At 35.7% G+C, this 288,358-nt stretch overlaps 3 protein-coding genes and 1 long non-coding RNA gene across 5 annotated transcripts; 1 reads left to right on the top strand and 3 right to left on the bottom strand.

Moving 5' to 3' along the window:
- Nucleotides 1–113,007: 113,007 nt before the first annotated feature.
- LOC149782109 (uncharacterized) lies at nt 113,008–116,665 on the bottom strand. The gene is made up of 4 exons (XM_089933547.1): nt 115,469–116,665; nt 114,724–114,950; nt 114,324–114,501; nt 113,008–113,859 (listed from the first exon to the last, which is right to left on the bottom strand). Exons 1-4 carry the CDS (start codon nt 116,610–116,612, stop codon nt 113,624–113,626), a joined length of 1,785 nt encoding a protein of 594 aa, XP_089789673.1. The 5' UTR covers nt 116,613–116,665; the 3' UTR covers nt 113,008–113,623.
- A 695-nt stretch (nt 116,666–117,360) lies between these two features.
- Nucleotides 117,361–119,495, bottom strand: LOC149782108 (uncharacterized). The gene is made up of 2 exons (XM_089933548.1): nt 118,771–119,495; nt 117,361–118,208 (listed from the first exon to the last, which is right to left on the bottom strand). Exons 1-2 carry the CDS (start codon nt 119,246–119,248, stop codon nt 117,985–117,987), a joined length of 702 nt encoding a protein of 233 aa, XP_089789674.1. The 5' UTR covers nt 119,249–119,495; the 3' UTR covers nt 117,361–117,984.
- A 2,306-nt stretch (nt 119,496–121,801) lies between these two features.
- On the bottom strand, nt 121,802–145,431 carry LOC149782107 (uncharacterized). 2 transcript variants are annotated; one of them, XR_016414224.1, is made up of 4 exons: nt 145,077–145,431; nt 137,143–137,219; nt 124,672–124,824; nt 121,802–122,294 (listed from the first exon to the last, which is right to left on the bottom strand). It is a non-coding gene; the product is annotated as an uncharacterized LOC149782107 (long non-coding RNA). The 2 variants fall into 2 exon arrangements; XR_016414225.1 differs by lacking the exons at nt 137,143–137,219; nt 145,077–145,431 and adding an exon at nt 131,146–131,593.
- A 591-nt stretch (nt 145,432–146,022) lies between these two features.
- LOC149782106 (uncharacterized) lies at nt 146,023–232,060 on the top strand. The gene is made up of 14 exons (XM_089933546.1): nt 146,023–146,290; nt 171,554–171,683; nt 175,383–175,517; nt 177,674–177,854; nt 188,829–188,896; nt 193,382–193,457; nt 196,433–196,560; nt 203,542–203,730; nt 207,499–207,675; nt 209,817–209,855; nt 213,504–213,536; nt 220,144–220,197; nt 221,131–221,296; nt 228,936–232,060. The coding sequence occupies exons 1-13, from the start codon at nt 146,159–146,161 to the stop codon at nt 221,292–221,294; spliced, it is 1,506 nt and encodes a 501-aa protein (XP_089789672.1). The 5' UTR covers nt 146,023–146,158; the 3' UTR covers nt 221,295–221,296; nt 228,936–232,060.
- The last annotated feature ends 56,298 nt before the right edge of the window (nt 232,061–288,358 follow it).

Genomic DNA, 288,358 nt, shown 5'->3' with positions numbered 1-288,358 from the left:
TCATATTTGTTTCAATGTCTGCATATAGGATAAAATATATGAAGAGTATAGATCCTCTTATCTAAATCCTCTCTTAATGCCAAACCAAGATGACGCCTTACAAATAATGACTACACAGGATTTGATATTTGGATAAAAATTTCTATCAAATTTATCATAGATAATTAAAATTTAAATGTGCCAAATGATATCAATAAAAATGTGTCAAATGCTTATGCAAAATCAATCAAAAGAGGAAGTCAGGAAATATTGTATTTTTGGTATAACATATTAAATCATAAGTTTCTTATGTACACTCAAATGAAGTGGCAGAGCAAGGCTTCCAGTACATGGGGGGCAGTGTTCTTTAGTGACGCCCCACCAAGGTGTCTGTGGGCACTAATATTTACTTACTTTGCCATAGAGAACAGTTCTTATATCAGTTGCCAACCTCCATCCAGTGTTGGATTATGAATTAAGCACATAAAGTGCGTACTTAGGACACCAGTAAAAAAGGGGCATCAGAAAAATATTTTTAATTGTTGATGATAAAATTGAATAAATTTTATATGACCGCTTCGATCCGCACATGCGAGTATTTTAATTTGGAAATGGCAACACTTGTATTTTTCCACCTTTTTAGCATTTGATGATGTTTTTCTGAGTTTCACATTTTGTGGGGGAACCATATTATTTTCAGCGCTTAGGGCCCTGAAGCATCTTAATCTGGCCCTGCCTCCACCCCACCACATCCACCCCCGTTATACTAAAGTGAGGTGACATGCAATGAGAATTATAGCTAACCTAAATTTTTTTACGTAGTTCACAATGGCGCCCTCCATATGACTGTAGCGCGGGGGCAAGTGCTCCATTTATAATTTTTTAAAAACTCCGTTTGATCCTTGTGTATATTTGTGGTGAAGCAGTTTTATTCCTACTTGTAATAAATGCACAAGCGTCTTTATATGTTAAATTTAGAAGTGAACTGGTCTCCAATTTGAAATATACTGCATAAGTTTATCCCTTTTTGGCATAAATATAATAAATTATTTATGAATGGAACATAATTCATCAAATTCGTACCCAATGTTAATGGCGCTCACCAAAATCTGTCTGATATATTTCCAACACATTTTATGAACTTCTACGGTGAATCCATCAGATGTAGAGAGATATATTTTGTAAGAATCATATGTTATATCCACAACCATTCAATCATGGTCAAAGCCATGACTTGCTATAACCTATAAATGTATATTTTCATAAAACTTGAGTATTTTATATATTTTGACAACATCTTGTGCATCTACATACCCCCTGTCTCAAGGTCAAGTTCGCAACACTGGTCTCTTTCCTTATTCAGGTTGCAACTTTTTACCACCAACAGGTATCTTGATTAAACGTGAGATTCGCACATTATGCAATAGACGTGTCAATAGGTTAAAGTTCAAGGTAATTAGTAGGGAACATGTCACATGATGGTGTATTATGTATTATATGCAGCATTCTTGTTTGGCTTGGGATTGATCTGTGGGATATACGTTTTCCGACCAGGTCTTTAATCTAAGGGCATAATTTGTAGATTTTCTTGTAACAAGAAACTGAAGAAAAAAAAACACATTAAACAAGAGGCCGTAGCTGGTTGAGTGATTAAAAGTGCTCGCCTTTTCCAATCACTGCCATCTCACCTCTATCAGCTTAGATTAGGGTTTGTTGCTGGGTCAATGTAGGCATGTGAGAAAGCTACTTGGATCTTCCTGTGTGTCGATGGTTCTTGCCGGGGTTTTACTGGGTTCTTCCTCCACCAATTATGGTGGCTGCCAAGTACTGCATGTCTTGCAGAGAAATGGCATGAACTGAACCTAGAAATCAGGTTTTTGACTTGGCTTGCGTTGATCTTTTGGTCAAGAATTTATATGTGCAGTATCTGTTAAAGGTTGAGGCAACAAAATTATGACAACTATTTTCAACATAAAATTTATTTATTAGATAACATTATAAATTTATAAATGAACCTAACTGCACTCAAGGCATATGGTTATACACTAACTCCATAGAGGCAGAGATTTAAACTAAACTTAGTATTTGTCTGTCTACTCATCTCTCCTTCAAACTCCTTAGCTCAACTTACGTCCTGAAGTTTTTTATGGATTGATGTGTATGGTGGTACATGTTTTGGTCATTATATTAAAACTCAACAACAAATCACTTTGCTCCAGCAATTTGTGTTAGTTATTGCCATATTTCTCTAATAATGGTGTATGATAAAATTACTGCAGTTTTGAATTCGTTGCCATTGACAAATCAGTAATCTCTCAAAATTGTGTTAGAGTTATTCCCTTTTTGTTTTGTTGCTTTTTACATTGTGTGACACAATCACATTTTCTAGTCCCACATGATTTTTTATTATTGTTATTATGCTCGGTAAATACTACGTTCATCTGAAAATGCAAATGTTGACATATGCTTACATTATGTTTAGTGGATCACTGTGAAATTCATTACATTGTGTAGTCATCGTCAAAATAAATGTATTTTGACAAATTATTGTACTCACACCGACGTCAGAGTTGTGGGAATTTCTTGCTATAATTTTATCTCCATCACGGAATAGGATAGGGATATGGGAAAAATAAAATTTACATATGTCGATCCTCACTGAATCTCACCGGTTCTTTTATATTAAATTTATAGGTAACAAGTATGAGCGGGTTTCACAGCATCTGCGTTCTGGAGAGGGTGCTAATCGGACTAACTTAGTACATACATGTACATTAGTTGTATGTTGTTCACTAAGTTTCTGCATTTAGGTCAGGGTGTTTCTTTGCACAGACTATAGATGATACTGTTGTACAAGGAATCATGAAATTTAATGAGGGGATGCATCTTGATGAAGTCGAAGCTACTGTGACTCATATTTCACGTTTGAAAGAATTTGTTTAGATTGTGTTTTAAGTTCATTTGTCAAGTTCTTTAGAAACACCAGACTAGATATTTTATGTATGTCTATAAGTGTGACAGCATTACAACAAAAGAAGGTCAATTTGACCTACGTTTTACCAATGTACGTAAAAGTTTGCATTTAGCTGATGATCAAACTGATGCTTAAAGTTAATATTAGGTATTGAGCTTAAAAGGAATTCATTTGTGATTTCAAATTAAAAACAAATTTGTCTGCAAATAAACTTTAACGTACTCCATGCTATTCTGCAAAATTTATTTGGAAAATAAATCTTGAATGAAAAAAGGATATGGGGAAAACAGTCTTGTGTATGGGTGCCCATATGCATGACATTACTGGCACATTTACTTATCGCGTTACGTCCACATGTGAAACGAATTTTGTAAAACCGTCATTAATGTCCTCAATATCTCCAATGCAAGACTATTAACCGTCATTTTCAAAACTCGTCTTGAAAAAAAAAAACAGTCAAAGATTATAATTTTCTTTATCACTGTGTCACGAAGGAAATCACAACATCACAGTAACAGTATATAATCAACTTCATGGCATAAACGTTCGATATTTGCTCAGAAAAAGGTACTCTAGCCAAGATGCCAATGTTCTGGTTTTGTCAGAATTTTTTCTCGTTGAAACCACTTATTACATTTTACAATCACTTCTGTTTGATTCCATTATTCCACTCAATTAATGCTTTAAGCTTAAGCAGCACTAATAATATCTGTTTTAATATTTTTCTGAACTTCTACCAAAACGTCTGTGCAATAATGATAATGAATACTGGCATGTATTCCTAAGTATTTGTATACTAATGTTATCATATACTGGCCTGTATACCTAAGTACTTGTATATCAATGTAATGAAATACTGGCGTGTATACATAATCACTTGTATACTAAGGTTATGAAATACTGGCCTCTATAATAATAATAATAATAATGACTTTTTTAAAAGAGCGTAAAACAATTAGCTAAGAACTAACCTATCTTGAGGTCCTCATGCAAAGAAATGTATTTATTTTAGCTGCATCTCTGAAGCCACTGGATATATTGAGTTTGTAAGAAGGAAACATAGTGGGCATTTCTAATCTCAACTGGAATCCTATTCCAAAGCAAAGTTCCAGATAATTGCAAACTTGTTTAAAATAATTCCTTATTTGGTTTGGGAATTATATACTGTTTTGTACACGTGGATCGCAGGCGGGGAGTATTCAATTTGTGTTTGTATCTTTGCAATTTTGCAAGTGCTACCTGCTACTAATAACGTTAGAAATTTGTCTTGCTAATATCATTTGGTTATTACAACAGCTTTAGGTACTTCTTAAATTTTTAACTGGTAATGTTTTACATTAAGACTGTTTATTATTTAAGAGGTTTGAAAATTGCAGGAATTATGTTGTTTCATATTGAACATTGTTACATTCTTCCCACAGGATGCTTTTGAGAAGATATTTATCATTTGGTTGAACAGATCTTAGTGGAATAAGTTGAGCCAACTCTATTGTTTTGACATGCTTTATTCTTCATTTATTATTGTAAAAAAATTTTCTTCCTTAGAATTTCGCATTTGTATGGAAGATAGAAAATATGCAGATTGTGTTTTCTTGGATTGTGGACACTTGATAGCATGTATGGAGTACAGTGAACGTATGCCATTATGTCCAGTATGTCGATATAGAAAAAAGGCGAAGAGTTAGAGTAAGCTTCTTTTGCTAGCAGATGTTTGGTTTTTATTACCAGAATATCAGTGTTTTGAAATTGTATTGTCTGCAATGATGTGTGTTTTATTTTGTGATAGGAAGAAGGCGGTATAAATACAAACATTTAATTTTTTTAGTTTCACATGGAGCAGATAGTTCAAATAACTGTCTTTAATTAGTACAAGATTCTAAGATAAAACTTGTATCGTTTTCTTTTGATATTGCTCATTGTCAAGGGTTTTATGTTGAATTATTCAATTTTCATGTTATTTTTATATTTTAGTTTTGTTATAGTTTGTCATTTTGATTAAAACTGAGGAAGGTGTAAAAATAAGGAGACGTCTTGTGCTTCCTGTGACATACTTTATATACTATCAGTCTTGTCTCATATAAGATCAATCAAGTTAGACATGAGTGTTAGTTTCTGTCTGCCATAATACTCTGAACTCTATACTTAAAGACCACCGCCATGAAATATTAGATTTGTAATATATGAACTAATCAGTTATATAGATAATTACTTCAATGCAGAACACCTGCTTTGAGAGACCATATTTGTTTTGCAGAAGGGGAGGTAGCTTAAAACAGATTTGATTGTATTTTGGCCATTATTACATTATTGCATCTTTTGACCCTACAATCAGAAGGCCTTTATATTTGCTTGTAATCAAGTTTCAAGTAATCTTGCAATAAAAGATAATATCCGCGTCAGAAAGAAAATCCCAACTTCTAACCCACCACCCAAAATTTGAATAGTCTCTTACTGAACACTGCCTGAGATGGATCAAGATGGATCACAGTTACTTTTTGTACCCCCTCCTCGGTCCATTGGTTGAGTAAAATTTACTTTTAAAATGTACTGATAAAGAAACAAGGCACCATTCATTGATCGTTGAGTTTTGCAAACATCATTGTTTTATGGCTTGTACACTTTGCGGAGCTTATTTACTTGACTAACGATTATTGAAGTATATAAAGAAACATTTTGGAGTTGCTTGGGCCAAAGATACATTTGAAAATTGAGAACTATATCAAGATGAAACGTTTTTAAAAATATTTTCAACTGTTTTAACTTCAGCATGGATTTCCAATACAAAATATGAACAACAAAAGTGGGTCAATCTTCAGTACTCTAATGCGCTAGTGTTCTGCTTTCCCGTCCAAATATAAATAAATTACTATCTTATCTCTGTGCAAGAGCAAGATTTCTTGCAATAATATTTCTTTTCAAAACACCATCAGCATCATTTTCCTGAATATCTCCTACAAGAATTGAGCGTTGGTTATCTGTGAAGTTTTCATCTACCTGCAGAAAGTCATCTACTTCATCATGATGCATAAGACACACATTATGTAACACGCAACATATCATTATGATACTAACAGCTGTCTCAACTAAGACTGTTTCAAGGTTTTGTAGTCTTCTAAATCTACCCTTGAGCAGACCAAATTCTCGTTCAATCACGACTCTGTTTGCTGACAGCAACGGGTTGATATTTCTATGATCAGGATTAACATCACCATTATCTCTATGTTGTGTCAGTAGCCATCTCCGCAAAGGGTAGGTACCATCAGCAATTATTTAATTATTTTTGTAAACCACTGTTCCAAAGATCTGAATTTCGAAGCACTCTCGCTTCATGGGAACTACCAGGGTAACCCAAATAGCGGTGTGTGAAACCATATCAGCACTGCACACAGCTTGCAGCTATTTGGAGCGATATATTTTCCTGTTCACATATGCTTGGGCATAATCCTTCGGTGTTCTTAGTTTAATATGGGTACCATCTAGTGCACATACTATTCCCGGGAATCCATTCCTTTGTTCCAACCTGTCAACAATTTTGATCCTCTGGCCAAGCAATAAATCTATCTCATTTATGGTAGCAAGACCCCCAAGAAACCATAACGTAATATACAATTGTTTTTCAACTGATATGGGCTCCTTTCCTACATTTCCCTCAAATTGAAGTTCAGGACAGTTTTGATGATAGTTGACTAAGGTTTCAAAAGTGGGTCTGGACAAACGAAACATTCTACGAAACTCATCATCGCTGTATGCAGGAATCACATTTTCAGCATAACTAAATATTCTGGACCTCTGCTGCTTGACTATGTAATAAAAAGAATGAACAATGTCATGAAACCTAGTAAATTACTTTTTTGACAATCACAGGAACCTGTGCAAATGAAACACTTTTGCAGACCAGCGGTTTATTCTTTTCTTCCAGTTGCCTAGAATTAGATTCAGGTGCAATGCTAATGAAAATTAGCTTGACAAAACATACTTGTAGCTCTTTTATGACAAAGTTATGCCCAAGGTGTCTTCTCTAGTGATCGGGATCCGGACCAAGACCTATTATTCTGGCAACATGTGGCCAATCGGATATACAATTTATTGGAGCAAAAATAGACTTGAATTAAACAAGGATTGTTATCCAAGCAGTATTAAAACTCACGTCTGACTCCCTTTAAACATGGAAATGGGATCCCAGTCAGTTCTAAAGAACCACAGGGTACCTATTTCCTGGAGTTATTACCTTGCTACCTATGGTAGTGGAAATTTGGTCTTGTGATAGTGATGATTTATTTTCATTCTCATTCAAAAATAAAAAAAATTTGTTTAAGGCTCATAAATTGCATCAATAGAAAGTAAAATATTTTATGTCCATCTTGTATATTTTTTTAAAAGCATGTGTTTGAAATAATCTACAAGATAAAATATAATGATATCAAAATTAGTCAAAAAACTAGGCTGTTGTGCCTTTTTATACTGGTAAAGAATTGAGAAAATAGGTACTGTTCGGTCATGTGTGAAGTGCCTCGAAGTCCAGTGGCACAACTGAGAAGTACAAGTACATTCATATATAAGTATAGTCTCATACCAAATTATTGGGAAGAAGAATAGGAAAATAAAATTATTAGTTTTAAATGTTTCTATTATGGGGGTGTCTTATGAGAAGCCGATGACAGTTCCTTAATCACATCTCGTTTTCTGAAGGTTTTCCACCCTACCAGCTACAAATATTTTCTAAGGATTGCGATTTCACAATTACGTAATGTTTGTATGACGGGACAATGCATTTCAGTTTCACTTTTCCATGTGCCAAACCTTGTCTAATATTTGTTATCTCCATTTTACTTATTTTTTACGTTGGGTAATAGTTTTAGGTTAAAGATTGCATTTTAAGTTTGATATATGTAAAATGAAGGTTCTGTTTTGTATTTAAGGTTTCAATTTTCAAGCATATGCAGAAACTGTGCATTTTCTGACTTCTGTGTATTCATAAATATTTTGGTAGCTCAATTGTAGTGTTTTCTGTATTGTTTTTGCTTTACTCTTCATGCTTTTGTTACTCTGATTTTGGATATATGTTTCATGATTTTCAGCAGAGTCATGTATCATTATCTTTGGATCCATTTTACATGCACTGAGTATTAGATCATCACATCAAAAGTATATCAATGTGACATAAATTTCGTGCATTCCTTTGAGCAACATGTTTGATCATTGTATCTAGCAGTTTTAATGGGGTGTTTCTCTGCCTGTCTAGGTACCGTTTTTCATGTATGAATCCATTAAAAAAGCGTCACATTCAGCGATATTTTATGCTTCATTAACATTTCTTTCTTTTTTAAAGTTTTTCATTTCAGATAGGTTGTACGCTATTGATTATTGTCAGATTAGAAAATGATGTGATGTCATCAACTTCTGTCCCAGAGGTACAAGTTATTCTACCCCAACAATAGATCACTATTAATCTATGGAGTCACCTGAAAAAGTTTATAATTTCTGCTCGGTAGTCTGTGAAGTGTTATTGATTTCCAAAATGTAGCTGTCCTTTCATTAGCCCTTATTTCAAATTATAGGTTTATAAATCATGTGAGAAAACATTGACCTACATATAGTTATCGCTCCCCATTTTATCTGGAAGGTCTGGCAAGTTGAACAGTTAAAACTTGCATGATTTTTGTCTTGCTAAGTCTATTGGTGGTCAGTCAGTAAAGACTATTGTGGTCACTGAATCATAGGTTTTACCCGTACATTTGTCAGAGACAATAACCGTGTTCTGTGTATTATCTATCAATGTTAGGTGCTTATTAATTTACGTTTTATTTAATAAACCATACACTTCATCAACGAATGACTCTCCCAGATTTCTTTACAACCATCCACACATCGTACTTATTATCCCTGAAATAATATTAGGCAAATTTCTATTATTACATCTTTGTCTTCAGCAGATAAGTATATTATCGACACTTTTGAATATGACATGTGAATCTGATATTTGTTTTATACCGTTGATATCTTATAAATTTTATGATATATTACATACATATAATAAAATGCATCATACACTTTATTTATAAGATATAGTAGAATTTATCAGATATATTTTACATAGAATTTTAATTCAAATGTTTTGCACAGGTTATATGGCATCTTAGCAAACTTTCAAGCTGTCTTAAGGAATTTATAATATATTTTATAAATTATATTGTATAATTTAATTCAGTTCATTAGATATCTTATATAATTCATATGCCATCTGTTAACTTATGCACGATATCCTATATAGTTTATTAGATAACCCAGAGGTTGTTATGTATTGTGTATTAAAGGCGAAGATGTGATACTGTTGTGAAGTGTCAATAGTGAGAAATGTATATAGTGAAACATAAAAACCGGACGGGTAGGAACAAAAGCCTTCTCTATTTGATACAAGTCACGTTTATGCATCATGCAAACCTTGTTGTATATTTATTGTAGTTAACATAAGATTATCACCTTATGGAATTCAATAATAATAATAATAATAATAATAATAATAATAATAATAATAATAATAATAATAATAACAATAATAATAATAATAATAATAATAATAATAATAATAATAATAATAATAATAATTATTATTATTATTATTATTATTATTATTATTATTATTATCAACAGTTTATTCAGATGCTGATAACGTTTCTTGTGTAAAATGTTGTAAACTATCTGTAATAGCGATATATCAAAAGATTTTTAATTAAATTTGATGAAAAGCTATTTAATAAATTTTACCAACTATCTAAATTAATCCTGTTAATCCTGTTATAATATATCTGGTATATTAAAATAAGTTATAAACTTGCCGAGATCTCAAACAGAATTTATAATATATATAATGACGTTTGAAAGATATCTTATAAACATTGTTCATTCTGATTTATAATTAATTTTGATATAAGTAAATATAGTATATAAACTTTGTATGATATCGTAATTTTAACTGTGTTTAAGACATCTTACAAACTTCATCCGATATATCTCATTTCATATATATTTTAAAAAGTTCATAACAAACTAAAAAATTTATAACTTCTTTTGTACAAACACACATTTTTGAAGATATCTTAATTGTTTAATAGATCTCATTGTTATGTGAGATGTATACTAAACTATACAGGTTTATAGGGTTCAGGTCATTTAGACTCCAAACCAGTTTGTTCTGGGTCGACGTTTTGTCCCACTATCTCAACTAGGATATTTGGTATATTTCGGACCACTATACATAAAATGGATGGTATATAAAATGCTTATCCAACAAGTCAATATTTCGACTCTACAGTCTTAAACAAAGCAATGAAAAAGAGCGGAAACCACATGTTTTGAGTATGACAATGATGTAATCCAAAATGTTTTTGAATGAATAAACAGTAATTCTAAAGCAGTGGTTTAGTCCTAAGTCGACGTGCACTTGTAATTCTTGTGAAAAAATCCTCTCAAATATAAATTGAAACACAGCTCAAATTGATTTCACTTAGACTGATGTTAAGATATAGAATGGGTAATTCTAATGTAACTAATACAAAAACCCTAAGGCACAATTTCAGGATCAGGATGAGGATCATCTTAATGAAAATTTCCATCAAACAGTAAACAAGGTTTGATTATAAAAACCTTGAAGGTCATAATCAATGCTGTATCAAGAACTCAAACCGTGGTTAACATGTTGACTTGCAAGTAATGTTCTTAATATATAATTTACTATCATATACAAATATTAACTATGTAATATGTTTATAACTAAATATATTAGGCAGAACAGTCAGTTATGGATGAAGATCAATCACATAATATAATACACACAACAAATAATCATGCGCAAAATCCAACGCCAAGGCTTGCAAAATCTGTACATTCGACTCGTTTCATAAATTTAATATTGAATCTTTATATATGCTGCATGATGCAAAATGTCATTATTACCACGGTAGAATAGTTTATAATCAGCTTTATGAGAAAAGATGAATGCACATTCATGTCCTTTCAACTTGATTATAACCACTGGAACTCGCATTGCCATCCATCATTGAATTTCTTGTGATATTTCATCTGCTGAAATTTTGGCTTTCTAACATTGGAAGATAATGCACTCATTGACATCTCGAGAATTTTTAAACACCGAAGCCAAAACAACCTTATTTGATTCTGATTGAACATCATAGTAATCCAGTCATAAGCAATTAATGTCTTTAATCCTTTCAGAATAACATCGGATCAATTTTGACAAACCTCAAATGCTTAGATCAGCCGACCTTACCGACAGAGTCAAGGGATATTGTTTTTACCACTTGAAATTAACAATTAAATTGTCTTGCCTGCTTTATCCAGTTCCTGTGACGTGATGACAGATAATATTGCCATAAATATACTACACTGGAAACAAGGTGTAAGAAATGGCAAATAAAGAAAACATTTCAGTACTAATTGTGCATATCTGGGAGGTTTCAGTGAGTAATGGGTGGAAAAGGAGAGGTTTATATGCATGCCTAATGAAATATCTATCTGAATTGTCGAAAACATCGTGTTTCACTCATAAAGGTGTGGTTTGCGGAGTTAAATTTGCAAGAGAAATTATTTTAATGTACAAAAGAATTGATTGGGTCATATAGAATATGGGACAAATTTCCAATATCTACTGATGTTTTGTGACATGAGACCTCCATGCTTTGATTTTGTGAGAAACAAACATTATAATTCTGCATAGTGTGTGCCGGGGAAGACGTTTAACTTGATCCAGTATCTATTGTTACGTATATTTAATTTAAGTATATTTGATTTCATTTGTGTTTGATTTGATTTCATTGTTGGTGGGTTTTGGAATCATTCTACTTTCTTTACATTTCCTATGTAATGTAATTTATTTTTACAAAGAATGTGATATTTTCCAGAAAATTCAGTTCAACCTGAATCTTTCCATAAATACCTAATAATAGAAACACTGTTTATATTTTTGACTTAGTTCCTGGCCTTGATTGAGGGCCAAGTCAACAACTATTATTCTCGGAGTAAAATGATTGGTTTTTATCAAAGACATAAAGGGGCCACGTGATTTTTGTATGTAGGCATGATCACATGATCCAAAATTGAGAAGTATTTGAATTTTATTTTAATTTTTCGGATTCTAAAAGATTAATTCTTTCTCTGGAAATATTTTGTTCTCGTACAGAATCTTTGAACAAGGACATTTCTTAAAAAATTTGATTTGAGATTTCCAAAACCGGTGGATTAATTATTATGTTTCTAAAAGGAACTGTAGACTTTGACACAATACAGGTTACAGTATACGTCATCGCCTTCCATCTTGGATTCTTCGTCGGGACTAAAACTTGAATTCAATAAAACATTTTATTATTAGGACTTCTAAAATATTATTCGTGGATTATTCAAGGATTATTTTTTAATTTTATTCTTGAAACCGTAAGTACTTATTTTTTTTCAATTTTATAATATTTTTCCAGGGAAAAAAATATTTATTATATTTTTCAAAGCTTGTTATTTTCATTCTTCCTTGTGGTACTGTTTAATCGAACCTAAACACGTAACATAAGAATCTGTTAAATTTGACTGGACAGGTATTCTTTTAAATGTCACCAGTTTGATTACATTGATGCTTGATCCAACATTTGCTTGGTCAACCCATTCAGTTAGAATAACATTTAATGTGAGTTATTTTTATTTCATTAAAATACGCAATCAGCTGTTATGTAACTATGATCACTAGCACTGTTTTGCTTAACACCATTCTATTGCAATAAAAACATTTTTATTAACATAGCGCAGTATATCGCTAATAAAATGTATGTGGGCCAAAACGTCCTCGACGAACTGTTATAACCGAATGTATCATTTGGGCCGAATTGACCCGGACAGAACACGTTTTTGCCCGAAATAAAAATTGAGTCATATTGTAGTTAGGTATAAATAAACATCCCTGTTTATGCCATAAGGTACATAATAAGGTCACTATTATTTTTATATATAGTCGATATATTTGTTTGTCAATACCAAACTCTGAAATGTATTCAAATGCTAATAAATAATATGTTATTATAAGGCATCTTCAAACGTCAAACTCATGGTGAAGTTCTTATCATAGATTGTTAACCGGCATTGTTTATAAATGCTGGACTGGAACCAAAAAATCTGCCGCTGCACACAGATTTCACTTGCTGACCAGAAACAGTGCCTAATTACTTACTAAGCTCTGTCTTCAAAATACACACAGACAAACACAATAAAACGCTGTAATTCTGAAGACTAAACAATTTAGTTTTAATCAACACAAATAATGTCTCACCCTAATTTAAGCATAATCACCATAATGAGACGAAAAATGCTTTAAAATAGACTGGTATTGACCAGGAAGTAAGTCCTTAGCGCCCTCGATTTATTTTACCGGTACCCCTTTTGTTGCCCCGAGTAACGTTATCTCTGGTTTTCCCTATATAGATTAGCTAATTCAAAATCACACAGGGCGAGAGCATAAGAATGTTAAAGGAAGGAAGAAAGGTACTTTGCACATTTTTAAGAATTTTCGTTTCATTCTTGTTATTATTATTTTAATTTGTTTGCGAATTATCGATGAATTCTTGTTATTATTATTTTATTGATTTGCAGTTGTATATGTTTGTTCAAGGTGCCATCGATATATCTCCTTTAAAAATCTGAACAATTTGCTGATGAGATATACTAAGTGATTTCAATCTGGTTAATTACTAGTGCGTTCTCACATCATTATGATTTCTTCTCACTAAGTCATAGGTTGTCATTAAGACCATATATTCTTGAACACGAATGTCGTCGCTAAGTAATAGAAATATGTGCTTACATTCAACCAAGAGTTTACAACACGGAAGACGAATATATACAGTGAAAATTCAACAAAAACAAGTAATTACACAAAAATATTGATGCAATATTTCAATACGGAAAACAATATAAAAGACTGTATTGACTCAGTTCACTATATGTCATCTTCTACTGCAAGTAATGCAATGTTAGATTATAATATCCTGTTGCGGCACTGACCTCAAAATGGCGTTCGGCGTCAAGTAGCGGTCTTGGTAAACACGGCTAAGAACTACTAAGAAGCACATAGAACTACTACAAGGCACTATGAGGTACTAGGAAGAACTAAGATGCTCAAAGTGTTATAAATAAGACACTAAGAACATTGTGAAGCAATAAATCACCCAATAAAATCTTACTAAAAAGATCGATAAATATTGTTACCACTGACCGGAAAAAGGGTATTTTGAGGATCAGGAAAGACAACTCTGTATAAGCCTCGTTTTACTGAAATAGAAATATCAAATGTACGCAAAATGCATTTTTTTACATGTTTTTTCAATGATATTAATGAAACGTTTAAATCCGTCACTAAATAATCAGTATTTGAATAGGCTATTTTTCTTTTACTCGAGAGACAGTTTTGTATTCTGGATCATATACATGAACGGGATTTAGACGGCCATCCTTTTAGGTTGGAAACAACTGTCACCTCAGGTCAGAATCGACAATTACAAATGCATGTATGTGACCAAAGAACGAGAACTCGGTTTTCAAGGCACGGGAGAAGGATTCATGGTTTTGCAACTGCTGTAATTAATAATATGGTAGATCGTGAAATCGGCATAGTGTTACATTCCTCAATCTGACAACAATAGTTAATCATTGATTGCAATTACTGTGCATGTTTTTAAGTAGTAAAGTTTTTTATATAAAGAAATTCATATTACCTACTTATAATTTTTAGTGTTTCTTAGTGTCTCTTGAAACATCAAGTAAATAATTTATATTTATATATTTTAAAGAAAATGTAGGCTCCATTATCTTCTTGAAAGTGTTGTTAAATAGAGTTGTTGATGATGAAGAATTTTGTACTTGGCAAATGATGCGCGGTAATAGACGTAAAGTAAGCTCTTACGAGACAGTCATTTAGTACATTTTAACATAATTCATGTTCTGTTTTGCTGCTGCTGCTTCTGGTGGTGGTAATGTGATGTTGTTGATAATGATAATGATGGAGATTATGGTGAATAATTATCTTATATTCACAGTATGGTAAGCAGACATTTACTCCAAGAGCACAGCCCTGACAGAGTTGTCTTTCCTAATACTCAAACTACGTCGTATCTGTTACGACCCGTGTTAACAATATTTATCGATTTATTGTAGTACCATTTAATATGTTTTGGAGGCAGTTTAATGCTTAACTATGTTCTATGTGCCCAACGTTTAGCACCTAGAGCCTCTTAGTACCTCTTAGTGCTTCTTAGTGCCTCTTGGTTGTTTTAAGCGGTGTTTACCAGCATCCAGGACTATCCCGTGACCAATACAAATTTCAGTCATCAGGACTTAGGACACAATTAATTTTACTATATGTTCTCTACATTTGTTTCTCAGTATGGACCTTTCCACTGTGTGACAATCAATACAAATCATATGTTAATCTAAAATACCTTCAAAGATGACTTCACGGTGAAGTTCTCGTCAAAGGTTGACTTGCTCTTTTTTTAGATGCTGAAGTGTCAACATAGCAGCATGTAAACAGAACACAGATTTCACTTCCGGATCATCACCAAGGCCTTATTACTCACTGTGCACTGTCGCCGAAATACACACATATAACAACACCCTGACCTCATAATACCAAGAATAAACAGTTACCTTTAAATCCCTACCAAAAATGCATAAATAAAACTCTTTTATCACCACCAAATTGAGAGAGGAAAAAATGTTCTAAAAATAGACTAGAACTACATTCGTGGGTACTGAACTGGAAGTATTAATTGTGAACCGATTCCATATACAGTAAAAGTTCTCAAAGGATAAATATATACTACTACATTAGCATGCTTTATGGGCAAACAAATTCAAATTATTTGCAGTTTGCATTCGATAGTGATTGTTATTTGATAAAACGATAATAATCTGTATGTGAAATGGATATTTATTTTAATACGTATGTGTTACAAGTAGATTGAACTTAACGGGAAAATAAATACATCCATGATTTAATTGTTATAGAAACATCCGAAACAAATATAGGGAAGAAAATGAAAACAATGTGATGGAAATTATTTAAATCTAGTCTTTAAAGCAGTAAATGAAATTATCTTCCGGTTAATGATGCTTTAAGGGAAATTTAGATTTCCTTTTGAGACTTTGCGAGACAGAGTTTTACAGGAGATTGGCCCAGGTGGTAAAATCGGAAAGGATAAATCGTTTGCAAGAGAAGAGAAACTCCAAGTAAGGCATATTGAGAAACTAAGTTGATCTATGGTTTGAATAGATCACATGTTAATATGTTAGCATCACGGATGGCAAATAAGTCCCGGAAGAGGTCCTAAAATGTAAAGCTAACTTTAAAAAGTGGCCGTATTGACTTTTACAAAGGGAGAGACTGGTTGTTCTGAAACCAAGATCACCGACAAAAACCATTGACAACAGCAAGAGCTGAATGTTGAACAACCGTGCTATGCGGCCAATACTATAATCAACTTGGTAACTTCTTGGAAATATATGAAATCCAAGCCACATCTTATATGCAACATGGACAAAATTATCACTGACCAGCTTACTGTGTGGGTTTGATTCTTGTTCAAGATTGTAGCTTATAAGGTCCCTCTGGAAACCACTGTACATACCTCCATGTCATTGTGGGTTGACATTAAATTGGGAAACCATGTTTACATGCCTGTTCGACCTTGGTTACGACTTGGAATGCTGTGAAATCGAATTTATGACTCTCATCCAGTTTCTGTTGCTGTATCTTTTTTTATATATAAAGGCAGTGATAATTATCGTTTATAAACGGAATCAATTATTCCTATCTTAAACATCTATAGTGGAATTAGCCATTTAGTTGTGTTCAATTATTAATTGAGAGTTTTATTTATTTCAAGCAATTACTGGAATTACAAAGTGCTTATTGACTTTAGGATAAAATCACTATTTTGGAATTAATTGTGAATTCATTTAAATACATTCTGGATCATATCATTGTGATATAGCAAATTGTTGACACATTTTTAGATTAATTTCTACTGGCACATAAGCACATTCTCTTTCTTTCGAAATCATTTAGTCAGTGGTATTTTAATTTCATTGAGAAATCTTTAACGAAGTCAACAATCTTTCACAATGTCATCTAAAGTGGACAAGCTTATTTTAAATCCTACCCAGAAAAGTTTATAGTCCTCTAAGAAGGACGAGTTGCTTGAGACAATATGATCTTTCTGAAGTGAAGGCTTTTTTAAACAAAGCAAGAGATAAAAAATATTCTTGTTCTTTATTTGGTGCAAAATGAACGTTTTGGTAAAGGTACCTCGGGTCTGATTAGTAAGTCTGCATCTGGTTCGGACATGCAATTAAAACATGCAGTTCAAAAACCAGTTAGAATTAAAGTTAAGAAATTCAGTTTCAGATTGAAAGGGGAAAGACGATAGTCCAATGTAGTCTCAGAAAGAGGAAAGAGAAAGAGAAATGCAAATGCATAAGAAGAAAGAGTGAAGGAAGAAAGAATCGAGAGGCATATGCAAATGCAAAATGAGAAGAAGAAACAGAAATGTAAATACAAAGAAAGGGAATTGAAATGTAGATTAAAGGAAATAAAACTAGAAAGAGAAAGCACCCCCTCCCCTTCAGGTTTTGTTGTTATTAGAAGTATTAGCTTAGTAACTCCTTTTAAAAAGAAAAGGTAGTAGATCAATATTTTTCCCATTGTGATATAAATGCTGAAAATTTAAAATGGACAACACAATATTGGACTTAATTGTGACAAAGTGTACGTATTGGCAAAGTTCGCGAAGTATACACTACATTGTTGGTAAAACAAAGTGCTACTTATGATGTGGTTAAGGAATGTATCTTAAAAGGTTAAAGTTGACGCATGAGACATATCGACAAAGGGTTAGGAATTGTAGAAAAGAAACTGGACAAAGTCATGTCAAATTCGCATGGCAAAAAGAAGAACTATTTGATAGGAGGTGCTAAGCCAAGAACGTTGAGGAAGCTTATTATAACCTCAGACAAATAATATTACTTGAAGAATTCAAGAATTGCCTACAATATGACGTCAAAATCTACCTTGATGAGAAAAAGAGCGAAATTTTAGAAACTACTGCTAGTACAGCTGATGACTAATCCTTGAGTCACAGAGTTTGATTTGTCAATATGCCATCCTCTCACCAGTGCTTGGGTAAAATACGGTCTCGGTCTCATACCAGTACTTAAAAACCTCAGTCTGGCACAACTTTTAGGAATTAGACTTATGATAAGCCTGATATGAAATCCTTATCTCTTCCAACTTGCACAGACTGTAAGAAGAAAGGTAACGTTATTTCTGATTGACACAGGTTGAAAATAATCAACATAATTAAAGCAGAACTACTCCAAATGCTCTTATTTCTAAGTGCTCAGGGTCACAGTCATGTATTGAAAGCAACACATTTGGTCAACAAACCCCTGTCTAATTTCATTATGGAAATTACCAATCATTCCTGACGAAAGACTCTATATTACCGATTGATGATTTTACCATGCCGATCCCTGTTAAACGATCAAGGGGCACATTAAAGTTTCAGACTCTTTTATTCTAAGGTACTTTACTTTTCTGAGAAGTCTTATTTTAGTGAAATTCGTCTTATTTAGGGAATAGAGTGCGGTTTTCTTAATGTTCTTTTCCACTGTGTTAACTTGTCAACCGACTTAGTCTCAGGATCCGTGACTCTCGGATTAGTGATTTCGTTACCCACTGAGCGTATTCATTTATTACTGGGCTATGACCTAGCTGGAGATAAGTTTGTTGTTAATCGACTTGTCAATTATATGCCTTGTTTAGACCAGAAAATTGATCCTCTTGAAATTGAAATCCACAATTTATAACTAGCTTGTGCAATTACTAGACTTATGGTAAAAAGAGCTCCTGAAAATAATGCTGATCAAAAATTATTCCTTTAGCTAACATTTTATTAGTCTGTTTTATGATGTGGCCACTTTTGCTTCTGGTATTGACAAATCAAGAGGTATTGATCACGGTAATCTTTTTTTGCTACTCATTCTCTATTCTAATCAATGTGATAGTTATAGAACAGGAACACTATCCTGGTATATCCTGTTTGTTTCCGAGTGCTATTAGCAAAATTGAATCCATATGAGTACCAATTCGTTATTTGTTAACAAATGGGGTCATTATAATAAAATGAAGACCACAAGAGGTATCCGGTGGTGACAAGTGGTTTGTGAGCTTTTAAAGTGTTGGTCCTACGTTATAGCGACAGGAAATTCTTAGTGTAGCTCATACAACTCCTCTGGCTCGTCATTTTGGAACCAGTAAGACTTATCACAAGATCTTGAATAATGTTTTTGGCCGAAAATTAAAAGTGATGGTTCTAAATACGGTAGATCTTGTTACATTTGTTACATTTGTCAAATGGTAGGAAAACCCCCGATCAGTTAGATAACTAAGGCTCATCTGCAACCTATTCCAGCATTTGACGAACCATTAAGCAGAGTAATGGTAGACTGTGTCGTTGTCGTATCTAAGACCAGTTCAGGCAACCAAAGCTTGTTGACAATAATGTGTGCGTCTGCAAGACTACAGTCAATACCTTTCAGGAATATTAAAATTAAAACCATAGTAAAAACATAGATGTAGATTGTTAAACAATGTTTGGCCTTCAGAAATTTGTCCAATCTAAAAAAGGATGAACTTTTATGTCGATCAAATTATGCATGAATTATGTATCCAACAGTTTAAGTCTTCTGCCTATCATCATGGATGCCCAGGGGCTTTGTAAAGATTTTATTAAAATTTGAATAATATGAATCGATCATATTGATTTGATACCGGAAGAGACTGGAATGAGAGTGTTCCTTTGATTTGGTTTGCTGTTAGGGAATCAGTTTACTGATCTTTGGATTTTTTGTGCTTTTGAGGGTATTTGCATCGTAAATGTTATTCTTATCGCGTGCCAGTTTTTCCTCAACTTCCAATAATGGTTTACATGGAAGAAAAGAAACTAGATGTGTTTCGCACTTTTAGTTTTATGTTTAAGTGATTAGGATCCATGGCCGGGTATGAGTAATACTGAAAATCTCTCTTGCTTCGATCCACTAAAACAGGCGCTTCCATATTAAATGCTGAATCAAATGCCTCTTTGCACAGAGCCATTGCAAAACTATTCAGTATTGAATTTCTTTAATGCCACTGCTTGCAATTGTTTTTTTTATTTATAAAAACTGGTTTTATTCATTGTAGATTAATATTTTAGTGTATGAGCAACAGAGAAGCATTATAGCCAATCTTTTTCTCTCTAAATGATTCAACAGCTAAACAGCACACTCCTCTGCTCTCTCCCCCGCTTCAGTACTGTCATTAACTCTCTTAAAACGGAAACTGTTTATATCTCAGGGTTTAATACAGGAACATCATGCCTGCTGCTGTGACAAAAAGAGGAAATGATATATAACTTAATATATATTGACCATATATTGTTGACAAGATAGCCAGTCTAAGTTCTAAGTATGTTATATGAATGCTTAGCCTGGATATATGAACCAATGGATATATTTGTTGATAGATGGAGGTAAAATTAACATAACAATATACGACCACAGCTCTTTACTGGTTAAGGTATAGTTTGCTTTATCCAATATTTTAAATGTTAAATTTTGTACAATGTTTATGTGTCAGATAATGACTTTTTAGTTCATTACATTGATGATGTAATATTACTTGTGTCAGGAACTGCATATTCATACTTTCCACAATAAACATCATATTTGTAAAGGGCAATTTAATATGTTCTGAAATGTATGAGATATCAAGTACGAATTAATGTCATTTTCGGCACTGTAGATGGGCATATATTGTCCATGACAAAATTCTAGCTATTGATGAGACCTTAGGTGAATTTAATTTCCAATAGTCAACTGCATCATTTAGTATGGCTTTTGATTATTCCTCCTCCTCAATTTTACTCGGGATTATTCAGCTTGAGCTTTATATTATTGATATCTCAGATGTGTTCCATTTCCAGCTTTCTAAATCCTAACATTTAGAAATCAAGGCTTCTGATTTCCCATCTCCTAAACTAGATACCACAGCAGAAATTTACCTCTGTGTGTTGGATGTCAGTTCAATTTGATATGCAGCTGTACATTGATGAGATACTGGCAGACGTACAGTTATACCTACACATACTTAAAATGCATATCCTTGCATTGAGACGTATTATTAATATTTAATATCATAAATTGGTGGATTATTGGTCAATTTATACCCTGTCTCTGTTTGAGGTCGGGGTATTTTGTAATCCTCGTGTCCAACAATATGTCCGTCCGTTTTTCAATCTGAAGCACGATCTCTTTGCCTCAACTATAGTTCGTTGAGCTCAGCATCGCAAATGACACCCGTGGCTATAGGTCTCTGACTTTTCACGCAAGCGTCTCGAAATTTAGGTAAAATTACTAAATTCGTCTCATGCGCGAATGATTAAAAAACATTTGCATCGAAATAACAGAAGAAAGCAACTAATTCAAAAGATGTTGCTAAGTAATAATATATGTTGGTCCTGTAGTTATTTATAGTCTAAATTTGTTACAAGGATGATATTGTATGGGAACCGTCGTGTGCCAAAGGCAATCAAACATCGTCTACTCATTACATAAATGGTTCTATAAGCATACGTTTATTAGAAAGTGACAAAAATTTAATAAAATACAGAACATATAGACGATATTTGTTCAGCTGTGGATGCTCTCCTCCATATCTCCAGGGCCAACATGGCAGACTACATACATAAAACGAGCTCTGCAATTTTATGAACATTTAGTGACGTTCATATAAAACTCACCTAGTTATAGATGGGGTATCATTCGCAGTGCTGAGCTGAATGAATTATAAGCTTGCAAGATTTGATGGGCTGCCATTAAACATGCGAAATTATAATCATGACATGAAGATTTGCATACTGACATATCTTTTGGCTTCCGTTATTTTCTAATGGACTTATTGCTGTTTGATGTAGCTAATGAAGTGAATGGCACAGTCTGGATTACAGTTAGTCCTACAGTTTTTGATGGATTGTCAAGAAATTGATGGATTTGTCCATAAGGTCCAACGTTTGTTTGTTACTTTTATAATTAACGAGATCCACATATACCTGTTAAGTAGCATTCCAAACTCATTAACTATGATTCTTACCTATCTGGAGGTCGTATTGCAGATCCAGGTTTGATCGAGCTTGGAATATGTGCTTACATCAGAAAGTTTGCGGATGCGTTTGATCCTGAGCGTTATCTATGCTTAATAATGTTTAACTTGCACCTAATTCGCTGAGTTTTCTATCACATTTTATCATTGAGACTTCAGAATGGTAATGAGCGAGATTCAGACAATTAGAGGATCGTGCTTCTCATTGGCTGAGATTGTTACTCTTCTGGAGTTCGTATTTCTGATTTAATTTTAATTTTAAATAGATGTCTGTATCATTAGGTTCTCGGATGAGATTGACAATGAGCAAAAACAAGACGTACTAATAAGGTCATCTTGCAGCCATCTTGAAAATCTTATCACTGCTCTACATGGAATTAAAAAGATTTCTCATGAAATTCTATTGGGCATCAATGACAATGGTTCCAATCGTACGAATCCTATATGGCACTGAACTTTAATGTATTTTGATGGTTACAATATCAGTCGTAAAGAAAAAATGGTCGTATCTCAGATTTCTGGAAATTCTCTTTTGGACTGTAGAGCATTATTTCCTTAAACAAACTCCTGTTTATGAATTACCATGATTTTGGTTTTAGTTTTTTTAACGGCACTTGTAACACAGTATTGACTATGTCATGCCAAGGATATTGCAGGAAAGCAAAGTTGTGTCGGACCCATACTCGCTGCTTGATTATGAGTCTATTGCTCCACTAAGTGACTTATCATGGCTACTCTGGATCACTATGAAACTTTGTACATGTTATGGTCATCATCTAAATATACACATGTTGAGAACTTATTTTGCTCTCGTGTGCTTTTTGCTAGAGACATTGCCCTTGCATTATTTATTTTATCAGTTTTTGCCAATACTGAACGCTATAGTTTTCCCTTATTTTAAACATCTTTTATATTGCTCTCACTTGATGGCCATACCAGTATCGTGTATAGTTTGATTTATAAACAGGTTAAAGCATGTGAAACGCATGATTTGTGTATGCAAGGCTTCGAAACTGTACTAGTTTTTATTTTTATTATTTCACCAAATTATTCACGAAATAACAGATATAATAATAATAGTAATAATAATAATAATAATAATAATAATAATAATAATAATAATAATAATCACGATGATGAATATGATGTTTCTATTGAAACCTGCAAGCGAAAACAATCATTGATTTTCATTCAAAATTATTTTGCAGATAGCTGTGATCATCCTAGTACTTTATATTAAGTCTTGTCAGATCAAAGGAGGATGCCAAAATGATTGGGATCCAGAAGTGGATGAATTCACATCCTGCAATATATTCGATGAGCAAGGTGATTAGAACCTATAAACTTGTATTTGTAGTGCAATACTAATTGTTTAATCATTTAAAGTCTCTTAATAAGACAATTGGAACATCTATTCTTTGGTGATATATAATTGTCAATCTCTCCATCCATGCATCTCTGGGACAATTTCATAAATGCAGTTAGTCTTATAGTGTTTACATGCTTTTGTTGGGTCATTTGTGCTGTGACCTTGTTTTTATGTCTGTTTAGCTTTTCCTCGTCCGCATGATAACTTCAGTTCTGCACTTCCTACTTTAAAAAAACTTTATAGATAACTTTTGCACTTGGGTTTCGGAAGAACCCAATTGATTTCGCGGTAAAATGGCCAGAGGTCAATGTCAATGCCTGAATGAAGAAAACTCCTTTCCATCGAATAACTCTAATTCTTCACTGTCTAAATATAACAACCTTTGTGGATGGCTTTCACTTTGGTTAGGGAACATCACAGTGACTGAGAAAATATAAAGAGTTTCTCAGAGCATGCACTCGAGTGCATGGTGGAACGAGTATAATGAAGGCAAGAATGTTACGAGCACTGCTTTTCATGTGCTATTGGACCATTCCATCCATGTGCTTGCAAACCCATCGGTTCATTGCACTTTCTTTTTCCACAGTTTAAATTTAAATGTTAAGTCGTTCCTTTGTTTATATGTATCTTTGTTCCTTTTTGCAAACATTTAAGTATTTTTGCAACTTGCTTAGCACAGTGATTCTTCAATATATCTTTACCCTTCCTTAGAAAGGGTGTCTCATAAATATAAGCCCTCTATCCTTTTTTAGTTCTAGTTCAATTCGTTTTGTGATTTTGTTTCTCTTTCAGCTGATACGTATATATCATGGTGTGGGTATATTTGGGTATAAGAAGGTACCATGGGACACTCGCCCTTCATTTTTATAGTGTACACTTACCAACGGTCGTCCTATTTGTTGTCTCTGTTAACATTCTGTATAGGACTTGGTTCAATGCCACCGCACTTACAGAAGAGGGAAGAATTATCGCACGCCAACCCTTCAATCTCAGGTTGATACATTGTATTCCTAACTGTTTTCCAAGTCAAGTCTTGTCTTAAGGCAGCCCTTCTTGGAAAGATGGATCTGGAGGGCTTTAAATGGTTCTGAAATCACCAAAAGGCCTATGATTGCTGACATTCGAACCAATGTTGTTCGTTCCTTTTAGGGATAAATGACTGTCCCTTCCCAAGGGCGGATAAGTGCCGGTTTCTGATAAGAGTGAATATCACCTGCGCAAGGGCACGAGGAAGGCATGCTGATGTGACCTGATGCTGATTCTAGTTCTCCAAACAGATAATCTTCTGTTAGATCTTGATCACCTTCATGTATTCATAACATCATATTTATACAAATCATCCCATACTTTTAAACTTCCTTTAAACAATGTGGCGATTTAGAGGATTTATTGTATCCTCCCATGCATCTCTGATAATTTTGTAAAGGCAACTAATCTTCCAGTGTTTCTCTGCTAACGTTTCCTTTACTGCATGATAACTTCAGTTCTCCACCTCCTACAGTTAGTAAACGAAGAAACTTACTGCTTTTTGGGTCAAAATGAAAAATGCCAATCTAGTATCCGATGTGGCCATTAAATTGAAATATTAATACTGAAATAGATCAACATCTTCTTTTCACCAGCGATCATTTTTTGACATCTGGTTGATCCAAAATGAAGCTGATGCCAATCCGGCATCCAATAATACCATCATGGCAACCATCCTGTAAATATTTGTATTGTTTCTCCTCGTGAATGGATGGTCATATCATCATAGGGTGTTCACTGAAACACTTTGAATATAGTGCCGAGCTTACATCTACTATGACTCCCACCGTGGTCATGATGAATATCTTGATATCGTTAGTAGTGAAGGGGGATATTATAGCGTCAATGGGACTTATCATTAAAAATACCCTTGGGAACATATAGCGTCAAGGGAAATTTAACATGGAGAAAAATCGTGGGAACATATAGCGTCAAGGGAAATTAACATGGAGAAAAATCGTGGGAACATATAGCGTCAAGGGGATTTGAACATGGGAATAGGGGACTGTATAGCGTCAAAGGAATTTAAACAGGGTGGGACTGTATAGCGTCAAGGGAAATGGAACATGGGATTTTTTTTTAAAAATTTTTTTTAAAAAGGGGTAGGCAATGGAAAGGCTATCTCTTTTCGAGAAATATGGGGCCCTGAAAAGGGCCTTTGGGTTTTTCTTCTTCTTCTTTTAACTTCTTAACTTCTTCCACCATCCTCTTATTTTGTCCATCATTCCTTTCTTCTTTTTCTTTTCTGTTTCCGGCAGCCAGTCCTGGTGGCCCATGGCCCGGAACTTCTCTTGGATTTTCATCCAGTTTGTGTTCAGTTTTTCAAATTCATCCCTTTTTTTCTATTTTCTTCTTCTTTTCTTTCTTTATACCATCTCTCTTTAATCTTCTTGACTTCTACCTCCATCACTTTTCTCATCAACTCCTCTCCTTTCCTCAGTCTTTCCTGGCCTCTCTCCACATAAGAGCACTCTGTCCCATGTGACATTTTTTCAAGAAAGCACCTGACTTTGCTTGCATTGTCAAGTGCTTCCTTTAGGCTTCCCACTCTGACATAGGTGGGATTTATCATACCTCTCAATCTTTTTTCCTCCTCTTCAATCATTCCTGCTATCACTTCTTTTGCTATGTTTAGACATTTAGCGTAGTCCAGGTACTCTGCTATCTTCCATTCTTTTTCCAGTCTCTCCACTACATAGATACCATCTATTATCCAGTTGTATATATGTACCAAATTGTTGAACAAGTCACTTGCAACCACCATCTTCGTTTTTATTATTCCGTAGAATGGTTCGAACGACGAACGTGGTGGGTTATTATAGTGAAAGCGCGGACGTGATGGAAAACATCCCCTAAAAACATAAAATTAATCTTACCTAGATCATGACCCATCAACGCGCGTACGTGAAAGAAAACATCCCCACTTTTCTCATTTCATATAATCAAACCCAAACTATACTCTCCACATGCGCTAAGAAACAATAAAAAAACCTATAATCTACTATTCACACAAACATACCAGAGCTCTTACAAACACAAACACACACAAACACATACACTTCCACTATTAATAAAGAGTTAGTGTTTATATTCACACTACTCTACCTACACACAATGGCAATTCGATCGTTATTTCTTTTCTGGAGTATTGGGGTAGCCCTGAAAAGGGCTGTTGGTTTTTTTTTTGAACTCCTGATGCACCTATCTAATGGTTGCACCGTCCTGGCCTGGCGCCACACACGCATCTTCTTCCCCAGTCTTCTTTCACCTTTCTTCTGGGGAGCGCAGAGGGAGGATGATTCGCTTCAACACCCCAATCCTCTGTCTCGGGAATATTGAACGACATCCTCTCTTCTCTTTTCTTTTCCTCTTATTCCCTCTCTCTTCTCTCCTCCTCTTCCTTCTTTACTCTTGCTTCTTCTACTATAGCCTCCGCTGATAGTTCGTTTACTATGCGCCTGGCATATTCCAGGTGCATCTGGAGTTCTAACAGTTTCACTATTCTGCTAGTCATTCTTCTGGCTGTGTTGATCAATCAACAAGGGTAGCTAGACTGCCCAGCGAGTTTCAATTTATAGTGAAAGCGCGGACGTGATGGAAAACATCCCCTAATAACATAACATTGATCTTACCTAGATCATGACCAAAAAACAACAACGCGCGGACCTAAAAGAAACACTCACTCACTTTTTTATGCTACCCATCACTATTGTAAAATTTTTTATAAATCACTTCAATAGACTATCACATAAGCAAAGCAATCCAATCTAACCCCAAATATACACCTCAAACACCAAAAAGACATCATTTTAATCTACTATCCACACCAACCTACTTTATCACTTACAAACACTAACACACAATCACATACCCTCACATTTTTTATAAAAGAGTTAGTGTTTATTTTCACACAACTCTACCTACACACATTGGCAAATGGATCGTTATTTCTTTTCTAGAGTATTGGGTAGCCCTGAAAAGGGCTGTTTTTTTTTTGTTTGCTATGGCATTCTTTTTTTAGTTTCTAAGAATGCGATGTCCTCTGAGGATAGACTTTCTGGCGATAGGTCTGCTTCTTCGGAAAGAGAAGAAGAACTCTTTAGTGTCGATACGGCAATCGACAAAGCCTCTGTCAGCTTCAGGTTGTTGCTGCTGTTGCTGCTGTTGCTGTTGTTGCTGCTGTTGCTGCTGTCTCTGAAGTCTGTACTTCTCTGTCCATTCTTCTTTTTCCCTGTTCATTTCTTCTCTGAAGAGCTCTTCTATCAGGTCTTCAGTGATTTTTAACATTCTCACATTCTCTATTTCTTCTGGCTTCGGTATCAGACTGTGTCTGACCCTATGCAAATTCACGTAGGCTTCGTTGAGCTTAGCTAGTTTGGAGCACATCTTCGTAGGAGGATGAGTCGACAATGGATGGTTAGACTGGGAACAAACCGGTTCTTAAAGTCAAAGCGCGGACGTGAAGGAAAACATCCCCCACACAGTTTTTCGAGCCGCAACGTTCATGAGAGGGATAGTAAGAAATGAAAGAGCATCAATCCAACATTCTTATAGCTAAACAAAAGACAAAAGCATTTTTTCAAAACACAACATTTTTTATTCAAAAATCACTTAACACTAACCAACAACAACTCTAACATAGTTTAAACAATAATCCAACACTATAACATCAAACAATTTTTTCTAATCACTAACATTTTTTCTCAATGGACAATCTACTTTAAACAGGGCTGACAACGTTGTGAATGAAATTGTGATTTCCACTGTTGGAAATCATTAGGCCATTGATGGACACTACGTTTCCTAGCTTGAGACAAAAGATAAGCATAATGGTCACAAAACCATCGATCTACTTTCACATCATTTCTAGCAGAAGAACGAGGATCGAAATGAGTCACTAAATGTTCTAAGGAATAGCCCAGGCTGCGATGATGCAGAAAATACACACAATATTGTCCACACACCAAGGAATCTGTGCCTTGTAATTTCACATTATTGAATCGGGTGGTTTGAGCATTTCTTCTCATAAAGTCAATGATATCGTCTTCCAAAGGGGGCAATCCGTACGAATCGAAATATTCCACACATCCTTCTTGAGGAAAGTAGACGGCTACCCAGTGGGTTCCTGGGAGATGACTGTCATCCGTGTTGATCACGTAAGCTTGATGGTCTTTAGGTTTGCGATGAGGGAGTTCATCTTTAGCACAGACGACATGATTCCAAGAAGCCGTATACGAACTGTGGTTCAAAAGGTAATAAAGTTCCCAGGTATCCATTGATTTGTGTTTTTTCTTCTTCTTCTTCACAGGTAATAATAAGTCGTCAATTCGATCCTGACTTTTTGCTTGAAAATGTCTGACGAATAAACGGTTATTCGTTCTGTTTCCTCACTCTGATTCAGGAGAGCTTCGATACGATGGATCTCTTGAGTGGTTAATGGTGGACAAGAATGTTCACGCAAGTCTTTATACCACTGGTGCAACACGTCTTTGTCCGAGATGAGACTCCAAGCTTCGTCCAGATACTCGTCCAATTTTTCTTCTTGACTTAACATTAGGCATTTATCGCGTTGAATTTGACTGGGATGATCGTTTTGACATCCATAGCAATTTTCTTGATTAATTCTGTTTTTTTGTCGACCAAGTGTTTGGCAAAACAGGAGACTAAATGGGCTTCTTGTTCTGGCCATCTCGACTTCATCATGATCACTTCTTCTTTTTCCACGGTCTCCTCACATTTCATGTCCAAAGTTTCTCCACTAGGTAAAGAGGGATAATAGTCTTCCATGGTTTCTAGTAATCTAGAATGACTTCTCTCAAACTGTTGATTTCTATGGTATTGTCGAATTCTGCATACAGGATGACGTTCACTGTGTTTTCTGCGCGTAAAGCTTCTGCAAACTGAATTTCCACACGAATCTGGCCAGATTTTATAGGGTGGAAATGTCCCTCGTCGCTGCCTTGGTCAGGAGTGAAATCAAAAGCCCACAAAGCATAGCCTCCTGCATATTCGTCGTACGTAATGCCGTGACTGGTGTTGGTTCCTAACTGTCCGGTAGCTTCGTACAGGGACAAGTACGATCTCAAGTAATTCTTCTCGGGATCAAATTTAGGCTCGAAAGGTCGGGTACACAAGGTCTTGCCGTCGCGACTGACTTCGATCTTGGACACTTTGTAATGTTGAAACTCAAAAGGATTTTCGTGGTAGGCTCCGTTGAAGGCTGAATTCTTGACGATACCAACAATCAATCGTTTGGGTAACTGTCCTTGGAACAGATGATCTTGGATCATGGATCGCTGTCCAGCAGGAATGGTGAAGGTTTTCACTTCTACGCGTCGTATCGGATACTTGGCGGTCGTTCTGCTCAACGTCTGACTGATGTCGTTACCTACTTTAGGTAACACTTCCACACGTCGCACGTAAAGTCTGGCTTCTTCGATGATGGTTTTGTAAGTGGCATCATGAGCAGCCATCAAATGGAAAGCGGCACTGCTGCGATTCAGTCTCAAGCGGATATCCACCCCGTTCAACAAATACTTTTCTTGCAACCACATGTCCAAATGCAAGCGATCCATCAGTTCTAAACTACGACTTAGATGAATTTTCTTTCGTCGTTCTACAAATCCCGTTGTATTTGGATCCTCCCCAGCAACAACTGTAACTTTGTTGAACCTAGTGGCTTGGTCAGGTTTCCATACCACGCAAGCATCTAGATGAGTGTTCTTGGCATCTTTTCCATACGTCAAGAGATTCTCCAGGTAGGCTCGATAAGGGTAAGTATCCATGCTGCTGCTGACCAGTTTGTTATTCAAGTACAAGTCCACTTCGCTAAACAAGGAATGCATGAAATTGTTGACGGGAGCTACTACATCATCATTGTCTATGGGACCGTTGTTCGCTTCGGTTACTTTGACTTTCAAGTACAGGTAACTGCTATTCAGATCGATGTAATCTTCGGGTTGTCCTTTGATTTCAAACTCGATGGGAGCTGAATCCGTCAATGAGGAGACGGGATGAAATTCCACCCACTGCGATTCTTGCATGGTCATCATGGTGGGGGGCATGGCAAACATATCCAGTTCCGTCTTGGAACAAGCGCAAGACTCTCGGTGCATCATTTTTTCTGTGTTTCAATAATCGAAAACGTCTAACTCTCGAACGGTTCTTCTTTTTTTGGCCTTTCTCGCTTGAAGTCTGGTGAAAGGGTGTTTTCTTCGTCGTCTCTTTCTGCCTTGTCCTTGCTGAATGCCTGATTCGGTAGCGTGCAGGGCATTTATAGGTGTGTCTCGTCGGCCTAAAATGTCTTTGCCCGTTTGCAGCAAGACATTTTTGCCTGCCCTCATGAAGGCTTCTTTAGGGTTTTGTTTGTCGATGATGACATTTTGGAGAAATTCTTTGCCTTGCGTCAGTGCCGCATCTTTCAAGGCGTGCAATCCGCGTGTCACCATCGGTTTCAACACCGGGGCCACCGAACGAAAGGCCGATTTTAACATATCTCCTAAACCGTGTCCTCGCTGTCGAGCAACCCCTTGGTACACTGGATACATGACTTACGAGTCGTGAGAGAACCGTTTTCGAAAATGGAGTTTCACCGTGACTTTTCCTTTGGTGAATGGAATATTTTGTCCCAAATCTCCTTTTATAGTAATGTTGACCGTGTCCAAATACGACTTGCTGACCGGTAAATAGTGAGGATGGACAAATTCGCGCTGAACGTGGTAAGTGTTTCCACCTTCCTCGTCAGCGTTTGCGGCAGAATCCACTTTGAAAGGAATGACACGCAGTAACGGTACGGAGGTGTGTCCCACCACGTTGTATTCCACCACATCGGAGTACACGAACATCAAATTCAGTCCTTGGTTCAGTTCTACTGGGGTATGAAAATACTGGCCAAAAGACCCGTTGTTGTAAATGACTGATAATTCCTTTTTTTCTTGTTCTATTTTCTTCCTCATCTTCATGTTACCGCCCAACATGTCAAACAATTCATCACAGAAATAGAAACCCATGATTTTATCCCCCTCAGGAAATTTCATCAGGAAGCGACGAGCTGTTTTGTGGTATTCTAGGGTGACACTTTTGTTCTTGACAATGTCAAAAGCTTTTCCAAACACACCATTAAACCTGTTGGCTATGGTGTTGACCAAATGTTGGCCACTAAAATAATAACCTGGGGGAATGAACAAGTGATAGTCGGTCCACTTTGGATTTTTTGTGTTAGGGATTTTATGCTTATATTTGCTATGGGTATCCATCCATTGTTGCAATGGCTCGTCATAAACTTCCACCGTAAAAGTATTTTGATTGGGAAGGACATTGAGGACTTGGGTCGGGTGAATCATTTCTACTAAAGCCACTTCCCAATGGGCTTCGTGATCTAAGGGGATGGCTTGAGGTAATTTGGCCGTGTAACAGCACAACGTGTTGTTGGGAAACACCTCCATGGAACTGTCACTGGGTAAGGTTAAGTAAAATTGGTTTTGGTGACTCATAATTCCAGAGTTCTGTGGCTGTCCGAGGGAATATTAGTGGATGTCAGAGGTGTGTCTCCTCCCAAAATGGGGTTCTGGTTGTGGTTGTTATTGGAGTGGTTACTGGCACTGGCACTGGACACAACGTTCCCGTTCGAGGAGAATTTCAGGGAGGGATTGGGAAGCAGGTAACCGATGCAACTGCTCAATAAAATGGTCCACAATTGTTTGTCTCCTTGTTGCAAACTCAAATTGGCAATGGCTGCCCCGATGACACAATACACCACGAAGATTTGGCAGAAAAAGACGATTTGCTAGTTTTCGTCCTTCCATGGGGTTGTCAGGGGTGAATTCTGAGATCTTGGGACTTCCGAGGGCCTTTTTATCTTGCTCCCACCAGTCCTCCCAACATGGTTCCCAAGACTCCTTTCAGTATGGGGCCTAACAAGAGAGGTAAAATGCCTCCACGTTGGACCAACATCTTCTTTTATTGACGAATGGGAATTTTCTTTTGAACCATTTTCCGAAGAACGTGACGATGTTTGCCTAAGCATTGTTTCTGGTGTTTGGACAAAGGGATCGTGCCTTTCAAAACGTTCAAACAACATTCGCACACGGTATCGATGACCTCTTTGGAGGCCGTTTGAATGAGTTTTTTTCGTAGGGGTGGAGAAGCTTTGGACAGGACAGATAACATGTCCCCATGTTTGGCTAAACGTGGTGGCAGTCCTTTCCTTTTCTTTCCTTGGGGTTTTCTGGAGGGTGACATCTTTGAGTCTTTAGGAGCACCGAAAAAACACTGATACCCTACTTGGTCACAGGTCTTTTTTATACTGGAACGCGTCGCCATTGATTGTCTTTACGTCGTATCAGTTTGAGGACAGGCATAACACGTCGTGCAGGGGTACGTAACGGACTAAATCGAGCCAGTTCTTGCTTGGACAAATCCAGTAAACTTTGTAACATGCCCGATCTTTCATGGACTTTGATTTTGGGAGAAGGTACTTTGTGAGCAGCAGCCACTGCCGCTAAATTGGAGGGTCCTGCCACTGGGGAAGTTCTTTTGGGGGTCATCAACGGAGAAGTTCTTGGTGTGATCAACGTCTCCAAGTACTCTTCAGTTCCTGGTGACATCAACGGAGAAGTGGACAAACGTGAGGCTGCCGGAGACGCAGTCATTGCCGTGGCAGGTCGTGGTTTGCGAGTGTAAGGTTGCGTCCTGGCCGATGTGCCTCTCTTGCGACTAGTTTTCTTCTTCTGTGGACTTTTCTTTTTCTGAGGACTTTTTCTCTGTTTCTTTTTCTGGGGGCTTCTTTTCTTTTTCCGGGGTGGTGGTGTCTGGTCAGAGGAGGGTCCTGCCACTGGAGAAGTTATTCTTCTTGGGGACCTGGTCTTTTTCTTTTTCTTCTTGGGGCTTCGTTGGACTTTTGTCTTGGGGATAACTTTGGGGGCATTAGGATCCCATCTTAAGAGTGAGCGAATGATGACCCCTCCTAGAGTACCGCTCCCTCCAGGTTTCAAAATGATTTGTTTTTTGGTTTGAGTATCGATGCGGGGATCGGCCAGTTGGACCAAATCAACTTTGTTTCGATCGAAAAAGCGTTTGGTTTGATGAGGAATCTGAATGATTCCTTGGAGTAATTGACGTGCCGTCACCGTGAACCATCGTAAGACTTCTTTGAGACTAGCTTCTAAGACACGAGCTCGTGTTTGTGGATCTTTTTCTCGACTGATGCCATACAAGGCACGAATCAATTTGACGGGAAGATGCGACTGAAGGGACGTCATGTTCACACTGTGTGAGACAGACGAAAAAGGGTCTGAGGTTTTTATAGATTTTTTGATGGGGAGTGAAATGAAGTCGAGGACGGAGACGTGTACAGGACAGGCCCTCCGTCTTGGCACCAGTGGTGAAACAAGTGGGTACGAAATCGCAAATCCTCGGGGGTCGTAGGTTTCAAATCGACGAGTAAATAGGCGTGTGGAGTTTGAGTGGCATTGTCGTACGCCTGAGTCAGCCAAGGCGTTCCTAACTGTTTGGCTAAGACTTGCACTTGCGATTTATCTCGAGGGCTTTTAAACAAGACCACGTAATGCGCATTGAGACTGATGGTGCGATGGGCTTTACTTTGTTGAAACAAATTTTGGGTGATGTAAACGACACTGGCATTACGGTGATGCCCTTTGCGCGTGAACCACAATTTAATTTCTTCTTCGTCTTCTCCTAACATGTCGTCGAAAATGACCAAATGGGTTTGACGGGAGTCAGAGACGATGCCGTCGTCTTCTTTAGGAATGCCTTCCACAAACACGATGGAATCGCCTTGACTTTCTCGCAAGAGGCTGTACGCCGATTGCCACTCTTTGTAACACCACACGATCCGTTGAGGGGGTCGATCGATCAAATGATGTTTATGTTCGATCAAACGTTTGACGAATTCGGTTTTGCCTGAACCGCTAGGTCCAGCAATGAGCATGTTAAAGGGATGGCGAAGATACAAAGCCTCCCAACTGGCACGATCTAAGTGTTCGTCGATGACTTTGACAGTAAAGGAAGAGGGAGCAGAGACAGTAGAGGTAGCCATGGTGTGAGAAATGTCACTGGTGACACGAAAAACAAACAAGACAAGAGTTTATATACTTTTTCAGAACACGTTTATTGAATGTTTTTTTTCAAACATGAATACGAAAGACAAAAATACATAAAAGCCAAAGGCTTAAGTACAAGGATAAAAGGCACATGATAACTATGAATGTGGAATAAACACAAGTGTCTGTACAACAACCACATGTTTTGGGTAATGTTCTAACTAGTTCTATAGTAGGGGGTAAGGTCACACAAGTGTCCTCCCGAAAGGGTCTTTCAGGCCTGTCCACGACAGTCCTGTCCTGGGTGACGGGTTCTTCTGGCACCGTCACTAACACGGGTTGAAAAGTAACTTTTTTCCTTGAACAACTCTTGTGCATACTGGGCCACTTCTTGGGTCCAAGCCTCAAAACCCCATTCTTTCCAGGCACGGACATCTGTCCAATGGGGATGTAAGTCACAAGCTACACACACATCGTCATACACGTCTTGGGTAGCTAAAAGTTGACGAATCTTTTTTTCCTGTTGAGGTCGAGAAGTATCCAGATGAAAACGCAAGGCTTTGAGCAAAAGGAGTTTTTCGTGACCATTTAAGGCCATTGAGGTGGTAAGTACTGATCGTAAAGAGTCCACAAAGAATCGGCTGGTAAACGAAATCCCAGAAAACAAGTCACTAAAACACACACCACTTGTCGTCCCAAATTGAATGGATACAATTCTTGTAATAATCGATGGTAATGATCCACGGTTTGAATATGGTCATTGAGTTCCTTCCACGGAATCTGTTGGATGACATGTGACATAAACCGTGGCATGGCAGCCTGTTTTTATATTCTCTTTTTTTTGGATGCAATACACGTACTTTCTAGCCAGAGATCTTCGTTCTCCAGTAGGGAATCTAAATCTTGCATACTGTAACCGAAACGTCAGAGTTCGTTTAGGTGTCTCCTCTTCCGCTAAGCAGATTCCACGTAAAATATGTTTGTAATCCTTTAACTTGTCTTCCTCAATGCGTTGCACTAGGTGAATCTCGAAGTAACCATAATCATGAACATGTCGATCATTAGCGACCTCAAAGTTTTGAACAATGTCTGACCATTGAAAGAATTTCTGACGAATCAGTTCTCTTATACCATTCAGGTACCAGTGGTTAAAGATCTGGTGACGTATCGGATGCAATTGTTCTTTACGTTTGACTTGTATTTTGACCAGCTCTCGGTAAATGCGTTCTCTCAACTCCACAGGCAAAGCACGAATGTTCTCTTGTAAAGTATCCATGAATAGGTCATACTAAATCCTCTTTGGTCTGACACAAGAAATGTACTGTTTGCACAAACATGGTTTTAATTCATTGTCGAATCTAAATCGTTTCACCACTAATCTACACATTACAATTCGTTCAGAAGTTTCCTCTTTCACCAAGTTGACATTGCGTGAAAGATGTTGGTAATTCGTTAACTCTTCCTCTGGAATTCGATGCAGTACGTTTACAATGTAGTAGATAGAATCGTCAATACCAAACCATTCCTTTTTATAACCAGGAGGTCGTTGATCAATGTCTGTCCAATGGAACACTTTCAACTCAATCAGTCCTTGTATAGCCTGAAGGTACCAGTGGTTCAAACACCGGTGACGTAACGGATGCAATTGTTCTTTACGTTTGACTTGTATTTTGACCAGCTCTCGGTAAATGCGTTCTCTCAACTCCACAGGCAAAGCACGAATGTTCTCTTGTAAAGTATCCATGAACAGATTATTATGGTAAGAAGTTACTTCAATGTCTCGGTCCCACTAAGGGTAAGTAATGACAATTCGGTGACCATCGAGCATGTTCTACGTAGGCCGAATCTTGCGGTTCCCAGTGGTGAAGTGACACACCGCAACTGAAGCACTTGACTTTATCTCCTTCGCCCAAGTAGAAAAATCCGGCTCTGGCTAATTCTTCGGGGGTCGGTCCTCCCAGATACTTTGGCCATTTTCCTTGGAACGATTGAAGACGATTTTCAAAGTCGCAGTATTCCGACAAACGCACAGGAAACGAATATTCGTCTTTCACAGGTTCGTTTCGATGAGGGTTGAGTGACATGGGTAGGAGTTTACTCAGGGCTGGATGACATCCGTAGGGAGGTAAACGTGAAGGTCGACATTCCCCTTTAAACTCGGTAAAATGTCTAAGAGGACGAGCAGCATCGCTTTCGCATCCCTCAGGTTTGACACGCACAGCATCACTTTCCATGATAGGGGCAGTGAGAACAAAGTTCCCATGATGCTTTACGGCATCGCTCAGGTCACAAGGTACAGCATCGTATCCATCGCAAGGCTCACAATCGCACTCGTCTGCAAACTCCGTTACGCAATTACAATGGTAACCACATGGACAATCGCAGTTTCCTTCCAGACATTTTCCGTCGCAATGTCTGGGTCTTATCCATCCAATATTAGTCACACTAGAGGAAGATACAACTTTTTTACAATCCCCAAACTGGAACGATGTCTCTTTCAAAGTATTCATCTTGTTCGCTCGGTCTTGGTAGTCACAATGAACTATCCATCTTGACCATAGCCCTTTTTTATACTAGTCGCAATGCAGTCTCCAGCTTGTACATCTTTCCTTTTTTACGTTTTTTATGTCTTGTTTCGGAAGGTACCGTCTCTAAGGTACCGTCAACATTGTACCGTAGTGTGATGGGTGGAAAGGCCATAGAAAGGTAAGGGCAGTGCGGAGACCATCGAGTATGTTCCAGAATAGCTGAATCTTTATAGATACATAGATCCATTCGTAACTTCAGTCCGCAAGCGAAACACTGTACCTCGTATCCCAATCCTGACTCAGGTCCCAAGTAGACAAATCCTGTTCTAGCTAAAACATGCGAAGAAGGTAATCCTTCCCTATCCGTAGGCCATTTCTGAAACGTGTCCAATCGACGGGCACAATCACAATAGTCAGGTAAGAAGACTGGAAAATGGTAGGGTTTGAACTTGGAGTTCTCATCGGGTTTCTCACTCGATTCTTGCTGTGGCGAAGTCATCTTTCTAGTGGGTGGCTATCCTCTTACAACCAATGTTTTATACCAACGTGTCCATACGGTAAGGTGAAATGATTGGGAAGTCGAACTCGCTTCTGGTACACGATTTGATAGACTTTTTCCAAGGGTCGACTGACGATGTGGTGAGTGGGTAAACGTACAATCTTGTTCGGTTGATAGGTGGTCACTTTAAAGTTTCCATCCTCTCCCGATTGCAAGGCTTCTTTCAATACCCCAAAGTTGACCACACGACTGGTACGATAATTCAGAGTCAGTCCTTTCACTTTGCATGTCGTGTGCACTTCTCCTTGTTTGTCACGGTATTCGTAGCCGTAATTTTTGGGACCGCCACTGACGAAACTTAAAATCTTGTCGTCGGGATGCTCGTCTGTCCAGGCTCCTAAACGGTCTCCTTCGATGTTAGGGTGATGTTGAATCGGGTGATGGATGTAAATGCAACTGTCCGTGTCAAAGTACAGGACGCGTTCCCCTAACAGTTCTAAAGCTTCGTACAATTTTAAGCGAGCATGGGCTGTCACGTAAGCCGCAATGATGACATTTCCAAAAGGGTCGTCTTGTACAAAGTCCAGATCTTCTTCGTAATTGACCAAGATCAAATTCTCTCGAACGACGTCCACGTGTTTCATGTATTTGGTTTTGTCGTGAATCATCTGGAAGTAGCGGGAAGGTTCTGTCAAATATTCCGTCTTGGGTAAACACGGTCGTTGTGCCATTTTACCCCACAAGCAATTTAACATCACTTTGGCAAACGATCGCCTGCCTTCGTTTTTCTCGATGTGGTCTAAAGTGATGCCTTCTTGTTCGTAGTATTTCTCTTTGAATTTTATTTGGTCTTCGGGAGTGTGACACCAGGAAGGATAGCCGCTGGCTTCTTGCTTCAGTTTCAAAAAGGCATCCACGTAGTCTGTGAAAATGCCTTTCTGCGTGGGGTCACCCTTGCGGTATTGTTGTGTCTGGGGAAAGTGACAAATTTCGTACACTTCTAACAGTTGGTATCCCATGTCCAGAGCTTTGAACAATTCCACGCTGACCCAGGTTCCCGTCAAGGCACGTTCTTCCTGGCTGTGATGGCAAGATTGGTCTTGGTTGCACGTTTCGGCACAAGTACGGCACAATGGAAACATCAGTTTGCCTTGACAATGGTGAGGTAAGACGGGATGGTATAGGTTCGTGGGAGGCAAAACTTTGCACTTGATCAAGCCTTCGTATTGTCGAATGTTGACCAGGTCGATGTGTTCCGTCAGCAATTGCGGGTGCCCTACAGGAAAGCGACAATATTTGCACACGTAGGGATACAGCGAACACACGTCCAAGTATTTGATTTCTTCTCCTTTCTCTTCGTCGGCTTGGTACAGCAAACAGGTGGCATTGGTCCTTCCTCCGTACAAACTATCCCTCGGGTTCAGCGGATCCATGAACTGGTAACTTTCCACGAGGCGTTTAAACTCGGGATCGGTTTTCATACGGTCATCGTACTCGTGTTCCCACATTTCCACCACTTGGTATCCTTCCTGTTCTAACTTTAGGCGCCGCTGACAAGTGTCCTGGTACAGGTCTTCCATGGTCCGTTGTAAAAACTGATTTTTAGTGCCACGGTCAGGGTAACAGACGGGACATACGTGAAATAAGCAACCGTTAAACTCGTACACGATCTTGGGGTTTTCTAAGTCCCAGCCATCGACCGAATACGTTCCGATGGTCTTTTCGCCCCCTCCGTTGCGGGCATGCTGAATCCACTTGTCTTCCTTGTCGCACAAGTAATGTAACCAACGTAGGGCTTTGACCGAGTATTGACGTTTGACATAGTGGGTCGTTTGAGGACTGATGACAGCCACGGTGTTTTCAGGCATGAATCGTTGTCGATACACTAAGGAACACGCTTTGGCAATGGTGCAAGCTTCTTTCAAAGGATCGACCCCTCCGTGTTCCATGAACAGTTCTCGAAATTTTCCACAGCAACGCCGTAAAATGTCCACGTCGGAACGACAATACTTTAGCATTTCTTCCTGAAAGTCGAAAGGGTCCGAGGCGTGAGCCTGGTACCAAGCGTAGAAAGCTTCTCGTTGTTCGGTACGCATGTTGTCGGGGTCGTAATAGTGAGCCTCGGGTAAATGGGGTAGAACGGCATGTTGATTGGCTTCCGTATTGAAAAAGTGTGGAAAGTACCCTTTAGCCATTTCTGTCATTCCAAACGTTTTAGGCATTCGACTCAAAGGCATGGCCAAGTAACTCATCGAATCTTTAAACTGTACTTGTCCCACTTGCATGAAAATGATTTTGGCTCCGTTCAAAGTCACTTTAGGACGTTCGGTGCCTTGTTCCGTATAGTATCTGAGAAGAAACTGTCCATCGTATCCGGAGAAATTGTGAGCCATCACCGTGGCATGACGATGACAATCTCCGTAACGTTCGATGTCCTCTTGGCTCCATGTCTTGTCGATGGGGTCTAAGACCCATTGGGCAAAATCGGCTAACGTGTTTGGTCCCCGAAAGATTTTTTCACGTCCTCCAGGAATCTTGCTGCAGTGAGGGCAATGACTGAAGATAGGTTCTTGAATGCACTTCTCGCACGCTCGATGAGCCACGCAGAAATTAGGAATGAGAATGCCGGTCTCTTGCATGCATTCGAAATCGAAAAAGATGAAATTGCCTTTCTTCTTGTGACCGTCCTCTTTCTCTGGTGGGGGTTGGTATTTTTGCACGTAACATTGGTGTTCCAAGTCCACGATGTGGTGACAAATGTGACATTTTTTCTTTCCTGAACATACGTGTGCCTTGGTATTATTGGTACGTATGACTTGTTCACACGTAGGGCACAATCTCAGAAGTTGACAAGCACATTTCTTCTGTGAACCTTGTGTTTTCAAATGTTGTTGGTAACAGGTAGGGCTAACAAACGTGCGCAGACAAGTTGAACAAGGCACTGGTTCTTCGCTCAGACAGGGTGAAGAGGCCAAACATCCTGAGCATTTCGATCCACAATGCTTGTGTTGCTCTCGATTATTATAACCATGGTCACATTTCTCACAGTAATAACCGTATCCCAGGAATCCGGTGATAGTGGTAATGGTATCGAAATGGTTATCGTGATAATAGACATGAATGTATTTTCCGTCCTTGCCCTCGAAACAACAAAGACCCGCGCACTTCTTGAGGGTGCACTTTCAAGGTGTATCGTGGAGCTAGGGCATCTTGCAATTTTTGCATCTCAGGAATGCCACAGGGTGTGTCTTTGGACAGTCCGGCTTGTTGTAACAGGAGTTCTGCTTCGTTTCGTTGTTTGGCTCGGTCGGATTGTTGAATAGTTTTCCAGGTTCTTTTCCATTCTACCGTGTCGTTCTTGTTGGCATAGGTTCGTCCCACCACGATGGCACGGGCTAAACACATCTGGTCATGAGGGTTGTGAATTTGGACAAGGCTACGCTTAATGCTGCGAAGGTCGTTCACCAATAACATCTTTTTTCGTCCGGTCCCTTGAGGAGGAGAGACGTGGGTCATGTCCAATGTGGCTTTTCCATCGGTGATGTCAAACTGGTCATTAGATTGTTGCACGTGTTGAATCTTGTCCATGACTTTGGAAGCGGTCAATTCTGCAGGGGTGCTAAACTCGATCCAAACAGGGGATTTCAAACCGTCGTGTTGTATGGAAAGTCTCAAGCCATCGTCTTCTTTGGGTTGACATTGTTGCTTGAGTGCAGTGAGCAAAGAATCCCACACCCCGGTGATAAACACTTCTGCTTTCTCTAACGGCACTTCAGCCTTGAAATCTTTAAACTTCACCGTGTATTTGTAAGCCGTAGTTCTAAATTTTCTAGAGGAGCGCTTTTCCGTCTCTCGAATGGAATAGTACTTTTCAGGGTTAACTAAGGGTGGTGAAATTGGTTTAGAGGGTTCTGATTCTGGTTCACTCATGTCCTCTTCAAAATCACTGGCATGAATTTGTGCCAAGATTTCAGCCCTGGTACGAGGCGATAGATCACGTTTCTGCCTCTTACTTCTTTCTTCTTCTTTCTTCCCGAATGAATTAGATCGTTTCATCTTGAAAGCAAAAAGTCAAATGACTCAAGTTCAAACACCATGAACTACTTTATAGTCATAGCATACCAGCGTATATAAAAGGGTGTGTCTTGTCCTTTCACTATTCATTTCACTCTCAAGCCGAGCACAACGATGGAAGAGACTAACCAGATGGAACGTTTCGTCAGAGCTTTGCGAGGGGTCATTAGAAAATTCTCTTCAGACCAGCCTACGGACTACTCTCCTTCCTTTAGAGATAAAAGTCAAGATACTTGCTATATCTGTCAGAAGAAAGGGCATTGGTCTTCAGAGTGTCCAGACCGTCAAAAAAGAACAAAACAGGGACTAAAAAAGACAAAAGTCAAGATACCTGTTATTATTGTAAAGAAAAAGGACATTGGTCTCCAGATTGCCCAAAAAAGAAACAAGAGGAGTCAGAAGAAAAGAGGGATTCTTCAGAAGAAGAGAGGGATTCTTCGGATGAAGAGAGGAATTCTTCAGAAGAAGAGGAAGAAAAAAGACAATTCTATTTACAAGAGGCAAAGAAACAGGAGAAGAAGAAAATAAGAAGGGAAGAAAATGAGGAAAAGACGGTGAAGAAATTCAAAAAACAGAGAGACTAAACAAGGAGAAAGAAGAAGTCAATGAACTTTTTTATTAAAGTGTTGTGTTGTGAATTGTGAATTGGATTGTAAAAAATGGATAAAAGAATAAATTAATGATATAAGGTAAGAGTCTTTTAGTTTTGATTTTAAAATAAGAACGTACACTCACGCACTCATACACAGACACGTACTATAAAGGTAAAATGGGTGGGGTTTTTTTGAGTTATTGGCAAATTGAAATTGTATTTCTTTTCGAGAAATGTGGGTGGCCCTGAAAAGGGCCTTTTTCTCTTTATGGTGTAGGGGTGAGTTTAAGCAATCAACTTTAACTGCCTTATGCCTTTGCCACGGCCAAGGCCTACTTCTGAACTGCGTAATGTTGATGATGATTGGGTTGAAATCACTAAGGGTGGTACGGTAGGCTTAGTCACAGGGTTGACGTGTTTAGCTCGGGAAGGTCGTATTCTCTTCGGTCGTGATAAAGAAGTCTGATACATTTGTTTCAGACTTCTTAACTCCGCTAAAATGTCCAACAGTACCGTGACCGTTTGATTTTCACCCTCTTGTTTCTTTGCTGCTACTTCTTCTTGCTGTTGTTGCTGTTGTTTTTTTCTTACCTCTTCTTCTTGTTGCTGTTGCTGTAGGAGAAAAGCTTGTTCCGCTTCCTTTTGTCGTTGTATAAATTTCTCCAATTCTTCTTTCTGTCTCTGTCTAAAATTCTCCACTTGCGGTAATAAAGAAGGTAACGAAGGTTCCGGAACAAATTCTTGCGAGGAGAGAAAATCCACAAAATCCCAATTCACCTCTTCTGAAAGTAAGTCCGGGTTCCCTTGGGCGGTCTACCCTGCTGGTGCACCCCATTGGATCGTTTTCTGAGTTTCCGTCATGTTGAATCACTGTCGCATAGATTGACTGCACTCAAGCGCTAGCGAATCTATATAGACTACGTGACGTCACAGACTGCTCTCTTCGGATTGGATGCGGGCTGACTGAATTTTGTAACGCGTGTTCGGATTGGTGAATGAACTCAATCCGTTTCAATCCTACCTGTACCTATAAATAAGCGCCGTTCAGTGCATTGATTCACCTGTTCTCGTCGCTTCAAGATGTGGACCACAGTTGAGTCATCCACCCTTGTGTCTTCCATGATGTTTCGGACAGACTTACTCATGTATGTCCGATCCAAGTGGACCGTTGTCCACAGGACAAACACCAGCCTGTGGATACGTAGGATCTACGTTGAAAGACAAGGATGCCTGAAAAGAGTGCTGATTTACGGGCCAACAGTGAGACGCAGCCTAAGGACAAGAAGAAGACCAATGCGGTGCCATTTATGTTAATGAATACATTAACATAAACCCAAAGGCCCTTTTCAGGGCCAGCCATATTTCTCGAAAAGAGATAGCCTTTCCATTGCCTACCCCTTTCTTATTTTTTTTTAAATTTTAAAAAAAAAAAAATCCCATGTTCCATTTCCCTTGACGCTATACAGTCCAACCCTGTTTAAATTCCTTTGACGCTATACAGTCCCCTATTCCCATGTTCAAATCCCCTTGACGCTATATGTTCCCACGATTTTTCTCCATGTTAATTTCCCTTGACGCTATATGTTCCCACGATTTTTCTCCATGTTAAATTTCCCTTGACGCTATATGTTCCCAAGGGTATTTTTAATGATAAGTCCCATTGACGCTATAATATCCCCCTTCACTACTATCGTTCAAGAATATCATAAATCATTTCAACACCCAGAAGTTAAAAAAGAAGAAAGAATCTTCTCTTGGATTTCTCGAATTGATTTTTAATCATGAATAGTTTCATTCCCTTCAAAGGATTTTTACTGAACAAAACTTGATTGGTGCCTTATATGAAGGTATCAGACTGATACGCTGTTGGAAGAAATATCGTTTGAAAACGGCCATTTTACATTAGCACTCAGATCTTTATTAGCTAAAATAATGCCTTGCATGATCATGATCATTTTATGACTATATTTACTATTCCATGAATCATTTTAACTACGAGATTTCACTTCCATTTAAATAAAAGCAGAACTATTCAGCGGATTTATTGTTTACTTGTTCTCATTTGTGTCTCCCAGGATATGAAGGAATACATTGCAAAGGAAATATAACAGAGGACACGATCAGAAAATGCCCATATGGTAAAGTGCAGCATGACAAGAATTTCTCAGAGCATGCACTTATGTGCGTGGTGGAGCGAGAATGTCAAGAAAGCGAGAATGGTATGATTGCTGCTTTCTATGTATCTCTTAGATCATCCTCTCTGTATATATGTACATCCATTGGTTGATCAGATTTTCTTTTCTCCTGCATACATTTTAAATGTTAAGTGTTTGCTTTGTTCAAGTGTATCAGATCATTAGCTGCTTCCATGGGAGCAAATGCGCTGTAACTTGGTAAAAATAAGTCGCCTCTACCTGTTGCGCCAATACATATGATTCTAGTTATCCTTACAATGATTCGTCGGTGTGGATAGACACACATGCACACACACAGACTCACATACATATTCGTATTTGTCGATCAAAATGTGATATACTTATACTGATAACATATCAAATTGCTTTATACCAACATTTTAAAGGTCATATTTTTTAATGTACGTGTTATTGTGTCCACCCGTGCATCTCTCATGCATCTCTGATAATTGTTTAAGTCTTGCCGTGTTGGTAATCCCACCTTTTGGTCGTAATATTATCATAAGACAGCAGCTGTCTGTTAACATTTCCGTTTTAGCTTGAAAACATCAGTTCTCCACCATCGACAGGAATTAAATGTATGGATGATTTGCAATAGATGTTTTAAATAACCCTATTGATTTCAAGGTCAAAACAAGAAATCTAGGTCACTACCTCAAAGAATAGAAATTGTTGCCACCTAGTAATTCTGTTATCCACTATCTACAGCTACCATACTGTGTGGATGGCTTGCAAATCGGTTATGGAAAGTCTGCAGTCAGAAAGAATGAAAATCGGTTCCTCACGATAATATTAGTTCCACGTCATATACATGGTCCAAAATTTGTAACTTTCTGTGTGAGTGGCTAGCACTTGTGGTACAGAAGAAATCTATCATTTTAGAGTCAAACGGACAACAGTCACGATCATAAGACTCAAAGCTAAAATGACGTCTGCATAACATTGTTCGTTCCACATCACAGTATTGGCCCATACATTCTGGATTGCTTCCACTTCTTAAAGAAGCTTACTGCTTTGGGGTCACAAGGTCTAAGGTATAGGGCACTGTAACTTACAAATGGTTAAATGCAATATAAAATCGGGTTATTACTTCTTCTCCTTAATGGATGGTTGTATCAACACGGTTCAGTATCTAAAAAGCTTTTTATGATCACTAATTGGTTTTAATTGAAAGTAGTGTGGAGCTGACGTCCGAAATGGCAACCATGGCAGCCATCTTGAAAATCGGCTTAATTCTATCAAAAGAATGCTGTCACCATCAGAGCACTAAATACGTCTGATTGATCCGAAATAATAACGATGCCGCTTGGGAATAAAATATAGCCACCATGGAAGCCATGTTGATCTGGGTGCTTCATAGAATATTTTATTATTAAATTTACCAATCTCAGATTCAATTCTTAGCCTTGAACATTAAAATTCTTCCACAACAGTTTTAAAAAATTCAGGACCATGCAGCAAAATTCTAGTAATTTCTTTTATTTCTTTTAACCAGGATATGGAAAAATTCATTGTGAAATAAATGGAAAAGATGACGTTATCAGAAAGTGTTTACCTGGCAAGGTTCAGCTTGACAAAAATATTTCTGAGTATGAGCTTGAGTGCACTGTGGAAAAAGAATGTCCAAAAGGTAAGATTAATATGATCCCTGCCTTTTATGTGATTACTGGATCATTCCATCCACTTATTTGTCAATCATCGCTCACCACCCTTTTTTGTTCTCTGCATACAGATTGCATTCCAAGTCATTTTCTTGATTTTGTGTATCTGCAATGCTCCACCGTCTATATCTAGTAAATTTGAGGATGTATTTACCTATGGTATGGTAAATTCTTACTCATTTTGAGGTCCGAAGTCCAGAGTTCAAGACGTCACTACCTGCGAAAAGAAAAATGGTTGTCGCCTATACACTCTAAATATCACTTCTCGACAGTTTCCAAACATTGAGGATGGCTTGTCCTTGGGGCAAAGTCACACTACATTAAACAGTACTCAAATCCACACCTTACTGCACAAGAAGTAAAAGTCAATAAACTGAAAAGTCAGCCTCATTGGCAGGGAAAGGCCATGGGAAGAGCGTTATCACTTGCTCTTAGGAGCGCTCTTTCACTTGGGCACAGTTTTTATTTTCGCTTTTGATTTTATGCCCAGACTTGAATGAATAGGCCGGCTTGATATTCCGTTTAGCAAGACACTTTACTTTGATCGTCTCAGCATGATATAACATCTCATGTGTTGATGTACAATTAAACACTAATCAATCTGGTTTTTTGGCATATTTGAAGAAATACATTTCTGACTGATTATATTGTAATGACCATTGCTAGAGTCACAATGACTCTGATACTATTTTGTGCATTTTGCTTTAATCAAGTTTTTTTTATTTATTAATATGGTACATATTAAATGAATACGAATGACAATGATTCACTTGCAAAGCGTAGCAAGTATAATTATCTGTAATTTCTATTGACTGGCAACCTATCAGCCAATCATGGCAACCGATTTTTGCATAAGTAACCTAGGTTCGATGCACAGGCTAATTCAATAAAAAAAGTCTTTAAAATGTTTTTCTTCTAAAGTTTAGCTTCCTCCTACACATATTATACTACTAAACTAATACGATGAGTAATTTGATGTAAGATACGTACATAATCATGAAGAGAAGCATATCGTTATAGCACGAATGTTTCATATTTCGAAATTCTATCCTTTAGCATTTGCAGTTATTCTTTCCAGTTATAGTAAGACATTGATAAGTAAGTAATTTTCATGTTTTAGTTATAATCGGATTGCAATACGGTTGTGTAGGTGTATGCAGTTAATACTTTGATGTATCAAGTGCAGAACCCACGTCTATAATTGTTCGAGACTTAAATTAACATCATACACTTTAAGTTCACTCACAGTTGAGCTCATTCGATGTTCTTTTTCTTATTCATTTCATAGACAAGCCATACAGTACTCAAATACGTATTGTTATGCATTGTATATATTTATAATCATGACATTGCATACCTTGTAAACTGTATTGTTTACAATGCAATACATGCCACACCATACAATACACTGATTGGTTACATTTCTTGCTCGTCCTGCAGCGATTAGTTGAATTGTGTCATGCGGTGTCGGGGGAAGATTATACATACTGGTGTGTTGTCATTGCTGGCCAGACAACTAACGTGTACAGTCGGCGCCAGAATTCAAAGTTGCAGAAAAACAATGTGTCCAGTTAGTACATTGGATTTTTAAAAATAGCACATTAAAATATCGAATAAACAAGAATAATATATTTATTTATTCCAAAAGATTGTAAGTGTTGTCTCCCACCACACATTACAGCTCCCCTCTTCTTATCCAGTTTACTGTATTAGAGTTACAGAAAATATAGTTGTACACAATAACTACATCTCGTATTTAATTAACTAATTTCTTTTTTACAATTCATTAAATATTGTTAAATTGCTCTCGACTTTATGTAGATAATAAAACCCCTCTTCCATTCTTTTGACCTTTCTAACACAACACTCTCCGTTCCTATGTAGAAAAACATGTAGGAGCCTCAAGGACCGAAAGTTTCTTATATTGTGAATGTGAAATCATGCATTGTCAGGATAAATAATATAAGCAACAACATACGCCTTTCATTTCTCATTGATACAACTTGTTTCTGCGTGATGTTTATAATAGAGTGTTCATAGTTTTTTGTCTAGAGGCAGATTTACATTAGTCTCGATTGTCAAAATCCTATCAATGGAAAGAAGAAACTATAATCAGTGTGAAATCTTCCAAGAATACGTTGCATAGCAAGTCACTGGGTTAGTAATTTTATAGAAATTTCCTATGCACAAAACATTAATTCATATGACACTGTGTCATTAAACAACAATATGTAAATCGCTTAATACATTGAGTGTACTATCTTCCTTCATATCTTTCTCCTTAAGGTCTTAATCGGTTGTCAATTTTATAAACAAAATGGTCTTTATAATTTGCAAATAATACAGTTATTAATAAGAATTTTATTTATCTTTCCATTCTTTTTCAGACGTTTCATCATCACTTGGAAACGCCTGTGTTGTAGAACACATGTATAAAAGCAATAGAAATGCTGGAGATGTAGGGTAATTGTACATCGTTATCTTTATTTTCTTATAATGAACGTTAGTAGTGTCACAAACTATTTAAAAGTATCGAAAGAAAATAAAGTTTGTTGATATGTAGCATCAAACATTTTTGTCAAAACTCTGAAACATACCTGTCTAGGTTATTGCAGACAAAGTGGAAGATTATATATATATATATATATATATATATATATATATATATATATATATATATATATATATATATATATATATATATATATATATATATATATATATATATATCAGCTTTTACATTACGAATCATAATATTGATTGCCAAGTACATAATAAAACCAAATGTATGTCATTTTCATAAAATTCATGAAACTCTCAATGTTAAGGAAACAATGCAAGATAAAATATAACTTATTTCATGTAATATTCGCAGTTGGCATACAAGAAATCTTAAATTACATCTAAATTTTTCTGTTAAACTATAACTGAAGCATTGAAAAAATTAAGATATATAATATTGGAGTGAATAAGCTACATATTTGAGACCTAATAAGTGACATATTCTATTTCTAATATATGTCTATAAACTCCATTTGTTTTATATGTTTATGTGCTCTTTAGTTTACAATTTTTTTTTCAAATAGTTCATTGTAATACTACTTAAGCAAGCCAGAATAGTTCCCATATTCAGCATTTTTCTGTTTGTCGCTTGATCTGGTTTAAAGTTTACATATAAATCATATAGTTTCATTCTCTCCTACTGGGTGTTTGTGTTTTAAGATGCTTACCAATTCTGGAATACCACGACGAACAGGAATAGCAATAATTACTCAGTGTTAGAGCAGAACATAATGTTTTCCTTGTTTTCAGTAATACTTTTTGTTCATGTTTTGCTAAGGTGAACTACTTATCTACCATTTTTAAAGGTTACTATTGGCAATGCATTCAACCGAGACTTAATTATATACATGGACACCTAAGCATTTAATGCACCTTTAAAATATGACTGTGGCCATTAAAGATTATTTTGAATTTTCTTATTTTGTTTAACGTTTTAAATGAAGGCAAATAAGATAAATTCTGTCTTTCCCAAATGTAACGATAGTTGGCTGTCATTGATCCAATATACTTGAATTGGCAAACTCGGTTTTCAGAATTGTAAGTTGTACCAGAATCACCATCACTTTTGAACAGTAAATATATTTTAGACAGTGGGACATTATAGTTTGATAGAATCCCTAATAATGCAACAAATGCAAAGAGTATACTAATTACAGACAGAATTAAGTTCCAAAATATAACTCGGTTAATAGATTTTCTCCTTTATACATGAAATCTTTGTTTTTTCAATCAAGAATAGCCTGGCCACATTCTCACACTAAGATGTATGTAAACGATCAGCGCATAAACATAAAAAAAATTAGAACCATTTCAAAAGAACTTTTCAATGATCTGGAGTCATTCTCTGGAGCTACATACCTGGAAATACAAATAACCAATCACTTTTAGCATTCCATCAGCAATACATTTTAAAAAGGCTCATTAAATAATTATCATTTCTTCCTCGTGTAAATTTAAAGTTTGATAAAATATAGCCATAATTATCACTGGACAACATGAACTATGTGTCCGCAAAATTGTTATATTATTTAACATTTTCATTTTAATTTTATATATACAATTTACTTCTATTTTGTATAAGCGCTTAATTTACGTGTATTATCAAACGTTTATTAAATAATGTTCGGGTTTGAGAAGATAAAAAGTACATCACATGTGTGTGTGTGTGAAAGAGATTGAATAATAAGTGTGTTTTGAACACTTTTGATGAATATTTAATTATAACATGTTTATTAATAGTTAATTTCGTTTTAAACTTACATTGCAGTCTGTCTGCATTCACCGGTTCCCTTTTTATCGAATATTTTGACTGGAGTGTACTGACAATTTTATACCGTAAGTTTACATTAAGTCGTAAAGGATACAGGATATTTCCATATCCATTTTGATAGATATATTGTGTGGCAGCAAAGAAATTGTTCAGATGACCCCAAGAGAATATATGATTAGAGCAGGATGTCGTGTATGTGTCTGTAATACAATATAAAATATACATGGAGTCAATTCAAGGTAGGAATAATTTGTCTTTGCTACATACTATTTTGTTTTCATGGCTTAAGTTGGATATCCCTGCATTTAACCAGCCTGCTTGTACCCACATCCCCACCTCTCACTTGTATATATGCGTACAAGAGAAGAACACACATAAAGGCACCTAGCTACAGAAAGTAGTTAAACAGATAAGTAAAAGGAGTTGTTTTGGGATGAAATAATCTATTACAATAACTAGCAAAATGTTTTATTATAATTTATTTCCTATTTTAGTGTTTATATAACCAGTTTATGTTGTGGCATTTTTCAACCATATAACTATTAACATTTGTTTGTCCCGTGTAATGGCTACATAAATTTGTATTAAGCTATTAACATTGCTCAAGTATATATCATGAATACATAGTGTATTATGCACCATTAGCTAGGCCCTCTACCTCAAGGTCAAGGCTCTAGCAAAGGAAAAGGTAATGTTGTGATTTGTATCCGTGTTTGGAGCATAGTTTATTAACAATTAAAGATATTTCTGTGAATCTGAAGCCATTTATATATCAAAAGTAGATGTTATGTTAAACATTATAACTTGACTCCTGTCTCAAAGTCACGGTCAATTCAAGTCATAAATGTAATTATTTGACTTCTATCGTCACCTGTAGTATAACCTTTAAATCACGTGTGCCCTTATAATGACATTTTAGTCAATTATACATTACATACAGGATTCGTCGCATGCCAAGGCCACACCCAAACTTCAAGATAAATATCACAGCAAATAAATGTTTTTACTCAGACTTGTATTTTTGTCTGAAGCATATCTAAAAAACTAATGGAGATATTGTTATTAAAATTTAGCCTTTTATAAATTATAAATGGACGTTGTATAAAGTATTCACGATCATACCACTCCGCCTCAAGGTCAACATAAGAAGGAATATTGGAAGTGTGTCAACTTTCTTTACTGAGGATGTAACTTTTTAACCACTACATATAATCTGACACAATACTCTCAAAATTTACACTTAAGATACAAACGTCAAGGTCAGTAGTCAGGAAAAGGTCACGAGAAGGGCATATCATGTGTTCTTTGCAACACTGTGTTACTTTAATCAGTGTTACTTTTACTGTCAGTATCGTGACGTGTCTCAGATCAGGACACGTTACGACAATCGCTCTGATATGATGTAACCTGTTATATGTTGATGTGTTATAAAAGACAAATCAGTCTAGTTTTTCAGCATTCATTTGTGTGGTACATGTTTGAGTCTCAATATTGTCACTGTAAGGACATGCATTATCAAGTAAACCAATCTCAGTATGAACTTAATATTTCGTACCGTAAATGTACTTCGCAAGCATAAACGTTTGGTATTTGATTGATACAGCTTGTACATATTTGTACATGATTATTGCAATAGACTGTTCATTGCGTTCCCTGTTGAGGCAGATGTACATTAGGACAAAGTTTGCACAGATATTCTAAATGAAGAGAGATCAAGTTATGCAAATAGTAGATTACATGTGGAATCTTGCCTAGATCACTTAACATAGCGTGTCTCAGGGCAAGATGTTTTACTCATTTTGCCTCTATGCACAATATAATATGTCCTGATGTGCCATGTAGCAGCAATCAGTCAATCAATTAACATAAACATAACAACAAATATTCTGACCTTACAGTCTCCTTCAATGCTGCGATTGTCTGAAGGTTTTAAAGATTTTATCTGGTATGGTAATGAGAAAGAAATTTTATTGATTTTATTTCTTTTTAGGCAAATTTTACGCATCAATTCTAGAAAAAAATCGGACGAAAAGAGTTGAACACGTGACACTTGCGGGGTAATTGTAAATTGTTGTCAATATTATCTGATCTTGGTAGTTTACTTTAGCATAGTTAGTATCAGGAACTATTTAATGTCATCTAAATGTAATAAATTTAGCTCGTGTGCCGGCAGCAGTTACTGAAATCTTCTTTGGAAAACTCTCTTTCAAAAGTACATATGTTGGTCATAGGAGACAGATAAAGAATCAACAAGAAAGACCAAGATATATCATGTTGTTATATATATTTGACTTATACTCCGTACTACACTTCTAGAAATGTGAAGGATCTTTTAGGATTATTTGGGATTCACAATACTGTAAGTCCTCTTAAATATTTACTTTTGTAACTTTGGAAAAGTATCTTCTCTTACACAACTTGAAACTTTACAATGTAAAATAAGAAAATAAAAAATGAAGATATCATTCCTTTTGTTATTTAATATAATCCAGGTTTGCCTAATATAGATAAGATTATAAATAAATATTGGGAGTTATTAAAATTATCATGTAAAGCATGTGTTAAATCGCTACACTAAAGCAAACCAACATTTGCTTGTAAAAGAACTAAAAATCTTAAAGACTTACTATTACATTATAAACTAGAAAAAACATCATATAAAAAGGGGTCATCACCTAAATGTAATAGGCCTAGATGTTCGCACTGTTCTTATATTAATGAAAATACATCTTTCAGTAGTAACAATGCGAAAGAAACATTTTAAATGCATTGTGATGCCAATTGTGCAACATGACCTGTTATTTATTTGGAAAATATGTGGCATCCAAGATATTGAACAAACCAGCCAAGAAATATCTAAACGTATGAACCACCATAGATCAGACATAAAAAGTTATATCGATCAATCATTTTCATCTCATGTTGCCGCACATTTTAACAACAGTTCCCATACTTTGCAAGATTTCTCCTTTCAACCTATTGCTATAGTTGATTCTGAGATGGAACGTCTGTAAAAGGAAACCTTTTTTATTCACCATCGTAATACGGTATATCCAAAAGTTCTAAATTCCAAAACTCTATACGACATTCATTAATCGTTTTTTTTAAAACATAGTTTGTTATGTTCTTTAACTACGTTAAGACTGGTATTTGAATTATGTCCCATTTTTACAATTAGGTAAGAATATTTTTACATTAGTCTCATTCATAGAATAACTTAAATAGGGAAGGTATAAACTAATATTATAAAAAGTGTGCTAATTCATTAAAATAGAAGAGGCATTATAAAATTGATTTTCAGTATTTTATGATTAATTATTTAAAAAATACTAATTTATTTATATGATTATAAGTATTATGTACATCGTAATTTGTATTATATACTTTGAGTTCTGGTGAACTACTTCACATTTGTTAATAATATATCAAGGTATAATATATTAAAAATTTGCATTATACATAATAAAAATATTAATAAAACTGTTTATCTCTATTTAATCGTAATATATATATATATATATATATATATATATATATATATATATATATATATATATATATATATATATGTAAGCTGTATCATTGATATAACACGAGATGTATACATGTTTCATTAACAGGAAACGAAGCCAATTTTCGCTACAAAATGTAGTTCTGTGCCAATTCACAATTCCCTCAGGAAACTGATGAGTTTCTTTGTTTTCTTTTTTGAGCTTCTATTTCATTCACATTGATTAAATAAGCATGAGACACACTTATGTTATAAACATAAAAGATGGTTTTAAGCAAGAATGTGGAGCGCTACAAACACATGGTTTATGGTCTTGAATACTGAAGGCTGAGCCATTAACGTACCTGCGAATGTGTGTAATATAAACTTAGCGGAATGGCGAACCAACATGACGTAATTCAAACAATATAATGTACTTGAATTTGGTCGAAGTCATTATTCTTTGAGAGAAAGATACTGTTGTAAAGGTCAAAGATTTGCTATAAAGGCATTTTGTATTGTCACTAGCTATGATTCTCTGTTGGTCCATTATTCTGCCAACAAACACAGTGAGAGAAGGGTGGACCTACGGACATTTTCATATCATTATAATAAGTTTTAAAAAGTATTCAATAGATTACATTTTGTGGTCTCGTAACCAACAAATTTACCGTATAGTGTCGTGAGGCTATTGCAACTTTGTGTCATTGATATTATGAATACTGTAGATAAATGCAAAGGAAAGTGCACACATGCTGTTACGATGAACTACGTTCTTGAAGGTTTCTTGGTATATGGTTAGTTTCAAGCCCAAATGCTTCTTCTCAATAACTCCATATTTTTGTGTATTTCTCCTCTGTAAATAAGAAACAGGGGAAGAGAGGGAAAACCGAAAGGATTGAAATTAAAATCTTTAACATATCAAATTACTTTAGAAAATGAAGATTATTAATATTTGTTTCCTTATTTTCTTACTTCTGTATAACTAATCCGTGGAAATTCATCAATGATTTTTAAAATAGCATACAGATAAAACAATTTTTTATCGACGTGTGGGTGGATCGCAATTTATATACTGTTAATGTATCAAACTGATTGATACCAACAGTTTAGAATCCATGTTTATATATATATATATATATATATATATATATATATATATATATATATATATATATATATATATATATATATATATATATATATATATATATATATATATATATATAACCTGTCGAGATGCTTTGTAAAAGGAAGAATATCATAAACAAACCACATGTGTGTTACTTTCAATTATTTAAATTTCAATGATAAAATGAACAGTTTATAATAATTCATAACTTTTTTTAATATCCTCCAGTGGCATAATCTGAAAATACAAATCACATTTATATGTCTCTCTTAAGAGCAACTGTATTATTAAAGTAAACACAAAATTATATAAAATGTTCGGCATAAACGATTCAACGTTCTGGAACCATAATTAGTAACATTTTATTTTCTTTGAAAGTGACATTTTGCATCCCGAATTTATTTACATAACTTCTTTTATTTCTGTATATATTGATTTCACTTTTATTTAATAATGTTGTCTTATTCGTATTATACAAATGTTGATGAAATAGGTCATTGTAATAATATTTGAAGAAAACTAGAACAGTTCCATTTGTGTACTACCTCAGACAAAATTGTTTATGGTATCTTTTTATATTTCTACTTGCTGCAAGGCATGAAGTGCTTTCACATTTGTACAGCTTCAGAAATTATTAAATATTGAAAACCCTACAAACAACTTAACAAAATAAGCTAAACTGATTTTAAGCAAAAACCAAGAACATTGTTTCAAGACCTTTGTTTTACAATCATCATTCTATAAAATATGACCACTGTTACTAAACCTTGAAAAGATTTTTAATGTCTTCTCACAAATTACTCAGTAGATTTTAATCAGACGATTTCAATCTGCAAATAATGTTCAAAATAAAAATCTTTTAATAACTTCTACAAACACTCTTAAGAATTTAAAACCAAAATTGAAAGAAATCATCTAAGAATATATCAGAAGCTTGTTACTGGTATATTCCATAGCGATATACTTGATTGAATATCAATTGATTCAATAATCTATAACACAGTGTAATAGTGGTGATATTACTACTTCTACTATTGCTACTACTGCTACCGCTAATAATAATAATAATAATAATAATAATAATAATAATAATTGTACTTCAGACCATGTGCGGACTGAGTATGAAATAATTTGTCATAAGTATGGTAAGATTCATACGATTACCATTATTTCTATTTTATTTGTATTTTATATATATTTATCAATTCGTCTGCCTGGAAACACAATGTCCTGAAAGTATATTAGCTGCATTTATATCAAATCCTTAAATTGATGGAAGTATTTCTACAAATGTTTCATCAGGGTTAAATAAGATAACATTTTGAATACAGTGTAATATCCAAAATATAAGCATATTCCTGACAAATAATATTTTAGTATTTTGTATTTTCACATATAGGCTTTACCAGTTTTAGGAATCGCATTATGTGTGCAACAAGCAATATTATTTTCAGGTAATGATATAATATAAATTTGCCAAGAAGAATAATAGGTACTGTTCATAGTTACCAAACTTTATGGATCACTTGCACATGGGGTAAGGAAGAAACATAAATATTTTAGAGTCAAAAGGTCAAGGGTCAAGATCACTGTGACGTAAATAAGAAAAATGGTTTCAGCAAATTGTTCTTTATCACATATCTCGTCCAAATGTTGTGTATAGCTTTCACTTATGTGCCAGAAAGAAGCCTTGTGATTTTGGGGCAAAAGCAAGATAGGTCATGGTCACTGAGTGAAGGACAAAAACTTATTTCCACACAAAAACGTTAGTTATGCATTAAAGACCTATCCAACCTTTATAGATGGCGCTCACTTTGAGTAAGGAAAAGTCCATTTATTTGGGGATTAAACGAGTAAAGGAAAAAATCATTTAATTAAAGAAGAAACGTTGTTTCAGCGCAAGAACATTAGTTTTACATCGCATACTTGTCTAAACATTTTTCATGGACTTGTCTATATGGCACTGAAAACGTGTATTGAATTTGGGGTCAGCATGTGGACATGTAATGGCCATACACTGAAAGAAGCAAATGGTTTCAACACAACAATGGTAGTTGTATATCAGAGGCTAGGCAAACAAGGTGGATGGATTGCACGTAGGTTAAGGAAAAAAAATCTATTGATTTTGGGGGAAAATAATTAAAGGTCCAAGTCACAATACTTAAAGAAGAAAACTGATTTCCGCACAAGAATATTAGTTTTGCATCACCCGCCTGGCTGAACTTTCTGTCTCACTTAATTGTAAGGAAGAATCATTTTGTGGTGAAAAGGTCAAAAGCCATGGTTCATTTGAATATAAGAAGAAAAATAGTTCCAACAGATATCTTTCAGTTACCCATAGAGACGACTAATTAATCCGCGTGAAGTGAACATCATATTTGTGTTCTGAGCAAAAAATTTTATTAGGTCTTTACCTGAAAATAGTACAGCTTGTTGCACACATAAGACGATTTGGGTGGAAAATTCAAGATGAACTTGTATTTTGGATTCATCTGAAAAGACGTTAAGCTTGTGCTGACAGTGTCTTTGTAGTTAAAAGTCAGATATTAAGGGGATTTTCTTTTATCATGACTAGTATTAAACCAGAAGAGCTTATTATGAGGTATGTTCTCTGTCAATTATCACAAGTTTGTTATCTCAACTTCTCTTAAACTGCTTGGAGGATTCCCAAGAAAACGTTATTGATATAATTAGTTGGCACTTAATGAAACTGGTGCACCTAATTATCCAGTATGACCGTTCTGGCATCAGTCATGAACATCTTGATATTACTACTTCTCCTAAATGGATCACCATATCAAGATAGTTTTTTTTTTACTGAAAGACTTTTTATAATATCTAGATGGTCTTAAATGATAATGGCTCCAATCTGAAATATTGCTATGACAGCGCGCATCTTGAAAATCTTGATATCGCCGTTCCTCATGATGGAATGGTAATTTCAACATGGGAGTTTTATGAAAATAAATACTTCGTATGATGTCTAATTCATCCGAAATGAGAATGGTGCCACTCAAACATCCAATAGGGCCACTACAGCGTCCAACTTAGAAATCTTATCACTTATTCTCCTAAATGAATGGTCATACCTGCATGGTTTGTTTTCACTGAAATACTTCTCATGGTGTCAGGTAGGTTGTAATAGCCACTACAATAGCGATCTCGATAATCCTATTATCACTACTTCTACTGGAGGGCTAGTCAAACCTACATTGTGCCTGGCCCAGAAGATCTATTATGAAAATCTTCTTATTGCTACTCATCCAGAACAGAAGGTCTTATCAACATGGGTTTTTCACCATAATACTTCCTGCAATTTCGTATTGGTCCTAAATAAATAGTTCTGATATGCTGGTTACCATGAGAGTTTAATATATTTTTGGTAGGTTTCTTTGTGAATATTACAGTCCTTTTTTTATAAACCTATGCAAGTCTTTCTTTTTTGAGTATATCCCTCGGTGTCAAATGAGAATCCGGTTTAATTAAGAATGACAGTGCATCAATTAAGGGAGGTAATACAGTAACCAGCATCCACTTTAGTGTTAAATATTTCAGAATTGAACGATTAAATTTTAAAGAATGGCAGATTTCTAAACCATATTGGTCATCAAATCTGCATTGAAAATTTACCTACTGAACATTTTCTTCGTATTAGATTTGAATCAATTTATTTGTGGAGTGTATTGTTATTTAATGTTCTAGTGCAAGGTAGATTCTTGATAAATTTGATGTAAAGGTAACAGTGTCCCGTTAAAAACTATTAAAGGAGACTTTTGAGAGGCACTAATTATTTAAAGTTAATATGATCTATAGAAATTAAGGTTATCAATGTGATTTATTATTACATACAGTGTAGTGAGATTCATATTTGCGTGCTACCATATTTTAACTTTTCTAATGCCATTTGAAGGAATACCAATGAAAGGAATTTGTCAATTATAATGTGTAATTACAAAAGAGCTTAAAGATTAATAGAAGGTAGTAGCAAGAATTATAATAATGCAATACAAAACAGGTTATTCAGCTTTAGACATGCAAATTATTTACGACCGTAAAGTGAGAAATGTTAGAATACTTTATATAATTATTGTATTATTACTACATTGACAAAATTCTCGATTTATGATTGATCAATTATCAAGATATAAAATCCTGTATTTCTGTCCAAGCTATTTTAGTCGAATATAAGAACCCCAACAAGTCATAGTCAAATCCTGTGACTTCAAACTAGTTCAGGTAACAACTTGCAGTACACAATATCTTACAATAAAATTGTAGTCATCCTTGTTTCCAACCTTAAAATACAGATAGATAATTGATGATCCAAATACATCAAATTAGTTTGGTATATATAGGTATCAGTTACTGTGTAGTTATCACCAGTGAAAAGTGTGCTTCTAAAGAAGGCTAAATGTTATGTAAACGATACTGACTTGTCAGTCATTCAGCAGGCTATTTTCTTTCTCTTATATTTTGGTGCAAAGGAGGAGGTAAGTGGTAACACTAGAGGCTTGAAAATATACATTTGCATATCTAGCTATGGCATCTAAGATATTCAAACATCTTATTCTTTCTGGAAATAGGTTTATATATGATTCATTACATTTTAGTTTAACAGGGTGTACTGAATAGTCGCATTATCTTGAACCTGCCGGCTTAGAATGTGCGGGTTTCCGGATGAACACTATCTTCTGTACACCCCAGCAAACTTACATGTAACTAATATCATATAATTAATGAAACGTCCAGAAGAAAAAAACATTTATAAACATAGATAACCAAAGCGAACATTATTCTATACTATGCTAAAAATTTTCATTGCAAAATATCTTACCTGATTTATTAACTGTATCTTTGCAATGGGAATCCAATGCAAAATTTCCGTAACGAAGGGCAAAAACAAAATTCCACAGATGAATATGTTCCAAACTTGTGATAAAGAAGACGAGACAGGTGTATGTGACATTCTTTTTCAATCAGGTTGGTTGCATAATAAAGACAATCTCTCTTTAGCTATGTTTCTATAAGGAAAGAATTCTATGGCAAGCTAATGGGATACTGCTCTAAAACAAAATAAATATATGATTTTGTATTAGCTCACCTTGCTGAAACAAAATCATCATCATTATTTTCAATTTCTCAAAACCTTCTGTATTAGTTTCAAGTAAACTTAGTAGGAATGTTCCTCGGGACATTCTCTTCGAGAACTGTTTGATGGTGGCTCTCCTAGCATTGATTTGGCTTCCATACCAAATAAAATACTTATTTTCAACTTCTCGTGAATAATGGCTTAGCCATTAACAGTCAAACCAATCAAAATTTTCTCACACGTGACATACCTAATAATGGTGTGGATTCCTTTTTAACCATGTGTATAAACTGTTTGTTTACTTATCCAGGACGGCTGAGCTAATCGTTGTAATTTTTGTTAGGAGTGTTCCTTAAGTACATGCATTATTTAATTTTATTAGGTTATTCCCATAGCAATGGTGAGTCTAGCATTTTGAAAACGTATATTTTATTTCTTTTCTAGAATATCAGTTTCAGACAACAGAAGGAACATAAGGCTATTGTGTGCATCTTTTTAGATGCACAATCAACATCTGGTTTATTGGGCAAAGCCTAACTTTAGTTCTGAGGTGTTGTCAAAATCTTCAATACATGAGAAATAATATTTGTACGGAAATGATGTGTGTAGGCAGTGTTGCTTTCGATTGTTCAAGTGGAAAAAACTGATTTAATATCTAGCGGTCGTAGTCGTTGGTGGCTTGTAGGATGGTATATTGTTCTTCGTTCCTGCTTCCGCTAGCACAAACTGGGTATTGCTACACCTCTTAAATTTGCTGGTGGTTTACCACTCTGCACAATAATTGTTAATATGGTTTAGTGCATCTTTAAGGTGTGGCCGCCACACTACCCATCTAAAAATCTTGTTTTAAATAGCAGTAATACATTATTTATTACTGCTGAATTACTTTCCTTTTCCGGGGTTCACAGACCCTAATCATGGCTACATAATTTCTTCCTCCCATCAGGACAGAAATATTCTAGTACTGAACAGAAGACTATCCCAATCCGACTCGTGTATGACAGTTCATCTTCACTGTACCGGTTTTATAGAAAATATCGCATATCTTTTTTAGTTCCGGAATATTTGTTTCGTGAATAAATAGTTATGTTTATAATATAATATAGCATAAGGAGAAAAGTATTTGCATGGGAATGCCTCTTGGTACACTCACCACCTGCTTAGTGAATACTGTCTATGCATGTAATTATGGTTGTCTAATACCGGTAGCCATTTTAACGACGAAGTTACGGACTTGGCTTAAGGTTGTCCTACTTAAAAGGGGCACAAGAAAGGTCAAACCAAGCGCAACCACCGGTTATGGACGAGAATCTTTCTCTCAAGCCAGTGTTCAAGCAAATGTTCTGACCGAATCACGCGTTCTTTAAAGAATTAACAGCGATTTTGTTCTAATGTAACATATGTGAGCTCGTCGATCACATCGCGTCGATGGACCGGTCTTTGGTAAAGAAGCACTGTGCACAAGGTAGAGGGCAGCGGGTACTAAGTACGGGCACTGCTCACAGAGCTCCTAGCTTTAAACACAAGTCACCGATTAACACGTTTCTTTGTCGGTCTGGAGACAGTGGTCGAGTGGATAAGCCACGGTTCTATGCTATCGGTTAATTTCGATGTGCATATCATGTTGTTCAATATTCGCCAGACCAGAAAAGGTGATCAGATCGGCACCCCACCCCGCCATTTAGTACGTTCCCCTACAAACCCTATGGGATGTGGGGACACACCTTTTGGAGAAAAGAGTCTTCCTTCCCTAACATGGTACCGTGAATTCCCTCCCTTGGCTTAGAGATAGGGCAGACATTACATGTCAATGACCTGTTTCGTCTTCTCAGACTGGGGATCACAAGTTTTAGACAATAAAGAAAGGATGATAAACGTTATTGTTTGCCGGAAGATCGAGATGAAGGTTGTCCCGTCTCCTTCGATGATTTCCATGTGGTTCTATTCTGAGAGATAAACTAAAAGAAACAGTCTTGCTCCCCTTGGGAGGGAACTCAAGGCGATGAAAGATGCATGAGATTTGGAGGAGGTAAAAGACAAGTCAGAACTTTAGGTATGGTGGTCAACAAAATTTACCTCAAAAAAGTTTACCGACTTCTTTCCTCGGACTTGTGTCCAACTTCTGTGAGCTCTGAGGATAAAACGATCATCTCGAGTCTGAAGAGATTCTTCGGCATTTCGCATTAGTCCCGGAGCTTACACAGAAGGTTTCAAAGTAAACGTAGTTCGCAAGGCAACCAGAAGGAGTTGTCTGTCTCCTCCGATTCCTTCCAACTGATGGTCTCTGCATCAAGCTACACAGTTCACATTACAGCTTGACCTCTAAAGCCGATGGATGCTGGGCCGTCTGAAGTGGGGTGGTCAGCTGGGAAATGGATTCGACTTCCAGTAAACGTTTCTGGAGGCTTTGGAGTGTAGGCCTATACACTCACATGCTGATTGGTTTTTGGTTGCCTCTTGAAGGCGGAATCATTGTCGCCATCGGCGCTTCAGCGCTTACAGGAAGCTGTAGCAAAGACATCTAGCCATGCGCTTTTTAAACCCACGGCCTTTGTATGATCCACATTCGCAGAGACGCTGCCTTGAAGAAGTCGAAAGTCTTTCTAAGATCTGCTCATGTTGATGCGTAGACACTTTTCATGGTCTCATCACCTGCTTGATCTCTCAGGATATGGGGAACCAACAACGCCGCTTCCTCGTAGTTGCTCCTAGTCTTTCGAAACAGGCAAACTAAGGCACTGACCCTGGCTGCCCTTTAGGGCCGTCTCTCAATTCTTTTAATCATGAACCTCAGCAATCTCAAAAGTAGCCTCAAATGAATGCTCTCTCTCTCTCTCTCTCTCTCTCTCTCTCTCTCTCTCTCTCTCTTTCTCTCCAATCGTTGTTTTATGCGAATCGGGTGGAAAGGCAAAGAGATAAAGTTTTAGACTCCTCCCATTCACGAAAAAAACGGATAGCCCTAAGAAACTTGCTCCCTGGTCTGCCGTGCTTTCTGTTTCCTGGCGTCCCCGTAAGAGCTCAGCAAATCCAAATTTCAGGGGTGTAGTCTGGCATCATGGATAATATGTGGGGTCCTTTCAGGGATGGTTTCCGGCTTTGTTTCCAGGACCATCCTTTGCTATCTGGGATAACCGTGATATTCCCCACTCCAAACTAACACATTTAATGGAAGAGGTGCACACCCTTCAAGTCAACAGGCACGGACAGGAACGCCACAAAGCTTGCAACTTCATCATGCGTATATTTACATTCTTATCTTTCCTCCTCAAAGAACATGCTTCTGGGATTGCCTCGATCAGAAGCTTTTTCATTTCAGCTCTTCCTTTCTGACTTTTCTCCGCTAAAAGAGAGAGTTTGCCTGTGTAATGTGGGTAGACTCAATCCACCTGAAGTCTCTAGGGATTTACATCCACTAGAATGGGCTGATTGATACACAATTTCCTCAGAAATCTCTTCGTCAAAGGCTAGTCTCTGCTGGTTATCAGTGATCCGTCCCGGTCTTATTCTTAAGCTAGAGGGCTCTATTACCCAATACCTCACTGGTAGACTCCACAGCGAAATATGTGCACCGTCTCCAGTATCTGCTGCTAGCAGCTTGGAGATCGCACACGGGTCTTTTGTATGATCTGATGGCATGGAAGTGGATTTTGATAACCATCCGATTTGGTTGCCAAATTGGGATCGATTTCTGACGGGATCCCAATGCACGTCCGCGAACAATATTTCTTTCTCTACAATGACGCATCAGATTCTGGAGTCAGAGAACATATTTCTTTAGAGAACTTAGTCCCGGGAAAAAAGTCACCCATCATATATACATCTGAATTCCTCATAATGTTAGGTGATAATGCCGTCAGGCAACACATAAGTAATAGCGTGCATCAGGGTGCACGTAGGTGAATATGTTTTTACTTTCCGTCTGAAATTCTGACACCTACTTGATTGGACAGCCTGTCAGAGTGTGTCGTGACTGAGGCAAGAGGGAGATCCTGGCGGCCAATATCTCAAGATGGGGCCATGTGGTCTTAACGGAATGATGTATACACCAGTCGGAGCAGCGTCACTGTTCCAGCTATATAAACTTATATACAGATAATTATACATCCTTGGTGAAGAGTTTGCGTATTGTTATACCTCGGAATTTTAATCAATATTACACCGTCATCAAAATTGTAGCCTACTGTGTCCTAAATTTCTCCTAAAATGACTTAGATTATAGTTGGAAGTTTACGTTTTTATCCCAAGCTCTATTCATTACATAATCATCAAACTATATGAGTGTATGTACATCTGTTAAGAAGCTTAAGCTTTAAAAAAAGAAAGGTCACTGTGACATATATTTGACATTTTCAAGGCTTAGGTGATCTTTAGCTCATGGCCAGCTAGGTTTCCGGTTCTATGTATATACCCTGTAATATGTAGATTATGGTGATAAAATATATTTGGTTTTGAGGGGTTAGATCTTTATAAATAATGCACCTTCATAACAGAGCTAGATCACTGTGACCCATATTTTATTCTTTCTTGCCTGAATTTCAATTATTAGCACTGTTTATTCCGGAATCAACATACTAGGTGATTGTTTGCATCCCTGTGGTACCACACCCTTAGAACAAAAGAACGTCATTGGGACCTACATTTAACATTGACTTGTAATAGAAGTCCTAGTAATAAAAATTCCTAAATAAAACTTAGTTCGAGTCCCGAAGAGATCTGAAATGAAGGTGATGACGTCAGTAATAACCTTCGAAGTGCAGATGTGTCAACAGTCTCTTTTTCAATGAAGAAATTAATAAATCAAGTCTTGAATTCAGTATAAATTCCAGTGAATGTCTTTGTGCAAGAATTATAGCAAAGCACTGTATTTCCATGAAAATAATCACTTGAATTCAATAATTTGAAGACAATAGAATTCAGACGAAACTGGACACGATATAATACAAAGTAACGTGTTAAGTGTTTTAAGCCCAATTGACAAACGTTTATCAAAACATCAGTTATACAACTAATTAAGACGCAAAACAGGTTCCCGGATGAGGGTCAAAAGCTCTTTCTTTTGGAAAAAATTAGAAGTTTGTTACCAATTGGCACATGATAAATATCACGTAGGCCAAGTATGACCTTGACTCAACTTAATGATGCTTAGTCTGAGAAAGATTAAAAAAATATCAAAAAAGTTGTTTACCAAAACTGTCACTGATTTTGGAAAAAGGTCAACAATTAGATACAGTGTTTAGATAACGAAAATAAAAAAATTGAAAAAGTAAATATTAAAAAGTAACAAACAAACAAGTAAATCTAATATACATAACAATGGAGTATCACTATATTTGTTTCAGCCATAAATATGTCAGTAAATAATGGGCTATTATATGCATTATTAACTAATAATGAATACAAGTGACTAACTAAGAAACAGTACATATAATAAACATAAATATGTTTCATAACAATGAAGTAGTACGTATAAAATATTGTTGTGATACAAACATGAAAATACATCATCCAACAAGGATGACCCATACAAGTTTATAAGACGTTATTTCTAATGGGATCTTAGTGCTCCGGAGTTTAGGATTGGATACATTTTGCAAACTAAAATGATATGTTTGACTGTACTAAGACGTCACCATTCAGTAGGAAACACTTAAACCTGATTTCAGAATTGTAAATATCATTAAAAACCAATTCATTCTAGTAAATTAATGAACTTTTGCTTTGTTGGTAAAGGCTTGTATTAACGGCCACTTTGAAGTTATTTGCATTTGAATTGTTTTTGATCAAACTGAACAACAGTTTCCAATCATGTATGATGCTGTACATCCTTTATCTGGGTTCATGCTTCCTTTTAAACAATACAGTTGTTTCTGTTCTCTTTAGGTATTTGTTTTAGGTTTGTATCAATTTTAACGTGCCAAGGAGAACAGTAATAGTCAAAATAATATAATATCAGAACATAATATAATGTTTTTTTCTTCTAGTTTTCAGTGATAAACATGGACCTAGTTTAAAGAAAACTTTAACGTGGCATCTGCTCTTTTTAGTAGAGTACTGACTAAGCGTTTACCTGAAAGTAGGCACTTTATATGGAAACCCAGATATTTGATACACTTGTGAGAAATATGTGTTTGGCCATTACAGGTTTCATTGAAAATTCTTAATTATATGTTTCCTTTTCACTCAAAGCCAGATAAAATGCATTCTTTCTTATGCAAGTGTGATGATAATTTATGATCAGTGATCCAATATGTTTGATTTGGCAAGCTTAATCTCAACATTATTAGTTTTACCAGAGCTAACATAATTATCCAGATTAATTAGTCTTCAGACAGTAGGAAATTTGTTTGATCGAACTCCTGGTAATTAACAAATGCAAACAGTGTACAAGTTAGAAACATAATTAAAACAAGGAAGGTGAATGAAGTTAATAGATTAGATATGCACGAATAATGACCGATATTTTTTTAAATTATGTTTCCATTGAAAACAGCCTGGTCACATTCTAACCTAAACTCCTTATCAGATGATCAGTGAATAATTCTGAAAGAAAACAAGGAACTTTCCAAAGACGTTTTCATTATTCTGGGGCCATTTTCGGCAACAACATACCTTGAAATACGAAGTGTCCAATGATTTTCAGCAATTCATCATCGATAAATGGTGAATGGTTAATACGATAATTTTCATGCATTTCTTGTGTAAATTCACATCACTATTTAATAGATGTAATGAGTATTAGGAAACATGAATCAGATATATTTATAATTGTTCTAACAATATTGAACCGTTTCCTTTTGTTTCACGTCTCCACTTTACTTGTATTTTATTTTTTCAAAACGCTTATTCTATTATTAAGAAATGTCTGGGTGTGAGTTGGAAAAAGTATATTCTGCACATGAGAGAGAGAGAGAGAGAGAGAGAAACAGAGTGAGATAGAGAGAGAGAGAGAGAGAGGGGGGGATGGAGGGACATGGAGTAGGGAAACAGGGTCATCTTCATGAAATAAAATTGTTATTATTATTATTATTATTATTATTATTATTATTATTATTATTATTATTATTATATTTGGTCATATGTTGCAAATGCAAATGATAGGATAACATATATTCAAACATATTATTTGTAATTAACGACTTATCGAGATTCCCCGCTGCTTGTAAAGAAAACAGTCCGAAAACATATTTTTTGACATAAAACCCAAGGTGCACTCCAAAATTAATTAAGATGATAAATAAGTTGGAAAAAAGACATGAAATATGAAACAATAAAGAACATTCAGAAGGATGAACATCTAGAAGTGTGTTTTAAACACTTTGCTTGGATGTGCAATTGGAAAATACTTAGCAATTGATTTCACTTTAAACTTGTATTTCAGGCCCCTTCTGATCTTAGGCAGATCTACGGGAGGCGCAACAGATCATCAAACTATAAGGAGTAAGTTTAAATTAAGTGTAAAATTGGGTTTTAAACAAATATATTTAAAATATTTTCCTGCTTTCACATCAGATATTTTTTCACTGAGTGGTAGCAAATGACCTGTTAATATTGCCGCAGAAAATAAAATTTCTCCTGAATGGGGTGGCGCGTATGTATCTGTACCACAAGACGAAGTACAGCAGAATTTACTCACTTGGCTTTTACTACAAGCTACGTCATGTCCATATTTGGAAGAAGTTATTTCTGCAGGTGTGCTAAACCCGAGACATACAGGCGAGTTCAAACTGTCGTGATACATATATAGGCTCAAACGACCTCGATCTTTGACTTGGCAATAACATATGAGTTTTCCTAGCAGTTAGTCATGTATGTCCGTAATGAAACCTGCTACTTCCTCGGCTGGAACGTCAGACGCGAAGTCTTTACAATTCACCGTGTAGGTGTAAGTTGTCGTCCTAAATTTCCTCGAGGTCACTGTCTGAGTCATTTGGATGCTAAAATACTCCTTTAGGTCTACTGAATCCTTTCCTTTCTTGGACGCACTTTGCTGTGACGGTATGGTGGTGAAAGAGGTCAGTGATGTGTGTTCCTTCTCTTTTTTCATCTGCGCAGAGTGATTCACCTTTCTCGTCGCTTGTCCTCGCAATGAAATGACGTTATTGGAAGTCGTCCCTTTTTATACTGGGTGATATCAGCATGTCCATAAGGTAAAGTTTTGTGGTCTACAAGTTGTACCGGTTGCACGTAGTTTGTCGTGGTATTAGAATATAAACAACTAAGATGTGGTACTGCATTGGCGATGTGATCGTGAGGCATATAATCACACCCGAGTTTCTCGTTCGACTTGAGTCTTACGCTCGATACTTGCTGTTTGAAAGGATTCATTTTTGTCGATTGACGTCGGTAGTGACAATGAACTATCGGTCTTCCATATTGTCCCTTTTTATATGCTGACCAATATCGACGTGACAGTGCGGCAAAGTGAAGTGGTTGGGAAGCCTCACTCGCTTCTGTTACACGATTTGATACAGCTTTTCCAAGGTCGATTGACGATTTGGTGAGTGGGTAAACGTACAATCTTGTTCGATTCGTGGTTGGTCACTTTAAAGTTTCCATCCTGTCCAGACTGCAAGGATTCTTTCAATACGCCAAAGTTCATTACTTGACTGGTGCGATAATTGAGAGTCAATCCTTTCACTTTACACTCGGTGTGCACTTCTCCTTGTGGGCCCGGATTCGTAGCCGTAATTTTTATGACCGAAACTTAGAATCTTGTCGGAGAGGTGTTCGTCTTTCCAGGCTCCTAAAGGGTCTCCTTTGATGTCAGGGTGTTGCTGACCCGGTCGATCCATGTAGATGCAACTGTCCGTGTCAAAGTACAGGAAACGATCACCTAACAGTTCTAAAGCTTCGTACAATTTTAAGCGAGCATGGGCTGTCACGTAAGCCGCTATGATGACATTTCCAAATTCGTCGGCTTCTACAAAGTCCAAATCTTCTTCGTAATTAATTAAGATCAAATCCTCACGAACGACGTCCACGTTTTTCATGCATTTGGTTTTGTCGTGAATCATCTGGAAGTACCGGGAAGGTTCTGTCAAATATTCCGTCTTAGGTAAACACGGGCGTTGTGCCATTTTACCCCACAAGCAATTTAGCATCAGTTTGGCAAACGATCGCCTGCCTTCGTTTTTCTCGATGTGGTCAAAAGTGATACCTTCCTGCTCCCGGTATTTCTCTTTGAATGTATTTTGATCTTCGGGAGTGTGACACCAGGAAGGATACCCGCTGGCTTCTTGTTTCAGTTTCAAAAAGGCATCCACGTAGTCTGCGAAAATACCTTTCTGAGTTTGATCACTCTTGTGGCACTGTTCTGTCTTGGGAAAGTGGTAAATTTCGTACATTTCTAACAGCTGGTATCCCATGTTCAGAACGTTGAAGAATTCCACGCTGACCCAGGTTCCCGTCAAGGCGCTTTCTTCCTGGGTGTGCTGACAAGGCTGGTCTTGGTTACACGTTTCTGCACAAGTACGATACAAGGGAAACACCAGTTTTCCTTGGCAATGGTGAGGTAACACGGGATGGTACAAGTCGGGGGGAGGCAAGACTTTGCACTTGATCAATCCTTCGTATTGTCAAATGTTGTCCAGGTCAATGTGTTGCGTCAACAATTGCGGGTAAGCTATAGGAAAGTGATAATATTTGCACACGTAAGGATACAGCGAACACACGTCCAAGTATTTTATTTCTTCTCTGTTCTCCTCGTCGGCTTGGTACAACAAACAGGTGGCATTTGTCCTTCCTCCGTACAAACTATCCCTCGGGTTCAGTGGGTCCATCAACTTGTAACTTTCCACGATACGTTTAAACTCGGAATCGGTCGTCACACGGTGATCGTACTCGTGTTTCCACGTTTCTACCATTTGGTATCCTTGTTGTTCTAGCTTCAAGCGCCGCTGACAAGTAGCCTGGTACAAGTCTTCCATTGTCCGTTGTAAAAACTGATTTTTAGTGTCACATTCAGGGTAGCAGAGAGGGACATCCGTGAAATAAGCAGCCGTTAAACTCGTACACGATCTTGGGGTTTTCTAAGTCCCAGCCATCCACCGAATACGTTCCGATGGTCTTTCGCCTCCTCCGTGTCGGACATGTTTGATCGATTTGTCTTCATTGTCGCACAAGTAATGTAGCCAGCGTAGGGCTTTAACCGAGTATTGACGTTTGAAACAGTTGGTCGTTTGAGGTCTGATGACAGCCAGGGTGTTTTCAGGCATGAATCGTTGGCGGTACACTTAGGAACACGCTTTGCTAATAATGCTGGCTTCTTTCAAAGGATCGATCCCTAAAGGATCGATCCCTCCGTGTTCCATGGACAGTTCTCGAAATGTTCCACAGCAACGTCGTAAAATGTCCACGTCGGAACGAAAATACTTTAAAATTTCTTCCTAAAAGTCGAAGGGGTCCGAGGCGTGAGCCTGGTACCAAGCGTAGAAAGCTTCTCGTTGTTCAGTACGCATGTTGTCGGGGTCGTAATTGTGAGCCTCAGGCAAATGGGGTAGAACGGCGTGTTGATTGGCTTCGGTATTGACAAAGTGCGGAAAATAACCTTTGGCCATTTCTGTCATTCCAAACGTTTTAGGTATTCGACTCAAAGGCATGGCCAAGTAACTCATCGAATCTTTAAACCGCACTTGTCCCACTTGCATGGAAATGATTTTGGCTCCGTTCAAAGTCACTTTCGGACGTTCCGTACTTTGGTCCGTATAATATCTGAGAAGAAACTGTTCAGCGTATCAGGAGAAATTGTGAGCCATCACCGTGACACGGTGATGACAATCTCCATAACGTTCGATGTCCTCTTGGGTCCAGTCTCGTTGATGGGGTCTAAGAACCATCGGGCGAAATCGGCCAGCGTGTTAGGTCCCCGAAATATTTGTTCACGTCCTCCAGTAATATTGCTGCAGTGAGGGCAATGACTAAAGATAGTTTCTTTGATGAACTTCTCGCACGCTCGATGAGCCACGCAGAAATTAGGAATGTGAATACCGGTCACTTGCATGCATTCGAAATCGAAAAAGATGCAATTGCCTTTCTTCTGGTCATCGTCTTTCTCTTGATGTGTAGAATTGTATTTTTGAATGTAGCATTGGTGTTCCAAGTCAGCTATTTGGCGACAAATGTAACATCTTTTCTTTCCTGAACATACGTGTGCCTTAGCATTATTGCTACGTATGACTTGTCCACAAGTAGAACACTATCTCAAGAGTTGACAAGCACTTTTCTGCTGTGAACCTTGCGTTTGTTTATGTTGTTGGTAACAGGTAGGGCTGACAAAAGTGAGCTGACAAGCAGGGCAATAGATTTGTTCTTGTCCTTCGTCCAAACAGGGTTGAAAGGCCAAACATCCTAAGCATTTCGATGTACAATGCTTGTGCTGCTCTCGATTGTTGTAGCCATATATGTATTCCAGGAATCTAGTGATACTGGTAATGGTATTGTAATGTTCATCGTGATGATAGACGTGAATGTATTTTCCGTCTTTGAAATCTTTGCCTCGTTACAACAGAGGTCCGCACACTTCTTGAGGGTTCACATTCAAGGTATAGCGTGGAGCTAGGACATCTTGCAATTTTTGCATTTCAGGAATGCCACAGGGTGTGTCTTTGGATAGCCCTGCTTTCTGTAACAGGAGTTCTGCTTTACTTAGTTGTTGGGCTCGGTCAGATTGTTGAATAGTTTTCAAGGCTCTTTTCCATTCTACCGTGGCGTTCTTGTCGGCATACGTTCGTCCCACCACGATGGCACGAACTAAACACATCTGGTCTTGCTGGTTGTTAATTTGGACGATGCACCCTTTGGTGATGCGAAGGTCGTCCACCAATAACACCTTTTTGCGTCCTGTCCCTTGGGGAAGAGCACGTGGGTCATAAACAGTGTCGCTTTTCCATCGGTGATGTGAAACTTGTCATTGGATTGTTGCACGTGTTGAATCTTGTCGATGACTTTGGAAGGTGTCATTTCTGCTGGGCTGCTAAACTGGATCCAAACGGGTGACTTCAAACTGTCGTGATGAATGGAAAGTCTCAAGCGATCGTCTTCTTTGGCTTCACATTGTCGTTTCAGTGTGCTTAACAAAGAATCCCACACCTCGGTGATGAACTCTTCTGCTTTCTCCAGCGGTAAGTCGGACTTGAAATCTTTAAACTTCAGCGTGTAAGTATAAGCCATAGTTTTAATTTTTCTAGAGGAGCCCTTGTCCGTCTCTCGAATGTGGAAATACTTTTCGGGTGATACTGGTGAACTTTGGTTTGGAGTAGGCTCTCTCTCTCTGATCGCAGACGTGGAAGGTATTGGTTCAGGTTCGCTCATGTCAGGCGATACGTCACGTCTCTGCCTCTTACCTTCTTCTTCTCTCTCACTGAAATCGTGTGATTGTTTCATCTCGATTGCTGATTCAGAAATGATTTAACCAAGTTCATTCTCTCTGTATATATACCCTCTCTACCTCTTGTTGTGACAATGACTTGATATATTTCACAAAGGCAATTGAAAGCCAAACTGATTATAACCCCTGGCTGACTTATGTGAATGACAATGGTGCGTCTTAAACACTTCATGAATCTTGACGACCCTTCGATTTAAACCCTACCACGAAATAAAAAGGTTGCACGAAAAAACCCTCAGACAGTTGGTGTCCACAAGAGAACTAGAGACGGTACTGTGCCGTTAGGACACGTACGTACTCCAGAAAACCAAGCCACTCTGCAACGATCTCTCCTTCCCTCAGTCACTTCTACTTTATCGCTGACCACGATGTCTACCAACCTTGTTTTAACACACGTTTTTTCTTCTTTTGATATGTTTGTTTTTTAAAAAAAATACTAAACCCATTTTTACAAGAACTACACTTTTTTAACAGCAGCGACGGCGTCTCATCCTGCTGTTACCACTGTTGCTGCACAAAGGTGATCTTTCCTAAGACCAAAGTATGAGACATAGCAAGTAAGTTGTGAAGTTTAACCCCTAATACATCCACTTAGTCGCTCATCTTTCGATGATGTAATGAAATATACTTCTTTTTGGTCTCATACTACATTCTCATCATTTTAACTTCGATCTTTGGCACACTAGAGAGAAGGCATTTTTCGTTGGGCCCGAAAGTAACCGCAAAGCGTGTGGCTCAACCTTCTATATGTGTACGATAGTGATCATTGTATACTAAATTTGTAGAAGTCATCAGCGTCTATCCTAAGTGGTAAAATATTAAAATCCATTACTTTTGTTTTTATTCTTTTCTAATATTGTAATATTTAATTGTAATAAAATATTATCACTGAAGCTTAACGGAATACATTAAGGAGCTGATTTTGGAGCTCAGAAGTGTCATTTAGATATAATAACTGGAACTGAGTTTCGCCAAACCCAACCAAAATATTATTTTCAATGTCCCAATATCTGGCTATATATAATGATAATTATGCTCTCTACTTGTATGCATACTGCAGATAGATGATGTTTAGGTATGTAACTTAGAAACAAAAATAACTCCAGGACTATAATTGATATTTTCAGCACTGCCTTGTACGACGGACCTGCGGAAAGAAATTATTACATTACGGAGGTGCTTATGTTATGATAGTCATTGTGTGTACTCAAAGCTAGCTCCCCTTTCTTTATTCATAGTTTATTTCCTATTTTTGATTATTTCTAAAATGAAATATAACATTCCCTTAGATGACAATTTATAAATATATTTCTGTAATAAGGATAATTCCTCTGGATATCTGGTCACCCACTTCAACATCCTGCCATCAAAATCACATTATGAAAGAATCTAACAGTTTGGAAAATTGAAACCAGTAAGCTTTCAAAAGTGTCCTATCTGCTCCTTTCAATCGTTTCAGAACATAATATATGTTTAAGATATCAATAACAATGACAAAATAGCTAGACATGCACTTTTAAAATCTTCAAAAACTTATTTTACTATACTTGTGGGGGCAGCAATCACATTTCTACTTTTTAAACAATGGATGAATTATAAAGAAATGACTGATATCCACGTTAATTTTACTGGAAAATTGTTTAAATGAAATAATAAAAGAATTACTTAATATAAGGTTTCAGATTTGATCTGATTTAAAAACGTTGAAACAGTTGTTATACATTGGTAGTTCAAAATACTAAAATCCTTCGCACAAATGCTCTTATTTGATCCAATGTTTAACTTTCGTAACTTAAATATTCTTATCGCGATTACTAACACAAGTGATCTTCGAAAGGATGTTAATTAGGTAAATGAAACTATGATGTCTAGAGCGTGTCAATCTCAAATGTTTTAAATGTCTCACTTCGAATTTACAAGGGCATTATTTAAATATTCTGCTTGATTTAGGTGCAGGGAGTTAATTTATTCCAGTAGAGAAAATGGAATCACAAGAATAAATGAATTATCTTGTTCTGTTAACGTGCGTATCCTTATACATGATATTGTATAAATTACACTTGCATGTGTTTTCACAAGGCTCGTCACCTTACAATCATATCATGTTGCCTTTAGGATGGCAACTGAACATTCAAGCAAGATTGATCAGTTCATTTCTTAGGAGTTACGTCACAAGGGCTGTGTGTTTAAACTACCTTAGTACACATTTCATTAACATATACAAATGATCACAAGTGATTTTTAATATGAAACATAATACGCATCTAAGGGACACGGATAAGAAAACCGAATGTTTATTGGTGGCCGGACATTGTGTCATTGAAAACATTGCATGAAATATGGTCACCGCTATCAAAAATAAAGAATCTTTTAAGTGATTTCTGCACTTTGACTAAATTTGACGGAAACGTCTTAACATGAATATTTTCTACAGTTGTACAAGTGATGCTGATACCATAAAATATGACAGTGTTACGAACTTAGAAAAAACATTTATAAACAAAACTTCTCATAAGTCACTCAACAGAATTTTCTAATTAAATGTGTATTATATATGAATGAGTACAGGCCTTTGGTGAGTTGACTGCATGCTACATGCTTTTCAGATGAGGTCTCAAGATAGTTAATGATGTATGAGCAATGTACTGATCATTTCTCACTTGAAGGTTATTGATTGCCGATGACTTTCATTTCGTAAAATCAGGTTTATGAGTGTAGAAAATGAAAACGGATTTAAGAAAAATATAAACAAAAATAACATTAATGTGTTTATCATCAACATATTACCTCCACTTCGATATGATACAACGAACGTTTGTTTTATTTGTTAATGTCTTATGTCTTGTCACAGTACATGGGTGGATAGGTGTTTTCGTATGTAGATAGGTACAGGCAAGTGGCTTAGCACAATCTTAGTACAGTGCTGGCCAAATAAATGTTCCACTTTGAAAATAAAAAACGATTGAAAGACCAAATGCAAAGATACGAGATTGTCAAAACAATCGTTTGTTGTAACACTGGCCATGATCACTTTTGTGTAATTTTTCCATTGGCTACTGGACACTGGTGAACGCATTAGTAAGCTGTGCAATCATTTATTGCACCATGGTTGTAATAAATTCATTTTAATGCAAATATGTCTATAAATAGACACACATCTATTAATTGCTGCACCAAAACCAAACTGGCTTATTTAAAGTAAAGCTATAGCTGTGGAGGGTTAAAGTGTATAATCTATTATAAGTGTTTTTTCAAACACTTAGATGCTAATTTTAGTAATATGGCAAAAACAGTTTTGTTTCCTGAGAAATATTATGTCAAAGCGGTTTAAATACCAAATAGTATGGTACTAAGGAAAGAAAATACATCAAAATACATAAAGAGCTATAAATTTAAAAACAATAAAACAGAAAATGAAATGATTTCGATAAACTTTAGCAGAAACTATTTTAGCTCTGAGGCCTTTCGATTATGGACAGATGATGCTGGTATGCTATTAAATATGCATGGAAAGAATATTTCTAGAAAATGTGTATGAAGGCATATTTCTTTGCCAACTTCTCCTGAATTTGTTTATTACGCAGATGTCAACCAGGATATTAATCTTAAGCACACTTTGACCTCTTGCTGAAAATATGTTTTATCAACACTAAAATTGTTAATGTGGGTAGTAAATGCCAGTAAGTTTGCTTTACTAAGAACATATAGATATTATCTCCATGTTTGTATAATCTGATTATATAATATTTCCTTAATTGGACAATGGGCCTTCACAACATTTTATTGGTTGAGCCATCAGCATAACTAACATTAACTTTATTTATGCAGAATAAGCAAATAGCATAAGTAGCAATACGTATTATTAATACGAATAAGTCATATAACTTTGACACAGCACGCACAGAAATGAGTTGTAATTCAAAACTAATACATGATTCACAAAGGATGACCCGTAAAGTTTACAAAAGCTTATCTGCTACAAAGCTTTAGATTATCCATATTATGAAGCAGGATATTTTCGGTAAGTCAAATATATATATTTGACAATGATAAGAAATTATCATTAAGTATTGCTGCCTTAAAAACTAATTTCCCATTTCAAATATCACTTAAACAACTCTTCATACTAGGAAAATATCAATGAACTCTGTTTTCTGGATTTGGATTATGAAAAGGTAAAAGGTATGATTTTAATAGGCGCTTTCAAATGCTCTGTATTTGAATTGCTCTTCATAAGACTGAGCACTAATTTCTAGTCATTTATGACGTTTTAAAATAAAGTTGTTTGGTGATGGTCACTAATTATTCACAATCGTTATTTGTCATGTAAGATTGACTTTTCTCTTGAAAAACTAGAGCATTACATAGTTTTAAATGTTTCACTCCACACTCAGTTTTTAGTATTCCCACGCTTTCATGTTTATCCGTGTTATTGTTGGTCTGAGTTCAAGGTTACTTATTAATCAGTTTTATTCGTGCTAGGTGGAGTTTGATTTGATAGTTTAACCAATTCTGGCATACCATGAAAAAGGAATTGTTAAAATTATAGTAGAACATAATGGAACTTTTAGTATGCAATATAAAATATTAATCTTCTTAAAGTTGAAAATTTAACCTATCATTTACTGCCTTTATCACATTATTCGCTACGCATTCATCCGATAGTAAGTTATCTTTATGGAAACCTGAATATTTGACACACTTTTTAGAATTACTTGTGCGGTCATTATAGTTTATATTCAAACAAAATAGGATGCATTCATTCCTACACAAATGAAATGATGGTTTGTTGCCTGTGCACCAACACGTTTGATTGGGCGTTCTCAGCAATATAAATTCCATCAGGAATAAATGGTGTAATGCCTATTAAGATTCCGTCATTGTGTACCTTTAAAACTCGATCTAAATAGCTGTACTATTTATCAGACAACATGAAATAGACAAAATTATCATTGACACAATAGGGCAACGTTTCATTTATTTTCACATATGCATTTTCCTTGTACGTTTGTTTTACAATTGGTATCAAACGTTTATTTAGAATGTTTGCAGTGTGAGAAAAGAATTGCATAATCCTCATATCTGAGAGAAACAGACAGACGTTTTTTGTACACTTTGGATGGGTCTTTTTATTAGAACATATTTTAATTGATATTTTCTCTTTAGACTTCTATTTCAGACTATCTAAATTAATTAGCTCAGCTTTGAAGAAACATTTTACACCAAATACACCGACAAATATATCAGGTAAGTTAAAATGTGATTATAAAGAATTCAGAATACTTTCTTTTCCAGATTTCTTTCATTGTGATCTAAGAACAATAATTGTTATTACTGCCATAAATGAATATTTGACTAGTGCCGGGTGGTGTACCACAAAACATAGTGTAACCAAATCAAATCAAGAAAGGAATAATTTGTTTTTACTACATGTCGTTTTGTTTGTTCATTTCTGAAGTTATATATCATTGTACCCAACTAAGATCATTATGCCTCCATTGCCACATCTCACCTCTTTAAGTGCAAAGATGAAAAGCACATGTATACAGCAATCTAACTATGGAATTTAGTTACAGTGATGAGTAAAACAATATAGGTTAAAGATGACGTAGCTGTTTAACTAAATTAACAAGATAACAAATATACATTTGTGTAATTTTTAGGTTTTTAACTGTTATATGGTCGTTTTTAATTGGCCATCTGTCAGTCCATCTTTTAACATTAACTTGTCCCGCCGATATCTTTGTAATACTTGGAGAGATTTGCATTACACTTTGCCCAAGTATATATCATTACTAGCTGGTATCTTACATACCATAATCAGGCCCCCCCTGCTTCAATGTCAAGATCATAGCAAAGGAAAACGTAATTATATGACTTGTATCCTTTTCTGGAGTATACTTTTTGGAACTGATGATAATTTAAAGAAACTTTAACCGATAATGTGTCATGTACAGCTGTTGTGTTGCATAATATAACACGACGCAATGCCTTAAGGTCAAGGTCAAGCCAATTTGGACATGTAATTATTTGATTTATATCCTGTCTGAAGTATACCATTGAACCATGTCCACTAATGTACTGTACGAAACTTTAGTCATTTATATATCACACTGAGACAGTGTGTCGCATATCATGCCCACGCCCCAAGTGTGAAGGTGAAGTTCATTAACAGGTAAAATATAAATTTGACATGTATCCTTGTTTGAAGTATAACTTTTTAAACAAGTAAAGATATTTTAATGAACATCTCACAAAATTTCATTCATACACACTGCCACAAGGACAACACAACAAGGAGAATTGCAAGTCAGTTCCTTGTTTTCTTATCCAGGTTGTCACTTTTTAACCCCTACATATATCACGTTTTAACCACTATCACCCACAGCCGAGACCTTAAATTAAGGTCAAGTCGTTAGAGTAAAGGTCATGACAAAGGTCTTTGATTTGTTCTTGGCCGCACTCTGTTACAGTGATACAGCCTTTACTGTGCTATTGATAACCTGCCCAGACCAGGCTAGGTTGCCTAGCTTGATGTATCTCTCAGCAGGACACATTACTTCAATCGCGTCCAAATGATATAACCTCTCGTGTGTTGATGTGCTCAAAAGATTGATTTTTCAGCATCATAACATATTACACTTCAGAGTGATTATGATAAATGCAATAGACTGTTCATAGTTTCCAGGTTGAGGCAAAATTACGGTAGGATAAAGTTTAATTACGCAGATCCTCTAAATAAAGAGCGATTAAGAAGTTACAATTAGTCGATTGCAGATTTATTCCACATTTGACCACTTTACCATGGTGTGTTACAGAGAAAGACTTTTTACTTTTATTGCCACTGCACAAAATATAATTTTATGTGCCGATGTGTCATGAACCGAAAATCAGTCAATCAATTAAAATTTTGCCTATAATATATTCTGTTGTTTCTTTAAAATGCAAGCTTCATAACGTCTAAAGGTTGCAAAACTTCGACCAATTTTTTTAAGAGAGAGGTTGTTGTACGTTATAAACAGTAGGGTGGTTAGTAACAAATTGCATTAGTTTTCCCACTTTTTCAGACTTGACTCCTTCAGCTACAATAACAAGTGTTATAGATTCTTGGACTAGAAGAGATACGCATGGTGACGATGGAGGGTAATATTATTATGTTGTGTTCGTTTCTTTACTTCGAAGGTATTGAGTATCAAAGATATCAAAAATATTCTAAACAGAGTTGGTGTGTAGGCAACAGGCACTGCCATCTTCTTTGCCAAAAACGCCGAATACCCAATACATGGATAGATCATGGAATACAAATTAGTAAATGAAATATACTCAGTGTACATAATAAAAGATCTTTATCGAAAACCATTTCAACCCATGCATTTTAAATTTAAGCAAGGAACACGAAGAATCTAAACAAACTAAACGACTCCTCTAAAAATGGAGTGGCGTCTTTAGAAACCATTTGATAAACTATAACAAGAATTGGCAGGAATGTTTGCTTATTGGAATGCATCTTTCCCAATGAACAAGCAACTCCTAGTTTTATTGCATAAAGACGAATTTAGTTTTGATCTTTTTTAATCAGAAATCCATAATAGAGGAGTCGGAATTTGTGTATGAACATGCTCCATCAAAACAGTGCTGCTACCTTTATATTCAGGTGGACTGGTAAATGACTATGAGATTTGATGGGATGGTGTGTTATATATTGTCCCTCCATCCGTTATCACAAGCTTTTAATTACTACTAACGGTCGGAGGATTGTAATGAAACTTTACAATAGAGAAATCTTGAAACAGGTCAACTTCATCACATATCAAGAAATGTATCATGCTATTCCAACTTCTCTTGCAGCACATATGTATAAAATGCGCAACGAATATTTGGAAAAATATTATACTGAAAGCATCATGCTGTCCAAGATTTCTTTGTAAAAATCTCTTGCCTTTGACCATTAGGCAGATGTCAGCCAGGTGAACAACCGGAGGCCATCTTTGATCGCTTGTTATATACAGGTTTTGTTTAAACTCAAAATCGTTTCTGTACGTAATAAATACCGGTATGTGTGCTTTACTTAAAGAAAGTACCTACTCTCTCATATTCGTGTAATTTGGCTATTTAATTTTTGTTTAATTGGATAATGGGATTGTATAACATTTTACTGATTCGTCTATCAAAATGGCACTACTAGACAAGCATAACAAATATACAATTCCCCCAAAGAGGACCCATTGAAGTTTACAAAAATTTATTACAATGGATTCTTAATGGTTCTTTTCGGCGGGCAGGGTACATTTGGCAAGGTAAAATTATACATTTGACTAATTACGCTAAGAAATTATTATTAGGTCTTATCATTTCCAAACACTGACTTAAGAATGAAGCAAACAAATAAATCTGATTATATCAATTAACTCTTCTATTGATCAGTTGTTTTAAAAAGTATGACTTAACATCCACTTTGAAATGATCTATATTTCAAATATTCTTGATAAAATTGAGCAATAGATTTCAATAATTTAGGATGTTATAAAAGAGAGTTATTGAAGCTGCACTAATGCACATCTTCTAGCAAACTAAACTTACTACTTGTAGTGATGCAGTGGTGATGATCACTAAGTTTCACAATCTTACTGATCAAATAAGATGGACGTTCTCTTGAAAGACTGATAAACATGATTTAGTCTTAATTGTTTCACTTCGTCCTCCAATTTTAACATTCACACACTTTCAAGTGCATCATGTCTGATGCTTGTTCAGGTTACTAATAAATCTTCAATTGTTATTATGTGCTAATTGGGGTTTGCTTTCGACATTTTATACAGTTCTGACATACCACAAAGAACATTATTGGTCCAAATTGCATTACATTGTAGAGCAGAACATAACGTGTTTCAAGAATTGAGTAACAAAATTGACCTTCTCTCAAGACAATGTTTTATCTGGTACTTGCCTTATAGTATACTAATGACTATGAGTAATAAAATTGACCTTGTCTCAAGACAATCTTTTTATCTCATCCTAACTTTTTAGTATACTAATAACTATGCATTTACCCTAGTGAATATTATTCATATGGAGACCTAAAAATATATTATTGCATGCTCAATTTCATCTCCGTTAACTTTACATTGTCAGAAGTATAGGTGTTAGGAACTACTTTGTAAACAAATCACGTGCACTCATGTAGTAGACGCTTTACCTTTTGGTTGATTAAATTTGTTTCTGCATGAACTAAAGCAGATGTTTCGTGGACTGCCACATACCAGCTGCTTTGCAATATTCCGCGTTATCTTTTATGATACAATGTTTTGGATTTAGGCCAGCTATATACGCCATAAAATTGCAAAGAACATGCAAGTGACAAGGTATAAATGTGTCTTCTTTAGCCGGTAATAAGAATATTAAAAATATGCTTACAGTTTTACATTCTGAATTTCCTCAAAATATACTGTCTCATTTCTGCAAAGCCGAATTACATGAGCTATGTCATGGGTTCAAAAGCTTGATTACACATTTAAAAAAAGTACTTTAATTCCGACTACATTCCATATGCAGTTACATCCTCCTTACTGCACTCAAAATTAAATGAACATTATATTTCATAGTGTCCTTTTGACAACTACAATTGAAAGACGTCATATTTGTCCCACATTCAATGACAGAACAGAAACACACATGCAGATGTCAACACGCTGCTCTCTTGCTGCTTAAATCAGATTTACTTCATAGATAATTTACACAGATACGTCCAGTTCATAATGATAAATTTAGTAGAATCGTCAAAAATACCAAAATATATTCATTCCAGACCAAATGGAAATGTTGTTGCAATGCGCATTCATTCATGCACATTTGACAAAGAAGAAAACATTAAATATAATTCAGACAGTGTGGAATTACAGATTGATATAATATCTAGTAATGTAACAAATGAAAATTGTACTAACTAGAGACAATATTACATCATGAAAGGTGAACTAGATTAATAGATTAGATATGCATTAATAATACCCATTATTATTTCAAATCCTGTTTCCTTTAAAGTCTGGCAACGTTAAAACTTTATAATCTATGCCAACCGATCAGAACCTTATTCTGAAAAACACTAAAGAACGTTTCAAAGACGTTTACAATATTCTGCATCCATTTTCTTGAACAACATGCCGTGATATACGAAGTGTCCTATTAGTTTCAACTTTTCATTCACACTAAATTGTCAAATGGTCGATACAACATGATTATTGTCTCATTTTTAACCGTGATATAAATAGTTGTAAGAATTACTGGAAAAATAAATTAGATATACTCACAAATGTCCTAGTAATTAAACTTTTCTTTTGGTTTTACTTCTACAATTTGCTTGTACGTAATCTTTATTTTGTAAATGCGTAATCTACGTGTATTATCAAATGCTATCAAGAAAGTTTTGATTGTATGAGGGGAAATGTATAATCTGCGCATGTTTATGACTGAGAGAGATCTTTTATTTTTAACACTTTGAATGGTTATGTAGTTAGAACATGTTCATCAATAATTAATTTCACTTCAAACATTTATTTCAGTCAGTCTACTTTAATTGATTCTGATTTTATGATACATGTTACCAGAAGTGCACCGACAAATATAGTTCGTAAGTTTAAATTCAGTGTGAAAATTGAATTTTAAAGCAAGAGATTGTGAATATGTTCTATTCACTAGTTGGCATCAGATATTTCCAGTATGTGGTAGCAATGAAACCAGTAATAATTGTCTCAAGAGGAAATGTGCCCATAGTTGGGATATGTGTATTTGTCTGTACAAGAAGACAAAAAATACCTAAAATAAATAAACTCATTAAAGGAATAATTTGTATTTGCTACATACTAATTGTGTTTAGCCAAAACACTTTTACACTCATCACCGCCTCCTACCACAGTAAGTGCAAACCAGAAGAGTATACATGAAGGTACTGGGCAACTGAAAGAAATTTAAGAGATGAGTACAAAAGTTGATTTTGGACTACCTAGTCTACTAAAATAAAGTAACAATGTGTATTTCTGTAATTTATGAATTTTGTTTAATTTTATGTGTCTCTCTTAACATGAGTATAATATATATTGGCATTGTCCATCTGTTCGTCCATCTGTTAGCATTTGCTTGTCCAGCCAGCAATATTGTAATGGTTGGAGAGGTTTTCTTTCAAATTTGCTGAAGTATTTATCATTAACAGATGTTACGTACCACGGTCAGACCCCTTCATCAAGGGTAAGGTCTTGGCAAAGAAAAATATAACTGTGATCTGTAGCCTTGTCTGTAGTATAACGTCTGACCCACTAAAGATATTTTAATGAAACTTTATACAATAACGTCTCATATATAGTTGGTGTGTTGCATACTGTAACTTGGCCCTCTGTCTCAAGGTCAGTATCATTGCAGGGAGAAATTAATTCTGCAACGTTTCTCCTTAAATTATAATGTTTGAATGATGTCTACTATTTAAATGAAACTTTAGCATATATATGAAAGGAAAACGTAACTCTGACTTGTGTCCTTGTCTGAAGAATAACTTTCAAATTATCGAAGATATTTTAATGAAACGTTTGTCTTTTATATATTTTAACTTGACATGGTCTGTCATATTTACAGTTATACCCCCTGCATCAAGGTGAACGTAACAAAGAATGATGAAAGTCAGTGCCATGTTTCCTTTTCCAGGCTGTCATGTTTAAAACAACCGAAATATTTTGGTGAAACATTATTCAGGTCCACAAAATATGTTACAACATTCAATTTCCAGGCTCAAAAGTCAAGGTCTTTAGTAAGAAAAAGGTCATTAAAAGAGTGTATCAATGGTTATTTGCAGTTCTTTCCCTACATTCGTTTCTGTCACTCTCCTGCCCAGACTATTCTGTGTCTCGTATGCCGCTATGATTTGCTTTTAGATGACAATTGTAATAGACAATTCCTAGCATTCCCTGTTGAGTCAAATGTAGACTGGAACAACGTTTGTACAGATCCTCAAAATGGAGAGAAATCCAGAAATTTAAATCGATAAATATCAGGTCAATCCTGTAAAGTTTAGCTAATCTTCCTTTGTCCCCTGGCAAGGTATTTTACTCCCTTTGTCTCAGCACAAAGTAGTCTTTATGTGCTAATGTGCCATCAAACAACAATTAGTCACTCGTTTAATACTATAAGAAAAATCTATTCCATTTTTTCATTTTCATCTAATCTTAATAACATCTAAATGTTTTAAAGGTTTAAGCAATTTTAATGAGAGAATCGTTGATCATATTTTATAAAAAGCATGTCTTTAGTAACCAGTTTTTCATTTTACTACATTTTTCAGATACAAGTCCTTCGAGTGGAGAAACCAGTTTTGTGGGGTAATTGGATTTTGTTTTCTTTATTTTACAATCATAAGAGTTTACATGGAATGTGATCAATGACAGTAGCTATTGAAATTATCCAAAGATAATAAAACATTAAACATTGTTCTGCATACAGCAGACACTGAGATGTTTTTTTGCCAAAACTCTGTTTTGTACAATACATGAGTAGGTCATGGAAGACAAGTAGGAAATAAACATGGAATATGAAGAAAATATATAAACAAAACCAGTCCATATACTGTGAATCTAAATAGGAAAAACAAGAACATAAACAAACCAATGCTCGTTACTTTCATACAGTAAATGGAAACTTCAATGTTGAACAGAACTGTACAGTACAAAACACAAATTTATTCATGTTATATTTCCCAGGCCACTTGCAGGTGGTATTTGAGAAAAAATATTACATTAACATGGTTCTGTCAAACAAAATATGTAACATGAAAGTAAACAAAATGCATATATATATATATATTGGTCTGAATGAGGTAAAACTTTTAAACGATAATGAGGGACATTTTCTATCCTTAATATTCTTCTATAAACTCCATTATTTGTTTCTGTTTATTTACATTTTGATTTATTTTTATTTTCCAGTTCACATTGTACAAACCTTGTTGAAATAAGTCATTTAAATTATATTTGAACAAACCAAAATCAGTTCCATGTGTTTGTGCCTGGGAAAACTGTGTATACGTCCGGTTGTTTTAGTTGCATGGCGTATAGGCTTTTCCGGTTTGTAGAAATTATGCACAATTATGGCCACACTCATTAAACATTGAAATAATGTACCGCTAAACAATGTTTCAGAATGGAGAAATTAAACAGATAAGAGAAAACCATGAAAATATTCTGTATTTTACTATCATGATGATCTGTTGTCCAATATAATCACGGTGAATGAAGCTTGAATAGATTTTTAATGACGTATTCTCAAAAATAGTTAAATGGAGTCGAATTAAATTTAACAGAAAGCATCCTGGCATAGAACCCTTTAAGTTTTATCCAGACTATTACAGTCTTCCATTAATGTTAAAAAAATGAATTCTTAAAAACCACTCTTCAGAATTTGATCAGAAATTGACAGAAATCATCATTGAATATTTTTGAAGCTCATCTCTTGTATTTTTCACACTGGTATAATTGGCTGAAAACCATTAGATCAAAGACTACGCATTATTTAGTATACTTCAACTATTACTAGTAATGGAGGTCCAGGTGGCCGACTGGTCTAAGGTACTTGTGTTTACAGATTACTAACATCTCACCTCTATCCACGTGAGTTGAATTCTCGGCTCAGTCGATGCTGGTAAGTGAGAAAGCTAACCAGTAGCTTCTGATAGGTTTGTGGTTCTTCCCGTGGTTCCTATAGTTTCATCCTCTGCAAAGTATTCTGGCTGCCATGTTAAGCCCATCATGTGCCGAAACCCACAGATCACAAACCACAACAACAACTACTACTGCTACAAATAACAAAAAAAAATAATAAGAAAATATTACTACTACTACTATTACTTCTACTACAACTACTGCTACTTATTATTATTATTATTATTATTATTATTATTATTATTCTTGCAACAATTGTACTTTGCAAGATGCACAAACTGAGCATGAACACAATTTGTTGCGTTGATATCAAAACCTGAAAATTATATAAATATTTCGAAATGATTTCCAAGTTTATCAAGTTTAGATACAATAGAATTATCAGTAATATCCTAAAATTTAATATATTCCTGACAAATGATATATATTTTATTTGTATTTTCATTATAAGTATTACCTGTTTTGGGAATCTGCTTATTTATGGGCAACAACATTATTCTGAGTTAATGACTGAAAATAAATTTGTCTACCTGTATGTTTATAAAACTTTTTGTCCATGATTATATGTTGCTTTCTTTTTTCTTTCAAAATTTAGAAAATATCATCTCCTATGTGGGTGTGCGGAAAGAGGATCCAAATTACAGGAGACATAACATATAAGGGAATAGCTAAAATAATTGGTTATGAAAATAATTCGAGGCAGAACGTCCTGATTGCGACTTAAGATCTTAAGATCAGTTACAAACTGAATTAATGGATGACAAGTATTTCGACGTTGGCATTGTTTCCTATGGCCATTCTGGGGGCTGTACATAAATTATTTTCAAATTGTGCATAATTTTGAATTTTAGATGTTACGCCTGGAAATTCTGCTTCTACAAAACTTAGGTTCATTTGTTGATATTTTTGGAGGACAAACACAGTGATGACTAACAATGTTAGGTCCATATGAAATATATTCTATTAATACATACCTGCTAATCACACCACACAATAGTCGCTAAATAAAAGGAACTGTTGCTAATAATGTCACACGATTGTTGTGACATAACTGGAACTATTTTATTATCATATTTTTGAAAAATTTTAATGGCGCCAAAAATAATTGTTTTGCTGTATAATAGTTGATATCAACATATAAGGTTCCCTCTAAGCATTGATATGTTCTCACAGCTTGAACATAATTCTTTTATTGTATGATGCAGGTCCACTACTATAGACCAGTGATCGATTCACTATCTTCTATAAAACACGTCTTTCTCTCATTTAAACACCAATTCAGAAACAAAACTAATGATGCTACTGACTTTACTTTCACAAGTGCAATCGAAGCCATTCAATTGATGAGAGGGGTAAAATCCATTCTTCTAAATAAGATTAAGGGTTTCGTTATTATCAAGAATCGTTCGCACTTGTATAAAGACGTGTTTTGTTAATTAAGGTAAGGAATTCTCAACCACAGTCTTGTTGTGCATCAAACATAATACTAAAGTGCTCGAAAGATTTTCAGTTAGCCGCTTAACCTGCAGGGGCAAGTGACAAGACACAAAAGCAAGTGACTTTGACCTCTTACATGTCCTTGATTAATTTTGCTCATTCTATGCTGTACATAAAATTGAATCTGCTTTAAATGCCACTTGTCCAGCTGGAACAACAATTTTGGTAAAATGACTTGCTCACCCTCAGCCCCTTTTTGTAAATACTAGAAACAAGTGGAAATTGTTCGCCTTTAACCCTGTATTCATTATGTGAAGCATTTTCGTCCAGTAACTGAGTCAGAAGTTTTGTTGGAAATCAGATCATTTAATAACATTTGTGTACTTCAGAACAAATATCATTCACACGACTTTAACACCCATCCTTCTACAAAATATCGCTCAATTTTACAACCGTTAATTATCGTGGTGTACATTACTGCGTATTTTCAACATAAAAATCTCATATTTTAAATACTATATGACCGTCTTTACAGTACTGTGTTATCGTCATTAAATGTTCACATTTTTCTCATTGACATAATACAGTTTATTTTCTCATCTGCGTAACCATCGTGAGACAAAGGTATCTCTTCCAGTATCAACAAATACACAATTGTTCTGAAATTAGTTGGCACATTAATGTTGAGAAAAACATTATATCAAAAAGAGGTTAACCAAAATCTGAATTTGTGTTTCCTTTAGTAAAAATGATCATCCTTCTGTTCATGAATAGGAATAATCAGTTAGTTGCAATTTAAGGTGGAAATCTCAGGCTGCATATCATTCCAAGCTTGATGGTTCATGATGTGTAATTCAATAAAATTTGTATCAGATGTGTTTATTGCTTTCTTTATCGGTCAAACCATTTTACTTGGAATCGACATTTTAGTCTAGTGGTATGTGTGCTTGCTCGCTATACCAATATCCTCACTTCAAACTTGGTGTGCCTCTTCCCAGTTTTTGCACATTAAAAATATTTTGACTGCTTTGCGATGTGAATCTAGCGTCTTCATCCTAACACGTGACTGCACTCCACGTCTTACTTAATATTATTAATCTGTTATTACAAAGCAAATCAAACCGAATCACAATCAAAAGGTTCCATTTATTGCTGCAAGGAAGATTTTCAACTCTGGAGTAACATTTTATTACTTGAAATTTTGAATAAATCTTTATGCTGCAGGGGTTTGGTTGACAATTAAGGTCAAATGTTATTGGGGTGGGTGGGCATTTGTGTATCAGCATAGCTTTTCCAAACCTTGTAGTCTAGTGGTATGTTAACTAGGCTGTAACACACAAAACTAGGGTTTGCAGCTCGACAGCAGCTATTCTGATTAGTTGACGCATTTTATTATCAGTAATTAAAGTGATTCCTATTTTTTGCAGATTGACTCAAGTAATCCTTACTGGAAGCACAATCATTTTTCTTGTCATCGTTATAGCCGTATCTATCCCATGTGTTAAGTGCTACATAGACAGGAGATTGCGCACACTGAATAGGGCTGCAGAAAGTAAGTAAGGGCTGAACAATTGACCTATCAGCAGAACCCACAAATAAATGTTGTCCAATGAAGATTCTGCTGACACGTTACTAGTTAATTCTGACAAGTCAGCCATATGTACATAGTGTCATTATGTTTTTGACCTTAGCAATTATCTTCGTCGTACCTTTCCATCTAATATAATGTACTGGCTCGATATTTCGTTGTTTATAGTACCACAAGTTATACCACCACTGTGATAGCAGAAGAAAGCATATTAGATATTGTCTGTTTGTGTGTCTGTTTATTTGAACATCCTTACTCAATCTCTTTTTGTGCAAGAACGCAAAAATCTTTGAACTTCTGAAATTGTAAACATGGAATTATATAAAACATTACCATAGCTGTACATTGGTGACCTAACTATATTTTTAGGTCATAAAAGCAATTTTCAAAGCCATTGTATACAAGATTTAAAGCTTTTTCGACTCTTACTCTTTTGTCAAAAACCTTGTTGTTAGCATTGTTAAGCAAAATCAATATAAGATAGACAAATACAATTAATGAACATATTTTATTTAACTGACCTAATTATACTTTTAGGCCTTCACCATAATTTTTTTACCTTTTGATATATTTTGAAATTTTGGAGAAACGACCTGAGAAAGATAAATGAAATTTGGTTTTCATGTTGTACACATAGGTACAAATGGCTTAAGTAAGACACTGATAGTTGAAATGAGCCAAGTCATATAGTAATCATGACCGACCATCCGTCTATCCATCTGTCAAAAATGTCCTGGGAAATCTTGTTTTCTTTGGTTTTATTTGGAATTATAGTGGGATTTTCGTGAGAAAATGTCAGAATAGTTTGATTTCCAGCTTTCTGAATAATCATTTAGAAGTGTTATGGTCCTTGACATCAAATCCTCCTAACTTTTGTTTCTAAAGCTTACTCTTTTGAAGAAGTGCTAGACTTTACACCAACATGTGGCATGCATCTTAATCTGAGATCTTGAATGAGCTTCATTTCTCTAGTTCTGTTAGATCATTTACAGTAGTTACGCACCGCTCTTTCTACAAATTTGGTATGCAAGATGCTATTATCAAGATCTTAAATGACAATTTTTTCCAGCATTCCATTTCATCATTTACAAAATTTATACTACTTGAGTGTCCTGCTGTCATTGATTTCTGCAGCATTACTCTACCGGGGAGTGTTGAGGTACATCCAAAGTTTTTATTCATGATGTAGTAACATTAATTTGAGTGACCTCTACTGTAAGCATCAACCTGTCATATGTGGCTAAAATTAGCATTCAGAGATAAATTTGATTGTATGATTGCACTGTTGTGATTGACCAACTGTTGAATTCACCCAGGGGCTATGATAGTCAGAAACAAATATGTTTCAATTTGCTGCTTCACGACAAAATTCACAATACAGAGGAAACATAGCAGTCAACGTCAAATAAAACACGTCCAAAACATGTAGAATAGTGCCAAATATTGTTAATTGAGGTGCATATCTTCAATTTTGAGGGGTATTATCAAAGACAGAGACTTCCCTCCACTGTTATTTTCTTTCAACCGAACTTCTTGCTTTGCATGTTAAGATCTTCTTCAAATCAGAGTCTGGTAAAGACAAAACTAGTTTTCCTTGTAACATATAACGTTTATAAAAACAATTTCGTCGGCTGATAAGCTGAGGTGATGTAAAACGTTCTTGTGATGATGAGAATGGCTGTCCTGTTTGGGGGATTTTAGATGGTGTTACCTTTACCTTGGACCTGATTGCAACAAGGCTAAACAACAAGTTCCCGTTTTATGTTTCCTGAGTCCTAGACCAAAGGGCTTCATCAGTGGATGCTTTCAGCCTGAATTGGGATCGTCCATTCTTTTCACCTTCCCACCATTCAAGATAGTTGCACAAATACTCCAGAAAATAAGGAACTCCACTGCTCAGCTCATTTTGCTAACCTATATGTGACTCCAAATATGATGATTCAATGATCTTATTAAACTACTGGTAGATCAGCCTAGAACTTTACCATAGAGGAGGAACCTTCTATCACAACACATGGGTCGTCTCCTACAAAAGGCACCGCAGTTTATCAAATCTCATTCTTGGCTCATTGCAAACAATTTCTTTGCCAGCACAATTACTTTTAAACAAAGCCATTAAGTGTATCGTTCAGTCTAGGAGACGATCTACATACACGATCTCTGGTGCCCATTGGAGAATCTTTTGCAATTTGTGCAGTAGCAAACGCATTAATGCTATCTGACCCTCTTTAAGCGCTGTGGCTGATTTTCGTTTCCTTTTCGAAACTAAACACTGCTCCAATTCTACTATCAATGCCTATAGGGCAGCCATTTCTAACACACTCATATTTCCGAAGGGCCCTGTCATTGGTGCAGACTCTCACATAGCAGGTATTTTGAGTTGCAAAGACAGGTGTCGCGCTTATTAATGCCTAAATATAATCACTTGCGTTTCTTGTGATCTCGAACTAAAAACCCGTATGAACCTTTGCATGAAGGGTGAGTATTCCTGGCTGTTTTTCTTCACCAGTTATGAAATAACCAGCCTCCCACTGAACTGACAAATTCAGATGCGCAATAGGTTCTTTATTACTTATATTACAATATATTTTTGTGGGAGGCGATAAACTATATTTAATGGTGTAATACTAATTGCCTGTTGCTGTTGATTGATCCCCTCCTCCCTGCCCGCACTGATATGTCACTACTCCATGCTTCGTCCTCAGACAATAATAACGAGTAGTGAGTATGGGCAAGACTACTACGAGTCGGACTCCTGATCTTTATGGAGTTCACTTTATTGGTGGAGAATTCTCATCACACTGTCGAGGGTATTTTTACGTCTGAAGAGTAAGCAATAGTAGTATAAAAGTATCGGATCATCAAAATTAGTTTAAACAGACACCATATTCATATAATTAAAAGGAATAAATTAACTCAAGGTCATAAATTGAAATAGACAATCAATATTAGGATATTCCGTATATTATGCTATTATAAAAATGTCAAAATAAACTCCAACAGGCTGGAAAAAATTGTAAAATTAATAGGTGCAAATAAAGTGAAATTTAGTTAAGTTGAAATGTTATAATCTAAATAATGGCTTAGAAAGAGGTATCTATTTCAAAAGGTAAATTGTTATTTTAAATGTTGCAATATTTTTCATAATTAGTGAGCATGCCAGAACACCAGATTTATTATTTAAAACTGCAACACAAAAAGCAGGGATGTATCTTTCGTGAAAAACAATTATTTTAAAATATGTGTTGCATGTGGACATATCAGTTTCATAATTACTTTTTACTATTTTAGATGAACATGAACCATTACACATTCACAATGGTGCTACTTACATACCAATGGAAGATGTCAATTTTAACCGATCCCACGTGCCTGGTGAACTGCAGGAATCAAACCAAGAAAATCGTAACGATAATGTTAACTCAAGTCCTGAATCCCCAGAGGGACAGTGTGAATCAAAAACTGAAGGTAACATATCATGCAGCATACTTTTATTGTCAGCTGACTACAAGGAAGATGCAATAAAAGCATATATTATCTGTACCCATTGAGAAATCTGGACTTTATATAATTTGGCGAGCAGATAATTGATAATGTTATGCAGGATACATTGTGTGTCAAGGGAACTTAAGTTTATTCGTTTCATTTACTAGTCCTGATACATTTTGTTAAATTTTCTTATCGCAAGATTTATCAGAATGGGTAATTAACTCTTGATCTACTAGTAATGTATTGCTAGTACTAAAATCACTAGCAAAAGGGTTATTAGATATGTCTTTCTAAAGGTAAGTATCACTAAGTTTAGTAGTAAATAAAGATAGGTTGTTGTTTTTAAGATTACATACTATTTCATCTTTATCATGATATTTATCAAATTTACAAATACTTCAGAAAAGATCACCAAGATCAATGTCATCGTAAGAAGGAAAATAACGGAACCTAGTAAAAAATGTTTTTAAACATTTATGATACAGTTTGATCTCAATGAGAAATACCTATAAATATTTCCTATGCTTATGATTTACAGTCAGACTTAATTACAAAGACAGAATTAAAATAATTAAGAATGATTTATCTTTTGCATAAAAATGAACAGATAAATTGAATTGTATAATTGCATTGCTGCGAGTGACCAACTGTTGAATGCGACCAGGGGCTATGCTTTTCAGAAAAAGTATTTTGTGCATACATATGAAGACTAACTGAATTAAATGTTATTATGAATTTAACCAGACTCAGCATGTGGGTACATCATGGCAGTATGAGACAAATTCAACGATCTGCCAACCATGACAGATTCAAGATTTCAGGGCTTGACAGAGATATTTTTAATGCACTAATCCTCTGAACATGTTAATTCGAACATCTGAGAAAATATTTTTGGTATGCTAGAGTATCTTAATATCGTTTCAAAATCGACTCAACAGTTGAAGGGACTACAAGGGGTTATGAAACTGAATTGTTGCAAATTCTTTTCAGCCAAGAGAGTATCATAACTCTTTGTAGGAATTGAAGGACTCGGTTTTATTTCCTTTTATCTTGCTGTCTGAAACAGTTATGTTATTATGTCTGATATTATTATTATTATTATTATAAACTATTCAACAAAATCATCTTATGTGGTGCCTGACTTTACAATTTTAAATCCTCAAATTGATGATAATCATAGACCAATTTTAATTTTTATGTCTGAATGTTTTTTTCAAATTCATTTCAGAATTCTCAACAACTAGGCTTATGTTATGATTATTTTATGGGCACCTGGGTTATATTTAGGTTTGATTTGTGTTCGAGTTCCATATTTGTTTTGAAATAACTTTGATTACCATAATTTGAAGGTTTGATGAATTCCCCAGGTTCAGCAAAATATCTCGTGTACAGATCAAGAAACTAGTTACCATCATCAATTGATTAGAGGAAACTGATGATTGATCATAACATTTCAGCTAACTGCAAACAATTGATTTTAGTACCATCATTTTTAACACTAATCCACTTGCTTTACAGGTATGACTGGGAGCCAAAGTAACGATTCCTTTCATGCTGCTGGGCCATTTTGCAGCTGGTGTGGCCTTCATTGCACAAGATGCAAGAAACTCAACAAAGAACAAAAAATTGCGCCAGTACAGCCACAGCAAGGAGTTAATGGTATGTGTAATCACGAGTGGTTAGTACCAGATATTTTAATATCAGTACATTCGCTTTCCATGTAGACCCCAGTAATGATTGCAATTATAGTGCTGGCTTGTTTGGTTGCAATTATTGTCAGTTGCTGCAGTCGATGCAGTAGAAGAAACAACAAAACATGATGTCTTTCAAATGTAAAGCCACAGCAGTCAGTTAATGGTATGTGCAGACAAGAGAAGTTCATCTTAAAGAGATGATATGTCCCATTTGTCCACTCATCCATCCCTTAATACATACTATCATGCCTATAAGGGGAACATATACCCTGTATGGCATGTAATTGTTTGTGCACAAAAATTAATTATTCCTTTCAGAGAACGACAAATTATGTAAAATAAATTATTATTATTTAGTGGCACTGAACGAGTATGAAAAATAAATGGATCATACCCGAACAAAGACTACATAATACATGATACTTGAAGAACTACGGTACTAACATATCAATTAAACATACAAAGTTTGTCTTAATCTGCTCTCAACTAAAGAATCCAATTGCAATAAAAATTAAAGTACTCAAAGACATTTGTTGTTATAAAAGAGAATGAGAGAGCAAGAGAGCTGGGAGATGGCTGAAATGATATGTGCAAGATCATCCGTACTTCTTCTAGCTGTTACGGCGTGTTAAGTTATCAAAATAAGTTAGATGGTATGTAATTGTATTATTTATTGGTAAAATTTTAGCAACAATACACATTCTAAAGAAGTGCATCTTGTATTCTTTCAGCCACAGTAAACTCATTATCAAATTGCAATAAAAATAAAAGAACTCGAAAATAATTTGTTTTTGGTGAATGTGTTTGTGTGTGCTTGTTTGTGTGCTTGTGTGCGCATATAAGAGAGAGAGAGAGAGAGAGAGAGAGAGAGAGAGAGAGAGATGAAACAAAGTGGAGACTGTGCATGGTCGTATTTATTTAGGGCAGTTTTAGTTTCAAGCTTTTAAGGAGAGAGAGAGAGAGAGAGAGAGAGACAGGTTACAGTACCAGAACGCTACTTTAATCCATTATCAATTAACCCCTCTAAATCAAAACTTAGTTCTTGTTTTGATTCCGATATCCATTGTTACAATAAACACATGGCCATGCAGGGGTATTTACACGCTAATTATATACGCTTCGATATTTTGTCATGTTATTCCAGTTGAAACTAGATAGACTAGAAGGTAAGATTTGACTAAAGAGAATTAACAGATGAGGCTATCTATATGGAAATGGAATTCTGTCAATGTGCTATGAAGGCCACGGTCCAAACAACTGATGTGAGGATAAGCGACCACACGCATCACTTTTTACTCTACTTGCCAAAAGATATATCAATAGAGGGGTGTATCATATAACAGATTTTTAATAAAATTTTAATTATATCCAAGTCAAAAGAGTACAATCACTCCAAAGATAATATATACAAGAATCGATTTCACTGAGTCAGTGACTTTCACATTTATGTTAGAAAATTACATGGTTTTTGTATATTTTGTATTCCTATAATGAAACAATAAGACGAATTGACCAGTAGTATGTGGTCTTCGCATTAGCATGTACGGAAATATAAAAAAATTGGGGATAGAAAACATCCAATGGCATCCGAACTAATTTTAAAATGCATGTGGTGCTTTGTTACGGTGACCAGCTTAATACAGAGCAATCATTAATTATAATGTTTAAGGACATGTGATGTAAAGGCCACTGTCCAGTTTTATTAGCAGCACTGTATTTTCTTGAAATAACGAAATCAAATGTGTGCGGAAAGATGAATGAGAGTAGATTTTTAATTAACAGAAGAATTACCATTTCAATGAGAGATGATCAAAAGCCTTTCTGGGCGATTATAAATGGTGATTATTTCATTATATCTTGATCTCCTGTTTCATTATTCGATGTGATATACGAATTTATCAAATAGGTCTGGTCAGTTTTAATGGAGTCAACAAAGAGTTATGTTTTTCAGTTGGGATTATATGAAACATATGCTACAGTTGTAGCTTGACGTAGTTTTCCTCCATGCATCGGTATTTTTTCAAATCTGTATAAAATGTGAACTTCTCTATTCTTAATTCAAATAAAAAGCACATAAAAATACAATCTGAAAGGGTAATAAAATAATGAAATGATCACTGGTCTGGTTCCATAATTATAATTTGTGATTCTTTGATTTTTTAATCTTCTATTGCAATATACTATGCCTCAGTTAGAAACTTACTGGAAGTTAGCAAATGGTGGGGTAAGTTTTAAGTTAGGCAACCAATAGTTGATTTTCATTTAGGATTATACATAACATACACTGAGGAACAATACATTGGCAGTTTGACGTATATATGTGATACATCTGTATTTTTTCAAACCATTTTGAAACGTAAGTTTTCTTTTTGATTGAAGTAAAATCATTGAAATGCACTGCTAAAAAAGTAATGACAGAATGAAATGATAGGTAATTTTTCTGCAAGATTATGCATGGTGATTATTTTGTTTCTCAATTTTCGGTTTCATTATTCCATGCCTCACTTAAGAACTTACCCAAACTTAATCACAGTTTATATCATACTACTAGGAAAACAATTACTTTGGTCATTTGACGTGTCTAAATTGTACCTGAGTATATTTTCCAATTTTAGCAGATCAAATACGAGGTAAGATGATACAAAATACACCCCCCCCCAATTTATTTTTATATGACCATGATCTTAATCTCTGTTTCATTCAAATTTGTAAAAGAAAATGGCAATAGTTTTGATCTTTCCTGGAAACTTGAAAGTCTTCTTAGAATAACTTGTATGTGCAATTTAAAGGATTTTCTGAAATATATATGTACAAATAAATACGATACAACTAGTCAATAATTATTTGTATACCTAGATGGTGGAGGAAAACTTATAATGTATGAAATATAGTACTGTCACTACTGTCCAATCATTCCCATGTTGTGTTGTAACATCATACTTATGTTTGTACTCGTTAAGTTTTGAAGCACCTTAAAGATCCGAATCAAATTTAGCCTTAGGCTGTACATTTAAAGCAAGGTTTGTTTTCACTACTTTGCAACAGGAATTAAAGAAATTAAAGCTTCTTTTTGACTTAGAACTCTGCCCTTCATTGCATCATAACTATATATTGCCATGTAATTTGGTAGATATTGTGGTCACTTGAAGATATACGTATCAACTAATCCCTTTGCTCCCACAATTATTTTCTAAGAGTTATTGCCAGTTTGACTTGCAGCTGAATACAAGGCAAGATAAAATGCTGTGAATGTGTGCTTTCAGTGGTTTGGTTGTCATGAAAATTGGTAAATGATATAATCATCAACTTAAGATGTGCATATCAATAAATTAGCTTGCTCTTACATATTTAGAACTAATTATCATAGACCAGAAGAACTTATTGGACGGCCTGGTATGTGTCATCCATTGGCTGTCAGCTTAAATTTCGTACAACTATTCCGTATGAACTACCCCGAGGATTACCATGACGCTTTAGCGGTTCGAGTCTAAGATTCAGCCAATGTGGGCATGTGAGAAAGCTTGCCAGTAGCTTCTCGTGGGTCGGTGGTTCTTTCCGGGGTTTTCCGGGTTCTGCCTCCACCATTAATACTGGCCGCCATGTATAGCCTATCGTGCTGAAAAATGGCGTTAAACCCCACAACAACAACAACAACCATGACGCTTTACGCACACGTTCATTCCTTGGTGTAGTTGATCATTAAAGAATATTGTTGTCACATGGACATCAACCATGGAAAACAACGCAGATGCAAAAACTTACAATTTGTTCATATGTCTTAAGGAAATGAACATCATGTTACAGATTTACGGAATATTAACCAAAACAAAAGACTAAAATATTATCATAGTGGTCAAATCTGGATATCAGCATGTTCGGGTTTAGTCCAGATCTATGATTTCAGATTAGATTAAGTGCAGTTTGCAGGGGGACCAGGTTAACTTTGCAACCGTACCTCTGATGCTTTAATCTGCTGATCATTTTCATGCAAAACACCTGCATGAGGAAGTGTTTGTTTATAGCATTATCTAGAAATGTCATCCAACAAACGAATACATGTTAATGACAAAATATCCGATCATCCTCTTAACAAGTTGAAAACACTCAGAAATAAAACAGTATATTTTCTGATTATTAGGAAAATAGCAGGGAAGTCGATATCTACATTTATTAGACATCATATCATGTGGATATGAGCATTAATCATGGCAGGAGAGATGATTACCAACGCATTTGAAATACGTAAAAAGAAAGATAACATCAAGGAGAAAGATTTCCTCAAAAGCCATTGATCTCCATGGAATTCGGTACTGGGGTTTCTGAAGCTTAACTGGAGACTATTAAGTTCTAAGTATACTTGATGAAATTTTTAGTTGAAGTTAATGTTGCCTTCACTACATCTGATCATATGTCTGCAGTTTTGAATCCAATTTCTCAATAGCTGAACATAATGTTGTATTACATCCCGCTAAAAATTGGCGAAATTTACAGAAAAATGCACACTGCTTTACTGTTAAGGTTTCGTTTTGCCTGGTGGGTCTGCCATGGTGGCCCTCTTGAAAATACTCCTGTTGTTATTCCTTCTGAATGGATGGTTTTATTGACATGGATTTTTCACCAGTTGATTTCTTACGATGTCTAAATGGTCATAAATGATAATCATACTGCTTGGAAATACAATATGGCTTCTATAGCGACCATCTTATGACTATTCTTCATATCAGCAATTGGTTTTCGCTGAACACAAATGGTGTTTAGTTGGTCCTAAATGAAAATGTTGCTGCTCAGCCATCCAGTATGGTCGTCATTTTGAAAATGACATTGCTGTTTGTCCTGAACCTAAAGTCATATCAACATGGGAGTTTTACTGGAAGACTTCAAATAATGTCTAGTTGTTCTAAATGATCATAATGATGATCATACCTCCAGTGTTCCCTCCATTGTCTCCATCTTGAAAATCTTGTTATCGCTCCAGAATGGATGTTTATATTGACACGGGGGGTTCGGGAAATGATTGTATGATGTCTATTTGGTCATCAATGGAAATGATACCAACCAGATATATAATATGTCTGCCATTACAGTCATCTTAAAAATCTTCTTATGACTATTCCTTATAAACAGAACGTTACATTGACATCGGATTTTCACCAAAAGATTTATATGGTGTACACTTGGTGCTAAATGAAAGTGATGCCAGTCTGGCATTTAATATGGCCAAGATGGTGACTGTCTTAAAAATATTGCTTTGGCTGCTGAATGGATGGTTTTATCGACAAGTAGCTTCCGCCAAAAGATTTCTTATGACCTCTAGTTGCCTCTAAACGCGAATGACGCCTTCATACATCCGATATGGCGACCACGATGGCCATAATAAAATACCTGTTACGGCTACTCATCCTGTATGGGTAGACATATCATGGGATATTCACCCACAATCTTATAATGTCTAATTAGTCCTAAATTATAATGGTACCAATCCTAAATCAAATATGACTGACATGGATGCCATATTTACAAACTTGGTATCAGTGACGAATATAGGAGCTGATTTCAATACTCAACTGTTAAAAGGAAGAAATAAAAATGGCCATATCTTGGATTGCTGGAAATATCGTTTGGCTAATAGTCTCTTTAAGTAACCCATGTTGCTAACGTTATTTAACTTCTCTTCTTGCAGATGAATACAGTGTGTGACAGAAATGTGTGGACCAAACTAGTCGTTGAAGTTTATTGAATTCTTGTTGTTCATCCCTCGAGTTCGAAAACAACACTAATTTGTTTCGTTTCTGTTTGTAAGTTACTGATCAGGTCAAGTTGTGCTCTGAAATGGCTTTAGCACACTGGACAGGAGATTCCGTTTAAATTTGCTCGATCAATGGACGACGTGTTGCATTTCTGAGATTTATGCTGCTAACGCTTGTGCACTGCCTTTGTAATTCTTCTCAGTTCAAAGTCTGTAGCGTCAGTATGGAGTGATCCTGTGCTCGATACTAACAGGATTCAGGTTTAATGTTGAAGTATTTCAAAAATGACTTAAGTGAATCTTTGGCGCGTTTCTTCTAAGCACACTGAGATTGCATTTCTGCCTTCAACTCAACGTAGATCTTCTTTGGTAATCGCCCTTCTTACATACTGGTCACTTGTTTCAGAATGTGATTGCTTGAAATGCCTGCCATTGTGAGAACCTCAGTATCCTGGAATCTGTTCTGCTATCTAATCCTCATTTTTTTTCTAGGTAGCTTATGTGAAACTGGTTCATCTTTTCGGCATTGTGTCTGTATACCATCCAGGTTCACATGCATACAACACGGTCGGCAGCAAAACCACTTTATAACCCTTTAATTGTGTTTGTTGACTGATACCTCTAAGTCGGTTTCATCATCGATGTAAAATGCAAGTGACAGTTTGATGCCATGTTAGTTGAACTTGTCTGGAACTCCCAGGAAGTTTTGACCAATTACAGTGAAGATATGTTCTCCTTAAGGCTTTCCCCGTGCATCACTTCTGTCTTCTTGCTAATTATTGTTTTTTATTGTTACTGATCAGGTCACCACAATTTCAATTGACTCGTCGTCACCATACAGTTGGGATACAGAATTTGAGCGGCAACCATTAGCAGCATTTTGACCTGTCTCTATGGATTTCGAACGTACAATTGTGATGAAGAGTGCACCAAAGTCATGTGAACTTGATCCAATTCCAACATCACTGCTGCTTGAGTGCTTAGATCCTGTATTGCCTTCACTAACTGATGTTATTAATACCTCACTCTCATCTGGGGAATTCCCATCATTTTTCAAAACTGCCATTGTAAAGAATCTGCTGAAGAAACCAACACTAGACCATAACGATTTAAAGAACTACCACCCAGTTTCTAATCTCCCATTCATTTAAGAAATCTTAGAAAACGTTATTCTATCCCAGCTTGTATATCTTCTAAATTCAAACAGTCTTTTTAGCAATGTACAATCTGCATATCGCCCTTGCCACAGTACTGAAACTACTCTTCTAAAAGTAGATAATGACATTCTCTCTGTGTTGGATAGCGGAAAGATTACAGTCCTCCCCCTCCTTGATTTGTCTGCAGCATTTAACACAACAGACCATGATATATTACTTCACCGTCTCCAGCATGTATTTGACATTCATGATACAGCCTTACTGTGGTTCAAGTCCTATTTGGTCAACAGGACATAAATTGTATCTGCAAATGGAATACACTCCAGTCCAGTTGATCTATGTTGTGGTGTTCCGCAGGGATCTGTTCTTGGTCTTGTTCTCTTCATTCTGTACACTCAGTCGCTCTCCAGTGTCGTAGATCATCATGCAATGTCTCACCAATTGTACGCTGATGACACCCAAATATACAAATCTAGCCACCTAACTGAAGTTGATGCTACCATCCAAGGTGTAGAGAAGTGCATTTCTGATGTAAAATCATGGATGACTTGTAACAAGTTGAAGATGAATGATGATAAAACGGAGACCATTCTGATCACAACACAAAGACTTTCTCATTCACATCATTTACCTCAAACAGTAAATATCAGCAACACCAACATTAAATTCACACAATCAGTACGAAACCTAGGTGTTACTCTGGACAGTACTCTCACATTGCACCAACATGTTATGAACATATGCAAGGCTGCATGTCTTGAGCTGAGACGCATCAGCTCAATACGCAAATATCTTTCAGCTGATGCCACTAAAATACTTGTGTGTTCATTGGTACTTTCAAGACTGGATTATTGTAACTCAATTCTGTTTGGTTCATCTCAATATCTACTCCAGAAACTTCAAAAAGTTCAAAACACAGCTGCTCGGATCATACTTAGAGTACCACGATCAGAGCACACCTCCCCGCTGCTCTGTACCCTACACTGGCTATCCATTCGATCCAGAATTAAACACAAAGTTTGTTCTCTGTGCTACATTTCACTGTAGGACTCTAGTCCAACATACCTATCTGACCTCACCCATGTGTACACACCAGCAAGATACTTACCCTCCTCTTCTGACAATCGTATATTTACAACTATGAATACAAATTCATATATACAGCGTTCTTTTGCATACCAGGGCCCAGCAACTTGGAATGAATTGCCCACTGGACTTAGACACAAAGATACAGTGATCACTTTCAAGAGGGCTCTCAAAACTCACTTATTTCGACAGCAAGAGCAAACTTAAAGACCTAATAATGATTCCTACCTGAAATATTCTCAGCATGTTTTTTTTATTATTTTGTAATGTTTTTCTAAATTCATGTTTGTTTTTGTAATAATATTATTATGTTTCTTATCTTATAGGTGTTGTCTAATGTTGTAAAGCGCTTAGAGCTTCTAAAGATTAGGCGCTATACAAAGTCCTCATTATTATTATTATTATCGTGAGACTGAAATTGTCAGACTCAGATCTGGTATTTAGGGAACAGTTGTCAGTATATAGGTAATCACAAACAGTCCCTACCTGTAAGGTTTTCTTTGCCTGCTGTCTCCTAAGTTTAAAGAGCTTGCCGTCAGTCCGGTATCTGATGGCAATCTCCGTGTCATAGTCACAGAAAGCACCAGTAAGCATGGAAGAGAACACCATCCTGATTAGGGATCGGATTAATACACAGCCCAACTTGATTCAATTGGTGACTGGGAATGTTTTAAATGACTTGTCGTCGTCCATGACACGACTGAGTATTTGAATTGCCGATAATTTTCTCTGGACTACCAACTGTTAGCATGATATTCCAAAGGTAACCACAGATGACTGAGTTGGAGACTATTGTTAGGTCGATGAATGTCAGGTACCGGTTGAAGTTCTGTTTCTGTCATCTCTACTGTAGTTGAGGAGTTACAAGAACGATTTTTGTGGTCGCTCGTCCTTTCCTTAAACCAGACTGACTCTCAGGTAGTAGCCCATGATCGGTGTGATACACAAAGTAATTCAGCAATATTCTAGAGAGGATTTTGCCGCTATTGAAACAAAGAGATAATATAGTGGTGTTTTGCCTTTCCACTTGTGCGATTGGGTGGACTGAACATTACTTCAATCCTGTAGTATCTTTTTTTGAGCAGCCAACAGTGACTGGAAAAGTTCAATCAGGTTTTCGAGCACGTGACTTTAAGAAGTTATGCTGGAATAGCATCTGCTCCAAGTATTTTGCCATATACAACAGGCCAATTGCTTTCTAAGTTTCAGTCAACATTAGAGGATCAGCAAGTGATATATTGATTTCCACTTGGGACAGTCAACCAATTGCCTCCTCACTCATAGACGACTTTGATTGAGGGTTTTGATGAAATGTTCTGCCCATTCTTGAAGAAACTTTTTGTTTGTCAATGAGCAGTGTGGTGCTGTTCACGCAGTATTGGAAATGTTCCCGATGCCTGTGGCTCAGAGATTATCTTCAAAGAATTATAGAAGTCCTTCGGTTCATTTCTGTAACAGTAGGATTGAATCTTGTCTGCTTTATTGCTCAGCTTTTAGTCTTGCAACTCTCTGAATTTGCATTGTATTGTCCTTTTGATGTTGCTGAAGTATATCTTCTTAAATGGTGAAGTTCTGTCATATAGAATGCCTTCTGAAGCCAAAGTTTCCCATTCGTATGTTTTTGTATAGCAGCATCACTCTCATCAAACCAGTCATGGTGTTGTGTATCGTGGAACTGAATGTGTTGATTTAGTAAAGTATCGAGGCTCTGAAAGATGCCTTGTTTTCATTGACATTCTCAGAGTTCATACAGATTGTGTCCAGTTGGCTGCACAGTTCTTCGACAAAGTTTTGTTTCACATTCTTCTCTTTCAATTCATAGACAATGAGTTTTTTACGAACATTTTGACCTTGAGCAGTCTGCTAGACTGGATCTGAATAATGAGCTTGGAAATTATGAACGTATATGCCATGATTATGTGTTTCTCAGAACCTTCGTTACTCGGATATCATGCCTGTCTCTTCTCCTGACGATGAGGTAGTCAAAAAGGTGTCAGTGCTTGCAGCGTGGGTGCGTCCAAGATGCCTTGTTGCAACATGGCAGGCTGAAGACTGTTCGTGATTAGGATGACACGTTCAGTGCAATTCCTCAATAAATGTCCGTTGTTGTTGCATTTGCAAATGATTTTTTGACATTTCTGGTAGTCTTTGCGAATTCTAACATGTATTTCATGGGTTCTCATACACTGATGTCATGTCACCGTCAATTACTTGTCAAGCCCCTCTGATCTGCAGAAAGATCTTTTTTCAGATCTGAAAGACTTAGATCCTACATCTTTACTTTTTTACCCGGGTGTCTCAATTGTGTGGCCACCAACGGACTCCGGGGACTTCAATTGTGCTGCTTCGCACTGGAGGAGAGGGGGCGGTGGCAACTCACTCGCATCCAACACCGAGCTGCTCCTTCCTCACGGGGGAGTTCGACTCACAATCTGACAAACGGGATGAAAGAGGGATCAGATGCTCACAGAAGGACGCTACTCACACACAGTCCTAAGCATTATGACATTATATCCGTTCCAATTTGCCCAATTTACGACAATCAGACGATTGCAATCTTCCATCAAAAACATACAAACATTTTAACAACGTCTTCTCTATAATGACCTGATTAGAATTTATTCAAATGTAGTAGAAAGCATCCTGGCATGATGACCTTTCAAACCGGTGCTAATGATCTCCAATCCACCATCAGATTTGGCCACTGATACTGAAAGAAGAAAAGTCTTTAAATCAGTTTCTCACAGAAGCCAACCAGGTGAATTTGACCACATTTAATAGAAAGCTGAGAGCTTTTAAGTTTATACTGGTACAAATTCACAGGCCACGTTTCAACAGAATTTGTTGAAAACATCATAGTACTAAATGTTTCGAAATTTATGCAAACGATGAAAACCCATGATTACATTTACCCACCATTGATACAATAAAAGCTATAACAAACTTTTAACAGATGTTTATTTGCATTTACGAAAGTGTGTCCAAGTTTGAACAACTTACAAATGCAAATAAATCATGTTAGTATACTATCAAATATAGTTGCAGTTACTAAAGTTGAAAAACACTTACACAAATTTATGTTTAATAAACAAAAACTACACACTGTGTCATGACTTAGGGATCTTTCCGATAAATGACATGCCATCAGATATGGATGAAAGTACAAAATCTAGAGAAACCTTGAAACAGTTACTTTCATAACATATGCAACCAACCGTATTGGAAGAAATTTCAGCAGAAAACAGCTTACTGACCCTGGTTTATTTGCCAAATAGGTTTGGCTATTATGGTAAAACAAAAAGCCATATACGCTACGGTCCGAGATTTTGTTATCTGGTCAACCTAGCACACCTGTTTTTTATTTATTGAGTTATCCTATATTATTATGTTGTGGGTGACTTAGATTTTTACTTTTGGCTGTAAATAAATTTCTTTTTGTACCTACTTTTACAATTTATGGACTGGATAAGCAAGTATTAACTTATACCTCATATTGCAATTCAAATAGCCTTTAATACACATGAACATGAAATTCAAGTAATATTTAAAATGTTTGTGGCATGCTATTAGACCATTTTTCTTGAGCAACAATCATGATCAGATAAATATAAGAAAGTGTCATACCAATCAATATATATTGTCCACGTTTTTCTGGCATTCGTCTTTGAAGTACATTTGTCAGCTAGGTGCCTTGTTGATGATAAGCTGATATATTTAATGTAATCGAATAAAAGTTTGTCATTTTGTCTTGCCTTTAACATCTGGGTTTCATCTATTATTAAATTTGACTAGGGATGCCCAATAGTGAAAAACAAATGTTGAAATTTTTAAATGCCTATATTAAGTTTATTGGGTCCAACATTACAGTATCACTTGTAGGAAATACGACATGAAAACATGTATGTTGAAATTGTTCTTAAGACCGAACTATTGTAATCATAATACTTATCTCTACGTTTTAATTAAGGTTGCACAGATTTTAACCTTCTCCTCAGATGTTGATTTTAACATCGCTGTTTGAGCTAAACGTGTGATGACAGAATTGTAATTATTTTATTTCTACAGCTGTACGTTAATTACCCGGCCAACTAACAAAAAGATTACGGAAAGTTTTCACTTGCATTATGGCCAATTTTGCCATAGGAATAACAATTATATTTTTAACCACTGTAGTTTTAACTGTTAGATATATTCAACAGCCATTAAATATATCCATTTTGTTTGCTCCTGGAAGATAAGCAATAACTGCTGATGTTGTGTGTAAAACTAAATAGGGGCATAAGGACAAGTCTGCATGGTTTCATAGAAAACAGTTAAGTTTGTAGATTCTTTAGTCAGACAGTTTCAAGTTTGAGTGTTGCAGTCCTGTGGCAACATCACAAGAATATCTTTGCACGAACCTCGTATATTTGTCCCACATGTACAGAAACCGTTCTTTCAACTGATGCTACCAATATTCCAGAGTGAAATTGTTTTATTTATCATATATTTGCTGCCTTCTACAGATAATATACCAATATAATAATTGTCGTAAAATGTCAAACATAAAAGGACGCCCCGTGAAATCACCAATGCGATCATGACATGTCAGGTAATGGCATAATGACCAAGACACTCAAAAATTATTTTAAATTCGTTTGATAACATTGTTTTTCAGGGTTTTGTTTAAATCATGATTGTTCGCTATGTTTAAAAAAAGTACATCTGTCCCTTTTCCAAGTGCATATTATATTATTGACAGTCCCATGTTTATTGAGCTTAAGTCGACCATTTGCATGTTCTTGGTTATACTGATGGGACAATTCCATACAGTTGATTTGAATGATTATGGATCCTCACAATAAAACCAGAACACACAGCTTGGTGTCATTTAATGTCATATAATCCATGGCGTCTTATTCCAAATATCTAAATGACCACAACTTTTTTAATGTACCAAAGTATTAATGTCTGCAATATTACTTATACGTTATTTTGAAATTGTGCTATTATTATTATTTATTAACTGAATTATTTTGAAACCACAAGAAATATATTCATTATGATCAGCCATTACGTTTGTGTTAACTTTTTTTGCAGAGATGCCAACCACTGAAACTGTGGAGGTTGAGGTGTTAGTAGATGCATATTCAAACTTTTCTTCCAGTATCTTTCATCATCCTGAATCTCATGGTAGTACAAGCACAGTTGATGAAGAGACAACTCACGTTAAGTCTGTATATAGTAATGAGCAGGTTTCATCGACAGTAGAGCAGACCAACGAAGCAGAAGGAACCTGCTTTGAAGAGTCACAGCAAGATGACTTACATAATGAGGACTATATGACTACGGGTAATTAATCAAACTGAAATTAGAGTCATATTGCGAATGGATGTGCATTGCAATATTTTTTCCATTTGATCTGGAATTAATAGATTTTGGTATTTTTGTCGATTTTACGAAATTTTGTGAATATGGACTGGATTTATCTGTGCCAATTCTACATCAGATTTTAACAGCGTGTTGACATCTGTGTTTCTGTTCTGTCATTGAACGTTTGAAATCATAATGTGGGAACAATATGAAGTCTTTTAATTGCAATAGTCAAAAAGACGCTATGGAATATAATGTTTATTTCATTTTGAGTGCAGTAAGGAGGATGTAATTGCACTTGGAATATCGTCGAAATTACAGTACAATTTCGATTGTGTAATCAAGCTTGAGACATGGCTAATGTAATTCAGATTTGCAGAACTAAGAAAGTACATTTTGAGGAAATTTAGGATGTAAAACCGTAAGTATATTCTTGCCATTCTTACTGCCAACTACAGAAGAGAGACTATACTTTGTCACTTGCATGTTATTTGTATGAACCCATCAATTTCATGAAATCTGGCGTCTATCGCCCCCATTAACCAGAAACATTGTATCAAAAAAGTTAACACCTAATGTAACAAAGTAGCTAGTATGTGGCAGTCCACGAAACATCTGCTTTAATTCATTCAGAAACAAATTTAATGAACCAAAACCTAAAGCGCCTACTACGTGAGTGTACATGATTTGTTTACAAGTAGTTCCTAATACACTTGTAACGTCGCATTTTTTGTAAGAGGGGTAGTTAATTGGGTTTGGCTGGCGTTATTTAGAGGATGGCCTCCCTTGGTATTATAGCCCGTCAGGAGTGAAAGAAAAATAATTTCAATAGAGAACTGAGCGAGAAAACTGGGAAGAAATAAAGCAATACGAGCCCCCTTTGACAAGAAAATAACAAATTTAATCAGAACAAATTAGATTATGTCAAAAGAATTTAACAGGTGTCTAATTTGGATTCATTTCATCATCATAACGAGATGAAAAGAGCACAATGTCCAAGATTGATGTGCATCACCTTCCTTCCTTTTTAGCGTATAAAATTGCGTACCTTATTGATGTTCTCTTTCAGAACTTGTGCGTCCGAGCACTAAAACCTGTCTTTCTTCTTACAAGACAGCCACCTAGTCCCTTTCTTGTTTAACGATGAAAGCACTATTCTCTTTAGGCTTTCCATGGAGACGACTACGTTTCCTCTTCCAGGAAATTTTCAGACTAAAGAATTTTGACTAAGGTCATCACTTTAAGGTCTGATTGCTCTCAAGTGTACGCCTTAATTTATTCTGCCCAAACGTAGGCAGCGGTCCCTAATTTTTCCAAAAGAAATAATTCCTTTCTTCAGGTTTAGACAGCTAAGAATCTGTGAACGACCATGTGTAGCAATTTCTCTTTGAAATAATGATAAGTGGACATATGTTCCTACCAAGCGGTTAGGGTTTGTAGCTCAGATGTTTACCTTCTAAGGACCGTGTTAAGATACCCCGGTCAATTTCACTGAGTTGGAATGCTGCCCCTTTGAAGTTTACACTGACATGGGGGAAATGAACGAAGAAAGGTTGAAGTGACACTTCATAAAGACTTCTCTGGCTTAAATGCGATAAAATTTTAATGCTCAATGTATTGAACCTTAAGGTTCACTGGAATTCAAAATACGAAACTTCACAAAATTATTGGGCACATGTGAGTGCAATATGAAGTACACGTGAGTGCAGTATCTTAGAATACTGAACGATTCTGACAATGTAAAGTTAACGGGAAAAAAATGTGCAAATGATAATAAACTATTCGTTTGTTTATCTAGTGAGTGTATGCTGCATTTTGCAAAGTCGCAATGTAAACTCTGGAATGCCTGAAATGTCGTTTGTCATTAGATTTTGATTGAGTCACACTGTTTTCCGTCAAGGGAGGGAGTCAATAAATACCAATTTAGACAAAAAATAAAAGCATTATACTATAGTTTTATTAAAATCCATGAATAAGTGGATCCTAACTTAAAATATCGAATGAGTATATTAAAATAAAAATTTGGTATCTGTTTTATTATTTGTTTTGGGGTGTCACATGCCATACCAATGCCATCTGCATTTAGGTCAAGGTTGCAGCAAGAGAAAATGAAATGCAGTGACTTCTTATATTGGCCCAATGTATAACTTTTGTGCTACTGAAGATATTTCAATAAAACATTACCATATTTATATCATATATAGTGTGTGTTTTGACCTAGCCTGACCCACTGCCTCGAGGTTAGGGTTATGGCAATGGAATAACTCTGACATGTGTCCTTGTCTGAATTATAATTTGTGAACCACTATAGATATTTCAATGAAACTTGAACCATTTATATATCGTGACACAGCAGTGTGTCATTATATCCACAACCACTCACTCAAGGTCAAAGCCATGACTAGCTATAACCTTTAAATGTATAAATATATTTTCATGAAACTTGAGTATTTTATATATTTTGACAATATCTTGTGCATTTACATATCCATGTCTTAAGTTCAAGTTCACAAGAAAGGATGATACAAGTCAGTGGTTTGTTTACTTATCCAGGCTGCAACTTTTTACCACCAACATATACCCTGATTAAATGTGAGATTCGCACATTATACAATAGACAAGTCACTAGGTTCAAGTTCAAGGCAATTAGATGGGAACATATCACATGATGGTGTATTATGTATTATTTGCAGCATTCTTGTTTGGACTGGGATTGATCTATGGAATATCCGTTTTCAGACCAGGTCTTTAACTGCCATATCACCTTTATCAGTATGGATTCGAGTTTGTTGCTGGGCCAATGTGGGCATGTGAGAAAGCTGCTTGTATCTTCCCGTGTTGCGATGGTTCTTGCTGGGGTTTTAGTGGGTTCTTCCTCCACCAATTATAGTGGCTGCCAAGTATAGCCTGTCTTGCACAGAGTAATGGTATTAACCCGAAAACAACAACAACAACAGACTGTACCTGGAAATCAGGTTTTAGGCTAGGCTTGGGTTCATCTTTTGGTCCGGAATTTATATATGCAGTATCTGTGTTAAAATTTGTGGCAATAAAACTGTGACAACTTATAAATGAATGTAACTGCACTCAAGGCATATGGTTATACACTAACTCCATAGAGATGGAGATATAAAGTAAACCTAGTGTCTGTCTGTGTACTCATCTCTCCTTTGATCTCCTTAGCACAACTTAAGTCCTGCAGTTTATTGATGGATTGCTATGTATGGTGGTAAATATTATGGTCATCACATCAAGTCTCATCACCAAATCACTTTGCTCCAGTAATTTGTGTTATTGCTATTTTTCTCTTATAACAGTGTATGATAAAAGTACTGCAGTTTTGTTTTGATTGCCATTGACAAATCAGTAAGCTCCCACAAATTTTGTTAGAATTATTTCCCTTTTTGTTTTTTAACTTATTACACTGTATGACACAATATCATTTGCACTAGTCCCACAAGATTTTTTTTATTGTTGTCAAACTCGGTACATACTACGTTCATCATCTGAAAATGCACATGTCGACATGTGGTTCCATTATTTTTTAAAGGGTGTTGCCCTTTCTGACTTCCAGCTTAGGATGTAATGTTTTAGTAGATTACTATGAAATTTATTACATCATGTGGTCATCGTCAAATAAGTTTATTCTTACACATTACTGTACTCACACAAACAACTGAGTTGTGGGCTTTTCTTACTATAATTTTATCTCCATCACGGAGTAGGATTGGGATATGGGAAAAATAAAATCGGCCTGCATGTATATCTATCCTCACTTAATCTCAACCATTCTTTTGATATTGAATTTATAGGTAACAGTTATGAGTGGGTTTCACAGCATCTACATTCTGGATAGGGTGCTAATCGAACTAACATTGTACATACATGTACATTAGTTGTACATTGTTCACCAAGTTTCTGCATTTAGCTCAGGGTGTTTCTTTGCACAGAGTATAAATGATACTGTTGTAGATGTAATCATGAAATTTAATCAGGGGATGCATCTTGAAGAGTTCTTCACCTTCATTACAAATGGAAGCTGTTGTGTTTCATATTTCGCACTTAAACTTATTTGCTTAAATTGTGATTTAAGTTAATTCTGCAAGTTCTTTACAAACACCAGACTGTACGATTGTATGTATCTTTATAAGTGTCACAGTATTAAAACAAAATAAAGGTCAATATGACCTACATTTCATATTTTACTAGCTTATGTAACGTTTTGCATTAAGCTCATGATCAAATAGATTCTTAAAGTTAATATTAGGTTTTGAGATTATTCATTTCATTTATGATTTGAAATTAAAAACAAAATTGTATGCAAAATAAACTTTAATGTACCCCATGCTGGTCTCCAAATTTAATTGGAAAATAAATCATGAATGAAAAAAGGATATCGGGAAAACAGTCCCGTCTCTGGATACCTATATGGATTACATTACTGGTACATTTACTAATTTGCAGCAGCAAAACCATCATTAACATCCTCAAAATGGATGAAATTACAACATCACAGTAGCTGCAGATGTGTAACTATATATCATCGACTTCATGGCATAAACTCTTGATATTTGATCAGTAAAAATGTACTCTAGCGAAAATGCCAATGTTCCGTTTTATCAGAATTGTTGCTGTTTGAAGCCATAAATTACATTTTACAAGCAATTCTGTTTGATTCCATTATCCCACTCAAGCAGCGTTTTATATAGGTGAACTGCAGCTTAAGCAGCACTTATAATATTTGGTTTAATATTTTTATGAACTTGTACCAAAATGTTTATGTAATAATGCTAATGAAAACTGGCCTGTATACCTAAGTACTTGTGTACTAATGTTATGAAATACTGGCCGGTATACCTAAGTACTTGTATATTAATGTTATGAGATACTGGCCTGTATATCTAATTACTTCTGTACAAATGTTATGAAATACTGGACTGTATTCCTAAGTACTTGTGTACTAATGTGATGAAATACTGGCCCGTATACCTAAGGCCGCAATTAAAAATATCTTTGTTTCCCCTTACCCTACCCAACAATTTGAAGTTGGGTAGGTAGGTAGGCTAATAATTTTTTTTTCTCATGAAATTCATGACACTATAAACTGACACATAGGAAACAGAAAAACGATAAATTCAACTTTAATAATAATACTGAAATACAGTAACTCATGAACTGAAATACAGTAACTTGTGAACAAGTTTAAAATGTTTTATAGACTAGATTAGTTTTTGATAAGGGCTATTCCAATAAAAATACTCCCTGCAGGCATTGGCCAGGGTACCAATTTAACAGATTTACTCAAATTTTGAAACATATATTAAATGAGAGTAATTTCAATGAAATATAAAGATACACATGTAAAGGTGCAAGAAGTGTTTTTTTCCGAGTTTTTGAGGAGTGTTGGGTTAAGGTAGATATTTGCTGGAATAACCCTTAGTATTTTTTCTGACTAGGTCAAATGTATAAAAATGTTTTAAAATAATTAATAAAAGTATTTTAAAAGTCTTGAGTATTCTTTCTGACTAGTATCATTGGGTTCAATATATAATGAGACTTAACATATTTGCAAGACCTGTCAAAATGCACAAATATAAAGTTAGACATTGAATAGTGTCTCAAATATGCAGAAACATGTCAATAAAGTAATGTCAGAACACTAAATACATGTAGAAATCTAACTAACAAAAAAGAAACAAACAATGCAAAACATCATTTTAAATGTCACTAAGAGCTGCTGGTTAGTTTTTAACTGGGTTTCGTTTTGGAATGTCCTTTCCAGATGCTAAACATTGCTGGCACACTGGTAGAACAGTACGGAATCTTCCAGTCATTTCCTGGGATTTTTCTGCTCCTATGGCTCCACAATGAGCACAAATATCTGGTCTGCCAATGTTGCTGGCATAGTATGGGAATTCAATGTGTACAGCACAAGACAATTGTAGTCTTACAAACACTTTTCCCTGTAGGATGTCTCCTAAAATATATTAAATAGAACACCAATTATCCAAAATTGAACTTTAATGTCCGAAGGTGACTAGACATGATACACAACAAATAGCATATAGAACCTGAAACTAAATCTGTAAATAATTATCTTTATAAACACAGAGAAACTAGTATAAAAAGATAAATGAGCAACTTGGACTTCACTAAAAATTGGGAGCATGGACCAGGAAACAGGAATACTTGTAAAATAATATTCACATTAAAATTTTAGTGCAATGGCTAGTACTAAGAGAAAATCACAGTTAAAAAAAGCAATATCTGACATGAAAGAGCATTAAAAACTATCTGGGCTCTCTGACAGTGTCAGACATGATTCTAAATCAAGGTAAGAGTCAAACCGCATTCAGTATGTGAAGAGTGTATAGGTATATTTTTGAATAAAGTATTAAGGACTTGGATAAAAGTATAAAATATTAAATCATTAGAACTTACCATCAGGTGTGATAACAGAACCACAAGTATAGTCGTATTTCTCCAAAGTATGTGTCAAAGCTCTCTGGTCTCTTGCTGTTAGTTTCGTCTTAGCGTATATGCATCGTGGTTTTAGACACTCACAGCAGTTAACAGTTTGTCTAACATTCTGTCCCACAAGAATACTGTTTTTACAACCCTGTAAAAAGAAACATAAATATCATCACTTGTGTTTTAAGTGTTGTGTAGTGACGTGCCCTCTATTTTGTAACTTATTATGTTACAAGGGGTTCTATTAAAGTTGCAGTTTCTTAAATAACTTTTTTATATACATGTGTTGTTATTATTGCACAATTTATAACTGTTAAATCAATACTTTATAAAACTTCTATATTTTAATAAGATTTATGAACATCCTTACCTGTTGTTCTTGTGCCACAGCAGCTACAGTTTGCTTTAAACTAGACGGCCTGTCCTTATTTGTAGTTTCTTTACCAAGCAGTTCATCAAATGGCTTGTAATGCTGTCCAGTTATGTCTAATATGGGGTCTGGTAACCACGCCCATTCCCTCTCTGGAGTAGGACAGCAACCCTCATCATGACATCTTCTGATCTGAAAGGAGTAATGGCGTTCACGGCAGTGATCAGCTGTAATAAAATACCAAGAGACATGAAAATCTTTTATTTAATAGAAAGGGCTGACATGCAGGGACATTTAACACATCACTTTTGAAAATGAGCCAATAAGTTTAAACTAAGGACTAAATTATGTTTGAGTTATGTTTCATATGAAGAAAAAATGAGAAAATGCACAATGAACGGGTTCCTGGCATAATGTTTAAGAGTAGTGCCCTGGGCCATTAAATTAATATTTCAAAATAATTCCTGTCGACTTACAAAGACAATTTGTATGCAATGTTATTCTATTTTTAAAATTTGTGTATATCTGTAAATAAATCATGATTTATCTGTCAATGTTGAGTTTTTATAATGTAGAAGTCTAACAAATCGGGAGAGCTGCATGTCCACTTTCAGTTTGGAATTATAAAATGCTCTGACACTCACCCTTGAAATTACGGACAGACTGACAAAATATTGCAACTTCAACCCTGGCACTTTCTGAGTGTCGCAAGCAATAAAAATGTTCTGTAGATCTCTGTACTTACCAATAAATTTTTTCAGCTGTGTTGCATGGCTAAGTTGCTGCTGCTGATACTTTCCAACTTTGATGGCAGGGTCTATAAGGGTCACTTCAGCTTCAGCCATTTCAACATCAGCATCCTCTGCTGCTTTAAATACTTTGAAAGACTTTTCCTTAAGTTGGACTCTCTCTGTTCTTGAGGACAGGGTTTTGATCATAGGTTGAACTGACTGTAGCCATTCTGTTTTAATTTGATTGTTTTTTCCAGCTTTTGTTCTGATTTCATTCATACTTCCGCATGTTTTCAGAATTGTTTCTACATCAGATGAGGCAAGCTCTCGTGCAAGTGCAGTGTTTTGGAAGGCAATGTTGAGAAGTGACATAATCCGCTCAGCCGGATTAGTCCAAGAGTGACCTGGTGCAGTTCTGCAGGCAACTAAGAATTCTAACCGGAGTCTTCTGAATAAAACAATCAATGACAACTTTACTGCTCCATATGTGACCCGATGGTCAGGACCACCATCTGTGTACATAAATAAAGCTGGTTTGTTCTCATTTTTAGCTTTCAGAATTGTTTCAAGCTCTACTATGTGACGGAAGGGGGTGCTTGCCTGGAAGATACTATCTTTGAATGTAACCGAGACTTGTCCCCTGTAGAATGTTTCTGTTGCATCACCTGGAATATCTACATCAAGTACGACAGAAGGAGTAAGTGAGCCTTTGCTCTGCACATCATGATCAAGACAGGAAAGTACTGAATTCATCGGAACTATGGATTTCTTCCCTCTTACCCCTGTTGAGGTGAAGAGATCAGGTTTTCCAAAGTCCAGCTTAGACTTGTCGTCCATACACACAAAATTACTAATGTCTCTAAATTGTGTTGCATATGCTCTACAATATTTAAAAAGAGCTGAACAGTAGTGATCATCTTGGTGTTGTGCACGAAGTTGCCTGGTCTGTACTTTCAATCTAATAGGTACTCTACCTTTGTATAACTTGGCTACATTTTGATGTGCATTTTTTGGAACAAATGCTAGTAGGACTGATGACTCACTGGGAATATTGGTTCCTTCTGGTACTTTACTTTTCACCTGCTCTATCATATCCCTAACAGACAAAAAACGTGAAATATGCTCTGTATTGTGTCTCCTCTCATCTGCAGCAACCATGTCCTGAATCTCCTTTTCAAGGGTCTGAAAAAATACATCAAAAGTGTCATTAGGTCTACCCTTATTTAAGTGACGTAAATCTACCACAAGATCAGGATCAATCCACAAAACAGAAAGACGTACTCGGTTATCTATTTCCTTATTTTGATCTGCTGAAGCATCATTTGTAAAGGTTGTGTAGATAGACCGCAAAATGTGTGGAGGTATAACGGTTCCAGCAATATTTCCGTAAGCATTGAAGAACTCCTGTCTCATTTGTCTTGTGTGATATTCAGGCAGTTTACTGCGTAAGCTGTGCAAAACTTGGTTGTCTCTCATAAACATTTCCGAAGAAGACATCCCATCTTCAGGAATTCTCCAGATAAAAGAAATCGCCCCAATCCCTCCACCAGGGTCGTACCTTAACATATGTACTGGTATGGTCAGACAAAGTTTCTCAAAATATCTAAATCGTTGTTCTGGCCCTTTAAATGGTTCATTTAAATGCAAATCTTCATCAAAGAAGAGAGGTTGAAACATTGCCATCTGAGATACCTGACCATCCAATCGACTGTAACATGGTAGGATTTCATCTTGTCTAGGACGATGTGCAATGGAGAGATTGGAATCAATCTGACGAACTGGATTCATTTGTAATTGTCGTGATATCTGTTTTTCATTTGCTTTTTCTAAATAATCTGCATAAGACTGTAAACATCCAGTTAAGGTTTCAATGTCACCTCTTATGGTCCAATGCTGTGTAAAAAGGTCTTGAGATTAGCCTGAATAAACACTGGACTTGTAACTTCAGATCTTTTGCAGTAAGCTGTGGACGTTTTTGCTTCTTTCTTTTATAATCATTAGCACCATCAAACTTTAAAAACCTGTAAAAAAGGTAAGTTACAACAAAATTACTGAACAAGGATAATCAATCTCTGACAAATGTCACGGAAAAGTAAAGTAAGCAAAATGGAGGTTACTACATGTACATAATGGAGAAATTGACAACCGCAATGGTCCTGACTTTGTACAGGCTTAAATGAAACCGTGGAAGGTTGAACCAGATTTTATGGTGCTATAAAACCACCCTCTTCCATCGCAATATTAGGGTTGGGTAGCAACACAAAAGAAATAAAAAAGTCAAGTGTTCAACCAATTTTTTAAATCTTATGACACTGAACCTTTATTTTAATCAGCTTACCAAATATTAAAAAGTCTATGTCATATTTTCCTTTAACGTGAGATAGTATTGCTTGCTCAGTTTTATCATTGAAAATCAAAAAAAAAAAAAACTATGGACATTAAGACACTTACTATATTAAATTTCTCTAGAATTATGTGTTGCAGGAATGTTTGTAATAAATATACATTGAATAAAGATTAATCTTTTACTTCAATTTAATATTATCAAAGATAAACACCTCTCCGGGATGTGCTTGATTCTTGTCAGGTGGGCTGCTCTCTCTTCTATTGTGGACATGTTGCCACTTATGTACCACAAAGCATTTACTAGCACCAGGACTTGTTCAGATATACTCTGGTGGGACATGCTTCCAGGAAATTTGTCTCCACATTCTATCATATCTTTGACTATGCCGTTAAACAACTCATCTTTAGCTGAAAAAATGGAATAAAAAAAACCTTTCACTGAGATGGAATGGCCAGCTTTACTGATAGATAATATTAAATGAGATATGAGATGTGGAATAAGTGTACATGGCACACAAAAAACAGACAGCAGTCTTCAATGTGACACCAGTTACTGTTGGCTGTCTTGCAATCGTGCCCCATGGCAGATAAAATTCAAAACCTTGAATCTAATATCAACAAACGGATTTCATAATTAATAGACTTTAACACTGCCATATTCATTATGCACTGCAGGTATCAAAATAATGTTTTAATCATGTTTATGTATGTCTTTAATGTTTTTATTGTCTGCTTTTGTTTTGTATGTTATATATGTATAGTTTTTGCTATATTGTGTATGCTCTGTGTTTATTGTCAGTCAAAGCTTAAACATTTGTACTTGACAAACAGACTTTAAATATATTATTAGGAAGGCAGTAAAAATTCTAGAAAGATTGCAGTTGTCAGAGGGTGCATGAATTCATTTCTAATAACTGTCAGACAGATGTTTGAAAATAACATTATTTCATATAAAAAAAATTGTTTATACCAGTGAAACGCTCAGCATTTGTGTCCTTAAGTTGTGGTAGCTTTGTTGCCACGGAAGTAGACATTAAAACAGAAAAGGCAGTCCGTGCAGGTGGTACTTGTTGATTTTCTGTACTAGTAGTAGTTGAGGAAACATCATCCAACCCAACACTTTCATCACGGGTCACCGTAAATGTAACATATTTCAGTCGCTGATTAAACTCTTTCACCACATGCAGACCTTCGTGAAGGTCTGGATGAAAAGTCATCGTTCCATCCAGTTTGTCTGATAAACTGACGTTCAGTACATCTGCTTTATGAGGGCGAAAGTCTGTATCATTGGTAATGTCGTGATATACATCATCCCATGTACACTCCGTTGAGTATTCTAGTATTCTGTTGTTACAAATTTTTTTCTTTGATTTCCCGCATTTCGCGATTACGCTTACACATATAATGAAATCTTCTTCGTATTTTCTTTTGCCGGCCATGCCGGTCATGATGCTTTTCCTATCTAATTTAAACACCTTGCAACAAACGTTTTTCGCGCGCTAGTGACATCGATTTTGTTGACTGCATGAAAATACGGATCGCACAACGAAACGAAACGAAAAAACGAACTTTTGAACAAAACGAAAAAAAAAAAAAAATACTATCGCAAATTTTTCAAAAAATTTTTTTCAGTCGGCGGATTTTAAGAGGGTCGGTCGGGTAAGGGGAAACAAACTTAATTTTAATTTTGGCCTAAGTACTTGTGTACTATTGTGATGAAATATTTTCCTGTATACCTAATTACTTGTGTACTACTAATGTACAATAATGCTATGACATGTGGACCTGTATACATTAGTGCTAGTACAATAATGTGATGAAATGTTGGTCTACATACCTATATATCACCTGTCGTGAAACAAAACAGGAGGGAATGGTATATCACAGTAGGTAGAGTATCAGATTTATATTCCAAGTGTTAGATGTTTGATACCCTGTAGCCAAGATTTGGAAAGGCACTTAATTACTATTTCCTCATCTCGATACAGTCGATAATGTGTTTAAGAGAAACATTAAAACCAAATGTAGTTTTCAATTGATCACATACCCCAATCTTTTTTCATTTTCAGTTCTTTTTAGGTTTACTGTTTGAATTCAAAAGGCAATTAAGCTTTATAACATTTGGATTTGGTGCTTCTAAGAACATCTACACACAAACATTAGTATAAACATTTAAATAGTGCCAGTCTGGGTATGTAATATGGACGAATTAATTAAATACGAGTATTAAGCACCATTTGGGAATGTAATAAAAATGTGAACAGTAGGACATCACATGACAAACATAACGTTATTAAAATTTGTTTTGGGACACTGTTGATCAAAATTAAGTATTTCTAAAGGCATGTTCGATATTTTTCTAGGTATACCAGTTGAAGATGATCTTTCCCAAGCAGATTCTCTTTTAGGTAGAACCAATCATGATGAAGAGTAAATGACTGCTGAAAATGAGGAAGATGTAGAAGAAGTCTGAGATTCAGAAGCAGCTTGAACTTGTTTAAATAGATAATATGAATATAAGGATATAAGCTGTATATATATATATATATATATATATATATATATATATATAATGAATGTCACTGTTTACTAATTTTGATAATGGAATCATATTCATGACCTATATATAATATTGTAATAACCGTGTGACATATCGTAGTTTTACTTGCTAGTTCTAAATAATAACTGCTCCCCTTAGCAGCTGTAACATTAGATAGGGACTGCTCCTGGAGGAGGGGGCGCCGGGATTTATCATAGAAGCTTATTGATGTGTACTCAGGGGGCAGGGTCAAGTTTTTATGTACAAACTTAATGCCGCAATCAGCGACCTAGTATAAAAAATCATAAAAAATCAAATACACAAGTGAGGTCAAAAAGGTCCATATTTTTAGATACCTATATTAAAACAAAGCATAAGAATAGTATTCACTTGACCAGAGAAGTCAATGGCAGTTCATAGCAGAAGAGGTTTATGCACACCAACCCCTATTTTATACCTGCATTTTTCACATCCAAATACCATTTTTGACAGCATGTAGTGCTCACAGTGCAAACGCAAGCCCTTTCCCTGGATGAAAATTTTGAAAAACATTGTCTACTAAATAGTTTGATGCAATTCAGAATAGTTGTCATCCAAGCCGTTTTTGTGATACTCGGCTTGCCTTGAACCCACGTGTCTACTGCTATGGGACGCTAGCTCTTCTTCCTAGCCAACTATTGGTATTTCACTATCAACACACTGCAGAGCAACTATGGAAGGTGTACATGCCTGACATCAATTTCATGAACAACACAAGCCCAAAACACCTAGTTCACAAATATATCCATATCTATAAATAGTAAACAATAATAGCTGAAAAAGTCACACCATAGCCTTAAGTTAAGAAATTTGCCAGGGGCCAATTTACGAAACTGGACCCTGCCACCTTAAGGATTTGGCTCAAAATGGTTTATGTCAAAAGTTGTGTACATATCACATATTTAGACATTATCTAGTACAATGGTATAAAGGAAAACTTTTTGTGCACAAAACTAAAAATGGTATTATGCTTCTAAAAAAGTTACCTCTTTGCGGCAAAAAGCACTGCATTATTTACATTGTGAATTATGACTGACTGCATTTCTTGAAAGATTTCAAATTGTTTGCAACCTACAATGCTCTTGGTCTTTATTTACCACCATAGCATCAGTACAAAATCAAAATTCCTTTACAATGTTTCAGGAATGTCAAGAAGAGGTCTGGAAGTTATAAATTTTAGGACGGAATAACAGAAATGCTATGTTAGGTGTCAGTGACAGAAGTGAAAAGTTTCTCTAAACTCTTCTAGCAAACTTAAAGAAATCACACATTTAAGTAAATCATGTGCTTTACAAGTACTCTTAGACTGATATAAAAGAAGTGGTTCCTAACTTTTCATTATCATTCTGAAGATGCTAATAGCAACATCAGTGTTGTGTCAGTGTATATTGGGGAGGGGGGGTAATCGCAACACAAGTCTAGCTAGTCTGGAAAAGTCAAAGTTTAATCAATTAACATTAGACAATGCTGGAATATTGATATACTGATGTGTAGGACCCTAAAACTTACAAAGTGTGACATATCAAATAAATTCACTGATACATAGCCAATGAAATTGACCATACATATACAAATTACTCAATACAGTTTAACAGAGAAATTTCTTCTCAGACACCAATTTACTTACAACTGACTTTAATGTTTTCTGGAGTTTACAAAATCATAGTAAATAATAAGATAAGGTATAGAACAAATATTTATAGTGGAAAATCCAGTTAAAGGTAAAAAGCATATCACCGGCTTGGCTTTTGATAAGCACATACCATAAAACAACTCCTGCAGAAGCTAAGTCTGTCCGTCAAAGTCACTCTCCTGTGCACTTAGATTAGAATGAGTATCTGGATGAGATTGAAGCTATTGTTTCTTTCAGCATGACTAACCGATTAATCCTAATCTCTTACTATGCAAACTGACACCTGCAAAAAGAAAAGAAACAAGTGATATTGATGTACTTTTAACATTCAGTGAAAACATAAGACTTTCAGAGGAGAAACTGTATGTGCATTGTCAAATGCATGAAGCTGCCACTTAATTTTACGCTTTTCCCCCTTTCTTAACTGAACCTAGAAATTTCAAGATATATACATAACATTGAAACATTTTCTATTATCACCCAAGTGTGAGATATGAATCTCTTATGTCAACTTCAGAGTGGGGTCATGAAGGTAGAAACTATGTCGGTGTGCTAAAACTTTCATTCTTCTCACCAAAATATAGCAAGTAATATGCCATATGCATCATCATTTCTAAGACCGTTCCACTGGTGACATTCAATATTCACAACAGTATGTTTATGTATGATTCCTCTGAATTCTATCTGCTCCTGTGGAGTTAAATTACTTTAAAGAATACATGTTGACATGCTATGCAATTGTTTAGGTGTGTCTGTATTGAAATGTGAATAGTATTCATAAAAATAGAGGTGCAAAACCTTGACAGCTACAGAAAGTGCAAGACAATACATTATGGTTACCATTTTGTTCCCATATTTAGTAAGTTATATCCAAAATATGCTATTTTGTCATGATGTAAACAGTTCTCACATGGAGGTACAAAACACAGTTACCTCCCTCTCCAAAGAACATCACATACAACACTAAGTAATATATGGAAAAAGGAAGGAGATATAATAAAGCTAATGCATAAAAATTATTTAAATATACACAAAGAAACAGAAAAGCATAATAGATGTGGCTGACTGCACCATCAAAAAATGATCAATTTTCCTTAAGGGGGCAGGGTCCAGTTTTTATGTACAAACTTAATGCCGCAATCAGCGACCTAGTATAAAAAATCATAAAAAATCAAATACACAAGTGAGGTCAAAAAGGTCCATATTTTTAGATACCTATATTAAAACAAAGCATAAGAATAGTATTCACTTGACCAGAGAAGTCAATGGCAGTTCATAGCAGAAGAGGTTTATGCACCCCAACCCCTATTTTATACCTGCATTTTTCACATCCAAATACCATTTTTGACAGCATGTAGTGCTCACAGTGCAAACGCAAGCCCTTTCCCTGGATGAAAATTTTGAAAAACATTGTCTACTAAATAGTTTGATGCAATTCAGAATAGTTGTCATCCAAGCCGTTTTTGTGATACTCGGCTTGCCTTGAACCCACGTGTCTACTGTTATGGGACGCTAGCTCTTCTTCCTAGCCAACTATTGGTATTTCACTATCAACACACTGCAGAGCAACTATGGAAGGTGTACATGCCTGACATCAATTTCAAGAACAACACAAGCCCAAAACACCTAGTTCACAAATATATCCATATCTATAAATAGTAAACAATAATAGCTGAAAAAGTCACACCATAGCCTTAAGTTAAGAAATTTGCCAGGGGCCAATTTACGAAACTGGACCCTGCCACCTTAAGGATTTGGCTCAAAATGGTTTATGTCAAAAGTTGTGTACATATCACATATTTAGACATTATCTAGTACAATGGTATAAAGGAAAACTTTTTGTGCACAAAACTAAAAATGGTATTATGCTTCTAAAAAAGTTACCTCTTTGCGGCAAAAAGCACTGCATTATTTACATTGTGAATTATGACTGACTGCATTTCTTGAAAGATTTCAAATTGTTTGCAACCTACAATGCTCTTGGTCTTTATTTACCACCATAGCATCAGTACAAAATCAAAATTCCTTTACAATGTTTCAGGAATGTCAAGAAGAGATCTGGAAGTTATAAATTTTAGGACGGAATAACAGAAATGCTATGTTAGGTGTCAGTGACAGAAGTGAAAAGTTTCTCTAAACTCTTCTAGCAAACTTAAAGAAATCACACATTTAAGTAAATCATGTGCTTTAGAAGTACTCTTAGACTGATATAAAAGAAGTGGCTCCTAACTTTTCATTATCATTCTGGAGATGCTAATAGCAACATCAGTGTTGTGTCAGTGTATATGGGGGGGGGGGGTAATCGCAACACAAGTCTAGCTAGTCTGGAAAAGTCAAAGTTTAATCAATTAACATTAGACAATGCTGGAATATTGATATACTGATGTGTAGGACCCTAAAACTTACAAAGTGTGACATATCAAATAAATTCACTGATACATAGCCAATGAAATTGACCATACATATACAAATTACTCAATACAGTTTAACAGAGAAATTTCTTCTCAGACACCAATTTACTTACAACGGACTTTAATGTTTTCTGGAGTTTACAAAATCATAGTAAATAATAAGATAAGGTATAGAACAAATATTTATAGTGGAAAATCCAGTTAAAGGTAAAAAGCATATCACCGGCTTGGCTTTTGATAAGCACATACCATAAAACAACTCCTGCAGAAGCTAAGTCTGTCCGTCAAAGTCACTCTCTTGTGCACTTAGATCAGAATGAGTATCTGGATGAGATTGAAGCTATTGTTTCTTTCAGCATGACTAACCGATTAATCCTAATCTCTTACTATGCAAACTGACACCTGCAAAAAGAAAAGAAACAAGTGATATTGATGTACTTTTAACATTCAGTGAAAACATAAGACTTTCAGAGGAGAAACTGTATGTGCATTGTCAAATGCATGAAGCTGCCACTTAATTTTACGCTTTTCCCCCTTTCTTAACTGAACCTAGAAATTTCAAGATATATACATAACATTGAAACATTTTCTATTATCACCCAAGTGTGAGATATGAATCTCTTATGTCAACTTCAGAGTGGGGTCATGAAGGTAGAAACTATGTCGGTGTGCTAAAACTTTCATTCTTCTCACCAAAATATAGCAAGTAATATGCCATATGCATCATCATTTCTAAGACCGTTCCACTGGTGACATTCAATATTCACAACAGTATGTTTATGTATGATTCCTCTGAATTCTATCTGCTCCTGTGGAGTTAAATTACTTTAAAGAATACATGTTGACATGCTATGCAATTGTTTAGGTGTGTCTGTATTGAAATGTGAATAGTATTCATAAAAATAGAGGTGCAAAACCTTGACAGCTACAGAAAGTGCAAGACAATACATTATGGTTACCATTTTGTTCCCATATTTAGTAAGTTATATCCAAAATATGCTATTTTGTCATGATGTAAACAGTTCTCACATGGAGGTACAAAACACAGTTACCTCCCTCTCCAAAGAACATCACATACAACACTAAGTAATATATGGAAAAAGGAAGGAGATATAATAAAGCTAATGCATAAAAATTATTTAAATATACACAAAGAAACAGAAAAGCATAATAGATGTGGCTGTCTGCACCATCAAAAAATGATCAATTTTCCTTAAGGGGGCAGGGTCCAGTTTTTATGTACAAACTTAATGCCGCAATCAGCGACCTAGTATAAAAAATCATAAAAAATCAAATACACAAGTGAGGTCAAAAAGGTCCATATTTTTAGATACCTATATTAAAACAAAGCATAAGAATAGTATTCACTTGACCAGAGAAGTCAATGGCAGTTCATAGCAGAAGAGGTTTATGCACCCCAACCCCTATTTTATACCTGCATTTTTCACATCCAAATACCATTTTTGACAGCATGTAGTGCTCACAGTGCAAACGCAAGCCCTTTCCCTGGATGAAAATTTTGAAAAACATTGTCTACTAAATAGTTTGATGCAATTCAGAATAGTTGTCATAAGAGCCGTTTTTGAGATACTCGGCTTGCCTTGAACCCACGTGTCTACTGCTATGGGACGCTAGCTCTTCTTCCTAGCCAACTATTGGTATTTCACTATCAACACACTGCAGAGCAACTATGGAAGGTGTACATGCCTGACATCAATTTCAAGAACAACACAAGCCCAAAACACCTAGTTCACAAATATATCCATATCTATAAATAGTAAACAATAATAGCTGAAAAAGTCACACCATAGCCTTAAGTTAAGAAATTTGCCAGGGGCCAATTTACGAAACTGGACCCTGCCACCTCAGCACGTGTGTGAATAAATACTGTTTGTGTAACAGCTTGAGACTCCCTCATTTTCATGACATGGTGTCAGAAGTGACTCCAAAGGATATATAAATTTTTGCAGTGAGTGAAAATGGCGAAATTCCAGGCACCAGAGAACTTTAACTTTGGGAAGCCAGTGGAGTGGCCGGATTGGAAACAGCGTTTCGCGCGCTTTAGGATCGCCACAAAACTAAATAAGGAAGATGAGGCAGTTCAAGTAAGTTCACTAATATATGTAATGGGGAAAGAAGCAGAACAAATATTTAAATCGTTTGAGTTTGCTAACGACGAAGATGCCGACAAGTACGCCCCAGTTTTGCAGAAATTTGATGATTACTTCGTCCCCAAGAGCAATGTAATCCACGAAAGAGCGTGTTTTCACCAACTTAGTCAAAAACCAGGAGAGTCTGTGGAGGAATTTGTAAGAAAGCTGTATGAAATTGCCGACCATTGTGACTTTGGCACACAAAAGGATGAAGCAATAAGGGGTCGTCTTGTAATTGGAATTCTGGATAAAGAGGTTTCGGAAAAGTTACAAATGGAAGCCGACCTTACCTTAGTGAAGGTCATACAAATAGCGAGACAGTCAGAACTGGTAAAAAGTCAGATACGCGACCAAAGTCAGACGGTCAAAGTTTTGGATGAAATCTCTAAACAGAACAAGGCATCAAGCACCAAACCAGGATCGACCAACCGAAATGGACACCGTCAGTGGCGCAAACTAAATCAGATTGGTCAAACAACAGCAAAACAAACATGTCACAAATGCAACAGGAGGCATGGCAGAGGTGAGAGATGTCCCGCTAAAGGAAAACGGTGCAGAAGTTGTAACAAGCTTGACCACTTTGCCATTGTCTCTCGCTCAAAAAGAGTAAATGAGGTCACATTCAGTGAAACACCAGCTACAGATTATGCAGAATACCAAGAAGCATTCTTCCTTGGCTCAGTAACTATGTGTGATGATGATAAGGAGGCATGGCGTGTGATTTTGAACATTTGTGGAGCCTCATTTCACTTCAAAATAGACACTGGAGCGGACGCGACAGTTATGTCTGAAGCAACATACAACTCTCTTCCAACAAAACCAAAGCTGAGACAATCGAAATCCAAGTTGTGTAGCCCTGGAGGGATTCTGGATTCAAGAGGAGAGTTTATGGCACATACTACCTATAAGAAAGAATCATACCAGTTTCGGGTATTTGTCATCAAGGGACCACGTGCCAATAATCTCCTTGGACACATGCAATGGGTCTTGTGAAAAGAGTTGAAGAGATCAACAAAACAGCCTTTGGGCACTTTGGCCTGTTGAAGTGTGAGCCAGTAAAGATCATTCTCCAGGATGATGCCAGGCCATACAGTATAGCTGCACCCAGGCGTGTACCATTTCCCTTCTTGTCGAAGGTGAAAGAAGAACTGATCCATATGCAGCAGGAAGGCATCATTGAGGAAGTAACTGAGCCCACATAATGGTGTGCGCCTATGGTATCAGTCCCTAAGAAAATTGGCAAAGTCAGAATTTGTGTTGACTTGAAGAAGCTCAATGAGGCTGACAAACGGGAAAGATATCTGCTCCCTACTCTAGATGATACATCACCGAAGCTGATAGGCTCCATTGTCTTCTCCAAACTTGATGCAGAAAGCGGATTTTATCAAATACCTTTACATCCAGAAAGTGCAAAACTGACCACCTTCATTACACCACTGGGTCGTTTCTGCTTTAAACGAGTTCCATTTGGTATTATGTCGGCCCCAGAGATTTTTCAGAGAAAAATGACAGAGCTGCTGACTGGCTATGAAGGGGCAGAGGCCATTATGGATGATATACTCATTCATGGCAGAACCTTAGAGGAGCATGACAGACGCCTAAAATTGGTACTGGAAAAGCACAGCAGGAGTGGTCTCAAGCTCAACAAAGAAAAATGTGAATTTAGGAAGAACAAACTGGAATTCTTCGGTCACGTGATTAGCTCGGATGGCATACTCCCCAGTCCAGCAAAGGTTGCCGCAGTGAAGGAGCTACCTGCTCCATTAAATATCAGTGAGCTTCGTCGCACCATGGGCATGATCAACTACCTTGGTAGATTTCTCCCAGACTTGTCTACAATAATGCGACCAATTATGGACCTGCTGAAATCAGACACAGCCTGGTATTGGGGCCCAGACCAGGATTATGCCTTCGCGAAAGTCAAGGAGATGCTGACAGCTACACCAGTCTTAGCATTTTATAACCCTGGCAAGTTAACAGTTGTCAGCGCAGATGCCAACAGTTATGGAATTGGTGGGGCAATATTCCAACAACATGGAGATAAACTCAAGCCAGTTGCCTTTTGTTCCAGAACACTCACCCCTGCAGAGGTTAAATATGCACAGATAGAGAAGGAGTGCCTTGCATGTGTGTGGGCCTGCGAAAAGTTTTCACGATACCTTGTTGGGCTGGACTCGTTCAGATTGCACACAGACCACAAACCTTTAGTGCCATTGATCAACACACATGATTTAGATAAAGCTCCTTTAAGGTGTCAACGACTGTTGATGTGGTTGAGACGCTTCAACACAAAGGCAGAGTATGTAGCTGGGAAGCTTTTGGTAGTTCCAGACATCCTTTCTCGGAGCCCTCTCATGGGCCGGGAAGCCACATACGAAGACGAAAAGGAAGTTTTCATAGAGTCAATGGAGGCATGCAGGCCAATTTCCGATATGAAATTAGAACAAATAAAAGAAGGTTACAGGAGTGACCACAATCTGCAGACTGCAATGACTTTCACCAAAAATGGATGGCCGAATAAGAAACATAGCTGTCCCCTAGATGTACATCCATACTTTTCTGTACGCAGTGAACTCTCGATTCAGAAAGACCTATTTCTCTTCAGGGACAGAGTTATCATACCTACAGTCTTAAGGCCCGGAATACTTGATAACTTTCACGAGGGTCATCAGGGATTAGCCAAATGTCGTGAGAGAGCCCAAAGTTGTGTATGGTGGCCTGGAATTGCGAGACAGATCCAAGACAAAATAGAGACATGTGAATTTTGTCAGATTAGGAAGCCAGCACAGAGGAGGGAACCATTGAAGACAACCTCTCTACCAGACAGACCATGGCAGAAAATTGCAATTGATATTTGTGAAGTCAAACGAGAAAGATACCTGGTAGCTATTGACTACTTTTCACGCTATTTGGAAATTATGCCTCTAACAAAAACAACCTCCCAGCAGGTAATTGGAAAGCTAAAGAGCACATTTGCACAATGGGGAATCCCAGAAATTGTAGTTTCAGACAATGGGACCCAGTTCACTTCCTCAGAATTCAAAGAATTTGCTGAGAAATACAACTTCAGACAAGTATTTACCAGTCCTCACTACCCACAAGTGAATGGTGAGGCAGAAAGTGGTGTCAAAGTAGCAAAATCCATACTTAAGCAGGATGATGTATTCCTTGCCTTGATGGCTTATAGAGCCACACCGACAGCTGCGACTGGTTCCAGCCCAGCCCAATTGATGATGGGACGCCAGATGAGGACCACATTACCGTTTATTGAAAAGAAGTTTAGCCCCAAGTGGCCAAACCTCAAAATCATCAGGCAGAGAGACCTTAAGACAAAACAAAGATATGAATTCTTTTACAACCGGCACTACACTACATATAATTTGCCAGATATTACTGAGGGAGACAGCGTCAGAATCAAATGGCATGGAAATGATAACAAGTGGTCAACACCAGGTGTAGTTATTCAAGCCGACAAAGACCGAAGAAGCTACTGGGTAAAAACTCTCCAAGGGATATACAGGCGCAATCGAATCCATGTATAGCGGATGAAAAGCCCTGAGAATCTACTTCCAGTCGAGACAAATATGTCTACAGACATTGCAACAGAGTCCCCACAGTGTCCTGTTAGGAGTCACTTGGAATCCAGCACAAAGTCTCTCAACAACATGGAGCCCGTGCCACCATCTGATGATTGTACCACCCAGTGTGACCCAGTCCAGCCAATCCCCAGCAAGCCAGCTGTACCCAATGGGCCAAACAGTCTAAACACTCCAGTGCAGACTTTAAGTGGGAGAGTCGTCCGAAAACCAGCCAGATTCAGTGATTTTGTCTAAGAAAGTGACTTTTATAAATGTGCCAAAGCGTTGTTTAGTATTCGATTTCTGAATTATTGCAATCTAACTGGACTTTTAGGTTTTTCTATAGTATTAGAATCAGGACTATCCTGTGCAAGTTTACAGTAACCTATTATATAAATCAATTCCGTTAAATTCTCTCAGTGGACAGTTCAGATACAAAGACAGTCAATTCATTGTTTTTCTTATCTACTCATAAGCAAAATCTTATGTTCAGATAATCTTAAAAGAGGGGAGATGTGACATATCGTAGTTTATTTGCTAGTTATAAATAATAACTGCTCCCCTTAGTAGCTGTAACATTAGATAGGGACTGCTCCCGGAGGAGGGGGCGCCGGGATTTATCATGGAAGCTTATTGATGTGTACTCAGCACGTGTGTGAATAAATACTGTTTGTGTAACAGCTTGAGACTCGCATTTAGGGAGTGATGTATGCATGCGTGTATACGGTAAACACTATTCATACAAGCCGCCCAGTTTGGTCTAGATTTTTTTAACTTGTAAATCAATGCATTAGCAGTGAATAGCTCAAATGAGTTGACATTACTATTTTCTGGGATCCTTTGTTTTGTTTACTTGTCGATTAATAGTTAGTTGGTATAGTCAACGTTTTTGTGATAGCGAAAATAGGGAGTATCATGCCGGCGGCTGGCATCCTTCATAATTCGATTAATGACTATTTCTACTTAACCGCTTAAGACTGTACACTACATACTCAATGTGTTTATAGTCCCTGATGTTTCATTTGTATACGTCATCGCATTTAAGTTTGGTTTTCCTCTTCTTTATTTCTTTAGTACATATACATGTTGACTACCCTGTCATGCGGTCTACCTCGGTAATATTTTAAGAGTGCATAACACGGTTTCCGAACCATTGCTATGAGCGACAGACGAACACGGTATGTGCCGCGAAATACAAAAGTGAATTTTTTCTCTTTTCTTTTACTTAGGGCAATTCAGTCGCAATGTAGCAATGTGTAAAATATCGAGCTGGTAATTTCTAAAAATAATCATTGTGAAAACTAACTAAATATACACATGCAATACTAGCTCATGCTGGTTTGAATATTCCAACAAAAATTGTTGGTTTTGTGGATTTTGCTAGAACTGTGGGTTTTGTGATCTCTTGGTTGTGGGAGTTGTGGGTTTTGTGGGTATTGTGGGTTTTGTGGGCGTTGTGGGTTTTGTCAGGAGTATATAAGGCTTTGTGGGCTGTTTGAGGGAGTTCAGTCAGCTAGCAGCCATCAAACTAGGTACATCACAGTTATTGTGAGTTTGTTTTATAATTTTTTATTTTGTTTCGTTTAGTTTATTATAGGTATATAACTTTAGGTAATATTTTCGACAGTAAATTTTTTAAAAAAAGTTTATTTAAGTACAATCAATTTTTATTTAAGTTATTTTTTTATATTATTTTTAATACCTTTCTCTCTTCCAAATTATAGGCATTCTAGTCATTTCTAATTTTTTTCACAAGCAAACTAGGTATTGTTTCGTCATTTGTTATTTGAAATTCAGTTATATGGTCAAGTGAGTGTTGTCCTCACAGACCAGTACTTTTATTTATTTATTTATTTTCTTTATTTAACTAGTTTTATGAAGCAAAAAGATACAGATAAGTTTCTACTACATTACAAATATATAATTCCTTTTCTCAAATTAAAAGTCCAACAAATTTTCTTAGGGAAATAAAATGTCTAAGTCATTGTGAGTGTTTTCCTCACCGACTTGACATTCTAAATTCAATTCAACAATACTTGATTATTCTAGCCATCTATAAAACATACGTTATGTGTCTATTTTATAATTTACTAATTGTCTAAGTCATTGTGAGTGTTTTCCTCACCGACTTGACATTCTAAATTCAATTCAACAATACTTGATTATTCTAGAAATCTATAAAACATACGTTATGTGTCTATTTTATAATTTACTAATTGTCTAAGTCATTGTGAGTGTTTTCCTCACCAGTTTGACATTCTAAATTCAATTCAACAATACTTCATTATTCTAGCAATCTAAAAAATGTAAGTTACGTTTCTATTTTATAATGTATTAGTTGTCTAGGTCATTGTGAGTGTTTTCCTCACTGACTTAACAGCCAATTTACTTCATCTATACCAATTCACTTCAAATAAGTATTACGCTATGGTTGAAGTGTAAAGTCAAGCAAGTGTTTTCCTTGCAGATCTTTACATTTCAAAATTACAGTCAAGACATAGTTTCTCTTCTGTAGTAAACTTTATTGCAACTAAATCCACATATGGTAACTCTAATATAATTTTCACTGATCAGAAGAAATAATATAATGAACTAATAGTATAGTGCTAATGTGTGCCAATACCTTACGTGAAAGTATCATATACCATACTGTACCTCAAAACAATGGCTTAGTACAAAAACAACAAGACTGTCATGGTTATGAACTAACTTTATTAAATGTTTCTTAATCAATGAATCATGTTGTGTTATGGTTGAAAAGAAATCAAGAGTTCGAGTTTACTCCATTCTCCCCCTCCTTAGTCAGCTGATAGGAAGCATACTTATCCCCAGTGCCATGCTCCAATACTCCAATGTAGTATTATCAGGACCTTGCTCGGTCTTTACAATATTTAGCTCATTGATAACCTGTATGTAATAGTTGCCTCGTATGTAAATCCCCTCTGTAGGGTTTGCTGCAAATTGATGACCTGCATGTAATGGTTGGCAAATATTGATGACTGTATGTTATGGTTAGCTTATATCGATGACTGTATGTTATGGTTAGCTTATATTGATGACTGTATGTTATGGCTAGCTTATATTGATGACTGTATGTTATGGTTAGCTTATATTGATGACTGTATGTTATGGTTTGCTTATATTGATGACTGTATGTTATGGTTAGCTTATATTGATGAATGTATGTTATGGTTAGCTTATATTGATGACTGTATGTTATGGTTAGCTTATATTGATGTGGATGATATGTGATTTGGCTTTTTAACCTAGATTTAACTATTGTTCAGCTAATTTTGATGACCTGGTTCATATTGAAAACCTGCATGGAATGGTTTGCTTATATTGGTGACCTGGATGATGCAGTGTTCTGCCAATGATCCCAATGTGGCAATTTGGCCCCATGAGTGTCAAAATATGGTACACTATTTAAAAGACATGTGGAGTCAACACTATACCTATCATTTTTCATATATTTGTATCTATTGAAGTGCTATCAATAAAAATAAATATATTCTGTTAGATTTGATTAAATGTATTTACTGTAATGAACGACGTATGATTCTCAAGGCCTTTTCCGCATCATCAAAATCATTTACCACACACCACATATGTATTATAGATCAAATATTAAATACACAGTAACTTAACTAGCCTACATATATATGCATGTATATATTTATAAGATCTTGAATTTGTTTCAGTACCAATATGTATCTGCAACTTGAATTTACGACAGCAAAGTACATAATAATTGATGGTAATAATTTATATAAAATTGTATTAAAGCACACTAATAATGATACCAGGCACTAATGTGTACAGTCCAAATCAATTCAAGTTGTTCTTTGAAACAAAAGTTTCCTCTCCTTAGAGTTTCTCCACTGTTACAAAGCATCAGCAAAGCCAACAGTCTTATTCTTTGCAAGCCTTTTTCGCCTAATTTTGGGCATAGTCCACATTGAATTGGTCCAGTGCTGCTAATGATAGCAAGTTTTGAAATGGTCTTGGCAGTGTTTCTTAATCAAGTCCCAAGGAGCATTTATGTTGACCATTGCATAGATTGCATTAATAACTAGTGGTTCACCAATTCTGTTTTGGTTCCTCTGTATCAATTATGAATTCACGTATCACCTCAGGCTCCTTAGGGGTAGGTATTAATTGTTTTGCTTCATCCTATTTCTTAATTAGGTCTTAAATCTTTTCATCACTTAACGTTGCATTGTTTTCTGAGAACATAACAATATGGGTTTCATACCAAGTACACCAAATGCATACCTGTCATTACTGTCACTCTCTAGAAACATGCCATCAATGTTCTACAGGATGGTATCTATAAAGGCATGTTTTAGAGAGTCAGTATTGTGTTTACCTTGTATCATTATGGCACAATTCACGTTGGTAAGTTTGCTTTTATGAATAGTCAGATGATCCGTTTACAACTGTTCCAGATATGTACCAGACTCAGTTCGTCATATATAGCTGTCCATGTAACACTATGGACTTAGATACGAAGTGATTTAGAAATATCTGTATCAAGCACTTTGCTTCTTCTCAACCCCTATGTCATTAGGTTCATCCATCTACTAGCTTCTGTTCAACCCCTATATCATTAAATTAATCCAACAACTAGTTTCTTCTCAACCCCTATATCATTAAGTTCATCCAACAACTAGTTTCTTCTCAACCACTATATCATTACGTTCATCCAACAACTAGTTTCTTCTCAACCACTATATCATTACGTTAATCCAACAACTAGTTTCTTCTCAACCACTATATCATTACGTTAATCCAATAACTAGTTTCTTCTCAACCACTATATCATTAAGTTCATCCAACAACTAGTTTCTTCTCAACCACTATATCATTAAGTTCATCCAACAACTAGTTTCTTCTCGACCACTATATCATTACGTTCATCCAACAACTAGTTTCTTCTCAACCACTATATCATTACGTTAATCCAACTACATGTAACAAAAGTTTGCATGGTCATTTGACTGTCAGCAATTTTACGAGCAACAGCCGCCAGTCATTTGTGGATGTTTGTGACTGACTTATCTGAACAAAAGCATGTTTTTTCAACCATTCAACCCCATAACATTCAGACAATCTAGTTCCTCTAGTAACTTCATCAAACTCTCATATTTGGAAATAGAAATGTCCTCTTCGGCCATGCAAAAGTTAACTTCCATAACAACTAGAATGCTAGACTCCTTTCAATGGTAACTTTACTTTGTTTCCTGAAATTCCCGACCAGGAGATATTTTATTTAAATACACTTGTATACACATAAGCATACTAAAATACTCTCGAATATAGCCACGAAATATGCATAAAGAGCTATATATGTGTGTGTGTGCAAATCTGTGATTATCTGAGATCGGAATATTTCACACTCCTGTGGTTTGGTTGGAAGTCTAGTAACATAATGTATACATATGTGCATAGACTGCTATACATGATTTAACTTGTATACCATTTGCTACAATCAAACACCACCGTAATGTAATTGCTAAAGAATAGAATGAGGTAGAGCATAATTGGGTTCATTATAATTATTTCAAATCCTTCGCGACATGTGGTGCGACTCAGTCTGAAAAAGATGTGTGAGAGCTAAAAAGAACTTTTTAAATCAAGAAATATATTGTTTTTAACATTCATTGTGCAGAGCTGTGAATATTCCATTACCTCTGATGTGTTTGCTGCATGCGTATTTATGTCGTACTCTGTCTCCTACAGAAGATACACCCAACAATAATGGGTATTCTTCATTTGCAAGATTTGCAACCTCTTGTAGACCAACCTACAAACTTGAAAATTAATCTGTTGATTCACAGGGACAATTAAATGCATACTTTAATAATGTAATGTAAATGTTAGCAAATTTATACATATATTATGAGTTTTATTCTATGGGGGAGGGGCGTATATGCCTTGAGAATAAAGGAAAAGACCCAGAGGGAAAGAATACATTACAACATACACATATATTTGACATTGCCTACTTGCATGCTCGATGTAAACGAGTTACGTGTGTCATAAATGTGGAGAACACACATACATACGGGTCACATTATGTACTACTGTACCTGTGTACATAAAAGATATAAGTTGATCTTATGACACAACTGTAGGTGCATTTCTTCTTGATACTCGTACTACATATTATATTTTCAAATGTTAAGATTAATGATCCACTGCACTACGATCCGTTACAGGGAAATGTATTGGAACACACATCCACCACAGGTCATGAAATAATTCATAAGAAAAATACAAGGTTTAACAAAATTTAATTTTGGACCCTTTTTTGGTACCACACACTCTGCTTGGTCTACTCGGTTTTCAAAAGTCCAAGATCCACTAGTGCAATTCTTTTGTAATTAGTATGTATTATTTTGAAATTGTTATGAATGTATGAAAGGATAACAATAACAAGTCTTAGTATAGAGATGTATCAAATTAGTTGATCTAAAGATAAATCTATAAATGCAATATATCGATATATCACAAATATGTACCAAGAAGAGGTTACCGTCGTTCATATACTAATATGAACTGATATATATATTTAAAAAACAGGATTACCATTCATATACCACCATGAATTGACATAATATATGTACAAAACAGGATTAATGTTCATATAATACTATGTTGTGATATACTATATGTACAAAAACTGGAATACCGTTCATATAACACAATAAATTGGAAAACTATACGTATAAAAAACATTAATAAAGTTCATACAATACTTTAAACTTTGAAACTAAATCAGGTTATGAGTATTAGAACATAAAATCAGTCTTGCTATCTTATGAATAACACATATGCCAAAAGAACATAAAATCAGTCTTGCTATCTTATGGATAACACATATGCCAAACTCTACTAGAGTGTATGTATGCGCTTCAGTGCCATAAGGAACAAAAGTGAAAATAATGGCACCTGATTTATTCAAGGTGAAAGAAAATTATCCTTACCATTTTTTCTCTCAATACACTCTCAAGTTGCTTGAATCCAGTATTGATCAAAATTTGAGCCATTGGATCCTGACATTCTGAAATGAAAATAAAACATCCTGTCTATGTACACTTTATAGTCTGAGCCTCGACTAGGCTGATGAAGTGAGCTTTTAGGGAAATGCTTATATGAAGCAGATAATAGGAAAATTTAAGCAGAAGTTAAGTTTTACAGGTCCATTATGGCTGTCTGGCCGAGCAGCCATATTTCAACATTGCATCTGGGGAACTGGGAAGAATTCTAACTGAATGATCATATTAATCGGTCACAGCGTCATCACAGTTTAAATGTGCATTAATCTGTGAAAAATGTAAAATCACAGAATCCTACATCGCGAGATATGGAAACACTAAAAAGACAAGGCAGTTCCTATTTTCTTTCGAATTTTGCATAAATGGACGTAACCATCTGCTTCTCATTCCCGCTGATGTGATTAGTAGGCATAACCGGGATCGAACCTATGAAACCTGATACTCCAGTACTCTTCTAATCCAGCTGAAGAGGAAATCTCTCTAATCCTATCCACAACACACCTCTATCTATCTATCTATCTATCTATCTATCTATCTATCTATCTATATATATATATATATATATATATATATATATATATATATATATATATATCTTTTTTTTTGGGGGGGGAGGAATCCCGATGACTGGAGCGCGGGGGCAACTGCTCCAATTTATCATCCTTTTGAAATCTCCGTTTGATCCTTGTGTATATTTGTGGGGAAGCAGTTTTAATCCTACTTGCAATAAACGCACAGACATCTTTATACGGCACACATAGAAGTGAACTGGGTCTCCAGTTTGAAAAATACCGCATAGGTTTCTCTCTTTCTGGCATACATATAATAACTTCTTTATGAGTGGAAGATAATTTATCAAATTCGTACCCAATGTTAATGGCGCTGACCCAAATTTGTCTAATATCTTTCCAACAAATTGTATGAAATTCTACCGAAAATCCGTCAGATGTAGAGAGATATATTTGTAAGAATAATATTCATTTCTGATGCGGATTTTTATTTTCTTATCAGCTAGGAAGTTTGCAATCCAGCTGTACATATTGCCTGATACCCCGTAGCCCTTAAGCTTGTAGATTAGCCCAAATCAGGTAGTTTGCTTTCTGTACGTCTAGGAATATGGCTGCCACTTTTAATTGCCAATTTAGGTCTGATTAGTTGGTCTATTGTACTACGGCTGTTACGGAATCCGCTTTGTGTATTTCACATTAAGGTCTAACTTTTCAGAAACTATTTTAACCTATTGTTTATCATGAATTCCATTATTTTACATATATTATCTATGAGTGATATTGGCCAATATGATTTAATAGCTTCAAAGGTTTTCCGCGGTTTGGGTTTGGGGATAAATGCTGCCTTTTTCCATATCTTGATGATATTTTGTTAATTACGTCTGGTTTTATTGTAATTAACTTATCTGGGAGGCTGTTATATATTTCATATGCTAGTGTATCTTCTCTGCGGAATGTTTTTTGTTTGTTTGTTTTGTTTCTTTTTTGGTTTTGCGGTTGTTATTGCTCTGTTTGGTTTTTATATTGCCGTTTAAAGCCTTGGTCCATCCCAGTTTTACTAATGGCACATTGAATGGATCAGGGTTAATTGAAATACCGAAGTACGCTAAAAAAAACAAAACGAAATACACATTTTTACCATGATACAAGTGAAGCCGAACCTATCATGGTTTGCATATGTTGAATAACGATCAAAAGGCAAATAACATTTTTATACTAATTATTTACGTTTTTCTGTTCATAGCACAATTCATGATTGGACAGCTGGATTAAAGGTGAATCGTACTATATACACAGAATGAATGTAGAAAGTATAAAGAATGAATGTAGAAAGTATACTGTACAATAAGTATTAGCAGAGATTATATTATCTATTTTCTTAAACTTTTATAATATAGATTTTGACAAATTAAAAAAAAAATCTTAGCAGACCCTCTTCCCAAGCCATTTCACCTCTTGTACACATGATCCTTTTTTAAGACAGTCTTGTTCCAGAAATAAGCAGTATGCATCTTCTTATTTGCAGATATAGTCTTGTACTGCACCTTAGTCGCGGTGGCGAGCTTCCAGAGCTTTGTAATCAAGATCCTTCGTGGAGAGTTGAATTTGATGGGATTTCCGGGGCCCGAATACGTACATTCATTCGTCATTCTCCTATTTTCGAGACTGCTCCTACTTTGATCTTTTTCCAGTTGGGAGAAAATCATACCCGTCTGTTGCGACCAGAGGAAATTGTTAATGCTGTAATATCATTGTGTGAAAGGACTCTCCGTTTGGGAGTTCCAATGATTTGTGTGTAGTCAATTTTGCCCAGGCTAAATCCCCAGTACATCAGCCCTCGACAGTATAGCCGGATTGCTAATCGTGTGAATCGGTGACTTTCCCCACTAGTTAGGACAAACCCCATTTTTACAGTTTTGTCGCCATACTGGTTTTCGATGAGTATACATTGGTTCAGATGGTGTTCACTCTACCCAGCAATGCAGTGGGTGGCTGTTTTCGATAATTTTGAGAAGAGACAGATGGCGATGGCTTGCTTTTCTGTACGCATATCGTTTTCAATAAAAACAAAATATTTTTTTTCCGAAAGCGGTGATATTCATCAGTTGTGCTCCTAGATTCTTTATAGTGCCTTCCTTTGGAGACTATATGTTCTATTGTTATGGCTCTAGTGCAATAGAAATTGTTCGCTTTAGGACTACTCTTACAGTTCTCACATTTTGGTTCTTTTGTTCAGCATGTTTTTTTTTTTTGTTTTTTTTTTCGTTTTCACAATGCGTGTTACGGTGTTCACATCTAAATCGGTTCTATATTTATTTAAGAAGTACCCCATCCTTCGCAATGTCTGCAGAACCATGGCTTGTTTTTAAAAAGAGTATATCTTGTTACGTTATATTCTTTCTGTTGGGTTTCTTTTTAGCCGCTTACTTAAGAGTTAAACTCCAGTTATTTGTGTGTACAAGTCAATAACTCACGCTTTTGAGAAACTAGAAAGCTTGTGAGGTGATCCATATGTGTAGTGAATTTGGAATGATTTTATGTGTCTTGCCCCGTCCATTTCTAATCTGTATTTGTGTGTACGATTCTCAAAAGAAATCAGAGTTCTGAATCTAGCAATAAACAAACTATTGACTAGGGTTCTTTTTTCTTTTGATGGAGACGTACTTGTTCAGCTTCCGGATTCCAGGCTTTCAATCTTTCCGTCTCCTGGTCTAATGTTTTATTGTTTCAAAACGGGATTGAGCTCCCCATCCCCAGACATTACACCCGACGTCTAGTTTCTTAGTATGCTGTGAAACCAATTCGTGATTCTTTGCCACGGATCGGTTTATGGTCAGTTGCATGTTTTTAATTATGTATGCTATATTTTGTTGTAAAAGTATATTTAAACCTATGTTATGTATATGTGTCCAGACTGGCATTTTCGTTGATCATATGTGTTTTCAGTTTTATTTTTTATCTTGCTATACAAATAAAATTATTACGTTCAAAAAAGAAAAAAAGAAAAAGAAAAACGTACAAAGACTTCTAAAAAACTTCAGTTGTAAATTATAAAGTCCGACGTGTCCATTCTATACATAAATGTTACTATAATCAATGCAAGACCACGGATCTCACAACTTGCCAAATATCTATGAACCGCACATCTGCATGGTTTCTCTTCATCAATTTTCCGTACCGTCAGCACTTCATGCCGTAGAAACTATAGAACTATCCCGTAACATAGGGAACTATTTTAACTACGGCACCTTAGGACAGTCAATTCATGGTTTCAAGGCACATTTCGCCTGTACAACCGCATCTCATTTGCCACCATTGCGACATAAACGGTATCTGCAAAGTCCATTCTTGTTGATTCCATTGTGTAATTTACCGGTTTCCTACCGTAAATACTGCCACTGCAATCACGCCACCAATGTACACCACACGATTTTAATAGGGACTATGATACGACAGGGACACTCATGCAGTTTTGACCTGAATTCACTAAAAGCGAATCATGGCATCATGGAAACTCACTAACACTTCACTCCGTGATGTTTGCTCCTATTAATTGGCTAATTGTGTCGGGCTAAGGAGTATTTCAATTTCGCCGAATTCCAATAATCAAACAAATAATCATACAAATCTAAGAATTCCTGAAAACGGGGCGCTATAACAAAATGTGCATACTCCAAATTTACTACAATATTATTTTAGTATGCCCTTATTTTTCGAGCCTCTTACGTGAACCCATCTACCTCGCGAAGCGTCATGGTATAATACCCTCTCATCGTTGTCACCTCTTACTTAAAGTCCCAAGCTATGTTTTTTGTTAGTACATCTAGATGGGTTACCTATATAATGTTATATTTTTATATAGTTATATTTAATTTGCATGTCCCCTTTTTCGCCTCTTTTAACTTTCCTAGCTTGTGACTGTTGGAGATCTATCATTAAACGCGTACCGGTTCCCTAGTGGAAGTGATATACCCAACCCCTTCCGTTCTACCTGTAATACTTTGTCCCTGTCCCATTTCCGGGCAAACAAAGTGTCGTTTGAGAAGGGTATTTAATGTACGATGGCTACATAGTGCCACAGCATTCTTTTTTTAACATCTCGTTTAAATAGCTATCTAATGTTAATTTCTCCTTGTCTTATAATGTCGCAAAATGATGTAACAAAAATAATGTCCTATTTTTCAGTCTTTTCACATCCCCTACGTACATCTCTCTCTCTTTCTCTCTCTCTCTCAAAATATCGCTCTCATCATTAATAATAATAATAATAATAATAATAATTGAAAGGCCAGTAGGCACCTTGTCTCAAGAAAGTCATAAAAAGGTCTACCACTCCATTTGAACCAAACCATATCGTGTGTAAATTATTTAATGTGTTCATTTGATAATATTTTATCGTGTGCACTTTGCTCACAGTAGCTAAAAAGGCTATTCCTGTAGCTAGGTCAATCAAATGTGTTGAAATTAATAGTTATCTGTATTGCTGTAAAAGAAATGCTAAAATTAAGCTACTTTCTGTGAAATATGCTCGCAATAGAAGGTCAAAATAGTCCACGAGTCGGGATAAAGGTCAATATAGTTTTGTGAACGTTGTCGTTATTTATTTTATTACCTCAGAAACGAGGCGTGCATCATTACCCAAATGACACTGTCCTGAATATATATATATATATATATATATATATATATATATATATATATATATATATGCGGTGTGTTGGAATGTAATCAGAAAATTAGTGCTGGATAGTACTCAAAAAACGTGTTGGATAAAATCTTAAAAATGTTAAAGTAACATTTCCCGTACGACCCCATACGTTTTTCAGCATTGTTCCTCTCTTCATTAATTCTAGAATAGATAAACCTTTAAGTAAAATAATGTATTTTCGTTATTTACAATAAATTATCCGTGTGTGTGTGTGTGTGTGTGTGTGTATGTGTGATTAGGATTTTTTACATAGCTTTCAACAATTTTTCAGTTATATCGCTACGATGTCTGTAGTGTGGCAGTTTATAGTGATGTCTAGCACTGGGGCATCATGCCGAAAACACGTAGCATGATGTTCCACGCAGTCACATTATCCTGACACCATGCCAACCATTCCTAACACTAACCTCTTAATGCTGAGCGCCAAGCGAGGCAGCTGTTAGTAACATTTTTTAAAGTCTTTGGTATGACTCGGCCGGGGTTCTAACCCACGACCTCCTGCTTCCGAAGCGGACGCTCTAACCACTAGGTCACCAGAGCGGTCTATCCTTTTTTGACAATTTTCTTAAGTGTTGAAAATGTGAATTTGTAATGCGAAATGGCAATTTCAGCATACGAAATGGAATTATGTCTGCAATTGGTTCTTTTACATGTATTCAGCTTACATTATATACATTTATTAATAATATAACAGACTTAGTTTCAAATAATAACGAAACATTATTTATTTATTTATATTTAATTTCGCAAACCGAATCTGCCTTTCACAGACAATTTCATTTTGTATGCCGAAATTCCATTTCGAATATATCTTCTCTGATACCGCTTTTCTTTGTGCTACGCTTTATATGTACAGCACATGCACATGACACTAAATTCGATCTCTGCTATAGCAATCACAAGTTAACATTTCCCCTTGTCCATATAAACACTTTTGTCCCCAAAAATAGTTCTGACACCATAATACCACTAAAATGTTAACCTCATTGACCCATTTAACTTGACCCTACAATACCGTCCCCCTTGTGGACATTGAGGTGTGCTCTAATATTACTACGCAACTCCAAATGAGGTCAGCCTCTTGTAACAATGTTACTGTTGGTCCATAAACAAATTTGGTCCATTTCCATGTTAAACCTATCCGGTGTCTGTTAGACACAATATGACATCATATACACCATGTCACCCACCCACCCAGCACGTTAACCTATGGGGACCTAATAATTATGACCTGACCCCCAATACAACAATACAACTACTCTTGTGCTGACGAAAGGAGTTAAACTAAAAACAACAACAAAACATAATCAATTCAGTTACTCGGATTAAATTTTTACTTTTCTATTCTTAATGATTATTTTTCAAAGGCGTCGCACCTTTTGTATACGTTAGAATTGATTTTTTAAAAAAAAGTCTAATCAGCATGGGTGTAGGAAATAGCAATGGTTCTGTCAATCCAGACGCATTTTACTTAATCCATAGCTTGCTGGTGTGATGAATTGAAAGTACCGGAGAAAGATTCTCGCTGTATTATTTTCTTCCGTTCCTTATTTTTTTTTTATAGTAAGGACTCCAGAATTGTATACAATTATTCGCGTGCTGTGACAGAAATATTAAGTTTTTCTTGGTGTGGTTCGTGTATTTCGATTTCATGGGTACATATGAAAGTCGACAATATTTTGAACAAAACGTAAAATGTATTCCGAAACGGGAATGACATTGAGATTGTACGCATTATGGCTACGCATATACTTTCTGGTGTCTTGTGCGACTTAGCTCGTCATATACAGAAATGTATACACAAATGCCAAACTTTGAATGCATACGCCGTAACCAGTTCATTATTGATAAAATTAATTTGCAACTCAATTACCCAGAGGAAAAAAAAATCCCCACCGCCTTTTATGCATCATTAAATACATGGACCTTTATAAAGAAGGAGAGAAGAAGGAAGATAAATTGCCAGCACTTGTCCTTTTTTTAAACTGTTATCCACATTTTACTTATTTACACTGATAAGGAGCTGCATTGCTTTCATTAGTCCTATGGTTCTGTCAGCTTTTTCTGTGTTCAGGTAGGTTCATGGAGAGGACAGGTTCTGACGCGATCGGAACACCGCTCGGCCATTTCCGTCAGAAGTTGTAGGAATACAAAGCAAACCGGTGTGTTTGGTGATTCGCGTCCGGTAGAACGCAATACATAATTTACGACAAAAAGGCTGATACACTCTTATCGTAACTGCTTTTCCTTCCGCCTGACATTGTTCAACACAAACAAAAGTATTTCCTACGAATCAAACTTCACAAATTCGGCGTTTTCTCAAAACCCGATCACTTCTTTTTTGGTATTATGGGTTTGCGGTCTATATGCAAGATTTACGTGCCTCCGAAGTTGAAGAGCTTGACAACATATCAATCTACACACCTCCGAAACTAAAGATTTGACAACCGACGTGCTCCAGAAGCATGAGCAATATTACGTTTAGCACAAACATACGTTAACTACGATGTTAACACATTTTTACGAAGAGTTATAGTTAGTTTAAATTATATTCAAGGCATTATTAGAACGGCATTAACAAGTCATGAAAATAAAGAAAGTAGTGGGGCAAAATATTTGGAATTATTTTGTAACTCTTAACTTACAGACATGTACTCAACAGCTGGTCGGCGTATGGATAATATCCAAAATTGAATAGTAAATCGCCAGACAAGAGAGTAGGTGACGAAAATTACATCCGAGGTTTCTTTCTCAAATTGACGGGTTTGAACCCCGGCCCAGTGGCGTCACTAGGGTTGGTGGCACCCAGTGCGGTAACTCATGGTGTCACCCCCATGGACACCCTTTTCTGCACAAAGGTTCAACATTTTTATAGACAGCCATTTGGTGCCACCTCTCTGAGATGGTGTCACCCGGTGCGGCCCACATCCCCCTAGCGACGCCACTGCCCCGGCCGAGTCATACCAAAGACGTATACAAACGGTACTACAGCTGCCTCGCTTGGTGCTCACACGTACCGGTAGTTCGAAAAGCTTATAGTCTGGTTCCCTCCTTCGGATGCTCCTTGCATTGCACTCCGCTACACATAATGCGGTGTGCAACTCAGGGAGCATACGAAGTAGTGAACCAGACTTCAAAAAGCATTATGGGATTGCGGACTACATGATTGATTTATTTATCTCCGAAATTGAGGAGTTTATCAACGTGTACAACTACGAACCGCCAAAACTGAATAATTTACAATGGAAGTGCTCCAATATGCATAAGCAGTTTAACGCCTTTGCAAAAACACGATAGCACATCTTTTTGCGAAGAATTGTGCTTAGTTTAAATTAAGATCAAGAGATATATAACAATGACCTTAATAAGTCACGAAAATAAACAAAGTAAATGGGACACGTGTTTGGAACTAATTTGTTTTTGCTCTTAACATAAAGACGTGACCTCTGAATTGGTCGGCGTAGGGATAAATTGGATAGTAAATTGCCTGATAGCAGAGTCGGTCATTATCATTAGCAGATACGACACAGATTGGGTACCAGACAATTCTATTTTAAGACTAAGAAAATCCCAAAGTATGCTTAAAATAGGAAATGTTAAACAACAAATAGTTCTCCGCTTTTTTTTTTCAGTCTGATATTACTTGTTCGACTAGTTAAGTAGATTAGTGTTAACAGAAGTTTGAATATATATTCTGTATTTTTTTTTGGTTTTTTTTTGCGGTGTCATGAGCATGTCGAGAGTGAAAGACTTGGAGAACATAGACGGCATAATTTTTAGCTGCGCAATTGCCAGTGGGTGCTACCGTTATTTTCAAGTGGCTCTATCGATGGAAGTATTAACGCTAAAGATACTGAAGGTAACATGTTTCGTAGATAAAGGATCTTACTCCACGAATGTTCATTTCGAAGGAGTTACCTTGTTCATGTTCTTTTCGAGGAGTTTTATAAATTTCATTTTGGAAAGAACACGAATGTAAGAATCCATTTATCATGCGACGAAACATGATTTTATATTGGCAAAACAGTAGAATATACAGTTCAAATTGGTGCATACATCCTTAAAATACAGTCCGCAGGCTTACAGCAGATGATATATTAGCCAAACATACAATGCTTCACCCACCCACCCGTATGATACCAAATTTATGCCACTGAAGGCCATGGGCGCCCGCAGGATTTTTTTTGTACGAGGGTAGGAGGTGAGTCAGTCGGCGGGGAGAGTTAGTATAGTAAGCAGTCTGAAACTAAATCTAATATTTACTAATCGTTTTGAACAGATATATATATATATATATATATATATATATATATATATATATATATATATTTGCAGTATGATTTCGGGGGGGGGGGGGATCATGTGAACCCCATGACCTATGCTGCTGGCGCCCATGCTGAAGGCTGTCCGAGAGGGATGGTATGCCTGTATGGATTATTGTAATTCTGATTTGCCGTTCTCGTAAAAACTATCGCTCAAGTTTTTTTTTAAAAAAAAAAAATTATTTTGAACATATTATCTTAAATTTTGGATTCAATTCAACATCTGCTGAATAAACGTATTCTGTTCTGACGTCGAACAATTCTATGATGGGTCATACTTATCATCTGGATAAAAAAAAAGCCAGTTGAATTAATTAGTAGCTAGTGTTCGATAATCCAGCTGTTATCTGCCATTAGTCTCGTTGTGTATATAGATCAGTTACTAGACGCTATAATTTAAACACCGTTTTTGTGATTTTAATGAGCTTGGTGTCTGCAATTGTTTTTCAGTCAAATTATCGACAAGAAATTGCACGTGCGTTTAACGGAGTATGTTAAATTCCCCATATTTGTACACCCCAAACGAGGAATATAATGTTGTTTTTGATAGGCTGATTGCTATTAATATTAAAGAAGTTTGAAACAGCAAGAAGACTGGTACCTCATATCTACCGGCAGATTCCAACAAGTAATCTGTTTTCGAGGTTGACATCCTTTGGAAAACACCGCTGTACACTAATTTACTAAATCAGAATAATAACAATTCTAATATGTCCTTAGGTTTCATGAGTGTTTATTGTGTTTTTATATTACTTGACTCAGAGGTTTAGAAAAGCGGCAGTTTTAAGCGACTATATTCAGTTGTAAACATTCAAATTCTCACCGCTCACTTCTTATTTCCTACCACTTTGCCCTAGTCTCGTTAAGCGGGAAAGAAAAGTCACTTCGCCCCAAAAACTAGAGTACAGAGTAAACCCATTACAATTGGCACCAGGCAAATACCCCTCCCCCCAATAAAATCGTTTTAATACGTTCATGTTGAATGGTGATGAACCAGGGGCTGATTTTTCCTAACCTTTTACAAGGTAAATGCTACAGATTATATCTCAAATGTATGTCGATAGCAGCTATTCGTACGAATAACGGGGATTAACTGAGAAGTTACCAATAATCAAACAGTTTCTATCATTCATAGCTTATTAGTTAATCATACTCTCAATCTATTTGTAGAAATAGACGAAATCATATAAAATAGATCAGGTTTCTTGCAGAGACATTTTTGGCAAACTGTACAGAATTAATGATTTTTCTATAAATTACTGCACTGGCATATTTTGTCTCATTGATATAGCCAAGGTGTTAGCTTTTTACGATCTAAAAATACAAACTTGAACATGTGTACAAATCAAGCTTCAGTTATAAACAGAAGTAATGATTACACTTTACATGTAGCTTTTCTTTTTCTCCAAAATTGTAACAAAACATACAAAACTGCATCTTCACTAGCCAAGGTTCTGATATATTAACACTGTCTACAACTTGGCGGATCGAGCAGATATTTATATGCTTCGGCTCTGAATTTCACTGCATGTCAAGCAAGCAAAATTAAGTTGTTCAGATCTGAACACTGTTTAACGTTCTTACACGGTCAAGACAAGGTGAGCACATAACTTGAATGGTCTCATAAATAAGCAAATACACCAGTAATGGTTTCTCTCTTAGTGATACTTTCGATGTTAAACTTACAAAGTATCCTTTTTAAGTCATCTGCCTCCACCATTTTCAGTCAATATACATTGCATGCTATTGGTTAGTTGGCATTACATACTAAGGGAGGCAACTCATGAATCCATTAGATGTCGATTGGACAAGACACTAAATTATATGCTCGATCCGCCAAGGTGTAGATAGGGTTAACATATCAGAATCTTGGTTAGCGAAGATGACAAAATTGAAACATTGAATTATTTTTCTTCACAAACTCCTGGATTACAGTATAAGTAATAACATTAACTCATCCAGCAGAAACTTGAAAATGGGATTGTGCAAGTTGATTATTTTTACCACTTTTGTGAAAAAGTGCCAGCAAAAACAAATGAAGAGAATTTGATCATATAATTTAAACAAAGCGTTAACATGTTTACATGAATAAGTATACATGAAGCTTTTTGAAATTTATATTGATAATTCAGATCAAGCAGATTTGTCACAGAGACAATTATTTTTGCATATAATTTGACCAAAAGAATTGGGGCATGAAGATTTCTCAAGTTCATACAGATGATGCTGACCCACGATCAAATATGGCCACCATTACTAAAAGTAGAAAAAAAAACTCCAAAAGTTTTGAATATAGAATATGATAAAAAGCAGCAGAGGGGCTGTACAGACCGAAACTTTTTGCACAATAAACCCCTCCAGGAAACTATTCCTCGATAGAGGGCTTATTTCGACGAAATAAACCCTTCTATTCAGAATACAGGACAAAAAAAAATGTCCCCCGAAAACTCGAAGAGTTTCCAGGGACAAACTCGTTGAGTTTGCACTGACAACTTGGGTTACTTCAATAAATCTGAAACAGTTTCCGTGGCGGGGTCGTTATTGAAAAATCCATGGGTCGGGTCCATCCCCTCTGCTGCTCTGGGAAATGAGTTTCCAAGGAAAAACATTTTTATGTTGCAAATAGTGTATCAAGTCCAATACGGTATCTTGTTCTGGGATCGTGTAAATTTATTGTCACAAATCCGTGAGGTTTTCTTTGAGCATGACTGAAGAAATTTTTAAATTTATTTAAATCCATATCGCCACCACACCAGGTTTGATGAATATTTCTCAGTGTATGTGTATCAACTCCATTGAATATCGCAAGAAGATTACAATTATCCCTGATTACTTTAGGAATTTGTGTATAACGCTGAGTAACATAAATCACATCAGTGTTTTTGTGACGTCCCCGGGAAAATATTCTTGCGGGATTTTTTTGCTTGTCCAACATAACATCATCATACACTACTAGGTTGTTAATTGATTCATCAAGATCCTCGACGCTGGGGGCTTCTTCGATATCAGTGATAAATTCAACAACATCCTCACCGTCTTTACTCAGCGCGCTTGCACTCTCATTAAAATCTTTTATAACGTTATAGCATCGTTGATCATCTACAGATGGAGCTATCAAATACAGTTTATCCCATTTCATCCACTTCATTATCAAGTTCAGCAACAGCTGTGTTTTACCTGAACCGGATGGCCCAATTATAATCGCGCGGATAGAGTTTGGTAGCACTGAATTATGCTTAACTGGCTCTTTCTTTTTTGTCGCAGAAAAATCTGTAATTTCCATTTGTATATAAAGAATAATAATTATGGATCTATATTGTGTGAAGTGTAAGGCACGAACCCCTACGAATGATCTAACAACCATTACAACAAAAAATAACAGACAAGCACTTTCTGGTAAGTGTACGCGATGTGGCACAAAAAAATTTAGATTTCAAAAAAAAAGCGAGAATTTAGCGGAGGTGACATTGCAGCCAAACTTGGAAAGCTCCCCGGAACTCCCTGGGCAAAGTATCCCGGAGAAAAACATCTCCCAGGATACAATTACTGCGGTCCAGGGACCCGACTAGATATCAGACTTGATGAACAATCTAAACCAAAACCGGGAGAGTATCCGATAAACGCTATCGACGCAGCGTGTCACATACATGATGTTGCTTATCGAAGTAAAGATCTACAAGACAGGCATATCGCGGATGTGAAATTAATTCATACACTAAGCGCCATAAAAAATAAATCATTTAAGGAGTCACTCGCTAATTGGTTAGTAAGATCAGCGATGAAATCTAAATTAGTATTAGGCGCTGGATAATTAAATAAAAATGCAAGCGATTTATTATTCCCCAATCGGATACTGGAGAGGTAACTCAGCAATTAATAAACTCGCCAACGCGGCATCAGTAACACGCGAGGTTGCCAAAAATTGGCTATCAAAACAAGCAATATGGCAAATCTACTTACCACCACCTCGACAAATCAACTTTGCACATTTTGATGTTAGTGTGCCCAATGAAGTTCATCAGGCTGACATACTATTCCTGCCTCATGATACTGTCCGTAGAAAAATATACAAATACGCGCTAACAGTAGTTGATGTTGCCAGTAGATACAAAGAAGCAGAACCGTTAGCGACTAAAACAGCGTCCGAAGTCGCCTCTGCGTTTAAACGAATTTATCAACGAGGACCTCTAAACTGGCCACGATTATTACAAGTTGATCCTGGCAAGGAATTTCAGGGCGCGGTGTCATCACTGACAAAGCAGCATAACGTTACCATACGACGAGGACATACTGAAATTCATCGGGATCAGGCAATTGTTGAGCGATTTAATAGAACACTCGCTGAGAGATTATTCGGATACCAGTACGCGAGGGAATTCATTTACGATACGAGATCTCGTGAATGGGTTGCAAGACTGCCAAACGTGATAGCCGCACTGAATAATGAAATTACCAGAACAACAAACATGAGACCTGTAAATGCAATCACAAAAAAATATATACCCCGCGTCAGTGAACGCGGACAACAGCAACAAAATGTTTCAACGCAGCCAGGGACGCTAGCGTCCCCACTGCTGGGTAATGTCACCGTTAGGTATTTATACGAACCAGGCGAACTAGAAGGAGGAAAAAAAAGAGCAACCGATCCCACATGGAGTGTTACTACACATAAGATATCCAGCATAACCAGATCAACTGGGAGAAACGCAATCTACAGATTAGATTCGACTGCTCCTCAACGCGGATTTAAACGCGAGCAACTTCAGGTGATTCCCGAGGATACACAATTACCACCCCGATCACTAAAGTGATCCGCACTGAAGTGATTCAATCATTTAAATAACTGCAGCAACACCTCTGCGTCGGTTACACTCAAGACAGGTCAACATCACATTTTCACGTGTATGACCGCGACTGCTATCTATTCTATCTACGGTGAATTGCCTTGGGTCGTTTTTCGAATACTGCCACAGCAATAAACAATTACAACTCGCACAGTGATTATTCTGCTGTTGTTGTAATTGTATTACAAATTCAACATCCAAACTTTGTTTGGGATCAAACTCTCTACCATTTTTTTTGTCGCTCTGTTTGTAACCGGCTAATTTCTTTCTTATTGTGTCATCAGCGATTGAGCTGTCGTTGACAACATCATCTAATACAATTCTTCGTAACTGACCTATCCTTCTTACTCTTGACACGGCTAAATAAACTAAATTTGACCACTCGATGCGATCATCAACAATCCAAACTGTTGTATCTGAAATAGTTAGTCCCTGCGAACTGTGGATGGTCATAGCGTATCCTAGCGTCCACGGGGATTTGCTCATTTTCAGTGCCTGTTCAACAGCATCAACATCAACTGTGACAATATCATTTAATACTAAATTCTGTTTCTCCGGACCCGACGCAGTCAGGCGCCCTGGAATATCAACATCAATATTCTGCAATCGCGTATCAGCTGGTCTATAACACAACGGCACTGGCAACATGGGAAATTTCTTCTGATGTAACTGAAATAACCGCTGCTGAAGTGTGTCCCTGACTATCTTTCTACTTGCCACAATTAAATCACCTGGTTTCCACGTTTCCCAAAAGTCGCTCAGCGAAGTCTCTGGAATTATTTCACGCATTATCTCACACTGGACTTTATTGGTTTGTAGCCTGATCAGTGCCTTAAACTCTTTCAGCGTTTCATCGAGTGCTCTAACATCGTTAGTTATTTCCTCATAATAATCTACAAAAGTTTTCAGCCACTCGTGTGGAGATTCACCTGTAAATGGGGGTGGTTGACCATGATCACCGCACATCACCACTGCGGTATTTTTCTTTAGCAGCCAATCCAGAAACTGTTTTAATGTATCCAACGGCACAGTGTCTATCTCATCCCAGATGATTTTCTCGGGAATATATTTCGTTCCCATTCGTTCAGGTGTCCACGTGCCGCCGCTGTATTTGAAAAAACTGTGATACGTGCACGCGTTAACATCCCGTTGTCTCATCTCCCTGGCAAGTCTGTGTGTGGGTGTTAGCACAATCATGTCAGAGTTTCTAAATAATTCAATCGCTCGAGTTGTTTTACCAGAACCACCAGGACCGTTCAGATAAACTGTTTTGTGTCTTGTAACAGGATCGTGCACCGGCGGCAACAACGAAGTTGCCCCCGACGAAACCATCGAAGATATTTCTGCGCTGCGATACTCATCCTCGATTTCAACATCAGCCGATTTACAATATCCGTGTAACATTTCATTCTTTATTCTCCACGAGCCCCACGATGGATCATCCGATATAACATTATCCAACAGCGCTGAGTGTTTTTTATCAATATAAAATGAATCCGTTGCAACTCTCACTGCGGCAACAGGGAATCTATTGATCATCGACAACAAATTTATGGATACATAAGCCAGCATCGAAGATCTCAAATGTATGTACTGAGATGATTCTCCGTCAATATAACTAAAAACAGTCCCTAGTTTTTCCCCGTTTGACAGAAACACATCTTTGCGGTTACAGAACATGTTGTTCGTGGCTGCATCAGCGACAATAAGATCCAATTCAGTCTTGTCCATGATTAATCGACTGTGATGTTGTTTATGATCATACGCTCCACCTTGAGTGAATTTCCCTATTATTCTTCGTCCTAGATCTTTTGCTGTGCTTTCATCATTTCTGAGTTTGCTTTTAAGTACTTCAGGAGCTTTCTTGATGATAGCGTCGATAGAAGTTTCTGGATATTCTCGTGACCAATCTTCGATGACTTCTTCTAACGTAACCGGCGTTGGAGTTGGCAACCAAACTTCGGTTTGACGACAATAACATATAATCGCTTCGCTGACCGTCAGCGACAACAGTATTCGACTGTCAAGCATGTATCGCAATAACACTATCGGTGCCCATCGCTTCTCAACGAAATGTCTGCCAAACCAAACATAACACACAGGATGTAAATCCTTAGCGAATTTAAACGACGACACACAAGCAAATCCGGTCAAGTCAAAATCGGGTAAAACACCGTTGACAGCTACTCTTGTCATGGTATTGCCAGCGTGGCCAAACCGTTTAAAATATTCGCTGCATTCTCCACGCCCAAGGAAACTTCCTGGATAACACGCCGTCATGTCCACGGATATCATACCGCGGTGATCATACTGAGTATTCCACAAACCGCCGTGTCCGTATTCGACACAGCTCTGCTGGATATCAGCAAGAAAACTTTTCGGAGTTGGTCTCCATGAATTTCGTTCCCGGGCTACATGCGCGACAACACCCGGGACAGTAAAACAGTGTGTCAGTAACGTATCAGTGTTGCCAGCATGATATTTTTCTGCGAGTTTTTTCATTTCCTGCTGTAACGCCATTGTTCTGTATATTTCTCCGTTGGGTCTCACAAACTGATCATATTCTCCATCTTCGCTACTTCTGAATAACCACACAGACACTGGATCGGTTTTACTTATCTGATAAATAAAATCAAACATGCTCCCAGAATTGCTTTGCAATTCCGGATAATACTTCACAACACGGTCTTGCGGAAATATCCTAACCGAGTCAGTCCAGGCGTGACTGTTATGATCGATAATAGTTATTGGTGTTCCACGGGAATTGTATTTACACTCATACAATACCTCACCGGTTAACGATGAAACCGTTATAGGAAATTTTAGTAATCGCTCTAGCTCAGCAACATCATTTATTGACGCTCCTTTATCCGCTACTCGTGTCGCCCACGCTGTTATTTTAGTTTGTCTTAGCGGTGTTAGGCCGTTTCCTCGCATTGCATTTTTAAAATGTTCCATTACTCGCTCAGCTACACAATTCAACACCGACACCTTCATCGGTTTGAGTTTATCAACGCGTGGTTTCTTCATCGGATAAATTCCATAAACAACTGCGGTCACAGGATACGCTCTGGCATAATATGGTATATCAATCCCAACAAGTACTCCCGGTTTTGAGTCTTTACTTAACAGAACGGTTTTTCCACGAACGCCTCTGGCATCAAGAACAGGGTCTAGTTTGTCTCTGATAATCCACGTTCCCTCGCCGACTCCAACAATAAATTTTATCTGTACGAAATATCTTCTATCGTCGAGATACCCAATTATGTTACGCGCGATTGTATCGTTCATGGTAGCATCAATGATACGGTCACGAGAAATGCTCGCGTTTCCGAGGATAATTTTATACGAAGACCACGTGTGTGCGGCACCATCACGACGAAACTCTTCTTTGGCATTCTTGATAACACCAATTACCTCTGCTAACTCTCTTCGTCGTGGATCAGCGGTTAACCGGTCAAGATCGAATCTAGAACCTGATATGGGTTTTATTCTGGATAGTCTTTCAAAACCCATTATTATAATTAAGACAAATATTTAAATAGACAAATATATTATATGATGAACCAATGCAAGTGGATCAAACTAAATTCATCAGCGCCGTGTAGCAAACCCTGCAGAGGCGAATACTGTGGACAACATGCTCAACAGGTCCGCGGTGGGAGTCTAGGACCGATACCGTGTATCAGATGCGGCATTGGAGTACGAGGAAAAACGCAATTATGTTCAGCGTGTGGTGGAAAACGCTATCGAGAACTAAAACGGTATTATGATTAAAAAAATCCAGACTGTGATAACGCTCTCAAATGCGAGCGTGATTACATAAATAAGTTTTCAGACAAATTATGAATTAGACAATGATTTGCTTATAGTATAATGAATCAAGAATTCGTCCGACATCCAACTATTCCAAATTATGAGGCAAACCGAGATGGCATAGTGAGAAACTACAGGCTGAGGAAACAAGTTGGTACAGTTGATAATGCTGGTTATTTAAGATTTACTGTTAGGAAAGGGAGGTATTTATGTCATCGTTTCGTCTATGAGGTTTTTAACGGAGAGATCCCTAAAGGCCTTGTCATTGATCATATTAACGGGAACAGACTTGATAACAGTATTGAAAACCTTCAAGCGATCACTCAGAGCAAGAATACCATACGAGGAAGAGTTAAATGTAAAACAGCTATAAGAAGAGCAGTGAAATCTGTGAATGTTGAGACTCGTGAAGAAATAATATTTCAATCAATGAGCGCAGCCGGTAGGTATTTCGGTATTTGTCCACCTTCTGTACAGCATGTCGCAGATGGGATCTACAAAACAGCATTTTCAAAGAAGCTCAAACAGAAGATTTCATTCTGTTATATAACTCTTATCGTTGACACAAACGACGATAACTCCTCCGAGAGTGTGTAACGCTTTGCAGAGTTGTCGTTGCTGGTCAGAGGATTTGCTCCCCCTAAGAAAGCCACCTTGATAAAATATTTTATCGAGTTCATAACATGTAATCATTTATTTACCGTAGAATATATATTTTTTTACAAACAATATCCTCGTTTTACTGAATATATCCGACTGTTTTGCTCTTCTGTGCTTGTTATATGACCGCGCTTAAGAAAACATACAATTAAAATATTTTAAACAAGTCCCGCCCACTGCTAGAGCGAATTTCCAACTCGCAAGTAACAGTTGGGTTATATACGAAATCGCTCCCTAAGACCTTTGGGTCGATCGAAAGTCAGCACGCGCAAGCAAAACCATAAATTTAATCCGCCAATGGCGGGTGTCTTTTGTGCACCATCCAATGGTCGATTCAATGGATGGTTTTGCTCTGCTGCTGACCGTAGAAAATGACCCACCTGTGTATGTTTGTGTCGTCATAGGATAAGGTCTTAGGATAAGTTAGGATAAGATTACATGTTCATTGTGCCTTTACTTGCTGTCATACTCGAATCAGAGGTTAAAGGTTGTCTGTTCTGTACCGTCTCTTAGGATAAGATTACATGTTCATTGTACCTTTGCTTGCTGTGATACTCGAATCAGAGGTAAAGGTTGTCTGTTCTGTACCGTCTCTTAGGATAAGATTACATGTTCATTGTACCTTTGCTTGCTGTGATACTCGAATCAGAGGTAAAGGTTGTTTGTGTTGTCAAATAAATGTTTGCCGGGCCTGCTAGAGAACTCGATCCTAGAAGCCAGGGCTGTCTCGTCTTGTAAATAAATGTGCCTCTGAGTCACTTGGCAGTCAGAGGGGTCCGTCCTTAGGATAAGTTACGTGTTATATGTTTGTCCTTGTCAATTCACTAAACACGTCCTCTTGAGCCTATAGAACGTTATTTGACGATCTAGAGGCTCTTGCAGGGGATAAAGTGTTTCGTGTTACATGTTGTATTGTCATGTCGGAAGCAGTCCTCGTGGGGTTCTAGAACGTTATTTGACGATCTAGGCCCTTGCAGGGGATAAATGTTTCCGACTGTCTCGTTTTGTTTTGGAAAGCTAGCGTTTCTCATGCAAAGTGTTTCTATTAAAAATATAAAAATATATAATAATATGAATCACGAAAATATAAATACCATACTTGTTGAAATTAAAGAATTACAACAGCGAGGTTTTAATATTTTACTAGACACTGAAACAATTATGTCAGATTTTGAATCCTTGAATGAGCTATCACGCTTGGGGAAGAACAATCTCCCTGCTCGTTATAGGTTCATTAAGGGTTTGCAAGATCGTGTTTACAGATCACTTGCCGGGATAACTGAAAATCAGGTATCTGAATTTATTCCACTGTGCCGTGCAGTTGAGAAGATTCGTCTTGGATTGTCACAAGAGTATGAGACTCGAAAATTAATTAGCACCAGGGTGAGACGGTTAAAAGGTTATATAAAGAATCTAGACACGGAAATGCCTTGCATTTCTGACAAAAATACTAGTGTTTCTGACTACGAGGCCGACAAGGAAGTATAAACCGCATAGCGTGTGACTCACAGCACAAAGTGAAAGTAGAACCTGAGAACGCTAGCGCCCCCCCCCCCCCCGCTTGGAGTGTAAAGCACATTTCCACGGGTAAAAAAAAAAGTGTATTATTTTTTTTGCCCTTGGAAACTCAAAGAGTTTCTCAAGTGAAGGGCGCTTTCAGATTTTCAGGATTTGCTTAAGCGTTTCAACATCAATACAGGAATGAGAATAGTTCATAATCTGTTCTCGTTGACACCAAACTATGATCATATGATTTTGCTGTAGCTCTGTTAATTGTGACGGAGTTAACAAGAAGTCTTCGTCACCATACACGTCAATAACTATTTTAACGGGGAAATACTGTTCTGGGAATGTCTGTATTTGAAATGCGGTTTTTATTGCCTCGTAAAGAATTTGCTTATCATGAATATGAACTCGTGCATGAATGTACTCGGGTTGATACATTATACACAACCGTTTTTTTTTAAATGCGTGCTAGCACTTTCAACGATAACTTATGCTGGTTTTGATAGGGTATTTGCACGATAAAATGACGAAAATGGATCAGTGCAGAAAAAAAAACTATTATAAATATTATGGATCCCTTGACTTAGGACTTCACCAGTAAGTTTATACTAACAGTCTCGTCACGCAGGTCCAACAAATTCCCCCTCTGGTCGGTGAGTTTGAAATTTATCGTTGACAACCACGGGTTATGACACCGTAGATAGACCGGATTGATTGGTTCTTGCACAATCAGAAAACCAGGGGGGTCTCTTGGTGTGAACGTATACAGGATAAACCCCTGTTGTGCCGTCGTAGTATCTGATGCGCTGTAACTGCCATCGATGACGTCACATACAAGATTGACCGCAATAACATCTGTGATATTTACGATCCCGGGTGAGATGTGTCTGCCATCGGATGCTGTACTGTTGTCGTGCTTGAGAATAACAGGTTGTGGTTTTATTCGTTCGTACGCGGCAAGAATATCTTCGAAAGATTGATCGATGAGATCAGAGACTGATTTTCTCAGCTCGGGCACGTTATATCCAGGAAATTTAAAATCTGAAATATCATTCACTTGAATACCATATTTAATTGCAAAATCTGCTCTGGCTATCTGTCTATAATTATCATCGATATAGTCTTTAAGATCCAGTAAAGCCTGAATTATTCTTAGATTTATAGTTTCCATGGCCGATGCGAGTTTGTTTAGTTTTTCTATGGTTGTGATAATATTATCACGCGGACTTGTTAAATCAGAAATATAATCTTGGAAATATACTCGCAGGAGTTGTAGCTGTTGTTTATGTACTAGATTGATCGGAATAAATAATTCAGATTCTATATCATCTAGACGGTAAACACGGAGCTCCTACCCCCCCTTAACACGTGGAGCTTCTATACTCCAAGTATCGGGCATTAAAGTACTTTTTCTTGCTAGTAATTGATCTGCAAGGAGTAAATAATAATTGTACTCGAGGTCGTGTAGTGCTTCTTTATAGGTCATAAAATCCGATTTTTCAGGTTTTGGTGGACGAGGTTTAACCTCGGGGGCCTTTGGCCATCCTAATAATGTTCGGATTGAGCTGTTATAAATATCCACGGCGTATCCTGGCGTTGAGATTTCAATGACCGCAGACAGCGTTGGTTCATGAGCTGTTATAGATATTTTGGCTTCCTTGCCGGTGATTCGTTTTATTTGGCGTTGTATCTCATTATTGATTTCTTCGATCTGATAACTCCCAGTGGGAAGTGTAATTGTATTCCAGTCAAGTTCACCCTGTTCGCCGGAGTCGGCTTTGCTTTTCCCGAACACGAATGAATTATTTGGCTGCAGACCACCAAATGATGCCGACCTAACATTGGGCCAGCTGTGATACACACTGAGCTTTGCTAACGCGATTTCACTCACTGGAATTGGAGTTCGAAAATTAATACCGAATTCTGGTGTCGTCGAGGACACTGAGATCATTGTGGTCCTTACCGGTGTTGTGTTTGTGACTATTTGTTGAAGCAGTTCTATTGACATTATTTATTTGTTTAGTTTTCAAATAGTCATTGTACGCATCTGACATTAGTTTGAATTCAGAATCTGATATCGTAGCGTCGCTACTTTGCACGTCTAACGATGATGATATCAGCGATGATAATTTCTGATATGCGGTCGTGGCTGTATTTAATTTTGTCGTGTAATCGTGTAATTTTGTGTTAGCACATGATGATATTTTTTTTGCTATGATGCCGAAAACTCCAGCTGTTGTTGTGGCCGCGGAAACACAGATCGTGGCGGCGACTGCTGCAGTTACCGGAGTGACCGCTGATAGTATTGCTCCGGCAGATGCAACAACGGCAGATACTGAATAAACCATAATATCCAGCACTGTTATGCGGCGCTTGTATTTTTTTACTTTTTGACTAGTTACTTCGATGACAGTTTTTAACTCAGATTGCCACTCACGGACTTGATTGTATCGATATTGTTGAGCATCTGGCGTCGTTGACATTATTCAATTACGCGGTAACCAATTGAGGCGTTGCAGCGACGAATTCCAAACAAAACCAGTAAGATGTTGCTGTTAAACTATCGTCCTCGGCTTCAAGCATAAATGTTTCCTCGGTTCCGCTGTTTAGTATTACAGTGCAAACCCCGGAATACTTATCGGTGGAATGTCTCCAAGGATATGTTGTGAAGATTTCAAATTTAGCGGCTGAAAACACAGACAACCTGTAAACACCGGTGGCTGTTGCTGTATATTTGATAGTGTTATTTTGTCGTGACCATGTTGCGAATCCCGATGATACCGTGAATACGATGTTGGTGATATGCCCCGGAGTAACTCCAGTGGGAACTTTAATCAAACTGGTTTTGTTAACGATATCAGGAATACCCGATACGATATCCTGCTGTGTTTGTTTGATCGTGTTAATGTCGGTCTTTACATCAGCGAGTTTTACATCGACGACTGGAGGAGTCCCAAAGAACTTATCCACGACCTCATCAGTTTTTACGAAGTTTCTTCGAAATCTTGTAAACGCGCCCACGTGAACATCATGCTCTGCACGCAGCGTATTTAGTTTACCGTTGACGATGTCCACGTATTGTTTGTTTGACGCATCCTGGTCGGATTCGGGATTCGCTAACGCGGTTATTTTGTTGCCGCTCATGCTGAGTTCGCCTGTCATCGTGTCACCGGCTTTTTTCACACATTTATCAACACCTTTATCAATACTGTCTTTGATGCTTGCGATTGATATATTCGAGTCCTTGATCCGGCCGCCATCACTAAATGCAACGAAGTTATCCTTGGTAGCTCCAAGAACTCTGCGAATTATATCATTCCACTTAATGTTGCTCGTTCTTAGTTTTCCTTGCCTGTCTTGGAAAATAGCAACTTCATCTGGGTCAACTCCAGCTATATTCAAAAGATTATCGACTTCATCTTTGGTCGCATATTTTGAGAGATCAGCATCTGTGCTTGGTTTACCTCCTCGTGTGAAAGGTCTTCCGTAAATATCCACCATTATTCTTATTGCTGTTTTTCAAATGCTAGCATTTCTCGATGCGGTATATTCATACACTACTTTATGAGGAGGAGTTGCTGGATTTCTTGAGATTGCATCAAGAACATTTAAAACCTCCCTCCCACAAATGGGCGGATCAATTAATGTTTGTGTTGGTAACGTCGACTGCCACACTGGAACATTAGAAAATCTGCTGACATACTTGAGAAACTCAACTGGCGGTGCTAAACCGTACGAATCAAAATAGATAATTCCACGTGGATCGATCGCGTAAGCAACCCAGTGAGTTCCCGGACCATCTTTGTTGTCGAGATTGATAATGCCAGTTTCTGGATTATTCGGTCGTTGCGGTAATTGATCTCGCATAAATACGCCTCTGAAATGTTTTACACGCAATTTTTTAACAGCATCGAGTAAATCAAAATTGCTCAACGGCGTTAGAATTTTTTTGGATACCATGATGGTGGAGTTCCTGGTAGTCTTAGACCGCGTCCCTTTTTTTTCTTGTATCCTTTTCCCGTTGCCTTTTTTAGTGCCATTCCAGCTGCAGTTCCAACTGCACCGAGTGCTGCGGCTTTTGCTACGGCTGGTGCTGCCGCGGCAATCAACGCCGGTATTGCTGCGAGAAGAGGAAATATTCCACCGGTTTTAGTCATGTCCTTGATAGCTGCAGCAGAGAAATCAAGTCGGACACCGGTTTTTGCTGTTAGTGCCTTATTAAAATGTTTAAGCTGAGTATTAGTCAACGACAATTTGTTTGGACCACCAGTAATCTGATCTCGTTTTAGTGTTATTGATGTCCCGCACGTGCTTGCGTTCTTTGATTGCAATTTCTTCGTTTGACCGGAAGTCAAGGTGACATTAACATGACTGTATGACATTATATCCTAAGTTTGATTTTAATTGCGTTACATATTCTCGATTGGAGCGTCGATGACCCTCATTCGTCCGCCAACACCTTCAAGCAGCATTGCTTTATCGGAGAGTATGACAGCAATCGCTCTGTAACCACCAGCAGGAACACCTACACGAGCTCGGAAATGTAGGTCGACAACAGATTGTTTAACCAGATCAAGATGTTCCAGCGAAAAGTAATAAATCGGATATAAACTCATAAAGTCTCGCTGTGATATTTGCAGGCCAGTGTCTACATTAAGGTCGCGCCCCATAAATGACATCAGACGATGATACGCGTGTGCGACACGATGATGTTCGAAATCTATTAATATATCCTCAGATGGCTCCTGATGCCCATTTATTCTCAACGAAACTTCAGAAACTCCAAGTGTATCAAATACCATTGGATTTCTTTCCTGGCTATCTGTTCTAGCACGGTATTGAAATGCAATGAAAATATGTCGTGGTGCTGATACTCCTTGTTGCGATGATATATGCCATGTAAACAACCCACCATTATCACCCTGAATAACGTCTGTGGTTGTTGTTTTCCAGGATAGCAGTGATTTACCGCCCGTGTCCATGAAAGACAACAGTCGTTGTTCTTCGGTGATTGACGGAGACAACACTGGCATCCACAACCACAGTTTAGTTAGTATTACCTGACCAGGGGCAACAGCAGCATCTCGCCAGATAGCGTCATTATCATCAGGTTTTCGCACAAGTACAACTGTGTGTTTGGCACCGAATATGACCTTGTGGACATCTCTGCAGAATCCAAAGATGTGAGACAATGGAATCACACCTGAGAACTCTTCATCTCCACTTAACATCGATCTACGTGTTGCAAAACCCAAATTAAAATTTTCGTTCATCGATGCAACTGCGTCACCGGCATTATTCATTGTTACATTCCTGTTCTCGGGGCTGTCGGTTATATCCTTTGCAAACATCATTGATGGTCCGGCTGATCTGGTGTAATCATCCGAGTATCTCGCCAACCCGAGAATTGTTGTGGCAACGTCGACGTTATCATGAATTGTTTCAATTTCTTTTCCATCTATCATGTAAATAGCGGATTTAAATAACGCCATGATGCCGTTGTTAACAAATCCAACTCGGTCGCCGATTCCGTAGTTAGTGTTATCATTCTTTAAAAGCCTACCTTCAACTTCGATGAAGGCCTCAGCGGGCAAGAAGTATCTACTTGTATCCTGGACCTGTAGTTCAATTCTTCCGCGTTGGTTAGGATCACGTGCTTCATAAGAATAATATTGAAAATCACGTACAGAATCATCTTTAAGTACTGGTTTGGACATATCAAACGCGTCATTGGATTTTCGTGCAAACATTATTATTATTTGTGATGATCTAATTAAAATGTTATCGTCACCGGAAACCACTACCAGCTATCAAATTAGCAGTTACACTATCTTGCAACGCTTTGGAGGTAATTCCTGCTGTTGCGATCTCAGCTAATTTCTGATTTACGGCCTTATTTACTACGCTACTAACATTTGCCGGCATAGCTTCAGTGGATGGTAGTTTTACTGGCACCAACCTCTCGACTGGGTTTTTTTTTCGTATCAGCTGTGCTAGTCGATCCTTGATTGATTGAAATGCTTTCCCGGCAAGACTACCAACAGTGCCAATGGCTTTATCCTTGACAACATCAGCGGCTTTCATCGCGAATTGTTTTGCTAACGGTCCAGCTTTCGGAGCGATTCTTGTGACTAAATCCCTAACAACATCACCGACTCCATCTCCGTAAACAACCTCGTATACTGGTAATCGTGAGTTTACTACTCTGACACTTCTTGGTCTGCGAAAAGAATCGTGTAGTATCATTTTATTTAATTATTGTTTATCTAACTGAATTTGCTAGCAAATTTAATTATTAGTCGCTGTGGTAACCGTCTGCGAGTTCATCAATGAGCCCCCGGTAGATGCTGATATCCATGATGCCACGCTGAAATAGTCTCTGACAGATATCTGCGGCTTCATTTATAATTTCCGGAGAATTGTTTCCGGCACGTCTTCCTCCGATGAGAACTTCCAACCGTGATACATCATCGATGATATTATTAGGGCAGGCAATAAAACCGGATCCTAAACCCTCCCCTGTTGATGGTACAATTCTTGGGGATAAAATGTCTTGAGGCAAACTTTCAGAAGATGTTGTTAAGCTAATTATCGGCGACCTAGTTTGTTTGAATTTTTGGCCCCGCGGACTTCCTTCAGATGCAGCCTCGTATTCACTTAACGGAGTTAGGTCAGGATCTATTGCTCTTCGCCGTGAAGGATATTGTTGTCGTTCTGTGTGTTGCAACGGTGATTTTTCTTCTTGAGGTTGCGATGGTGGAATTTCAAGTTTACGTATAGCATCTACAAGTCTATCGTATTTTGTATCGTCCCTGCTGATTTGTTTTTTATTTTCACGTATACGATACGAATATTTGATAAAATTATCATCTGTCATAGAACCGTGTTCTGGGTTTAAAGACACATCTCTTCTAATCAATCCTAACAGTATTGTCTCAGGTAATTTCTCTTCTGGTACATTTTTAAGAAGTTCAATATAATCCGGCGTAAATCTTTTGGCGGGGTCAGTAATTCTCCCTGTTACTCGCTTACCAGCAGGTACTGACACAACAACTTCATCGGGTGGAGGCGGGGGTTTAAGTCCAGCTGAAATATCCTGTAAAATTTTCCTTTGCTCTATTAAAGCCTCTTTGGTAACAGCTGCGGATTTTTCAGTAGCTTTGGTCACGGGTTTAAATAATTCCTCCGTAGTCTCTGCAAAGCCTTCCCGTGCTTGCTGTCTTAGTTGTAATTTTTGTCTGACACTATCACGGACAGGAAGAAATTTCTGAATTGCTTCGAGACGTTCTCGAGCTAATCTAGTCGTATGTGCTTCTCCAATATTTGCCATTATTTATTTGTCAATGATTTAATTCCGCTAACATAAAAATGTTTTTCCTTGGAAACTCATTTCCCAGAGCAGCAGAGGGGATGGACCCGACCCATGGATTTTTCAATAACGACCCCGCCACGGAAACTGTTTCAGATTTATTGAAGTAACCCAAGTTGTCAGTGCAAACTCAACGAGTTTGTCCCTGGAAACTCTTCGAGTTTTCGGGGGACATTTTTTTTTTGTCCTGTATTCTGAATAGAAGGGTTTATTTCGTCGAAATAAGCCCTCTATCGAGGAATAGTTTCCTGGAGGGGTTTATTGTGCAAAAAGTTTCGGTCTGTACAGCCCCTCTGCTGCTTAAAACTTAATCTAAAGCATCCTAGAGTGAATATTTTTCAGCTTTTTAAAAAAAATGCCACAACCTTCCATCAATTATGGACGTTGTTACTAAAAATAAAAACCTTGAAATAACTTTCTCCAGAATATGCACTGAACAGAATTTTATCATATTTGACAAAACGCTTGGACTTTCCAGTTTGTGCAGATAGTTCTGTTTACACATCAGATATGACTGGCATTGCTGAAAATAGGAAAGCTGTTAACAACAAACACTTCTATTTGAATAGGATTGGACAGAAAGCATTGTAGCATGATGACCTTTCAAGTCTGTACAAAAGACGACAATCCATCATCATATATATCTTCTTGAATAACAGCTGAATCTCGAGTTCATACAAATGATGCAGATTCACTATCAGATATGGCCACCATTAGTAAAAGTGGACAAACATTTAAAAGGCTTCTTTTCAAAAGCCCTTAACTGAAGTTTGCCAAATTCAACAGAAAGCATCAACACACTGAGGACCTGATGTTTTGTACAACCAATGCCAGTAGGCCAGCAGATATGGGCACCATATCAAAATGGTAAAATTTTTAAACAACCTCTGTACAAAAAACCCCAGCCTCAACAGAATTTGAACAAGTTTGACAGAAAGCATCCTGACATAGATCCTTTTCAGTTGTAAATAGATGATGCCATTCAGTGTGGACACTATTGCCATGTACAACATTATTTAAATGGCTTTTCATAAAAAGCTGCTCAGCAAAAGAATTTGACCAAGCTTTGCATAACTCATCCTGGCTTAAAGGGATTTCAAGTATTTACAAATGACAATGTACTGTCATTTCTGTCTGCTATTAATGGAAAGGGGGAAAAAGATCTTAGCCTGGGACTGCTCAGCAGAAATTAACCATATCTGAGAGAAAAGCAGTTGGGTATTAATAATTTCTAAATATATATATATATATATATATATATATATATATATATATATATATATATATATATATATATATATATATATATATATATATATATATATATATATATATATATATATAATGCCAGTTTGCCATCTACTGTAGCTAGCATTACATATTTTAAAGTTGGAAAATCCCTTTAAATTTTGTAAGAAAAAAAATACTCAACAGAACTTGACAATAAAATGTTCTTGTTTGAATGCCTTTCTGATTTATACAAAAATGCTGTTCTGCCATCAAATATGGCTAAAGTTGGTTGAGGATGTGAACTCAAAATAAAAATACCAAGTATATGCTTCAAATGTATGTTATGTATATCTATATTATGTGTATTGATTTCATTATAATTTTTTTTGTAAGGGTCATTTAGTTAATTATATTTTTCATGTTAATATCCTACAGATGGGTTTGTACAGTAAGATGAGCTATGTATCAGATGTGTAAGTTGATTCATCATAAGTTTCATTGTTGAGTAAAAGTTAAGTACAAGTAAACATCACATGATCCAACAAGGACATGAGTTCTAATAAAAGGCCAAGCTGACCTAATTTCATGATTAGCTAGTGTAAACCATATGACCCATGTTTACTTGTAAAGTGATTTTGAAGTGCCAAAATGATGCATTCAAAGACTTGTATTGCTTTCTTGCTATTGCATTTTAGCATTTCATATCAAAGAATTAATACTTTTACTTAGAATTGGCATTCTTATTAGTACTGTCGGTCTTGTAAGAACCATTGAGAGGAATTTATTTAATATAATCATTCGTTCGAACTATAGTGCTCTAACATTCATTTGAAGACTATTGGAATGTATAATATCTTATGGAATTAATTGTTGTTGTAGGAGGGTTTAACGCCATTTTTCAGCACAAGATAGGCTATACATGACGGCCAGTATAATTGGTGGAGGAAGAAACCTGGAAAACCCCAGGAAGAACCACCGATCCATGAGAAGCCGTATGGAATTAAAGTGAATTCATTGAAAGACTGTTTGAATTTATAGCTGTCACATGATTACTGTGAATTAATTTAAGTACATTTTTGGATTATCATAGTGATTTCTTATGTACTGTTGATAAATATACATTACACTCATTTAGAATACCTTTGGAACTCATTGAGATTTCTTGAAACTACTGGAACTGATAGAACCTTTAGGATCTTAGGATTTCATTCACCATACTGTAAGTTATTTTTAATTCTTTCACTTTGTAGTTTTCCCTGGCCGAGTCATACCAAAGACTTACAAAAATGGTACTAACAGCTCCCTCGCTTGGCGCTCAGCATTAAGAGGTTAGTGTTAGGACTGGTTGGCCTGGTGTCAGGATAATGTGACTGGGTGGGACATCATGCTACATGTCTGCGGCATGATGCCCCAGTGCTAGACATCACTATAAACTGCCACACTGCAGACATCATAGCGATATGACTGAAAAATTGTTAAAGCTACGTTAAAAATCCAAATCACACACACACTCACTTTGTAGTTTAGAGAAATAAGTTAATATTTTCAATTTTACATAACTTGTTAGTTTTCTCTTTCTTGTTACTGAACATAGCTTAAGACCCCAGAGTCAAAACAGATAGAAATGGAATTTAATTTACAATCACCTGGCTGGCCAGTTTGCCAAAAGCCATTTGGTTTCCATAAGGTAACTTTACTGTGATTTCAAATGGATTTTGCTTGCAGCTTTATATTTATTAGGGTTTTGAATGAGCTTGATTTTCAGTCTGGGAAGTCATTATTTTACAGGAGTTATCTCTCCTTGATTGCACTGCCTTTATCTCTTATTTCTTTGTCTCAGCTTTACCCAGAATTGTTAGACTTGAACTAAATTGGCTTGCATCTTCTATACTGATAAGATTATGAAAGAATACAATTTTCAGCAGTTCACAGGATAATTGACCTGTCACCAAATACCCAAGTCAGACATGTTCTAATACCAATGGATGCAGACCAGTACTATTGCTATATAAGGCAGAAGACATTACATTATCACCAATCGTGTTATTGTAAGCTTGACATATATTCTGATCTGATATCCATCATTTAGCTTATATTTATACACATTCAAAAAAGTAATTAACATTTATATTTTCCCACCAATATTTTTGTGAAATTTTCAGTACATAATAAGTGTAATTGTCAAAATGAAATCAATTTGTTTCTATATAATTTAGGCATGCTAATAATTCTTTGCTACAGATGAAGTTGAAACATGGACAACTGTAATCTGGTCACTGTTATTACAAGTGTTTGATTTTGACCCAAGTCTTTGCTGTGTCAATATGATATGGCCCTGCATTGGTGTGTATCATGCATGATCATTTTCTGCCAGCTGTTCATAATTAATTTTTGAAGCTTCACAGTGATGAATCTTTTTGATTATATTGAATCAGTTGTTGCACAGAACATTACACAGAACTGTCTTTCTGGTTTGTTTAGATGAGGTTGTTTGTCATTATTACACAAAATAGAAAAGAAATAAATTCATGATCATTTTGAAATTCGAGACATTACATAATGAGTTATTATTTGTTGTGACATTGTTATGATATCATTTATTAAACTTGTTAGCACTGTGCTACATTGTACATTGTGATATAATGACATCATTCTGTGCAGCCAAGTCAGACTGTGCTACATTGGACATCATGATGGTGATTTAACAATGACATCATTCTGCAACTAAATGATGAAAGAAAGAAATTTACATACCTACATAAGAGAGAAAAACATTTTTAAAGATAAAAAGAAATAGAAGAACTTATGTATTTAAGGTCATATAAATTGATTGTAAATTTATATGGTTACCAATTGGCTGGACTGCCTTTCCACTTCACAATACAGGTTTAATCTTGATATGGCAGGCAAAATATTGAAATTGCTGCTGTTTCTCTATGGACAACCATATCATCATAGGATTTTCAGTTAAAGACATGCTAAAATCTCTGCTTGGGCTTTGATGAAAAGTCCTACATACAAAATGGTTATGACATCAGCAGTTTTTAATTATTTGTAATTCTAATCATGAAAAGATGACCATATTGACACTTGGTATTAAACAAAAGACTCCATATAATATCTAGTTGATCTAAATGAGTTGTTGTTGTGTTTAACGCCATTTTTTCAACACAAGATAGGCTATACACGGCAGCCAGTATAACTAGTGGAGGAAGAACCCTGGAAAACCCTGGGAAGAACCACCGACCCATGAGAAACCACTGGCAAGCTTTCTCAGGTACCCATGTTAGCCGAGCCTGAGACTCGAACCCTTGCAGACGGAGGTGAGATGGCAGTGATCCAGAATGGTGAACGCTTTAAACCACTCGGCCACTTGGGGCCCCAATCTTGAATGAAAATAGTGCTAATCAGCTTACATCTAATATAATTGCATATTGAAAATCCTGTGAAGCTTCTAATCCTGTACAGGCAGGCTTAGTGACATTAAAAATTTTATATGGGAGACCTATCATGACATTTAGTTGATCCTCAGTGAAAATGGTTCCAATATTACATCAAATGTAGTGGCCTATTTGAATATCTTGACACTTAAGAATCAGCCCAGTCATGGATTCATGGAAATTCTTTTTAAAAAAACAGAGCATCATTCCCTTCAAGGGACTCATATTTATGCATCACAGTGGAACTTGGTATATAGGATAGTCATCATCTAAAGATGCAATAATTTTTATTGGATTGATGCAAAGTTTATTATCATCATTATTATCAGCATCATCATTAGATATACATGTTGACCAGTAATTATACTCATGCTATTTCTTAAGGCAAAACACTCGTGTCCATTATGTCATATTGTGGTAATTGCAAGGTACATGGGGCTAAATTTATGTTAGTTAATTGCTTACCAATATTGTTCATTATACTCCCTTTGGCATCCACAAGTTCCTCTGTTTAAAGTACATGTACATTGTACCCACTGGGTCTTTTGCAATGCATGTAATGCTAATGGATCAAATTTTTGTTATTTGGCTATTTTATGTTGTGTTTTGTTGTTCTAGAGTAGATATAATTGATTTAACATTTGACTAGAACATAGTCTAGTACATTTTTTCAATGCTGATCATTATACTTCTCCTTTGTATACCTCTTTCCATTATTTTCATTTGATGGGCAAATTAGTATCATGCGTACTTTGATCTATAGAAAGGTGTCAGTATGTGAAAAGATGAGGATTTGTGTTTTCTCTAGTTTTGATCTTCATTATTTCAGTAACAAATGATGGATGAATAATAATAATAATACTAATAATAATAATAATGTATATTTACTGGTAATTTTACATTTGTTAAGTTTTTTTTAAAATTAATGTATATTGTAGCTGACCTTGTCCAAAATCAAGTTCATTGTCTACCTGACCAGAATCATTGTTGTTTTGAATTCTTTAGATGACTAATACATAGATTATATTTCTCTGCTTAAAACATAGAAATTACTAAGATTATTATCTTAGTATGGGAAAGGACATTATGTTTGTCATGTTTTTTAGTATAAATTTAGTAACAGACCTTGTCTTAATACAACTTGGTTTGTTCTAAAACTGAATTTTTGTCTAAAATCCTGGCTATTCTTTTTGTCTTAATTTTTTTAAATATATAATCTTGCTTACTGGGAAAATGATTCCTGAGATAACATATAGGCAGAAATCATTTATATCGTTTTATTTAGAATTTGGCTTTGGTGAAATTAATTATTATTCTTTGGAAATACAAAGTGCTCTATAATGTTCTTGGAAAGAGACATTAACTTGGAATTATAGTGAATTACGAGAGGACACCTTGGATTATCTTAGTGTGATTCAGCCCAAGACTCTTGGCACATAATTACAATTCATGCCATTGGCATATTAATACATTTGAGACTACCAACCTTGACAGACACATGAACACCTATGTTGGAAATAATTTGGAATACCACTAAAGTTTATTCAGAACCTTAATCATTATGACCTGTGTTAGAATTTCTAGGATTATTTGTGAGTTTATTCGCAATACCAAAAGTTCTTTTTTACATTTTCACTTTTATTCTAGGGAAATAAAATATTTGTTGAATTTTACAAAGCTTGTTGCTTCTCACTTTTTTCTATTACTTAGTTTAAGACCATAGAGTTGAAATATAATAATAATAATGATAATAATAATAATAATAATGATAATAATAATAATAATAATAATAATAATGATAATAATAATAATAATAATAATAATAATAATAATAATAATGATGATAATAATAATAATAATAATAATGATAATAATAATAATGAGACTGTCAAGTGAAAAAAAACCCATTGTGATTCAAGCAAAATTCTTTTGTAGATAGCTGTGATCTTCCTGATGCTTTATGGAAATTCATTTCAAGGTGAACTATGCCCAGTTGGATACTACAAGCACTGGAAGCCAGAAGATAATGATTTTATATGCTGCAGAGCAGTTTTTGTTGAACAAGGTGATTATCTACCTCATTGTGGGAATACTTTTTTCTTCCTTAATTATAAATATAAATATAATATATATATATATATATATATATATATATATATATATATATATATATATATATATATATATATATATATAGTGAAACTCCTTAAAACTGAAACCTCACTATACTGGAATCCCCTTAGGACTGAAATTTTTGAGCCACAAATATTTCTTTCTTTAATATTATCATTTTCTTCCCAGTAGACCAAAGCCCTGAACTCTGAATACCAAAACAAAGTTAGATCCTAAATTTAAATTTCACACTTAAAGCCCCCCATGAAACAAAAACTCACTTAAAGCTCAGAAATTTATTTTAGCTGCTAATTCCTGACTAATGCTGCAACAGATTAATTATGGTTAGCAAGTACTGTACTTGGCTAATCTGTGAAACAAAGACCAGGACAATGCCCCATGGGAATGTGAGGCTAAAACAATGCTTGACATTGTTACGAAATGCCCGATATGGCTCATTTAGTCTTCCATACTTTTCATTTAATCAGGTTGTCTTGTTTCACGCGCCGTAATATTTCTGTAAATGTAATTTTTCATCGTATCGCGTGACGCTTTTATTGCTCGCGCGGCACGTGCGAAATAATGTATTATTGCGCACTACTATATATATCGGGTAGAGATATTGAAGGGCACAGCCAATATAGAGGGAAGCTCTTAAACATATTCAGCTGTCGGGCAGGTGCCATTGTAATTTCGTTTAAAGCCAAACAGTTGGGTGAGTCGAATGTTTTTTTTAGTCAACTCTTTTTATTATTTACAATAATTATTCAGTTACGTAACAGCACGTTCATTGTTGTATTATGTGGTCACATCGTTTATCGTATTTGCAATTCAGTTTATTAAGATATAACCTTGGCAATGTGGTAGTGAGTTAATTTCATCTAGTCGCTATCACGACTAATTTTGAAAACATATTATGTATGTATTAATGTCATTGCATTACGTATATTTGTTTTTATTGCATAGCATTCCTATGTCATACTTCGTACCTATCGTATATTCTTAAAGTAGTTGCAACAAAACCCATTCCAATTAAATTAGGCTATTGGAAAGGTGTGTTTATTTTCCATATTCAGCTTGCTGGTTATGAGCAGCTGGATGGGCTTGTGGATACCATGACATCTGGTGTACCATTACTAGTATAACCCACCAATTCAGTGCCAGCATACGGGTACAAGTGCGGAGGGGGAAGTAATCGTGCCAGAGAGAAGGCCGTGCCAACGTGTATTTTCCAATCAAGTAGTGTTTTGACTACAAGTAAAGCACAATAACAAGTAGTGTTTTGACTACAAGTAAAGCACAATAACAAGTAGTGTTTTGACTACAAGTAAAGGACAATAACAAGTAGTGTATTGACTACAAGTAAAGTACAGTAACAAGTAGTGTATTGACTACAAGTAAAGGACAATAACAAGTAGTGTATTGACTAGAAGTAAAAGAACAATAGCAAGTAGTGGTTTGACTACATGTGAATTACGACAGTAGTGTCTGACTACATAAATGTTTGCAACCAGTAGTTGATTATATGGGTTTGCAACAAGTATTTGTTTATATGAACGTTTGCTAGAGATATTTGTGTACATGAAGTTTACATGGAGTTTCTAGAACTTTTTGACTACTTGAATGTGACATAGTAGTCAAAGTATATTTCGTATGTGTTTTATATTCATTTTATATGCTTTTCTGTGTTATTTTCATATCATTAGTACCAGTGTTTAATATATTGTCATTTGTCATCCACGAACGTGTTTATTGTTTCTTTAAAACCCTGCCCGGTCTCAGAGGGTCAGCTCGACTACGTTACAGACATATGTACCACAGACACATATTAGGGTTGACAGTAGACTAGTCTGAAATCTTTGAACCATAAAAATGAGCCCTCTTTTGAGGTTTATTATTCATAAGTACATGCTTGTAGACAAGAAATTTAGGAAAGATTAACTACTTATTATCAAATTATGATTGATTGTATCACTCGGGTTGTCTAAGTGGTTAGAGCATTCACCTCGAATGCAGAAGGACATGAGTTCGAACCCTGGCTGAGTAATACCAAAGACTTATAAAAATGGTAATAGCAGGTTGCCTCGCTTGGGGTTCAGCATTTAGAGGTTAGTGTTAGGACTGGTCAGCCTTGTATCAGGATAATGTGACTGGGTGGGACATGATGCTACATGTCTGCAGCATGATGCCTCTATGCTAGACACTGCTATAAACTGCCAAACTGTAGACACAGAGATATTCCTAAACATTGTTAAGGCTATGTTAAAAATAATAACACAGAAACACAAATTATGATTGGTGCAATTCATTAATTTACAAAATCAATAGAACATTTTTCTAAAAGCCAGATACACTCCATTGATTTTTAATGGAGAAAAATCATTTTTTGTCTTTAAGTAGCCATGGCTGTCATTTGCCTTGACATTTATGTTTTGATGTCATAACCACCAGATAGCCATCCAATGATTTAACTATTCATACAGGACAAAATGAGTCTGGTCAGTGAGTATGACTCTGTAACACAACCTAAACTAAAGAAACTAGGGCAAAAATAAGAACATATAGTGTTTCAGATATTCTAAAGAAAATGGAATTCTACAATAATTAATTTGTAACCTTGCAAACGTGATGCAAACAAATGACATTTCAACAGTGCCTGCAAACTCAACAGACTGAACTTTTGTGGCAGTGGTTTAGCCAAGCTAGGACCAAACACATTTGTCTCAGGCTCTATTATATAATTCCGTCTGTCTTTGTGTCTCTCTCACATCAAATAAGCATTTAGATAAAGATATTTTTTCAGATCTGAGAAAACCTTAGTACAGGTCTCTCAAAGCCATTTATGGGAGGGGGGTTACAAGGATTTCAGATTTTATAGCATGTTTTTAACTCTTAATAATTGATGTGAGGATATACAATGTTTCTGGTTGTCAAAAGGAAAATGGTGGCAATATTAAAAAACTAATTCAAAATTTAAGGTCAAATCAGTATGATTTTTTCACCAGAAGACTTGTTAAGACTGGTTGGTCCAAAATGAAAATGATGCCACATCAACATCTACTATGGCCCCATTGACAACCATCTTGAAAATCTTGTTATTACTACTCCTTCTGGATGGATCGTCATTTTACCCAAATCCTTATGTTTCTTCTGCCCTGAATGAAAATGGTGCTGATCTTAGTCTAAAATGGCTGCTACAGTGGCCTTCATAGCAATCTTGTTTTTGCCTAATACCAGCAGATATGACTTTCAGTTCTCAGCAGTTAAAAGGAAGATATGGTTCTTATGTTGAATTCTTGGAAATTTTTGAAGAGTTTCAGACCCTTTGAGTTTCAATACCATTGAGTTTCAGTCCCTTTGAGCTTCAATTCCTTTGCTGGACTTTTGTTTAAAACAATTTTGGTTGATGCCTTGTATGGAAATAATCAGAAAAATAAATCTTGCAAATAAAATGTTTTCGAAAAAAGCCATGTTGCATTTCCATTCTGCAATTTCCTAGCCACTGTTTTTCCCTGCATGCATATAACACATTTTGTTATTATAGTTACCACTTCCAGAATCATTTTTTACCTTGAAATTTTGTCTCCACCATTTAAATAAAAAGCAGGACCATGCAACATAATTCTAGTGTTCTTTCTTTTTTTTAAACCAGGATATGAAGGTATACCTTGTAAACTTAATGGAACAGAGGACACAATCAGAAAATGTCCACCTGGTACAGTGCAGCCTGACAGGAATTTCTCTGAGCATGCACTCGAATGCACAGTGGAACTGGACTGTCCAGAAGGCAAGAATTTTATGATCCCTGCTTTTCTTGTGTCTATTGGATCCTTTCATCTGTGTCTTTGTACATCCGTCATTCCATTTCAACTTTCTTCATCCCTGTGTAATCTTTGAATTTTCATGAGATAAATCACTTATATTTGTATAATAAGTCTTAAGGTTTGTTGAGTATCACATTAGGTATTCTATTTTTATTTGTTTTTGTCAATCTGTGTCATTGTTAAGCAGTTCAGATTTTTAAATCTATCAGTTTTACTTTCATTTCTTTTGTGTTTCTTTTCAACCAAGATAAATTGATGACACTTGGTACACTGATGTATCATTAGTTGTCTGTCATGCTTTGTATCTTGTCTTTAAGGTCAAGGCCAAAGAAGGGAATTTTCAGTTTTCATATTTTGTCAGATAATTCGAATGCTGTGTGAGATGTTAAGCAGTTATTGCACATCATCACATAATAAAATTCAGGACTACAAATCTCAACTACTGACAACTGTGTGACAGACATCAAACTTGTCAATGTGTTTCATTACCTGGAAATGAGTGCAGTGCCACATTGATAGTCATATTTTCCAGGTCAAGGTCATAGGTCCACATGACTTTTTGTTTTGGCCAGAAAGTAGGGCAAAAGTACACTTCAAAACTACACTACAATAGCTCAATCAAGGTCAGACTTTCATCTTGTAGTTTTCAGAATCTGCCACAATCATTCACGTTTGACAAATTCAGATATGACAATCTTTCATTCACACTTTCACACATCCTTAGCAGGTTATGTAGGGAGCATATTCGACAAATTTATTTGTTTGAGCACTTTACTAGCAATTAGGTCCTTATCTCACTTAAAATATAAGGTCCCCATTCCACTTAAAAATATAAGGTCCCCATCTCACTTAAAAATATAAGGTCCCCATCCCACTTAAAAATATATGGTTCCCATTTCACTTAAAAATATACATATATGAATTAAAACGAGAAGTTTTCCCTTTATGTGTAAAACTATTATCATTTGCTAAAAGGTGGAAATCTTTAACTTTTATTCTTTAGTGCAGTGTGGACAGTACAGCTGTCATGTTTTCGTCTGTAAACAACATTGTTTTTTGTTTTCATTTATACAGGTATAAAGTCAACATGCCATTTAAATGAATGAAATATTATGTAACCTGTTAACATGAGAATGTTTAAAATGCTGGTAAAATCAAAATGGTTGACAAAAAGTAGCAGTTGGTAACTTTGCAAATATCTCAGAGGTAGAACAAGGTATAAACAAAAAAGAAATTGCATGTGAATAGTTTTAAATCTTTAACAGCAATTAGTTAAAAAGAAATTTAGTTTTGTTACTGAAATAATTGACAAGTTGTTAATACAGCTGTTACCTATGTTCCAAGTGACAAGAAGTATAATACATAAAAAAAACTGGATACATGTATAATGAAGACACATGTACAATTATTAATCAGCTTTAATGAAATTTAGCATACAGTAACACATCCACTTTGAAATTTAGCATGCAGTAGCACATCTGCATTGAAACTTAGCATGCATTAGCACAATTACTTTGGAATTTATTACACATTAGCACATTTACTTTGAAATCTAGTATACATTAGCATGTTCACTTTGAAATTTACACACAATACAGTAACACATCCACTTTAAAATTTAGCATACACTATCACATATACTTTAAAATTTAGCATACACTATCACATATACTTTGAAATTTAGCATACATAAGCATGTTCACTTTGGAATTTAGCTTACAATATCAGATATACTTGGAATTTAGCATACAATAGCACATCCACTGGGGAATTTAGAAAATATTAGCACATCCACTTTGAAATGTTGCATAAAGTGGCACATCCACTTTGAAATTTAGCATACAATAGCACATCCACGTTAAAATTTAGTATACAGTAACACATCCCCTTTGACATTTTGTTATAATAGCACATCCACTTTGAAATTTTGAACAAGAATGCTGTATATTATATTTAGATTTATTTGCATGCTCTGTCATGCCTCCTGAATTTCAATGATTCCATATTGTTATTGTATTCCTTTCTCTGTTATCTGATGCTAATATTGTGAAAAAAATGAATGTTTTCAACAAAATGTATAAAATTGTATTTTCTAATTGACAGTTTGGTTTTCTTGCAGGTGCCAAAAAGAAATTACATTGTGATGGTGCCTACTGTTGGCATATTTGTATATGTGATTTGGAGAGTGGAAGATGTGGGACACAATTCTTGAACTGTGATGATATCAGCAAGATTGACTGTTCAGGGAAAATTGAAGAAGATTGCTCATGTTCACCTCCCTACACCACCAGCACAACTAGGTAAAATTTTACCTTCTTAGCAGTAAAATTTCATAACACATCTGATTTTTTTACACATCATTAATTAATGATAAAAGATAAGCATATCTCTTTTTTTTAATAAAGGGAAGATAGAATTTTATAATTTTGCAAAGTTCAGGTATGTAAGAAAATGATTAATCTTTTACCTGTAATTATGTGTACATCTGAAACAAAAATATGGGATTACTCAAAAACATTAACACTGACTTGATTCTAACACCGCCACTAGACAGCTAGTTTACTATATCTCTCATATTTCTCTAAAAAGTCAAAATAAAAAATGAAAAAGAAAGACTACTGTCAATGTAATATATTTAGCTCTGCTGTTCAAAACCAGAAGAACTTATGTTACGACCTCATGTCCATCATGCATCTGTTCATTGTCTATCCATCAGTTAGCACAAGTTTGTTATTGCTACTAAGTATACTAAATTACTTCGAGCTTTGCCATGAAACTTTACACACACATGTATCCAAAAGACTAGTGGGTCCTAAATGAAAATGGTGCTGCATGCATCCACTATGGTGATCACAGCAGCCTCGCAGAAAATGTTGTTATTGCCACTCCTTTTGGACAGATGGTCACATCAGCATGGGGTTTTCAATAAAAAGTTATGTTGATCCTAAATGAAATTGGTGCCAGTATGGCTTCCATGGCAGCCATCTTGAAAATATTACAGTTTAGCTCATGTTTTGCTACTCATTCTGAATGGAAAATCATACATGGGGTTTTCACCAGGAGACTTCATATAGTATCTGTCGCTTCTAGTGATAATTTGTTCTTGTTCATTTTGAGCTCATTTCCAATGCTTCAGCAAGGGAGTATAGTATCTTCCACACTGCAAAACAAAGAGCAAACAATTTCTAATGGCACAAATCTCATATGACTGTTTGAAACAAAGTTATTTATTTTTCTGGATAGTATGCGCTTCATTTCTGACACCTTCATCCTGCCATTCTCTTTGAATTGCTAACGCTTGAGGATTAAGTTATTCGGGCAGACTAGTGTTACCATTTAAGCATGACAAAAGTGCAGATCCCCTCCCAACGCCCAGCAAATTTACATTTTGATATACTAAATAAATAAATATGACACAATTTTTCATGACATTTTTATGTTAGCAAAACATTATTTAATAAATTGGTCTTTCTTTTGGGCAATTTAAAGTGTTTATAAAACCCATACTGCATATGTCTTAATTTGTCCTGTCTGTCAGTCCATCAGACTCTCCGTCCTTTTATATGTGTCTTGATTAGCCCAAGTCCATCAGTCCATCAGACTCTCTGTTCATATGTGTCTTGATTAGCCCAGTCTGTCAGTCCAACAGACTATCTGTTCAAATATGTCTTGATTTGCCCAGTCTGTCAGTCCATCAGACTCTATGTTCATATGTGTCTTGATTTGCCCAGTCTGTCAGTCCATCAGACTGTCTGTTCATATGTGTCTTGATTTGCCCAGTCTGTCAGTTCATCAGACTCTATGTTCATATATGTCTTGATTTGCCCAGTCTGTCAGTCCATCAGACTGTCTGTTCATATGTGTCTTGATTTGCCCAGTATGTCAGTCCATCAGACTGTCTGACTCTGTGGCTGTTCATACAGCCAGAGAAGCTTCTTTGCAAGGTTGCACAAAAACCACTAAAAAAATAAAATTTGACTGGCATATATTTGTGCATATGTAGATCACTTGATTAGATTTTCAGGCCATTACAGCAATTTGTCATGGTTGAGCATGTTTTCTTACTTTTAGACAATACATTTCTGACACAAACATTGTTAGAACAATTCAGAAAAACCAATTTTAGATAAGTGGTAATCACATTTGTATTCATATGCATTTAACATGGTAAGATTTTCAGACCATTACAACAGTTGTTTCAAATCCTGTGTGCAATTTGTTTACACTAACCTTAAGAGTCTTTTACATTAGAAACCATTTGAGGTGGACAAGTAAAATTCGATAGGGATTTATATTTAGACAGCTTGATTAGATTTGCAGGGCATTGCATCAGTTTTTAAATATATAACAATTAGGAAGAAAACCTTTCCATATACTTTGTTTAAGGAAGAGCCTACTGATTTTGAGAACACAGAGTGTAAGGTCAAGGTCTGGGACTGAAAGAAGAAAAATGGTTTCTAAAGTATATGTCATTGCAACCATATTGGTGCATTTACTAAAAAAATAATATTTATTGTTGTTCCAAAGTTTAATACTAAATAAATATAGTTTAACCAAAATTGATTCAATCCTGATTGTTGAATGCTCTGTGCATTAACTGTTATCAAAAAAGTTTCCAGCAAAAATTATTAATCAATGGGGACTTTTACAATAGTGGCTGGTTACTAAGCTGGGTCAGTGAAAGAGGGCATTGGGTCTATCATAACAAACAACATGGTACATATTTTTTTCAACACACAGTTTCTCTGTAACATTACTGCATGCAACCTTCAAGTAGATTTCCACTATCACACCATTAGGTTGACCTCATTCAAAATTGTCCACATAGTTTAAAATTGATTTTTGCCCTATTTATTTCTCAAGGCATGTAAATAATGACCTACCAAAGAATTAAGGATGCATGAGGATTCAAATGGAGTGAATAATCATCAATGAATGGAATGTGGACTCAAATTCCAAACGATGATGCCAATTACTGAAAGGTGTTGATGCTGAATGCCTAAATGACCAGTATGACATGTACTTTGCACAAAAACAATAGGTTTACACCACAGACCCTACTAGATTTTGTGGCTGGCTTTCACTTAGGGTAAGAAAGTAGCCTTGGAATCAAAGGTCAGAGTTATTTTGACTTAAAGAATAAAAACGGTTTTGTCCATAAATGTCAGTTATCCGTATAGAGTGAAAAATGGGGAAGGCTAATAATCATGATATTATTGTTTATATCAGATTGCTGCACTGCATTATGTCCAAGATGATTTTGCAGGAAAATCCTTAAGGTAATTTATGGAAGTTGAGCTTGTAAATCGTGTGTGGTCAGTGTTGTGGTAGCTAAATGTCACTTACCGCTACTTAGGTTTTATAGAGTAGCTGAAAATCCTAAACCTGCTGTGACTTCTAATTGTTTTTTGCATATTTTGTAACTTACAAAGTAATATATTTTATAGTATAATCCTAACTAATGTTGGAGCAGGAATTGCTTCCCCAGTTATTAGGTATTGAACTGTTCAGAGTTACCACAAAGAACCCATCTACAATATATATATATATATATATATATATATATATATATATATATATATATATATATATATATATATATATATATATATATATATATATATATATATATATAAAGAGAGAGAGCAATCAATTGCAAATCAAAAATGATTATTGTTGGTAAGAACTACATTCATACATACAGTAAAATCTTTGAGTTTACAGAAAAATTACAACTATTTGGACAGTTAAGTCTTTGAGTTTACAAAATATGCTTTCTAATTTTATCTGTAAGTTACAGCTGGTAAATAAGTATATTTGAAACAATGGTTTTAATTCTTTTTATTACAAAAAAAGGTTGAAGTAATTTGAGACATAAATGCCAGAATCCTTAAATGTCAATCATCTCATAGAATAATAAAATTCTTTTTGCTTTTTGTTTCTATATTCTACTGGATACAAATGTCTGCATGGTAGTTGTTAAAGCAAAGTGGAAAAGGTTTGCTTCTGATTTTTTCCCCTGCTCTAGTGTAAATTTCTTTAATCTCGTGACCAGGAATGCCTTATTTTCTCTTTCCTATAGTTTTCTTTTTAGTTATTTAACACTTACTAGAAGGTAGCATGATTTTTATTATTATATCCATTCATCTATTTCTACATCTGACCATCTGTTACATATTTCATTTCTAATAATAACTTTACTTTCAAACCATCTGTTTTTTTGACAAGCTTTGTGGATGGCTTGAAATTGTAGTTAGGAAGAAGCCCATACAATTTTGGGGTCAAAAGATGATAAGTTATGGTCACTGTAATTGAAAGGAGAGAAAAAATGGTTACCATACACATTTACATTAGTTTCACATTAAAGACTTGAACTAAACTATTTAGATGGCATGAACTTAAGTTAGAAAGAAGCTTATTGATTTTGCAGTCAAAACAGTTGAAGGTCAAGGTCACTGGTTAGAAAGGAATAATGACTGATGTGCAAATATTTCAGTTTGTCCCTGCATCAAAGTTTGTGAATGTCTCAATTTGAGCAAGAAAGAATTCGGGGGGGGGGGGGGGGGGGGCAAAAGAAGAAAGATTATGTTAGCATTACATAAACTTTAGTGACCAAACTTTCTGCAGGCTTGTGTTTAAGGTAAGGAAGTGGATATTTGGTGGTCAAGAGATAATTATGACTGAGAGAAAAATGGGATTTGTTCAATAAATTTTGTTATATTATTATATGTTCCATGTCCAAACTTTGTTGATGGCCATGGGTAGTGAACTAGCTTATAGATTTGTAATCTAAAGGTCAGTGGTCAAGGTCATGGTAAGTCTAAAAAGAAAATAATGGTTTCTGCACAGTTGCTTTAATTGAAGATCACATATTAATGTCCATTAGTCAGTCATTTCCAAAGTAGTCATGCTTGAAAAGTGCCTAGATAGAGGACTAATAAATGCTGGATTGGCCAAGGATATACTGTTAATTATTTCATTTTTATGCCTTCACTATGGCATCACCTCATGTTGTGTCCCATCATATCCATTGCTAATTTTGTTCCTGCTTAGTAACTTTTGAAGTTATGTCCTCTGTTTAACTTTAAGGCCTGGCCTTTCAGTTATGCTCCCACACCAGGATTTTTTAAGGGTGCCATTGATTGAAATCAAATTTTCTATGACATTACATGAGATCTTGGTCAAGTAAAGTTTCCACTTTCTGGCAAAAGTTTTACAGAGTTATGTCCCCATTTTTGACTTGAAACTTTACTCTTCAGATCCCATTAAAGAATTTTTGAAAGACTTAATGGATTGAGATGAGGTTTTATATTAAAATACTTTGGTCAAGTTTGATTTTTTATGAATTTGGGAAAATCTTATGTTTTATGGCATATTTGACTTAGAACATTGCTCTTAAGTGCATTATATTGGCAGGGGCATCTGTGTGATATGGACACATTCTTTCTTTTATAAGATTATCTAAAAGAAATTTGGCACCACGTAGGTTTCAGTTGTTACTTGATTCTATAGCAAATTTGTAAATATTTGTTATGAATTTGTTTTTTCTTTGAAAGATTTGCAAATACACAATACTTGCAACACATTTGATGATATTTTCCAGCTGGCCACAGTTTATTTATTCTGTATTTATTTTCTGTGGTTTTCTTCAAGCAAAAATTAAAATGAGAACCTTTTTATAATCTTGATTATAGATTGTATCCATCCCTGCATAAGAACATTAATATCATTTGAAATTGACATTCTACCAATTTACTTCAAGTTAGTAATGGATAGTAATCTCATTTATTGAGACTCTTCCATGACTCCCAAGACCTACATAGAGAGACAGTCTGGTAGAGGTTTGTACACGATTGTTGCATATAGATGTTGCTTGTCTGTTTGTATCAAAACCGACTGGTTTACAACATTGTTGTGCCAAAACAAAACTCTTTTTTTTACCTTTTCAGGTTCTGTATACCAAATTAAAATAAAAGCAACAATAAATAATCGTTATTGTTTATACTGAATCCAAGTGATCTGGATGTCAGTGAAATATTTGTTGGGTCTCATTCTAGCAGTAGGTATTCTTGTGCATGCAGCATGTGTGCAAACTGTCTTGCTGATATCAAGCTTGCATGTGCATGATCACTACTGTACATTTGATTGAAGTGAACTTGACCTTGTTGAATGCTATCAAGAAATTAGTCTGCCAACCAGTCAGTGACTTGCCATATTTTGACCAAGTTTGGCAACCAGTTAGTGGATTGCCATATTTTGACAACCTCCTTTTAAGTATTACAATTGTTTTATATAGACTTACACCAGACTCTTGCTTGGCATAAATCTCTTGGTGTCAGATGAGAGTCTGGCTGCATGAAAATGAAAGAGCATAATTAAAGGGAGGTAACTCAGTTGCAAAACTTAACTATGTTGCTAAATTGCAAAAAAATTGGATTGGTATGTGTAAACTGTACAGGAAAGCAGATTTTCAAAAGGTAGTGGTCTATATTAACTGCATGGAAAGTTTACTTATTATAGACTTGTCCATATTTGACATTTTGCTTTATGGAATTTATTTACTATCTAAAGTTATAGTACTAGAGAGATTTCTGAGCAGCTATCTCTAAAGATAATAGATGAAACACCACTGTAACATAAATGGATGGGGTCCACAAAGTGTCATTGGGCCATGTACTGTATCATGCTATATACAGTCAAGTCAGTTAACATAAGAAAATATTGCACACGTATCCTCTTGGAATTGTGTTTAGTGCGATTCTCCTTGCACTTGTGTATTTCCCTTAGTAACCAGTGTGATTCTCTAGTGGTGATGTTTTTCACTTAGTAACCAGATGGAAAAAAATATTTTTGACTTCTCTAGAATTGTGTTCAATGTGAATCCATACTGGTGGTGAATTTCCTCTAGTAATTAGATGAAAGACTATTTTTGATGTTTCCATAATGGTTCAGCCAATTTTGATCAGACTAATTACAGGTGATTCTTAGGATGTGCTTTATCAAAATGATGTCAGGGTGGTACCTATAGGAATGATGTGTCTTCCATATCAATCACGTTTTTTTCTTTCTTGAATGGCACAGACCATTTCATTCAAAGTGGTTAGGAATATTTGTATGGACATGCTTTATCAAAATGATGTCAGGGTGGTACCCATAGGAATGATGTGTCTTCCATATCAATCATGTTTTTTTCTTTCTTGAATGGCACAGACCATTTCATTCAAAGTTGTTAGGAATATTTGTATGGACATGCTTTATCAAAATGATGTCAGGGTGGTACCCATAGGAATAATGTTTCTTCCATATCAATCGTGTTTTTTTCTTCTTGAATGGCACAGACCATTTCATTCAAAGTTGGTAGGAATATTTGTATGGACATGCTTTATCAAAATGATGTCAGGGTGGTACCCATAAGAATGATGTGTCTTCCATATTAATCATGTTTTTTTCTTCTTGAATGGCACAGACCATTTCATTCAAAGTTGTTAGGAATATTTGTATGGACATTCTTTATCAAAATGATGTCAGGGTGGTACCCATAGGAATGATGTGTCTTCCATATCAATCATGTTTTTTTCTTTCTTGAATGGCACAGACCATTTCATTCAAAGTTGTTGGGAATATTTGTATGGACATTCTTTATCAAAATGATGTCAGGGTGGTACCCATAGGAATGATGTGTATTCCATATCAGTCATGTTTTTTTCTTTCTTGAATGGCACAGACCTTTTCATTCAAAGTTGTTAGGAATATTTGTATGGACATGCTTTGTCAAAACAATGGTGTCTCCTTAGCAACCTGTTGGAAAATCTGTATTGTTTTTAAATTTTCCACCAGAATTGCCTAATAATAGGTATCCTAAAAGAGTGAATCTCACACACATGCACACGCACACACACACATATTTTAGGATTTGCTAAGCTAATCTTTTCATAGCTATCTGCATCTTAGGAACAGTTGCTTTTTAATACTATAATCTTGACAACCTATACATAGAATTCTTGCCATTTGTTATTAAGTTGTTTTACTTTTCATAAGAATTTTTTCACAACAGTTATTTCCCTTACTAAGCCACATACTGTACAACTTTGTCAGCAGAATCACTGCATGCAGGAAGAGGAGACAAAACAACATGCAGAAAAAATGAAATTATTTGCACTGTTTTTGCATGTATAACCTAAAAACCTAAGATGGAGATAACACTAAAATTTGAAGTAATGTACACCGTATGTTTTTGATATTTGAAACTCACCATCATAAATGGAAAGTGTCATCTAGTTTGCCACACCTATTTAATCTATTTACAATCAGCAAATAAAAGGTAATAAACAATTTTCTTTTTTGTTGCTTTCTTGTTACTCATCAGCTTTCCAGATAGTTGGCTACCAGTGACCACAAACTTATCCATATTTTTACGTTTACTTGTATATGAATTTACTCAATACGGTTCCCATTATCATTACCATTAATTAGAAACTATTAGTACTACCTCTAAACTGTCAAGGAATTGTTGTTGTTGTAGGGTTTAATGCCATTTTTCAGCACATGATAGGCTATACATGGCGGCCAGTATTAATGGTGGAGGAAGAACACAGAAAAACCCCGGAAAGAACCACCGACCCACGAGAAGCTACTGGCAAGCTTTCTCACATACCAACATTAGCCGAATCCGAGACTCGAACCGAGATGGCAGTGATCTGTAACGGAGAGCGCTTTAGACCACTCGGCCACTTGGGGCCTCGTCAAGGAATTGTAAATTATCCATATGGGATGTTTGTTTTGCTGTTATCCAACAGGCCAAAAGAGTACACAGGAACAGTTCTGGTTGTAAGCTCTAGTGGCCATATCATTGATCATTGATCAAGAAGTTTCAACTGGCTCTGCAATGAGTGCCATTTTTTCAAGAGGCTTAGGAGGAAGCGTAATGCAATATTATAGACAATTAAGCATGTCAAGCCAATGATCAGTATATTGATAAACAAACCAAACATTCACAAGTCTTGTTTCTTTAAGAATTTACCCTGAGGGGCTGGTATTATAGACTGCTACTACTTAATCAGATAAGGAGTTGTTGACAGTGTGATTAGTGTGGCTTCCTACAGATAGTTTTTGCCAATAATCAGTTTAAGAATTAAAAATCAATAACTTGGGTACCTTCCTGCATAAACCCAGTAGGACACTTTAATGTCTGTGGCCAGAAATTATATAAAATACCATTATAATTTTTAACAATCATTTTGTAATAATGCTTCTGTTTGCCTGACCCAGCTTGCACATGATTGTCCAGCATAAATGTTTGTTGTCAAAGGCTCTGTGGCAGTGGCTTTTTCTGCCCCAGCAGAAAGCATTCTAATGTCTGAGATTTCTTGGCAGACTTCTTGCATTTTCAATATTAGGCAATTATAAGGTAGGTGAGTGCTCTCATGCCATCTTTGGCCTCTTGTAGTGTACATGTATGGTTCAAACAAACGTTTTACACAGCATAACCACTATAAATTTAGATACTCAAAGCAGATATGGTCACCCTCAAACTAGTTCTATAATATTTATTTAATTAGACAACCTTTTAGTGGTTCAGCCATAAACATGACAATCCATATTCATCTAGTATAAATGTACTGTAGTTTTGATTTGCGTGGGCCATTTTCCACCATTACAAGTTTTACAACGGTCAACATCATTTTTCAACATTAAATATATTTCAGACATCGAGGAATCATGGTTTGATATAATTCATTACAATGTCATTTATGTGAAGATTTTACTAATTAGAGACAAAATTAAATTAAGAAAGGTGAACTAGGTCTATATTTTATATATATCCATTAATAATTCCCCTTATTTATATTTTCATCAAAGACAGCCTTCATCAAAGACAGCCTGGTCAAATTTAAACTCAATGTCAGCAAATAGCGAATGATCCTTAAAGCAAATTTTATGCACTTTTCTGAAGAAATTTTCAACATTCTGGAGCTATTCACTGGGACAAAATACTTTGAAATAAGAAGTGTCCATTCAGTTTCAACTTTTCATCACAGTAATTTGTCAGATGGTTCATTAAGATAATTATCATTCATTTACCTTTAAATCTTGATTGTAATTGCTGTGATAATTATTAGACAACATCAACTAGATATCCACACAGTTGTAATAATAATGAAGCATTTCCTTTTGATTCGTATCTCCATTTTACTTCATACTTTCTTTCTTGTAAATGCTTCATATACATGTAGTATCCCAATCAGCATGTGAGAGAGAGATGGACCCTTAAAGACATTATTATTATTATTATTAAACATTTTCATCATGTATTAAGAATGTGTTTTTTTGTTGTTGTTCTAGGGTTTAACGCCATTTTTCAGCACAAGATAGGCTATACATGGCAGCCAGTATAACTGGTGGAGGAAGAACCCTGGAAAACCCAGGGAAAAACCACTGACCCAAGAGAAGATACTGACAGGCTTTCCCACATACCCATGCTAGCTGAGCCTTGGACTCGAACCCATGTATTAAGAATGCAAAAGATAGGATAAAATATTTGTAAATATATTGCTTGTAATTAATCACTGATATTCGTCACAGTTTGCGATGTATGACTGATATGCATCACAGTTTGCAATATATGACTGATATTCATCCCAGTTTGTATTACATGACTACACTGTCACTGATATTCATCACAGTTTGTATTACATGACTACACTGTCACTGATATTCATCACAGTTTGTAATTAATGACTGATATTTATTATAGTTTGCAATATATGACTAATATTCATCACAGTTTGCAATATATGACTGATGTTCATCACAGTTTGTAATTAATGACTGATATTTATTACAGTTTGCAATATATGACTGATTTTCATCACAGTTTGTAAATAACGACTGATATTTATTACAGTTTGCAATTAATGATCAATATTCATTATAGTTTATAATTAATGATTGATATCCATCAGTTGATAAATAATGACTGATATTCATCACAGTTTATAAATAATGAACAATATTCATCACAGTTTTTAAACAAAAAGTCAGAAAAACATTCTTTGGACTTGGAAGAATAAATTTTATAGCTGGTATCCAAGGATTATTCTAAAATTATTTAATTAAGATGATAAATATATTGGAGAAAAGGTGATACAATTTGTTTAAATAATAAAGGACTTCTGGAGGATGAACATCTTAAAGTAAATTTTGAACACTGAGTATGGAGACAATTTTAGAACATTTTTAATCAGTAATTAATTTCACTTTAACTTGTATTTCAGTCAGTCTACATTACTCAGCTCAGTTTTGATGAAAACTTATACCACAGAGATACAGACAAATATATCTGGTAAGTTTAAATTTTCAGTGGTAAAATTGAATTATAAACAAACAGATTGAGAATATTTTCTTTTTACGAGATCTGCAATGGATCAGTGGCTAGTGAGCTGGACTCGAGACCAAAAGGATGCAGGTTCGAATCCTACCATTGGACCAACCTGGGTCAGTTATCATGGTGTGTCCTTGGACAAGGCATTTTGTCTCAGCGCTGTATAACCTGTTTGCATTACTTTGTCATAAAGCACCAGGCCAAAACTTAGGTTGATACAAGAATGTGATGTAACAAAGAAACCATTATATCACATAAAACTGATTTTTTCTAGAGTTAGGTGGTATGTATGTGTACCATAAGACAAAGTATACTTAGAATCAACTCAAGAAAAAAATAATTTGCCTTTACTATATACTACATTTTTTCCATATTTGAAGCTAGATATCCTCTGCACATAATGAACTTCTTTATGTCCTCATCCCAACCACTCAGCTCTTTAGGCACATAATAAACTTCTTTAAGTCCTCATCCCAACCACTCAGCTCTTTAGACACGTAACGAACTTCTTTATGTCATTATCCCCACCACTCAGCTCTTTAGACACATGACGAATTTCTTTATGTCATTATCCCCACCACTCAGCTCTTTAGGCACATAACGAACTTCTTTATGTCCTCATCCCCACCACTCAGCTCTTTAGACACATAATAAACTTCTTTATGTCCTCATCCCCACCACTCAGCTCTTTAGGCACATAATAAACTTCTTTATGTCATTATCCCCACCACTCAGCTCTTTAGACACATAATAAACTTCTTTATGTCCTCATCCCCACCACTCAGCTCTTTAGGCACATAATAAACTTCTTTATGTCATTATCCCCACCACTCAGCTCTTTAGACACATAACAAACTTCTTTAAGTCCTCATCCCCACCACTCAGCTCTTTAGACACATAAAAAACTTCTTTATGTCCTCATCCCCACCACTCAGCTCTTTAGACACATAATGAACTTCTTTATGTCCTCATCCCCACCACTCAGCTCTTTAGACACATAATAAACTTCTTTAAGTCCTCATCCCCACCACTCAGCTCTTTAGACACATAATAAACTTCTTTATGTCCTCATCCCCACCACTCAGCTCTTTAGACACATAATAAACTTCTTTATGTCATTATCCCCACCACTCAGCTCTTTAGACACATAATAAACTTCTTTATGTCCTCATCCCCACCACTCAGCTCTTTAGACACATAATAAACTTCTTTATGTCCTCATCCCCACCACTCAGCTCTTTAGACACATAATAAACTTCTTTATGTCCTCATCCCCACCACTCAGCTCTTTAGACACATAATAAACTTCTTTATGTCCTCATCCCCACCACTCAGCTCTTTAGACACATAATAAACTTCTTTATGTCCTCATCCCCACCACTCAGCTCTTTAGACACATAATAAACTTCTTTATGTCCTCATCCCCACCACTCAGCTCTTTAGGCACATAATAAACTTCTTTATGTCATTATCCCCACCACTCAGCTCTTTAGACACATAACGAACTTCTTTAAGTCCCCACCACTCAGCTCTTTAGACACATAAAAAACTTCTTTATGTCCTCATCCCCACCACTCAGCTCTTTAGACACATAATGAACTTCTTTAAGTCCTCATCCCCACCACTCAGCTCTTTAGACACATAATAAACTTCTTTAAGTCCTCATCCCCACCACTCAGCTCTTTAGACACATAATAAACTTCTTTATGTCCTCATCCCCACCACTCAGCTCTTTAGACACATAATAAACTTCTTTATGTCCTCATCCTCACCACTCAACTCTTTAGACACATAATAAACTTCTTTATGTCATTATTCCCACCACTCAGCTCTTTAGACACATAATAAACTTCTTTATGTCCTCATCCCCACCACTCAGCTCTTTAGACACATAATGAACTTCTTTATGTCATGATCCCCACCACTCAGCTCTTTAGACACATAATAAACTTCTTTATGTCCTCATCCCCACCACTCAGCTCTTTAGACACATAATAAACTTCTTTATGTCCTCATTCCCACCACTCAGCTCTTTAGGCACATAATGAACTTCTTTATGTCCTCATCCCCACCACTCAGCTCTTTAGGCACATAATGAACTTCTTTATGTCCTCATCCCCACCACTCAGCTCTTTAGACACATAATAAACTTCTTTATGTCCTCATCCCCACCACTCAGCTCTTTAGACACATAATAAACTTCTTTATGTCCTCATCCCCACCACTCAGCTCTTTAGACACATAATAAACTTCTTTATGTCCTTATCCCCACCACTCAGCTCTTTAGACACATAATAAACTTCTTTATGTCCTCATTCCCACCACTCAGCTCTTTAGACACATAATAAACTTCTTTATGTCATTATCCCCACCACTCAGCTCTTTAGACACATAATAAACTTCTTTATGTCCTCATCCCCACCACTCAGCTCTTTAGACACATAATAAACTTCTTTATGTCCTCATCCCCACCACTCAGCTCTTTAGGCACATAATGAACTTCTTTATGTCCTCATCCCCAACACTCAGCTCTTTAGACACATAATGAACTTCTTTATGTCCTCATCCCCACCACTCAGCTCTTTAGGCACATAATGAACTTATTTATGTCCTCATCCCCACCACTCAGCTCTTTAGACACATAATGAACTTCTTTAAGTCCTCATCCCCACCACTCAGCTCTTTAGGCACATAATGAACTTCTTTATGTCATTATCCCCACCACTCAACTCTTTAGACACATAATAAACTTCTTTGTGTCCTCATCCCCACCGCATAGCTCATTAGACACATAATGAGAAGCAGATACATCAAGATTTTTAATGAAAGAAGACAGGAGTAAAACATAGTTGCTTTGGGATGATCTGTTCTTTTAAAATAAATTGACATTGTATGCTTGTGTAATGCTACTCCTTCTGAATGTGTGTTCAAAATAATCAATATGAGGCTCTAAGAGACTTTTTATGATGTCGGCTTGGGACTAAATAATCTTATAAGTCTTGTTATTGCTACTCTTGGGTCCACTCAAGCAGCCTAAGTGGTTAGAGTGTCCGCCTCAGATGTGGGAGGTCATGGGTTCACACCCCAGCTAAGTCATAGCAAAGACTTATAAAAATTATACTAGCAGCTGCCTCCCTAGGTGCTCAGCATTAAGAGGTTAGTGTTAGGACTAGTTGGCCTGGTGTCAGGATAATGTGACTGGATGGGACATCATGCTACATGTTTGCGGCATGATGCCCCAGTGCTAGTCATCACTATAAATAGCCACACTGCAGACATCATAGCGATATGACTGAAAAATTGTTAAATCTATGTTAAAAATCCAAATCACACACACGTGCTACTTTTGGATGGAAAGTAGTATCAGAATGGGGAACTTCTCACCAGAAGATTACTTACGATGGCTATTGTTAGTTGTTGAAAATGGTACCAGTTTGACTTCCTTTATGGCCACCATGGCATCTATTTCAAAAATCTTATTATTGCTACTGCTTCTAAATGCAAAATTATATAACCATGCGTTTTTCACCAGAAGACTAATTATGATATCTGTCTAGTTGGTCATGAGTGAAAATGATGCTTATATGACCAAAAATAAGGCTGCTACAATGAACATTTTGAAACTCTTGTCAGTAGTTCTCCAGAATGATGGTCATACCAACATAGGGTTTTAACCAAAATTCTTCTAGTGGTGTATTGTTTGTCGTAATGAAAACGATGCAGATCTTACAGCCAGTGTCTCACATATTTACAGTCATACCCCCTCAAGGTCAGTGCAAGAAGGAATAAGTAAATCCCTTTTCTACTTTTCAACCCTATCCTACAGATGTTTTGATGAAACATTATCTAGGTCGACACCTTATCATACAATAGTCAAGTCCCAGTTCAAAGGTCAAGGTCATTAGTAGGGAAAGGTCACACAGGTGTATCAATGGTTATTGGTGGCACTTTGGTTACTTTGACAGTTTTTTGTAGATATTTTTACATGACAGTTGTAATAGACTGTTCATAGTACCATTTATAGTTGGTGTATTGCAAACAGTAGACTTTTTATGATATTTCTGCTTGGTCCTAACCAGTGTCCAGTATGGCTTCCAGGACCACCATCTTGTATCTTGAGGCAGGTATGCATTAGGACAAACTTTAATCAAATAGATCATATAAATGAACAAACTAGATAAAAAAATTTACAAGCAGTAGATTGTTGGTTGAGTCCTGGCTCAGTTGCTTCCCATAGCGTGTAGCTGATGTGATGTTAAATAACTGTCCCCCCCCCCACTTAGTACTTTAAGCATGATGTATTCCAGCTTTCTTTCTGCTTCAGTCTTTTTAATGTCTGCAAGTTTTCAAGATTTGATCAATACTGTAGAGAAAAAGGTCATTATATTTTAAAAATATTATGGCCATTAGGAAGAACTTTTATTTGTTTTACCACTTTTTTTTCAGGAACAACACCATCAGTTGGAAAAACTAGTGATACAGAATATAGGAATACAAGAGATAAAAGCACAGAAGATACAGGGTAATTTTATTTTATTGTTTTTCATTATCTGGGAAGGCACTAACTATTCAAAATTACCAAAATACAATGAACATAGCTGGCTCATAGACATCAGTCACTGCAATCTCCTTAGCCAGAACCCTTTTGCATGATATTAATAGAATCTATGTTGGGGTTTGGACTGAGTCATGGAAATCCCAGTCAAGTGTTACATTATTTGGGGAGACAAAGAATGTAACCTCGCAACTGGTATTTCCTTGTCTTGGCTGGCAATGGTATGATGCTTTGCAGTAAAATATGAATATGCCTACAGTTCTAATGAAGTATGTAGTGACATCAGGAAATTCTCATTCATGTCTTTCTTAGAAATTTTTAGTTTCTGTCCTGGAAATATGGCAAGTGTTGCTATCACTAGTGCCATGATACTCTACATAGAAATCTATTTGTGGAATAGCATGTGGATTGATGAAAGAGCCACTCTGGATGGTAAGTACAGGAGTTTACACTTGGAATCAGATTATTATATTTGATTTAACTGGGGCTGATTGTGGGTGTTCGACAAAATCAGAAGAAACCAGTTTGAAGTAATTCCTGTTTTTTGCCAGCTGTGCAGTAGCACTTGAGAGAGTTTGGTTTTGTGTTGCCAGTGATGTGTATTGCATGTGTGGCTGGAGTATCAAATAGTTAAGCCTCTGTGTGTGTGTGTGTGTGTTTCCTCAGAATTTTGGAAACAGAACTGTTGCTAATGATGTCAGAAAAGATGTGACTGGAACTGTTACAAAATGACATCATACAGTTGCATTGATGTAAATGGAAATGTTGCTAATAATGTCCCTTAGTAGAGGTGATGTAAATTTAACTGTTGTAATGGAACTGTTACTTAAATGACATCACACAGTAGTGGTGATGTACATGTAAATTTTGCTAGTTACAATATCGGTGAATGCAAATTGGAACGTTTGCTAATGATGTCACAATACTGGTGACATAAATTGAACTGTTGCTAATTATGTCACACAATAATGATGATGTACATAGAATTGTTATGTCACATTCACAGCAAAATGTTCATGGTGGCAAAAACACTCATTCTTATTCTTAAATTAAGTATTCAAGGATACCGCTGACTTCAATTTCACAGGCCCGATGTAAGACAGGCAGTTGATGAAAGGAGTCAAACCATTCTTCTTGATAAGCTGAAGCTTATTATTATAGAGCCTTCTCACAGGAGTATAAAACAGTCTTTTTACTAATTATAAAATACAAAGCTATATCAGATTCTTGCACATAAAGCCTAATACTATAGGCATAAAAAATGTTCAGTTGCCTACTTGTCCTGCAGGGCAAATGACTTGGATCTCTTACTTGTCCTCCAGGGCAAATGACTTGGATCTTTTACTTGTCCTGCAGGGCAAATGACTTGGATATCTTACTTGTCCTGCAGGACAAATGACTTGGATCTCTTACTTGTCCTGCAGGGCAAATGACTTGGGTCTCTTACTTGTCCTGCAGGGCAAATGACTTGGATCTTTTACTTGTCCTGCAGGGCAAATGACTTGGATCTTTTACTTGTCCTGCAGGGCAAATGACTTGGATCTTTTACCTGTCCTGCAGGGCAAATGACTAGGATCTTTTACTTATCCTGCAGGGCAAGTGACTTGGACCTTTTACTTTTCCTGCAGGGCAAGTGACTTGGACCTTACTTTTCCTGCAGGGCAAGTGACTTGGACCTTTTTCTTTTCCTGCAGTGCAAATGACGTGGACCTTTTACTTGTCCTGCAAGGCAAATGACTTGGATCTTTTACTTGTCCTGCAGGGCAAATGACTTGGATCTTTTACTTGTCCTGCAGGGCAAATGATTTGAATCTTTTACTTGTCCTGCAGGGCAAATAACTTGGAACTTTTAGATGTCCTTCATAAATTTTACTCATCCTATACTGCACGTAATGTTGAATCTGCTTAAAATGCAACTTGTCCAGATGGATGAACATCTTTAATAAAGTGACTTGCTCATACTCAGCCACTCCTTGTAAAGACTAGCGAACAAGTGTAATGTTTTGAGCCCTGTATTAGTAGATCATGATATCAAGTAAACTGGTAGTTTTGTGAATTAATTTTGTCAAAATATTTTATATTTATAAATTTGTTTTATTTAAGTTGTTTTTGTTATGTAAAAGTAATTATTCTACTGTTCATTAATAAGATTAATTAGTCACAATTTAAGATGAAAAGCTCAGCAGCATATCTTTCTAAGCTTGATGGCACCAGATTTGTAATTCAAAAATATTTGTATTAAATGTGCTCAATCACTATACTGGAGCAGTCAAACTATTTTACATGGACTGGACCTTTCAGGCCAGTGGTGTGTATATGTTTGCCTCACCAATAACTGTAGTTCATAATTTTATTGGTGTCCCTTCTTAATATGAGACTTGTCTGTCTTGCATCAGCTGGTTGCATAATGAATGCATTTTGATTGCTGTGATATGTGAATCCAATTTTACTCTGCCCCAAGCCTTCCTTTAAAATGTTAATTCTGACCAATAAAAAGACTTAACCAACCCAAACCAGATGAGACCAGAACAATATTAAAAGGTTTCGTTTGTATGTTGCAAGGAAGAAAGAAGATTTTGAAGTCTGGGATATCATTTGTTACTTGAAATATTGAATCATGGGGCCTGAGAACAAATGTCGGTGGGGTTGGTATGTATTAGTGTATCATTTTTACCATTAATGTATGGCAAAATGGGAACCAGCCTGGAAATGGGTGAACATAACATAGAGTATATATGGGTTTGGAAGGCCAGGATTGGTTGATAATGAAAGTTATTTTGTAGGAAATAGTATTGTTTGAAAGTTTATTCTAGTTGTAACTCAAAAAAATATGGAGACGTTTTTAGCAGTTTTTACTGTATTTGAATCCTGACAGTAGCATCTCTTCCTTCATAGTATGTACTTTTGATTATCAGTAATATTGATTCTTTCTTTTTTTGTAGATCAACTGTGTCTCAAGTTATCTGTATTGGGGGTGCAATTCTTGCTGTTGTCATAATAATCACTTCAGTAGTGTATGCCAAAAAACATGAACATAGGAGATTGGGCAGATTGAATACGCCAGCAGAAAGTAAGTAACAACTTAGTAGTTAGTTATCTTAATTGATCAGTCAGCAACAGCTACAAATAAATGCTGCACATGCAGTTTTTGCTAACAAATGGCTAAATGACTCTGACAAGCCAGTCACATCTACATACAATTTTTATGTTCTTGAAATGATGAATATCTTTATTGTCACTTTACCATAGAATTTAATATACTGGTTTAATATTTCTTGGTATTTAATACTTAAATTTATGATACACCCACTGAAAAGATAGAAGGAGGCATATAAGGTACAGTCTGTCTGTCTTTCTTTGTATCCATTCATCCTTACTAAATCTGTTTTTATGCTTTAAGACAAAAACTTGGAATTTTTGAGCCATATGGAAATCTTTTACATTTTATAATGGTTGTAAGTAGATACCCTCATTATCTTTTCAGATAATTACAGCAATTTAAAACAAATGTTATACAGATTTAGAAACTTTCTTGGACTTTGACTTTTTTGACACAAAACTTTTAAGCACAGTTAATCAGAAACATAAGCCAATATAATTAAGGGACATATTTTTATTTATATGTACCTCAGATATGATTTTGTTTTCAGGCCATTACATAAATTTTTCAATCTTTGACACATTTTTAAACTTTTTCGAAAAACCACTTGAAATTGGTGAACGAAATTTGTCTTGCATGTGTGTACCAGCCATGGATAGTGGGGGGTGGGGGACATAAGAAATGCAGCCCCCAACCTTCCACCAACCACTTTTTATTAAAAATCAAAAGTAATGTTTAATTTCCTTAACATTCACCATTATGACATCCTTTTGTTGTTCATTCAAGCAGTAGACAAATAATTCTCTTGTTTGGTTGTCATTTGTGGACACTACTATGATAACACCATAGCGCCAGTTATCTTTTGCCCCATATAAAGTCAGGCACAAAACACCTGCAGATCATGGATTTTATTTATAAACCTAAAGCAGACCTACCTGAAATGTTGCACTCATTTTGATTGGCTCATTTTCAGCAGTTTAGCCAATCAATACAAGGCTCAATTTTACAAATAGTTACATTTGTACAGGGGGCCCCGAGTGGTCTAAAGCACTCACCATTCCAGATCACTGCCATCTCACCTCTGTGGGTTTGAGTCTCAGGCTCAGCTAACATGGGTACATGAGAAAGCCTGCCAGTAGCTTCTTGTGGGTCGGTGGTTCTTCCTGGGTTCTCCAGGGTTCTTCCTCCACCAGTTATACTGGCTGCCATGTATAGCCTATCTTGTGCTGAAAAATGGCATTAAACCCTACAACAACAACAACAACATTTGTACAGCATTCCATTAGAGGTGTACATTTATTTCTCAGGATTTCATTTCATCATTTACAGCCCTCAAATTGCCTGTCTTCCTAATATTTTTTTTGCAGCATTACTATAACCATTAATTTTTCGATTTAAACTAAATTTTGCATGCAGTCTTTAACTGAAGAGACCTGAAATGAGATGCAGTTAAATCTGATTTGAGAGACCGCAGCTGTGAGTGACAACCTGTTTTTATGTCCAAAATCATCATGGTATTGCACAGATCAATTGAATTATATTAGTGCACTGTTGTGAATGACCACCTTCTGAACTCAGACAGTGGCCATTGGTATTTTACTCAAAATATGGATTTCACACTGGTATCAATGGCTGCATTGCAATACCAGACTTACATACTACTTATCTTTATTTAATCCTTTGTAACCACAGTGGCTGAGTTGGGTCAGTAGGCAAAGTGGAGGTTATTCTAAACCCAGATGATGGTATGAAAAGGAGTTGAATCCTGAAGCCTACAGGTAGCATCAAATACTACTGATCATACACTGGACTAAATTACTGGCCTAACGTGCTGAAAAATGGCATTAAACCCACAGCAACAACAACTCCGCTGTAGTACCAAAGTCATGTAAATCCCAATCATGACTAACCATTTTTTCTTTAAAGGAAGCAGTCAGATATGTAAGTTAGTGTTATTTCTTTATTTGTTATGACAATGCTGATGATGCCATAAATAAGAGATCTTTTCATCTGGCTTTTACTATAAAACATTGAGTGCGTTATTTGTCTGTGGATGGAGTTAGTACAAAATGCCTAGAGTGAATGAGGTATTTGTCCCTTAAAAAGTTACTTGCATTTTTTGGATCAGTTTTATATTTATTGTAAGTGTTCCTGATGTATATTGCTTTACTGATGTTACATTAGTTAAAACCAGAAAATGAAATAAAAAATACCACTGTCAGAGATCTTATTTGTCATAATTCTTGCATGTTGGATATGTCCTTTGTTTACAGAGGTAATCCATTTATGCTATGTTTGAATTAAGCAGTGGATATTCATCTCAGAATTTATTCTGTTTCTGGGTGCATTAATTGTTTTAGAGGACCGGTCCACAAATACAGGTTTCATTTTTTTAACATTCTACAATATACCTGTCCATCAATAACTTGCCGGGGTTGAAAAACATTGCATTATAAGCAAGGCTGTGAGTTGTGAAGAGACCTCAAAATAATGAAGAGGGGGATGCCATCCATACTGAAAATCAAGAATATCAAGGGTTGGGGTGGTAAATGAGTCTGTTTCATGGCTGAGTACTTTTTTTAAAATTGTGTTGGGAATAATTGTCAATAAAGATCTTTTTCTAATGAGGTTCATTGCTTGAATGAGGTTCATTGCTTGAATGAGGTTCTTTGCTTGAATGTGCAAATTGCCTTCATTTTGAAGATACCCAACCTATCAAAGATTGTTAACATTACTCCATGAGGTGTCATTGCTTTTTGTTGTTGTTGATGGACAGCAAAAAAGATTCCATTTCTTTTCAAAACTTGGGACATTTATTCTGTGAAAGATCTGTCAGCATTGAAACTTGATCATTTTGAAAATAATGCCATAATGACAGAGTAACATGCTATGTATACACATCCAGCCTCAGGTGTTACTCCAGTAATGCCCCTCATCCACATCATTGCTCGAATGAAGGGTTCATTTTCATTACATGACAATATACTGAATCATATTAATGAATTATTATTGCAACATTGCCACCAGAATCTGATTTATACTCAAAACATAATGTTTTATTAAAGTATGAAAAGAACAGTTGTCAAAAAATGTACTTGTTTTCAGTGTCCTTGAAAAATGTAAAATTTGTGCCAATAAAAAAATCTACTGGTTTAGAAGCCAGTCTACTGATCAAAATTTGAAAATCTTCTAGTTTGAAATACTGGTTATGTCACATGTATCGCACACACACACAAACACACACACACACACATGGACTGAATATTATATTAAATTAATATATTACAGCAGAAAATGCTATACCCTCTGTCTGTTGAAGGAGTTGATTTTAAAGTTAATGGGAGATAACTCCAGCATAACACTAATGAATAAGCATAATTTCTTTTGTATTGTTCTGTTCTTGGTTTTGGTGAGAACTTGACCATAGATTATAACATGCATAAACTAATCTTCATGTAACTGAAACAGGCCACAAATGTAACTAGGATAGATGCCCAGTTAAGTTTCGTGCATGGCATTTGCCTTTCAATTAAAAATGTCTTACATAAATTTGTGCAATTTTCAGAGTTTTAAATAAATGGCATAATGCAGTGTCAAATAGCATATCTAGAATTAACTCTATATCCTTTTCTGAATTTTCAGTTTTCTGTAGCAATTTTTGAAGTAACACAATAAAATAATTCAAAAGTCCATATGTGTTTGAATACAATTTTGATAAAACTTTATATATTTATCTACAGACAAAACACCATTAATATATGAAATCAAAGTACTCTGAGCAGCCCTACATTTTCTGATGCTGTTGTTTTTCTTATACCATGACACGTTTTCATATCTGAGTAAAGATATGAATATACTAAATAACGATTTTCCAAATTAACAAGGTGGGAATCTGTATTTAATGGATGAGTGCAGCCATTTATTCAGAAAGTAAATGATTGGTCAATACCAGACTGAATCATTGACCGTTGTCATCACGTGTTTTATTTAAGTATCAAACAAAATGCTTTGTAAAAGATGTGCAGATAACGCAAATAAATATGACAAACTCCTGTAACTGGCCTTGATTTGTATGGATTTCTATTTATGAATTATTAGAACTTGAAAATGTTTTGCATTGTTCAATTAGATTTGATGTTGACATTCTAAGAAAACTTGTAAAGTACAGTGGAAAATATTAACTGGCCAACTGGACTTGTTCTTTGAAATATTAGTTAACAAAAGAAAACAAACATTGAACACCGCAATGGGCAAGGGGCTAAATTGACTCCTGTACATTACTGAATCAGTCCTTGTTTCTGTACAATATCCAGAGTTTACAGCCATTATATTCTGGAATTTCACAAGATTACACCTGAACTATCCTAGTTCTTGCAGAGGCCCACATTTTTCAAATGTCATAGTGTTTTTAATCTGAATATGTATGAATGATGATTGCACGCACACATGCACAGATGCACACACACACACACACACACATTTCTTTTGCAGCAATATGGGAATGTTAAATTGGGTATTTCAGTTTGTCCTTCCCGCTTATATTTATCCATCCTTTCTGTCATCCATGCCACTTTCATTTTCAAACAAAAACTTCTTTAATTGTGTCACAAACTTGGTATGCAGATTGATATTAGTACAGCCTTTGTTGAGTCATTTGTCAGCATTCTGCATTATTGTTATTATAGTTATAGCTCCTGATTGTCAACATACACACTTTTGTTTATCTATAATAACTCTTTTGAAAGCCTTGACAGAATATGATTTCAGTTTTAGCCTATCATTTTACTACATTTGTATTTAAACCAAACCTAGTATGCGAGTTTATATTGATGAGAAATTAACTGAAAATTATCTGCATTCTTGGTCATTATTTAGTGGAGTTATAGCCCCTAATTCCCAAACCACTCACTGTGGGTTTCTGCACAATAACTCCTTTAATTATTATTTAATTTCAGTCAGATTTTACAGGCATTCAAGCTGATCATTATTAGAGTTGTAGGCCTTTTTGGAAACTATGTTACTCGCCTTGAATTAGAACTCTTCTGTCCACTCAGTGCACATGCCCATCTTGGTACCACGACTTCTGCTGATTAGTGATACCCATAATCTGTCACATTGTTAATGTAAGCAATTGTAAAACCAGAAATATGCAAATTAAAGTAATCCCGGACATTTACTGTTTTATTTCCGTATATTAGTAGATACTATTTCGCTATAAAATATGAATAGGTATGTCTAGTATTAGTTTGATTTTCTTTCATATGTTTGCAAAAGATAGATTGAATAATGTAAAAAAACTTGTCTGTTACAGCTGAAAAGGTTGCTTCCTTGCTTTGGATAATTCATGATCATTAGCATTATTTCCCATACTCTGAGAATTTTCAGCAATATTACATTAGACGCTGATGATTGCCAAGTGATTTTGCTGAAAATTTCGAATTCTGAAGAAATGTATGCTCTGAGTATTGGAAATTATTAATGATCATCTTGTTGCTGACATTTCCCTTCGATATGGATACCCCTTGAAATTGTCAGTCTTAATTAATCTGACAGAAAGCATCTTGGCAGGAGAACATTTTAAGTTTGTTTTAATGGTCTTGATCAGTCTTCACATATGGCCATTATTATTAAAAATAGAACCGCTCTGGTGGCCTAGTGGTTAGAGTGTCCGCCTCGGAAGTGGGAGGTTGTGGGTTCAAACCCCGGCTGTATCATATCAAAGATTTACAAAAATGGTACTAACAGCGGCCTCACTAGGTGCTCAGCATTAAGAGGTTAGTGGTAGGACTGGTCAGCCTGGTGTCAGGATAATGTGACTGGGTGAGGACATCATGCTACATGTCTGCGGCATGATGCCTCAGTGCTAGACATCACTATAAACTGCCACACTGCAGATATAGTGATATGACTGAAAAGTTATTAAAGCTACGTTAAAAATCCTAATCACACACACACACACACACACACACACATTAAAAATAGAAAAATCATTGCTTTTAGTAACATAAAAACAAGAAAGCATACTGGCATATATAGTTTGAATTAGCACATTATGGCTGATCCAACACCAAATATGGCAACTGTTACTACAAATAGTAAAACCTTTAAGTTGCATCTTCTCAAGCAAATAAAATATGAAAAAACAATCAATGGAATTTGGCCACATATGACATGCCGGAAGAGGTAGCTAGAATGGTTTCAGTTTTTGTACAACTTTACAGATAAACTTGTAAAAATGTAGCCCAGAGAATGTACAGAAATTAAAAGAACCATGTGTAGTTAACTCATCAGGCTTTAAAGCTATATGACCAAAGGGATTTTCGTATGAGAAAAAGTTAAAGATGTGTAATGTTAAATAGACAGGATGATTGGAAATAACAGAATTAACAATTAGCATTATTAGGTTTCAAGTTAGCAACAAGTGAAGAGGAGAAATTTGGAACTTCTGATAAGTAGTGCTACTTGGGAAGGCAGTAACAGATTTTGTGTTCTGTGCATTTTATAAGTGGCTCGTCCAATTGTCTCTTTTTGTTTGTGATTTTTTTTTCTTCCAACCAATGTATGAGTAGAAGAGCTGGTCAGGTTTGCTGATTAACATTTTGTGATATTACATTCTGATGTCATGAGTGCACAACTAATGGATGAAGGTGCTGGTATGCTGTTGTATAAGCTTAGCACAATTAAATCAGTATAAACCAGTCAAATTTAGTCCATTTGTCATGTGATTTGAAAAGACTGGTATTTCTTTCAAAAAATGAACATCTGTTTTGAGTTCTGCAATTTTTACATAATCCTTGAGTGTGCCAAAAATACAACAGGAAGTTTTTAAAATTGCAACATTGAAAACAGGTACTTGCCTATTGTAATAGATACTTGTTTTCAAGTTATTATTTCTTTAATGTGATCTGTACTTTTACATGGCAATTTCATAATTACTTTTTCATGTTTCAGATGAACATCATCCTTTGCTCAACAATAACAATGGTGATATTCACATACAAATGGGATGTTTAAATAAGCCACATATAGAATCAACACCTGTACCTGGTGCACAGCAGGAATCAGACTTGGATGATCAGAGTGGGAATGTTGACTCAAATCTTGAATTACTGGAGGAACAGGATGAATTGGAAAGTGAAGGTAATTCGTGTCATGCAATGTATTAATGTAGTCAGGGATGGTCCTAGCTTTTAAAAAGTTGTTGCACAAAAAATCACCAACCTCAATATTTTATTGCCAATTTTCAAAAAATGTCACCAGAGCAAGTAGTGAATATTTATCAAAGTCTATTAATGTAATAGGCAATGAAAATTCAGAAAGATGAGATAGTTATTACTTTATTGACAACAAGCAATACAGCCATACTATTACAAAATAAATCATTACATGACTGTTTTGCACTACTTCCATGGTCTTTGCATCCCGCATCACCGTTAGTGCATAGGTATGACTGTTGTCACCTGAAATAAATGCATTATCAAATATAAAACATCTACTTTACTGACATCTACAGCCTCTCTCTCTCTCTCTTTTTAAATAGAAACATCAGGTATTAAGCAAATCTATATTATTTAAATTATTTTCCAAATAATAATTTTGTAAGGAACTTTAATGACATTTTAATACTAGATCCCTATGATCATACTTTGCAATGTAAAATAACTGACATATAATGCGACCGTCAATTTCATGGCATTCAGGAATTGAATGCCCTCCCCCCATTTATGGCTAGCTTTACAAAAAACATCGCTGTCATATAGTTCAGAATTTTTTTTTTTGCCATACTTTGCATGCTTTGCTTGTAGTGATTTGCTTCCTAAATCCCAACAATGATCACTGAATGCTGTAGAATTTTTCTCGACAAGCAAACTTGGATCTCCATGCCCACGAATGAAACTTACACGAGTCAACACCTGACATTAATGTACTGTATATATAAGCATTAATTACCATCATTGAATTAAATGAAGAAATGAAGCAAAATACAAAGCATATCTGCCCCCCCCACAAAAAAACTAATTCAGAATAAATATGTTGTTTTGTAAGCAGTGTTATATGCATATATGAGTTAACAATAAGGAAATAAGGTGGGATATAAAATGTGGGAAATAGTTCTCACATATATGGTAGCTTGAGACCACATTTGGACTGTTAACATAAATTTTCACCCATTTTAGGCATTGTTACTTATAACAAAAAAGGGCATTGTTTATTTGTCAATCAATTGCTGGTGCTTTCAGTCACTGTAGAACATGCGGTTTCTTTGAAGTATGTCGAAGAGGCTTGAATCTAACCTTTAGCTATTTTGCAGTTTGGGCACAGCTGACCATAATATGAAATGGGGGCATGGGGAGAGAATAACACACTCCACAGGGAGAAACGGCATGTCCTTTGAGAATTTCACATGTATTCGACCATAAAAATTGGTGAATATTTAGTGAAAAAGATGCTTAAATATGCCACAAAAAACTTCCCAATGGTAATTCCCAATCTGTGTGTATTCGGATTCAATCTCCCAACTTGGTTTTTGAAAAGACTTATTTTTGCATGACATGCTAGAATAACTGTATGGTATTAACTAAATTTATTCAATGACTTTTTGAATTCCTTTGAAAATTTTTCTGTACATTTGAAACTTTAACACAGAAGGGGCATTTTTCATTGGAATGTATTCGGATTTCTTGGAACTGTTGGAATTTAAAGAACTTTTAGGAATTAGGAATTCATTCACCAAGCTGTAAGTTAATTCTTTCACTCCTGTATTTTGAGAAATAAATTATTTTCAGTTATGCAAAACTTGTTTGTTTTGTTATTTCTTATTGCATAGTTTTAGTCCCTGGAGTCATAACACTCGATTGATGGCAAAAGTAAAAGATCAGTTAGCAAAACTGCCTGGATTTATATTTGGTGACACACTCCTTCTTCAAAATATCACAACCAGTTGTAAATGAATTGATGACTTATGCCTTGATACATATATCACAGAACATCTGCTTTAACTTTGTATCATATCTCAGCCACGGATGCCCAAGTTTCCAGCTGTCAAGAACTTTTTGGGAACTTTTGACCCGTTCATCATGATGTGGTGTTACATTTGAAGTATTACTACCATCACTACATGTAGATGATGTTGGACTGTCAGGCATAACATCAGGTTCAGTGACTGTGTTGTCTGATGAATTTGCACTAAATCCAAATGCTGTTAATTTCGTTAACTTACTCTTAGGATGAGACGATGAACACACAATGGTAAACTTTCATTTACCCATGATAAAGTTGCACTGTTGACATTATATAATTCTGATTGAGATTTTTTCCATTTGCTTTATATTTATACACAGCAATTGGTACTTCAAAGGTAATCAGTTTTCTCTGAAGTTTCAGCAAAACTATTTTATTGGTGCATTAAAAAAAGAACAGAAGGATTAGCCATTATTAAATTGATTGTAGCTGGATCTGTTCACGTCTTCAGAGGTCAGTCGATTGTAGGTATAGTCCGGTAGCATGACTGAGTGTATCACAGCATACAGTACTCAGGCTAGATGTCAACATAAGCAGATTATGATGTAACAATGCACTGTAAAGATGGGTTTGTCGATACGAACAAAGGATTTGGTTATGTAACAGATTCCATTGCATTTGTGCATCCAAGTTCATGGCTTCCTTTCGTGGTCCCTTTGAATGTCTCCACTCCAAATCCATGATTGTATGTACAAATTAAACAGCCAAAAAGGTTGTCACCAAAATATTTGCCAGATGATATATTTTGTCACCAATAAGGAAACAAAATCGCAGTTTGCGACATTGGCGAAGCCCAGGACAATCCCTGGTAGTCAGCTGGCATGCAAAATACTGATTACTTTACCCATTGAGAGATGAGACATTTTTCTTCATAATTGGGTGACCAGATAAATGATAATTGTATAAATATTAATTTGTGTTTATGGGACATTCCATTAATCATTTCATTGATAAGTCTAGATAAATTTTTTATATATTTGTCTTATAACATAGTTTGCCATGGCTAAATATTAACTTTTTATCCCATTAGCACTTTATTGTTATTGCCAGTTTTGTTCACTTGCAAAATATTGTTCAGATTTCAGTCACTAATAACAACTTTCTGATGGACCTGAGACAAATACATTCTGTTAGCAGTAAATAAATATGGGAAGGTTTTAGTTAGATTATAGTCAGTTTCTGTTTCATTATGATAATTGTCAGCTTTTACAAATATGTAAGGAAAGATCACCAAGATTGTTGTCCTTTTTAATAAATGAACAAACTAGCTGAAGCAAGAAAATTAATATACTTATGACATGCTTTGATTGGTCTGGGGCACTAGGCAGTGTCTATAAATACCTTCTCCCATGTGCAGCTCTCCATCATATTCAAACAATAACCAATGGTCACAAAATATATAAGGGAATTAACTTGTATACAATATATATATATATATATATATATATATATATATATATATATATATATATATATATATATATATATATATATATATTAAGACTCAATAATTCACAGTAAATAAACATGAACAATAAAAATGTTATAAGAATGACAAGGTGTAAATCATTTACATTGTCAGCATCTTTCATTTTATTATACTATTATAACATTGACTAATTTAACTTAACAGACTGGAGAAAATCATAAATGCAATAAGTGTAAACAAGCCAGATTTAGTTAGTATTATTTGAATCCAAATAATGATTTGATAAGAGGTATCTGATTTTGTTATGATTGCAATTTTTTCACAATCCCTGAGCACACCAGCATGATCAGGGCATTATTTAAAATGGCAACACTGAAAGCAGGTATTTTAAATTATTGTGTTTTAAATGTGTGCTGTTCTTGACATGTCAGTTTCATTATTGCTTTTTCCTGTTTTAGATGAACATCAACCTTTGCACAATCACATTGGCGATATTTACTTACAAGTGGAAGGTTTAAATTTGAATTCAATACCTGTACCTGGTGGAGAGCAGGAATCAGAACTGGATGATCAGAGTGGGAGCATTGACACAATTCCTGAATCAAAGGGGGAACAGGTTGAATCAGAAAGTGGAGGTAATTCATTTCAAGTAATGTGCTAATGCAGTCAGCTGACATACATTGAGGATGCAATAAAAATACAGAATATCTATACCCATTGAGAGAAGTGGAATTTGCCTAAAAAATTGGGTGACCAGATAATACATAGTTTTATGCACAGTAAATTGCATGTCTGTGGGACATTCCATTAGTTGTTTCACTGATAAGTCTGGATACATTTTTTTTATATTTGTCTTTTTTCCTGATTTTGACAAGGCTAAAAATTAACTCTTTTGCTATATATTCTATGCTTTTTGCAATTCATTGCTAGTTTCAAATTTTCACGCTTAAGCAAAACAAAGGGTATTAAATGGTCAGTCACTAGTAACACAACTATCACACAGACATGAGATAACTATGTTCTATTAGTGGTGAATAAACATCATGATGTTTTAGTTTGCATTATTATAGTCTGTTTCTGGTATATTATGATATTTTACAAAATATGTTAGGAAAGAACACCAAGATCATTGCAGACAAGCCTGCCATCACGCTTTTTGCATATTAGTCCTGCAAAATCCCCAAATTGGCCTTTGCATCCTGCAAATACGCATTTAGTGTTCAAAATCCACAAAAGTGGGAATGAAAAATCTGCATGCCATAAAATATGCTCTCACTGACCAGAACAGGAAATTATCAAATCTGCACAAGTGTGATGGTTTAAAATAGCCATTGCAAACACGTGTGTTCTGAGGTGGTTCTAATACAAAATCTACATTCACAGATTATTTTACATTCTGTTTAGAATGAGTTGTTTTTGATTCTGGACAATTAATTCATGGATTTAAAAAGCAATTGACTATTGATGAAAGTAATTCAGAACTTACATAAAAAAATGCTCACATTGTTTTCATGAGGAATACACTGAGGAGTATTAATTCATAAAGCCAGGAAAAAATGCAGACACAAATGCTTTCTGCAACATCTGGAATTCAAGTTGCCTTTGAAATTTCATTTGAAAAATGATTGTTTTGCCAAGGATCGTTCCACAACTGTGGAACCTGAGCATGCTGGGACTGGCAGTTTTAATCTTTATGGGTAGTTATCAAGTCTTGCTAACCAAGACACAAATGACATTTGGATTATACATAAGTGTCATGCCAACTTATCAGTAATATTGTTTGAATTATCAGGGCTTGAAATTATTAGTGGTAGTCCAATAGCTCAAGGCCAGTAAATTTCCTATTGGACTAGTAGTTTTCATAACTTCAGTAGTCTGATGTCTGGTAATGTTTAGTTATCACCATTCAGTTAGTAAGAAGAACTAGACTAAGTGAAGATTCAGCAGGACAAGTGAATTTCTAAGTTGACTAGTCCTTCTGGCTTCAGTGTAATAATTTAAGTTAAATTATTTGCCTGATTATGCTTAACTGATAAAAGATTAATGCTAAGAATAGTACATTTTGGGTTTTATATTTGATCTTTGATTTTAAACAAACTCTTCTGATTTTGTCACTTCTAACCAGTTGAAATGACATACTGGGAAACATTGCAAAATGACATCAGAATTGATTACATTTTACTGAACTGCCCTGAGGAATACAAAATTAGTTTGGATAAATGAGCATTAGGATATGCAAATATTACCTACCTTAGGGGCCATGGTGACTCTGTGGTAACGATGGTGGACTTGTTACTGAAAGCATGCAGGTTTAAATCCTACTTTGCTCCAGTTTCCTTGGCTCTAAATCACCTGCTTGTGTTGCTGTGCCATAAAACATGAAGCGAGACCAAAAACCCACCTAAATGTGAAAATGTTTGTGAAATGTTGGTTTGCATCAATCGGGCAGTGGTTCAGATATTCATTGTATCGATGCAAGAACTTTTACTATATTATAGTTTCACATGTATTATAGAGTTTCACTGCATATTTCTTCTGTGAAGATAATTAGTGTTGTAAAAATATGTTTATACAAGATTAGTTTATTTCATGGCTGACTTAAAAGAACAAAAAGTGGTAAAAATGGAAGGATTATTTTCATTGTAGATTTTCTCTTCAGGTTAATGAATTTAATTTTTTTTTAATTTACATTCTTTTGTTTTAATGGAACATTGTCATAGAAAAATTGTATATATTTTATGAATCTGAGTGCAAATATTTGACTTCATTCTTGCAGAAACCAGTGTAGCAGCAGAAAGAGTAGCACGTGTACTTCGTAAGTTTAATGATTTTTAAGGATTTTCTTAGTCACTGTTTGTTCAGTTAGAAATTAAGAATAATGGTTTACTGTGCTGAAAACAGTTTTCAGAACACAAGTAAATAGGCTCAGTTCGAAGTTGAATGGTGTAGCAAATATTCAAAATAAGTATTTCACCTTATCAATTCTGATTTGCAAAGTACAGGGAATTATTAGAGATAAAAATTCTATACTTGGTGACACTTATTACACCTGTTCCAGCAGATAAGACTTATCACATTGTATAGATCTGGTTGCCTTCTCAACACAAAATCCATTAATCCAGATGGAAAATTTCCTACCCTGCATCAAAATTTACCATAGCTTTGTTCATCATAATTCCCAATAATTTTCAGTCAAGTGGTAATTGTTTAGAAATGGCCAGTGCCAAAACAATATTTAAGTTCTAATTTTATTCTTCATAATCAAGATGTTCACTAGGTTTCAATCATTTTCACCTATAAGGGTAAGTGTACATGTAACAGGTGTTGATGGAGGTTTTAGCCTTTGTATTAGTCTGGTTGCTGATCTCTGCTTAGCTGTCAATATATTTAGTTGGAGTATCTGTTGTTTGTACTGTGTGGGACCAGACTGCTGCACTCCATGTGTTCCACTTTGCATAACAGAGTGTTACATCTATCATGAACTATAAGAAAAGTCCTTCTGCATCATACACAAATCACCCTGTGCTATGTTTGATTCACAGGTGTCAGAATTCATTTAAATGTATAAAATTTGGGTATATGCACAAATATGACTGGGAGATGCACATTTTGACCAGCAGTAACTTAAAACTCACTAAGTATATTACTCCAGTGTATTTACTGATAGCCCAAACATGGTTAAGCAAACTTGGACACATGGGATGCACAGTTTTCAATGTATGCATTAAGTGTAGTTTTTGCTTAAATGCTGAAATAATATTTAATTCTACTGATTATAGATTAGAAGAGCTTATGGCTTGACCATTGTCCATCTTCCATCTGCTGTCCATCTATCATCTGTCAGTTTCTTAGCACAAGTTTGTTATTGTGCTGTTCTTAAACTACTTGGAGGATTTTCATGAATTTTATACGTATTCATCTCAAAGTCTAGCTGGTTTAGATAGAAATGGTGCCACTCAGGCATCCATCTTGAAAATCATGTTATTTTTGCTATAGTAAACTGCTAATCATCCTTAAATGGGGGTATGATCATTGTATCAGTCTGACATGAAACATATCTATCATGGCTGCTAGCTTGAAAATCTTGTGATTATATTGACCAATTTTCTGGGTCCAGTACACATGAAATTTTTAAAAGGACATGCTGTTTCTTCCTGTGACACATCTTATTTTTGCCCAGGACATGCCCACATTCATATTCTTGTCAGCTTTGGGCCAAATTGCACCATAGCTAAAGGTTAGTCTTAAGTAAACAAGCAAGAAAGCAAGTGTGACTAATTAACTATCATTGTAATTATCTTGTGAAAAGGACTGGCCCTCTGACATAATTGAAAGAAACCTTTTTCTATAGTGTGTGTTATGTAAGTACCAGCAGTTGATTGGCAAATAAACAATGCCCTATTTTGTTATAAATATGCAGTCTCAAGCTACCAAACATGCAGCAACTATTTTTCCTATGTTTTTTTATATCCCACCTTATTTCCTTATTCTCAAACTGAAGGCATTTAACATTGTTTATTAAATAACATTTATTCTGAATTAGATTTTTGAGGGCATACGAGCTGCATGGTATGTGTCTTCATTCTTTACTTTAATTTAATGATGGTAATTAAAGTTTGTATATATGGTACAGTGATGCCAGGTGTTCACTTGTGTTAAGTTTCTTTGGTGGGAATGGAGATACTACCGCATTGACAGTGATCATTCTTGGGATTGAAACTAACTGCTGATAATTTGATTGTTATGGTTTATTTTTTGATTTTAGTACTGTTGTAAGGGTTGAAAACATTATAAATTGATGTGAATAGTGCTTAAGCTTAACATTCTATTTACTGAAGAAAAAAATTCTTTGTTTTGTGATAACATTTATTTTGTCACAACTGTATTCACAGTTGATAAAATAGATCATGGCATCTGTGGATTTAGGAGAAAAGAAAGTCAGCAGACATAATGTAATAATCGGGAGTTCTCTGCAAAAATCAGGAGATATTATGAAATCGGGAGGTAGGCATGGAAGGACCCCAAAAGTTAGAAGTTTTTTTCTGCCAGTGAGAGAGTTGATAGGTATGAAACACAATGACTTCATGTTTCTATAATCTTTACTACATTTTCAAATAACAATCAACATCGTGACCCTTTATACTGTAGGTGACATCTTCTGAAATACCATCAGTGGTGTTCTCTACCTGACTCATTCATTACCCTTGGTGACACTGTGCAGTTTTGAATTTTGCACAGGGCAAGATTTTTAAAGTGAATAAATTTCCCAGGTTTTCCTCACTGGTTATCATGGCTATTTAAAAATGACCTTGTATATTTTAGGTATGGTTAAAAAAAATTTTGAATTCCATTTAGCTTTATATATGATTGGTGTAATTTGGGTTATAGAGTAATACATCTTGGCCTTTCTTTAGATTTCACTTCTGAAAAATAAAAAACTGCTAGTTACGCTTGGTCATTTTCACTTCCTGGACTTCAAATTATAGACAAAAAGATTTTTTATCCAATAACTGCTAAAGATAGTGTACATTAGAGTATTTTAGATTGATTTTTCAAGCACATGGGGGAGACCATTTTGATTAGCTGTGTATTTAGATCATGTAAAATTTCCACAAGTACAATATCCAAAGAAATTTCAGCCACAAAACACGAAAGTAACATAGAAGTATGCCAAGATTCTCTCCACTGTGCATGTAGCAAATGCAAACAACTTCACCTTACACCTGTCACTCTCTCAGAATACATACAATCTGTAGATAGCCCCCTTAATTACAGATTAGTAACCAAACTGCTCCTTAGATGTTTTAAATATTACATTGTCCCTGCTCGAAGAGGAAGTGACCCACTGTGAGGAATATGATTGGATGCATAAAATGTCTGTGTTTTATGAGGGTCTGTAGATTCCGCACAAAGATTTGGAATGCTTAAAATGATGTTTATTCCATTTCAACATAATGGTACCCAGATAAGGCACTTTTTCAAAAATTATATGACAGGGTACTCAATTTCTCAAAGAGTTCATATGAAAATAATGCAAAATTGTTAATACATCTATGGGTGATTACTCCACAGTAAAAGTGACCAATCAGCCTAAGGCCAGCCCTGCTTGTACTCTGATGAAAAGTGGATATATGCAGAGTAAGCAGGCATGTATAATTTCGATTGGTAATCTTCTGAATCGATAGATTAGATTCAACAGAGCTATTGAAAAATAAGTATTATGTGTGATTCCTTATGCTATGCTAGTAGTACGGTGTTGAGGCATTGTTATTGCTTGATGCAAGGCTCACTGGTCAATGGGAATTTTCCATTTGTAGAAATTCTTTTGGAATTGTTATTTTGTCCCTTTATAAATTCATTGGCAGGTCTTAAAATTATTGCAATGAAATGATTTCCATTATAAATTCTTGTGAAACCAGCCATCTAAGATTATTTATATCTTTTTATCACTGATTTCTTTCAGCAATTGTTAGACGACAAGAGAACAGTCCATCCTGTAAGTTAATATACATTTACATGCAGCTTTTAAAGTGTAATTAATGTATTAAATGTTCATTCAAACTTTCTGCTGACGTGTTCATCAGACATGCACCAAACTTCAGCTATGAATTCATTTATTTTTGTGGAAATTTCTTTGCTTTGTGAGACAAAAATTGACATTTTCACTGTCACTTTAAGACAGGGCTGGTTGCTAGCTTTGACATGAAAAGACCTCTAAAAGTGCACCTGATTGGTCCTCTGTGGGTCTGAATTTTTAATATCATGGCTGGACTTACGCATATGACAGACATAACAACACAGTTTTAAAATCTTGCCTTAAAATTGATGGGTTGAGGAAGGTACCAATTGTTTCCACGGAAGTTATTTTTGTTCAGGTTTTTTTGTGGCAGCCATAAAATCAATAAAATTGGAACCCAATGAAAAATGTATTTAACTAACTGTATTTGAATACTTGAATGTACAGCAAGTTACAGCCATGTGTTACTAGTTACTTAGATTAACAACAAAATTAAGCAAGATGCCTAAATAACAACAGAATTAAGCAAGAGGCCTAAATTACAACAGAATTAAGCAAGAGGCCTAAATTACAACAAAATTAAGCAAGAGGCCTAAATTACAACAGAATTAAGCAAGAGGCCTAAATTACAACAAAATTAAGCAAGAGGCCTTAATTGCAACAAAATTAAGCAAGAGGCCTAAATTACAACAGAATTAAGCAAGAGTCCTTAATTGCAACAGAATTAAGCAAGAGGCCTAAATTACAACAAAATTAAGCAAGATGCCTAAATTACAACAGAATTAAGCAAGAGGCCTAAATTACAACAACATTAAGCAAGAAGCCTTAATTACAACAAAATTAAGCAATATGCCTAAATTACAACAGAATTAAGCAAGAGGCCTAAATTACAACAGAATTAAGCAAGAGGCCTAAATTACAACAGAATTAAGCAAGAGGCCTAAATTACAACAAAATTAAGCAAGAGGCATTAATAACAACAAAATTAAGCAAGCAGCCTTAATTACAACAAAACTAAGCAAGATACCTAAATAACAACAGAATTAAGCAAGAGGCCTAAATTACAACAGAATTAAGCAAGAGGCCTTAATTGCAACAAAATTAAGCAAGAGGCCTAAATTACAACATAATTAAGCAAGAGGCCTTAATTACAACATAATTAAGCAAGAGGCCTAAATTACAACAGAATTAAGCAAGAGGCCTAAATTACAACAGAATTAAGCAAGAGGCCTAAATTACAACAGAATTAAGCAAGAGGCCTAAATTACAACAGAATTAAGCAAGAGGCCTAAATTACAACAAAATTAAGCAAGAGGCATTAATTACAACAAAATTAAGCAAGCAGCCTTAATTACAACAGAATTAAGCAAGATGCCTAAATTACATCAAAATTTAGCAAGAGGCCTAAATTACAACAGAATTAAGCAAGAGGCCTAAATTACAACAGAATTAAGCAAGATGTCTAAATTACATCAAAATTAAGCAAGATGCCTAAATTACAACAGAATTAAGCAAGATGCCTTAATTACATCAAAATTAAGCAAGAGGCCTAAATTACAACAGAATTAAGCAAGAGGCCTAAATTACAACAAAATTAAGCAAGATGCCTAAATTACAACAGAATTAAGCAAGACGCCTAAATTACAACAACATTAAGCAAGAAGCCTTAATTACAACAAAATTAAGCAATATGCCAAAATTACAACAGAATTAAGCAAGAGGCCTAAATTACAACAGAATTAAGCAAGAGGCCTAAATTACAACAGAATTAAGCAAGAGGCCTAAATTACAACAAAATTAAGCAAGAGGCATTAATTACAACAAAATTAAGCAAGCGGCCTTAATTACAACAGAATTAAGCAAGATGCCTAAATTACATCAAAATTTAGCAAGAGGCCTAAATTACAACAGAATTAAGCAAGAGGCCTAAATTACAACAGAATTAAGCAAGATGTCTAAATTACATCAAAATTAAGCAAGATGCCTAAATTACAACAGAATTAAGCAAGATGCCTTAATTACATCAAAATTAAGCAAGAGGCCTAAATTACAACAGAATTAAGCAAGAGGCCTAAATTACAACAGAATTAAGCAAGATGCCTAAATTACAACAGAATTAAGCAAGATGCCTTAATTACAACAAAATTAAGCAAGAGGCCTAAATTACATCATAATTAAGTAAGTGTTGCCTAAATTACAACAGAATTAAGCAAGAGGCCTAAATTACAGCAGAATTAAGTGTTGCCTAAATAATATGATAATTAAAACAGGCCTATTTGACATCAGAATTAAATAAGAAGAGGCCTAAATTATAACAGAATTAAGCAAGAGGCCTAAATTACAATAAAATTAAGCAAGAGACCTAAATTACAACAGAATTAAGTAAGTGTTAGCTAAATAATATGATAATTAAAACTGAAGCCTATTTTACATCAGAATTAAACAAGAAGAGGCCTAAATTACAATTGAATTGAAGAAGAGGCCTAAATTACAACAGCAATCAAACTTTTTGTCACCAAATACTATTTTTTTGATGCATTTTTAACTTAAATATGATACTGGCATTAAATATGTAGAAATGCAATTTCTATAGTAATGAATGCTGGATAAAATGTCAGTATCGTAATGAGAGAATAGCATATGAGACAGACTATTTCCAGAGGAGAGATATCTGGTTCATTGAACAGTTAAAATCATTTAGAGATTAGTAATAAAGTTCAGGGGTTTTTTTGCATTAGTTTTCTGTGGTTAAGTTTGACCCTGGATGCCACCATTAAATTTTAAATTTGCTTTCTGAAATGTTTTGCAGTCAACAGAAAAACTTACTCAACATTTAGCTGATCCAAACATGATTTAATTGGATAAAAAGTTTTAATCAGTGCTTAACAGTTATCTCAGAAAGGTTAGATGGCTTATTTCATAGATGGCATTTTTGATCCTGGTTAGACCTTAAGCACTGACCTTAAATTTGAAATGTTCTTTTTCAGACAATGTGAAGTATATTTGAAAATTATTCAGCTGTGTAAGGACAACAAATATTACTTGTTAGAACAAGAAGAAATGCATAAAATAAGTGATTAGTATTCATTTGACAACTGCAACAGGAAAGTGGTTTTAGTTATTTCAAATATTGAATTATATGCTCATATTTGACTCTAATTTTGGCTCTTAAATTTACTTAAACTTTGCCAAATGTTATGAAATCAGCAGAAAAGTTGTTTAGTTTTTAAGAAGTACTAAATATGACTTTATTTAACAGAACATAATGATGCACACAAAACAGCAACTGGTGCAATTTTGACAGCTGCAATAGATGAACAGCTCAAGTACATTCATAGATAGAAAGTTTTACTCATGTTTAAACCAAGATATGGATATAAATAGTAAAACATTCTAAAACATTGTTTGATACCAGATATGACTTAATAGAATTAAGAATATAGAGAAATACATAAAATAGAGCAATGGGTATGCATATGACAGTTGTGATAGAAAAGCAGTTTAGGTTATTTCAGAGATTGCATTTCTTACTCGTGTCAAGACCAATGATTCTGCTTCTAAATTTAAAATGAGATTTTTCAAATATTGTGCTGTGTACATAAATTTCAGCATATCCAGTTATGACTTAATTTTATAAAATGTACAAAAATGCATAAAATAACGCTGCTGTTATGTCAACAAAGGCCGTTAATCTATCAGCCAGTTGTCATTTTTATAGATGTCACTGCCAAAAAATGTGATTTGTCTGCTTAAGTATGTGTTTGTGAGCTTAACTATCTTTTGATACCTTCATTTTTTTACAAGCTGTTAAATGTTAAAAGAATAATGTATATGGAATCATATGTAAAGCACTATTAAAGTGGAATAGGGCAATTTTCTGTTATGTGAATGATGTGGTATTATAACTTTATATCCATCATTAATTGGTTTATTTCCTTAAATTCATCTCAGCTTTGTGAATAGTACGATTTCATGTATTTATATTTTGGTGTGTGAATAGTTTCATAATTTCATGTCATCAGGATAGTTTCGGTTTCATTTACATTAAATGAATAATATAGTTTCATTTTCAATCACAAGAAAATGATTTCATATCTTTTATATTAAAATAACGTATCATAATTGACCTTTGTTATTGCACAAAGAAAATATTTGTTGAACAGGTAAAGTGTAGCTATTGTTAGAGTGGGTAAAATCTAGCAATCATGTTTGTAAGACTTCTAAATACAATGTACATGCATTTTCTTTAAAATTCGGTGTTGTATATGAGTATCAGTATTTAGTGCAGGAGTAGACCATTTGCAAAAAGTGCTTTTCTCGTCTTAATTGTGCACCAGATCAAACTTTGATTGTGTAGCTAGGTGGTGAAGAATTGCATGTTAATGTAGGTTTGTATTGATGTTTGTTTTGATATACATTTTGCATAAATAGCAAATAAGTAAAGAATAATCTACAGTCATGGACAAAAGTTGAACACTCAATATAGATAAGCATAATATTATATACATTGTAAATATGTAGTAAAGAAGGAAGTTATTTTGATAATTGATCTTAATATGTTCACTAATCCAGAATCCACTCTATCTACCCTTAAGGCACCAACCCCATCATATTCATTTTTCAAAGATATACTAGAAAAATGCTAAGGCCCAAGCAGAGTATGACACTTTATATTTTGATCATGAAAAATGCATAGTTACAAATTCTCTTTTTTAACCAGACTCTCACTGAAAATTCAACTAAACCACCGGCTTCCCATCACAAATCCCCATGCTGATACTTTATGCATGCATTGGAATTAGAACAAAATGATTTATGGTTCTTTTATATGATTTTTCTAAATGGGTTAAAATAAAACAAACACATGCAAAACAATTATTTTATTACAGTAATTAAGTTGAATAAACAAATTGCTGAGCTTTTTTGATCAATAGGAATGTATCATTAAAAAAAAGATGGGGGGGTTGTATCACACCTGGTTCATATTTCTTTGAATCTTTAAATTTATTGTTGGTAGCAACCATAAATCCATGAAAATTGATACCCTGCAAGAAAATAAGTGAAAACAGAGTAGTAGCTGAACTGGCAGTGAGGCCAGGTGAATTTATGGTATGCAATGTATCCATCATGAATTGTGTATTATCCATTGTCTGCCTGTCAACAACTGCCATATTACCATGCTGGAGGCCATAGTTCTGATCCACTTGGGATCAAACTTGGAATGTAGGCTTGTATCATTAAGATCTTGGATGAGTTCAGTAATGAGCTAGATCTGTACATGCTAGTGAGATGATCTTACATCTGATTGTGTGAGTTTGACACCACTCTGGAAGTCATGTTTCTGATCTGATTATGATCAAACTTGGAATATATTATTATGTGATCTAGATCTCTCATGAGTTCAGTAATGAGCAAGGTTCAGTCATATTTACTATGTGATCTTGCACCTGATTGAGTGAGCTTGTAAACATTCTAATGACTTAATACAGTTATGAGTGACATTCTTGGATATTAATGACCTGATCTTGCATTTGATTGGCCAAGCTTGTCAGTGCTTTATAAAGTCAATTTCTGATCTTATCAATCTAGGGAAGTGGGGTATTATCACAATATTCATTGAGTTTTGTTATGAGTGAAATTGACATGACAATTTGATGGTCTTGCATCTGATAGACTGGCATTGTTACCAATGAAGAGACACTATTTCTCACAAACTTTTAATCAGACTTGCTAAATATTTTTTTAAAATAAGATTTTGGTCAAACTTGTTGAGTAGGGTTATAACATCAAGGCCCATGTTGAATGTGATAATGAGTGAGATCTAACATATCAATGATGTGACCTTGCACCTGTTTGCATTAGCTTGTCAATGATTCTAGCAACTGTATTTTTGATCATACTTGCTTAACAGATTTGTATCATCAAGGTGTTACATGAATTTGGTTTTCAGCAAGACCCCTGCTTATATGTATGAGGTAATCTAGTTTCTGATGACTGGGTTTGTTACCCCTCTGGAGAATGAATTTTGATATATTGCTCCAACTTGATACATTTTCTTGAATTATCACTGTATGGACAGATTCAGTTATAAGTGAAATCTGTGCATGTCAGTGAAATGATCTTACATCTGGATGGTAGAACTTATTACCTCTCTAGATTTAGAGATAGATATCTTATCCATTTCAATAAAATTTGGTAAATAGGTTTATATCAGTAAGATCTTGAATAAGTAAATCTGTGAATATTAATTATGGATTTATCTTTGGAAAGAAATTTTGTTAGACAGTAGTAAAACTGGTAAAAGCCGCATAATGTAAAGTTTTGGGGATAGTTTTCATGGGACAGTGTTCTTATAGTACCACATAAGCCTGCTTAGTGAACTGGTTAGTTACTGAGTTATGTAAGACTGGTGAACACTATCAGACTCACTTGGGTCTCTTGTTAAGTGAGAGCATACATTTTTCAGAGTATTAATTTTAAAGCTGAAATGGTGTTTTTTTTATAATGATCCTGATGTGAAATACAAGCAGATCTTCTTTGTGACTGATCTTCTTTGTGACTGTGCATTTTCTATTTCTTTTATCAGCTAACCAGACAATGTCAGAGAATCCAATATCACCTTATATGGAAGCCAGCAACTGTGAGTGTTCTTATGTTTGACTTATTAACTCTATTATGTCGGTCTTTGTTTAGGATAGGACTAACATCATCAGTCCTATATAATATATTTACCCTCTTGTATCAGGCATGCTAATGGTAGAAACCATAGACCCAGATCTGCTGTATGTATTGGAAGATCTGGGTCAATAATGCAGTTGGCATTCAGTGTGTCAGTTGTACATTGATAAATATCATATTCATTTCCCATTCATAAAAATTTAAAAAGTTCACCCTCAAGATAACACTGACAATGGGTGCCATAGAATATACTGCTTTATAATGAAGTACATTCTACGTTACTCTCTTATTATACTGATGCCCATGGAAGTCACGGTATACATTATAATCAAGTGCAAGAAACAGTACTTCCTCATTGTAATACTGTCCTAGGGAGCCATAGAGTATTCTGCCATGCTGTATGCCTGTTTTATAATGAAGTTGATGAAACTACTCCCTCATTATAGCACTGTCAGTGGGAGTCCTGGAGTTTACTACCTTATAGTGTGACCACCTTATAATGAAGTACGTGATACAGTATTCGCTCATTAAACACTGATCAAGGTAGTCTCAGACTATAAACTACTACAATGCCTACATCATGGTGATATGACTGAAATGTTTTTAAAGCAACATTAAAAATCCAAATCACACACACACACACACATACACACACACACACACATACACACACACACACACACACACACACACACACACACACACACATGCCATCCCCATTTAGGCTTCTGCATGCTGAAAAAAACAATACTGCTTGTGATCTTACTTCTTGCAAAACACTCCAATGGAGGTTGCAGAATTAGGGACACAATGATGTTAAGAAAACCCATTAAAAATGGCCTACTGTTTTGATACAAAAATAGTTACAGCTGTGTCAACCTTGTATCTGTTACAGATGACACAGAATATATGCCTCCAATATTCCCAAGCTTGGGTCCTTCACTGAGGACTGATAGCCTCCAGTCAAGTGGACAGGATCAAGTTCAAGTGCCAAGGAAGGCAAATACAGGGTCACATTCAAGAGAGACCCTTTCACAGAACTGGAACAACTCATTATAAAGGTATTCCTACACTAATTAAGCCAAACAGTTGTTATTGCATCCTTTTGTAGACCCTAAGAAAATTCATATTTTTTCTTGAATTTTTTCCTGATGGTTAGCTAACAGTGAAGAATGTTACTTATTTTCATCAAAGAGCAACATCAAAATGGGAACATGCAATAAATATTTATTGAGTTCATCTTCTTGTATAACAAAGTAAAAAGGTGTGATTTGACTGGTTCCAGATATGTCATTTGCACTAAAATCACTGGTGCAAATATTTCTGGAAACTACAACTGAACTTCAGCTCTTCTGATCATAAACCAGTAGAGCATATGGGATGGCCTGTTGTCTGTTGTGGATCTATTGGCACAAGTTTGTTGTCACTACTCCTAAACTACTTGGAGAAATGATTGGCATGAAAATTTGCACACACATTCATCCCACAGTCTAGCTGTCTTAAATGTATATGCTGTTGTTGTTGTTGTAGGGTTTAACACCATTTTTCAGCACACGATAGGCTATAGATGGCAGCCAGTATTAATGGTGGAGGAAGAACCCGGGAAAACCCCGGAAAGAACCACCGACCCACAAGAAGCTACTGGCAAGCTTTCTCACATACCCACATTGGCTGAATCCGAGACTCGAACCCACACAGACAGAGGTGAGATGGCAGTGATCCATAACGGACAGTGCTTTAGACCACTCAACCACCAGGGGCCCCTAAATGTATATGCTACTGCAACATCCAATATAGCCACCACATCAGCCATCTTGAACATCATGTTATTACCACTCCTCCTGAATGGATGGTCATATTAGCATAGGGTTTACACTGAAAAGCTATTTGAGATGTCCTGTTGTTCAAAATAAAAATGTTGCCAATGTGATATCCTTTATGGCCTTCATGCAGCCATCTTGAAAATCTTGTTCTTGTTCCTCCTGATGAATAGATAGTCATGCCCTAAATGAGCATGGTTCCCTTTAGACATCCACTATGACAACCACATTGACCATCTTTGACATCTTTTCACTACTTATCCTGAATGGATGGTCATATATTCATGTGGGTGTTACTAGAACACTTTCTGTGATGTCTAGTTGTACCTAAATGAAAATGGTGCTGATCCGACATCCAATATGGCCATATCACAATTCTTGTTATTGCTAATTCTCTTGAACAGAAAGTCATATCAGCATCTGTTTTTCACCAAAACACATCTTAAAATATTTAGTTGTTCCTAAATGACATTATGGCAGTCTGACATCCGATATGGTCACCAGAGCAAATGTCATTAGGTTTTTGTTGTTGTTACTCGTCCTGAACGCATATTTTCACCAGAATACTTCTGCTGGTGTCTAGTTGGTCTGAAATACGTTATATGTAAATCTGATATCCAATATGGCTGCCACAGTGGCCATGTTGAAGATTATATCATTATTCCACCAAGATAGAAAGTCATATAGACAGGAAAGTAGTGACATCAGACATTCAGTATGGCTATCATGGTAGCCATCTTGAAAATTTTCTTATTGCTACTTCTAAACGGAAAGTCATATCAAGATGGTGTTTTCACCAAAAGTGTTCCAGTGGTGTCTAGTTTGTCCTAAATAAAAATGGTGCCAATCTTTCATTCAGTATGGGTGCCACAGTGACTGATTTTAAGTCTTGTCACTCAAGAATATTAAAGATGGTTTCATCTTTCAGAATTTAGACAGAAGGAATAGTATTAAGATTTTAGTCTGTATCATTTGTTTTTTCACATTAATCATCAAAATGACCCACAATAATTTATACAGTAAGTTGACAATCACTTGCATGTAATTTTTACCATGTCATTTTAATTTGTTTAATATGGTGTGACCAGTCATGTATTTTCCATTTGTTTTCAGGGATAATATTCCTTACTTAATCGCACCAATGTTGACTGCATGCAAACGTTGTTCATTTATTTTCATGGTTCTGAGGAAATTACATTTTTGTAAGTACCTAAATCTGTTGATGATTTTTTTTTAAATCCACAAAATCAGCAAAGATTGGCAGAACATGAAAGTGGCTTCACAGTATTCTATGTGGTTACTCTTGTTACTGTGAATTCATTTTTTGGGATTGCACATTTTTGGCTTGGAGGGAAGCCTGTAACACCATTTTTTATAGCAAATATTGTTTGTTATTATTAATAATGGTAACAAACTATGGCTTTACTAAATAATTATTGAAGTATAGGTCCACTGGCCTGTTGGGTAAAATTTAAATTAAGGGATGCAACTCAAATTTAGGTAATTGATTAGACATTGTAGTATTTACCTCCCCATAAAATTAATTTACTGATGAGAGTACTTGAAAATTTTTTCACAGAGGGTTGTACTTGAAATATTTATGGAAAAGGCTTTTAAAAGGAAACAACATAACAGTGCCTCATATAATCCTCAGAATGTTGATGTAAACCCCCCCCATCTCTGTCTCTCCCTCTCTTTCTCTCTCTCTATATATACTATAGTAATCCCGCAAATATATGCCAGCCTTTTGCAGCAGGAAAGTGACATTATAACTCTAGAGATGGATCACACATATAATTAGTAATAATTACATATGAAAGGCATAGCTAATTTTTAAATATTAGATATTAGATATTTTAATTAAAACAATCCCATGAATGTTATAGAATGAAAGTATTACACATATAAAACTTATATTTTTGTTGTCTGTTGGACTAGTGGTTTTCATAATAGCTATTTAATCTTGTTACATGTCTGGCGTTGTTTTGTGGGAAGAACAGGTGAAGATAAGTAAATTTCTAAATCTGTTTGTCGTTCTGGCTACATACTTGTAGGACTGTTGTTGATAAGTTTATTTGAATCTTTCTGACATTAATAATCTAACTAGTGATCAAAGGAATCTACCTCTTTTCATTTGGTTGAGTTGTGAAGGCTTTTCCTTCAAAACTGAGAATGATGACATTTTGCACTTTTTTCAACAGCTTAATTACTTCTGTAGTTAATACACAAGAAGCTTGATGTTTACAAAGGAAGTCATCTTATCACATGGTCAACTGTATTGTTTTTTTTTCTTTCTGGTATATTTCATAATCTAACAGAGATATGTCACTATACTGTTGCAACAACACCAGCTCTAACAGAGCCTTAACCTATGTTGAACTCTATTCTGCATTTGATCAAGCCCAGGGGACATTCTTCTACCACAATCCTAAATGGAACATATCCCTGTATTTTGATCATGCTAAGAGGACAGAGTTACATACAGTGTCCCCCGGACAGCTCAAGCAAAGTGCTACTGAGTATATCCAGTTCCAGCTAGAAAACACAGACATCACATGCACTTGGTCAGTAAACCTGGCATGGCAGTCAGCCTAACCATTCCTGGATAATCCTTCACCTTGTATGGACTCTGATTCTGACTATAGTGACCATTCTCTTGATAGTCAGTACTTAGATTCCAATCTGTAGTATTATAGTTAGCACATGAGTGAATTTCTATTTAAAAAAATGGATGCCAATATTTGAACACTAGGTTCATGCATTATGTAAAGTATAATTCTTGAATGCTATTCTTGGCATGAAATCAGTTTTGTTTAAGCATACCAGACACTGTGGATATCTAGCACAGCATGATTACCACAGATTTGTTTGTCAGAATAGGGAGTGCACAAAAAATACAGAACATATAATGGGTGGGGGGAGTGTAGGAAATGAAAAGGGTCAACAAATTAACAGTTTTAAAGATGATGCAGATGACAGCATGTGAAGAATGAAACTATGAAAACTATGTACTACAACCTTTGATACTCAAACATTAGCTGGCTCTGGACCATGCACAGATAAGCCCTGCATAATCTATGACTGGTACTGGGTACAATGATCAGTTTTTATGGAATACCCAGTCTACTTTATCATAACCAGAGCATATCATCATGCCACAGACTACCAGCCCAGTACTGACATGATAGGACAGCCCACCTGAACCATTCTTGGACATTCCATAACTTCATGCAGATGACATAACTAGCTATAGTGATCATTCCCATGAAAACCATTACTGGAGTTATGCACAAGAAATGACCAATTTGAACTTTGTCTCCAGCGTCAGCACAGCCTTGTCCTGTACCATCTGCCGCCATGACTGATTATAGTGATCTGTCTTCCCAGTAAACTTAGTCCCAGTCCTAAAACTCAGACTGTGTCTGAAACTCAGTCTCTCCTTGTCCAGCCCAAGCTCTGTCACAGATGCACATCATAACTGGCACTGGATATTGTGAACCTTATTCCTCTACTATCCAGTCCAGGACACATGAAAACATTGCAGAATACCATCCAGCAGGTCATTTCTATCACCAATCCTGGCTCTGTCACAATTAAGTACTTGTTACAGTGACTTCTGATTTCAAGTACCAGACGTAAACCTTTTGGTGACATTAAAGTAAATTCCTGGAGATCACTTTGCCACAGCAAAGACAGACTTTACTCATCCACTTCACCAGCTCATTGCTACCCTTGCAGGAAGTTTCCTTGCCACCTTGCTCATACAAGTTCAGAAACAAGTTTTCACAAGCATATCAATAATACGTCTTCCATGCATTGACTGAATTAGTGTTGTTATCTTTCATTCTGCTCTCTCATTGGCTTTGTATCGAGTTAAAACATCCACTGATCTTTGAAGAGAAAATACACCAACCTTTTTCACAACAGTTTCCTCAATCTAATTGAATTGCTGAAGTTTTGCCCTGCTTTGAAAGCAAAGTCCTAGACCTAAATATCGTTAGGACATTATTTTTTCAAGAATAATATAGGTCATCTTTAACCCAGTTCTTTATGAGAATGCATGAGTTTTAATGTACTGTTGTCCCAGCTGTTGACAAAGACATTGCAGTCCTGGGAATGTTAAAGTTTCCTCTTTGCACAGAAAACCCATTTGACGTGCAGCAACCAGTTTTTACATTGTAGTTCCATTTTCCATGGCAATATTCTGCAGTTTGAACATAACCTATGCCACCTTTTTGTCCTAGAGTCAGTTTCACATATGGCTAATATAATCAGTAAGGAAGTTCAACACTCACTCTCTGATGTTAAAGCTGCTTTAGTTTAGTTTGCAGAAAGATGGGCATTCCTATCCATGTATGCACTACTAAAAGTACATCACTTGACCATTGTCGGGTCACACCATCTCCCAACCAGATGGAGGAGGCCAGATGACAGGCTGTCAAAGAAGTAAACCTATCACTGACCCAGTCAGCCAGGACAAAATTCAAAGAGAGAACATTCCATTTTGACAGTTTCTCTTCACTGCAAAGATTGGCATGCTTATGTTGTCCTTTTTCCAATGCCAGATGGAACAAGTCTTTACCCTTCACATATAATGTGAGACACACCTGCCCTGATGACCTTTTCTTCTTACTAAAATATACACTTCAATAATAAAAAGAGTGTTCAGTTTCATTCATAACACAATACTCCAGGTCTTTTCAGAATTATAGCATTCTCAACCAACACCTTCAGACATCCAGTGTGTGCAAGGATACCCTAAGATTGGTCCCCTACATCATTTGGGAGCAAGATCTTACAGGTCAAAAGTACCAAGTGAGCAATTCTTTGTTGCAAAGCACTTTGTTTTGTTCCTGTTCATGACAGATTCCCGTCTGATTCAATCCCACTTCTTCATCCCTCTAGGCATGGGGTTCTAAAAAACCCTTTGATTCTGACTTTGTTTCATATAGGTCACCTAGGTGGTTTTCTCACCATATGAAGAGTCATATCTTAGCTTGGGAATATCTTCATCTCTTAGATCTTCTCAATGTTGCCTTGAAATGCTAACTCTCTACTACTGGTTCATGACAGCATGCCAATCACTCATCTGCCCTCAGTGGCAGTTGAAACTTTGCCCATCAAACTGAGTGATCAAAATTTTTCAGATTATTGGAGGTATAAACTCAACAAATCAGAGTACCTTCCCTGGCTTTCAGTGGGTTTCTTGCTGGACCTCATGGACAGAATGGGTATCAGTATGTCTAACCATAGTTCCCACCTCCTAACCATCTTTCAAGTGAGTGGACTTTGGCCTCTTGGGGAGCTTTAAAACATTAGTCTGCTGGAGATAACAGGCATAGTGATTGCCTTTCAGACATGGCTCAAGATGCTGCCTGCTGCATGACCATGTGTAGGTCAGTATATCTTCTGATCCATTTTTGAGTGAAGCAATGTGTCTTTTATTTGTTTGATCTCTTCTGCTTTATTGTTACACAGAGTTAAGGGCCTTGGTGGTTAGCTTCGTTTCTTTACCAATAGAAGTTAAGCTGTATCATCCTATACTGTTTTCCTCCTGTCCATGATTTCCTCCCTTCCTTTCTACTCTGATTCAATGTGAAATCATTGTTTGTAATTAAATTTCACTTCCTTGCTAAAAGTTAGTGCCAAAGGTTTGTATGCCCAGACATATTCTTTAGAGGAGGGCATATACAGTGAAACCTCACTGCACACAAACCCTCCTAAATCCATGCCATTTTTGAGGTCCCAAATTTTTTATTCTTTATTTTAAATGAAACTGGAATTTATCTGCTTAGGGAAAACTGAAAAAACTTTTCTGCTCCTGATCTTACTGTCTTTTTTAAAAACAAAATTAACTTTATAAAGCTCAGACATGCTTAAAATGTTGCCAGGTAGCTGCCAGATCTCAGTCAGTAGGTCAGTCAATGGTCAGGAAATAGCCTGAAGCTATGCATGATGTAAAGGAAATACTAGCACCTGCACAGGCACAGCTTACAGCTAGTGTAAACATCAGTAGGATTTACACCTGTATGAACTGACAGCATTCAGAGTTAATTGTTTGTAATAAAGTATCAAGAGGGTGCAAAGCAATGGAGATTATATGTATCTGTCAATCATCTGTTTCCAATAAAGCATACCTTGCATACATCAATCAACTGCTTTTTGAGCTTGAATCAAGGCTCATGCACTTTCCTTAGATATTATTACCAACAAAGACCCAACATTTTGGAACAGTGCTCTGGTATTTGTTGTCTGGAAAAAATTATCAAATTATGTGAGTTTACCTGAAACAAAAATGCATATGATGAAACCAAATTTGGTGTAAATAAGTAAATGTCAACAGAACCTGGATCATTATATTAAACATGATGAAAACACAATTGATTGTACTTGTGGAATATAGCTGATAGTGTCTCATTTTACGTAAAGTTTGACAATCTCTGTAAACCAGAAACCCATCTAAACTGAGCATTTACTTGGTGTCATGGTATTGCTTTAGTTCTAAGAGATTTAACTGAAGTTTATGTCATCCAAGTTGACCATACCTTTATGTGGCTTATTAGCATGCCTCTTTCATTTGTCACAAAAGTTTTTAATTTGTCCACTAAATTTTGAGGAACTTACTGGTTTAAACCAGATCTGATAAGACACTTGATATTAAGAATGACCAGGTAAAATTAAATTTTCTTCATTTTCATTCAGTTTTGACAAAACATTGGCCCTGTTCTACTTAGAAATTTGAAATTACTTCTTGAGTGAAGGTTGTTCTAGGAGGGCATAAACCAATGTCCCCTTCAAATAAGTGAAACTTTGCCTTTTTCAGTATACTTGTTAAGCGATATTTGCTGATTTCATCTGTTGAATGCATTTTATTCTACAGCACAATCAAGAAATTCTGCATGTCACAACAAAGCAACAAGTCATAATGGTGGAGAGCAGGTCAGTGCCTAGCAGTTGGTGCTTTCATTAACAGGAGCTTCAGGAAATGTCACAGCCATCACCCTCATAAACATATTGGACGAAGACCCTTTAATAAATAGGGACACAAATTACATTATTATTTCAGCTCCAGACGATCATAACAAAAAGCCAATGGACAGTCAAAACCTGTTCATATCCCAAATGCTGAATTCTTATAGCCAGTCAGAACAAGTTCTGCAGGAATAAAAGATGGAAAATAGCTTACCACAGCAGAATGGGATGCATTGAAAATATGAGACTGAATCATATAGACAGAGCCTTTCTTTACATTCATAACCATCTTTGATGCAAGAGCAAACTATTCCACAGTAGATTAGATGTTTGGCATTGGAAATGTTCTTGACATAAAAGAATTATTTGTGACTATTTTCTCATTTAACGTAATTGTACAAGAACTACTTACATAATATTTTAATATTATGACTTGGTTTTTCCAAAATAAAAATGTATCATCAGATCTGACTAATAATAATCCTTAGCATCATTCTGAATGCCTGATGTTGATAATTTATTTTTATACAGCAGAGCATATATTGTCATGACATCAATCCATCCATCTGTTCAGCTATATGACCATCCATTTCTCCATCCGTTTCATATACCATGACCAAACTTTGTAAATGACTTACATTTGAGATAAGAGAGACATACTGAATTTGGGGTTAAGCAAAGTCAATTTGACTGAAAGAACAAAATGGAATGATGTCTTCTAATGTCTTTTGAGATCTGAGAAATTTTCTTGTTTTCCTCTGATTACATTCATCTGGAAGGTTCACAGACTTTATTTTTTTAGGCATTTCCAATTTACAAATGTGACTTCTTATTTAGTGCTTACATATGATACTGTCTATATCTTTAAGGTATTAAAGTGTAAGATAAAGTGCAGGTAGTTGTTAAAAAGGGATACAGATTGTCAATCAGTTGCCCATCAGATATTGACAAATATGAAAGGGAAATATTTTAGGGTGTGAATTTCAGTTTTAGGTGAGAAACTGAAATTGGAGGATGAGACTTTATGGCCTGCCCCAATTCCTCATTGACATTAGGAAGTTTTAGTAATTGTAGAAAAATGTTAGAGTTTTACAGATTTTAATGCTTTTAATAAAACAAAGTTCACTTTTAAGTTGAAGCTAAATCCAGTCATTAGTTATCATTGCCCCATGTTAATACGTATTACCTATATTTGAGTCTATTTTGTGGAACTTTGCCAGAGTTTTTAGCTGTATCATTTAGCATTTTAACTCCTGTGTATAATATATTCATGCACAACTAAAATTGCAGAATGTTCTTTTGATCTCTGTCACTGCCTGTTTCGTCAGAACATGAAAAATGGCAGATAACGTGTTGGATACAGAAAGACAAAACTGACTGATTTCTTGTAGTCTTCCAAAATAACCTTGCATCAGTCTTAACAGCACATGTATATGACTCCCATCATCTTCGATTTTCAGAATTCATTTAAAAAGGTAATTGTAAAAAAATGTATTAGTGATGGCTGTCAGAATAATTGAAGTATGGTCAGAAAGTCAAATGACCAATCATTGAATTATGATTTTTCATAATCAAATATAAAAGATCTTTTTTATTATGTGATTCACTTTTTGGGATGAAAACATTTTTAAATATGTGAATAACAACTTTTTGTTAAATGATAATTTAATTAATTAGGCTTATACATGATTTTTAATTCCTGCATAATTCTTTATAGAGCTACATGTATGTAGTGATATGCGTTTTTATTCCAACATATTTTGATCATACTTCCTAAATATTGTTAAGTAATATGGTTTAGGAAGTAATTAGATAAGTGACAAATGTACAGAGAACATAACTGACTCGTATACATCAATCAACAATTTAGATAATGTTGGAATGAGATCATCAACTAAATGAAGTCAGTCTCTCATTGGACATTTTGGTCAGTCCTAAACTCTCTAAATGTATCAAACAACCTGTCAAATTATGATGCCAGCTAAAGCCAATTAAAATTGACTTTCTTGAATAATTAACTCAAATTAAGAGCAGGTAAGATTTTCATCTTAAATAATTAACTCTGTTATTAATACATTATGATGTCAACAAATTGAGTTTATATCTGGCATTCAGAATTGAGTTTAAGAATGACTTCACTGATTAGTAATAATTTATATAATGTCACTGCTAGCCAATCAGAACTGACGTTGTGAAAATAGTTTCACTCCAAGGAATTAGACATCAGTGTTGACATATGTTATCATTCGATCAAAATACATGTGCTTTGTGTTCATTATCATGCTTTTAATTGAACCTGCTGCTGTCCTCAGACACTGCCTCAAGCCATTTTTTGCCATATCCCATGTATGATCTAGTTCTCTGGTGCCTCATATCATCGATCAAGATTTTTAAAGACTTATTTTCTCCTGCTAAGTTTGTAAAAAAAAAAACTTGGCTTGATTTCACCCTGAATTTTCAAATACTTCATGATCTGAGGTTGTCCATTCCTGTTCAGCATCTGGTATCAGTGTGGTTCTTGACTTGGGATTCTTCTGGTATCATATCAGGCCTTGGTATCACCCCAAATATTAGAATAGGGCGTATAGTAAGTCAGGAATCAAACTCCCTCAGGCAGCTTCAAGGATCAACCTAGCTCTAGAGTAGGGATTATGCTGGTAACACCTCAGTTCAGGCTTTGGGATCACCCTACCTCTGTAGAATGTTACGATTTTGTGTATAGTAAGGCAGGAATCAAACTGCTTTATGCCAAGGATGATTCTTGGACCCAATCCAAATTACATTATCTTCATATGATTAGCAACCAGATAAAAGTGAAATTTATTGCATATTTTCTTATTATTGATTTATTTTTGTATGTGATTTCAGAAAGGTTGTCCAAACTCAAGTTTAACCTCTGTGACACCTGTGGTTCATAATTTTTAGAATTTTATAATAATGTTTACCTTATTATGATATTGCAGGATTTGAGAGAGAGAGTTGATGTAACATAGCATTTTTATATTGATAATCACATAATATAAAACCTGTGTTCTAGAGTTGTGAGTTAATTAATGTCATGGAATGGTGTAAAGGTTGTTAATTAAATACATGTACTTGGGTTTCGTTTCTTTTTCTCTGTACAACGATACCCGAGGGTGATTATAATATGGTCTATGTATTTCGAAATCGTGAGTACGATTCGTCCTGTGCCACACGTGCAAGGTGCCTTTGATAAAGAATAACGAAAATTCTAAAGGTATAAATACGTTACTACATGTAAAGGACCTTTACAATACTAATGGTTTTGTCAGCAAGCGGCCTGCTAAAAGGATTTCGCACAACTCCAGCTGTAGGGGTAGGTAATGTTTTGGGTTTTAAGTGATAACTAGTGTATTACCATATTCGCCTTTGCATATTTGTTATAGTTTTCTTTACATACCATAATGCGTGCATTTTTTATTCTTGTTGCGACGTAGTGCAGGATTTATATTGGTAATGTAAAGCTACATTTTTTTAAAAAAGAATTGGTTACTATTGTCTTATCAAGCAGGGTTAGGTTTACTATTGAACCTCTGTTTTGTAATTGCCATAATAATATAATCTTTTTAACTTACCATGTATAACGTCCTTACGTTATGTCTGTATCAAGTGTAGTACACTGTATCGGGTATACTTTCAGCTGAGTGTGAGTGTTTTGATGGTAGGAATATCCGGGGTGTCCGGTGTTGTCAGAGGGTAGAAACGTCCGTGTGCCGGAGCGTCTAATGTCTAGCGTCCGGAATGTCAAGAGTGACTAAGGTGACCCAGCTGTAGAGCCGTCAAAGGACCAGGGGGTCCGGAGGGTCTAATATTCCAAGTGTCCGGAGGGTCTAATGTTTCAAGTGATCATAGTATTCCAAGGGTCCGGAGTCTATATTGGTTGTGAAATTGATTCGGAGGAGCTGTGGAGCGGATATGGTGCACGGGTGACGGAGTGCATCTCCACACATGTATTTTTAGCTGTATGCTAATTTTGGGTTAGTAAGACCCAGTGTATTATTCAGGACTGGAAGGATAGATTGTATATCCGTTCTTGTTTAGTGACATAATTTCGCTACCTGAGCGAATACATTTTTTTTACTATGTGTAAAGACTTACATTGTTTACTATTTGAGTGAACTATATTCATCTTTCCATTATTGAATCATTTATGAAATCATTTATCCTGTATTTTAGGGTTACTGAACTAAATTTATTTGTATATTTTTTCCATCTTTGAAACTGTGCGTTTTTTTGTTAAATAGATCCAATATTTGGATTATAAATACGCACACATCTTCATCATCCACTACTCATATAAATCGCCACATTAAACCATATATCTGTGTCGTCAAAACGTGTTCTGTTGTTAATCCGAGATATCCCACCCGGTTATCTTGTTACAATTAATTAGTCATCAGTTATTTAACATAACCCAGGTGCCAATACATGGCAGATGACAAATTTGCTGGTGAAACACTTCACATTATGGAAAAAACAGACATAACCATTAATCATACCTGTCAACTCTCATGCCAGGAGAAAATGAACAAAAAAAATTTGGATTGAGAGGGTTGTACCATGCCTACCTCTCAATCTCACAATATCTCCTGGTATTTGCAGACAACATACAATTTTTACATTATGTCTGTCAATTATGATTTCTCCTTTAAAAAAAATCCTTCATAAATAGATATATATGTGCAATCCACAGAAAGTATGTTCTATTTTATCACCTGTAAATATTGTTATGACTAAATAATTATCACGTTACAAAGAATTGTTTTCTTCAGTAAATAGAATGTTAAGTTTAAACATTATTCACATACAAATTTATGAAGTTTTCTTTTTACCCCTACAGTAGTCTTGAAATAAAAAATAAACCATAACAAAAGATAAACCATGGCAATAAAATTGTAAGCAATTAGTTTTAAAAAACACCACACAGCATTTATTCCCTCAAAAATCTAAGTCATAATCAATATTTTATTTAGTACGCAGTGTAAAATGCCTTACAAGTTGACAGTAAGGATATAAGGTGAGATATAAAAGGTGGGAAAAATAGTTGTCACAAGTACATGTACATAGCTTCATACTGCAGATTTGGACTGTTAAATTAAATTCACTCATGCTTTAGGCACCATTAGTTACAACAAAATAGGACAATATTTATTTGCCAATCAATTGCTGATGCTGACATACACACACCGTAGAACACATACACACACCATAGAACTTTGTTTCTTTGAAGTATGTCACAATGACAGCTGTTTTCATAAGATAATTGCAATAAAAATGATTACGGTAACTATTAATTAGTCATATTGGCTTCCTTGCTTGTTTCCTTAAGTCTAACCTTTAGCTATTGTGCAGTTTAACATCAGCTGACCAGAATATGAAAAGCAGACAATTCCAGGGGGAAAAATAAGTTACATCACTGGGAGAAATGGTGTGTCATCTGAGAATTTCACATGTACTGGACGCAAAAGATCCATCAATATCCAAAGCTTAAAAACTGCTGCTAAAAACCTCCCAATTTTAGGCCCCAATCCTGCTGGGTTTTTTTCAGTCTCCTTGGCTTTTGAAAAGTTCACAGGTATAATTAATAAGGATGTGATAGTAACATTGTTCATGAACAAAATAGTGGAGAAATTATCTCCAACCCATTAAAATTTACAGAGATGAAAAATTAATCTGGATCAACAGTTCCAAGGATCAAGCTAAATTACTCTTTCTCATCATGTAAGTAGCTCTTACAGAGGAGCTGAATATATATATATATATATATATATATATATATATATATATATATATATATATATATATATATATATATATATATATATATATTTTAATATTTATATCTTTTTATTTATGTTTTGAGAAAGGTTGTCCAAACTTGAGTTTGACCTAAAGAATGTATTGGAAATATCTTGAGTTTATTAAAATTGATTGATTATTAAAATTGATTGTTGATTAAGATGAACAAATCATTAGTCTTGAAATTTCGGCAGGTTTTCAGCAGTAATTTGTATCATTTGCTAGTTTGTCATCACTGCTAAATAAGTTTTGGAAATATAAATGTAAAAAATGTATGTACAGTTGTGTTTCTTGTCGAAGTAGTCGTCTTGTAAAAAGTGAACTTTTATTAGTATCTGTGTACAGTTTTCAGTCCATAATTATACAATTCATTCAAAGGCTGATACATGTTTGTATATTTGCTTGTTTGTTTACAAACGTGATTTACTTTGCATAAATATCTGGATTTTGACGAACACTGCCATCTTAGGGATAAATGAGCATCAAAAATAGCATGCTAAGATTTGAGTCCAAGGTTTTGGCAAGATTAATTTTGAGAAATTCTGTGCTTAAGAATTGTTAGGCATGATGAAGTGTAAAATTCTACTAAACCAAAGATTTGCATAAAAATGAAAACCAAAGACTTTGTATAAAAAATGAAAGATGATGATTTGCTTAAAAATGAAATCCAAAGATTTTACTTAAAAATGAAATCCAATAATTTTACTCAAATATGAAAACCAAATTCTCTTACCTGTTTGTAAAAGTCATGGACGCTGAGGCAAAGACTTTCATCTGTTTGTTCATATAAGTTTGATGCAAAAATGAATGGTCAGTGATAATCAACCACATGAATGTTACTGGTACCCACTAACTCAACAAAACGTACCATATGTACTCACATATAAGTCGAGTCTCACTGAAAACAACAGACCCTGATCTGCCTTAGCATAATACATGTGCAGATCAGAATCTGTGTTGTTCTACTGATTACATTTTACAAACTGCACAGATCCACTTCTGTCAGTGCATAATGCATTGGCAGGTCTGGGTCTGTGTAGTTTGCAGTTCGACTTGTCTTATAAATGAGTATATATGATGGTACACACTGTACTGTCACTTATTGTCACTTAGGATGCGCAAGGGTATTTCAGTGACCCTAACAATAACTTAGAGGGTTTAAGTTGAAGTTTGGCATGAAGGTGAAGGAAAGAGAGGATAGCAGTTGAGGTAAATAAGGCCACTTTCTAACCAATCTCTCTTAGCTTATCCTATTTTTATAAACACAGCTTTGATCGTAGATCGCTGTTATACTTTGTGTTGAAGCCTTTCGCAGCTTGGTCCTGCAAACAACTTTCAGTTGCCAATGGCATAGGGAATGTGTGAGAGCATTCTGATCTCCTTGAGGAGTACAGTTGGATTATATAGGATTTTAAGGAAAATGTCAGGTTATGTAAAGAACAATAGTGATTGAAGCGATTCCTTAACTATCTTGTTAGACTAACAGAAGTTGAGGTTAACGAAGCAATTTCTTAGCCAGCCTTTTTAGCTTGTTGGACTAATAGAAGTTGAGATAAATGAAGTAATTCATTCACCTGCCTAGCTAGCTTGTTGGACTAATAGCAGTTGAGGTAAATAAAGTCATTTCTTAGCCAGCTTAGCTAGCTTGTTAGACTAATAGTAGTTGAGGTAAATAATGTCATTTCTTAGCCAGTCTAGCTAGTTTGTTTGACTAATAGTAGTTGAGGTCAATAAAATCATTTCATAGCCAGTCTAGCTAGCTTGTTTGACTAATAGTAGTTGAGGTAAATGAAGTCATTTCTTAGCCAGCATAGCTAGCTTGTTGGACTAATAGTAGTTGAGGTAAATGAAGTAATTCATTACCCTGCCTAGCTAGCTTGTTGAACTAGTAGTAGATGAGATAAATGAGGTCCTTTCTTAGCCTGTCTAGCTAGCTTGTTGGACTAATAGTAGCTGATGTAAATAAAGTCATTTCTTAGCCAGTCTAGCTAGCTTGTTGAACTAATAGTAGCTGAGGTAAATAAAGTCATTTCTTAGCCAGCCTAGCTAGTTTGTTGGACTAATAGTAGTTGAGGTAAATAAGGTCATTTCTTGGCCAGCATAGCTAGCTTGTTGGACTAATAGTAGTTGAGGTAAATAAAGTCATTTCATAGCCAGTCTAGCTAACTTGTTTGACTAATAGTAGTTGAGGTAAACGAAGTCATTTCTTAGCAAGCATAGCTAGCTTGTTGGACTAATAGTAGTTGAGGTAAATGAAGTAATTCATTACCCTGCCTAGCTAGCTTGTTGAACTAGTAGTAGATGAGATAAATGAGGTCCTTTCTTAGCCAGTCTAGCTAGCTTGTTGGACTAATAGTAGCTGATGTAAATAAAGTCATTTCTTAGCCAGTCTAGCTAGCTTGTTGAACTAATAGTAGCTGAGGTAAATAAAGTCATTTCTTAGCCAGCCTAGCTAGTTTGTTGGACTAATAGTAGTTGAGGTAAATGAGGTCATTTCTTGGCCAGCATAGCTAGCTTGTTGGACTAATAGTAGTTGAGGTAAATAAAGTCATTTCATAGCCAGTCTAGCTAACTTGTTTGACTAATAGTAGTTGAGGTAAACGAAGTCATTTCTTAGCAAGCATAGCTAGCTTGTTTGACTAATAGTAGTTGAGGTAAATGAAGTCATTTCTTGGCCAGCATAGCTAGCTTGTTGGTCTAATGGTAGTTGATGTAAATGAGGTCATTTCTTAGCCAGTCTAGCTAGCTTGTTGGACTAATAGTAGCTGAGGTAAATAAAGTCATTTCTTAGCCAGCATAGCTAGCTTGTTGGACTAATAGTAATTGCGGTCAAAAAAGTCGTTTCTTAGCCAGCCTAGCTAGTTTGTTGGACTAATAGTAGTTGAGGTAAATGAGGTCATTTCTTGGCCAGCATAGCTAGCTTGTTGGACTAATAGTAGTTGAGGTAAATGAGGTCATTTCTTAGCCAGCATAGCTAGCTTGTTGGACTAATAGTTGTTGAGGTAAATAAAGTAAGTCATTACCCTGCCTAGCTAGCTTGTTGAACTTATAGTAGATGAGGTAAATGATGTCATTTCTTGGCCAGTCTAGCTAGCTTGTTTGACTAATAATAGTTGAGGTAAATGAAGTCATTTTTAGCCAGTCTAGCTAGTTTGTTGGACTAATAGTGGCTGACGTAAATAAAGTCATTTCTTAGCCAGCCTAGCTAGTTTGTTGGACTAATAGTTGAGATAAATGAGGTCAGTTATTGGCCAGCATAGCTAGCTTGTTGGACTAATAGTAGTTGAGGTAAATGAAGCAATTCATTACCCTGCCTAGCAAGCTTGTTGAACTAATAGTAGATGAGGTAAATGAGGTCATTTCTTAGCCAGTCTAGCTAACTTGTTTTACTAATAGTAGCTGACGTAAATAATTTCTTAGCCAGTCTAGCTAGCTTGTTGGACTAATAGTAGCTGAGGTAAATAAAGTCATTTCTTAGCCAGCCTAGCTACTTTGTTAGACTAATAGTTGTGGTAAATGAGGTCAGTTTTTGGCCAGCATAGCTAGCTTGTTGGACTAATAGTAGTTGAGGTAAATAAAGTCATTTCATAGCCAGTCTAGCTAACGTGTTCGACTAATAGTGGTTGAGGTAAACGAAGTCATTTCTTAACAAGCATAGCTAGCTTGTTTGACTATTAGTAGTTGAGGTAAATAAAGTCATTTCTTGGCCAGCATAGCTAGCTCGTTTGACTAATAGTAGTTGATGTAAATGAGGTCATTTCTTAGCCAGTCTAGCTAGCTTGTTGGACTAATAGTAGCTGAGGTAAAAAAAGTCATTTCTTAGCCAGCATAGCTAGCTTGTTGGACTAATAGTAATTGAGGTAAATAAAGTCATTTCTTAGCCAGTCTAGCTAGCTTGTTGGACTAATAGTAGTTGAGGTAAATGAGGTCATTTCTTGGCCAGCATAGCTACCTTGTTGTACTAATAGTAGTTGAGTAAATGAGGTCATTTCTTAGCCAGTCTAGCTAGCTTGTTTGACTAATAGTAGTTGAGGTAAATGAAGTCATTTCTTGGCCAGCATAGCTAGCTTGTTTGACTAATAGTAGTTGAGGTAAATGAAGTCATTTCTTAGCCACTCTAGCTAGTTTGTTGGACTAATAGTAGCTGACATAAATAGAGTAATTTCTTAGCCAGTCTAGCTAGCTTGTTTGACTAATAGTAGTTGAGGTAAATGAAGTCATTTCTTAGCAAGCATAGCTAGTTTGTTGGACTAATAGTAGTTGAGGTAAATAAAGTCATTTCTTGGCCAGCATAGCTAGCTTGTTGTACTAATAGTAGTTGAGGTAAATGAGGTCATTTCTTAGCCAGTCTAGCTAGCTTGTTGGACTAATAGTAGTTGAGGTAAATGGAAGTCATTTCTTAGCCAGCATAGCTAGCTTGTTGTACTAATAGTAGTTGAGGTAAATGAGGTCATTTCTTAGCCAGTCTAGCTAGCTTGTTGGACTAATAGTAGTTGAGGTAAATGGAAGTCATTTCTTAGCCAGCATAGCTAGCTTGTTGAACTAATAGTAGATGAGGTAAATGATGTCATTTCTTGGCCAGGCTAGCTAGCTTGTTTGACTAATAGTAGTTGAGGTAAATGAAGTCATTTCTTAGCCAGTCTAGCTAGTTTGTTGGACTAATAGTAGCTGACATAAATAGAGTAATTTCTTAGCCAGTCTAGCTAGCTTGTTTGACTAATAGTAGTTGAGATAAATGAAGTCATTTCTTAGCAAGCATAGCTAGTTTGTTGGACTAATAGTAATTGAGGTAAATAAAGTCATTTCTTGGCCAGCATAGCTAGCTTGTTGGACTAATAGTAGTTGAGGTAAATGAGGTCATTTCTTTGCCAGTCTAGCTAGCTTGTTTGACTTATAGTAGCTGAGGTAAATAAAGTCATTTCTTAGCCAGCCTAGCTAGTTTGTTGGACTAATAGTAGTTGAGGTAAATGAGGTCATTTCTTGGCCAGCATAGCTAGCTTGTTGGACTAAAAGTAGTTGAGGTAAATGAGGTCATTTCTTAGCCAGTCTAGCTAGCTTGTTGGACTGACAGTAGTTTAGGTAAATAAAGTCATTTCTTAGCCAGCATAGCTAGCTTGTTGGACAGATAATAGTTGAGGTGAAAAAAAGTCATTTCTTGGCCAGCATAGCTAGCTTGTTAGACTAATAGTAGTTGAGGTAAATGAGGTCATTTCTTTGCCAGTCTAGCTAGCTTGTTGGACTAATAGTAGGTGAGGTAAATAAAGTCATTTCTTGGCCAGCATAGCTAGCTTGTTGGACTAATAGTAGGTGAGGTAAATAAAGTCATTTCTTAGCCAGCCTATCTAGTTTGTTGGACTAATGGTAGTTGAGGTAAATGAGGTCATTTCTTAGCCAGTCTAGCTAGCTTGTTGGACTAATAGTAGTTGAGGTAAATAAAGTCATTTCTTGGCCAGCCTAGCTAGCGTTTTGGAACTGTTTAACCTTGTGATATATATCCATGACTGTGATGACATCTAAATTTTGTGACCATTACTTTTTCTTATTTAGTTTTCTTGATCTTATTTACCATATATTGTTTTACGTTAACTTTGTTTTGTATTTTGTGTATTTTATTCTCCTGCATGTATTATACTTGCTTCATGGCTTTCTTTGCAGTACAATGTGTCCTGATAAGCAAAATATTAGTAACATTTAATGGAAATTAAAAAGCACTGGATTAAATAGAGTCTCAACAACCTGCAGAAGAATTTCAGTTCCCATAGTCCTCGATTTTCTTCTTACTGCATGACCCCCACCCCCATCCCATGATTTGAATTTTTTCTTCACTTTATATACATTCAAAAGAACAATATACCTAGTCATTCAGGAAAAGAATACTCCTAGTCATTCAGGAGCAAAATACACATAATTTCTAAGTAGAACTATGACTTTCGTGAATAACATTGTGTTCATATTTATCTTATTTGTCATTGACAAGCTTAAATATAAGATTATAGTCACCAGTAACAAATGCCAAGATTTTTGAAAACGTAATACTCATGTGTCGCTTGTTACTTCCACTCAGTCTGAGTTAATTAACAAGCATCTAGTTCATTGATTGTTTGGGTGGTTATTAACCCAATTTTTTTCCCCTATGTCTCATATTTCTAAATTTTTGAGAAAGTTATGGGGATGGGATTTGCAATATATTCACACAAGTGACCCATTTTTCAGACCTAGAGCGTCATTTATAATTTTAGCCATTTGTTTGTTTTGTCTTCTTCTGGAACCTTATTAAAGCTTGGTTAATAAAACTATGTTTTGACTCTGTACTGATGAAACCTTTGTTCATGCATATTATTAAGTATTATTTTGCCCCAATAATTCCTTACTGCACATGGTAGCTTTGTCATTAGCTTACACTCACAAACCAGCAGGAAACTTGCTCGAACTCTGTCCAGATCTTTCTAAATAAGCAGCAATGGCTTAGTGGTTATCATGCTAGATTGGTGACCAAAATGGTGCAGGTTTGAATCCTATCACCAGGTCAGTCAAGACCAGCTAATGTCATATTGAAACAAACCTGCCATCCTTTCAAATTTATTTATTATAAAGTGCATTTGCATATATCATTAAGAATGAAGATAATACATAATCTCCTTTTATTGTTTACATTCCCCTCATGTTGGAATTTTGGTACCTCTGTTTCAATGCTAATTACATTAACTGTTAGTAATTTGTTTAATAACATTAATTTTCCATACAAGAAATGTTATTTAAGCATGAATTTATCATATGTGAATGATTTGTTAAAATATTCATCATCTGTAGAAATATTTGTGATGCCCAGTTAGTGCATGATAGATTTGTACACTGTCTTCACTTACCTTCAACTCTGAGTAGAGAAATAAGCAGTTGTATCAGTTTTTATCCAGGGTTAAGGTCATACTCTCCAGGGTTAATGTAATACTCTCCAGGGTTAAGGTCATACTCTCCAGGGTTAATGTAATACTCTCCAGGGTTAAGGTCATACTCTCCAGGGTTAATGTAATACTCTCCAGGGTTAATGTAATACTCTCCAGGGTTAAGGTAATAATCTCCAGGGTTAAGGTAATACTCATTTATTTTAATAATTTTCCTTCACCAGTGTGCTGAAATTGCTCATGTTCATTATTTAACCTTGATTTGACTCACAAAATGACTACCACTACAGTATGTTACCATTATCTTACATTTTGTTTAAATTTTGTCATTATAGTTATTTGAGTTAAAGATTGTGTGAATTATGATTAATTGAACATTTATGCTGATTTTCACCTGCTATTCAACACTACTTTCATTATTGTCATTTCAACATGCTTTGATTATCACATCTGTTATATACATCATTCTTCTCAATTCTAAATATCATATGTCTCCATTTTAAACGTGAACACTAAGTAGATTCTTATACTGACAAATTAATTGACTGATTTTTAGCTCAACTGATCATAAACCAGAAGAGCTAATGGGATGGCCTGTTGTCTGTCATCCATTGTCCATCCGTCCAATAGCACAAGTTTTTTTTTAATTATTGCTACTCACCTAAACACCTTGGAGGATTGCCATGAAACTTGACACACATTCATCCCATGGTCTAGTTGGTCCTAAATGATAATTTTAATGCTCAGACATCCAATATGGTCACCACAGCAGTCATCCTCTCCTACTGAATGAAAAATTATATCAGGATGGGTTTGTCACCAGCAGACTTGTATTGATAAATATTTGATTCTAACTGAACTGGGTGCATCATGGATACCCAATATGGACAGCACACTGTCCATCGTGAAAATCTTGTTATTGCAACACAGCCTGGATGGATAGTCATATCAACAAGTAATTTTCACTGAACAACTTCAAATGATATATTGTTGGTCCTAAATGAAAGTGGAACCAGTGGGAATATCCAGTATGGCCAAGACAGCAGCCATTTTTAAAATAATATGATTTACATTTGCCCTGAACAGAAAGTCATATCAATATGAAATTTGCCCATCTTACATCCAGTATGGCCACCATGACAGACATCTTGAAAATCTTAATACTTTTCCTCCTGAATGGGTGATCATGTTGACATGGGTGGTTTTGCCAGAAAACTTTCTGTGATATCTAATCAATCCTAAAGTTGGTGCCAGCCTGGTTTCCAGTTTGGCCACCGTGGTGGCGATCTTGAAAATTTTGTTATAACTCAAGATTATTAGAAGTAGTTTCAACACTCGGCAGTTAAAAAGAAGAGACTGCCTTATCACTGATTCCTGGAAATTCTTTTCTGCTAGTACATCACCAACCAGATTTCAAGGACTTGAGTTGTCTTGTAGCAGTGTATGGCACATATATCAGTTATCATATTAAGTTACAACAGAACCAAAAAATGGGCAAATCATGCCACATATCTACATGCAAAGAGGAAGTTTATAATTATGATAGGCATGCGCTATTGGTAACACTGGACAACAAATTTTTACAAAAGTCATGTTACTGAAATAAAATTAGTCAATTCTTATCAATTTTTATGTGCTGAACACGAATATGACAGTCAAATTGCAAAATTGGCTCTAGTTTTTTTGTAATCTGCAAGAAATTAATGTTTACATAACGAAATGCATTCCAATAGTAAAAGGTCAACTGTAATAGCCTACCTATAAAAAATCAAGTTATTGACTACATCTTAGATTTCTTCGCCTGTCTCTTGTACAGCTGTTCGGGAGCATCTCTGAGGAGTGTCCAGCAGTAGTCAGCCAGCATTGTAGTGGACCATTTTCCCTGGTATCTTTGTTCCATTGTTGCGATATCTTGATGAAAACGTTCGCCGTGTTCATCACTAACAATACCACAGTTGCTAGGAAAGAAATCCAAATGGGAATGAAGGAAGTGAATCTTTAGAGACATATTGCAGCCAAGTTTCTTATACTTCATCAACATGTCTTCTACTAGTTCCTTATAGTTTTCTGCCCTAACATTTCCGAGGAAGTTTGTAGAAACTAGGCGAAAAGCATTCCATGCTTGTTTCACGTCACCTTCCAGCAAGTTGTTGAACCGGTCATCTTTGAAAAGCTCTCGAATCTGAGGACCCACAAAAACTCCCTCTTTAATCTTTGCTTCGCTGAGTCGAGGGAATTTTTCATGCAGGTATCGGAATGCTGGCAAAGTCCGGTCAATGGCTTTCACGAAGTTCTTCATCAAACCTAGTTTGATGTGAAGGGGTGGTAGCAAGATTTTCTGAGCCTCAACCAGAGCTGGGTGTTGGATATTCTTCTCTCCAATGGCTACATTCTGCCTGTGAGTCCATTCCTTCCTCATGTAGTGCATTTCCCTTGCTCGGCTATCCCACTCGCATAAGAAACACATGTATTTTGTATATCCTTGCTGCAGTCCCATTAAAAGGGCAACTACCTTCAAATCACCACAGAGGTGCCAGCTGTACTTGTTATACTCAATGGAATTCAGTAGCTGCCTTAAGTTATCGTATGTCTCTTTCATGTGGACAGCATACGCTACTGGAATAGATGGAAGAATGTTTCCATTGTGCAAAAGCACAGCCTTGAGACTCAGTTTCGAAGAGTCCACAAATAGTCTCCATTCTTGTGGGTCATGAGTGATTTTTAAAGCATTCATGAGGCCCTCAATATCGGAACAGAATATCAGATTACTTTCCTTTCTGAAGAAAGGCTCCAATTGCTGGTGGCGCTTTCGATATGCAGTAATTGTGACATCTTCTTCTAGAAGATTCCATTGTTGGAGTCTTGATCCTAGCAATTCTGCCTTGTTCTTTGATAAGTCCAAATCACGAATCAGGTCATTTAGTTCTTCCTGTGTTATTCTGTGTGGGGTTGATGATGCACCACAGTGAAAATCTGGATCACTGCATGCTGATGGACCAGGAGAAGAACAGGTCGACTCACCTTTGTCTTCGTCAGATGAATCAAGAGAATATTCTGCTGGAGGTTCTGGAATAGGAAGTCCCTCACCATGTGGAACTGGTCTCAATGCAGACGGAATGTTTGGGTAGACTATTCTCGACTTCTTTCGCTTCGTTATTCCGCCGGAAAGAGGAGGAACCAAGCAGAAGTAACAGTCATTTAGGTGGTTGCTTGGCTCTCTCCACACCATTGGGACTGCAAACGGCATTGATGACCTTTTGCAATTCAACCACTGTGAAAGCTGTGTTGTACATGTAGCACAGCATATATGCGGAGCCCAAGGCTTGTCTTGGTCACCAACCTTGCATCCGAAGTAAAGATGATATGCCTTCTTCACTTGAGAATTGATACTTTTCTTCTGGTTGGCAAATGTCACTTCCCCACAAATATAGCAAAAATTGTCCGCGGTATTAACACACTTTCGAGGCATTACTGTTCTTTATTGTACGTAAATGGATAAAATAATAAGTTTTATGTAACAGTAGCTTGAACTGTCTCGCACAACGTCTAAAATATTTTAAATGCTGAACCTATCTGATTGGGCTTTATATAGTACACTGCTTACGTCAGCTTCAGCAGCCGCCTGGCATTAGTATAATAGGCCTACACATGTATAGTACACTGCTGACGTCAACTTACTTCAGCAGCCGCATGGCATTAGTATTGCATTGCATCAGAAAATGATGCAATCAACTGTGGATGATGTGAGCATGATGGTATTATGCAATGTTACATCATTATTCCGGATGTTGCTGCAGTCCTACTGGAGAAATTTACACAGTGAAACATAGAAAATGAGGTATATGAATATCTTCAAAACGAGAGCCAATACAAATTTTTCACGGTTATATTCGTGTTCGGCACACCAAAATACTACAGATTAGGGCCTTTTCAAGTCAGTAATGATTTCACTGTTGACCAGTGTAATCATATTAAGTTACAACAGAACCAAAAAATGGGCAAATCATGCCACATATCTACATGCAAAGAGGAAGTTTATAATTATGATAGGCATGCGCTATTGGTAATGGAACAAAACACGTATTAATAACGTTTCTTCTAAGCGCGCCTTTATAAAAACTCAACAAATTTGTTCATCAGTGTTGATTTTTCCAGATCTCTGGCCGTCCATACACTAGTTTAACCTTACTGGTTTAAGTGTTTAACTTCACTTTTATTTCAGCAATATTTGTTCCCACCCTCTTTTGATTTGAATTGTAGCGTCTGTATGCACTTATCGTTTGTATCAATACAAATTCCCTCATTATCAAAACTGCTGGTGTATTTAGATTATACCATTTATCGTTTATACCTATTCAGATTCCCTCATTATGAAGGCTACGGGGTGGATTTGGGTTATATCGTTTATGGTTTCAATCTACACAAATTCCCTCATTATCAATGCTACGGGTGGATTGGGAATACATTGTTTATCGTTTCTATCTTCACCAAGTACCTCATTTACAAAGCTTCAGGGTGGATTTCGATTATATCGTTTATAGTGTCTATGAACACAAATTTCCACATTATCAAAGCTACGGGGTGGATTGGGATTATATCGTTTATCGTTTCTATCTTAACCAATTACCTCATTATCAAAGCTACGGGGTGGATTTGGATTATATCGTTTATTGTTTCTATCTACACACATTAGCTCGTAATCAAAGCTATGGATGAAATTGTCATAGATGCATGAAAAACTTCTTGTTGAAGAAAGCGTATTGTGTGGGACTGTGCAATCGAAGCTTGACTTCAGGAAAACGAATATAATCAGCTGGGACAGTTCACAGATGCCTTGTATATTTGTTTGGTTGTTTTTAATGTCTTTTTATATGTAAAAAATCAAATCAGAAGACTTGTTTCCCCCCCCCCCCAGGTTTCTTGGGAGTCCCCACCCCCCACTCCGGAAAATGTGTTCCTTTTAAAGTTCAACTACCAAGTAATTGCTGTAAATGAAAAATGTATTTTACTGTCAAGAATATTTGACTCAATCGATACATGCAGCTTGTTGTTGTGAATCTTGACATACAGTTTTGTGGATTTCTTTTGGTTTCGTTGTGTGGGGTTCAACGCCATTTTTCAGCACATTATAGGATTTCTATAGTTTGGTTTAGTGCTTCGCTGCACTGCAGCACAAATAGATTATCTAGTGCCGATGTTATTGGAATAAAGTGCAGTGCCCAAGTACACACCACGGTAGCTGATCCGGACTGCTTCCGATAGGCATGGAAGCTATTATATTCCATGGGGGTAGAACCCAGCAGACTCCGAGAAGAACCACCGACCACCGGAAAGCTACTGGCAGACTTTCTTGCATATTTATTTTGATCTTTTGGCTGTACATGCTGTATTTTATTACATTCTTTATCATGTTTTTTATAATACTTAAGCAGATTTAGTGCCTTGACTAAATTTAAAGAAAAAATATATGCTTTTTCAAGTTATGTAATGTGCAATAAATTTGGATTTATCATTATTTCGTAATCTTCTTTTGTGCCCCTATTACAAAGCTGATATGTTATTTTAAAGTTTTGGTGTCATTAATTGCTATTTTATTAACTTTCTCAATTTTATTTTATATACTTTTTACAGAATTTTAACTTCTTTATATAGTTTTTGTTGCTTGTATTAATATTTACTGGGGGGGGGGGTCTTTATCTTTTACATTTGTAGAAATTGACGTGTAATTGGCTCCATGTCGAGATTATTGTGCTGACGTGCCGTCACACCCAATACATACAAACATACAGACAGACGGATAGACATAGTATTAAGATTTACGGTGTGGTAAACAATTCTTAAGCTTTTATTTGTAGCACATGACGTTTGATTGGCACCATATAAATTTATTGACAATGCATGAAAAATGCATGCAGACCATAACTAGCCAAAGATCGGGGGTCAGCTTGGTTCAACTTTTACCCTTGACATATGTAACTAGCCAAAGATCGGGGGTCAGCTTGGTTCAACTTTTACCCTTGACATATGTAACTAGCCAAAGATCGGGGGTCAGCTTGGTTCAACTTTTACCCTTGACATATGTAACTAGCCAAAGATCGGGGGTCAGCTTGGTTCAACTTTTACCCTTGACATATGTAACCAACCGACAACAGCATCTACCACCCCGATGTCTGTTGTGAAAGCAGCTGCAAGAAACATCCAGTCAGATAGTCTTCCTTGATACGTATTTACACAATATATCTCTAACCAACAAAGAAAGCCCTCCATAATAAACGTGTGTGTGTGTGTGTGTTTGTGTTGTTGTTTTATCAAAACGTGTACTTACCAAATAAAAATCAAGACCGTGACGCTTTACGTTTCTTGTATATTCTTGTGAACAAGAATCACAACGAAATTTTTGAGAATACAAAATCCTAACGAAACTTCAAATAAATGATATTGACACGTTTTAAATCGGCGAGTAAATATGCGAATGGGAATTGAGTGGCATCGTCATAAGTATTACGATCTCTTCCAATAGAATCTTTGGACTATCTTCTTCCAGCCAAGCAACGTGTTATATTTTGTTTTCTGTTCCCACAGCAGGTCCAATATGTTAAATATGATGTGCGCTTATGGAATATACAAAACAGACTTTCATTTTGTGCAAATCAGACATCCAGGATAAGAGTGTTCATTTTTCTACAATTTCTTCTCTAGACAGTTGTTGTGACTTTAAACATGGTACTCTGCCAAAATAAAAATCAAGTTTTCACTTTTGAAACCATGTTATCCAATAAGTGAATACCTGTTAATAAAAACACGCTATGTGACTAGAACCACAGATGCTAAATTCCATATTTCTCAGAATAGAAGTTATTATCACTAAAATATATCCGTGTAAAGAAAAAGATAAAGGGTTTTCGTAACAATGCATGTAAAACGCAATCAAACATCTTTCATCGTTTCAAATTTTCCAGCAACAGTTCACGAGTCTTCATTGTAGATTCTTAATTATCAGCGTTCGCAGCTTATAGTTCTTACGCGTACATATAAGTGTGAGAGTAAATATTTGCTTGCAAACAATATGAACAGTAAATGTTCATAAATATGACATTAATATTATATTTTAATTATAGTTGATGATGACCGTGATGACGATGACGATGATATTTCATGATTAAGATGATATTTGAAAATGATCATCGTCATATTTGATGATGATACTACTTTATCACGATGACGATATGTGATCATGATGACAATCGATGATGAATTTTGGGGGGAAATAAATGAAATCACGTTTACTTACCATCATCATTGACAAATGAAGCAGCAAAATAATTAATAAATAAATAAATTTAGTGAAACGTGTCTACAGACCACCAAGAAGTTCTATAAATGTAGTCTCTAAAGATAGATTTGGAAAGCAATTTCGTGGTCTCATAAAATATGTGGGTTTTTTTTAAAAGAGGCTATAAAAAATAAGTAATTGCCAACTTCTTCGTGATCAGTATACCAGCGTTTAGTCATAGCTGTTAAGTAATAGAAAATTTTGACCATTCACATTTTCGTCGTTGTTGTTGTTGCTTTTGGTTGCTGGGTTTTTCTGTGGTTTTTGTTGTTGTTGCTGCTTGTAGTTTGGTATTTTGTCGACGATGATGAAAACAGCGCTAACATATTTAAATTTGATTTCACCATTCAATGACACTTTGGAGGAAAGAAATCTCAATCTATAAAGATAGTTTGTTGAAAATAACAGCATGTATGTGCTTTACAGTGTAACAAAAATGCAAGTAAACGTCGATCGCCACCCACCAATGCATATCCCCACTCTGGGTCTATGTAAAAAGACTGACACTAAAGTTGATTGTATGTCTAAATTCGTCTTTCCAACTTTTTTGGTGCTTTTGAAAATTATGGGGGATAAACAATTCACAAACTGCAAGCGTAGATAAATTAAGAAATGGAATAGGTACATCTTTTAATTCATCGGGAACATTAATTAATCATTAATTAATAATATTAATTAATAATCATAAAAATAATTTTGAACCCTGTAGTTGAGACTGTAGGAGTGTATTACTCGTAAATTATTAATGAATTTATTATAAATCGTTTTCGAAGAGTCCTTATGATACGTGTATTTTCATGTCGATTTTGTACAGAAAGGTAAATGCTGGAATGCCCGTGCGCAATAAGTTCCAACCCTGGGGATACTAAGCCAAGACAATCGGGCCGGTTTATAATGCATAGGCATCCCAGTCTCTCTAGCTAAACCGCTCTGGTGGCCTAAATGGTTAGAGCGTCCACCTCGAATGCGGGAGGTCGCGAGTTCGAACCCCGGCAGAGTCATACCAAAGATATATAAAGATGGTACACGCAGCTGCCTCGCTTGGCGATCATCATTAAGAGGTTAATGTTAGGACTTGTCTGCCTGGTGTCAGGATAATGTGACTGGGTGAGACATGGTGCTTCATGTCTGCGGTATGATGCCCCATTGCTAGACATCACTATAAACTGTCACATTGCAGACATCATAGCGATATGACTGAAAATCCAATCCACACCCACATACATGCCAGCTAAATGTTTATATGATTATAGGTGGGGATCTCAATAGTCTCCAAGGAAGGACCCATGGGCAAATTTGCCCGACCCCCATATGGGCACAAACCTGGGAAATGATCATCATATCCGTAACGTATTTGATGGATATGGCTTCCTTCGTTACACATACCAAGTTCAGATCCCTATCTGCAATAGTTACGAAGTAAATATTTTCTTTTTTTTTAAAGCACCCAGAGTTGGAATCAAAATTTCAAAACCGTTGAGCACATCTGTGGACACTTGTCATACACGTAAAGAATGTACCCATATCACCATATCAGTCGGTCTGAACTCGGGGGAAGGGGGGGGGGGTGCAGGGCACTTGAGTCATACTTTTTTCAAATGGGACTGAAATGAAGTGCCATATCTAGAGCAATGATGTGGTCTTAATAGGTAATTAAAAGACCATGACAATAAAGATCATTACAGTCTGTTCTCGCCTCGGATGCAGGAGTTCGTGGGTTCGATCCCCGGCCGAGTCATACCAAAGACTTATAAAAATGGTACTAACAGATGCCTCTCTTGGCGCTCAACATTAAGAGGTTAGTGTTAGGACTGGTCGGCCTGGTTTCAGGATAATGTGAGTGGGTGGGACATCATGCTACATGTCTGCGGCATGATGCCTCAGTACTGGCCATCACTATAAACTGCCACACTCGGATATCGTAGAAATATGACGGAAAAATTGTTAAAACTACGTTAAAAACCCAAATCACACACACAGTCGGTTCTGACAAAAAGTGGTCCAATAACGGGATGGTCTAAGTGATGGAATTTAATATCTGTACAACTATGTCAAACAGATGCAGACATGTAGCATTGTTGAAATAATGTGAGATTTTTATGCTACATCTAGTCAAACGTTTGGAGGAATCAATAAAGCAGTATATCAATAAAATTATATCAGTAATGTACAAATTAACAATAACATAAATACATGAAAGTATTTAATTGGTTTTGTAAAATTCACGCGAATTTTCCAAAATTCAGATACATTTCTGTATTTGCAGAGTACATTTATATCCGGATACATCAGTGATCTCCCTTTATTTTTATAACACCGGGGTCATCGCGCTTAAGGGTTATAAAATGGTTTAAACAAAAGCAAAATTTTCATTATAAAAGTTAGGAAAAAATAATGTCAACAAGATATAAAATGTTTGCACAGTATTCTTAATTTCCTTGGCTATAACACGGTTTTAGGTCAAACACTTTTCTCTTTGAATTTAAATAAATTATATCCTTCGCTTCTTCACTTGCCTGTATATTTTGACTGACATATTTAAAATTTGTATTTTAAGCAATGTCCTTCTGTACTGTGAGGAAGTGATTCATCCCCTCAGTGTCAACTTGTTCCTTACCACATGATCATTCGTAAATTCCCATGCTCAGAGCATAAATGTCTTAAGAAGTCGGAATCTACCGCTCTGGTTAGCTACCCACTAGGAGTGTGATACTGCCAGTGAGCAGGCCAGAGAGCCTCCAACTCAACTCTGGACCGGTACATGGAACCTGCAAACCCCAGGATCATATATATATATATATATATATATATATATATATATATATATATATATATATATATATATATATATATATATATATATGTATGTGTGTATATATGTATGTATATATATGTATGCATGTATGTATATATATATATATATATATATATATATATATATATATATATATATATATATATAATAACAATAATAATAATAATAATAATAATAACGTCTCTAAACCCCCAACCAAAATAATATTAAATAGGAACCTAAAACCATTTGATTAAAAACTACATAGAACTTAAATTTCTAAATCAGCAATATTTTTGGGAAATAAAATAAAACTACAAATAAAATCTTTTCCCAAGAGATAAATATGATTTAAAAATTTTAAAATTTCTTTCTAAATAATAATAATAATAATAATAATAACAGTAATAATTTTACATTTGAATTTAAAAATTCTTAATTTATAATGTTATAATATATTCTAAATAGGAACCCATACTTATTAAATCTTCAATTAGCACCTGAAAATTCAAAAGACCCCTATGATGTCATACTTTGGAAAATAAAAAAAAATAAATAAAAAAAACATACTATCTGAAATAAGGAACTATTGGGAATCTATATGGGGAAAGTACAAGGCGATGACATCATGGGGCTACGTCACAAGGCGCTACGCGAAGTGGACAGGCCCATGAAAGAGTTTTGGAAAAACACCCCATATAGAGCATAAACTGGCCAAACACAAACACAAATACATACAGTATAACCTCCACTGACTATCTTCCTCTTCTCTAACCATACACCTCCCGCACTGTAAGGTCAACCGACCTACATTCTTGTATTGTCTTAAATAATTTTGGACATTTCTAAGAAATAGTTTAAATAATTAAAGGAGGCATACCTATATATTTAAAGAACCTATTACAAGGAACGACACAGATTAACACTCGAATAAAACAATAGAATTTTTTTTCTTAAACTAATATAGCACACCGTTCCGATCACTAAAATTCTAAATTGAAAATAAATTAAATGATAAATAATATAAAATATATTATAATGGATTCTAAATCCAAAGAATTGAAATAAGACAACTGGGGAAAAATCCTGACTTATACTCGCTGTCTCAAACATACAGAAAAAAAAAAGCATACACACAATATAGCACTAACACAAATAGCAAACACTGAGACTTAGGGGACCTCTAGCAAAGGCCACAAAATTTTCAGGGAAGGGACTCCGAGCAAGGTGAATAAAACCATGCTCGGACGAACAACCCTATAGATAACACTAGGGAAAAATAAAAAAAACCATCAAAAATTAAAACTAAAATTTTGATAATAAAATTCTTCTTAAATAAAACATACAACATATCTGAGGGGGAAACATACAAACATAAAATACTTTTTATATTTGTTTGGAACGGGGGGGGGGGGCATCTATATAGTGCCCCCCCCCCCCGCCCCAAGAAATCTACCGCAATATCACATGCCTTCATCAGCGCCTAATGTTGATTACGTGACTTACAAAGGTAACGCGATACGAGGAGACATGTATAGATGGGTTTGATTCGATTGAAAACATCCGTCCATGGACGCACGCCACAATTAATTACACACGATGCCGAAAATAAATTGCTACAAGAACGCACCAGACAAGCCACCATCACTTACTGTAATATCATACAAGAAGCCTCAGCTCTAATGGAGATCATCTTCGCTAGCCAGGGTTCCGATAACCTTATGCAGATAAAGTTATGCGAACCTTGGCGAGCGAAGATTAATGCAGATGGAAAACTACCAATGATGATGAATTATCCACAGCAAGGAAGCAACCTTTTCAGTTGTTCCTTACCACACTCTTGAAAATGGCCAAAATAAAATAAAAAGTAAAACATAATTAACGTATGTGCAAAAATAAAACAATAATTTTAAAAATACCTGAATCCGTGTTAAGTGAATTACTTTGATCAAATTCTGGGAGAAACAATACATTCACGTGCTTTTAAATATCATTTCTTTTCCATTAAACGCTATGTATCAATGTGTTTATCATTATTTCGTTTCTGCATTCAATCACTATCAGATAGCTAATACATCTCCATTTAATTTATCATGCAATAGATTCTAATTGCAAACTAGCTGTCTACTGTTAGAGAAATATTTCAAATATAAATGAAGAAATAACCCAGCAATTATTTGATTTGCATGCTTTAAAAACTACGTCAGATAATAATTGCCCCTTTCTTACTTAAATAAATAGAAACGATAAATGAGAAATTCATGGAGTATTACCCATTTGAGTTAAGGCTTACTGGTCATACTATTTTTCTCTCTCTCTCTGAGTATAATATGTAAATCGTTGATAAAATGCAGCCTTCGGTCCTCATCACCTTTGTCGGAAATTGATAAGAACGACATCAATCATTCACAACTACAACTACAATAAAAAAATTATATTGTATATGTGCCTGAGGAATTCTGCACCCCACCCCCAACCATTAACATATTGGTAAATAAGTCCATCTGAACTGAACTATAGGAATATGAGAAATATACAGTCTGATTTAGCAGTGTCATCCAAAGAATACGAAGTCTACCATTTAATGTTGTACTCTGTAAACCGTTACTTATGCTCTTTGTTTGGGAAAAAACTGAATCGGATTCACCACTGCTGACGCCAATATCTGATATTTGTAGCCAGGCCAACATGGGGCTAACCGGGCAATGGGTAATTTTACATTTGTTCCATTATTATTGCGTGAACACCTCGAGACCTCTAGCTAATGAGAAACTAGCAGGCTTGTTTGGTGACCTCTCCCCTTTTGTGGCAGAATTTAAAGGTTTCATATCCGTCGGCCCCACCACTATCTCGAAACCAAAACAGAACTCTGAATACAAAAATTTTTACTGGAGTTCGTCTTTCTTTTGATAGGCATATACTTATTCATTTTCCCGTTTTCTTGTTTCCAGTCGGTCCGTCCCCATTTCTAATGCTTTACTGTTTCAAAAGAGCACTGGGTGGTCGAGTGGTCTAATGCCCTCACCTTTGTCCACGTGGATTTGAGTCAACTCGGACAACATGGATGTGTGAGATAGCTCACCATGAGCTTCCAGTGGGTCGGTGGTTCTTCTCGGAGTTTACCCATGTTCTTCCTCCACCAAATATACTGGCCACCACGTATAAGCTGACCTGTGCTGAAATATGACGTTAAACCTATAAAACCAAATTAAATCTGATTGTTTAAAAACTGGCTTTTACTTTACTCCTCAAGCATCTGGTTTCTTCACCTGTTAGAAAATATATTAGTGAGTCTTTGCCATGGATCGACGTATTGTCCGTCTTACGTTTCCAGTATGTGTTTGTTTCAAAATGTGTATTTATTCTTTTTCTATGTGTACGTGTGTGAACTGGCATTTCTTTGGAGAGAGAGAGAGAGAGAGAGAGAGAGATTAGGTCAAGAATAAAGAAAACGAATTTCTTGTATGCTATGTATGTAAACTCTGTATGTCTTCGATTTACGTTTGTTAGTAGCTATATTTGTTCTCCTTGTTCTTGTTATGTTTTTTGTGTATTTTTTTAAACCCTCGATTTCTGGCCTCATATGTGTGCATTTCTACCTCGCGAAGGGCCATGGGAGTATAGCCTCACATCGTCCTCACCTTCTGATTGACAGTTTAAATTATAGTCGTTTGTCGGCAGATAGTGCCATGTACAAGCTCTTTAGTTATGTACTTTTGTGTACTCATTAATTTGGTTCCAGTGGTTAAATTAATTTGATTGATAAGATTTAGTTGCCTTTATTTTGCCTTCAAGCAATGCACTGGACGCAGGATGCCCTAACTACTTTCTGTTTCTTTTCTGTCCACCTCCTTCTGTTTTTCCAGTTTTCTTTCCGACACCTTATGTCCGTCGGCTATTACCTTTCTGCGTTTTATCCGAGTCATTCCTAGTTGTGTTTTGTTTTTTTTTTAAAGTCAGATATCCGATTCAAATGGTTTTGAGTTCTGACTTAATTCAGCAGATTGGTTTTGGTTATTTTAATTTAGATTTCGCGACGCCGTTTCTTAGTTCATTCAGCAGCACGCCAATTAGATATTTTTTCAGGGTCACACATTTTCGTGTGAAGAGAGATTTCCTGGATCCAGTGGAAATCCAACTGTATCAATGAAGAATGAAGAGAAAAATATGTTTATGTATGTGCCGTTATATGTATATACTATATGTGGGAAAAGGGTGAGAAACTTGTTTCGGTATGTATGTAATATTAATGTGTGTGCATGCTATAAGCTTCTGCTATGCGGGTATAAGACAAATTCCCTTCTAGACAATATCCCCTCCCCCGAATCCACCCTGCAAAATGAAAGATATAATGTAATCCCATCCCCCAATCTAAGTTTAGTTCTGTTTACATTTTTGAAATCATCAAAAATACAAATCTTTGTGTGTCAGCTTGGGCCCTTTGAAGTTTTATGTCGGTTTCCCTTGAGTAGATAAAAGAGGCATAGGGTGTGGGTTACGTGTTAGATCTTGACGGGCAAGACTAATATGCCTACAGATCTAACGACCAATTGCACGTGCATGTGCCTCGCTTTCATAAGTGCTGAGTTTACTGTATTTGACCATTATTGTTATATTCTGAGAAATAATTAAAAGCTCAGTCATAATTTTATTGCATAAACGTGAAATTCCATTGCTTAACGGGTAATTAAATGTTGGGTATATTGATGACCAGTCACTTTTCTCTCTGGGAGAGGGGTATATACTCAAAAGCTAAGCAATAATTTTACTGGATAAACATGAAATTCCATAACTAAAAATAATTAACTTAAATCTGAGGCATTCTGATGATATGTTACATTTCTATTTTCATTTCCCCTATCCCTAGACCAGTACATTTGTGACGGTTTAAAAAGTTTAAAAAGCGACACTGAGGGCGGTGTTTATGCTAAGGGTTTTTTGCCCAGGGCCTCATCCTGGATGGGATTTGTCATGGGGGTGTCAGTGCTGTGGGGGGGGGGGGCTGTTTGGTCTGTACCCGTATGTATGTTGTAGATGTATATGTCGGTTTTGTGCTCGGCGCATGCTATTATTATGGCTGCCATATTTGTCGCTTTGAGGTCTTGTTATAGTCTTTTAAAAATTGGTTGGGGCAACTTTCATTTCGATTTTTTTTCGTCCTAAGAGGGACTTTTATGCTTTTATTTTCTGGTGTTTCTTCCATATGCTTCTTCCCGTGGTTGACTTCTTATCTTGTCTTCCCCTCCAATCCTTCTTCTTATCTTCTCCTTGTCCGGTGCTGTAGAAGTTTGTCTCTTCCTGTTGTTATCGTCCACATCATCTCATCTGTCTTTTGCTCTTTCTACTTTTCTTCCTTCCCACTTTTTTCTATCTGTCCCGTGTCTTCATCTTCTACTCTTACTGGACCCTCCTTCTTTTATATTCTTTCCCTACTCCAACTTTCTCTCCTGTCGTCATTGTTCTCTTTTCATTGTGTTAGTTTGCTTCTTTATTACACGCTTTCCTCTCTCTTTTTGTTTTCGTCTAATTGACATGTCCTAATAGATGTATATATATATGTGCATACATAAATATAATTAAAACCATAAATTTATTTATTTAAAACCAGAAGTTGATAATTCAAGTTGTCCTAAAGCGTTAGAGTCCAGATACATTAAGAAGAGCTAACGCAGAATGTACATGGTATTTAGGCATGTAAATGGATAAGAAATCCAACAAAACCCCGTCATAAATTATTTTAAAATAAATTTTTGATCAGAATTCGTTTCTTTAAAAAAAAAACATACATCACACCTGGGGGAAAACACCTACATATAAACACTTTCCTTTTTTTGGATAAGTTGTGTGTGTGTGTGGGAGGGGCATCTGTCCCCACCCCCAAAGTAAATGGATAGGTAGACGAGTGTTTCAGAATAGTTAGATTTGAGAGAGAGAGAGAGAGAGAGAGAGAGATTGTTTTTAATAATGTATGTTTACGCACAACTGAAGTATTTGTGAACACTTATTTTATCCGTTGACATAACAATCATCATTATAGTAACCTTGAAATCGGCGACATAGATCAAAAAGAAAATCTTACTTTTAAGTATGATTTTAGAACACTTATTTTTTCCATTTAACTGTTGACAGTCAGTAATTATCTGTCGGTCTCCGGTACGTAGTACATAAACAACCGACCATAAACACTGCTTGGGGGTGTTTCGTTTTAACGCTTGGAACAAAATCCTTTGAGATTAATCATTAGAAATCGGCGCCTTTTATTTCCCAACCCACCTGTAAAAGAAACCTCAAGAATTGCATTTTTAACAATTATCACCTTCTCAACAGTGGCGACGTGCATCAAAACAATTTTCGTTAAAGCGAGTCGGTAATCTGAAAAACCGCCCAGAGCTAACTTTTTTTTTTGGGGGGGGGGGACCAGACAAATGTCCCTCCCTCTAATTCCCTTCCCCAAATAAATAAAAGTGTTTTTTATGTGTTCATGTATCCCCGTAAAGGTTGTGTGTGTTGGATTTTTTATTCGGAAATAATTTTGATCGAAAATTTAGTTAACACTAAACATTTTTATTGGGTTTTACCATGTTGATTAATTCTTCCTTCTTCTTGCATAGGCAAGTGCGTTTCCTTTAATTTCATATTTGAATTTATCCCATTCTTCAATTATGTTTACATGTTTGAATCTGAAATTTGTTATATCCCTCTTTGTCATTTCTATATATTCTCTTTCTTCTAATATTTTATTGTTAATCTTCCATATCCCTTCCCCCATTTGACTCCTATTTTTAAATAATACTTCTAATATTATTACATTGTGGTCCGATATTTAAAATTTTAATATTTCCACTTTTTATATTGGTTTTTTTCGTAATTTGTGACGAAAAATGTATTTAATCTACTTGCTTTGTTCACTTCGCGGGGCGCCTTGTGACTTAGCTCTGCGATGTCTGTTCCCCGTACTTCTTCAAGAGAAATTAGCATTTTCATAAGAACAGTGAAGTTTTCACCTTAAAATACTCGATGTTAGTTATAAGCACCGAAAGAACAATGTTTAAAAATAATTTACCTAAACTGACGCTTGCATTGCCCTATATTTTCATGGGGTGAAAAGATGAGGTGGTGGCTCCAGTCCGCGGTCAGGGCGGTACATACCCATATTGGGCTGGAAACTGAAACCACCTCCCCATCACTCCATCCCATGTGATGTCCTGTAAAACCCAGGTTACTTTCCTATCAGTATAACCTGTCCACAGGTCATCGTGACTTTTATAATCTAGTCTGTACAACTTACATTAGTAAATCTTTATCAAAATCTCCATCCAGGAAGAGTATCTTGTTCCTTCATTACTTTTCTTTCTAACACATTTCCATAATTATCCTTAATCTCTCATTTTTCATGTTTCCACACTGGGCGATTACATGATATTTAGTAAAATTTGCTCTTTTACACAATGTGCATTTGGGCATTGCTCTGATCATATGCCTACTTAAACCCCCTTCTCCCGTTAAGCAAACATTATGCATATATTTGAAAATTAAGCGTTGTATTTTTACGGATTTAATTCGGGACCAGTGCCTCCATGCTCTTTACCAATTTATCCCCCCAATTTTCCTGTTCTACCTTGCATCTTATATTTCTTGTAACCTCTTCCCTTATCCATGTGTATGTTTCGTCCTTTGGTTTTCCCCATAACTCCTTTTTGTCCCTAAATTTTACTAGAACATCTTTTATGATTTTGAATTTTCTTGATACCTCTACCTTTTTCATTGAAAAAGTGTTTTTGTATATATCTGGTCTGATCCTTGTTGTATAGCCAAACCAGAATATATACAGAGCTTCCCTGTGTGTTTTTGGTTCTGGGTTTAATGTCTTAATTCTGCTGACTATGTTAGAGCATTTTGGTAGTAGTGGGCTAGGTAATGCTAAACCCCCTCTTTTATTAGTTCTATTCAGAATTTTTTTTTACTACGTAATGAGTTTTATATCCCCATACATATTTTATAATTTCATTGTCAAGTTTATTAAGCCTTGTATTGTCTATATCGACTGATTTTAGTATATAATTAATGTTTGAATAAAAATATGTTTTAGCCACATACGCCCGCATCATAATGCAAAGTGGTGTTAGTGCCCAGATATTGGCTTTCTCCTTGATTTTTTAATCATATTTTTGTAGTTTTCTATCTCATCATCCTTCCTAAGATAGATCCCTAGTGCTTTGACCCGATTTTCCAATAGGTGTGGTGTGAATCCCTGGTGCTTCCCGCGCCAGTTTCCTATTTTTAAGATCACTGTTTTGTAGTGGTTAGTTTTGGATTTAGAGGTTTTCCAAAAAACTTTCAAATTCTTTCTCCAGATGCTTAAAAGAACATATATATTTTATAAAGTTTGTGCAATCGTCAGCATGTTGGAGCATTTTCATTTTTTTTAATATTTTTTTTTGGAGGGGAGCTCTTCTTTGATCATTCCAGACCCTTTGGAGATACCCTCATGCCCTATTGATATAGTGTGTGTCTGCTATGGTTTTGCCGTGTTGTCTTTTTTATTAAGATTTTTGTTGTTGTATTGTTATGTATTTGCTTTTTATATATTTCCTTTTAGTATTATATATATATATATATATATATATATATATATATATATATATATATATATATATATATATATATTTTTTTTTTTTTCATTCACTTTTCCATTCATCAGTTTGCTCTCCTAGACAATCGTTATCTTGAGTATATAATAGCTTTCCGTCATCAGTGCTTCTTCTTCTCTGTTTCCTTCTTTTTTTCTTCATTCTCTCTCTATCTCTGTCTCTGTCTCTTGCTAGTTTTGTTTCTGTACTTTGGTTTTGGTTTCCTGTCACTTGTGATTGTACTGTTATGGAAGTGTCCTCTTGTTGTTGTTCTGGGTTTTTAGTGTCTAGCCTCATTTTTCCTTGTTGATTCTGAGTTCTTGGCGGTAGTTTTGGGCTTTTATCTCCATGTTTCTGTATTTTCTGCTGCTTCCCCTGTGGTTGTTGTTGATGTCTCTTATCTTTTTGTTGTTGGTAAGGGTTTTGTTTTGCCGTTAGATCTGACTGTATCATTAGAGGAGTTTTCGATTTTGTTGACCTTTCTGCTGTTGTTGTGGTTGATTTTGTAATATTTGTTGTTGTTGTTGTTGTTGTCGTCTCACTTCTTGTTGGTTTTGGTTTGGATTCCTGTGTGTTGTGGGTCTGTTTCTTTCCCTGTTTCTGGTTTTCCTGACTTTGTTGTAGTTGTTGTTGTTGCATGACCTGGGGTTCTGTTGCCTGGTTTGTTGGACATTTGAAGGGTGTATGTCCGGTATTTCCACATCTATTGCATTTTCTGGCGTAGATACACCCTTTATACCAAGCTTTGGCTAAAAAGCCCATTATAAAGAGTGCATTTGTTTTTCTCAATTTCTAGTATTTGCATCCGATTGTAGATTGTTGTTTGGGGGATAGTCCCCAATCAGGAAGAAATCACTTTGATGTTGAATTTTTTCTCAAATAGTTCTACTACAGCTTCCAGTGGGATTTCTAGAGGAATGTCTGACAGGTATAATTCTCCAGTTTGTTTCTTTACTTTCCTAATATGGGTGTTGATTTCCTTACTGTAGGTTTCTCTTTCCATATTTCTATCTCTCCATATGGTATAATTGGTTTGTTCACTCTAGGTCTGATTATATATCTTTTATATCCATTAGGGTTAACTGAGTACAAGTTTTTATTATAATCTGGGTTCTGTACTTTCAATGGAACCATCACCGCTGCTGTTCCAGGTATTCTATCTATTGGTATATGGGACATGTCTAGCTCTTGTGTTCCATCTTTGTAAGCACATTAAATGAAGTTTCCCTCGCTAGTTTCGATTCTCCGGATTTGGAAACATTTTCCTAGGTTCTTCAGTTCTTTCCTAGCTGCCGCCATTTTTTCTTGTGCTTCACGTGCTAAGTTCACCTTGTTAGATTTTGTTGTAGTTTTGTAATTTCAGTGTTCTGTTTTAAGCTATAGTTTTCCGTTCTACATACTCCAATGTTGAGTTGTCCTTTTACTGGCTACACGTTTCCATGGACGAAAACACAGTCCGGGAGGGGGTTCTAGGCTGCTGTTCCGTTTGCTTTGTACGTGCCATTGCCGACGATATAACAACAGACTGTACTTCTCAAGAAGGAGTATCAGAATGTCTTGAAATATCATTTCCATTTCCTGCCTTAAATTGGTGATTTATATCCCTTTTATTGCCTTGTTGTTTCTTATGACTTAAGATTTCGATTGCTATCACTTATAATAGCATAAATAATGGGCATCTTTGCCTCACTGATCTCTGTATTTCAAATTCTTTCGTGCTCGCGCCATTTACCCGTACTCTCGAAATTATTTTATTATACAGGATTTCGGTCCAGCTTCGGAAATTATTTCCAAATCCAAATTGTTCTAATTTTTTTTGTATGTAATGTTCCAATTTATCAAAAGCTTTTTCTTGGTCGAAAATTACCATATCACCGTTCTGACCTTTTTCATTTATAAAATGAATCACTGTTTTTATGTTCAAGATATTACTTTGAATGTCTCTCCTCCCCCCCCCCCCAGTTTGATTTATTTTTATTATTCTTCCTATTCCCTTTTTATCCTATTAGCTAAAAGTCTGCTTTGTATCTTGTAATCTATACTGAGGAGGGAGATGGGCCTCCACTGTTTTAATTCTTCTCTGTCTCCCTTCCCTTTATCTATTATTGTGATTATCCCCTTCCGCATGGATTACGGCATGTTGTCCTTTCTTAGTAAAATGTTATTATATAATATCTCAAGGATAGGCGATATCTCACCTTGGATTTTTAGTTCTATAGAATTCCGCTTTTAGTCCATCTCCACCTGGCGATTTTCCTATTGCTAGTTATTTAATGGTTATTTTTATTTCTACTGTTGAGATGAAGTCGTCAAATATGTCTCAATGTTCTGCCGATATCATCTCGCATTGTACCTCTTCTAGATATTTATTTATGGTATTTGTTTCTATTCGTTGAGACGTGTACAAGCTTTTATAATAGTTAAAAATGCACTCCATGATTTCATTTTTCTTCGTTAGCTCATTATTTGTGTCTCTTTTCCCTCCTTTTATATTTCTTCCCTTTTATACATGCTTTCCGCTTTCTTATATAATTCTGTACATTTTGCTGCTCTTATTTGGTTTCCATTTATTTCATCTTCTTTTATTTCACTAAATAGTTTCTACATTTCTTTCCTTTTTCTTCTGTAATATCCTTTTCTAATTGCATTGTTAAGGTCTCCTTTTCCATTTTTGGTAGCTCTTTCCCTCTCTTAGAGTAATTAATTGCATTTTCTTAAAAAAAAATTTTTTTGAAGTTGTCCCATTTATTTGTAATGTCCCTATTTTCATGTTTGAATTTCAGTAAATCCTTTTTTTGTAATTTCTATAAAATCCCGTTCTTCCGAAACCTTATTGTTTATTTTCCACTTGCCTTTTCCCCATTTGCTTCTTCTTTTTATACTTATGTCATGCTTCATTAATTCATGGTCTGAGATTTTTACCTCTGTTATTTCTGCATTTTTGTATAGGTTATTTTCATAGTACATAACATAGAACTTGTCTAATCTACTAGCCTGTTTATTCTTATACTCATATGTAAATTCTGTTCTTAACAAATTCAATCTCCTATAAATGTCTACTAATTTATTTTTTTATATTAGGTTTTCCATCTCTTGTTTAAAAACTTAGTCGATAGGTGTTAGATCTACTGTTCTGTCAATGTTTCCCCCACCCAATTAAAACTCCTCCTCTAATCAAATTTTCCATTAAGTAGTTATTTATATACTTATTAAGGTTTTCTAGCTAACTTAGGACCTAAAAGTCAACCAAGCCCGTGGACGCACAAAAATTTCGATAATGTAATTGAAACGTTAAGAGATGTGAATATTTATTTATTATTTAATATATATATATATATATATATATATATATATATATATATATATATATATATATATATATATATATATATATTGGCATTATTTTGTTTTACCAAGACCACATACTTTAAATAAAATTTATTTTACTTTTAAGCTCTCTTTCAGTTTTTGGACTTGCCTTCAACAAATGCTTTGCAAACTCGAATTTGCCAGAATCGAACTTAACTTTTTCCATGTAGTCGGAAAAGTAGATTTCTAAATCTCTGATAATAATTTATTCTTGTTCGCTGACACTAAGTCGTCTCTTCCACATGACTAACGAAACTTCTTGTGCAGACTGGTATTCTGGCCCTTGTGGATTATTTTCATTTCCACTTTTAAGTAAGTAAATTATCCACACCCTAACCCCACTTAACTTGTTGATTTGTGAAATCACTACCAACAGACCATTGCGTTCTCAGACACTAAATCGTCTCTTCGACATTGCGAACAAAACGTGTTGAGTGGAATAAAGTCCTGGCTTTTTTTAAATACATATTTCTCGTTCTCGTCCCTACTTTGTTTGAGTTGCTCAGAAGTTCTTCATAATTTATCGGTATTTTCAGATGACATTTAACACTGATTGTAGCGCGATAAATTTTACTGTGCGAGTCACTCAGAACTGCTTCTTGATTTATCGGGTATTTTCTGATGACATTTAGCACTAATAGCAACGCCATAAATTCTTCTGTGCGAGTGTCTCAGAATTACCGCTGGATATTTATCGGGTATTTTCTGATGACATTTATAGCTGATAGTAGCGCGATAAATTTTACAGTGTAAATGGCACATACATAAGTATCAGACAGCATTCGAATTTGCGCACATAAATACGTAATATAGAATAATTTCTTTTCACAATTATTAGGTGTTTAAATATTTACACTTTCGTGGTGATAGATTATGACCGCGTCCGTCATTGTTTTCCTAGTAGCCTAATTTCAATCTACACTGGATGAGTAAAAGTATTCATATCTGATATGATATTCTGGCGGATGGGTAGATGAAAACAAATGTTTTTAAATAAAGAATATACTCTCCCTGGGTGGGGGTAGACCTTGCAACCGAATGTTCATCAACAATAATTGATTAAATGTGATCAGTTCTGCTACAATATTTCAGGAGCATTAGTAGATGACTAAAGGGTCACTGATCCGAATGCAGACATGATGGTTGGTGGAAGTGGTGGCTGCAGGGCTGGAATGGGATAAGAGACAAAATTGTGGATATTTGTCAAGGCGTATATCTGAAGTTTTTTGTGCATGAAGGCAAGTAAACCATAGTTCTCGCCATAATCTGACTTCAAATGAAGTCTTAACGACAAAATGACACGATGGTTTGCATTACCTATTGTGTATGAGTACGCTACACACTTTTACCCAATTGCCATTGTCCATCCCACCTTCGTCCAAGTTACTTCCGGTCAAATTTTTAACAAGAGCATAAATAAATAAATAAATAAATGGAAGCTGATGTTGGTAATATCCACATCGTCTTTATTTTAAATCGATGGTCTACCCCATACATCATATCTGATATTTATACTTTCATTTAACCAATGTAGATGGAAATTTGGCAACAAGAGGTCACCTATATCCCGTGTTAGCTATGTGTATATTGCTATATGTATGTGTGCTATATATATAGTTTTCTTTGTAGGGATAGCCAGTTATTTCAATCTTTATCCCAGTTGTCTTACAATCTTATATTTTTATTAATGGTTATATTTATTTCAAATTTGGAATTTGGCGAAGAAATGGTGGACTATTGGTTTTGAAAGAAAAAAGAAGCTATTGTTTTATGTGTGTGTTGGTATGTGTCGTTCTTCGCTTAAATTAATATGATTAGGTCGGTTGGGCTCGAGTAGGGGTCCACACTTTCTTTATTTATTGTATTTCTCCGTGCTCGAGTTAGTCCGCCTTTATATATTTAAGATTATGTTCCACAAAAAAAACCAAAAGGTAATTTTTATATTTATTTCCCGCTAAATGGGGATAGATACACAGTACGGGAGCTGTGTAACAGAGGCGGAGTAAATTAGGTCGAGAGTATTTACGAGTATGTATTTGTTTGTGTTGTACGCCTGAGTTTCCCACCTGGGGATATTTCCAAAACTCTTTCACGGGCCTGTTCACTTCGCGTAGCGCCATATGACGTAGCCCCGTGACTTCATTATCTCGTACTTCCTCCATTAGGAATCCCTGTCCCTCCCTGTTTTTCTCATTTCCTATACCCATTAAGAATGAGAGAATGATGGAAAAAAAATAAACAAAAATGTATAATAATAATTTAGGTTTAGGAAGTTATATGACTGGAAGATTTGAGAGTCATAATAACAATTTATGTGTGGGATATTTCTACAAATATTTAGTTTTAGGAAGTTATATGACTGGGAGAGTTTTATAGTTACTTGTTAAATGTTTGAAATTTAAATTGAGATTGAAATAAAAGAATTGAAATTATTATATTTTTTAAATATTTTTTTAAAATAATTTTTTAAATTTTTTTTAATATTATTTCCCTATCACTATGATCTGGCCACAGGCTTTCATTGTGTCTACAATATATTCATTTATTTTATATAGTGTTTCTTTGTCAAATCTCCCATCTAAGTATAGTAAGTTTTCTTTTCTGTATCTGTCGTTCTTACTAATTTTCTCTATAACTCTTAGTCTTTCTACTTTTCTTTTCTCGCACTGAGTGATAACATGATGTTTGCTAAAAATAGTTTTTTTTACACAGTGGACAATTTGGCGGTACTCGGACCATATGCCGTCGCACTGCAACCTCTCCCGTCAACAATGCATCATGCATTTATTTGAAGCACAGGCTTTGTATTTTAAGGAAGCCGTAGTTTAACCCAGTGCCCCCATGCTCTTTCCCAATTAATATATAGCTTATCTTCTTCTACTTTATTTTTAGACTTTTTTGTAGTTATTTCCCTTATCTAGTTCCCATAGCTCTTTATTATCTCTATACATCTGTAGTAGTTCTTTAACATATCTAAATCTTCAAGGTAATTCTAGTTTTTTTTACAAGTTTATTATTTTGATAGACGTCTCTTCTGTTTCTCATAAAAATCCCAAACCAATATACATATATCCCTTCCCACGGGTATTCTGGCTCTGTTTGTATTTTTTAAAATCTATTTAGAATATTAGTATGCTTAATAAACATTGGATTCGGTATTGCTAGTCCTCCTTTTTCCCATGCTTTATATAAAGTTTCTTTTTTACATAATGTGTTTTAAAATCCCAAATATAGTTAATGATGAGTTTATCAATTTTTTGCAATGTTGCATTATCAATGTTGTTTGACTTTAGTATATAATTAATATTTGTATATATGTATGTTTTGGCCACTTGGGCCCATTCCATGAGGCAGAGTGACGTAAGTGCCCAAATGTTCACATGTGTGTCTATTTTTTCTCTCATTTCCTTACAGTTTGCTTGCTCTTCTCCTTTTCCGAAATATATACCTAGTGCTTTAATTTTCTCCTTGATCTGATGGGGGGGGGGGGGGAATAAACCAGAGTGATTTCCCCTTCAGTGTCCTATTTTTAGTATTTCTTTTTTTTCATGGTTGATTTTTGACCCCGAGGCTTTTCCAAATTTTTCAAATTCCTGTATCAAGTATTTATAGGAATTAGGGTCTTTTATGAAGTTTGTACAATCATTGGCGTTTTGTAACATCTTTATTTCCTCTTTTATGTTTAGAACTTTTATGCCTTCAATCCTTGTATTTAGTCTTATTTTTATACTTAGTATTTCTATAGCCATTACATATAATAACATAGATAGTGGGCATCCTTGCCGCACTGATCTTTGGATTTCAAATTGCTCAGTACTAGCTCCGTTGACCTGCACTTTTGAAGTTATTTAGTTGTACAGGATTTTGGTCCATTTTTGGAAATTGTTTCCAAAACCAAATTTTTCTAGCGCTTTTTGTATGTAGTTATGCTTTAATCTGTCGAAATCTTTTTCCTGGTCAAAAAGTACCATGGCACCTTTTTGACCACATTCATTTAAATAATCTATAGTTGTTCTTATACTTAAGATATTGTTTTGAATATCTCTACCTTTCGGTCCACAAGACTGATTTTTATTAATTATTTTGTTCATCCCCTTCTTAAGTCTTTCTGCTAGTAGTTTACTTAGTATTTTATAGTCAGTGTTTAGGAGAGAGATGGGTCTCCAATTGTTTTTGGTCTTCTCTGTTTCCCTTCCCTTTATATATTAATTTGATTATTCCTTCCCTCATACTTTTTGTCATGGTTTCATTTCTAAGTAAAATGTTGTTGAACAACCATTCAAGAATGGGCGACAACTCAGAATTCTGCGGTGAGTCCATCTCCACCTGGGGATTTCCTTTTGGTTAGCGTCTTGATTATATTTAAAATTTCTTTTATCGAGGCGAGTTCGTCACACAAGTCGTTGTGTTCTGATGATATCACCTAGCATTCAATTTCTTGTAAATAATCATCAATTGATTTATCTTCTATTTCTTATTTTTTGTATAAGCTAGTGTAGTAGTTTTTAATGTTGTTCAAGATTTTACCTTTGTCTGTTGCTATCTCATTATTAATTATTTTCAAATTTTCAATACACTTTTCTCCCCCCTTTTTTTAATTCTTCTCTTCTATAGAGTCCTAATGCTTTTTTGTATACACTTTTCCTGCTCTTATCTCTCTACCTTTTCCTTCTTCTTCCAGTATCTCATTTAGTCTTTTTTGTAGATTTTGTAGCACTTCTGTTGTGTTTCTTTTTCCTAGTTGTATATTTATTTCTTCTTTTTCCATTTTAATTTTCTGTTTCCTTATCTTTCCAAATTGTATTGCTTTCTTTTTAAATATGTTTTTAAGTTGGTCCCATTCATTTAAAATATCATAATTTCCCCTTTCTATAAACTTTTTAATTTCTTCTCTTATCTCTTTAATAAAATCTACTTCTTCCAGTATTTTATTATTAAATTTCCAACTTCCTTTCCCCCATTGATTTCTGGATTTTACTTCTATATCTACGTATATTAATTTATGGTCAGATAATTTAAAGATCATGATGCCTGCCTGTTTGTATATTTTTTTATCATAATTTGTACATAGAAATGTGTCCAATCTGCTACCCTTATCTGTTTTATATTCATATGTAAAATCTCTTTTTAAAATATTCAATCTTCTATATACATCTGTTAGTTTATGTCTTGTGAAGAAATTTTCCATTTCTAGTTTAAATCTTAGATCATTAGTTGTCAGTTCATCTGTTCTGTCTATATTGTCCCACTCCCAATTAAAGTCGCCCCCAATATTAAATTTTCCATTGTATAGTTTGCGAGATATTTTGAGAATCTCTTCCCTCAGTAAAATTATATATATATATATATATATATATATATATATATATATATATATATATATATATATATATATATATATATATTGCACAATTAAATTTTAAACATCCGTGGAGGGGAGTCACCCACTCCCAATGTACACGTTGCCACAAGAAAAGAATGAAATATTGTTTGCTTTTTTATGCTATACTGTACTTTTTTTTACACGAGTAGGTATGTTACATTAAAAGTTTTGAAGCCAATCCTTTGGATCAGACGTGGAAAGCGTGTCGATAGCTGTCATTCGTTTCACTTTGGCTACTTGAGAAAGAATAATTGACCTAAACGCTGTGCATGATTGAAGAATCTTTTCTTCTTTTTTATTTCGGTCAGTCCTAAAGTCAATCCAATTGTAGAAATAGCCCAAATTGTCAAAGAGTCAATGTTTAAGTTATCTTTCCTATAATTTAACCTGATTATCTGAAAGTGGCGCACCTAAAGTAACTAGTACCATGTCAAGATAACACCAATTAGTAAAGCCGAAAACATTATAAGAAACGAATATGTGTTAATATAATATCTTTGTTTATGAATGTGTCACTCATCACAGGAATATCTTTGTTTATGAATGTGTTACTCATTACAGGAATAACTTTGTTTATGAATGTGTCACTCATTAAATGAATATCTTTGTTTATGAATGTGTCACTCATTACATGAATATGTTTGTGAATGTGTCACTCATTACAGGAATATCTTTGTTTATGAACGTGTCACTCATTACAGGAATATCTTTGTTTATGAATGTGTCATTCATTACAGGAATATGTTTGTGAATGTGTCACTCATTACAGGAACATTTTTGTTTATGAATGTGTTACTCATTACATGAATAACTTTGTTTATGAATGTGCCACTCATTAAAGGAATATCTTTGTTTATGAATGCGTCACTCATTACAGTAATGTCTTTGTTTATGAATGTGTTACTCATTACAGTAATGTCTTTGTTTATGAATGTGTTACTCATTACAGTAATGTCTTTGTTTATGAATGTGTTACTCATTACAGTAATGTCTTTGTTTATGAATGTGTCACTCATTACAGAAATGTCTTGTTTATGAATGCGTCACTCATTACAGTAATGTCTTTGTTTATGAATGTGCCACTCATTACAGGAATATCTTTGTTTATGAATGTGTCACTCATTACAGGAATATCTTTGTTTATGAATGTGTCACTCATTACAGGAATATCTTTGTTTATGAATGTGTCACTCATTACAGAAATGTCTTGTTTATGAATGCGTCACTCATTACAGTAATGTCTTTGTTTATGAATGTGCCACTCATTACAGGAATATCTTTGTTTATGAATGTGTCACTCATTACAGGAATATCTTTGTTTATGAATGTGTCACTCATTACAGGAATATCTTTGTTTATGAATGTGTCACTCATTACAGGAATATCTTTGTTTATGAATGTGCCACTCATTACAGTAATGTCTTTGTTTATGAATGTGTCACTCATTACAAGAATGTCTTTGTTTATGAATGTGTCACTCATTACAGGAATATCTTTGATTTATGAATGTGTCACTCATTACAGAAATGTCTTTGTTTATGAATGTGTCACTCATTACAGTAATGTCTTTGTTTATGAATGTGTCACTCATTACAGAAATGTCTTGTTTATGAATGCGTCACTCATTACAGGAATATCTTTGTACATGAATGTGTCACTCATTACAGGAATATCTTTGTACATGAATGTGTCACTCATTACAGGAATATCTTTGTACATGAATGTGTCACTCATTACAGGAATATCTTTGTACATGAATGTGTCACTCATTACAGGAATATCTTTGTACATGAATGTGTCACTCATTACAGGAATATCTTTGTTTATGAATGTGTCACTCATTACAGGAATATCTTTGTTTATGAATGTGCTACTCATTACAGGAATATCTTTGTTTATGAATGTGTCACTCATTACAGTAATGTCTTGTTTATGAATGTGTTACTCATTACATGAATATCTTTGTTTATGAATGTGTTGCTAAAGGAATAGAGAGTGAATTCTGGACAATAGTTACGATCAGTTCAGTCGACATTATGTCAGATATTCCCACTGTCACTCAGTTGATGTGGATGGAGTTTAAGTTTTGAGGAAAACAGTGGCAGACGTCTGCCTCTCTGCCTGCCTGGGTATGTATGTATGTATGTATGTATGTATGTATGAAGTCGCTATTATCAGAAGATAAGAATGATACATGTTTGTAGTATTGATGATTTATATATGTGAAGTGTCTGTTCACCCCAACCAGGCCTCGACTATAATGACAAACTGAATCTGGGAGCCTTGGAGATCGTTACGTCACGTGATTTATATCTCCTTGACTGTATTCACAATTGAAAACAAGTCCCTTTTGCGAAAATAGGCATTTTTGTGTTGTAGAAGTCCCTTGTGCGAAAATAGGCATTTCTGGGTTGTAGAATCATGGTAGTCCCATTAATAAACTTTGGCGCTTCGACTAAAAATTTCTTATACGGTTTTATTTATTCTAAACTTAAATTCTGCTGATTTAATGTACAATGCGTGGCCATCTTGAAAATCTTGTTCTAGCTACTCCTCTTAAAAACGGTACTTGCAGCTGCCTCGTTTGGCGCTCAGCATTAAGAGCTTATTGTTAGGACTGGTCGGCCTGATGTCAGGATAATGTGACTGGGTGGGACATCGTGCTACATGTCTGCGGCATGATGCCCCCAGTGCTAGAAATCGCCTTAAACTGACACACTGCAAAATATCGTAGCGATATGACTGGAAAATTTTTAAGGCTACGTTAAAAATCCAAATCACACACAGACACACACAAACACACACACACACACACATTTAAAAGGAAAGTCATTTTGACATAGAGATTACATTAGAAAAATTCGTGTGGTATCTAACTGATCCTAAATGAAAATAACCAATTCCCACTATGACTACCGTGGTGTCAATCATGGGGTGATTGCTATCTTTACTACTGACAAATGAATGGCCATATTAACACGAGAGTTTCACTTCTTACGATACAGAGTTGATACTAATCGAAAATGGTGCCAGTCGTACATCCGATGGGCTGCCGCGACACCTGTCTTGTTGATCTTGCTGTCACTACTCCCCATCACTGGAGGTGTTGCTCATTTTCCAGACTCCGCTGTCATCGGCAAAGACGGATAGAATCTAGATGAAATGGGTCTATTGCTCTTTCCAGGTCGCTAAGCATGATATTATATAAATAGTTTGGCATATGACACTGCCCTGAGGGATTACGTTATCATTTTTGTACCTCAGAGCACTGGTGGCCTACCCAGGTTTTCATCTTCTGACCCATTAAGAAGTTTACTATCCAGTTATGCGTGTGACCCGTGATTCCATGGTAATTTAATTTCGCCACAAGTGCATTGATCCATATTAGATCATGTTTTTTTATTATTATTATCCAGGTCTAGAAATAGTGAGATAAGGTTTCGATCAAGTTTCCTTTCTGCATTAAATGTCAACCTTGTGCTGGTTTCCTAACGTAATACATGTAGTTGATTTCATGGTGGATTGTTCATTACGGAATCCTCTCTGGTGCTAAGATAACAAACCTTTATTTCAAACTGGTACTTGGGCCTTTTGTTTAACATAGTCTTTCGTGATTCTGCAGATATGGCTGGTGGGGAGATAGGCGTGTACGATTTTACATCTGTTATATCATTTCCTGGTTGTACACTGCTATTACCACCGCTTGCTTCCAGCGGTCTTGGATCTACTACCCCCACCCCTATCCGACTATCAGATCCAATTTCGGTAGTTTTACGTAGATTTATTAAAATATATATCGTAGTCTTGCATGTATCCCTCAGGGTGTGTAGGTTGTTTTTTTTATTTCCATTCCAAGCGCATATCCCCAACCACATAATGTGAAATCTGAGTTTAATAGGCTTGAATGATCGCCCATATAATGGAACATTTTGTTTGGGAGGTTTCTCAACTTTGGTCCTATATTTCAAGAATGTATCTGAATGGTAAGAGTTACTGCTTATGACTGAAGCAAATTGGTTACCTAGCCTTTCTGCTTTTTCCGCATCAGTGGTGAGTCTTGGGGGCCAGAGAAGGATGTTTAGCCCTGATTAACTCTCTGTATATGGTAAGAGAGTATTTTGCCCCCCCCCCCCCCCCAGTTATGCTTTTATGATTACGGATCAGGTAAATATCTCGATTACATCGATTGTATAGTTTTTGAGCTCGTTTATTTTTCCAGTGTAGCATGTTATTCAAATTTTATTGCATTCAGTTTATGAATAGTTTGGGTGAGGAAGGTGGTTTCTGGTGTTATGCGGAAAACTGTCCTATTCTCTTTTGCGATGATAGCTTAAAGCTCCTTTCATCGGCCCCATGTCTCTTTTTTGTTTAACACCTGTTGTAGTTCTCCTAGTATTCTCTTATTTCTAGGATCTCCAGCTTTCTATATGCGTCTCTTTCACGAATTGGAATATCTAATTCATTTGGATTAACTGTCTTTTCTAGTTGGTTAGTCATTATGTTAAATAGCGTCTAGCTAACGCCACTTAATTGTGGTGTCTCGTGTTCCGTAATATATTGATCGGAATAGTCTTTACCCTTGTTGAATTTGATGTTCCTGCACGTTAGGAACTTTGCAATCCAGTTCGGCATATTGCTTGACATCCCGTAGCCTTAAAGTTTGTATTAAAAAAAAGCCGTTTCTCCAAACCAGGTTCTATGCTCTCTCAATCTGATTCCACTGTCCTACAGGGAGATCTGGTTTTAATCAGACTGTATCCGTTCTCTATGTTTAGGTCTACGTTTGTTACTGAATCCTATTTATGTATTTGACATTAAGCCTTGACTTTCCACAAAATATTTTAACCTATTGTTGTTTTAGACTATTTACATGTATTATATGTGAATCATATTGCCCTAATTGATTATGTTTGAGTATTTTTCAGGTTTGAGAAAGGGTATAATAACTGCCTTTTCCCAACTTGTCTGTATTATTCCTGTTTCACAAAATTTTGTTCATTCGATCTAGTATAATTTTAATTTTCTTATTTGGGAGGTTGTTATATATTTCATATTATTGTGTATCTTCTCGTGGTATCTGATACTTTTGTCGCTGTTTAGTACCTTGGTCAATTTTTTTTAAAAAAAATGTCTCTTAGGTTTGGATCGCTATTCGTGAAAGTCTGCTAATGCTTCTTCTTTTATTGTGTTATTTTTTCCATGTATACTGGGCGAAAGCGACTTACCTTTAACCCATTATTTTCTTCATCTGTTGCCATACTTGCTAGGAATTGGTTTCTGATCTGGTTTTGAGCAGTAATCTCTGCATGATTTAGTCTTGCTGACGATACCACGTTTCTGGTCGCATTCTCTTGTTCTTTATTAGTTACGAAGTCCTTGGCTTTTTTATGGAACATATTTACGGGGCCATTTTCCCCTTAATGACTATTTTACATTTTTCTTTCCACCATTTGATGGCAGGTATTTTTTTAAATTGTGCACCTTGTCTTTGGTGCTGAGACTTCTGCTGTTGCTTTAAGTGCTGGTATTACATTGACTGATTGTTTGGTTCTTTAGACATATTCCAGTCTGCTTTCATCTTTCCACCTTGGTGGGGGTGACTTATCTAAATGGGCAGTTAGATCCTCCCGCCTCGTATACGGGAGGTCCCGGGTTCGAATATGTAAGTTCATATATATAATACATAGTCGCTCACACAGTGGACTGCTCCGATGGCCTAGTGGTTAGAGCGTCCGTCTCGGATGTAGGAGGTCACGAGTTCGAACCCCGACCGAGTCATACCAAAAAGTATAAAAATGGTACTAACTGGTGCTTTGCTAGGTGCTCAGCATTAAGAGGTTAGTGTTAGGACTGGTCGGCCTGGTGTCAGAATAATGTGGGACATGATGTCACATGTCTGCGGCATGATGCCCCAGTTCTAGACATCACCATAAACTGCTGCATTGCAGACATCGTAGCGATATGACTCAAATTCTTAAAGCTGCGTTAAAAATCTAAATCACACACACACACACACACACACACACACACACATTATTATCAATGTTATCGTAATAAAATGTCAAATCTGCACATAGCAAGAAGGTATGAGTGGATTAAAAATATGCACAGCGTAAGTAAACAGAAAACATTGACGCTAATTTCTGCATGGATTAAGTTTCCGGCAGTTGAGCAGGCTAAGATAATCCTTTTCATGTGCAATAATCATTATCAAAACAATCATGTTAACACCTGTCATCTTTGCACATCTCTGAGGTATGCGTTAGGTAGTGAAAAATTGCGCAGCACAAAGGACCAAAATATTACTGCTAATTGATGTATAAAGTAAACATACGAGAAAGATTCCTACAATGGAACAAAATGGATAATCCTTTTAACCTGCGATAATCATGATCAAAGTCAAAAAGGAAGATCAGCTAAGAAGTACATGACACAGAACTCTCGAGTGGCCACTCTTCGCCAACGATACCAGAAAGGAGACAACTTGCGTTAGATCTTTGATTAGCGGCACTTCGCATTCTATTTGCGTTTAACGTGCAATACTCAAATTTAGTCCATTTATTATAATGTCCCGCGATAATTTTCATTTTTGTGTTATTTCTATTTGCTTTCGAAATCTCTTTCTTGATTGATCTAGCAGCCCCATTGTATATCTATCCTAGTCACTAAATCTGATTTTGTAAATATGGTCTAGATTTTTCTGTTTCTGTTCTAAATTCCTCTTACTACCCTTCCTATTGCATTCTTAAAATATAATATCACTTCGATTTTCAAAAGATTTTTATTCAACGCCTATTTGCATGCCGCAGAAATGGCAATTAGTGGAAATACCGGAGCAGAATGCATCTCTCGGAAGTTGCCTGATGCGGAGATGCCGTTCGTGGAAAAATAGGTATACCGACTGTTTGGCTCATAGCAGAGACGGCTCACTAACTTTCTCTGCCCGTAAAGAATTCGGACTACCCAATCGGCCCATTACGTACTATGTACTATCGGTCCATGTTTTATATAACAGTATTGTTGATAAATTGTACTTTGACAGAGGTCATTTAATATTTGTTTAAAAAAGTATTTGTGTTTCTTTATGTTCATTGCATCTGTGTATCCCTTTAAAGTTCAAGTCATGTAGGTCATGTATACATCTAGTATCAACTATTTCAGCAATTAGCAATTTTTTAGACTTTGTTACACACATCTTTAAATGGCATTTATTAGACACTTTTAGAACAACACTTGATACTTAATTTAATATGAGCAAATACACCTACCAGACTCACTATTCATAAGCAAATCTATGAAGCCACTAAAACGAATGTCACAAATATAGGCCATGCAGCAAAATCAGCCCACTACACTACAAAGATCATGGAAAGTTCCAGCTGCAAAGTGCTCTACGAGATTACTAACAAGCTAATGTCAAGGAATAAATCTACATCACTTCAAACTACATTCTCTCCAGTCGACCTTCCGGACATGTTTGCAAATTTCTTCCGTGACAAAGTTCAAACCATTAGACATAATCTTGACACCACAATTTCAATTGACTCGTCGTCACCATACAGTTGGGATACAGAATTTGAGAGGCAACCATTAGCAGCATTTGAACCTGTCTCTATGGATTTCGTACGTTCACTCCTGAAGAAGAGTGCACCAAAGTCATGTGAACTTGATCCAATTCCAACATCACTGCTGCTTAAGTGCTTAGATCCAGCATTGCCGTCACTAACTGATGTTATTAATACCTCTCTCTCGTCCGGGGAATTCCATCCATTTTTCAAAACTGCCATTGTAAAGCCTTTGCTGAAGAAACCAACACTAGACCATAACGATTTAAAGAACTATCGCCCAGTTTCTAATCTCCCATTCATATAAAAAAATCTTAGAAAAGGTTGTTCTATCCCAGCTTGTATCTCATCTGAATTCAAACAGTCTTTTTTAGCAATCTACAATCTTCATATCGCCCTTTCCACAGTACTGAAACTACTCTTCTAAAAGTAGTTAATGACATTCTCTCTGCGTTGGATAGCGGAAAGATTAGAGACCTCACCCTCCTTGATTTTTCTGCAGCATTTGACACAATAGACCATGATGTATTACGTCACCGTCTCCAGCATGTATTTGGCATTCATGATACAGCCTTACTGTGGTTCAAGTCCTACTTGGTCAGCAGGACACAAATTGTATCTGCAAATGGAATACACTCCAGCCCAGTTGATCTATGTTGTGGTGTCTGTTCTTGGACCTGTTCTCTTCATTCTGTACATAAAGTCGCTCTCAAGTGTCCTAGATCATATCCAGTGTCTCACCAATTGTACGCTGATGACACCCAAATATACAAATCTAGCCACCCAACTGAAGTTGATGCTACCATCCAAGGTGTAGAGAGGTGCATTTCTGATGTGACATCATGGATGACATGTAAGAAGCTGCAGATGAATGATGATAAAACTGAGGCCATTCTGATCACAACACAAAGACTTTCTCATTCACATCCTTTACCTCAAACAACAAATATCGGCAACACCAACATTAAATTCACACAGTCAGTACAAAACCTAGGTGTTACTCTGGACAGTACTCTTACATTGCACCACCATGTCATGAACATATGCAAGGCTGCCTATCTTGAGCTGAGATGCATCAGCTCAATTCTTAAATATCTTTCAGTTGATGCCACTAAAACACTTGTGTGTTCATTAGCACTTTCAAGACTGGACTATTGTAACACAATTCGGTCAGGTTCATTTCAATATCCGCTCCAGAAACTTCAAAAAGTTCAAAACACAGCTGCTCGGATCATACTTAGAGCACCACGATCAGAGCACACCTCCCCGCTGCTCTGTACCCTACACTGGCTATCCATTCGATCCAGGATCAAACACAAAATTTGTTATCTGTGCTACATTTCACTGTCAGACTCTAGTCCAACATACCTATCCGACCTCACCCATGTGTACACACCAGCAAGATATTTACGCTCCTCTTCTGACAATCGTATACTCATTATTCCCACTATGAAAACAAAGTCATATGGACAGCGTTTTTTTGCATACCAGGGCACAGCAGCGTGGAATGAATTGCCCACTGAACTTAGACACAAAGACACAGTGATCACATTCAAGAGGGCTCTCAAAACTCACTTATTTCGACTGCAAGAACAAACTTAAAGACCTAATAATGTTTCCTACCTTAAATATTCTCAGCATGTTTTTTATATAATGTTTTCTCATTTCATTGTGTTTGTTTTTGTAATTATGATTATTATATGTTTTCTATCTTATAGGTGTTGTCTAATGTTGTAAAGCGCTTAGAGCTTCTAAAGATTAGGCTCTATACAAAGTCATTATTATTATTATTATTATTATTATTAGTATTATGTTGACATAGACTTTAATTCCTAAGCTGCAGTAAGATAGAATAAATAACAAAACTGCACAGAACAATAGGCAGAATCATGAGAAGACGGTCATTAAATTGATACTGAATTGCTGAATAATCCGGAAAACTTTTAGCAAAGACGTTGTATGTTTAGTGTTTTAGTAGCAAATAATAATGTGGCCCACGTTTAGAAATTCAATTATCCGCGCCTGTCAAAGTTGCAAGCAAAGGGGTATTCACTGCCGTATTTATTATTTCCGCTTTATTAATCTTTTGCCTTGTGATAATCGTATCAAAATCAACACCTGCCGTTAAAACATGTAATAATTTATTTGCTTCATGTTGAATATGATCAACCAAAAGCTGTGCTTGACCAGGCGATATCACTGAAACTAGTTATCATTCAACTTATATGTATACAATAAAGACAAAATATTTTGAATTGCATATGATCAAAGGCTGAATTTCAAGTAAGTTTGTGATCTTTACAATAAATTTAATTTGTGTAAAATATATAAAAGCTAATTATTCAAGCGGGCCTAAATATCTCATTTTAATATTTTAAAAACTATTTTGTCATTACTATGTAAAAAATTGAAATATAAGAATGGACCAGTTTATTTGTTTCCTGGATCACATTTTGAACGGCATTTTTTTTTTCCGTTTACGATTCAATGAACGAACAAAAATTGGTTTATCTTTAAATATTTACTACGGGGAAAAAATGACAAATGGAGCATTGTTTGATCGATCGGCCGTGATAGTTAAGGAACATTAAAATCAATTTTTTATCGACTGCATCTATGTTGGACGGACTCCGAGTATGTTATTGGCCGAAATCTCCAGACACCGTACAAAGTAACATATACTACGGGCCTGAAAAAGTAATGACCTATATTTCTAAGTCGTAGGGTGGTTTTAATTCGGCCATTACGTATTGTTCCAAAACTGTATTAGTTTTAACATACATCGCTAATCCCCACTCCTCATGCCGATAGGAAAGTGATGTTTTATATATTTGGTGTCTTATCCTATTTATGTATATTTGTATTATAATTCATGTGAATGTTCTGGATGCGAATTATATGCGATTGTTTGGCAGTCTCTTTAATTGTAAGTTTAGTTGGTTGGCGTGCTGTTTAAGACCGCGAGCGTTCCACTGCCAGGTAGCTATATCTTCGTTTCCTGTCACTTTTATTTCTATTAAATTACTTCAGTTGTTTCCATTTCCCCAATGCGCCGTAACGTCTGTTTTTTAAATCATTAAAATATATGAAATTTCTCCTTCTGTACATTTAGACACTGTTTATGTTACTCTCCTTTAATAGTTGGTTTTTGTGGGGTGGTTTTATCGACAGTATGGAGCTCCTTATCTGCTATGTCTGGTTTATTTATAGTACAGCGCTTTGGAGACAACCTATTTAATTGCGTCGACCTGCATTGTGGCCCGTGGGCAATTAGAATTGTTTACTTTGCTTTGTGAATGTCCTGACCGTTCGAACATTTCGTTCGTTTGTGCCGCAGGGTCTCCATTTTCTCAAGGTGCAGACCAAGGTGTTCACACCTGAAAAAGTTTCTGCAGTGTCTAGAGGAATGCAAAATTTTCCGGACTGATATTTCCGCGTCCGGCAGTTCCGCATCCGACGTTTCCTATAATTGACATTTTCGCTACAGGCATTTGGGCGATAAGTATTTAAAAAAAAACAAAAAAAACTATTGAAAATCGAAATGTGAAACTAAATCTTAAGAAAGCAATAAGAAGGACAGTGAGAAAGATTTAAAACTGACACAGAAAGAGCGAAATCCATAAAAGTTATACTTAATTAGATTAGACCAAAAAAATATTTACAGGTAACAACGTTTATTATATTGCAAAGATTTCGAAAAATCAAGCCCATAAATACAAAATAGGCTTGCTATTAAAATATCAGTTTAGTTTTCTTAACTGTCGGAATCTTACCTCATGCAATAATTAGCAACAATGTTTTCTGTTTGCGTACGCTGCTCGTTGTTTTTAAAATTCTACTCATACCGTCGTTTGCATGTGCAAATCATAGAGTTTTATTATAGTGACTTTGATAATATTTATTGTACATTAGACAGATCTGCTACTTTGCTCAACTGCCGAAATCATGTTTTTATGCAGACTGAACTTGTTAATTAGCAATCTATTCGTTTTGCACTTGCATGTAACACTTCTATTCATACCGAACGTTTGACAATTAATCGCTGATGTGGCGGTCGTTGACAAACACGGGCGCGGAAGTTTCATTCGCGGAAATGCAGTCGCTGAAGTTAGGGGCGTGGAAAAGCCTGTCGCGGAAAAACCGGTAAACCGGTCTGGAGAAGTTCACCCTCCCCTTGCAATGTCCGCGGAACCGTGACATGTTTTTAAAAGTGTATTCACTGCTAAATTCAATTCTTTCTGTTGTTTTTATAAGTTTTTAGGTTTTAGGTTATGTCTTTCAAATTTGGTTGGCAGTCTTTTTTGCAAACTGTTAACTGTTTACCCTGTTTGTTTAGGGGGTTGGTCGTTGGGGGTGTAGGGGGTGTGTGTGACAGTGTGTGTGTAAATCTATTGATTTATTTATTACAAAATCTAAGTATTTCTTTTCTATGTGATTAAATGATTTACTCATATCTATAAAATTAGTACAATCTTTTCAATGATGTACCATTTTTAGTTCCATGCTTTAACTTTAACACGATGAGTCAATTATTGATACCAATTTTAAGAAATAGTGAGCATCCCTGTTTTACAGATATCTCCGTTGTAAGTTTGTGGATTTGCTCCATCAACCTGTACTGAAAAAAGTAAGTTTTTCTGGGTCTCCTGCAGAATTATTTTCAGAGGGGGTCGAACATGTATCGTTAGCTATTAAGTTTTACGGAGGTAGGCTAAGACAAATGCGGATCTCCATGATGTTTTTACATACTATTTTGACCCTTTTGCATATATATTGTCCCAAACCATATTTTTAAGGATTGTTTCTTTATAACTATGCTCGGTTCTGGCGAAAACTTTTCTTAGTAATATAATACTGTTTGCATTGTTAAAAATTATTTGTTTGTTGCGTCTGCCTCCTATCCCGTAAATCAGATTTTTATTAATTATGTAACTCACGCATTCGTTTATTGTATTTGATAACATTTTGCTTACTATGTTGTCGTGGGGGAGGGACTTCAATAATAATTTGTATAACACGTAACCTGTTCGATATTCAGTCGGCGTTTGAATTTTAGCGGACACTAGACAAACTTTTAAAGTTACGCAGCCTATTTCTTTGATGAAGCCAGACATTCGATGTCGATGGACTATCTGTTTTAATAAACACATTAATATTATTAATCCTTGATCTTTTCTGCGTGGATTAGATATAGGCCGTTCTATAGAATTGGGGGGAGGGGTGCGTCAGGCGTACGTACGCAGGTGGGGTGTGTGTGTAAAAAAGTACACATGTGTATAGGGAGGGGGAGGGGTCACGCTTTGCCAGATTTTTGTGTACATCCTAAATGGATGGTCCCTATCCGGTTGGCAGAGGAGAACTACTTCCCTTGAGACCGAAGTTAGTTAAATATGCACAAAAGCAACAGGAATATTCAATAGATCACAAACAAGTTTAGATGAAAAGAAATATAAAAGCTTTAAAGCAAAAATACACTATTTTTTAGGACCGTACTGACGTAATGAGAAATGTACGAAAACAAAACGTTCATTTTAAACAGCATATACCACAGGAATACGTTGATGGATAATGCGAGAAAATTTATCAAATCAACAAATAACGAAAATAAGCTGTGATCTCTTCATAACGTCACAAGAAATTATAAAAACAAGAAAAGCAGCTAATAATAGGGTTTTCACCAGGATCGGATAAACTGTCAGCAGAAGTTTATCAAATGTTTAAAACACAACAAGACTGGCATTATTATGGAGTATCGGTGTAAGCTGTGTGTCGCAACGAATCAGGGATTTTAGATATAGATCTATTTTCTGACTCTACATTTTATGTAGTATTTATATTGATACTTGACCTATCCAAATTTTAGTCGTGAATATAACGTCGTATCTATCAAAATATTTCCCCCCACCAAGATGAATTGAAATGGCAAAAGATGTAAAGCTCCACAAATTACAATCCATAAATAGGTACACATTGCATTACAAACTAATCTAATCCACACGACTCAGTTATCTGTTCAGTTGCATTTTACAATACAAGTATGTTGTATGACACGAAAGTATGTATATTCTAAGATTTTGAAACTAAATGAATAACTGTAAATCACAGTCGACAAAAACTTTCATTTAAACAAAACTTCTCGAACACAATTAAAGCACATCCATACCATTACGTAATATCGCACTGTACCCGTCCCCCTCCACCATCACAGACATCATGACTGTGTACGCAAATACCCACAATGCAACAAGCGCGCATCTTGCACCGCCAGTTTGGTTTCCTAAGAAACCATTAGTCATCATCACATATAGTCAAGATAAAATCCGGTTTACAGTCGATAAGGATATGTACTTAATCAAAATGATACATAGATTATTATTGAAATTAAACGTGCCCCTATTGCACAACAGACAAAATAAAGCTGGGAAGATCCCTGGCTTATATCGAAAGACTTGATAGTGAAGTTGAACAACAAGCTTGCATATTGCTGTGAAGTAGAAATGCAGTTTTTTCATCTTCTTCTGACAAACAGACTCTATTGTGAATAAAAATAATTAGTATGATATGAACATTGACATCGTGAAAGAGTATTTCCGGACAAATATCTTCGGTGTACAATGCCGGTTACGGAATTAAAATTTCATAGCACGTGTCTTACGCCAGAACATTTATGTATCAATACTTTTCGTATAAGCAAGTGCTTGCGCCAAAGAAATATGACAAACAAATTTTAATTAGTAATGTCAAATATTGTATTTGTAGCGGAGGTGGTGTACCTAAGATGATGTTTTATGAAAGAGATAGCTGTTCAAAGATGTTGTTTCATCTTCGGTGTATTTTAAATGAAGTACATGCCTAACAAAACATTATTTTGTGTGGAATGTCAAAACCGAGTATTTTTAAATGCTTTTAGAAATATCAAATTTTATATTTACGATTTGCTTTTTAGCTTGAACGATAGCCAAGTTATTCATTTCCGCCCATGAAAATTGAAAATCGTTACATGTTTCATATTGTTTGCTAATCCAGTTGTTTGTACTTCTGTTTATTGATGAATCTATTTGTTTATAAAGAGTTTCATAGATGGTTGAAATTTCAAACGTTCGTTTTATTTATGGTTGACGTGTCCAACAGCATGTTGATATGTCCAGCAGAATGTGATGTATTGGATAACCCTAGTGCACAAAATGAGACGTGTCTTCGTCATTATCTGCGAAGAACAATGTCGTTAGGTGCCCGTTTGCGTGGCTAGGGAATCAATATGGCGGACATGGACATGATGACGTTTGATGCCGTCACGTGGAATAACGGATTGTCAGAGCTTTATTCTCCTTATTTAACAATCTTATTTAGCTTTTCTTGCATTATTTGAAATTTACTTATTTTGTTTCACATTCGTCGTTTTGCCGCGGATGGTCCTTTATAAATGTCATTACGTACTGAATACTACCAAAACCTGTCAGAAACTAATTAATTTTGACACATTTTCCCGACACTGCTCAAGTCCAATTTACATATATCCTGTTCATGGCATTGCCGTGGGCACTAATGCTAAAAATGCAGCAGGTATGCCGGATTATATAATCATTAAGTTAAGCTCCTCTTGGATCTGTCTTGCAGTCCAGTGTTTATAAACCCGGCTTGGGTAATAGCCTTTGTTCAATTACAAAGACCAGTTAGGTGTCCTAATTGAAAGGACTCAATCCGCTGTAAACAGTGATGTGGGGCAGAAGAGGGGAGTCTTAACGTTGGAAGTGAACCACAATGACACTGGATACCCCCACCCACATCCAACCCTCACCCCCCCCCCACCCTGAGAGAAGAAACAAATGTATGTGAAAGCACAAAGTAAATCATTATGGCACGTCTATACGTGTTTAATATTTGTATCAGAGAAGGCTCAGACACATTTGATTTGAATTATAAACCTGAAAGGAGTTAAAAACGTATAAAGTAATATAAGATGATTTCACTATAATACAAGATAAACAAATACTCGTGGATTATTAGGATTAATTAGCGTCCAGAATAAAGTTTAGGGTATAAATTTTGAAACTCATCCTTTTCTATATGTATAAGAACTGAATTCCTTTTTGCTCCAAGAGCATGTATGTGTAGTGATGAATTATAAAGTTACATTTTACTGCTGAAACATCTTGGTCTTGTTTTAAGACATTTTTTTAAATACAAATACCATTCTTTCTTTGGAATCGATAAGATCTTTTTTGACAAGTATACCTAATATCTACAAGTTCCTCTTAATTTAAACATTGTTTAAACACTGTCAATTATAAAATTCATAATGTTAAACAGTCAATCTATATCCAAAAATTAACGAAATTATGTGTAGTAATCATATCTTCGTCCAAACCATATATCTACTTAAGAATAAAATAGTTGAAAAGTTATTAACTTTGCTGAATGACACCAATTCATTTTGTAGATATACGTTTTTTTTAAAAGAAACACGTCATTACAATCTTATTAAAGTAAATGTTGGCTTATTCATCCAATATGTTTCCAACAGAAAGTATAGTTTTTTTTAAAAAAATCTAAAAATGATGATGTTGAGAATAATAATAATAATAATAATAATAATAATAATAATAATAATGATGATAATAATAATACATTATTAATGTCATCCAGTTAATAATATTAGAAAAAATGATGGAAAAAAAGAGAAAGGAAAAGAGTTTCAGATTGATATCTGATACGACGCGTCTGATTGGTCGAGATAACTACCAATGTAAGCGTCGTTGCATTAGCCCTTATTGGTTGTTGTAATAAGTAAGTAAGCTTATAGCAGACGGCACCGGGTGGTAGTTTATCTGTACAAGGTGGTCAAGAAAACAGTGTATATGACGCTCTAGGAAATAGACGGTTCTCTGGATGATTCAAAGTCGGATTTTAAATATTGACCGTAAGTATGTTTCTTTAGTTTATAATTAGAACACAAAAATATATTTCATATCAGATGAATGCATACTGAAACATACATATTCTATGACATCTGTAATAATCACATGGAGTTAATCTTATGTATGGTCAACAGTTATCGGCTTATTCTTTTCACTTGACCGTGTCGACATACTAGTAAGACATTAGGTGGCCGTTTTGTATACCCTGATGACATTAATATTCATATATTTATATCACTGTAAACTTGTATAAAAGCATGACAAGCATTCGGGCTAATACCCGAATCACAAACACATATATTCCATCATGTTTCCTCACTATCATATGGTCTCTGCAATGACTGCTAACCATTGATCATAGTATATGTGTATTTGTATATGACACATCACAGGCCGATACAGGAATACGAGGTGGGTGTGGTTTGTGGGCACTTGCTGTAAATTTTTTTGTGCGCATGCGTGCGGATGAGGGGCTAAAGTATCCAGCCCTTTTCTTTTACTTTAAGTAACCATGCATTGACTTCTTTTGAACTTTATATGAAGACATTGTCTTGACAAAAATATTGTTTTAATTTAGTATTTGTTACATCATGCCAAGGAAATGGGAGCTAAGGAGTCCTCCTAAAAACCAAAAAGTCACGCAAGGACGTGCAAAGACAACGCAAGGATATTATAAAAAGTATATACTGAGTTGTTGTTTTCTTTATTAGTTCTTTAATGTGATTAGTATTTTGATATTTTATTTTGCTGACGTAATTTGCAAACTACATCTCATTGTCCAGTTTATGTTCGATTATGGCAGTACTGAGCTGAGAATACTTGTATACAATTATCTGATAATTGTTACTTTCATGTCAGTTTTCATTAAAGAGTAATTTAAAACTTCATAAATGGAGTCGTTCAATATTTAAACATTACAAACATCGCTGCTGGGAATGCAATAAAATATAAGACAAAAATCCAAAGCAAAGATACAATAAGATGTATATTTTATAAACAACGTTTTGAAACGGTAGTTGTAGTACAGCTATGCTAATTGGGTTAATGTAGCGCGTGTATGCTACTTGTAATTGTAAACATTTGTTGACACGTCTTAATCGGATCACTGCAAGACTTACCTGCAATATACAGCACGTACACCTAGACAACGAAGAAGAGAGATTATTGGCTAAGCGGCCATGTACCTCGTCTGGAAAGACTCTTCGCACGGCCGCCGTGTATGCAAAGTACCATAAGGCTATTCGTACGGATGGCTTATACCTGATCTGAGTAGTATACTAATGCCTTTAATTATATATTTACAGGACTTTGTTGTTGGGACTTGTACAATGTTATAGTCCTTTACCAATAGAAATAGTAATTTTCGAATAAATATTGAGTGATCTTAATGGATGTAAAGCTCTAGTACTGTCACCCAATCGATGAACAAAGGTTTCTTTCAATTTAAAGCTCAAGTGAGTTTAATAGCTAAAGTGTGATAAAATTCTGGACTGTTAGAATATTGTTAGCGACATTGGGTACGTGACAGCCGTGCGAACTGTTACATCATTCGGAATATTGGAATTGGTCTTAATGCGTTGACAGGCGGCCGTGCGAATAGAAACTTGCATTTAATACAGTAATATAGCAGCACAGGTTCTATATATATTCGTGGTTAGTTTAAATTACGGTAATTTCTTCCACTTTTAACAACACAATGCAGTAAATAACAGAATTCAATACAACGTTGATTACAAAAAGGACGTTCAAAACATAGATGATGCAACCATTTATATTTTTTTTTAAAATTTAGTTTGATAATTATTTATCAACATTCATTGTTTTAACATGTCTTTGCGTGTAGGCGTATTTTCGTGGCTTTGCGATGTTTACTAGAACCGGAGCTAAGTGCCTTTCCCCCAAGGACATATAGAGGTAGACGTCTCGATCTGGTTTTGGCGAGTCTCGAAACACGCGAACCTTTGGATTACGAGTTTAAATTTGACTCTTGTAACTGATGTACTGTGGTTACATAACCAGGACTCGTCGTCTAAATTAAATAATAATAAAACACTTGCCTTGACTCATCATGTCATAAAATACATTAATGAAAGCGCCTCTTGCACAGGGACTCTGGTTGGCCAAGCGGTTTAAGACTCTTGCTAATACAGATCACCGACATCCCACCTATCTCTCCGTGGGTTCGAATTGCTGGCACGGCTAGCGTGGATATGTGAGAAAACTTGCAGTAGCTTCTTGTGAGTCGGTGGTTCTTCCTGGGTTCGTTATCCGCCAGATATACTGGCCACCATGTATAGCCTATGATGTGCTGAAAAATGGCGCTAAACTCAAATAACAACAATAATGACAAGAAACTTCCCAGACATCCAATATGGTCACCAGGGCAACCATCATGAACATTTTAAAGTGGTGCAGACCGGACTTCAAAATAAGTTTCGGGTCGTTTCGGCTAGAAACCATTTTGACATGTGACGATTCGTCTCAAACGCTACTTTCGGTTTGGATTTTTGAGGGTATATATGTTATTTTTTTAAATAAAAAGGATTATGCTGTTCTACATTTTATAATAATATTTGATAAAATTAATAGTGATAATATTAATAGGTATATGAGATAA

The sequence above is a fragment of the Sinohyriopsis cumingii genome, chromosome 15 (assembly GCF_028554795.1).
Source record: "Sinohyriopsis cumingii isolate HCF-2022 chromosome 15, ASM2855479v2, whole genome shotgun sequence".
NCBI lineage: Eukaryota > Metazoa > Mollusca > Bivalvia > Unionida > Unionidae > Sinohyriopsis > Sinohyriopsis cumingii.
Note: the sequence above shows the minus strand (reverse complement) of the source record. Positions and strands in the feature narration are given on the sequence as shown.

Bases quoted from the DNA above. Each gene is read 5' to 3' on its own strand.
- LOC149782109 (XM_089933547.1), bottom strand. From the start codon at position 116,612: ATGGTTGCTGCAGATGAGAGGAGACACAATACAGAGCATATTTCACGT. The intron at 114,502-114,723 runs GTAAGGATGTTC...TTCTTTTTACAG, and splicing joins CTGTGGCACAAGAACAACAG to GGTTGTAAAAACAGTATTCT. The intron at 113,860-114,323 runs GTAAGTTCTAAT...AATATATTTTAG, and splicing joins TTCTGTTATCACACCTGATG to GAGACATCCTACAGGGAAAA.
- LOC149782108 (XM_089933548.1), bottom strand. From the start codon at position 119,248: ATGACCGGCATGGCCGGCAAAAGAAAATACGAAGAAGATTTCATTATA. The intron at 118,209-118,770 runs GTATAAACAATT...CCATTTTTTCAG, and splicing joins AAATGCTGAGCGTTTCACTG to CTAAAGATGAGTTGTTTAAC.
- LOC149782106 (XM_089933546.1), top strand. From the start codon at position 146,159: ATGAGCATGTCGAGAGTGAAAGACTTGGAGAACATAGACGGCATAATT. The intron at 188,897-193,381 runs GTAAGTTTAAAT...CTTTTTTTTCAG, and splicing joins GATACAGACAAATATATCTG to GAACAACACCATCAGTTGGA. The intron at 220,198-221,130 runs GTGAGTGTTCTT...TATCTGTTACAG, and splicing joins TTATATGGAAGCCAGCAACT to ATGACACAGAATATATGCCT.